At 51.6% G+C, this 208,078-nt stretch overlaps 1 protein-coding gene across 1 annotated transcript; it reads left to right on the forward strand.

The window, feature by feature from the left end:
- Positions 1–6,306: 6,306 nt before the first annotated feature.
- On the forward strand, positions 6,307–167,861 carry PTPRS (protein tyrosine phosphatase receptor type S). The gene is made up of 38 exons (XM_061190682.1): positions 6,307–6,351; positions 40,753–40,926; positions 47,273–47,428; positions 103,145–103,343; positions 109,686–109,831; positions 110,412–110,553; positions 116,887–117,075; positions 119,029–119,037; positions 120,781–120,798; positions 123,269–123,379; positions 134,267–134,536; positions 136,006–136,587; positions 137,648–137,781; positions 138,041–138,185; positions 143,556–143,861; positions 145,228–145,421; positions 147,695–147,812; positions 149,442–150,050; positions 150,502–150,599; positions 151,215–151,468; positions 152,392–152,485; positions 152,591–152,806; positions 153,291–153,448; positions 153,968–153,979; positions 154,158–154,270; positions 155,748–155,795; positions 157,008–157,105; positions 157,184–157,307; positions 157,892–158,067; positions 158,147–158,266; positions 161,387–161,541; positions 161,640–161,925; positions 162,148–162,326; positions 163,067–163,193; positions 163,279–163,404; positions 165,372–165,526; positions 165,718–165,853; positions 166,580–167,861. Exons 3-38 carry the CDS (start codon positions 47,348–47,350, stop codon positions 166,646–166,648), a joined length of 5,997 nt encoding a protein of 1,998 aa, XP_061046665.1. The 5' UTR covers positions 6,307–6,351; positions 40,753–40,926; positions 47,273–47,347; the 3' UTR covers positions 166,649–167,861.
- The last annotated feature ends 40,217 nt before the right edge of the window (positions 167,862–208,078 follow it).

A 208,078-nucleotide genomic window follows, 5' to 3' on the forward strand; every position in this document is an offset into this window, starting at 1 on the left:
AGAGCTTTCCCTGATGAAACGGGACACAGGAAGGATAAATTTTGATAGAGGGAAGGGTGGGGCTTCCGAAAACGAATCTAGTCCTGTGTGATCCTGTCTGTATCGAAGATTCTCACTTGACCTGAATCCTCTCGGATAATCGAGTGTTCACCCATCTTTGGAGACAAGCACAACTGCTGTCCCCGTTTTACAGATGAGTACACTGAGGCCCAGAGAGGGTGCCATACTTGGCTCCAGGTCATGTGGCAGCCAGTGAGTGGCAAAGCTGGGATTCGAACCCGGGTCTGGCTGACCGCAGATGCTCCTCCACCCCCATGGCCTCCACTGGAAGCAAATGTCAGAACAGAAGCTGAGCCTCTCCTCACCCCTCCTTCTGGCTGAAACTGGGTTCGCAGACAATGAACAAACGCTGGCTGTCAGCAGCTCCTCTGGCCTCTGATAAATCGAGAGAATTAAAATCCATTTAGAGGGAAATCTCTAAATAGGTCTGTGTTGTGTTTTGTGTGTGTTTTTTTCCTGTCTTTTTTTCCCCCCCTGCTGTCTCCGGCTGGGTAATGTATTCCAGGAACAGAACTGAATCTGACTTAATTGAATTTAAAAGCAGGTATTACATCTGCACCTTGTAAGTGAAGGTGGGTGGAGGAATCGCTGAGGAGACGGAGGGTTTTTACCCAGGGTTGCCTCGCTCTTTGCACCGAAGAGGTGGTGTTAATTCCCATCTGGGACTCCTTGCCGGCCGGGGTGGGGACGGGGGCAGGGGTAGGGTGGGGGGGGTGGGGAGGGGGTGTCTCCCCGGGCTGGGCCATAAAGGGTGGGATTTGGAGGGGGAGAGGCCAAGGGGACTTGCAGGTGAGGTGGGAGTGCCTGGGCCTCCGGAGAATGGGTACAGTAAGCCCAGTTGCTTGTAAAGGCCATCCTTGGAGGTGGGGTCCACAGGAAGCTGATATGTCACCTCCCCATAGCATCCTGTTAGCCCCGCCTCCAAAACACGCCCCCCCCCCCACTTCTCACCTCTGCTGCCTCCACTCTGGCCTGGACCCCCATCATTGCTTGCCCAGACTCATTGCTTCATCCTACATCTCCCACAGCAGCCCAAATGATTTTTTTCTTCTTCTTTTTATATTGTTAACTTTTTAAAAAAATTGTGGTAAAATAAACAACATAAAATTGACCATTTTCACCAGTTTTAAGCATCCAATTCAGTGGCATTAAATACATTCACCAGGAGAATTCCCTGGCAGTCCAGTGGTTAAGACTCTGAGTGTCCAATGCCAGGGGCGGTTCGATCCCTGGTCAGGGAACTAAGATCCTGCAAGCCGCACAGCACAGCCAAAAAAAAAAAAAAAACAGTAAATACATTCACCATGTTGTGTAATCATCACAGACATTTTAAAATTATTCCCCCCAATTTTTTTGTCACCCCAAACAGAAACTCTGTACCCATTAAGCAATAACTCTCCATCCTCCTTCCTCAGCCCCTGGTAACCTCTAATCTACTTTCTGTCTCTATGAATTTGCCTGTTCTAAGTACCCCCTAGAAGTGGAATCAGACACTATTTGTCCTTTTGTGGAAAAAGGCTTATTTAACTGAGCATCATGTTTTCAAGGTTCATCTATGTTGAGCCATGTATCAGGACTTCATTCTTTTTTTTAGGCTGAGTAATAGTCTATTGTATCGATGGACCACAATTTTGTTTATGCATCCATCTGCCAATGGACACTTGGGTTGCTTCCACCTTTTGACTGCTGTAAATCATCTTTTGGTCACTGTGAACATGGGTGTGTAAGTATCTCTCTGCGTCCCTGGTTTCAAGTCTTTTGGGGATATACCTAAGAGCAGGATGGCTGAATCATATGATAACTCTATGCCAAAATGATTTTTAACAAATGTCACTCACTCCCCTGTTCTAAATACTTCCATGGCTCCCTATTGTCCACAGGAAAGTTGAAACACCTTCCCATGGTCATCCAGATGCTGCCAACTTCTCACTCCTCTTCTCTCACTACTTTCGCACCCTCTAGCCACACCAGATTACCGTCACTTGCCCCTGGACCTTTGCACATGCCACTCCCTGTCCCTGGAGTGCTCTTCCCCATTTCTTGTTTTGGTTTGACAACTAACTCCTCCTCAGCCTTCAGTTCTCAGCTTTTTCTGACTCTGGGAAGCCCTTCCTGATCTCAGGCTGGATCAGGCACCCCCTCTGTGCACCCAGAGCTGCCTGAGCATCCCCTATCATGGCCCTGATCATGGGCTACGGGTGACCTGACTGTCTTCGACACAGGAAAGGTGGAGCTGGGTCTGTCTTGGTCACTGCTGTGTCCTCAGCACCCAGCCCGGGGTTGCAGCGCACAGTAGGTGCTCGGTAAATGCTTGCTGATGGCTGCCATGATTCTCTCTCATCTCCTGTAGACCCCACACCCTTGAGAGACAAGGCAAAGCCACTTCCAGATTCTTCCATCTAATGGAAGATTTCAAACAGTATCTTAGACTGTTGATTAGAAATAGATCCAATCAATGTGCTTTTTTTTTCATTCTGTGGTGTGTCTGTGATAGACGGGCAGGCGGGTGGGAGTGCTATTAAGCCGAGAGAATTTTCTATATGTTCCAGGACCTGGGCAGACTTTCTTCAAAAAGCTGTCTGGCCTGATCTCAAAATGAGAAAGTCATTAAACACACACACATGCACACACATTGCAGAAGAGAATCTTGTTCTCGAAAAAACCCCACATACACACTTAATACACAACTGCAAGTGTCTCAGTCTGTGCGTGGAGACAGTGAGGTCCACAGCTGACAAGGAGCAAGAGGCGATGGGTTTTGTTGTTTTTTGTTTTTCCCCCCCCCCCAAAGCACGTCAAAGTTCTGGAAGTGTTGGCAACTGGGTTAGAGGATTGAGAGATTTCCATTGCACTGTTTCACGCTGGGCTCCCTGGAAGCAACCTCTGAAATGAGGGTTTGGGGGCTAATAGTTTATGTGAGAGGTGATCCCAGGAAGCCCCTGGAGGGGCTTGGGTACATAAGGGAGGGGAGGGAATGGAAGGGGCCAAGGCTCAGGAGCAGGTGACTGTCTAGGGCGACCGGGACTCAGTTCCCCTGGGAACCCACTGGGGACCCCTCCCTGGGAGACAGCATGAGCTATCCAAGGGACAAGGAGCTGGGATTATTTATGCATCCGCTTCTGTCCATCACTGGCCAAGGGCTGCTTCTGGAAGCATCAACTCTCTGGCACATCCCACCTGCCTCTCACCCAGGTTGAGAAAGCTTCAGCTAGGGAGAGGCAGGTGACTGCTGAAGGATGCTGTTGGCTAGTACCATTAAAATGTGGGTGCTGGGGGCATGAGCGTGGGGCACCCACAGCATCTGTTTTGCACAGTGGCATTCACATCTCTATTTCCTCCATCTATTCGGTCATTCCAAGAAGTTTATTAAGCCCCTGCTGGATGCCAGGTGCTGTGTAAGGGGCTGGGGACAGTGGTTGACAAGACAGACTCAGTCCTTGTCCTCCTGGAACTTAAGGACAGATAATCAGGCAGTTATCACACCATCGGGTGGTCAAACCTGTGATGGGGGAAGCTCAGGCATCTGTGGCAGTGCAGGGGAGACTCCTCTCTCAGCACTGGGTAGGGGGTCAAGGGAAGCTTTCTGGAGGGTTGACATCTAAAGATGAGTAGGTGTTAGATGAATGAGGAGGAGTAGGGGTGGGGCAGGGAAGAATGAAGTAGCTAGACTAAGAGGTATTTTGAAAAATCATTTAGAGTTTTTCTGGAGGGCACTGGGGAGCCATTGAGAGCTATAGAGGAAGAGAGGGGGAAGGATCAGACTTACACTTATGATCGATCTTTCTGGCTGCTGTGTGGATGCTGAGAGGCCATCAAGGAGGCTGTTGCAGGAGCTGGGGTTTGGCTGAAAAAGGTAAGTGGGGATAGTGAGAGGGGATGGGTTGGAGACAATAGTAGTAAAATCAGTTAAGACTTGGTGAGTGTGGAATTGGGGGCAGGGATCGGAAAATGAGGTGTTGAGTCTTGTTTCCAGCTTACCAGAAAAATACTGGGGCCACTGCTGAGATGGGGCACAGGAAGAGGAGCTGGTAAAAGGGGGTAAAGCAATGCATTGGTGGTTGGGTAGGTTGTACCTGGTAGACATCCAGAAGGGGGCACCAGAGGAACTGGCTAGAGCACTGGGGCCAAATCTAGTTGGAGATGGAGGTCTGGGAATCATCAAGGTGGTTAAACCTGGGGAAACAGTTTCCGAATTTGGACCATCCAGGAAAAAGTCCAGAGCATTAAAATTTTTTTTTTAAGTTATTTTTTCTCTCCCAGAAGCAAATGTTAGAAGCTCAGTTCTCTGGTTTGGTTCACTGGGCTCAGCAGCCTGAGCACTCCCAATGTGGTGGTCCCTGGAAACCCATCAAATCTCTCCATCTGCATCCTTTGACCATGTGACTATGGCTGACCCAATCAGGAGACTAGTAGGAAAAGGATTCAGTGATTGGCTGCAATCACCTAAGCTCCACCCAGAGCTGGGGTGGGGCCAATTAAACCACAGGATTGGAAAGTGGGAATGGTGTGGATTGGTCAAGGTAACACTCCTTGCTGTAAGAAACTGGCAAATCTCAGTGACTTGACACAACATGAATTTGTTTGTTGCTCATATAAAGTGCAAACAGGTGTTCCTGATTAGCAGGCAGCTTTTCTCCACCAGATGACTCAGGGACCAGCCTTGTCTGTCTTGTGGCTTCTCCATCATCAAGGTGGAAAGAGCATGGCTAGGACTGGAAGTGAGGGGCACATCACTTCCACCCACATTCCATTGGCTAAATTCAATCACATGGATACCCCAACTGCAAGGGGTGCTGGGAAATGCAGTCTTGCTGTGTGCCCAGAAGAAAGAGGACATGGGTTGGCAAAGGCTCTTAACAGTCTCTAATATGTGGTAGAGCACCCCCCACCCCTTCCAGGCAGCAGCAAAGCCAGGGTACTGCTGCCTCCTGAAGGTGGGGGGGGGAAGAATGCAGGTTGGGAAAAGCCACAAATGTCCACCCACCAGAATGACCCTAACCACTAAAAACAATGGAGAGAAATTCTGCACTCTACTTCATGGTGTTGCTCAAGAGATGGAAAATATCCTAGTTAGTTGAGAAGCTCCAAGAGGGTGGGGACCAGATGTGTCTTGGTTGGGATTGTGTCTCCATATCCTGGAACAGTGCCTGGCATACAGTAGGTGCTGGATATATATTTACCTAATGGGTGAATGGATGGCTGGGTGGGATAAGGGGGTGAATGAATGGGTGGATAGATGATGGATGGATGGGTGGAAGGATGAGTGGGTGAGTAGATGAGTGGTGGGTGGTGGATGGATGGATGAATGTGTGGGTGGATGGATAGTTGGATGGATGGATGGGTGGTGGATTGATGGGTGGATGGATGGATGGATGGGTGAGTGGATATGGGGTGGGTGGATAGTGGATGGATAGATGGATGAATGGATGGGTGGGTAGTGGTTGGATGGGTGGCTCTATATATGAGTGAAACCATCCATTCTCTATCTTTGGGCTACGTTGATATGACCATGGACGCTGAGAGTAGGAATCCCAAAATGGATCCCTGGCCATAATTCTAAAGTTCCAGAGTATTGGGACAGTCTTCCTGCCTTTCGGGTAGATGGACACAAGCCTAGTGGCTACGAGATGGTTTTAGGTGACACATAAAACGACGATAAATACCAGTGAATCTCATAATGAGAGAGCTCTTCTTTTCACTTCTTTTTGAAACAGAAAGTCTTAATTGGGTGCTAATCAGGCTTTAACACCTCTCTCACACCTGGGAGTCTCCCTCTTGGACAAAGGGAGAGAGCAGGGTAAGGGGGCCCAGCTCAGAGCCTCAGAGACAGCTGTCTCTAGTCAGAAGTTAATAATATGATTTGTCTTTCATTGAGTTAGTTTCTACTTACAGTTAGTGATTCTGGCTTTTCATTTACGGTCATGATAAGCAATTTCCTTTTAAAGAGATTTCAGATTTTAAGAAGTGAGTCCATTTGAAGGAAAATACTCAGGATATAATAGCAGAGGTTAGGAAGGTGGTGTAAAATGTACTGTGAGGTTTGGGAATCTGGGGCTCAGGCAGCCTCACAGTTGCTGTGTGACCCAGAACAAGTCACTTCAGCTCTCTGATGCTCAGTTTTCTCATCTGAAAATGCTTTAAATAGTTTTGGTGATTAGGTGAGAAGGCACAGCTGTGTGACCCTGGGAATCGTTCCCTCCCCTGCCTCGCTGGTATTTTCTCTTCCTGACTCAGAAAACAAGCTGGAAATGGAAAGAGCCACTGGGGATGGAAATTTTCTTCTGAAGTGAGGTAAGCTACACATGGATTTGTTATGGGCAGCAAACATCTCTTGGGAGATTTGGGGGTGTCTTTTGTTGCGAGGCAGCCTCTGTTTTTAACCTCTTCTCAGGAAAGATGCTGGGGTCTGTTACCTATGCAGTTCTCCCTGGGAGTAGTAAGCTTGAGCTTACTTGTGGAATGAAAGTCATTGTTACTCTGAACAAAGTTTTTCAAGCGCTTGGAGGCGTGTCTGGGGGAACAGACTTTGACAGGATTTGTAGAAAGCTCTGTGGGTCTTCCCAGGACAAGACGTGGTCCACCCTGTGATAACCCGTGTGTGTCAAGCCCCGTAACACTGGGGCTGAGCGCCCCGACCTTTCTCCAGAGTCTGGGCTGCGTCCTCTCCTCTCATCCCCCACCCTCCCAGCCCAGGACTGGTGTGTTTTCCCTCGATGACATTTGGAATCTTTTAATAGTTGTCACATTAGCATACATTTGCATACCTTATGCTAATCAGGGTATTTATTTTTGAAAAAGCACTTTGACTTCTGGGGCCCTTTCTCAGAGGGGATCTCACGCCAAGTTCTTCCTCGACACTCTCCGCTTCCCTTGGGGTGAGGGTAGGGGCCATGCGTCGGTCAAGGTCTCGGGCTGGGGACGACCAGCTCCCAGACGCAGCCCAGGGGAGGGAGGCTTGCGGCCGGCCCGGACCTCTGCTGCGTGCCTGGACCGCGCTGGGACCAGCAGCCCCAGAGGTAGAGTCTATTCTGGTGCCCATTTTGCAGACGAGGCGATGGAGGCAGGATGAACACCTTTTGGGGCGGGCAGGGATCCTCACTCAAGGACACGGCTCCAGAAAGAGCCCCTTTCTCTTCCATCACATCTTCTCATCTTACAGGAAAAATTCAACTCCTAACCCCTCTGGCTGCCTCTCTTTGTCTTTGCCTCTTTTGACTTGAGAGAGTTGTCTATACTCGCTGGTTCCACTTCTGTCTCTCTCCCTAACCTTCTCCAATCAGCTTCTCGCAACTTCCCTGTTCTCCACCACCGACATCGCTCTCCTCAAGGTCAATGACAGCCTGCTTAATCCTCTTCACCCCCCCGCGTGCCCCCTAGGCAGAGTCTGACCCTGCTGGACCCTCCTTCTCCTGGGAACGTCTCAGGGACACCCCCACCCCAACTCGTCTGGCTTCCCTTCCACCTCTCCCGGCCCCTCCTCAGTCTCCCCTCCCCCCACACACTCCCTCCCCAGGGGTCCTCGTCCACTCTCAGGCCTGGAACCCTGACTATGCCCTGATGGTCCCCACAGGCCTCCCCAGAGCTCCATACTCGGGGTCCAGCTGCCCCTCGAAGTCTCTACGTGGGAGGTCTTACTCAACTCGACCACCCTGTACCCCACCATCTCCCAAACCTGTTCCTCCCATGACCCCCATCTTGGAAGAAGGCAGCTACATCCTTGGAGCTGCTTAGCCAGGATTTTGGAGTCACCCTCTCACCCCACATCCCCAGCAAACCTTGGTTTTCCACCTTTAAGAATTACATTAAGTTCTCTCCTTTTCCCCTGATTCCACCCTGCATGCCCTCCGCTGATCTTCTTGCCCTCACCTCTCACCACCCCCTATGCCTGTTGCAGGAAGAGGGACCCCTTCCAGGGCCCGAGAGTGGGCTCTTGTCTAACAATTGGAAATGAATTGTCCGAGGAGACACCCGTACTGATAAAGCAAAAGACTTTATTGGGAAGGGGCGCCTGGGTGGAGAGCAGCAGGGTAAGGGAACCCGGGAGAACTGCTCTGCCACGTGGCTCCCAGTCTCAGGTTTTATGGTAATGAGGTTAGTTCCCGTGTTGTCTCTGGCCAATCATCTTGCTTGGCCCATATTTGGTCTGACTCATGGTCCTTCCTGGTGGCGCGTGCATCTCTCAGCCAAGATGGATTCCAGCGAGAAGGATTCTGGGTGGTTGGTAGGGTATATTATGGGCTGGCGTCTCCTCCATCCTTTTGGCCCCTCCCGAATTCTCCCAGTTTTCAGAGGCGGCACCATGTTCCTTATCGGGACCTCTTGTTGTGAGACAACTCATGCAAGTTGGCCATGCCTGGCCAAGACGGGCAGTTTCTGTCAGTGGTTCCCTAACATGTTTACTAGCTCCAGCCTCGCTGTTCCTCCAACACTCCAGGCATTGGCCAGCCTCAGGGCCTTTGCACGGATTGTCCCCTCTGCCTGGAATGATCTTCCTGGAAGTCTCTTTCGTTTCTTGTTGTATCCTCAGCATCTAAAACAGTGCCCACCACACAGAAAGGGCTCCGTAAACATTTGGTGCATGAGTGAATATTTCTGCATAGAAAATCATTCTGGAAGGACATACCTCTCAACATTGGCGGTGAGATGACAGATTGTCTCAGTGTTTCCCAGGAGACTTACTTATGTTCTAATTTCACCTCAAAGAACGTAACTCCATTGGGCACTAAAAAAACCTCAGCGCAGTGACCCACAAGCTGTGTGACCCTGGGCAAATGGCATCCTTCTCTGGACCTCCGTTTTCTCATCTGGAAAATGGGATGATCCTAGTACTACTCCCAGAAGGTCCCTTGAGAGCCAAGCCTCCAAGTCTCAAAGAAAGAGTTAAACCCAGTCTGGGGTGGTGACATTTGCAATGCATGAAGTTTAAACATTTTCAATAAAGAAAAACAAATCCAGGCCGTCGCGCTTTCTGATTTATGGTAATTGCAAACCAGCAGCAGTTAATATAATTGTCCAGCGGAGGGGGCAGTGGGGGACTCCACGTGGGGTCTAATCAGCCCCGGGTGGGATGCAGCCCCAGTCAGGTTAAGCAAACCCATTACTTTAATCACCTGGGGAGGTGGCTAGACCATTAGTGAGAGGGGAGAATAAATATTACCCCAAGAAGCTCCAGAATTGGAGGTTTTATCACTGAGAATTGTCCCCGTGCTATTTACTTTCAATTTAGATTTTCGGGAAAGTGGCTCTTGGCACATTTTATGTATGAAGGCGAATGACTGGAATTGAAAAGTGACCTGATTTTGCCATCCCAGCAGAAAGGAGCCACGGTCTTCCAGAGTCCTGCTCCATCCCACTGAGTCACTCTTAAAATCTGAGCTCTGGGACTCAGTTGCAGGCACATTCTGGAGGCACTGGAGCGTGACTCCTCAGTTCTGGGAAGCGTGGAGTCACATATCCTGGGATGTGGCCTCATTTAATTACCACTGCCTTATAGATCCTCTGGTTTGGTCAGTTTGTTTACTGATGGGGGAGACTGAGGCTCAGAGTGGGGCTGTCATGAGCTAATTGACTCTATTTGCCTAAGTTCTCTTCCCATCTATACCTCCTTTGACTCAAGAACCCTCATTGGCTTCCTAAGGTCCCCAGGCTATACAAAACCCTCTCAGGCTATACATCACACTCAGAACAGAATTCAAAATGGGTTGTAGATCTACATGTAAAACATAAAACTGTAAAACGTTGACACAAAAACATAGGAGAAAATCCTCAAGACCTGGTTTTAGAGGAGTTTGTAAACAGGAAACCAAAGGATGATCCATAAAAGAAAATACGGGTAAATTGGACTTCAAAAATTAATAACATTTGCTCTGTGAAAGACACTGTGGAAAAGACAAGCCACGGACTGGGAGAAGATGCTTGCAAATATCAGACAAAGGATGTGTATCTAAAATGTATAAAGGGCTTCCCTGGTGGCGTAGTGGTTAAGAATCCGCCTGCCAATGCAGGGGACACGGGTTCGAGCCTTGGTCCAGGAAGATCCCACGTGCCGTGGAGCAACTAAGCCCATGTGCCACAACTACTGAGCCTGCGTGCCACAACTATGGAAGCCCACGTGCCTAGAGCCCATGCTCCGCAACAAGAGAAACCACTGCAATGAGAAGCCCGCTCACACCACAAGGAAGAGTAGCCCCTGCTCGCCGCAACTAGAGAAAGCCCACGTGCAACAACAAAGACGCAATGCAGCCAAAAATAAATAAATTCATTTAATTTAAATAAATAAATAAAAATAAAATGCATAAAGGACTCTTTATACATTTTAGATACTGACAACCCAACAGTAAGAAAATAACCAAGTTAAAAAAATGGACAGAGACAGAAACAAACATTTCACTGAAGAGGGTGTACAGATGGCAAATAAGAACATGAAAAGATGTTCAACATCATTAGCCTCTAGGGAAATGCAAATTAAAAACACAGTTGGCATATCACTACACACCTGTCAAAATGGGTAAAATAAAAAATAGTGATAACTCCAAATGCTGATGAAGATGCAGAGAAACTGAATCACCCATACATTGTTCATAGGAGTGTAAAATGGTACAGTCACTCTGGAAAAGAGTCTTGGCAGAGTTTTGTTTTGTTTGTTGGGTTTTGCTTAGTTTTATAAAACTAAACATATACTTACCGTATGACCCAACAATTACACGCTTGGGCATTTATCCCAGAAATGAAAATTTATGTTCATATAAAAACCTGTAGAGGTATCACACGCCCTGATTTCAAACAATATTACAAAGCTATAGTAATCAAAACAGTATGCTATTGGCATAAAAACAGATACATAGCACAATAGAACAGAATAGAAAGCCTAGAAATAAACCCACACATATATGGTTAATTAATTTACAACAAAGGAGACAAGAATATACAATGGGGAAAGGAAGTCTCTTTAATAAATGGTGTTGGGAAAACTGGACAGCCACAGGTAAAAGAATGAAAATAGACCAATATTTTGTACAATACACAAAGATTAACTCAAAATGGATTAAAGACTTGAACATAAGACCTGAAACCATAAAACTCCTAGAAGAAAACAGGTGGTAAGCTCCTTAACATCGGTCATGGTGAAGACTTTTCGGATTTGACACCAAAAGCAAAGACAACAAAAGCAAAAATCAACCAGTGGGACGACGTCAAACTGAAAAGTTTCTGCACAGCAAAGGAAATCATCAACAAAATGAAAAGGCAACCTACTGAATGGGAGAAAATATTTGCAAATCATATACAGTCATCCCTCAGTATCCATGAGGGATCGGTTCAGCCACTCTGGAAAACCACTTGACAGTTTCTTGTAAAGTTGGACAAACATTTACCATGTGACCCAGAGATCACATTCCAAGTGAAACAAATTACCCAGGTGAAATGAAAACTTATGTTCATACAAAAACCTGTGTGTGAATGTTTATAGCAGCTTTACTCAAAATCACCTAAAAGTAGATACAACCAAAATGCCCTTCAGAGGATGAACAGATAAACAAACCGTGGTCCATCCGTACAATGGAATACTACTCAGTAACAAAAGGGAACAAATTATTGATATATGCAACAACTTGGATGATTCCCAAAGGCATTATGCTGAGTGGAAGAAGCCAGACACAGAAGACTACATACTGTTTTATTCCATTTATATGACTGTGGTAGATAAATAATGGTCCCCCAAATAGGCCCAGGTCCTAATCTCTGGAACCTATGAAAGTTGCCTACTATGGTGCGAACTCACACACACGCACGTGTGCACGCACACACACAAGGTCTTTGCAGGTGTGATTAAATTAAGGGTTTTGTGATGAGGAGATTTCCTGAATCATCCAGCTGGGCACTAAATGCAATCACATATGTCTTTATAAGAGAGAAGCAGAGAGAGATTTGACTACATACGGAAGAAGAGAAGGAACTGTGACCACCAAGGCAGAGATTGGAGTGATGTGGCCACAAAACATGGAATGCTAGCAGCCACCAGAAGCTGGAAGAGCTAAGGAACATGTATGAGTTTGCTCAGCTGCTGTAACAAAATACCACAGACCTGGGGACTCAAACAACAGAAATGTATCTTCTCACAGTCCTGGAGGCTGGAAGTCCAAGATCAAAGTGTCAGCAGCGTTGAGCCCTCTCTCCTTGGCTTGCAGATAGCCACCTTCTCCCTGTGTCCTGACATGGTCTTTACTCAGTGTGTCTCTGTGCCCTAATTTCCTCATATAGGGACACCAGTCATGCTGGACTAGAGCCCACCTATGTGACCTCATTTGGCCTTAATTACCTATTTAAAGTCCCTGTCTCTAAATACAGTCACTTTCTGGGTAGAATCAAAAAGACAGACAAAAGCAAGTGTTGGTGAAGAGGTAGAGAAGTTGTAATTCTCATGCATTGCTGGTGGGATTGTAACCTTTTATCTTTTTTTTTTTTAACAATTTTTTTTTAATTAATTAATTTATTTTTAGCTGTGTTGGGTCTTCGTTTCTATGCGAGGGCTTTCTCTAGTTGCGGCGAGCGGGGGCCACTCTTCATCGCGGTGCACGGGCCTCTCACTATTGTGGCCTCTCTTGTTGCAGAGCACAGGCTCCAGATACGCAGGCTCAGTAGTTGTGGCTCACGGGCCTAGCTGCTCCGCGGCATGTGGGGTCTTCCCAGACCAGGGCTCGAACCCGTGTCCCCTGCATTGGCAGGCAGACTCTCAACCACTGCGCCACCAGGGAAGCCCGTATCTTGTGACTCTGCCCTCTCCCAGGACTTCAGTGGCCACCTCTTCCAGTTTATAGATGGGAATGAGAGCGTAGGCAAGAAATTCCTGCTTTTTAAAAAATTTTATTGACGTATGGTTGATTTACAGTGTTGTGTTAATTTCTGCTGTACAGCAAAGTGATCCAGTTATACATTAGATATATATACTTTTTCATATTCTTTTCCATTGTGGTTTATCACAGGATATTAAATATAGTTCCCTGTGCTATACAATAGGACCTTGTTGTTTATCCATACTATATATAATAGTTTGCATCTGTTAATCCCAAACTCCCAATCCTTCCCTCCCCCATCCCCCTTCCCCCTTGGGAAGTCTGTTCTCTATGTCTGTGAGTCTGTTTCTGTTTTGTAGATAGGTTCATTTGTGGCGTATTTTAGATTCCACATACAAGTGATGTCATATGGTATTTGTTTTTCTCTTTCTGACTTACCTTGCTTCGTGTGATAATCTCTAGGTCCATCCATGTTGCTGCAAATGGCATTAAGATATGCCTGCTTCTTAAAGACCCTGTTGTAGGCTGAATAATGGCCCTTCAAAGGCATGTCCTAATCTCCAGAACCTGTGAACATATTACCCTACATGGCAAAGGGATTTTGTAGACGTGATTAAATTAAGGATCTTGCGAAGAGGAGATGATCCTGGATTAACTGGGTGGGTCTAATGTAATCCCAAGGGTCCTTCTAAGAAAGAAACTGGAGGGTCAGAGAGCAAAGTCAGAAGAAGAGGTCAGAGTGAGGTGGGACCATGAGCGCAGAAATAGAAGCAGCCCCTGAAGCTGGAAAACGCAAGGAAACATATTGTTCCCAAGAGCCTTCAGAAAGAACACAGCCCTTCAGATGCTTTTTACACTTCTAACCTCCAGAATTCTGAGATAATAACTTTGTGTTGGTTTAAGTTACTAAGTTTGTGGTAATTTGCTACAGCAGCAATAGAAAACCAAGACAGACTGCCACTCAGGAATAATGCTTATCACTTCCACTCATGTCTCATTGGCCAGCTCACATGACCACACCCACTGCAAGTGTGTTTGGGAAATGAGGTCCACTGCCAGGTTGCCTTTTCCAGTGGTGGTGGGGGGGAATGGAGGTTCGCACTATGGGAAGTGGGGGCATGGATTTTTGGTGGATGCCAGACCCTCTCTATCATGCTGTCCATTACCTGAAGATGTCATGGTAAAAACTCTTCCGAAATCCCTTACCTGCTGGGGGCTCATTGTCCCGGATTTCTGTGGCTTAATGTCCAGGCTATTAACTGCACTGGAAATTCCATTGTCTGTGACTTTGTGGGGCTGTCCCAAGCGGCCAGTTGTACTAGGGGTTTATTGTTTAATAATGTCTGATAATGTTACCGAACCAAACTTGGGTCCGCTTGCCTGCACACAGTAAAGCCAATCTACTGACACTTTGTTGTGGTGAAGGAAGGGCAGAGTTTATTGAGGGCACCAAGAAGGAGTCCAGGTAGCTAGTGCTTAAAGGGACTGAGCTCCCTGAAAGCTTTCAGGGAAAGGTTTTTAAGGGTTGTGGAGTGCGTAATCAGTTCATGGACATTCTTCTGATTGGTTGGTGGTGAGGTAATCAGGAATCAACATCATTAACCTTCTGTTTCCAACCGGTCTGGGGTCTACGTGCTTGTGGGCAGCATGCAGTTAGCTTCTTCTTCCACCTGGTAGGTGTTTCATCATCTGCAAAACAGCTCAAAGGACACGGCTCAGAATATTATCTATAGCCCTTGAGCAGGAACTAAAGGTCCTTGACTTTGTTTAATGGCTAAACTATTATTATTTTGTCTTGTTTAACTGTTTTCCTTTCTTTCTGCATTTTCTTACTTCTCTGATTAAGTTTACGCTTTGGAACTTGGGGAAGGCCTAGGAGTCTAAAGTTTCTCTACAGACAAGAGGCAGGTGGAGAACATGGAGGTGGGGGGAGGGGGCAGTCTCTTCCGGGAAGACCCCATAGGGTCCTGCTTGGTTATAATAACTTTATGGCTCATCATCCAAGGCTCTAACCCTATAGAAAAGGGCTCAGATGCTTATCATTCCATAACTGAATCATTCACAGTCCTGGAAAAAATGGACAGTCACTCAAACAGGGTCTTTAAAGAACATTTAATACAGGATTATTTACAGAGCTGTAGGCAGGGTGATGGGAAACCCTCAGGGCATACTGTGGGACGTGGTGGCTGCAACTGTGGGGAGCTGTTATCACGTCTAAGTCTGAGTGGGCGAAGGGAGAATGTGGTTCCTGGAATCCGGTGGGAGATAGGATTGCAAGGGGCTCAGGTGCTCAGCGGTAGTACAGCAGAACAGGAGCTGGAAGAATAAATACCCCAACCTCTTTCTCTGATCACCCACCGCTGCTTCTCATTGGTTGAACCCGACAGGATCTGGCCAGTGAGAGATCATGGATTCTGTCTATGCAGATGAACCTCTCCAGGGGCATGGGCAAGGATGAGAAAGAATTGAGTGGCTCTGGAGAAGAGGATGGGCAAATTGAGAATTTCCACCGCAAACCCAGGGCTCCAGCCTTCCTGGGGCCTGTCATCTGAGTTCCCCATAGAGTCTGGCCAGTTCACTGCTGTTCACTGATGCCAAGTGTGGGTTTCTTCATCTCTTGCTTTGGGGTAGGCTGGTACTCACTGCAAGATGCTGAGATTTGGGAGGAACCAAATCAGAGTGGGTCATAATGAAGTCCTCTGGAGGGAGAAAGTGGCCAGGTGACTCTGGCTAAGATTGAGCTAAAATGTTTTCTTCCAGGATGGAGCCCAAGGTATTACCCTGATTTTCAAGACCCTCTCCAGCCCAGCTCCCAGCCTTTTTCTCCGGCATCTTCTCTCCCAACCTGGTTCTCCCAGCCCTGCCCACCTCTCCACCTGCACATCCTTACATTCAGCTGATTCAGTCTCAACACTCTTGGCACCAAGTCTTTGCCCACGCGGAGCTCCCTGCCAAGCACACCCTCCCACTGCACACCCCCTCTCCAAATCCTACCACTGTGAGCTCTGGGAGGTGACATGTGAGCTGAGGCTTGAAAATGAGGAGGAGCTCATCACAGGAAGAGCCTGGGACAGAGTGTGTAAGGAGGAGGGCACTGAAAGTGCAAAGGTCCTGAGGTGGGGATGTGCTTGTGGATTGGAGGAACAGCAGAGAGGCTGGTGTGGCTGGAGCAGAGTGGGGGGCTGAGGAGGAGGTGAGAGCAGGAAGGTCACAGAGGGGCTAGATTTGGGGGGCTCTTTTAGACCATGGTGGGGAGTTTGAGCTTAAATGCACCGAAAAACCTTTGGAGAGTGTCATCGTCTGCTCAGGCTACTATAACAAAATACTATAGACTTGGAGATTTAAGCAGCAGATATGTATTTCTCACAGTTCTAGAGACTCTGAAGTCCAAGACTAAGGTGCCAGGAGAGGGCACCTTAGTCCTCGTGAGGGCTCTCTTCCTGGATTGCAGACAGCTGCCTTCTCACTGTGTCCTTGTGTGGAGAAGAGAGAGCTCTAGTTTCTCCTTCTTCTTATGAGGGCACTAATTCTGTCATAAGGACCCCACCCTTGGGACCTCTTGTAACCATAGTTACCTCCCAAAGGCTCCACCTCCAAATGCCATCCCACTGGGGGTCAGAGCTTCAACATATGATTTGGGGATGCGGGGGAGGACAAAAACATTCAGTCCTAACAGAGAGTTTGAATAAGTGAGTAAATGTTTGGGGCAATGAAAGAAAAAAGCAGATGAAGCTGATCTATAGCTGCAGTCTTGGTACAACTGAGCCTGCTGACCACTAGTGACACCCCATCTGCCTCAGTATTCCCTGAGATTGTCTCCTTCCCCTAGCCAGCCCTAGCCTGGCTCCCCCACTCTGTGCCCCCATGGGGACAAGTCACCTCGGTTGATTCAAAGATATTGCGGTGGCAGTGCCCGTCTCTGGCTCTGTCTTAATGACACCCAAAGAGCTCCACAAAGCCAAACGGCTCATCACAATTATTATAAAATATTAAAATGACTCACAAAATAAATTATTCACGCACCTCATGTTCTGCTTCCAGGTGTTCAGGGACTAATGAGATTTTTTTAGGTGGGGAGCAGGGAGTGGCCCTTGGGAGGCACTGAAAGATTGTCTACCAATGACATCACTGTAGAGATGGAGGCGGAGGCAGGACTGGGGCAAGACAGGATGACCGTTTATGTCCCAGTGCTCTGCAGCATATAAAGGCTGGTATGCAGGCAGGGAGAGAGGGGCGAGTCTTCACTTTGTTTCTGCCTCCCCACAGGTGGCTGGAGAAAGTTGGGTCCATTGCAGGCAGCATGAAGGGCTTGGAGTTTTCAGAGTGGTGGAGGGGGAGAGATAGAAACAAAAAGAGACAGAGATAGGCAGACGAGATAGAGCTAGAGGAACACAGAGACACGTAGAGACACAGAAAGAGACATAGAGACAGACACACAGGGAGACAGAGACACAGACAGGGACAGAGAGAGACACAGACAGAGAGACTGAGGGACTAGATTAGAAGTTACTGGCATCAAGTCATGATCCCCCGAATTGTCACTTAGGTAGATAGAACCGAGACGGGGGCCAGGTGGGGCTTTGGGAGGTCAGGGTCCCCAGTCGGAGAGGCTCCTCCCACCAGAGGTCACAAAGATAGTAGCCGGGGTGGGAGTTCTGTGAAAAAACCATGTGGGTTCATGAAACCCCAGATTCTACAGCCCAGACTGTGTACGGTGTAGACTCCCTTTCAAGGAGTTGCAGTAGGCAGGGCATGGGAGATACCTACACCTGCACCGTTCAGCACCGCGGACAGCAGGCAGGGCACGGGAGATGCCTACACCTGCACCGTTCAGCACCGCGCACAGCGAGGCGCCCCTGTGACCCGGAGAGGCCACCTGGTGGGGGGGGTCTGTGATCCCACTGAGCTTTCCCACTCACCTGTTCCCAGGGTCAGCAGTCATCTCTGTGAGGGAGGATGATTGTCCCCTTTTGTTGGCAGGCAAACTGAGTCTCAGGGCTGTGAAGGCACATATGCAAGGTCCCAGACCAGCCCCACGTGGGCTCTACTCCATCATTTACTGTGTGCCTGACCCTGCGCTGGGGACACAGCAGTGACTAAGGAAGACAAAAATTCCTGCCCTGTAAGCAGACAGCTGATAAAGCAGCAACAATTTTTTCTTTTTTTCTGAAATACTTTCTGATGAGGATTCTATGGAAAATAAAATGGGCTAACGTGCTAGAGAAAGACTAAGAGGTGGCTTTAGTTGGGGCAAGGGGGATCAGGGAAGCTCTTTCTGAGGAGTTGACATTTGAGCTGGGACCTGAAGCAAGTAGGGGGGCAGACTGGGGGGAGGGTGCTCCAGGCAGGGGGCACAGCCAGTACAAAGGCCCCAGGGTCAGAGAAAGCTTGGTAAATTCAAGAAACAGAAAGAAAACAAACAGAAGTCAAGGGAATTTTCAAACAAGTGGGTCCTGCAACCATGTAATTTTTGGGGTGGGGAGTCTAAAGCAATGCTCACACAGAAAGTCTAGGGGTCAGTTGGTCATTGTTGAGAGCAAGGGATTGGACAAGTCTCTATGGAGTCCTGGGTTCAAATTCTTTTGCTATTTCCTACTGTGTGACCTAGGTAAGGGTTTGTCTGTATTGGTTAGCTGTTGCTGTGTAACAAATTACCCCAAAACTTTGTGGCTTAAATGACACTTACTATCTCAATTTCTTGGATCTGGGCATGGCTGAACAGGGTCCTGTGCTTCAGGCTGTAACAAGGTATCAGTCAGGGATGAAGTCTCAGCTGAATGTCTGACTGGGGCAGGATCTGCTTCCAATCTCCTGTGGTCGTCAGCATTATTCAGTTCCTTACATGTTGTTAGAAGGAGGGCCTCAGTTCCTCACTGGCTGTTGGCTGGAGGCCACTCTCAGGTCCTTGCCACTTGAGCTTCCCTACCATGGCAGGTTGCTTCATCAAAACAGAGTCAGTAGAGAGAGTCCAGCAAGATGGATGTCACAGTCTTTTTATAACCCAACCGTGGAAGTGACATCTATCATTTTGGCTGTATTCTATTCATTAGAAACAAGGGGAGAGGATTACACATGGACAGAAGGACCAAGAGACAAAGATCCTTGGGTACATCTTTGTGAGCCGCCTACCACAGTGCCCTCTAGGAGCCTCAGTTTCCTCATCTGTAAAAAGGACAGTGAGTTCCTACTTTGGGAGGGGGGGGTCCATGGGGAGGATGCTGTGCAATGAATCATAGAAAGGTTCTGGGCATAGTAGGTCAACTTTAAACCTATCGACTCCTGGAGACACACGTATGAGATTCAAACCCCTGAACTGGAAATTCCCTGTAGTCTATCCCTCCAGTCTGAGGTGAGGTTAACCAGGGCAGACCTCAAGCTTTGCAGAACAGTCCCTGACTTTCCAAATGCAGTCATTTGTTAACTCATTGGCTCACCCAGAGTATTCATTTCCAGTGGCTGCTGTAACAAAATACCACAAACTGGGGCTTCCCTGGTGGCGCAGTGGTTGAGAGTCTGCCTGCCAATGCAGGGGACACGGGTTCGAGCCCTGGTCTGGGAAGATCCCACATGCCGCGGAGCAACTAGGCCCGTGAGCCACAACTACTGAGCCTGCGCATCTGGAGCCTGTGCTCCGCAACGAGAGAGGCCGCGATAGTGAGAGGCCTGCGCACCGCGATGAAGAGTGGCCCCCACTTGCCGCAACTAGAGAAAGCCCTCGCACAGAAACGAAGACCCAACACAGCCAAAAATAAAATATAAAAATAAATTTAAAAAAATAAAAATAAAAGTACTACAGTTAATACTATGTTTAAAAAAAAAAATACCACAAACTGGAGGCTTAAACAGCCAACAGGTATTGTCACATTTCTGGAGGCTGGAAGTCTGAGATTAAGGTGTTGGCTGGGTTGGTCCCTTGTGAGGGAAGGATCTGTTCCATGCCTCTCTCCTTGGCTTGTTGAGGTTCATCTACATGTTCACAAAGCTTTCTCCCTATGTGCATGTCTGTGTCTAAATTTCCCTCTTTTATAAGGACACCAATCATATTGAATTAGGGACCCACTCTCCACCAGTATGACCTCACCTTAACTGAACTAATTACATCTGCAACCATCCTATTTCCAAATAAGATTACATTGGGAGTTCTTGGGGGTTATGACTTCAACATATGAACTTGGGGAGAATCAAATCCAACCCATAACACCTGTCAATGGAAGACTCTTCTCTCTCTGTCTCTGTCTCTCTGTCTGTCCATCTGTCTCTCTGTTTCACAGTCTCTCTGTCTCTGCTTCTAAGTGTTTGTGTGTCCTTTTCTTTCTCCCTCTCTCTCCAAGCTCATTCCTGCCCCAGGACGCTTACATGTGCTATACCCTCTGCTTGGAAAGCCCCTGGCTTTTGCGGGTATAGCTTCTTCTCAGCTCAGATGGCACATCCTCAGGTACCTCTACCTCACCTACAATCCTCCTCTATCATCTCCTTGCTGTTTTTCAAACATACAAAGCATGTTCCTGCCTCAGGGCCTTTGCCCTGGCTATTTCTTCTGCTTGGAACACCCTATGTTCACATGGCTTCTTCCTTCGTCTTCTTCAGGTCTCAGCTCAAGCATCACCATCACTGTATTAGCTAGAGTCTCCCTCCTCCACTCACTCCCAGAACCCCACCTCCCTGCTCTGTTTTTCTCCCATTGCACATTTATCAGCTGGATAGATTATAACCCATTGGTTTAACTGTTTCTTGTCTGTCTCCACCCACGACTGTCATGTATTGACCGTTTTGGTCCCTGCTGTGTCCCCAGCTCCTAGGAGAGGGCCTGGCTCACAGCATATGATCAATGTTTGTGGAATCAGTGAATTGTATGGCTAATCCGAAGATTTTATAACAACTACCCATACTTCTGTCATTGTGGAAGCTTGGAGTTTGCTGCTGAATTTCAGGCACAGAATCTTAGAATTGTCACCAAATCTTAGAATCAAAAAGAAAGGACTCTTGGAATCCACCTGCTCCAGTTCCCTCCATGTCATCCCAAGCATGGTTCTCTAGGTTGCCTTGGCTACCTCCTGTGATGGGGACCTCATTACCACCTAAGGCAGCCCATTCAGGTTTTGGATAGTTCCACTGGCATGAAAATCCTTCCTTAAGAACTGAGCCCACATTTTTCACCTTGAGATTCCCTTTGGTTTCAGAACTTCCCCTCCCCAGCTTCCTGCAAAACCAGTCAACTCCCTCTGCGACCCTGGGAGTTGGTGGGGAGGGAAGGAAGGGTTTGAGGGCAAGAATCCTGTTTTCTGAGGCTCAGTCCCCTATTCTTCAGCCTTCCCTGAACATTTCTGATAAAGAAGATAGCTGAGGTGTGAGCTGATAACTAAGGTGTGAGCTGGTAATGAAAAGGTTAACCGATAAGGGAAGTGCTGGATGATAAGAAAAATCCTGGGAGAAATCTAGACGGTTAGGTAAGAACTAAAGCGCTTTAGCCAACAATCCCCCACCTCCCTTTCTCCCTCCTTTCCTTCTCAAGCATTTATTGAGCACCTACTATGTGCCAGGCCCAGTGCTGGGAGTGGGGGGTTACAAAAAAGGATCAGGTGCAATCTCTCCTTTGGGGCATTCAATCCCACACACCTGAGATCTAAGCTCTCTCGGAAGCCCCAGAGCCAGCAAAGTCTTTAAGACACCAAGGCACGAAGCTATGATGGTGGAATGGCGAGCAGTGGGCAGATTTCTTCCCCCAGCTCCTGCCTGCTGGTGGGTGAAGTGAACCTCTGAGTCTGTCCCTGCTGTTGGCACTTCTGGGCCGGCTCCTCTCTCTCCCGTGTGGGTGGCGAGTGACTTCATCTGGCCCAGTGGCTGTCACTCAGCCCCAGTCAGACGGGAGACAACACAGTTGCCATGGAGACGAATATGCTTCCCCCTTGGGGGGGGCGGTGGTGAGCCAAGGGAGCCAGAAACCGTGTGTGGATGTGTGAATTCAGCACAAAGTGACCCAGGCCTGGTGACTCAAGTTGTGGGGGAGGGGTGGAGGTTTAGCTCCTTCACTGCCGCTCCCCCCTCCTCTGTATTCACAGTCTGGGTCTTTGGGGAACCAGGGTTTCAGCATCAGAGTTCAGAGCGTTAGTTCAGAGTGTCTCAAGCCTGGCTCTCCCTCCAGGCAAACTAACCTCTCCATGCCTCAGCTTCCTCATCCAGAAAATGGGCATGAGAAGATATATTCATTTAAACATTCATTGAATGAACACTTATTGAAGCCTGCTGTGTGCCAGGCACTGTTCTAGCAGCTCCCACGGGGCTCCTGGATCAGACAACAAAGCATGAACTGAATTAAAGAAAAATCAGAAAGCAGTGTTCAGAGAAGAAAAGCGAAGGGAGGGATGCGATAGGGAGTGAAGGAGGGAGGACGGGGAGCATTTAACTGGGGATCAGGGAGGAGTTCTGAAAAAAGGTGACATTTGAGCTGAGACTTCAGGAGTGAGGAGAAATCAGACATAGGAATGTCTGGGAGAAAAGCATTCCAGGTTGAGGGCACAGCCTGTGCAAATGTCCTGGGGCAGGACTGTGCCTGGTGTTATTGGAGGAACAGTGAAGAAACCCACGTGGCTGGAGCAGAGTGAGCGAGGGGGAGAGAGGGAGGAGGGGAGGGCAGGGAGGGGGCAGGTCCACAGATTTGGGAGCTGTGGTGGGGAGGACTTGGGCTTTTACCCTGAGGGAGGTGGGAGCCCTGGACGGGTATGGGCAGAGGAGAGGGAGAGGCACCTGACTCAGGTGCTCACAGGGGTCCTCTAGGGGCTTCAGGGAAGATGGATTGTGGGGAGCGAAGGAGAGAACCAGGGGACCAAGGTAGAGGTAACTGCCCTGGTCCAGAGAAGCATTGATGGGGGCCCATGAGGCGGACAGTGCCTCTGCTGGCTTTGCTGTATCTTTTATTATGGTTGTGCTGGAACATTTACATATTGAAATACATAGAATTTTATTATAAAGAATATTCTTTCTATTTCTCCTTTATATTATAACTAGCAAGTTATGTTCTTTTGAAATTACATGTGTAGGTCGGTTATGTTGCCTATGAATTTTACTCTAGGATGTACTGAGACTGGGGTGGCCCCTGGTGTGGATCCATGTGATAAGGCCTGGCATATAGTAAGGACTCAGTAATCAGGGCCTTGGAGTCCCAGGACAGAGGTGGGAGGAAGGCAGGGTCCTCTCCAGGCTCCTGGGTATTCCAGACATGTCGAAGCCCAATGTCTCAAGGACTCAATCATGCGCTCCCCATAGGTCTCTTTTTGTGGATGGAGAAACAGACTACCAGAGAGGGCAAGCCATTTTCCTAATGTCACACAGCGTATCATGGTGAACCTAAGATTTAAGCCCTGGCTGTTTGGGCCAGTTCAGATGCCATGGGTGACAAATACTGGCTCTGCTTTGGGGGGACCCCTGCTCCCCACTCCCAGCCTGACCCCACCCTGGCATACTTCTTGCTCTAGAGTGACCCTGAGCTGGTTAGTGGGAATGTCACATCCCTCAGCCACAGTGATTGGTTCAGAGGTGGCCATGTGACCTGAGCCAAGCCAGTCAGAATTATCCAGTATCTTTGCTGGAATCAATAGGCAGGAGGGTTTTCATTTCTGCTTGCCTGGCTGACTGGGAAGAGAAATAAGTCTGGAGCTTGGGGTCTCTTTTGACTCTATGAATGGGGGGCCTGACTGTGAATGAAGCTCACCTAGAGGAAAGCCAAGCTGAAACACTGAAAGAGACCTCCAATAACATCAGCTCAACTCCTGGATCCAGCTATGCCTGAAGCTGGACCCTGGAATTTTCAGTTGCTGGAATCTGTTTATATGTTTTTCTTCCCAGACCTGTTAAATTTCCATTTCTCACAACCGAAACAGAGCCACGGCAGCAGGTTTCATCTCTCAAACTTCATGCCCTATCACAGTGCCAGCCTTTCTTCATGTGTTGGGCAGACATTATAAAAGGGCACAAGGAAAATTTAGGGGATGATATATTTATTATCTTGATTGTGGTGATGGTTTCATGGACATATACATATGTCATAACCCATCAAAGTACACACTTTTGCCTATTTACATGTCAATTGTGCCTTGATAAAGGCGTATTTTTTTTAAAAAATTATTTATTTATTTATTTATTTTTGGCTGTGTTGGGTCTTCGTTGCTGTGCGAGGGCTTTCTCTAGTTGCGGAGAGTGGGGGCCACTCTTCATCGCAGTGCGCGGGCCTCTCACTGTCGTGGCCTCTCTTGTTGCGGAGCACAGGCTCCAGACGCGCAGGCTCAGTAGTTGTGGCTCACGGGCCCAGTTGCTCCGTGGCATGTGGGATCTTCCCAGACCAGGGCTCAAACCCGTGTCCCCTGCATTGGCAGGCAGATTCTCAACCACTGCGCCACCAGGGAAGCCCAAAGGTGTATGTTTTAAAAATAGCCTCAATAGCAACATCTCAGCTCCTGGATCCAGCCATACTTGGAAGAGGAGAACTTTGGGCTTTTCAGATACATAAGCCAGTACATGTCCTCTTGGGGAAAGAATAACAATTATATTAATTTTATTTTATTGTCAGTTTTGTTAGCCCTTCTCTCTCTCTCTTTCTCTCACGTCACAACCTAGATATAAGAGAAGGCCAAGAGGAGGCAGTTGGATGATGTGATGCCTCAAAAAATGTGTCCAGAAAACTGCTGTGGCTAAAGAGTTTATGTGCAGGCTCATCTGGGAAACTGTTCAACAGGTATCTCTTTTGCAGGACTTGTCAGAGCCTTTAAAATACAAATGGGACAACTCTGAGGCTTTCTGTACACAATCTTCCAGAGATCCCCAGCAGGATTGGGTCCCAGATGCTCACAACAGACACTGCTCATTGATGTCCCTGTATTGGCTCCTTCCCTTGCCTGTCTCCATCTCCCCTCCCTTTCTGCTGCTGCCTGGAATCACCACCCATGTAACACTTCCTCCATCCAGACAACCCCATACAGTACTCTTTCAGAACCCAAAGCCCTAAGTCCCCTCCCACTTGGACATCATTGTTCATTTGCTTTTTTTCCCTCCTGCATTGGAAAACATCTGGAAAGACCAGAAGACGCTGTTCCTTCTGGCCTGGGGAAAAAAATCTCTCACAACTGCACCCTCTCCTCCCGAATCCTTCCTCAGAGCCTTTGTCGATGCTGTGCCCCCCCCCGCCTAGAACACCCTTCCTTTCCACCTAACCAAATCCTCACTCTGAAGGTCAGGATTCCCCTCAATATTGCGGCCCAGAGTGATTCTGGATGATTACATAAATAGCATTAATTCACATGGGGAGAAATGAGTCCCCTTCCAATCTTTCATTACTTCTGATGATGCAAAGGAGAGAGTGCCGGGAACTCAGGGGTTTTTAACCCTTTTCTCTCACTCATCGTCTTGTAAGCAAGGTGAGATCAGGCTGCAGCCCCCAGCCTTGAGCGAGCAGTGACTCCTCGCTAGATGGAATAACTGTGTTTTGTTTCCATCATGTGTGTTTTGTCACCCACTTCTATTTGGGCAGGTGCAACCAGCTTTCCATTTGCAGGAGGGAAGCAGAGACTCTGTTTTTAAATACACTTACTTGTGAAGACATGAGTCAGTGGAAGGCAGATATTAAATAAATTGTGGAACAGGTGGGGTGCTGACGTGCCAACAACCATTACCAATGATGCTTGGGAAATGCTCACCTCTTTCAGGAAGCCCTCCTGGATTGCCCCTGGCCAAGCCTGCAGGGTCTCAGCTTTGCCTCCGAAGGCCCCACCACTTCCTATGAGGGCCCCTCACGTTGGCACAGGCACGATGCAATTTTCATCTCCGAAGGGCAACATAGAGTGGATGACAGGTGTCTCTGGGCCTCAGTCTCCCTGCCTGTGCCAGGAGGAGGGCCCTGGGGGCGGCGGCAGCACTGGGATCCGGGGGACAGGCGCCTCCATGCCAGCTGGGCTTGCCTCCCGCAGCTGCTGGCGTTGCCATGGTTACCGAGCAAGCATTTCTCTCCCCCAACCCCACCCGCCAGCCCCTCACCCTCGGACCAGGCCCTTCCAGGGACCGAGGCTCCTGGGTGTCATGGAAACGGTTTCCAGGCACCTGCAGCGGGGTTTCTCATTGGCTGGCTGCGCCTGCAGGCAAAGGTCTCCCCCAGGGTCACTGCTAGGGGCTGGAACTGGGTTTCTTCAAGGTCCCCAGGCACGTGAAGGTGCTGTCGCCTGTGAGATCTTGATTTATAACTCACTCCGCCTGGGGCTGCTCAGAGTGTCAGGAGCCACCTGGGTGGGGCTGGGACCTTTAGCCCCTCTCTGCTAAACTGCCCAAAGTCCCCAACAAAAACCTCTGTTCTAAGTCAATGCACTGGGCTCGCTCTGCAAATGTGGCTCTGAGAGGAGCCACCAGGCAGCCCCTCCCCCTTCTTCTAGAATCTTCTTTCAGCACTGGTGGCTGCTCTGCACAGAGCAGGGGCCAGGGACCAGGACTCTGTACTCAGGAGCAGGGGAGATCACGGCTGGGACTGGGCCCTGAGGGATTTTTAAAATAAAATAATAATAATAACAGCAGCTAACACACTTGTTAGGGCAACACCTGCGTGCCCAGCCCTATTTTGGAAATAAACAGCATAGGAACTCATTTAATTCTTAAGAGGTAGGTACCATTACCCCCATTTTAGAGATGGCGAAACTGAGGCTCAGAGAGAACAAATACTTTTCCCAAGGTCACACAGAATGAACTCAAAGGGCAACCTGGGATTTGAACTTGGGCCACGTGGCTCCAGGGTCAACCATTTTCACCGCTAGGCTCTTTGATGCCTCTGACAATATGATTGAATATTCCGAGGTGACATCTGCCATTGGCAATGGGGGCAGGGGTCTGAGACTAAGAGAGAGATGCCAGGAGGGGGCTGGGGCCTTGGGTAGCCAGAGGGGGAGATGGGCACTGCCGAAGAGAGGTTTGAGGGGGGCTTCAGACCCTTCTAAAATTTCCATCAGGGACTGTGGAGCCACCCCAAAGAAACTGAAAACCCAAGTTTAAGAAGTGAGTACACTGTGCAAACCCAGGCTCAGGATGGTCCCCTCAAACCCCCAGCTACCCTATCCCTTCCAAACAGACACTGCAGCCGAGCCCCCAATCCCTGGAAATTCTGGAAGGAAACCCAGGGCAAGAGGGGTCTGAGGAGGGAAAGTGACAGTGCAGCAAATGTTTTATGATAACCCCTGTGTATCCAGCCCTGGGCTGTGAGGTCCCCAAGGGACCCCAGGATGGCAGGGATGCAGAGCTGGACACAGACTCACCCAGCCCCTTGGGGTCAAAGAGAAGGGACCCAGGGGCTGGGAGACTGGAACAAACTGGGACTAAGAGCGTGAACAGGAATTTGCCAAGCAAAGAGAGGAGAGTTCTAGGCAGAGAGAAGGTGACCCATGGAGTGGGTGGAGCATGGAGGAGATTGCTATAGGCTGAATGTTGTGTCCTCTCCAAATTCATACATTGAAACCTATTCCCTGATGTGATGGTACTAGGAGGTGGGGCCTTTGGGAGGTGCTTAGGTCATGAGGGTGGAGTCCTTATGAATGAAATTAGTGCCCTTATAAAAGAGACCCCCAGAGAGCTCCCTTACCCTTTCTGCCATGTGAGAACACAGTGAGAAGATGGTTGTCTACGAACCAGTAATCATTTGGTGTCTGAACTTGGCAGCACCAAATATGCCAACATCTTGGTCTTGGACTTACAGCCTCCAGAACCGTGAGAAGTGTCTTGTTTATAAGCCACCCAGTCTATGGCATTCTGTTATAGCAGCCCGACCAGACTAAGATTGACTATGAAATCAGGAGGGCTTCTTGGAGGAGGTGATATTTGAGCAGAGACTTGGAGGATTAGGAGGAGCCAGCCATGGGGAGATCTGGGGAGAAGACTGTTCCAGGCAGAGGGGACAGCATGAGCAAAGACTTTTTTTTTTTTTAATGGTGAATTTTATTGTATGTAACTTATATATCCATAAACCTGACTTTTTTTTTTTTTAATTGAAACACCTGATCCTTGGGTCATTTGCATTCTTAATTTATTTATTTATTTTATTTTTGGCTGTGTTGGGTCTTCATTTCTGTGCGAGGGCTTTCTCTAGTTGCGGCAAGCGGGGGCCACTCTTCATCACGGTGCGCGGGCCTCTCACTGTCGCGGCCTCTCTTGTTGTGGAGCACAGGCTCCAGACGCGTAGGCTCAGTAGTTGTGGCTCACGGGCCCAGTTGCTCCGCGGCATGTGGGATCTTCCCAGACCAGGGCTCGAACCCGTGTCCCCTGCATTGGCAGGCAGATTCTCAACCACTGCGCCACCAGGGAAGCCCCGAGCAAAGACTTTTAGGCTGGACCATGCCTGGTGTGTTCCAAGACCAGCAGGGAGGCTGGTGTGGCTGGAACAGAGTGAGAGGAGGCGAGGGTAGGGAGGTAGCTGGGACCAAACCCCAGAGGTGCCATTGCACTAGTCCAGGCGAGCGATGACGGTGGCCTGGCCCAGGCAGTGGCAGCAGGAGTGGGATGGAGCGAAGTGCTTGGATTCAAGGCATCATTTGGAGATAAAGCCCCAGGCCTCACTGATGGAAGGAAATGGGGAGGGAGGGGCTGAAAGAATTAGGGATGACAGTCAGCTTTGGGACCCTTTCCTCCCTGGCACAGAGAAATCATCAGGCAAGTTTTGGTTGCAGACAGATGGTAGGACCAGGAGGCGACTCAGGGCCACCCAGCCTCCCAGAGATGTCACCGTGCCTCGCGGCGTCCCAGCTCCCACCAGCTGCCGGTAACATGCGGCCCAGATGTTCCATCCTGGGGACAACTGTGCCAGGCCTTCCCCGGCATCAAGCAGGTTTCGTCTGCGGCAGTGACAACTTCTTGGATGCCTCTGATGGGGAGGCAGTAGGGCGGGGTGGGGCTAAGTGGAGGACACTTCTTGGCCAGGAAGCTGTTGCCAGCTGTCACAGGGAGGGGGCACATGGGCAGCAGAACCCAGAGTGGCTGGCATGGTGCTGGATTTGGGGTCTTGAACCATCAGATAGGAACCCCTCCCTGGAAGAAGGAAAGGTTGGGGTCCCACACCAGACACTTGGGGCTCACAGTTTCCAATTGCAAATTCTACTTCCAAGGCTTTGTCCCAGCATTCCCTGGCCCGGGAGTGGCCTAGTCCCTCCCCCTTTCATTCAATCCCTCAACAAGTATTTACTGAGCACCTACTGTGTACCAAGCACTGTTCCAGGCACGAGGAAGATATCAGTGACCGAAATAGACCAACAAAAGAAAACAAACCAGGCTTCCTTGGTGGCGCAGTGGTTGAGAATCCGCCTGCCAATGCAGGGGACACGGGTTCGAGCCCTGGTCCAGAAGGATCCCACATACCGTGGAGCAACTAAGCTCGTGCGCCACAGGTACTGAGCCTGTGTGCCTAGAGCCTGTGCTCTGCGATGAGAGAGGCCACCGCAATGAGAGGCCCATGCACCACAACGAAGAGTGGCCCCACTTGCTGCAACTAGAGAAAAGCCCGCGTGCAGCGACTAAGACCCAATGCAGCCAAAAACAAATTAATTAATTAATTAATTAATTTAAAAAAAAAGAAAACCAACCAACCAACCCCCGACCTCATGGAGCTCAGTCTAGTGTGAGAGGCAGGCAATGAACTAACGAATGGGCAAATAAAATATTTTCAAAGAATGTTAAGTGCTGGGAAGGATACAGAACATGTTGTGATGTGAAAGGAAAGACAGGGAAACTTCTTTAGCTGTGGGTAGTCAGGGTGGGCCTCTGGGAAGAGGTGGCATTAAGCTGAAACAGGAAGAAGAGCCAGCTATGGGAAGAATGAGGGGAGGTCCTTCCAGACAGAGGAAACAGCAAGTGCAAAGGCCCTGGGGCAAGATAGTTCCTGGCAGGTAGGCAGAAGAGTGAGGAGACCCTTGTGGTGGGTACTGAGTGAGCGGGGGGAGGGGAGGGGAGGAGGGGAGGGCTGGGAGGTGAGCAGCGGCTGTGGTGTGGCAGTGGTGGTGATGGTGGGCAATCCTACAGGGGCGTGGATTTAGCCAGGTGTGGGGAGTGCTCTCTGTATATAGAGACCCGGGGAAGAAGAGCAGGTGTGTGCAGGATCTTTCCCAACAGACCTCAGAGAGGGTGAGGCATTTGCCTGCAGACACAGCAACTAAGGCACCAACCTGGCCTTTCCCCACAACCTTGATATACTGGGGCCCTAGAACCCAATAGGAAATTTTCTCCAAGTCAAAAAAAAAAAAAATTAAAAATTTCAAGAAGCTCTGCACGGCCAGCTCCGTCATATCTGTTCAGGGAGCCAGCAGAGGAAGAAGAGGGGGAGAAAGAAAGAAAAACAAAAAAGCTCAATATTTCTATTGTCCTTATCCAAATAAATTGAGATGTATTTGTGAAAGTGTCAAGGAAACCTCCAAGAGCGAAACTATAAAATCACACAGCTGCTCGGAGGGCCTGTGACAGACAGCTCAGATTAATGTAGCTGTATTTTTATGGTCTGTTAACAGTTGATATGGGTTTAAAATATATTATCTTCCATTGTATTGTCTGTCATTTAAAAAACTGCTCATGTCTCCTGTGTTTGCTTTTAAAAGGTTCTTATAGAACATTCCACCACTGAGCTCCCAAATCTTTTTTTTCTTTTCCTGTAGATATATCATCACAGGTCTTCTTCTCCCCCCCCCGAGCTAGGTTTTCCCTGGTACTTTCATGGGTAATTTACCACAGAACCTATTGGAACCCCCTGAGTTTCTTAATTCAGGAAGCAGCTGCCAGAGGCTGGATTCTTGTCTAGTTGGTGATTTCTGAGGTGTGTAGATGGAGCTGCTCCAGATGGGATACGTTTCCATGTCTATCAAAAGGGGCCTGACCTCAGAGGGCTCAGAGTCTGTTTATGGAGAGTGTAGTATCCAGCTAATGCTGTGATCATGCCGAATAACAAACATCCCCTGCCTCTGCCCGCTGCCCTGCGCTCTCAGTGACTTATAACAACAGACACTTGTTTCTTGCTTCCAAGTCTCTGCTCTCTCTCTTGGTGAACTCATCCACTCCTGCAGCTTTGGTGATTCCTACCAAGTCTGATCCCAAGCCCTGAACAGCTTTCTGTGCTCCAGACAAGAATAGCCAGCTTGTCCCTCTTCTGGTTCAACATTACAAACCTTCCTGCTCTCTTCTTGGGAATGGCCCCATCAACCCATCTCACATCCCCTTTGATCAAAGACCTGGGCATCCACTGCCCCTCCTCCCACGTCCTCACCCATCACCTATCAGTTTCGACATCCTGTCCGTTCTATCCTCTAAATCTCTCTCTTATCCATCTACCCCTTTCCCTCCCCACAGCCTCTGACCCACTCAATGTCACCTTAACTTTATCTCTGGACAACAGAAATCACCTCCTTCCTGGTCTCATGGCCTCCATTTTCTCCCCCTCCAATTTACTCTCCCTAAGGTGACTAGAGTAATTATTTTTTAAAAATTTAACCTGATCAAATCTCTCTTCTGCTCAAATCCTCCTGTGGATCCCCAGAGGATAAAATCTAAGCCCCTCGACCTGCTCTTCAATGTCTTCATGTAGGACCCCCCCATTAAGTCTTTCTCATTCTCCCTAAATTCTCTCCTGTCATAATTCTACACTCTAGCCTGTTTCATTAATTCTTAACCTCCCCACCCAAATCCCCAGCTCTTTCCAACATTCAAACCTTTGCACATGCTGTTCCCTCTGCTTGGAATTCCCTTCCACATCACAAACTCCTATGCATCCTGCATGATCCAGCCTCCATTGCCTTTCCTCCAGCAGAGGGCACCTTCAATCTGTGCCTCACTCTACAACCAGGATTTGTGGCTCCCATGAGCATAAAGCAGATTCTGCATTTGCTTGTTGTCTTCCCAACTAGACAATGACCTCCCTGTAGGCAGGGGCTGCATTTTCCTCTTCTGGGCACTGCCAGCCCTCACCCCAGGAATGAGCATGGCTCTAACTACACAGAGCAAAGGAGACGGCCTAGTACAAGGCATTAATTACAGAGTCAGGATGATTAGAAGCAAGGCCGGTAGACTGCAGAAGTTCAGGCAACCACAGAACCATAAATAACGAGGTACTAATTGTGCAGGAAAGACAATTAGGGAGGGAGTTTTTGAGTCACTGGTTCCACGGTCTGGACAATTAGACATCGGGCCAAGTATAAAGGATGTGCTTAATCGCTTGGTTCGGACGATTAACAGGGCACCCGGGAAATAATAAAGCAAAATGCCACCATGCAGCCAGGCACAGAGCCAGGTGGTGCAGCCTTGAGGACTGGAGTCTGGCTGCCCAGGCTCGAATCTTCCTGTGGGACCTTGAGCAAGAGACTTCCCCTTACTAAGCCTCATTCTTCTCATCTGTAAAATGGGGATGTCCATGGTGCCCGCCCCAGAAGGTTGACCAAGGCCATGTGGGTGATGTCACACAAAAGCATCATTATTACAAACAGCAGCAAGGCATCCTGCTAGGAGATGCTCTTTGCCAAGTCCTAGATGGTGCATGATACTAACCACCCAGCCCAGACAATGCGAGAATGGGGCAGTGCACGTGATGAAGAGAAAAATCAAACGATAGATACAGAAGCTGGGAGATCTAACAGGGTGCGATTTACTCACTGCAAAGAACACAGAGGTGGCCAGGTGGATACTGCCAGCCTGTCCCAGCCCTTATAACCCACCCCATATGGATCTGCCTTGAATTATGTTCCCTGGGGACCATGGAGCTGGGAACAATGGAGCAGACAGACCTGGGTTTGAGTCCTAGTAATGCCACTTTGGGAAAGTGCTTTCCCCTGGCTGAGCCTCAGTTTCCTCATCTGTAAAATGGGTGCAGTGATCATCCCCATCTCTCCAGATTCAACAAGATGTCACACACAAAACACTTAGCCACCTGCCTGGCATGAGGCAGGAATGTGATACATGGTGACTGTTTTATAATCATTGTTAACATCAGTGTATCATTTTTTTGTTACTGTCATCCACCCTGAAATGTTTCTCACGATTCCCGCATGACTGTATCTGGGCTCCAAGGCAGGGATATGGTAGGATTCAAAGGCATGTACAGAGGGGCTTGATAAAATAGGAGTCATTCTGCTCAGAGCAAGACTTCTCTGGGTGGAGATTTCTCTGGGTGGCCAGGTTGCCAGTGTCCTGATGAAGAGCGATGGTTGGGTCAGCCTGAGGCTGTCAGGGTTAGATGAGAAGAAGCCGGTTGTGGAAAGATCCGGGAGAAGGCACTCCAGGCAGAGGGTACAGCCAGTGCAAAGGTCCTGAGGCAGGATCATTCCTGGTATGTTCAAAGAACAGTGAGGATATATAACCCAAATAATTGAAAGCAGGGTCTCAAACAGATACTTTTACACCTGTGTTCATAACAGCATGATTCACAGTATTCAAAATGTGGAAACAACCCGGGTGTCCACTGACAGATGATGAATAAACAAATTGTGGTCCATCCATACAATGAAATATTTTTCAGCCTTAAAAAAGGAAGGACATTCTGGCACATGCTACATCATGGATGAACCTTGAGGACATTATGCTCCGTAAAATAAGCCAGACACAAAAGGACAAATACTGTCTGATTCCACGTATGTGAGGTCCCTAGTGGACTCAAATCCATAGAGACAGAAAGTACATGGTGGGGGCCAGGGGCTGGGGGAGGGGGATGGGAAGTCAGTTTTTAATGGGGACAGAGTTTCAGTTTGGGAAGATGAGAAAGTTCTGGAGATGGGGGGTGGGGACGGTTGCCCAAGAATGTGAATGTACTTAATGCCACTGAGCTGTGCACTTAAAAATGGTTAAAACGTTTTTATGTTACCTGTATTTTACCACAATAAAATAGATAAATGAGTTTTTAATAATAACAACAACTATAATAATAATAAACAGTGAGGAGGCTGGGTGGTTGGAGAGGAGAGAACAAGGTAGAAAATAAGAGGTGAGGGCAGAGAGGGAACATTTGTTAAACGCCGACTCCCCATGCCCCTCCCCCAGCCCCTGGTCCCCACCATCTTTTCTGTCTGTATGGATTTGACTCCTCTAGGGACCTCCTATGAGTGGAATCAAACAGTATTTGTCCTTTTTTGTGTCTGGTTTATTTCACCAAGCATCATGTCCTCAAGGTTCATCCATGTTGTAGCAGGTGTCAGAATCTTCTTCCTTTTCAAAGGTTGAATAACATTCCATTGTATGGATGGACCACAATTTGTTTATCCATCATCTGTCGACAGACACTTGGTTTGTTTCCACCTTTTGGCTACTGTGAATGATGCTGCTATGAACACAGGTGTGCAAGTAACTCTTGGAGTCCCTGCTTTCAAATCTTTTGTGTATCTACCCACAGGTGCAATTGCTAAATGAAATGGTAATTCTATGTTTAATTTTTGAGGGACCACCATACTGTTTTGTTACTTCTTTTTATTTTGGTTTCTGGTGTCTTCTGATGTATAGAAGTTTCCAATTATAATATAATCTTCTTTATCACTCTGAGTCGAGGGAGGCTGGGAAGGGCAGTGAGGGCACTTGTGTAGGCTGATGAACGGCTAAGGCCCTAATCAGGTGCACTCCTCCCTGGCTCTGGAGAAGACCCAGGAATGGAGCATGGCTTCAGCAAATGGACCCCCAGGAGGAACTGATACTAGAAGAAGTGGAGGTTTCTGAATCAGAAATTAAGATGAATTATGGAAAATAAAGCAACCATATTTTGTGTCCACCTGAGTTGGGGCTAACTTCAGAACCTGTGATTTTTATTTGTCATCTGTCTCCTTCGCTGAATCAAGAGCACTGTGAGGACAGAACTGTGTCCATCTCCTTCACCAATGTGTCCACACATCCAGCCCAGGGCTGGGCATCCACTAGGTCAGGAGTCAAACTTTTTCTCTGAAGTGTCAGATTGTAAATATTTTTACCTTGCAGGCTAGATGAACTCTGTTGCAACTACCCAATTCTGCCACTGTAGCAGCAAAGCAGCCATAGACACATATAAATGAATGGACATGACTGTGTTTTAACAAAACTTTATTTACAAAAATAAGCAGGGGGCCAGATTTGGCCCTGGGGCTGCAGTTGGCTGACTCCTGCCATAGGTGCTCCAGGAATAGTTGTTCGATACTGGGAAGGACTCCTGAAAGGAAAGGGCTGCCTCTGGCCCTAAGTGGTTCTCCAGGTGAGCAGAGAAGGGTATTTCAGGCAGAGAAAACTGCGTTCAAAGGTCTGGAGGTGGGAACGTGAGTGGGTGCTAAGGGTGATTCAGGGGTGGGGGGACTAAGTTACACATTGTGGTTGTCATGGGCATCGTGGTCTGGAGGATAGGGGGTTGGATTGACTCCAGAGAGCCGTGGGAGCCATAGAAGGTTGTAGAGCAACAGAAGAGTTGCCTATTACATCCTGAAGACCCGCTGGGGCTCACTGTGAACTTCTTCGTCCATCCAGGGCAGAAATATCTGAGGTCACTTTTGCTGTAATGCAGTTTAGAAGGAACTTGAAGCATCCTCTCCCCCAAACAGGTGCCCTTATGAGAAACCCTGGGTCCTTCACCCACCCTGTAAGAGCCAGAATTTTATTGAATGCTTGCTATATACCAGGGCTTTTTCTTTTTTTTTTTTTTTCAGGTAAAAAAAAAATTATGTTTCTGGGGGAATTCTCCAGCGGTCCAGTGGTTAGAACTCGGCGCCTTCACAGCCAGGGCCTGGGCTTGATCCCTGGTTGGGGAACTAAGAACCCACAAGCTGCACGGTGTGGCCAAAAAAAAAAAAAAGAAATTCTGTTTCTCTTTTCCCTTTTGCCATTAGGAAGCTCAGATCCAAGTGCAAGGTCCAACTATAACTATGGGACAATACCTTATTACAGAGCCCCAAACAAAACCAGGACACTTATTGTCACAACCACCCCTCACAGACTCTAATGAGACAGGACCAGTCATCAACCCCGTCTGAGGAACCCCCATTCCACCTATGTACAGTGTGTGTGTATTTCACACGGTTTTCCCATCAGAGTAAGATGATCAACCATCCTGGTTTGCAATGAGGGACTTTCAGTGTTAAAAACTTTTTTGCTGAGCACTTGTTAAAAAATCAATAAAAATAATACCAGTCAACAAACTCCTAATCTTTGCCCCTGGAAGAGGAGGCAGAGCACAGCTGAACCAGCAGAGAGGTGACACTGGGGTCCCCAGGTCTGGTCCTGCATCTGGCTTGCTGTGTGGCCTGGGGACCATGCTGCGTGTCTCTGGGCCCCAAAGGGCGCTGCTGGCTGGGAAGCTCTGGCAGCTGCAGCTGATCATGGGGGTTCTCTAAAGCAGGTGGTAATGGGGAGAAATGTGCCACCACCCTGAGGATAAACCACTCACGGTGGTGGTAGGTGAAGCTGGAATGTTTATAACTTCTTTCCCATCCTCTGCGTCCGCCTGGGTCCAGTCCCATCATCACCCACCAGGACCAGTACTGTCCCCCGGCTCCTGCCCACGTCCCCTATGGTTTGTCCTCCCAGCAACAGCCAGAGGGTGCCCGTGAGCACCTGAGTCAGGTCCTACCCCTCCTCTGCCCACAGCCCTCCAGGGCTCCCACCTCCCTTGGGTAAAAGCCCAAGTCCCCCTGAGACCCACAAGACCCTGCACAACCAGACCCATCTCCTCCTTGCCCTCCCCTCCTCCCTCTCTCCCCCTCGTTCACTCTGCTCCAGACACATGGACCTCCTCACTGTTCCTCCAACACGCCAGGCATGGTCCTGCCCCAGGCCCTTTGCACAGGCTATACACTCTGTTTGGGACACCATTCTTCCACATGTCCCCATGGTTTTCTCCTTCTCATCATTCAGGTCTCAGCTCAAATGTCACCTCCTCAGAGGGGCCCTCCCTGGTCATCCCAGCTAAAGTTGCATCCCCTCACTCCATCACTTTTTTTCCACATCACCCTGTTCCAATTCTGCCTATCACTTATCAGTATTTGAAACGACCATTTGTTGTTTGTTTGCTAGCATATTCTCTGTCTCTCTCCAGCTTCCAGCAGCTCCAGGAAGGTGGGAAATATTGTCCCTTCTGCTCTCTGCTGGACCTCCAGTGTCTAGAATAGTGCCAGGCACACAGCGATGATCAATGTTTGTTGAACGAATAAATGATCCAACAGGGGCAGACAGGGTAAGAACACAGAGGTGGGCATCAAAGAACTCGTGTTTAATTCCTAGCTCTGCTATGCACTGGCTGTGTGACCTTGGGTCAGTTGCTTAACCTCTCTGTGCCTCCATTTTCTGGGAGCATCTAATGAAATAATTCACACAATGTGGCTTGCATGGTGCCTGACAGCTACTTAGCCCTCCCTAAATGAGTCACTCTTACCAGGTCAGGCAGTATCCCACTCGTAGGACCAAATAACCTTCATCTCAGAGACCTCGCCAGGTTAGGACATGTGGAGCAGTCTCTCTTTTTTTAATGGCTGCATGCGTTTCTATAAGATGCATGTTCCATGTTTTATCTACCATGTCCCCACCTGCTGGACACGTCACCAACTCCTCAGGGCACATGGTTGAACATGAGTCTTTGCACACACGTGCAGATGCTTCTCTGGGTTAATTGCTGAAGGCTGGAGTTGCTGCTCTGTTTTTATTTATTTATTTATTTATGGCTGCATTGGGTCTTCATTGCTGCACGCGGGCTTTCTCTAGTTGGGGGGTTACTCTTCGTTGCGGTGCGTGGGCTTCTCATTGCGGTGGCTTCTCTTGTGGAGCATGGGCTCTAGGTGCGCGGGCTTCGGTAGTTGTGGCTCGTGGGCCCTAGAGCACAGGCTCAGTAGTTGTGGCGCACGGGCTTAGTTGCTCCGCGGCATGTGGGATCTTCCCAGACTAGGGATCAAACCCGTGACCCCGGCGTTGGCAGGTGGATTCTTAACCACTGCCGCCACTAGGGAAGCCCCTGCTCTGGGTTTTACTTGATGTCGTCAGGCTGCACAGCTGCTGTATATGAGTCCCGTTCCCCTCACCCCTATCAATACTTCATTTCATCCAATTTTTTTCCAGTTCTCTCCCAATCTGAAAAGTGCAAAGCAGAATCTCATTCTGGTTTGATTTTCCTGAGGCAGGACTGTGCCTGGCGTGTTGGAGAAACAGCCAGGAGGCCCGTGTGGCTGCAGCAGAGTGAGCGAAGGGGAGAAACGGAGGAAGGGAAGGCAGGGAGGGGATGGGTGCAATGGTTAGGCACGTAGCCTTGAGAGCTAGACCATCCTGGGTTCAAGTCCTGGATCTGCTCCTCAATAGCTGGGTGATCTTGGGACCAAAGACCCCAGAAAGGGGTACAGCGTCCTCATGCTTCCATTTCATCATTTGCCAAGTGGAACTGATGATACCGTATCTGCTTCATAGAATAGACGAGGGTCTGAGCAGGGGAGGGAAGAGATTTAATCTGTGACTTCTTTCAAAAACTCTCTTGGGCTGCCAGGGGCAGAGATGGAGGCCAGGAGGTCAGAGGAGACTGGGGTGGTCTCTAGACAAGAGGTGACAGCCTCTTGTGAGAGTCTGTAATGCCCTCCACAGCTGGGCTTGTCAAATCCTCATCCTAAACCCCTGTGGTCATGTAGATCTCATTATTTCCCTTCTACAGGTGAGAAAACAAAGATCATTTCTTATTAGCGCCACAGCTGATAATGATGGAGTCAGGATCATGCCCCCCACACCACCCCCAACTTTACCCAGGTTTTCCTTTCTCACTCTTTCTTCTTTCTTTAAGAACAAGGATGTACTGATGTTGTTTATCCCTGCTCCGACCACAGAAGTAACACCGTTTACTGCAGAAAATTTAGAAAATCTCAACATACTAAAAAGAAAAAATGAAACTTGGCTGTTATCTTGCCCCAGTGTGCAAACTTCTAAGGGTGCTTCCTTTTAGTCTTTTTTCTGTGCAATTATACACATTGTAATTTATTTAATGGCAGCATAGTGTTTTTCAAATTCATCCTCTATTGCTAAGCACTTAGGTTGTATCTGATGTGTTGCTGTTATAGACCAGGAAATAACACCCTTGTAGCTACTTGTATGTTCCCATCCACAATTATCTTCTTGGGGAAATGTCCTGGAATGACTAATCAGAGGTCAGATATATATTATAAGGTCTTTCTTTCTTTTTATGCTTCTTTCTTCCCTCCCTCCCTCCCTCCCTCTTTCTCTCTCTCTCCCTCTCTCCCTTCCTTCCTCCCTTCCTTCCTCCCTTCCTTCCTTCCTTCCTTCCTTCTCTTTTACTAATTTAAAACAACTTTATTGGAAATATCGATATAAGCCTTTTATATATCAAGTAAATTTTTACACACAAATACCCAAACGAAAAACTGAAAGAAATGGACACATCCTTTTAGCAAAGTGGCATGATGGAGGTTCTTGATGCAAAATATTGTCTGATTAAGTCCTTCCTGTGAGTGACTCACTGAATGAGATTACCCTATTTCTTTTTTTTGTCCTTAGAAATATATTGTTTCACTTGTTGATTCTGGATTCTCAGATATATTCAGGATTTCCTCCCATGAAGCGCCTAGTCTGAGATTTTTATCTGTACTGTCAATGTCACATCATCATTAGCTCCAGGGCTGCTCTCTCTTTGCTTTTCTTCTTTCAATTCTTATTAAGGTGAAATTCGCATCATGATCATGAGGTTTGGGATGTATCCTTTTGATGCAGATTACCCAGTTCTCAGACATCCAGTTCCCCCAAGATACCCACTGTGACTATTTTGATGGTTTTCCTTTCAGTCATTTTTCTATGCACATGGGTACATGATCTTGAAACACCTGCTTTGCTTCTGCCCTCATTACAAATTCAATTTTGTTAATTGCTAAAGTGAGGGCAAGGGGTTTCCTCCGTGGTGTGTGCGTCTCTGCAGCTTTTCTGATGCCTAGGACAGCCTGGCACACAGTAGGGGCTTGGTAAGTGCCTATTGGATTAATTCACGAACAATACATCAAGACTTGTTTTATTTTTCAACCCAGCATGCTGACATCGTGACACCTTCTTTGTGAGCCTGTGACTATGGGTGTGAAATAATCAGTTCAGGTGAGGAAACTGAGGCTTGGTCTAGGGAAGTGACTGGCCCAAGCAGAGAATCTGAGGGCTGGAGAGGGGAACAGAGGGAGAGGCTCCAGGTAAGAGTCCCGTGACACCCCACACACACACCCCGGCCAGGAGGAAGGTTCTTTGGCTCAATGTCAACTCCGCAGAAAGGCGAGAGGAGATGATGATAAATCTTTCTGCATAGAAAATTAATAAGGAGGAAATTTATTTCAGTGGCATGTGGATGTACCTCTCCCTCCTCTCTCCCTCCCCCGGGCCACACACAGGATGGAGTTGGGAGGGATTTGAGAACGGGGGACAGAATGGGGAGCCCAGATACAACAACATATGGGATGTTCTCCCTAGAAGGGCAGCAAGAGAACAGAGTCTCATACCAGTGTGTAGGGAGGGGAAACCAAGGCCCAGAGTAGAGGGCACAGACCCACCTCATCCCTCCCTGTGTCACCCCCTAGGGTCCTCCATGTAGGGTCCACTCATTTGGGTGAAACCCGTGATCCCAGCTCAGCCCCCGTCTCCAGGCAGACTTCCTGACCCCGGTTTAGCGTACAATCAGCATCAATTGGAGTTTCCTATGATCACGTGTGTGCATGCATGCTCGCACACACGCACACACACCAGATTACAAGGGAAGAAGGTCACTCAACTAGGGATAGTTGGTGCTCATGTGGGCTTGAGACCAGAGCCTGTAATTTTTTAACTGCAGGCATCTCTCTCTCTCTTCTCTCTCCTTCCTTCCTTCCCTCAGAACCATTTAAACGATTACAAAGATGCTATTTTTATCTCAGGGAAAATTTAATTATAGACATTGACCTTTACATTTTCTTCCCAGGCTCACGTGCTGCTGGCCCAGAGTGTGAGAGGCTTCCATGAGCATTCTCAGAAGAGAAACGTCCTCTAAGTCAGAAACTCGAGATGTGCAAGGGAGAGCAGAGGCCAAGGGTGGAGGTCCAAGTTCATGGTACGGGAGGCACGTCGCAGCCCTCAGGGAGACCTCGGAGGGAAGGTATTCCCTTTTTTGTTGCCACATTTTGGAGCTGAGGTCAGGAAAGTCTGGTCTGCACTGGTTATGGGCGTGGTCTTTTCATGGGTTACCCACCTGTCTCTAATTGTATTTCCTTTTTTCCCTGGACAAATCTTCCGAGGTCTGGCAATAGTAGGAGCTCATTCAATGGTTTGGGACTTCCCTTAAACATTTAATTATTCAACAGATATTAAATGCGTGTCAGATGCTGTCCTAGGTTTCCTAGGTTGGGAGGAAATGGTGAACAGAACGGAATGAAAGTCTCAGTTAACAAGAGCTGACATTGTACAGTAAAAAATAAACAAGTACATATGTACAGTGGGTCAGATGGTGGTGAGAGCTAAGGGAAAAAAATCAAGGAGCAAAAGAGGATGAAGATGTGTCGGGAGGTAAATCTGAAACAGGGTGGTCAGGGGAGGCCTCAGTGAGAAGGTGGCATTTGAGCAGGCACAGAGGGCACAGCCCGTGCAAAGGCCCTGGGGCAGGACTGTGCCTGGAATGTTGGAAGAACAGCGAGGAGGCCCCTGTGTCTGGAGCAGAGTGAGCGAGGGGGAGAGAGGGAGGAGGGGAGGGCAGGGAGGGGACTGGGCACGTCACACAGGACCTTGTGGGCAGAGGGGAGGACTTGGGCTTTTACCCCATGGGAGGTGGGAGCCCTGGAGGGTTGTGGGTAGAGAAGGGGGTGGGGCCTGACTCAAGTGCTCACAGGTGCCCTCTGGTGACTGCTATGGGCAGGACAGACTGGGAGGGGGCAAGGGTGGAGGCAACTGCCCTGGTCCAAGCTGGCAGTGATGGAGCTGGACCAGAGGATATAGAAGATGGAGGAGAAGTGGGCACTTTCTGGATAGATTGTGGAGGCAGAGCCAATGGAGTTTTCTAAAGGACTGGTTGTGAGGTGTGGGGAAAAGGGGAAAGTGGAGGATGATACTAGTGTCTGAATTGAGCACCTGGAAGGTTGGAGCTGCCATCAGCTGAGATGGAAGGATGAGGGAGGAACAGGTTGGTGGGGTAGGGGTGAGAATCAAGATTTGGCTTAGATGTGTTATTGGGTGCCCACATGGAGATGTCGGGGGCAAGTTAGATATTAGGAGTTCAGGGGAGAGATTCCTTCTGAAAACATAAATCTGGTGGTCAATGATGGAAGAAGATATTTGAATCCATGGGGATGGATTTGTCCAGGAAGAAAAGGAAGAGAGAAGATGCCTGAGGGCTGTCCTGTGTCTAGAACCTGATCAGAGAAGGAGAGAAGTTGGCAGAGGGACTGAGAAGGTCCAACAGAGGGGACAGAGGGAAACCAGGTGGATGCACGTTCCCAGGGGCTAAGTGAGGACATTGTTTCCAGGAGGATGAGGGACGAGCCAAGTGAGATGCTCCTGGGAGTGAGAGGAGGTTGGGGACTGAGAGGTGATTGGTTGGTGTGCACACTGGGAGGTCACCTCAACAAGGGCAATATCAGGACAGTGGTAGGAAGGGTTCACCACTGAGATTTATTTTATTTTATTTTTTTATTTTATTTATTTTTGGCTGCGTTGGGTCTTTGTTGCTGCGTGCGGGCTTTCTCTAGTTGGGGGGCTACTCTTTGATGTGGCGCGCGGGCTTCTCATTGCGGTGGCTTCTCTTGTTGTGGAGCACGGGCTCCAGGCGGGCTTCAGTAATTGTGGCTCGTGGGCCCTAGAGCACAGGCTCAGTAGTTGTGGCGCACAGGCTTAGTTGCTCCGCGGCATGTGGGACCTTCCCGGACCAGGGCTCGAACCCGTGTCTCCTGCATTGGCAGGTGGATTCTTAACCACTGTGCCACCAGGGAAGTCCCCACCACTGATATTTTAAGGAAGGACTTTGCCTCGCTGAGCCTCAGATACCCCAACTCTGGAGTGAAAGTATCAGTGGGACCCCCCCCCCCACCAAAGTCAGTCTGAGGATTTGGTGAGGTCATGTGCTCAGCACACAGTCTGCTCGGTAAGGCAGAGATGGTATCACTAGATTATTGTCATTACAGTTAGGAGTGCTATCTGTCCACCTACCATCCATCCACTCATCTATCCATCCACCCATCCACACACCCACCCATCCAGCCACCCACCCACCCATCCATCCATCCATCCATCCATCCATCCATCCATCCATCCATCCATCCATCCACTCACCCATCCACTCACCCATCCACTCACCCATCCATCCACTTATCCATGCATCCATGCATCCATGCATCCATCCATCCACTCACCTATCCATCCAACCTCTACTCATCCATGTATCCAATCACACATCTGTCCATCCATCCATCCATCCATCCATCCATCCATCCATCCATCCCTCCATCCCTCCATCCCTCCATCCCTCCATCCATCCACTCACCCATCCATCCACTTATCCATCCATCCATGCATCCATCCATCCGTCCATCCATCTATCCATCTATCCATCTATCCATCCATCCATCCATCCATCCATCCATCCACCCACCCACCCACCCATTCATCCACCAGTTTTTACCCATCCATTCTTCCACCCATCCTTTCAGTGTCTACACATGCTGGACCCTATGCTGCATTCAGTCTCCAGGCCTGTCTTGCTACCTCCCCTAGCCCCTAGGCCTTGCCCACCATCATCAACCTGAATTTGTTGAATGGACCAGAGCCAGCCAGGCTGTACCTCCCTGCTGTCTAGCTGTGGGCTTTGCTCAGGATCGGGAAGAGCTCCCTCCAACCAAGCCCTTCTCTGAAGGACCAGTTCTGGGGTCTAAGTCTCAGGAGCCACAATATTTATATCAGCTGAAAATTCTTTTGGGGGGCTTTTCTGGCTCTTGAACAAGGTTAGAGAAGCCACCCTCCCCTTGCACCCCAAACTCTGCTCACTGATACCCTCCTTGATCAGAAGACCTCTTAGCACCAGCATCGAACATTTCTTTATTTGGATCACTTTGACTTATTTCTGTTTCTCTCACCATCCCCTGAGAAATGGACAGCATTGGATAGTTGGGGAAGCGGAGACTACCACAGAAGTGTCTTGTCCCAGCTCTGCCCTGCTTTGCTGCATGACCTTAAGACACATTCCCTCTCTAATTATTTCAGTGTTTAATATACAAATGTGTGAACTGGCTAATTTTTTTAAAGTAACGTTTAAATTATCAACCATTGAAACAAATGATTATATTTATTGGAAAAAAAAAAAGACACATTCCCTCTCTGAGCCTCAGTTTCCTTATCTGTACAATGGGGTCACATTCCCCCAACCTCAAGACTAAATGAGTTGTGCATCCAAAGCACTTAGCACATAGTAGATGCTTAATAAGTACCAGCTCTTATTATTATTTGTATTACAGCCCCCGACACATAACCACTACTGACATTGAGATGTGTGTTCTTGAGACATTTTTCTGTGCATAGAAACGGTCTGGAGATCGTAAGTGGGATCATATTTAAAACCACTAACTGCAGATGAAATAATAACAACAATCATTAGATCTCCTAGCCCACAGCTGGGCACTTTATATCCTGTTAAATTCCCCCCAACAGCCCGAGAAAGAAGATTTCTTGTTTTCCTCATCCTCATTCACAGAAGAGGAACAGGCCACGCGGTGAGAAGAAAGGCTGGATGCGGGCCCACATCAGCCTGAGTCCAGAGGCTGAGTGATGGGCCAGGCCAGCCACCGGGGGAGGCATGGAGTCCCTCCTGGGGCACCCTGGGCCAGGCTCTACCCCAGCCCCGTGTCTTCCCCCAAAAGTCATGGCAACCAGCTCCTTCGAGATGCTAATTAAGGCAAATAGGAGATGATTCCCACCCTCGACCCTCCCCTGAGAACTAAATGCCAGGAGGGCCCTCCCTCCCCTGACCCCCTGTGCAGGCAAGGTGTTGTGGAATGCCTGTGGCCAGAGGGACTCCGTTTCCCCAGGTTGCATCACTTGCTATGAGGCTGAGTCCCTGGGGGCTGAGGATGGGAGTGGGGAGAAGGGGTGAGCTCACTGGCTCAGAGATTGCAGATGCCAACCATGGGCTGGGCGCCAGGCACTAAGCACTCTCCATACACCATCCATTCAATGTTTTAAAATTTTTGGTCTTAGATATTTCTTTGTTTGGATAGATAAAGATGAAACGGTGTATACAAGTCAAGAGCAATGCTTAAATGGCACCTGCCTCATGCCAAGCCCCATTTTCAGCACCTGATTGGTGTTAATTCATTATATCCTCATCCAAACAGCTCTCTGAGGTGGGCATCATCATTCCTGTTTTGTAGATGAGGCCACTGAGGCACAGAGAGGCTAAGTGACTGGCCCAAGGTCACACAGCTGGTCAAAGGCAGAGCTGGGCTTTTAACCATCGTGCTTTTCTGCCTTTCAAGGTACAAAAGAGTTCACAGGGGGAAAAAGGAATCCCCCCAGGGATAGGTCATCCAGTGCCCATCCCAGAGTCAGCCAGTTTTATAGGTCCCTGTGTTCCTTCCAGGGTTGACATGTGCACACATAAGCACCTGTGTGTATATTTTTCTTCCCTTCACGGTTTTTTTTTTACACATGTGTGTGTACTCAAATGCTATCCTGCACTTCCCTTGCTATCACTTAACAATACGCCTTTGAGATCATTTCTTATGGGTACATGGATTCTCACTTTTTATACATTTGCCAACTACTCCACTGAGAGAATAAACCAAGCTGTTTTTTCTTTTATTGTGGTGAAATATATGTGGCATAAAATTTACCATTTTAAACACTTAAAAATGTACAATTCATTTTTGTAAGTACATTCACAAGGTTGTACAACCATCCCCATTATTTACTTCCAGAACTTTCCCATCCCCCCAAAAAGTGACCCCCTCCCCATTCTCAATCACTCCCCCTCCCCTCCCCCAGCCCCTGGCAACCACAAATCCACTCTCTGTCTCTGTGGATTTGCCTGTTCTGGACGTTTCGTATAAATGGAATCATACAATGTGTGGTCTTTTTTGTCTGGCTTCTTTCAACGAGCATAAGGTTTTCAAGGTTCATCCATACTGTATAATATGTCAGTGCTTCGATTCTTCTGAAATTAAAAATTATTGTGGTAAAATATGTATAACAAAATTTACCATTTTAACCATTTTTAAGTGTGCAATTCAGTGACATTAAGTACATTCACATTATTGGGCAACCATCCCCACCTCCACCTCCAGAACTTTCTCATCTTCCCAAACTGAAACTCTGTCCCCATCAAACACCGACTCCTCCTCCCCTCCCCCACCCCCTGGCCCCCACCATCTACTTCCTGTCTCTATTGATTTGACTCTTCTAGGGACCTGCTATGAGCGGAATCAGACAGCATTTATCTTTTTGTGTCTGGCTTATTTTATTTATAGTATTTTTGTGGTTCATCCATATCGTAGCATGTGTCAGAATTTCCTTCTTTTTTTTAACATGAATAATATTCCACTATATGGATGGACCACATTTTGTTTATCCATCACCTGTCGATGGACAATTGGGTTGTTTCTGCCTTTTGGCTACTGTGAATCATGCTGCTATGAATACATGTGTGCAAGTTTTTGTCGGAACACCTGTTTGCAATTCTTTGGAATATGAGACTGTTGTAACTGGTTCGTGTGGATGGACATATAGGTTGCTTTCCATGTTCTTTCTGCTTTTGGAGATAGTGCTGCAATCAAACATCCTTGCCAGCTCTCTGCCTTTGGCAAGTCATGTTTTCTCTTGGTATATTGGTCTCCCCACCTATACTATGGGGCTGATAATACAGACATCCTACCTTGTAGGACTGTGAGCGAATTAGTTGTGGAAACTGTAATAAAGGCCTTGGAACAGGGCCCAGTACATAGTAAGTGCTCAATTAACATTACTCCTCTTGGGACATTTGTATGTGCCTCACCCTCCTGCCCCCCTCCAATGTGACAGATTTTGAAACTCACAGCCAAGAGACAGCTGGCAGGAGGAAACACGTGGCAGGGGATGCAGGTTGGTATTTTACAGGGGTGACGCTGGCCCAGGCGGCCACAAGGGTCCTGACAGAGAGAGAACAGCCACACACACTCCCACATGGACCCTCTGACGAGTGGCCTGGGCACATCCCCAGACAGAGGTGTAGCGGCCGAGACTCACTGGATGTTATAAGCCCATCTGCCTCCCTCACAGGCAGGAGCAGGGACGTATATGGGGGACACAAATGCCACAGTGACATCTGGACCCAGCACCCCTTCACTTAAGCCCAGCTCATTGGCCCCAGAGAGATAGAGCTCTGAGAGGCCACCAGAGAGGGGCTAAGCAGGATAAACTTGGGCTCTGAGAGGGAATGAATCTGTTCATTGTTTGTTCATCCATCCATTCATTTACTGGCGCTGTTCTAGGTGCTGAGACACAGCAGGGAACAAGATGGCCAATTGTGGGCCCACTGCCTGGTGGCTCATACCCCTATTTGACAGATGAACAAACTGAGGCTCAGAGGAAGGCAGAGGCTTGCCCAAGGTGACACAGCTCTAGCAGGAGACATGGACGTTGAACAGGTAAGTCATCCCTGACAAATACAGGGATTTTTTACCAAATGGGGATTGGAGCTAAGAAGAAAATGAATGGGGCAGAGGATAATTGGGCATGTGTTCAGATAGGGTGATCAGGGAAGGCTTCTCAGCAGAGGTGACGGTTAAGTTAGGTTTGGCCAAGAGTTTGGGAAACAGTGTGTCAGGCATTGGGTACAGCATGTGCAAAGGCCCTGGGGCAGGACTGTGCCTGGAATGTTGGAGGAACAGGAAGGAGGCCCATGTTCTGGAGCAGAGTGAGCGAGGGGGAGAGAGGGAGGAGGGGAGGGCAGGGAGGGGACGGGGCAGGTGGTGCAGGGCCTTGTGGGCTGTGGGGAGGAATGTGGACTTTATTGAGAGGGTACTGGACCTATGGAAGGATTTGGTGCAGGAGTGACAGGATCTTCTGATTCAGGTTTTAAAGAGACGCCCCTGGCTACCGTGTGTGAGACAGGCTGACAAGCACAATTCATTCGTTTGTTCGTTCATTCATTCCTTCTTTTTTTTCTTTTTCCTAAATATTTATTTATTTATTTGGCTGTGCCGGGCCTTAGTTGCAGCATGCGGGATCTTTAGTTGAGGCATGTAGGATCTAGTTCCCTGACTAGGGATCGAACCCCGGGCCCCCTGCACTGGGAGCGCAGAGTCTTAACCACTGGACCACCAGGGAAGTCCCATTCCTTCATTTATTCTTGAGTCACTCATTGAACAAGCCCCACCTGCAGTCATGATCTGTAGATGAGAGAACAGGATCCAAGATGGGTGAGGTCACTGATCCAAAGTCATATGGTGCATGGGTGGCACAGCTGGGTTTCGAACCCTAGCCAGGCAGGCAGACCTGTGTTCTGGTACCTGAGTCACGGGGACCCTCACGGAGGCGACTCCCTGGAGGGGTGAAAATTCCATCGAGATGATGCATACTAGGAGATGGGTGCCTGCTGCAGCTGGGGCTCAACAGGCGATCGGAGCTTTGATGGTGGACACACAGGGAGGGGCATCTAACCCAGACTGGGGTCAGGGGACGTCATCAAGAGGGGCTTCCTTGAAGAGGTGACATTGAAGCTGAGACTTGATGATTGAAGAGTTGGCCAGGTGAAGGGGAGGGAAAAGCATTTTGGGTAGAGGAACAGCATGTGCAAAGGCCTGGAGGTGGGAGCAAGGTTGGCCTGTGAGAAGCATGAAGCAAGTTCAGAGGCTCAGAGTTTAGCCTGGAACGGGGGCCAGATGGGGGAGGGGAATGAAGAGGAAGAGGATGGCTCAGGGGGTGTGGGGGCCTCCTAGGCAGTGGAAAGAGTCTGGGATTTAGCCCGGGGGCAAAAGCAGCCACAGAAGGATCAAGCAGAGGAAGGAGAGGATAGAGTTTGTGTTTTTAAATGTCCCTCTGGGGACTTCCCTGGTGGTCCAGTGGTTAAGACTCCGGGCTTCCAATGCAGGGGGCATGGGTTCTATCCCTTGTCGGGGAACTAAGATCCCACATACCGCATGGCGCAGGAAAAAAAATGTCCCTCTGGTTGCTGAGTGGAGGATGGAGTGTTGAGGAATGCATTTGTGGTGTCCCCCACTCCTCACAGTACCCCCAAATCCCTCCGTCCATGCCAAGTAACAGGGTAGGCAAAGTGGCCCCAGCCACCTGCAAACATAAATGCTGATGGTGGGAGAGCAGGCCAAGAGCTGGGAGGCAGCCAGGCATTGGGACAGTCCCCACTCCAGTTGGCAAGGAGAACCCTCCCTGGTGGGCCCAGGTTGGGGGGCAGCCAGTGGAGGCCAGGTGTGGGAAACCTCCCCCTCCACAAGAGTCCCAGGCCATCTGTCCCTGTGCCCACTTTGTTTCATGCACACCGTCACCAGGTGGGGGCATGTCTGTGGGTGATGGATGCCAAGGCTCTGGCAGCTCTGGGAACAGAACCCAGGTGCAAGACGCAGCTTAGGGTATCTGCCAAGGTCTGGGGGACAGAGTCGGAACCAACCCTGGAATTGGGTCTGGAAATAAAATGGATTCAGCTTCAGAACCTGGGCCACAGCAAGGGGGGCCTGGAGAGGCCAATATCCACTACAGCCAAGTCCTACTGCATGGCAGGATGTCCCACATACCCCTTCATACAATCCACAGACTAAGTCCATAGGGTGAGATATCTGTTCCTTCTTCACAGAGGAGGGAATGAAGCTCAGTGTAAGAAAGCAACTTGCCCAAAGTCACACAGGGAGGGAGCAGTCAGGCCAAAACTTGAACCCTGTCTGTCTGGGTCCAGGATCCATCTTACTGTCCTTCCCAGGAGGGTGTAGAGAATTTTCTGTGAGCAAAAGCAGCCTCTTAACCCTGGACAGCAAACATGTAACATACAAACAACCATAGTCTGTTCAGTTGCCTATGACAGACATCACTAACCAATAACAGAACTCTATCACAAGGAGACAGGACCCAGGCATCACTAATAGATTGCAGCACTCCTTTCCCTGCAGAACTGGGACTCAGGCTCAGAATGCTTCTGAACACAGACCCCAAGCAGCAACTTCCCATCAATGAACAGATGTGCAGTCGGGGTTGTGGGTTAAACACAGGCTGGCTCTTTTCAGGAAATGTTGCTCCTTCATCTTCTAGATTGACATTCTTAAGCCACAAATTTAATCCCTTTCCTGTTAAAAATCCCTTCAGTTTCTTTTCATTGCCCCAAGGACGAAATTCAAACTCTTTGCCCTGCCTTTGCCCTTGCTGTTTCCTCTGCTCTGCGTGCCATCTCTTAGCTTTTCAGAGAGGTCCCCCACCCCCCGCCCCCTTGACTAAAGTTTCTTCCACACGTACCCCTCCATCATATTACCGTGCTTTTATCTCTTTGTAGCAATTGTCATGATCTGCAATTACCATCTTTATTCTTCAGTTTGCTTGTCCCTCCCCCAAGGCAGTGGTATGTTCTACGTGCTTTGGGGCCCTCACTCCAAACTCCCAGAGGAAAGAATCTGATTGGCTCAGCCTGCTTCCCTGGTCCAATCTCTTAAGACAGGAGGGTGGGGTAACACTGTGAATGAGACAGGGGGCGCTGTGCTAGTGGGACTGAGGGGCAGGGGCAATTGTCAGGAAAAGTCCAGGGGCTGGGCATACTCCCTGCAGATAGGGTATTATAAAAGCAACAACAAAAACAATACAAAGAGCTAATAATAATAGCAAATAATCATAGCTAATATTAAAACTTTAATATTAAATTATTGCCTGTATTTGGCAGATAGGGAAACTGAGGCACAGAGAGGGTGTGCAGTGTGCCCAAGGTTACATAGTGGGTACTTGAGTGTTCACTAGAAACCTCCCTCCCCAGGAGGATAAACATCTGTGGAAGACCTGACCGAGACACGACTCCACCTGTAATAGGCAACAGGGCATGAGAATCCCTTCTCCTGGAGGCTGAGCCCCTCCCCTTCCTATCTCCTGGGAGGGCCCCAAGGACAGTTCCTTCCCCACAGCATCTCACATCCTCTGTGACCTTCATCCAATCTTGGCATGGCTCCGCGAACACGTAGGGCTTCAACTCCGGAGCAATTATAGTCTCTTTGTGGCCGCCCTGCCCCAGCCATTCTGCAGGGCCTGGCACCCACAGCTGTGGGTAAAGTTTGCGTGTCGAGGACAGGAAGTGTCTATCTTTATATTCCAGCATTAACGAGCCTCGATTTTATTGAAATGGCATTTTCCTTCTCCTCCTAATATACGAGAATGTATTTTTTTTAGCTCTTCTGCCATCACTTGATTCTCAAGTCTGAATTGTCTGAAGGCTTAAAACACTTCTGACTACATCAACATATTTTAACATTTTCTGCTCCTGAATGAGAAAAACTGAAAAAGGGGGGAAAAAGTGAAAACATTTTGATTGTATTAAGAGGAGTATGGAGTGCAAAAACAGGGAGGTGATGCTACCACTTTCTCTGTTTGCATCCTCACTAGGAGGAATGTATTCAATTCAAAAAACTGGTAAACTGGAGCATAGGGAAGAAACAGGCAGAATGGGGGTATAACACAAGTCCTTCATTTTTTTCACTCACAAGCATTTATCAAGCACTCAGTATGTGTCAGGTGCTGTCCAAGCTGCTGTGGCTACAAGTATGAAAAAGCAGATTAAAAAGTCCTGCCATCGTGACAGAATGTGTGGGAAGACAGATGTTAAGTGGTTAATTACGTAATTAACTATCACAATTAATGATTTAAATGCAAACTGTTTGAGAAGGGAGGGAGCCGGATGGAGGACTCCTCAGCTGCCGTATAAAGGATGAAAAGCAAAGCAGGAGGGAAGAGCATTCCTGGCAGAGGGAACAGCATGTGCAAAGGCCGTGAGTCAGGAAGAAGAGTGAGGGCAGAGCAGAGAGAGTTTGGCTGGGTGCTGGTGAGGGGGTTACTCTGGAATGCTCTTAAGAAGACAGATTTGGGGACTTCCCTGGTGGCACAGTGGTTAAGAATCCACCTGCCAATGCAGGGGACACGGGTTCAAGCCCTGGTCCGGGAAGATTCCACATGCCACAGAGCAAGTAAGCCCGTGCGTCACAACTACAGAGCCTGTGCTCTAGAGCCCATGAGCCACAACTACTGAGCCCACGTGCCACAACTACTGAAGCCCATGCGCCTAGAACCTGTGCTCCGCAACAAGAGAAGCCACCGCAGTGAGAAGCCCGCACACCACAACGAAGAGTAGACCCCGCTCACCACAACTAGAGAAAGCCCACGCGCAGCAATGGAGACCCAACGCAGCCAAAAATAAATAAGTAAGTAAGTAAATTTATAAAAAAAAAAAAAAAGAAGGGTAAGATTTGGAGCATGCGAGTAGTAATCAGTGGACCAATCACTGAAAGGAAAAACATTCGTTTGACAAATGTTTATTGAGCATCTGCTGTGTGCCAGACCCTGAGCTGGGCAAGGGGGCCACAGGGGTGACCAAGACAGGGGATATTGCCTTCTTTTTTACAAATGAGGAAACAGAGGTTCCAAGGGATAACATGACTTGTCCAAGGCTGCAGAACTGCCAAGTGGCAGGTGTGTCTGACTCCAAACCCTGGAATTCATCGATTCTCCAATTCTGCTCCTTAGACTGAAAGCTGAGGGCTGCCTGGAGGCGGAGGAGAGGAAGTGGGGGAGGGAAGGGCAGAGGAGAAGGAGGAGGGCGAAGAGAGACACATTTCCTGAGCAGCCTCCAGAGAGCAGGACCAGGGCCAAAGGAGGGAGGTTAAAGAGAGAGGTCGGAGACCGGACGGATTAAAGGAAAAACTAACTCTTGGCATCGTCCAAAACCAAGGCAGCTCTCTCATACAGGGAGTGGGGGTCCCATCGCTGGAAGCATTCAAGACTGGCCTGTGTCAGGGAGGGGTTTCTGCTCTGGGAAATCCACTGACCTTCCAGGCCCCTCAAGAGCCAGCAGTGCAAGGGCAGAGGGGACCACTAACCCGAGACCACTGGGCAGCATTGGCTCAGTTTGACTCACTGAAGCCTGGGCTGTCCTCAGCCTCTCTATGCCTCACCTGTAAAGTGGGAGCAGTGTCAGCACAGACCTCCCAGGGCTGTGAAGGGTCACCAGAAAGCGCTGGGAACAGAGTCTGGAACAGAGAGTGTGCTCAGGAAATGTCATTTCTGGTGATGCCTCCAGCCCCGGTCACTGGTTGGCTGTGGTTGTCACTGGGCCTCGGCAGGGTGTGGCACACACTGGGAGTGGCTGGGAGTGGGCAATGGGCCTCTAGGTTTGATGTCATTGGTGTCTCCGGCTCAGCATTCTGGGGACTCCTGCTCAAGTGCTCAGGGTAGAGTGGGCACCTGGTTACTGAGGCTTGGGGGCACAGGCTGGCCTGCCTGGGGGGCGGGGGCTCCCACACCTCAACCTCGTTACACAACACCTGTGGCACAGCTGCAGGAGCCAGAGGACTCAGGCGGCGGGCTGTGGGCACCACCCCTTATCGGGGTTAAGAATATAAATGTGTCCCCACTCAGTCCCTTCAGGTTGCCCAGGCCCCAGAAAGACTGCAAGGGAATTGTGGTCAAGGGTCACTCTGTCTCCCAAGTCTGTCCCCCATCTGGCCACTTCTCCCCCTAAGCTGCCTGCACCCTGGTCTGACACCCATCATCAGCCACCTAAACCAGCATAGGCACCTTCCCCTGGCCTCCCAGCTACCTCCCGCCCTCGCCCTCCACAGTCTGTTCTCCCTGCAACAGCCAGAGGGCACCTGTGAGCACCTGGGTCAGGTCCTGCCTCTTCTCTGCTCACAGCCCCCCCCCCCCCCCCCCCCCCGGGCTCCCATCTCCCTGGAGGTAAAAGCTCAAGTCCTCCAGGTGGCCCACAAGGCCCTGCATGACCTGCACCATCCCCTCCCTGCCCTCTCCTCCTCCCTCTCCCCACCCCCTCACTCTGCTCCAGACACACAGGCTCCTTGCTGTTCCTCCAACATGCCAGGCACAGTCCTACCCCAGGGCCTTTGCACTGACTGTTCCCTTTACCTGGGATGTTCTTCATCCAATGCCTTCAGACCTTTGTTCATCACAGCATGACCTTCCCTTACCACCCAATTTTAAATTGCACCCCCAACCCTTCCCCGCTCCTACTTCCTCTTCCTCTTCCTCCCTAGCACTTCCCACCTTGCATTTACTTATCTGGTTTTATGTCCATCTCTTCCGCTAAAAAGTCAGCCAGGGATTGTTGCCTATTTTGTTCCTTGCTGTGTTCCCACTCCCTGGCATACAGTAGGTGCCCAATAGGTATCTGTCAGATGCATGAATGAATTAAGAAATGAGCTGAGTCAAACCTGGTGTCCTATACCCAGCCCTGTTTGTCCCAAGCTATGTGAATGCCAGGACATCCCTTCTCTCTCTGAGCCTCAATTTGCTCTGCTGTGAAATGGGCAGAAATCATCAGTCTTACTCCACGGGGATGATTCCAGCTGCTTGGCGACAAGGGAAGCTCTCAGCCCACAGCCCAGCACATAGTAGGTGCTCATCAGATGGACTCTGTTATCCTGTGTCAGCGACCCTCCCCTTTCCCTCAGCAGGAGGCCTGCTCCCAGCTCAGAAACATCCCAATATTTTAGTTTCTTTCAGTTCAGAAAAGTCCCCACAATACTGGGGGACAAGGGCAGTGACCATAGCCTGGGGGACCCATGTGCAGTGTCTGAAATGCTGCAGCTGCCTTGAGTCTCACGGGCACAGGAAAAGCACCCCCCTCCAGGGCCCCAGAGTGCCAGGCACCAGGAGAGGCGCTCCATGGGTAACTGGGACGCCAGGCGAGTGGATTTATTTAGCACTTCCTGTTTTATCCTGCACCACATCTCTGCTGCCAGGACGATCCCACTTGTGGTCGGGTGGGAGCCAGAGAGGGTGGCAGGGAGAGGGCTAAGCTCCAGCCCTGCTGGGACATCCATGTCTGCTGTGTGTCCCGCCCACTGTGTGTTCTGGCTAAGCCACGTCCCCTCTCCGAGGCCTGGTTTCCTTTAGAGGTGTGAAAAATGAACACTCTGACATCTATTAAATGCCTACTACTCATGTGATTAAATTCACACAGTGGTTAACCCAGGCTGGGTTGAATTGTTGCGACGCTTAAATTTTTGGAAGAACAAACCATACGCCCAAACTGCAGATAGGTAAACTGAGGACAGCTCCTTGGGGGGGACCCCCCTCTGGATGCCTGCACCTCTCTGATTGGTTCATTATAGGGAAAAGAAATGTTACTCTGACTAAGCCCCCCCCAGTAGTTAGGGTGATCTGTGCCTCACTCCTGCCCACATCCCCTGCTCAGACCCTTCTAGCTCTGCCCAGAAGAAACCCTATCCCTTTCATCCACTTCTCCTGATGCTCCAGGACTACCCTCCCGCCCCCACCCCAAGCCCCTGCATCATGCTGCAGTCTGTTCCCAAAATGCATCTGGGCATGGTATGCAAATGAAGTGAGTTAACCCTTTTCACACACAGGGATGGTCCCACACACTGCACAGGTATTCAGCAAGCCCCAGGGTGTGCTTGGCTCTGTAAGAGGGATTGATGAGCCCCCAGCCCATCCTGGGCTCCCAGCCCAGCTTTCAGAGTGATTTGGGGGCTGGAAGAGTCAGAAGGGCCTCCTGCAGGTGGCGGGCAGGAGTTGGCAAAACTGTGGGGTGGCAGAAAGGGGCAGAGAGGGCAAGCCAGGAAGTGGGAAGAGCCTGGGAAACATCTGGAGGGAGGACCGCCGGGGAAGGAAAGAGTATAGCTTCTGCAGTCAGGCTGATCTTTGTTCCACACTTGTCCCTGAGCTGGTGATGTCATCTCCTGGAGCCTCAGTTTCCTCATCTGTAAAATGGATCTCATGGAGGCCCATACTGCTCGGGCATCACCAAGTTTCATCAAGATAATTCAATCTGCCCTGGACTTTAGTCTTCCTCAAACATGGAAGAGGTGCTTGACCATTGGTTACTTCATATTTTCTTTACATCCACTTGTTTGCTTCTAGGTAACCAAACTTCTTTTTAAAAAAGGAACATTAGGCCACACTTCTCTAGAGCTGGATACAAATGAAATGAATACACAAAGGCAAGTAAAAGTAACCAATCCAATGAATAAGTAAGGCCAAAGTTTACAAAGAAAAAGGATGAAGGCCCAGCCTTGAAATTATTCAAGGGCAATGATCCAATCTGAGCTGTGACCACCATTCTCGGGCACAGACTCCCAGCAAGACCAACTCTCTCCTTCCTGGAAAAAGTGTTGAGAGAATGTGAGCAGGCAGGCATTCATGACTCAGCTAGCATCACCCAAGACTTTCTCCTGGAAAAGAAAATAGAGAAATGAATAGCTTTGGCCAGCGTGATTCTGTGGTGTTTCATGCTCTGTGTATGTAGAACTTAAAATCACCTTAGGTCCACCCAGATGTTCAGGTGCTATGCTTGGGGACCCAAGATGATGGTGGTAGAGGACCCTGGCTTGGTGAGGCTGAAGCAGGGGGTCTGGATGGTGAGACTAGGTGTGTCCCTTGGGCCCTGGATATAAGACTCAGCCCCCACCTGGTGGAAAATCCAGGCCGCTGTCCCTTAAAATGGGTGAGTCCAGAGACCGCATCTGCACCAGGTAGGAGGTAACAGAGGCCAGTTTTGAAGATTGTCATTGAGTTCCCAGGAAGATAGTGCAATAAGGTCCCTTGATCTCTCCATGTTCCAGGCAGGCCCTAGAGCTGACCTGAGGCATGGCATCTCCAGCCTCCCTGAAAGCCTGGATCTTCTTGCCATCAGCAAAGGGTGCTCCTGATGTATTGGCCAGGGTCTGGTGTCTCTAGTAGTATGTCTTGGGGATGCTAAGTCCCTTAATTACCCAGCAGCAGCTGAAGTCCTAGATGGATTTCAGCTGAGTCACCTTCTGGGCGAGGTTGTTCTGGATTGAATCATGTCCTCCCCCAAACAAGTTCTGTTGGAGTCCTAACCATCAGGACTTCAAAAAGGGACTTTATTTGGAAATAGGGTGTTTACAGAGGTGATCAAGTTAAAATGTGGTCATCAACGTGGGTCCTAATCCAAAATGACTGGTGTCCTTAAAAAAAGGGGAAATTTGGACACAGAGACAGACATGCACTGAGGGAAGATGATCTGAAGAGATACGGGGGAAGATGGCCGTCTATAAGCCAAGGAGAGAGGCCTGAAACAGAGGCTTCCCCTCACAGCCCTGCCAACACCTTGATTTGGGACTTCCAACTTCCAGAATTGTGAGACAATAGAATTCCATCATTTAAACCATCTAGTTTGTGGTGCTTTGTTACAGCAGCCCTAGGAAACTAATACAGGTTCAAAATGCCAGGGGAGCAGAGAGGTCCAGACATAGAGGCTTGGGCTCCAACCCACATATGCTCCCTATTCTTCATGCTCCAAAAATTTAGGGCTGCCTCACTTTCTTCTCTGACTAACCATCTGTAAGAGCTTAAATGGAGAATGGCTGGGTTTGGAGAGTTAGGGAAAGCAGCTTGCGTGGATGGGTGAGAGTCAAAATGTTTAGCATAGTGTTGTCTGTAGGCACTCCAAATAGGAAGCAACACACATGCCCAGCCCAGTCATGGGGAGCAGACAGAACATACACACCACACCTCAGCCTCCCAATATGCTCCTTGAGAAGCATTTATCTTGAAATGATTATAGATTCACAGGGAGTTGCAAAGATAGTACAGATTGGTCCATGTACCCTTCACCCAGCTTCCCCCCAGTGGTCACATCTTCCATAATCATAGAACATTGTCAAAATCAGGAAACTGACATTCTACTGACATCTTCCAGACTTTTCAGGTTTATATGCACTTGTGTGTGTGTGTGTGTGTGATGTGTGTGTAGTCCTTACCATTTTATCACATGTTCAGATTTGTGTAACCACAACCACAATGAAGATTCAGAACTATTCTGTCACCACAAAGAGAAAGATGCCATTTTAAGAGAAATGTTTGAATGACCCATCCGTCCCATCTTTTGTTTATTTTGGATGGTGGTGGTGAACTGGGTTTATAGATATGCAAATGTATGCATTTGCTCATATTAAAATAAGGAAGGATAAGCTGAAAACTTAGGTGAAAGGTGGAACATGATAATCAAAGCTCTCCACTTGCATTTATCATGAACAAATTATCCTGGAGATACTTCCTCATGGGTCCATGCTACCAATCCTTTTTCATAGCTGTATACTAGTCCCCAGTGGGGTTGCACCTGGTAATTCAAGCTTGTTCCCTTCTCTTGGATTCAAGTATTTCTTTACACTTGCCAAAATAATTTCCTGTGACGTGGCTCATTTGACCCTCACAGAAAGCCTGAGTGGGCTAGGTCTAATTATACCTGATTTCAGGACAAAGAAACTGAGAATAACAGAGACACACATGGTTTGCTCAGAGTCATGTAACACGGAGGTGGCATAGCCAAGTGTTTTTGTTTGTTTGTGTGTTTTAATGTCTTTTTAAAAATTGAAGTATAGGTAATTTACAGTGTGTTGGTTTCGAGTGTACAGCAAAGTGATTCAGCTATACGTGTATGTATATATTCTTTCCCAGATTCTTTTCCATTATAGGTTATTAAACATTATTGAGTATAGTTCCCAGTGTTACACAGTAGGTCCTTGTTGCTTACCTATTTTATATATAGTAGTGTGTATATGTTAATCTCAAACTCCTAATTTATCTCTTCCCCCCACCCCCGCTATCCACTTTGGTAACCATAAGTTTGCTCTCTATCTGTGAGTTTGTTTCTGTTTTGTAAGTAAGTTCATTTGTGTCATATTTTAGATTCCACTTATAAGTGATATCGTATGGTTTTTGTCTTTCTCTGTCTGACATACTTCACTTAATTTGATAATCTCTAGGTCCATCCAATTTGCTGCAAATGACATTATTTCATTCTTTTTTGTGGCTGAGTAATATTCCATTGTATATATGTACCGCATCTTCTTTATCCATTCCTCTGTCGATGGATATTTAGGTTGCTTCCATATCTTGGCTATTGTAAATAGTGCTGCAATGAACATTGGGGTGCATGTATCTTTTTGAATTATGGTTTTCTCCAGATATATGCCCAGGAGTGGGATTGCTAGATCATATGGTAGCTCTATTTTTATTATAGTTTTTTTTAAGGAACTTCCATGCTGTTCTCCATAATGGTTGTACCAATTTACATTCACACCAACAGTGTAAGAGGGTTCCCTTTTCTCTACACCCTCTCCAGCATTTATTGTTTATAGATTTTTTGATGATGGCCATTCTGACCAGTGTGAGATGATACCTCATTGTAGTTTTGATTTGCATTTTTCTAATAATTAGTGATGTTGAGCATCTTTGCATGTGACTTTTGGCCATCTGTGTGTCTTCTTTGGAGAAATGTCTATTTAGATCTTCCACCCATTATTTGATTGGCTTGTTTGTTTTTTTGATATTGAGCTGCATGAGCTATTTGTATGTTTTGGAGATTAATCTCTTGTCAGTTGCTTCGTTTGCAAATATTTTCTCCCATTCTGTATGTTGTCTTTTTGTTTTGTTTATGGTTTCCTTTGCTGTGCAAAAGCTTTTAAGTTTAACCAAGAGTTTCTTAAATGACAACTTTATTGAGATATAATTCACACTCCATACAATTCATCCACTTGAGTTATATAATTCAATAGTTTTTAGTATATTCACAAACCACCATCATCACCAATCATTTACAATCTAATTTTAAAATATTTTTATCATCCCCAAAGAATCCATTGTCCAGTCTAAAATCATGAAGATTTATGCCTATGTTTTTACCCAAGAGTTTTATAATTTTAGCTCTTACATTTAGGTCTAGGATCCATTTTGAGTTAATTTTTACATATGGTGTGAGGTAGGGGTCCAAATTCATTCTTTTGCATGTGGATACAATTTTCCCAGTGCCATGTGTTGAAAAGACCATTCTTTTTCCCACTGAGTGGACAACCTTGTGAAAATCAATGGACCATAGATGAGAGGGTTTATTCTGGACTCTCAGTTCTATTTCATTGACCATCTATCCTTATGCCAGGACTCCACTGTCTTGATGACTGTAGCTTTGCAATAATTTTGAAATTGGGAAGTGTGAGCCCCTCAACTTTGTTCTTTTTCAAGATTGTTTTGGCTATTCTGGGTCCCTTTAATTCCCATATGAATTTTAGAATCAGCTTGTCAATTTCTGCAGAGAAGCCAACTGGCATATTTATAAGGGTTGGGTTGAACCTGTAGATCAATTTGGGGATATATTGCTATCTTAACAATATTAAGTCTTCCAATCCATGAACATGGGATGTCTTTCCATTTATTTAGGTCTTCTTTAATTTCTTTCATCAACGTCCTGTTGTTTTCATAATATAAAATTTTGCATTTCTCAGTAAAGGTATCACTAAGTATTTTATTCTTTTTGATCAGTTGCAAATGGAGTTGGTTTCTTAATTTCATTTTGCTTGTTTATTGCCAATGCTTAGGAAATACAATGGATTTTTGTGTATTGATCTTGTGTCCTGCAGCCTTGCTGAACTTGTTTACTAGTTTTAATAGTTTTTTTTTAGTGGATTCCTTAGGATTTTCTATCTACCAAATGATGTCATGCAAATAGAGATAGTTTTACTTCTTCATTTCTAGTCTGGATGCCTTTTATTTCATTTTCTTGCCTAATTGCCTGGCTATAACCTCGAGTACAATGTTAAATAGGATTGGTGAGAGCTGACATCCTTGTCTTGCTCTTGATCTTAGGGGGACATCATCCAGTCTTTCACCATTAAGTGTGATGTTAGCTGTAGATGTTCTTTATCAGGTCAAGGAAATACCCTCTGTGCCTAGTTTGCTGCGTATTTTATCATGAAGGGATGTTGAATTCTGTTAAGTGCTACCACCAGGATTTGAAACCATGTCTTTCTGACTCCAGAGCCCTAATGCTTACCTGATAAACTAAATCAGGGGCCCCACAAAGGGGCCCCACATTGAACCCAGTAAAGAGCAGCCAGTCAGCAAATGGGGTGTTTCCATCTGCCCCTTTTCTCTTTGGCATTTGAAGTGAACTTAGGAAGAGACAGAGAAGGAAATGTTTAACTTGAAGGAATGTACAAAGACAGTGGACTCTCTGGCATAGGGCAGAGTTGTAGGGGAGATGTGTTGGAAATGGCTTGCAAGAATTTAAGGCTGGGTTCCGTGAACTTGGCATGAGGAGTCCTGTGTACATACCGTGATGGGCAGTTGATGGTTTCTCTGGAGTTGTCTCAATAAAAACACAATGAAGCTAATTACCAGGTTCTGGGAGATACTGGGGTGGAGGTTGGGCTGTCAGGGAAGGAGGAGGAGGGTGGAAGGGTGAAGAAAGCCCACCACTCCCCTGCAAAAGGTGGAGATGTTCATTAACTGAACGTTTCACCCAGCAAGCAATGAGTCACATCCACAGCTTGCCACTCCCTGTGGTTGGCAGACACAAAAGAGACCCAGAACCTACCATGCCCCACCTCCCAATTCTAGTATTTTCCACCTTGTAGAACTTTGAGGCTTAAGCCGTGCCCCCAGGGAGAACATTCTCTCCTCTTTCCTCTACAAGCTTCGGCTTGCAGGAGGTCTTGGTTTGGTGTTACGGGATCTTTAATGCCCTTCTGACACTTGTCAACCCTCCGGGGCTGGCCAGAGGCTGCAACAATATCAGACTAGAATGTTCTGTTCTCCTTGTATTGATTTTTATGATCACCTGGCTAGTCATCCTGGTTTTTCCATTGACAGTGGTCACACTTATCAACGCTTCTAGACTCTAGATGGTGTGACTCATTTCACCCTCCGAACAACCTTAGGAGATACAGACTATTACTATCCTACATTGGCAGATGGGCAAACAGGCACAGATGAAGTGGGGAGACAGACAGAAAACAAGCAAACTGCCCCAGATAGTAATCAGTCCCAAATTGTAATAAATAATCTGGTACTGAGATGAAGATAAACTTTGGCAGGATGGTCAGGGAGGGTCTTTCAGAGATTTGAAGGATGAGGAGGATCCAGTCTTGGGAAGAGCAGGAGGAACAGCATCCTAGGCAGAGGGAACAGCCAGTGCAAAGGCCCTGAGGCTGGACTGTGCCTGATGTTTGCAAGGAACAGTGAGGAGGCTGGCATGGGTGGAATAGAGTGAGGGGTGCAGATGGAGGAGGTGAGGGCAGGGAGGTGATGGGGGCAGGCAGTGGGTGACCTTGTGGGCTGCAAGGAGGACTTGGGTTTTTACCCCAAGTGAGATACTGTCTATTTCTTCCACTGGACTCAACTCCTGGAGGGCAGGAATTTTTTAGCCTTTTTGTTTATTTCTGTGCCCCAGCCCTAAAAACAGCCTGGCACACAGATTGATGGCCTGAATGGGTTGGTTTCCTGCACCATATTTTACAAATGTTTTCCTTTACCGCTCACAAGAACTCTCAGAGGTAGATGTGGTTGTACCCTTTTTGCAGATGGTAACAGTGAGCCTCTGAGTGACTTGTTCAAAGTCCCTCTCCTAATAGGTGGCAGGGCTGAGTGTGGCTCATGCCATGTCCAGCCCCTCCAGAGCCAGCAGTCTCATTTCACTCTACCTCCATCGAGTATGCAAGGCTTGAGCACCTACTGTACCTCAAATCAGCTAAGCGTTTGTGCACAGACCATCCCATTTGATTCTTCAAGATGAGGCTGTTTCCCAATTGCTTGGATGAGAAAACCAAGGTTAGATTGTCAATGGCTAGGTCAGGGTCACACTGCTAGGAAGGAGGACAAAATAGATTCTGCAAACCTGCACTGGCCGCTGGGAAACTCCAAGCTTAATTTAGGTTCCTTGTTGAATTATTCATTCTCTCCTCTCTTTTCTCCTATTTATGACTTCCGCCTTCTCATTTTGTTCCCTGAGTTAATGCCTTTTGTTTATATCTGCATCTTTGGCCAGGAATGAATGAATCAATGGTTTTGGAGGAAAAAACCCCAAATTCTAAACATGAGTCCTTTTGTGGGGATGAGGCCCTCTCCAAACACATACCTTGGAGAAATAAAATGCTTCCAACAGGTTCAGAATACAGTAATTTGATGTGCAATCTTGTTTGGTGTCTTTGAGCCCTCCCACCCTCCATGGTAATCTTTCCGTTTTTCTTTTTTTTTTCTCTTCTCATTATCCCATTTTCAAACACCAACTACAGGCCAGTTAGGCACAGTATCACACTTCATCCTTACACTCTCTTGTGAGCAGCGGCCACCTTGCCCCATTTCACAGATGGGAACCTGAGACCCAGAGAAGCAAACCTATTTTGCAGGTGGGAAAGCTGAGGCAGGGCCCCTCACGGCAAGTCAGTGTTTGAGCTGGGGTTCCTACTGTGGTTTGTTCTGCCTCAAGGGCAGCAGCTGATAGTAATTAGAAGAGATGTTTGTAAAGTGGTTACTCTGCAGGAAATGTTACCTCACTCATTCCCTCATTCATGCAGCCAAGACACAGGGATCTCCAGGCCCCATGGAGATCCACACCCTAGCATGACCAGAATTAAATCAGGACAATGGCACAGAGAATGGAGTGTGGGGTGGCTGATGGTCATGGTCAAGGAAGGCTCCTCCCAGGAGCTGCAGGTTAAGCAGAGATGGGAAAAAAGAGAAGGGAAGATCGTGGGGGAAGACTGTTCCAGGTGAAGAAACAGCAGGGGCAAGGGCCCTGAGTCAGCAGTGAACAGATTGAAAGAACTGTAAGAAGCTGGCTTGGCTTAGGTATGGACACCTGGAGGCAGAGTGATGGGTGTGAATGCAGAGAAGTGGGCCCCCTAGAGGGGGCTGGATTTTACACGGAGGGCACTGGGAAGCCATGGCACTGGGGAGCCACGGCAGAGTTTAGAGCAGCACATGGCAAACACCATGGCCTTTGGGCCAAGCGCCCTGGGGCTAGCGGGCGGACCCGCGGACAGACGGGTCCCCCGGGCTGACGCCGCCACCCACGTGTCGCGCGAAGCTCCACGCCCCACGTGCTCCCACAGCCCTTTAAACGCCCCCGGCCACGTGACCCCGCCGAGCCGCCTCATTGGCCGAGGGGCGTGGCGACTGCGCGGCTGCGCAGTGACGCGCCGGGCCGGGCCGGCCCCGGCCCCGCCCCCAGCCGGCGGCGGCGGCGGCGCTAGCGGAAGGGATGACGTCACCGGCTGGGGGGGTGGTGCGCGAGCCGGCGCGAGGGGAGCGCGAGCCGCAGTGAGTGTCCTCGCGCCGCCCGCCCGGCAGCCCGGCCGGCGCGCGCACGCCGCGAGCCGCTGGCGCTCGGGCTCTGCTCGAATCCCATGCAACAGCCAGGATGTGAAGCGGGGCAGAGCCGGGGGAGCCCAGCCCAGCCAGCCTCCAGGTAAAGGGGGGAAAAAAAAATCAATGAATTCGATTTTAAAAAATGCAGGCGCAACAGTGGGGGTCTCGGAGGCAGCGGAGTGGGCAAAGCGCCGGCTTTGTGCCGGGGAAGCCTGCACGGCCATTGTGCTTGGAGGATGCTCCGCTGCAGCCGGCTGCACGCCCAGCCGCCGAGCCCGGCAAGCTGCGTCCGAACAATGCCCCTGAGGGCCTGGGCCGGGGCAGACAGGGGCAGCGGGGAGGGCTCGGCGGGCGGGGCTGGGGGCTTCGCCGCGGCGGGGGAGGGGGCTGGGCTGGACTCGCCCGGAGCGCGGCGTTGGAAGCTGCCCAGCGCCGCCGGCTGCACCACCCCGGGCTGCGGGCGGGGCAAAGGCGCGGACGGAGGACCCGCGTGTGTGGGGAGGGGGTGCTGGCCCCAGCGGCGTCCGGCCAGGCTCCCCGGCCGGGTCCCGGAGGCAGGGGACGCTGTGCTGGGGGTGGGGGCCGCGCGGGCGCCCCGGAGTGGAGACCAGCCCGGGACAGTCGGCTCCAGGTGGGAGCGAGGGGGGCACCGACTGGCCGGTGCGCCCAGGGCGGCTGCTGTGCCCGCCGCCTTCGCTCTCCAATCCCCCTCCCCTAGAGAACCCCCCTACTCAATGCTGTCTCCCCCTAGCGCCCTCCCGGCCTCATCTATCCTTTGGTGGGGGGGGTCTCCGCTACCTTAGCCTTGCCCCACCCTACTGTGGCCCCAGCGCCCCCTCCCAGCTCCTCCAGGTGGGGCAAGGCAGCCCCCAGCCCCAGGGACTCTGGCGGACGGGCGGGCGGGCGCGCGCGCCCGTCCCCCGACCTCCCTTCGGAGCTGGGGGCCCCGTGGGGATCCCGGGAGAGGGGAAGCCGCCCCTGGAGCTGCCAGCCTCGCGGGTTCTGCACGCCCTGGGAGCCCCCTCGGGGGCTGGAGGGGGAGGGGCGGTGACGTCATCTCGGGGGTGGAGCCGTCTGAACCAGGTTGAAGGGGGTGCGGGGGGGGCGCCGTGCCCGGAGGGAAGCCCCCCGAGTTAGAACGCCCATACTCTGAGCGCAAGGGTTTTGGCCGGGTTGCGGCCAAGTTCACTGCTCCTTACGGAAATCACTCCCAAATTTAGAATTCCACCCTCCCCCCCTCAGCACACACACAAATCCTGGACACTTACCCCCGCGAAACTCCCCCTAAATCAGAGAACTCTCCTTCGGCTGCTTTCTCTCCAAAATTCTCAAATCAGAGAATCCACCCCAAAGTGGAATCTTTTTTTCAGCCACACCCCCCAAATCTGGAGCCTCCTCTTTAGTGATTCTTCCCCGATTTCAAATCCTCCTCTAGTAGCCCCGTAAATAAACAGCTTTTGAGTGTCCTTTCCTCTGCAACCCTTCCTCAAATTTAGCCACCCCCTAGGGTCCTCATCCCCCAAATTAACAAACCTCCCTAGCGCCTTCATCTGGGGGGTGCCTCCCCTCCCCCTCTTGGGCTCAGCTGGGATTCCCCTGTCCCCCCATCTCCATCTGGGGGAGTCCTCATTCTGAGCGTGGGGCCCTTCTGCCTCTGGCCAAACCCCTGAAAAACCAGCCTGGCCCCCAGCTCGCGAAGAGGTAGGTGGGCATCTGAGGTGTCCAGGCTGGGTATTAGGACTCTGAGAAGCGGGGACAAAAGCCGGAGGGTCCCCGAGGGTCCCGAGGACAGGGACCCACCTGCTCTGGGCTCCCATTGGTCTCCCCGCGCCCCCCCCCCAGGACTTTGGCTGCCGGGGTTCTAGTCTTCCCTTGATGTTCCCCATTGTTGCTGTTCCTGGGGTGCAGGGGGCAAGGGTTCCTTTTGTTTGGGGTGCCCTGCTTCCCCCTCTGAGCCACCTTGCACCAGTGAGAAGAGAGAGCCAGCCCGCGCCTCTACTCCTGTGATACCAGCCGCCGCTGCTGGAGCTTTTATTAATGGCTGAGGGACTCTGTCGATTCTACCATTTGCATAGCTCCCCTCCCCCTCCCAGGGTCCCCTTCCTTTGTGCCCCCTCCCCCTGCCAATCTCGCCTACCTTCTGTCCCTCAGCTCTCTTCTTCCTCTGCCAGCTGATACTTTGGCTGCGGAAGGCAGGCAGCTGGGGCTGGGGGGCGGCTGCTTCCCACCCCGCAATCCTAGAGCCCACCAACTTGGGCCTGGGTCTCTGGCTGGCTCCCCTTCCCCGCCCCCGACAATGCCCTCCGAGAGGCATCTCTTGATGCCTGCTGTTGTGTCTCCATTCTTCCCCCTCCAGAAAGCTTCGTCTTGCCCTGTGCCCGGGCCTGGGGGGCACCTTCACCATGACGGTGCACTTCTGCCTGGGGCCCCGGCCCCCCCAGCCCCCTGGGGGCAGCCACCCGCCATACTTGATTGCCCTGAGAGTTGGTATAATTGGGCACAGGCAAACAAAACGTCGCGGGAGACCCGGCCTGCCTGGTGAGCTCATGCGCTTTTCTATTCCTGCCACCCAACCAATGACATCGGCCCCCGGGGGGGACGGGGGCTGGTGCTGTCATGTCGGTGGCCATCCTGCGAGGAGAGGCCACGCCTGGCCCACTCCTCACCCTCTGCGGGGACAGGGGGATGGGTCATTCTGGTGTGGCCGGGGTGTGGCGTTGGAGGGCGCTGCTGGGGTGTGGGCTGGGCTCCTTGGGGGAACCCTCCTCCCCCAGAGGCCCTGGCGGTGTGGTGGGCACAGAAAGAGGAGCACTGCCAGCCAGGCGCCTGCCTGCTGCCCGCACAGAATCATCGCCCACTGACCGTGCTTCTGTTTCTAGCCCCTTGGAGCATTCCAAGCACCTTTCTTTTTCCCCTGCTTCCCAGGGGATCCCGGGCATCTTCACATATCCGTGGGCCCCATTCAGAGACATGGGGCATTTTTTTCCCAACACTGGGGCTGTGGTTCTGGGCCGAGGTGTCAGGAGCAGGTGGAAGGGGAGAAGCTCCCTGGATGTCAGGGATTTAGTGGTGGCATCTGGGGGGACAATTCTGGAGCCATCACTGTGCACTCATTTTCTTCTTTGGGCTGCTCAGAGCGTGGGGCTTTGCCTGGTATTCCCTAGATCCGGGACAGGTTGGGGAGACAGATCCACTTCCCCTCAGCAAACGGCTTTCCAGGGATGACTCGATTTCCCCTTCTGCCTTCTGGGTTGGCACTGAACAGCCTGTCACAGGTGTTGGAGCACAGCGCACCTCCAGCTGCCGCTCCAAGGAGCCAGGCGCTAGGAGACCTGTGGCTTCGCTGATTACTCCACCAAACAATGGTCAGCGAGGTGGCCGGGAAGGGACAGGCAGGAACGGGCAGGGACCACGTGGCTCTGAGGCGCCGCGCCCGGGAGCCCCGGGTTCACCTGCTTCGCGTGACTTTAGTGTAGCCATTGTGCATAGGGGGAGGGGGGGCATTGAGAGAGTTCGGGATGGGGAGGAAAACCCTAAAAATAAAGACGGATATTTATAAACCTGGCGGGTTTGGGGGATAATTGACAAAGCTTAATGTTTGCAGCTGAAAGCTATCCCCGCCCCGCCCCCCCCCCCCAAATGGAGCTGCATTAGGTTCCATTTGTAGAGTCATCTGGAGCCTGAGAAAGGTTCTTGGGAAGTGCAGTGGGCTTGGCCAGCACGTTGCGGGCTGTGGCTCCCTTTCTGGGGGTAGAGGGAGGGCTTGTGCTTCTGGAAAGAGGCAGGGGGCCTAGGCAGGGGCGCTGAGATGCCACCCTGCTTTCCTCTGCACCTAGGACAGCCTCCTGGCACACCCTCCGTGGGTGGGTGGCCCGTTTCCCAGAATTTGCAAGGAGGAGGTGCCCCTCTCTGCCCTTGCCCTGTCCTTCCCCGCTACAAAAGATGCCCGGCGGGGGTGTGTGGAGAGATCCCAGCTGCCCGCCAGGCAGAGGGGCTCAGCCTCCAGTGGGGACAGGGGGCAAGATCCAGGTGCCAAGCTGACAAAACCCCGTGTGGGTCCGTGGACAAAAATCACACCACTGCGCTGGGGAGAATGAGGGCTTTTCAGATGGTTTCAAAAATTTTGTCTGACTTCAGCCTGGAACCAGAAAGCTCCTGGCTTATAGCCGGAGAAGATGGGGTGTTGGAAGGGGGTGAAATTCAAGCGCATGTCAGCCTGTCACCAGGAGGACGGACAGCCCGGACATAGGCAGATCTTAGCTTGAGATGCACAGGAAGCGGTGACACCTGGGTCTGCTGACCCAGCGGTCCAACTTGTCACCCCCTCTGGCCTTCTAGAAGCTCACGGGTTTCGAGTGTGGTTTTCGGGGTTTTCCCCCCTTCTCTCTTTTTTCTTTAAGGAAAGAAAAGGCACACACAAACACACACACACACAAAGGGAAAAAAAAAAGAACCCCGACGTACCATTTCTGTCTTGTCTCTGATATTTCAGAAGCGTTGTCGGGGGGCAGGGTGTTGTGTGTGGGGAGCATGAAAAAAATCAATTGGCTTACACTTCTGCAAAGGCAAAAATTAACGAGCGGGTGGGAGTGACTCACGGACAGGCCCCGACTTTCGTGTTGCTTTATTTTTGTCTCTCTTCTCTCTCCCCTCCTCTGAGGAGCTGCCTATCCCCCTGCCCCTCCCCCGGGTCTGGCCAGGCTGGACCTGGGGGTTGGTGCTATTCTGGGCTGGCGGTGGAATCCCTCTCCTGTTCTCGGAATCGAGGCGCCCTCCCAGTCCTCCGGAGGCCAAAAGGATTCCATACCTGAAAACGCACCGAGGTTTCTCTCCCCCGAGATCCCCATATTCATTCCCATGGATTGGGTTTCTGGGTCACAGTGACCCCGCTCCCATAAATACCCTTTTGTTGAAGGGGCAGATTTTCTCCAGAACTCCCTGGATGGTCCCTGCGGCTTTTGAGTTTTTTCGGTTTGTTTTTTGAACTCTTTGCTGTTACATTAGTCCTCTGTAGGAAGGCCAGGCGTTTCCTCCTAGGGAAACTGAAAATCCCGATTTTTTTGTTTCCTGGTTCTTCCTCTCTCCCTCTCTGTGTGGCATCGCCCCTGCCCTTTAACCTCTCTGTGTGGGAGCCTCCTCACTTGCAAAATGAGGTTATGCCTCTGGCTTGGGGGTGGACGGGGCTGATTTCCAGCACCACCCTGCTGTGCATACTTGGGCTGGTTGGTTGACCTCTCTGTGCTCCTTCATCGCTAAGATCAGAGCAATCACAGCCTGCTTCATGGCAAGCCTGGTCAGGAGATGCTGTAGGTAAAGCGCCTCCCTCAGCTCTTGGACGTGTCATCGGTTGCTGGCTGCATCTGTCTTATGACGCCCGGCCCCCAAATGGTGTCGCAGCCTCAGTGCCAGAGGCCTGGGACCCTCGGATGGAGGCGGGCCAGGTGGAGAGGGGCCGGGAAGATGCTCTATTGTCGTGCTGTCGTGTGGGTAATTGAGTGTTCGTGGAAATTCAAGGGTTCTGGGGAAGGGAGGTCGATGCGTCTGTGTGTGTATAATTTAATGCCACTTATAATTAACCCCGTGATCAGCAAATGAGGCGATGTTAGGGGATAATAATAGCTGCTCTGACTTATTTGGAGTTGGTGCCCGTGCCAGGTCCTACGCTGAGTAAGCACCTTAGGAGCATGCTTGGAACCCCATTTTGCAGACAGGGAAACTGAGGCACGGAGAGAGGTCTTCACTGGTCTGAGGTCGCACAGCCCACAAGTGACAGAACTGGAAATCTTACCCAGGACTAGTGGCTGCCAGAACCTGAAGTCTTAACCCCTGGGAAGGAGCCGGGGCTCTGCCCCATTGTCAAAGAAGTAGCTTTGATGACGGTTCACCTGCTGGGTGAGAGTCACTGTGGAGACTCCGGGGCTCCCAGCTGCCTTCCTCAGAGGGTAAGAGTATGGACGCTGGTCCGAGGTTGCTTGGTTTCAAATCCCGGCTCTGCCACTCGCTGGCTGTGTGACCTGGGGCAAGTTGCTCAACCTCTCTGTGCTTCCATGGTCACATCTGTAAAATGGAGAGTAATGCTATCCACCTCATAGCTTTGTTGGGAGGATTAAATGAGTTAATGTGTGTAAAGTGATGTGTTGATCCATAGCCAGACCTGCCCGGTGGGGGCTCCCCAGCAGCACCCCCCCAACCCTCAGCCCCTCACGGGGTCTAGCATGGGAGTAATGTTAGGATGACTCAGCCACTGCAAACTGGGGCGTTCCCCGTCACTGGCTGCCTAACCAAGGCCGTCCCACTTCTGCGGCAGGACCGGGCCAGGGCCTGGCAGGATCTGAGCCATGGGAAGCCGGGCAAGGCAGGCGGAGAGGGCAGGTGGCTCCCCCACTCCTGAGACCTCAGGCAGTGGCCCCCCGACTTCCAGAGCTATGGTGGATCTGGGTGAGTGCCTGGGGGGAGGTCCGGGACAATTCAGGGCCGTGTGGGCTCAGCTTTGACTCGGGCCCTGCTGAGAGGTGCTCAGGAAAGCAGTCAGTTTATAAGCTTGGTGTGTGAGCCTTCATTCATTCATTTACCAATTCATTCATTCAATCAATCAGTATTTGTTGAATACCGGCAGCTGGAGAACTCAAGAGCCAGACTCTGCGTTCAAATCCAGCTCTGCTGCGCACCAGCTGTGGGGCTTCAGACTCTTTGTGTAGACCGGCCTTGGACTAGTTATGTAGCTGCCGTGCGCCTCAGTTTCCTCATCTGTAAAATGGGTGCTTTGGCGTTGCTTTACTCATGAACAATACATGCCAGGTAGACAGAAAGCTCTTTGTACATTCTTTTCCTTTCTTTCTTTTTGTAAATAAAAGCAAATGAAAGTCGAATTCTGGGGATACAGCAGTAAACAAGGCAGGCTCAGTCCTCCATCCCCTGGACCCTGCAGTCTATTGGGAGAGACTGAATACATAAATAAGCAAGAAAAATATCGGCTGCAGTAGGGCTCTGCAGAGACTGGAAATCCCATGGCCCCCGGCAGGTCACCAGGCCACTATTTTGTCTGGGGGTGGGGATCAGGGGGACCTTTCTGAGTTGAATAGGTATTGGGAACAGCAGGTGCAAAGCTGGGAGGTGGAGCATCTTCAGCTGTGTGGCAGGAGGTGAGGGAAGCAGAAGCAAGAGGTGGGTGACCACATGGGGTCCCGACACTGAGGAGTTCACATTGCAATTTCCACACGTGCAGCTAGAGTTTGCTGAAAGCCCCCAGAGCTTGGGTGCAAAGATCATTGCTAGTGGAGACCTGGGAGTTGGGGAAACACCTCTTGGAACAACTGTCATGCCCAGGCCCAGAGAGGGAGAGGAACTTGCCCAAAGCCACACAGCCACGCCTGCCTGCCGGCCTGCCTGCCCGCCCGGCTGGGCCTCGCACTAGAAGGGTGGGCTGGATGTCTTCACACCAGTCCAGAGAGGGTAACATGGCAGAACAAACGTTTGGATACCAAGGGGGAAAGGGAGGCATGGGATGAATTGGGAGATTGGGATTGACATATATACACTATTGATACTGTGTATAAAATAGATAACTAATGAGAACCTACTGTATAGCAGAGGGAACTCTACTCAGTGCTCTGCGGTGACCTAAATGGGAAGGAAATCCAGAAAAGAGGGGATATATGTATAAGTATAGCTGATTCACTTTGCTGTACAGTAGAAACTAACACAACATTGTAAAGCAGCTATACTCCACTAAAAATTAAAAAAAAAAAAAAAGACATGGCAGAAATGTCATTCTCAAACCCCAGTGCCCATCAGGGCTGGGCAGGTCATGCCAAGGGGTGGTGGGCACCAGATGGGCAGCCCTGAATGGCTCCACAGCCAGATCTGCTTGGTTTTCCAAGATAAACCAGAAATCTAGATTTTTTTTTTTTTTTACATGAAATTGCCCTATTTTTCCATTCTTTGATCGTTCTCCTTACAACACCTCCGTTTGCCAGTTGCGTGGACTCGACACCTCACTTGCCGTCCCCAAGCCTCAGTTTCCCAGGCTGTAAAATGGATCGAAGAATCACAGCCACCTTGAGGGGTTATGTGGAGGCAGCGGCGCGATTATTCACGGGGAGGGCTGAGAACAGGGCCTGGGCCAGCAGCTGCGCTCGATAAACGTTGGCTCTGATTATATTAATATTGGTCATAATGGTAAACTTAAATTAAATGCTACACAGAAGGAAGCCGGCTCGTCCCAAGGGGCAGGGCCGTGAATTATCTTCTGGCTGCAGGACCTGTTCCTCGCCTCTTGTCTTTTCCGGAAATACCTGTTTGCTCTCCGGCCTGGGGCACCGGGTCATCTGCGTTATCAGTAGAGTTCATTACAGTGGTTCTCAACCAGGGGCGATTTCGCTCCCCCAGGGGACACAGGGCGATGTCTGGGGACATCTGTGGTCATCACGACTGGGGGCTCTCCTGGCATCGAGCAGGTGGGGTCAGGGATGCTGCTCAACATCCCGCAGCGCCCAGGATGGCCCCCCACAGAGAATGATCAGGTTCTAAATGTCAGTAATGCTGAGCCTTAGAAAACCTGATTTGTGCTCCAGACCCCAGTGGTGAGAGAAATCAGGCGGCCGGGCCATTGGCTTGTCCATGAACGTCCACCTCCCGTGCCTTGCACCGTCTTGCTGGACTCAAACGCCGAGATTGCTAACGGGTTCCCGCTGCCCACCTGTCCCGGCCCCACGGCCCAGTTGATTATCACAAGCGGGTAATTGCCTCTGAGGTATGGATTCTAGAAGCACGAACGGCTGGGGTTTCTGGTGACAGTGCTGGATCTGGGAGATGGAGGGGCTGCTGCGGGCAGGTCTTTCCCCTTTTTCCCCACCTGGCCTTTGGAGGCCGGAGCACTAAGTTCGAGTCCTGGTACAGGCCCTCCCTGGTTGTGTGAGGTGACCCCTTATTCCCTCCCCCCAGCCTCGCTTTTCTCATCCATGAAATGGGGATGCATCTTGCCTGCTGTGTCATTGGGAGTTAAATGCTGTCACGTTGATATGGGACCTGGCACCCAGGGTACACAAGCAGGGACTAAATGACTGTGCTCTCCCATCCCCCATCTTCATGAACCGCTGGGGGAGATGTGGATGGAGCTCCACACCCACGATTTCCCAAACAACTGCAACGGAGGAGAAATAACCCAAACAGGCATGAAGTCCCCGTCATGGAGCCTACACTGCGTGCCTGGCCCTGGGCTCTGGCTTCACTCAAATCTTCTCCTTTCATCCTTAGAACAGCCCTGAGAGGTGGCAGCTGTCGCCCCACCTGGCAGATGGGGAAACTGAGGCACGGAGTGAGGATGAGAAACTGGCACGCTGGAGCCTTTTCCTGGGGCTGCCTATGTGCCCACAGGCGAACTGAGGTGGCATTTCTGTGCTTGTGGAGGTTCAGGGGGTCTTTACTTGGTTGAATGATCTGCTCTTGCTTTCTTGAAATTGTTAATAATTTTTGCACAAGGAGGCTCTGCGGTTTAATTTTGCCCAGCTGGAGCACATAGCAATTATGGAGCCAGAAGGTTGGTTGCAGAAGGAGGGACATGTTGTCGGCTGGTCTGGATCTGAGATGTGTTTTTGCCTCTTACGAGCTGTGTGACTTCAGGGAAGTTGCTTTGCCTCTCTGGTTGGCACACCCAAACCCTGCTTGCCAGCCAGTCCCCTGCCGGTTTCTCCACCCACTCCCTCACTCATTCTGTACCAACCACCTTGACCTTCCTTCTTCTCCCACCTCCAGGCCTTTGTCCTTGCTGTTTCCTCCACCAGGAGCTCCATTTCTGGCCAGGCCAACCCTATCCAGCCAGTGTTCCCCGGCATTCTTTTTATTTTACTTCCTCAGTTGCTATTTTATAGTCTGTCTGCCCCCCTTTTCAGGATGGGAGCTCCACCTGGCTCCCTCTCCCCAGACCAGCCACCCTGGTTTTTGAGAGCCACTGCCCTCCTGTACTAGAACCAGCATGTCTAATTGTCCAGATTAGGCGGGTCATAGTGGCTGGGAAAGCCCCACATCAGGCAGCTGAAACGCCCTGGCTCAGTTCCCACTGCCCTGGGCAGGGAGGCTAGGAGACCAAGTCCCCAGTGGAGGTGCTGTGTGACTTCGGCCACTCACTTGCCCTCATGAGTCTCTGCATGTCTGAGCTGTTTGGCGCAGAAGCCATGATGATTGGCTGTTGAGAGCCAGGGGCCCTGAGGACAGGTGTCATGGGGTCAGGGAACCCTGAAACAGTCCATGAGGTTTCTTGTCTCCTGGGGAGGAGGTGAGAAGCCCAAAGGAGCAGGGGACCCCCAAAGGGCATAGTAGCTGGGCCAGGGGATTTTTAAGACTCAAGTAGCCCTGATGTTCATTTGACACCGTGTGCACCCGGCCAGATAGGTAGAAAAGTCACTGAGGAGCCCCCAGGAATGGGCCAGGCTTTCTTTGAGGGATTGAATTGGACATCTGAATAAGCCACGTTTGAGTCTTGGCCTCACGCACAACATGACCCTGGTCCAGTGGATTCTCCTGCCTGGGCCTCAGTCTCCTTGTCTTAAAATGGGAGCAAGACTGTCTCTTGAATGATTAGAAAGATTCGTACCGAGTGTGCTTGGAAAGCGCTGGCATGGCAAAGATGTAACTGGCTAAACATCATACAATACAGCATGAGATGAATGCCTTCTGCGGGCAAATTGGGGGACCTGCATACAGAGCTTTGGGGGACAAAGGGTTTGGGGGTCCTGGGAGTAGCAGGGCCCAAGTCTGGCTTCTCCCAGGGGTGTCGAGTCTCCCGCTGCAGTGCTGAGAGCAGGCTGGCAGGAGGCCTGCCCCAGGACCACCTGAGCCGTGGTGGGGAAACCGAGTCACGCCTGTGTGGCCAGAGCCCTCGACAGGTGCAGGGGGTCAGTTCTGACCTTCTAGTTCTGTGCCTCGGCCACCCTGTGGGCATCGAGGCCTCTGGACTCCCCATCCAGTGCTCTCCCCGACATCACCCAAATTTCAGTCACTCACTTTGACGTGTGCCTTTTGCCTCATCTACCTGGTCCTCCTAGTGACTTGGTAGTTTTCTTGAAACCCATTATCTTTGAAAACTTAAAGGAGAAAAATTTGTCTTACTCTCATGAATGGGCAACCTGGTATGTCCTTGACATAAGAAGGCAGAACCTTTGAAATAAATGTGATGAGAGCCAAAAAAAAAAAGAAAAAAGTGACATTAAATCATCCTGCTGCCGCCACAGGCTTGGAGCAGAGGCCAAGGGCTACTGAGGCGTTAAAGCCCAGTTAGCACCCACCGGAGACTTCCAACCTTGAGAAGGCTGGAAAAAGCTGGGGACGGGGGTGGCGCCCTTGCTGGTCGAGTCCATGTGGCTGAACATGGCTAGAACTGTTTGGGGGTCTCCACCTTCGGACTGGGGTGCTAGGACTTTCTCGTGTGTGTCTTGAGTATTCCTTCTCAACAGCCTGGGGAGAAGGTTATTTCTCCCTGAATTCAATTAATGAGCCTATTAAAAACTATTTATTTTCCCTGACAGTTGTTTACTGAGGAGAAGGAGATGAATTGGCTGGGCATCCTCACCAGGCAGGCGCAAGGCGGGACGGGAGATGCCTGGTGCCTTGGGCCCAGGTGCTTAGCGAGCACAGACCATAGGTGGGGTCCTGCCTTCCGAGGGGCCCCTGGAAATACGGAGCCTGAACTTGGGCTGGAGCCTGAACTTGGGCTGCGGCCAGTTTCTGACCTTGGGGTATTTGGGAAGGCGGAGCCTGGGATGAATGAAAAGCATCCTGGTGTGGAGGCAGGGGGCTGGCCCTGATAACATCTGTCTTCTCTATGCAGGCCAAAGTCTCTCAGATACACTGGTTTGAAAGTAAGACCTAACCCCATCAGGCTACATGTTTTTGGTGGGGTCTCCCAATATCCCGTCTTTCTCCTCCACAGCAATTGAACCCTTTGACTTATCTGGGCACGTAGCCACCTGGAGGAAAAAAAAAACAACATTTCCCATTGTACCTTGCAGCTGTCTGTGCTATATGATTCAGTTCTAACCAGTGGGATAAATGAACAGAATTTCCTGGAAATGCCTTCAAAGGGAGGTAGCACATGCTTCCTTCTCCCTACCCCCAGCTGGAATACGGAGGTGATGGTAGGCACCCAGGCAGCCATTTTGGACCATGAGGCAGGTATCAGGGATAAGAATGGGGGATCAAAGAGATGGAAGGAACCTGGAGCCTGATGATTATGGGGTGGGCAAAATAGCCCTGAAAGGCCGACCTGGGAGCTTCTTTTATGTGAAGATGCCTCTCTTGTGAGTTTTTTGGCATCCACAGCCCAACTTGATCCTAATAGCGGCAGTAGGTGAGCCTCAGGACACAGTGCTTTTCTTCCTTCTCTCCTCGGGTCTCTGCTCATTTTTAAGTGAGGCTTCCCCTGACCTCCCTATGAAGATTTACAAAGTTATTACTTGTGAAATGATCTGTAAGAGTGTTATTTGCAAATCCACCTCTCTACCTGGCCACCATCTTCCCCTCTCCTGCTCTGCTTTTACTGGAATTGCTGTCGCCATCTCCATGTCTTATGCCTTTTACTTGTCATCCGCCTCCTTTTCGGCCATCTCCTCTGCTGTGTCCACAGCAGCGCCCGTGCACAGTAGGGCCCCGTGCACGTTTTGCACCCACAGATCTCCGTTCACAGGGCAAGAAATGAGGCTCTGAGACGCCTGAGGTCCTCCAGCTGGTTGGTGGCAGCGCCTGCATTGGCACCAACCAAGCAGGTGGCTCCCGAGTTCTCCCTTTTCACTCCCCTCTCCCCCTCCCCCTGCAGTCGGCCAGTTCGGGCCACCCAGCGGCTGCTCCTGATCCTTCCTCTCGCCCCCGTGTTCTCACCTCGGCCTCCAGAAATAGCCCCTTTAAAATAGCCGTGTCCCTGCATTCTGGGGCTTCTGCCTGCCCACGGACGTGATGCCGTGCTGACGGTCCAGCCTCTTTATTGCTGTGGGATTTTTAAAAATACAGTTGGTGTTAGGTGTTCCCCCCCCATTTTTATGCCTGAAGAAGCCCAGCCACCCACAGGCTGTTTCCATCCTGACACTTGTCATTTGGGGTTTCACACTGTGTGTCCCCCATGGATCCTGATCCTCCATCGCGGCCAAGGGCTGTCTGGTTTGCAGAGCCGAGAGCTTCCACTGCAGGCTCACGCCAGCCCACAGTTCCAAGTCTGGTCAGGAAGCCCTGGGTCCGAGTCCCAGGGCTGCCTCTTGCTGGCTGTGTGGCCTCAGGCACGTGGAGCAACTTCTCTGAGCCTCAGTTCACCAGTCTGTGAAATGGGGACATCTCGGGACTCAGGCACATGGCTGAAGTTCTCTGAGCCTCAGTACACCCACCTGGAAATAAGACCCCTGATGGTTTTTCACTCGGGCCAGAACACAGTGGGTGTTCTTGAGATGTGAGCCTACCTCGTTATAGCACTCGGGCCACCTCTGAAACGGCCTCCATTACCCATCCCAGGGAAGGATGGAGTGAATTTGGTGCCAGGTCTGGGCACTGCCGCTTCTGGGAACCTTCAGGAAATCACTTCCTCCCTCGGGGACTCAGTTTTTCTCATCTTTAGAATGGGACATGTTACCAGATTGTTGGAAGGTGGCTGAGGGATAAGGTACACTCGCTGCTTCCCCCTCCCCCACCAGGCCAAGGACACAGCAAATGGTCCGTAGGTGTTGCAGATGTTTTCCTGCCGTGTTTTATACTTGTATTCATTGAGACCATGTAGACTAGTGGTTAAGAACCAGACTCTAGGACCAGATGGCCTGGGTTCGAGTCCCAGCTCTATTCCTCGTCTGCTGTGATTTTACCTCCCCGCCTCAGTGTCCCCATCTGTAAAACAGGGAAAATGATGACCCCACCCTCCCAGGGTCCTTGGGAGGATCCGATGTGTTAGCAAGGGTGAAGCCTTACTGCTGGGCTCAGAGTGAGGGTGACACGGCGCCCCTAAATAATACGTCTATTCCCTAAATAGTTATCAGGCACCTTCCAGAGTGGCACCTCTTCCTGGCAGCGGGATCAGGGAGATGGATGCTTCTCGAGTCGATCTGTTTGTTTGGCTTGGAGGTCCTGGCTCAACCTCTGGGGCCTCCCTTCCAACGGGGCAGGGATTAAACTGCCCGGAGGAACATATGCCCATCCCAGGCCCCAGGCACCACGGAGGCCGCCCCTGCTTCCTGCGTTTTCTCAGCAGGTGTTGGCTGGAGGCTCAGGAAAGGGGGCAGAGGGCAGAGTCCAGGGATAGCTCAGAAATGGGGACAGGAAGGGCCCCCTGGAGGAGGCGTGGATTTGCTTCCTCCGCCAGCCAGCCCTGGAGGCCCGGCGGCTGGTTCAGCTGTGGCCGCCGCCTCCCCACATCTGTGCCTTGTCATCCGGCCACCTACTGTGTGCTGGGTCTCTGCTGGGGCCCGGTGGGGAAGAAGTGTATGCCTTTGTGGGGCTCACGTTCTGATCAGGAAGAGGTAATAAGCCAAATATGTGTCATGTCAGGTGGTGATAAGAGAACACAGTGAAAGAGAAAAAAGGATACGTGAGTGGAGGGATGAGGGCTGTCGTTTATGTTATTTTATTTAATTTTTTAATTTTTAAAATTGATCTTTATTTTTTTAATTGATGTTTATTTTAAGTTTCTTTTTCTTTTTCTTTACTTTTTTTGCTGCACCGTGAAGCATGTGGGATCTTAGTTGCCTGACCAGAGATCGAACCCGCGCCCCCTGCAGTGGGAGTGTGGATTATTAACCACTGGATCGCCAGGGAAGTCCCAGGGCGTCGTCATTTTATTTTTATTTTTTTACTTTTTATTTTTATTTATGTGGTCCATTTTTTAAAGTCTTTATTGAATTTGTTACAATACTGCTTCTGTTTTATGTTTTGGGGGGTTTTTTTGGCCATGAGGCATGTGGGATCTTAGCTCCCCGACCAGGAATCGAACCCATACCCCCTGCATTGGAAGGCAAAGTCTTAACCACTGGACCACTAGGGAAGTCCCAGGGCCGTCATTTTAAATGGGGTTGTAGGGACGGCTTTTTATTGAGGAGTTGACAATTTGAGTAAAACCCTGATGGAGGTGAGGGAGGAAGCCAAGTGGCTATGTCGGGGGAGAATGTTCTGGGCAGAGGGCACAGCCTGTGCAAAGGCAGCACCGTGTGTGGCGTGTTGGAGGAACATCGAGGAGGCCCGTGTGTCTGGAGCAGAGTGAGTGAGGGGGAGAGAGGGAGGAGGGGAGGGCAGGGAGGGGACAGGGGTGGGGGCAGGTCATGTAAGCCCACAGGCAGGGAGGACTTGGGCTTTTACCCAGAGGAGGGAAGTGGGTACCTGACTCAGACACTCACAGGAGCCCTTTGGCTGCTGCAGGGAGGCTAGACGGTGGGAGTGGGGGGCACAGGGTAGAGGAGACTGTACTGGTCCAGGCAGGATGGTGGGGTAGAACAGGTGGAGACAGAAGATGGGGGAGAAGTGGGGAGATTTGGGATAGAGTTTGAAGGCAGACTTTTCATAGGTTTAATCTTCATGGTAGCTCTGTGAGGCAGGGACTCTTATACCCATTTGGCAGGTGGAGAAACTGAGGCCCAGAGAGGTTGAGTCATTTGCCCAGTGTCACACAGCTAGATGTTGCACAGCGGCTGGGTGGCCTGGCTGGGGTGCAGCTTGCTCTCTAAGCACTTCACATCTGTCACTTCCTCCTAATTTATGTATAGATTGACCCTCTTTATTTATTTGTTTATTTATTTAAAATTTTATTGGAGTATAGTTGATTTACAATGTTGTGTTAGTTTCAGGTACAGCAAAGTGATTCCGTTGTACATATATTTATTCTTTTTCAGATTCTTTTCTCATATAGGGTATTACAGAATATTGAGTAGAGTTCCCTGTACTATACAGTTGGTCCTTTTTGGTTATCTATCTTATATATAGTAGTATGTGTATGTTCATCCCAAGGTCATGATTTATCCCTCCCCCCACGTTTCCCCTTTGGTAACCATAAGTTTGTTCTGGTTTTTTTTTTTTAACATCTTTATTGGAGTATAATTGCTTTACAGTGGTGTGTTAGTTTCTGCTTTATAACAAAGTGAATCAGTTATACATATACATATGTCCCCATATCTCTTCCCTCTTACGTCTCCCTCCCTCCCACCCTCCCTATCCCACCCCTCTAGGTGGTCACAAAGCACGGAGCTGATCTCCCTGTGCTATGCGGCTGCTTCCCACTAGCTATCTATTTTACATTTGGTAGTGTATATATGTCAATGCCACTCCATAAGTTTGTTTTCAATACCTGTAAGTCTGTTTCTGTTTTATAAATAAGTTCATTTGTATCTTTTTTTTTTTCTATGCCGTGTATTTAAAGGCTCCTGTGAGGTTGAGTTCTCTTAGTCAAGATGTTGGCTGGGGTCCCCGCCCTGCCCCATTTTAGAAAAATACGTTGTAAGTGCTGTTGGCAGGTAGACCGGGACAAAGCCAGGGATCCTGGATTTGAATCTGCCCTTACCTCTTACTTTGCTGTGTGACTTTATGGTTTTTGCCCAACCTCTCTGAACTCTCACTTACTGTGAAATCAGACTCAGCTATTTGCTCGTCATCTCAGTAATATTTTTTGAGCTCCTGCTGTGCGCCAGGTAGTTTTAGGCAGATTGGTTATTCCTGTCTTGACCATTGCGGCCCCCAAAATATTAGTTGACAAAACCACAGTGCTTGGGCCACTCGAGGGTGGGTGGGAGCCTTCCATGCATTATCAGTACCTTCCGTGGATCCCTTAGTGCAGATGTCAGAGGCTTGGAGGGAAATCTTGGGGCAGCCACCCATGGGAAATGCTAGGTGCCTGGGGCCTGACCGCACAGGGACCGGTGCCACGTGCAAAACCCCAAATCAGCAGCACTGGGGTGAAAAGCAATTCAGAAGAGGTGGGCTTGGAACACAGAGGTGATTTAGAAAAACTTGAACCATATATTTTACTTACACTTTGCATTTATGTTCAGGAGAGAAAGGTGATCAAAGTGTATGTCCAAAGAAGTCTAAAAAACTCTTTCAGTTGCTGTCAAATGATAATTCTGTGTGATAAGGAAGTCATGTCCAGTTTAATTGGCAGCATTTTTTCTTTCTTATTGACACGTAAAATAATTATGCAGCTTAAACTCAATGAAATACAGAAATCGTCAGCTCTGGAACTGGGATGAGGAAGAGGGAGAGAGAATGCAAGGCTCTGAGAGTGAACAATGGGAGGGGAGGTCAAAGAAGGCTTCCTGGAGGGGGTGGCAGCTGATCTGAGATGTGGTGGTTGAGTAGGAGTTACTTGGGCAGAGAGAGGAGGGAATGGTGTTCCAGGCAGAGGGAACAGCATGGGCAAGGATTTCCCATGCAAAGTCACTGTGATCCTTCAAGGTGAAGTGGTTAAATCTTGTGTCTTTCATGGGGCCCAGCTCATAGTAGGTGCTCACTGAATGGATCATGGCAGATGTTAGACCAATGGGTCCATAACAGGCAGCCGGTCAATGGGCACGAGATAGGTGCAAAGTAAGCAGGCGCTGCCCTCAGTCCCAGATCTGGATGATGCCGTGTGGGTGTTGCTTGCCAGCATCTGCGTTCTGAAAGACCTGAGACCCAGAGGTTTGAGTCTGTTTGAAGTCCCTCTGCAGGTTGACTGTTGAGCAGGGATAACCTTGAAGGTTATCCTCAGCTTCCTGCCATGCTACTAATGAGGCTCTATCCTCAGTTGCACAGTGGGCATGCAGCTTGAAAGGAGGAGAAACCCAAATCAACTGACTTTAGTTTTTTTAAAAAAGCAGATGGATTGATTGGTTCTTGTAACTGAGAAGACTGATGTTAGAATAGACCAGCTTCAGGCATGGCTTGATCCAGGGGCTCAGACAAGGATCCTTTAATTCCTTGTTAAAGAGAAAGAAAAGCAGACCCAGATTGCTTAAACTGCTTGCCCGAGGCCACTCAGCTAGGAGGTTAAGCCACAGTTCAGACTCGGGTTGCTCTGAATCTAAAGCCTGAGACTTGTCCCAAGCCAGGGAGTGATGACTCCATTTTACAGATGGGGAAACTGAGGTTCATAGAAGGGAAATGACTAACTTCAGGTCATTGAGTAAGCAAGGAGCAGAGCCTGGGACCAAACTCACATCAAACTCGTGGTCTTGGACCTCATACCATATGGTTCTCTGTAAACACAGGTTGAATGGTGAGTTGGTCCAACTGAGGCAGAGCAGAGGAAAGGTTTGCCAGGGACCACATTGACCTTGGGCCAGGCTCTCCCCTCCCCCCGCCAAAAGGGCCCACGCACACTCCCTCCTGCCACCCACCCTGGATGGTTATGACTTTCCCCTTGCTCTTGATGAGCACATCACGGGTGACAGGTGAGGAGGTCCCCGCTGGCCCTGGCTTCATGCCAGCTGTGGGTTCCGGCCAGCCCTGCCCATCTCTGTCACAGGAGGAAATGAGATTGGCAGCCAGTTGTTCTCTTCCGAGCCAGCCACCTCGCTCCCCGATGCCCGGTTTCCAACGTTTGCATTGATTGCTCAAGCCCTCCTCCCTTCTCCCCAGCAAACATCCCACCGACTGCTCAGTAACTCTCACCATTTCCACCTGAGCAGTCCTTCCTCTGCTCCCTTTGCCCTTGGGCATCTCCATGGCATTGGGAACCTACTGTCTACCAGGTGTTGAGCTCGACTGCTAGCAAGCTTTGTTCACCTCATCCTAGGTCAGGCTCTGGGCCCAGGTGACCTGCGCTCATATCCCCTCTTTGCCACCTCCAAGCTGTGTGACTTTGGGTAAGTGGCCTGACCTCTCTGAGGCTCAATTTTGTCTTCTGTAAAATGGAGAGAATTAGGTGAGATATGTGTCTAGCAAATAATACATGTTCTTAAAATATTAGCAAGTATTGTTATTATTGCTATTATTATTTCAGCATTAGTACCTCTAGGTCTGTTGGTCTCCTCTCTCCTTTCCCACACATCCTACACCCAACTCTTCCGTGCCGTGCTTTTTCACAAACAGACTCAGTATGTACAGAGCCTTCATCTCCTTTTTCTGGGCTGTGTACTATGCCACTGGCTTGTCCAGCCCCTTCCTGACCGTCATGCCCACCCATCTCTCTCTTTCACTTTCCTGTGAGATGAGTTGCAGTGCTTTTCACACACAGGCTTCAAGCAAGAGTAAGAGGTTCTGTGTGGAATGCACATTTTAGAATTCGCTGGATCTCACCTGGTCACCCTACAGAATGTCTGTAATCTCCATTCCAGCCACCAGCAAGTGAGCACAGGCTTCCGCTTAACAGTTTAGTGGGATAGGAATGTTTTTATTCTTTGGCGGCTCCCACCAGACCAGTTGCAGAAACCTCCCATGGTTTCAGATCTAAAATTTTTTTTAGACCCCAAGAAAAGCTTCTAAGTGTTGAGAAAACAATCACAGTGCCTCCTCTGGGCCCAGGATCCTGCTGGGGGGCATCTAGAGATTCATCAGTGGATATTTATTGAGCACCTACTGTATGCTGGGCCCTGATCCAGGTGCTGGGAATAAAGTGGTGAGGAAGACAAGAAAAAGTCCTGTCCTTGTGAAGCATAGCAGGGAGAAGAACAATACACAAATAAATAGGTTAAATATTTAAGGAGCTATAGCATGCCTTTAAGAAAAATGAAGCCAGGGAAAGGGATAGGTGATAAGGAGGGACTATTTTAGCTATGGAATCAAGGCAGGGCTCTCTGAGGAGGTGACATTTCAGTAAAGACCAGCAAGAGGTGAGAGAGTGAATTATGTGGCCATCTGGGGGAAGGGTGTTCCTGGGGTGGGGGGGCGGGGGGGAGAGCCATGCAAAGGCCCAGGGATAGGACCGTGCCTGGTGTGTGGAGGCCTGTGTGGCTGGAGCAGAGTGAGCGAGGGGGAGAGAGGGAGGAGGGGAGGGCAGGGAGGGGAGGAGGGCAGGTCGTGCAGGACCTTGTGGGCTGAGGGGAGGACTTGGGTTTTTGCTCTCAGAGAGGTGGGAGCCCTGGAGGGCTGTGGGCAGAGGAGGGACGGGGCCTGACTCAGGTGCTCACAGGCGCCCTTCTGCCACTGCAGGAGCTGGGGACCAGGGTGGGGGCGACTGCTCTTGTCCAGGTGAGCGATGATGGGGCTGGACCAGATGGAGGCAGAGAAGGGGGAGAAGTGGGTGGATTCTGGAGAGATTTTTTTTTTGGCAGAGCCAGCGGATTGGCCAAGCAGTGGGTGCAGGGTGGGGTTGAGAGGCATCAAGGATAACTCCTAGATCTCTGGGTTGAGCATCTGCAAGGATGGGAGGGACAGGCATGGGGACCCCTGTGTTACAGGACACCCGCCAAGGTTTCCAGAAGGCAAAGGGAGTGGTTCCCTCTGCAGGTGTTGGAGGGGACCTCCTGGATCTGGTGGCTCCTAAGTTAGCCCGTGGGTATGATCTGGGGCCGGTGTCCCATGCTACAAGCAAGCCAGTGGCCCCTGACCAAGGCACATCCTTTTCTCAGCCTCAGTTTCCCCATCTGTATAATGGGGATGGTAACGGAAGGGAATGAAATGAGTTAATATGTACAGAGTACTTAGAACACAGCCAGCTACACGTTTGGGTTTAGATGGGGCTAGACCTTTGCCAGCTCCAAGCTCCACTGGGGCTCTTGGGGCAGAAATTCTGAGATTCACTGAACTTCCAGTTCAAGATACAGAGGAGGCCTGGTTCACAGACCAGGAGGCTGAAGCCCAGAGAGGTTAAGGCACTTGCCCCAGGCCATACAGCATGTGGCACAGCACCCATGGGCCCACACATCCTCCCCACCTTGCTCCTCTCCCTTCTCCTCTGTGTGTTTTCCACCCCCGGGGCTGCCGGCTTTAGTTCTTGGTGGTTTCCAGGCTCCCCTTGGCTCCAGCTTGACACTCACCTCCCACTTCCACGCGCTCTAGGTCCAGGGCCTGGTGCCAGGCGGGCCCAAGGGCGGGAGGTGGGGGTCTTGATGAGTACCCTCTGCTTTATACCCAGGGTTCCCTCTGCCCCTGCGCCTTCCCCGATGCTCCCACAAATGATGGAAGTGGGACAGAAGGGCGTGAACGAAATTATATACACACGAACATTTAAAAATTAGTTTAGGATCTGGGCCAAGAACCACTTGCGCTTGGCCGGGCATTGTGGGTAATTCATCCCCGATTACCATAAAAGCCAGAGCCTAGCTGACAGGCAGCCGTGGGGCTTTTGTTTAAGATTCTGATGAATATATAATCTCTCTCCCGCCTGGAGCCCGAGGTTCCCCCCACCCTTCCCACACCCCCTCTGCTGAGAATGGTCCCTAGGAAGGATGTCCCCAGGCTCCTGCCCAAGGGGCTGGCAACTCTGGCCTGCTCAGGAGCCAGGCCGGCCCCAGGTCCATTGGTAAGCCTGCCTCAGAGAAGCTCGGCTTGGCATTCGATGCCCACTGCTGCCCCCAAGGATCCCAGACCTTGTAATGCAGCCCCAACCCTGGGCCCAGTTCCCTCAGGCCCTCATTCATCCACTTGACGCACATTTATTGGGCACCAACTGTTTGCCTGGTCCCACACGGGTGCTGGGATGCTGCAGCGACTGAGATGGATGGGGTCCCTGGCTTTTCAGAGTCTGGGGACTGATGGATGAGTAGACAAGCATTTATCCCATATTTAAAGATTCCCCATCTCTTGCCCAGAAGATGCAAATTAAAACAACAAGATCCATTTCTTGCCCGTTCGCTTGGCAAAAATGTCTGAAGCTTGATGACATCCAGAGTGGAAATGGGAGGGGGACCCCTGGGCGTCATCAGCGGGAGAATAAATCAGCATTGCCACTTTGCAACATCTTTTATTTTTAATTTTTTTTTTAACTGAGGATGTACAGAAGAATACACAGGGGAGAGCCTCTCTACCACCATTCCCCTCGTATCCTCAGTCCCCTTCCCCGCTCCTTCCTCAGAAGCAGCACCAGCGTCCTGCTAGGACAGGGTTTGGTAGACTTTAGGGCCAGATAGTAAATCTTTTCAGCCCTGCTGTGAGGCCGGTGGTCTCTGTCAATACTATTCAATGCCACCATTGTAGCATGAAAGCAGCCAGAGACAATATGTGAATGAATGGCCGTGGCCGTGTGCCAATAAAGCTTTATTGACACAAACAGCCGGTGGGCCAGATTTGGTCCATGGGTTGTAGCTTGCTGGCCCCTGCTCTATATCAGCACTGTCCAGCAGAACTTTTGTGCAATGTTAGAAATACTCTCTGCTGATGCTTTCTAATAAAGTAGCCTCTGGCCACATGTGCTGTTGAGCATTGGAAATGTGGCTAGTGCAAATGAGGACTCAACTTTTTTTTTTTTTTTTTAAATTATTATTTATTTATTTTTGGCTGTGTTGGGTCTTCGTTTCTGTGCGAGGGCTTTCTCCAGTTGCGGCAAGCGGGGGCCACTCTTCATCGCGGTGCGCGGGCCTCTCGCTATCGCGGCCTCTCATTGTTGCGGAGCACAGGCTCCAGACGCGCAGGCTCAGTAGTTGTGGCTCACAGGCCCAGTTGCTCCGCGGCATGTGGGATCTTCCCAGACCAGGGCTCGAACCCGTGTCCTCTGCATTGGCAGGCAGATTCTCAACCACTGCGCCACCAGGGAAGCCGAGGACTCAACTTTTAAATTTCATTCCATTTTATTGCATTTAAATGTAAATAGCCACGTGTGGCTTGTGGCCACCATTTTGGACAGCGCAGTTATCTAGACATCTTCGGTGAACATTAAGTACGCAGGTAGATTTGTATTCCTTTGTTTAACCAAATGGTAGCATCTGTTCTGTACCTTGGGGTTCCCCCCCTTAAAAATGTAGTATCTTAAAAGTAATTTCGTAATTATACATCTGGCTCTTTCCTTTTCACAACTGCAATACTAGTCTCATAATATTAAAAGATACTAATCTTTTTGTGGCATTATTTGGTCCCTTGCACCGTTATATGTTTAACCAATCCCCTATAGTTGAGCACTTAGGTTGCTTCAAGTCTTTTGCCGTGAGGACTTTCTACAGATGTCATTTCACGGGGATGTGTCTTTCAGATAAGTTCCGAGAGGTGATGTTAGCAGGCCCAAAGGGAAGGTGCAGACACCCCAGCTGCCCATCTCTCTGCATTGAGATGTGGGAGGCGTGGACGCAAAGATTCACAGGCATTGGTCGAGACTAAGTGTCCATCAACAGGGGATTGTAATCGCTGGGCACAGCCTTGTAATGGAAGATTATACACAGCAGGTGGAAAGAGTCTAGGGATGTGTATGCACACTGTAGATACAGTGTCTTGTGAAAGAACACAAGTTGGGAAATGATACAGACAAGCTGATACAATTTCACGGAAGAAAAAGAAAAACATTCTGTTTTCTGGTGTTACCTTTGGTCTGTAACTGCTTGGGAAAGATATGCAAAGATTGACACAAACCAGCAACAGGTTGCTTCTAGGGGCAGATAAGAGGGACTCTCCATTCCACAAAGGTTTGCATCTGCTGTGTGCCAGCTGCTTCCTGCCTTCAACAGGAGGAATTTGAAAGAACAAATCTCCTACCCTCTTGCAGCTAGCACTCCAGCTGGGGAGCTTGAGAATAAACAAAGCACAGGGGGGGAAAAAAAAAAAATCAAATGTCAGAGAGTGGTATGTTGCTCTAGGGGGAAAACAAATTTAGAGAAGGGGACTGGGGAGGGCCCAGAGTGGGAGGCAAAATTTTAAAGAGGGCATTCCAGAAGACCTCACTGCAGAAGTGACACTTGAACAGAGGTGGTGAAGGAGGGAGCCATGTGGGTTTCAGGGGGAAGAGTGTTCCCAGCAGAGGAACAGAGAATGCAAAGGCCTGGAGGTGACATCTCCCGGGACAATTGCTGAGCCCAAACCACTGTCCTCACCCAAACCTGTACCTCCTCCATCACGGCTCCCAAATGAGCACGGCTTGCTGGGGGCCGCTGCTGGGGAATAATTAATAATTGATCATAATAACTGATACATCTGGGAACCAGTGGTCCATCCTTGTGCTTCCACGAGGCAGCCAGCCCCCACCCATGTGTGGGCTGCAAAATCACAGATGGGCCAGGTTCGAGATGCCACAAACTCCAGGACTGGCTGACCTCCAGTCAGGCAGGAGGAGGGGAAGCCAAGGCCTGCATGAGTGGCGTGGGGAGAGAAGTTGAGAACCCAGCCTGGGTTCAAGTCCTAGTTCTGTTCTAGTGGTGAGAATATGGACCCAACCTCTGGGCCTCAGTTTTCCCAACTGAAAAATGGGGAGAATAATAACACCAATCTTTGAGGTGATTCAGTGAGCGGCTTCATGGAGGCCTGGCCCGTGGGAAGAGCCAGGAATAGGAGCTAGTGTGCTCGTTGAGCACCTACTGTGTGCCCAGCTTGGTTTGGAGCACTTTGCCCCATACTAGGTCTTTTTTTTAAAATAAATTTATTTATTTTATTTTATTTATTTTTGCTGCATTGGGTCTTCGTTGCTGTGTGCAGACTTTCTCTAGTTGTGGCAAACAGGAGCTACTCTTCGTTGTGGTGTACGGGCTTCTCAGTGCCGTGGCTTCTCTTATTGTGCAGCACGGGTTCTAGGTGCGCAGGCTTCAGTAGTTGTGGCATGCGGGCTCAGTAGTTGTAGCTCACGGGCTCTAGAGCGCAGGCTCAGTAGTTGTGGCACACAGGCTTCGTTGCTCTGCAGCATGTGGGATCTTCCTGGACCAGGGATCGAACCCGTGTCCCCTGCATTGGCAGGAGGATTCTTAACCACTGCGCCACCAGGGAAGTCCCTCCCATACTAGGTCTTAATGAGCGTTCTGAGGTCTTGGGAGAGGAGGGGTTGGGTACAGGTCCCAACCCCTGTCCAAAGATGTCACCTTCCCCCTGGTCACCCAGGACTTGAGAGCTTGGGGAGCTGCCCAGAGAGGTTGTGCCTGCAACTGAGCTCACACAACAAGTCTGGGCCAAGCAGGGAACCTAGCTCTGCTGTCCCATCCCCCTCAGCAGCCCCCGGTCCCTCAGGCTTCTCACCTATGGGATGGGACTTGGCCCAAGGTTCCTATTCCCACTTCTTCCTTTCAGTCCAGTGCCACTTAGATTTCCTCCCCCAGTTCCCCTTTTCTTTCACATCTTAGATATCACCACCTACCAGAAGCCTGCCCCACCCTCATGCCAGATGCATTCCCCATCTCACATCTGGTTTTGAACTGCCAGAGACCCCATCTGCCTCCCCTACAGCCTATGAACTTCCTGACGCCAGGCCAAAGCTGCCTGGGTCATCCTGTGTCGCTAGTGCTCAGCCTGGAGCCTGGTATACAGCAGGTGCTCTATAAATGCAGGTGTGTGTGTGAAAGAATTGTTACTGAAGTGTGATAATCGTTCATGCCTCAATGTGTGCATTCCTCAAATGACATCCCCCCACCTTACCCCTCTAATCCCATCTCCCTCTCTTTCCCTAGAACTTAGTGTGTTCATTCCCACCGAAGGACCTTTGCATGTGCTGTGTCCTCTGCTCAGAATTCCCTCCCCACCCCTATCTTTGCATGGCTACGCCATCTGTCGCTCTCCCTCCCTGGGAGGTTGTCTGTCCTGGTTCCTGCTGCGTCCCCAAAACTCAGGATAGGGCCAGGCACAGGATAGATGCTGAGGTTTCAGCAGTGACCAAGACTGGATCCCACCCTCACAAGGGAAGTCAGTCAGGAGCTGCATGAAACCCTGTCTTGGGGACCTCTCTGGCCAGTGCCTCAGTTTCCCTGATCTTCAAAGGCCTTGAACCCACAAAAAGCAGCCCCAGGCACTGAAAACCCAATCACCCTCTGCACAGGTGGGGACACAGAGGCCCTGAGAGGGGCACGGACTTGCTCAGGGCCACATAGCCCCCTGGGCACAGAGCTGGGAAGAGAACCTAGGCCTCCTGCCTTCTCTGGGCCATGAATTCTAAAGTGGGGGACGTGCCCCCAGGATGAGGCTGTTTTGGGGTGACCTGTGGAGGAGGCGTCCGACAGCACAGAGCTACACAGACCAGCAGCAACTCCGCTTTTGGTCCATAACAAGTCAAGGGGAAAGTCTCAGTCCAGTGCAGGGTGATTTTTAAAACCAACACCTGCCAGTCTCTCTATAACCAAATCCCATTGGGCTGCTGGCCTTAGCAACAGTATCCAGGGAAAATGGAAGAATTCGGTACATAGTTTCACTGTAATAATTTTTCTGGTGACTTTCAAGGCTCCGCAGTTAGAGCCTTGCATTATAGAGTTAGTTTCTAAAGTAAATTAGTTTAAGAGAACTGCGTGAGCCAGTTGAATGAAAGATTTAATGAGGGTTATTGGGATGTGGCAGAAGTAGGGAACAAGGCGGGGAGGATTTGGGGGGAATGCCACACATGTCCTCACTGGGGACCTGGCGAGCGCAGAGGCATTTACAGAGAGAATGCGGCCAGATCCATTAAAGCGGCCACAGCTGGTCCAAGGTGGGAGATGGGGGGCTTGGCGGGGGCCCAGCCTGGAGGGACCGTGCCTGGCAAGGGCACTACCCCTCCGCCCCCTGCCTCTGGCTGAGTCAGCACGTTGGCGCCTGGCTGCAGGGCGGAGTCTGGCTGTGCTTGGAGCAGCTTTTTACAAATTTCTGCCCTTGGGGCCAGAGCAGCAGCCCCCAGAGGGTGCCTGGGACGGACGACCCAGGTTCAATTCCCAGCTTTGTGGACTTGTGGCTGCAGATGGTACCTGCCAACCTCTGCCCTGTCCTGCAAATCAGCCCCTCCAGACTTCACAAGGCCTCTTAGCCATTAGTTTGTTCTTTCATTTATTTATTTATAATATTTATTTATTTATTTGGCTTTGCTGGGTCTTAGTTACGGCACGCAGGATCTTTAGTTGCGGCATGCAGGATCTAGTTCCCTGACCAGGGATCGAACCCAGGCCCCCTGCTTTGGGAGCGTGGAGTCTTAATCACTGGACCACCAGGGAAGTCCCTCTTTCATTCATTTAGAAAGCATTTATTGAGTACCTACTGTACACCAGGCCCTAGGACCAGCAATGGCCGAAACCGACCCGGCTCTGCCCTCCGGGCTCCCACCTCCTCCATCAGAGCTGTCCACAGAACTTTCTGCGCTGATAGAAATATGCAATGTCTGTGCCAATACTGTGGCCACGAGCCACACCAGAAACATAGCATGTGTGACCGAGAAACTGGATTTTGAATTTTGTTTAACTTTATTTCATTTTAATTTAGTCACATGCGGCTAGTGGTTCCTTATTGGACATCACAGATCTAGACAGTAAACAAGAAATAGATAATTTCAGATGAAAATAAGTGCTAAAAAGGAAAAAAAGCTAGAGAAAGGATGTGTGATAAAGGCTGATGGAGGTGGTACCTGAGCCGGGGTGATCAGCTTCTCTGAGGAGGCAATGTTTGAGGGAGACCTGAATGGCGAGAAGGAAACAGCCATGAAAATGTGGGGGAAGGATGTTCCAGGCAGAGGGGAACCAGCATGTGCAAAGGCCCTGGGGCAGGACCATGCCTGGGGAGTTGGAGGAACAACGAGGAGGCCTGTGTGTCTGGAGCAGAGTGAGCGAGGGGGAGAGAGGGAGGAGGGGAGGGCAGGGAGGGGACTGGGTAGGTCATGCAGGGCCTTGTGGGCAGTGGGGAGGACATGGGCTTTTACCTGGAAGGAGGTGGGGGCCCTGCAGGGCTGTGGGCAGAGGAGGGATGGGAGCTGACTCAGGTGCTCACAGGCACCCTTTTGCTGCTGTGGGGAGGACAGATTGTGGGGAGTAAAGGCCGGAGCTGGGGGACCAGGGCAGAGGTGACTGTACTGATCCAGGTGGGCACTAATGGGGGCTGGACAGGATGGGAAGGGCATCTGGAGAGAGATGAAGAAACTCAGGAAAAATTTAGGAGGGAAACTTGAGAGTATTTCCAGACTGGCAGCATGAAGGAAGAAGAGAAGTCAGGGTCAGCCCCCAGCTTCTAGGCTGAGCCTCTGTAAGGATGGAGCTGCCATCAGCTGAGCAGGGAAGGACAGAGGGAAGAGCAGGTTTGCTGGATCCAGCTGCACCTGAAAGCATCCTGGATTTGTCCAGAAGGAGAGGATGGTAGCTGGGCCTGGGGGAACCAGAAGGTGAAAAGGGCACATGAAGAGCTGGTGCGTGCCTGTGGCGGGCTATGTGCCTGCTGCGGTGTGGCTGGCAGGCAGACACGGCGCCAGGGCCAAGATGTGAGTATGGGCGAGGCAGGCACTGGGCTGGTTCGCACACGCTTGCTGCTCCGGGGCATGAATGCTGAGCTGGGTAGGGAGGGGCCCCGTTGGGCAACCTGGGGCCCGGGAGCCCTAGAGCCCGAGAAAGGAGGAAGCTGCCCAACCAGTTTCTCTCTTGCTCCCAAAACCAAGGGTGTGGAGTTTGGTGGTTGCCCCTAAATGAAATTTTCAGGAATTTTGGCCCCAAATGTGAAGTCAGGGAAGGGACTGGGAGTGGAGCGTCCTGCCCAGGGTGTCCAGGGTGCAGTTTTACCTGGGGCTGCCACATCAGGGCAGGTTTCAAAGGCTTGTGACCATCCCAGTGGAATGACCCTTTGCTTGTAAACGATGGGTCACAGCTTCATCTGAGGACATGTCTCTCTGCTGTTTATACTACAGATCAAGTGAGGTCCCAGTAAACTCTGTGGGCTGAACCCTGGCAAATGGTTTCATACTGGTGATCTCTGTGCACCCATTTAAACACATCAGAGAAAGACTGGAGGGAGGCAGTCAGCCTTGGGCTTTGTACTTGCTGTTCCTCCTGCTTGAAACTCTGTTTCCCTAGGAGTTTGTCTGTCTGATTCGCTCAATTCATCCAGGTGTTCTGAGAGGTCCCCCCAGACCCCTCCACGCTTCTAGAGCCTTACAGGTCATTTTATTTTCATTTTCATACCTCTCAGTACTTCCAGCCTTATGTTATTGACAATGTTTGTTTCTCTGTGGATGTCTGTCTCTCCTGCTTATCTTGATCCCTGGGAGAATGGGGGGCGGGGGGTGCCGCAGGGGCGCGTGTGCGGTACTTGTCATCCCGCTGCTGTGTCCTCAGTGGGCCGGCACACAGTAGGTGCTCAGTAAGTGTTTCTGGAAAGAATGAATGAAAATGACCACATGCTAACAGATTCTCTCCAGGAGAGGGGTGGATTGTGGGCCATTTTTATTTTCTTCTTTATGCTGATTTTCCCCAATTTTCTGCTGCACACGCCTATTTTATAATTAGAAGAAAAGTTATTTTGAAAAAAATTATCCCCCCAAATGTCCCAGCTGCAGGAGCTGACGTGATCTAGCCCCATGCTCCATCCCAAGGACAGCTGCCTCCTGGGTGTATACAGAGGACGTAGCAACTGAACGTTTGTGGGCTCCCGGGGTCAGCCCTCGGGGGCACTGGGTGGGCAAAGCAGTCAGGAAGGGCTTCCCGGAGGTGGCAGCCCTAACCTTCAAGGGGCTCAGGCCAGAGTTGTTGAGGTGCTCATCTTGAGTCCCCTCTTTAACTTGCACCCTACAACCAGTCCTTTAGAAAATTTCCTTGCCTCTGCCTTCATAATCTATCCAGAATGTACATGCTTCCCGCACGCCCCCCTTCTCTGCCTCCACCTGATCAGTCCCCTCATTGCTTGCCTGAACCTGTGCAGTCACCTCTGCCCTGGTACCCCGGCTCCCCCCACCCCCAGTCTGTCCTCCTCTGCCCACAGCCCTCCAGGGCTCCCACCTCCCTCGGGGTAGACTAAGGCCCTGCAAGACCTGCACCTGTCCCTTCCCTGCCCTCCCCTCCTCCACTCTGCTCCAGCCACACGGGCCTCTTTGCTGTCCTCCGCCATGCCAGGCACAGTCCTGCCCCAAGGCCTTTGCACGTGCTGTGCCCACTGTCTGGATCACTCCTCCCAAACATCCATACTTCCTTCAGGTCTTACTCGTGTCACCTCCCCACTGCCTGACCCTCCGTTTTAACACTGCATCCCACCCCATGCGTCCTCTCTTCCCCCGCTTTGTTCATCTTCATAGCGATTCTGCACGAGCCCCTTGCCTGGGCATCAGCCTGCAAAGCACCTACTATGCTTCTGGGGGCATTTTCTGAGGGCCCACTGTGTGTCCTGCCATGCTGGGGGAGGTTCTGCCACTCAGTTTCACCCCCACGTTGACCCAGAGCACCTCCTGTGTGCTTCCCACATGGTGCTGTGGCGCCAGGGGTCCCACCTCCATGAAGCACCAACTGTGGGCCTCCCAGGGTTAGGGCTGTGTGGGGGAGGGGAGATGTTGGAGCATCTCGTGTTTAGCAGCACCTACTGTGCGCTCCATGTAGAAGGGGCAGGTGGAGAGTCTGCACGCAGACATTCACAGAGCACTTACTCTGTGCTCCGTGCTTTGAGGACCCCAGTGCACGCCTCCCCAGTGCTAGGGGAGGTGGGATTATATGCTCTATTTTGCAAAGCGAGGGACTGAGGCGCAGGACTGGAAAGGGCAGATCACCCAGGGGAGGGTGCATTTGGTGCTGGGGAGAGATGGGGGGTGGACCTGCCAAGACAGCCATAGCAGGGCGTGGATGGGCCACCTTGGGAAGTGAGTTGTCCCTGTCCCTATCTGGGGTGCCTCGGGGCTCAAGCAGCTGCCTGGGTGCTGCCCATCAAAGCCCATGTTCTTTGTCCCACTTCTAGAGGCTGGGGCCTGTCTGTCTCCAGCACTGCCGTTTCCTCCTGGGCTTTAAATTTATAGTGATTTGTCATTTTCTGGCTCCAGGCCTCTGTAGCATTGTGGGTAAGGACGCTTAGCCTCTGGACCCAAACATTGGTTCGAATCGCTGCTCTTCCTGACGTTGGTAATTTCTCTCTATTCCTCCCTAACCCCTTTGGTTAATGGGGCTGATTGATGGTGGGATGATGTGAGCCGTCACAGGGCTTGGAATATACTAAGATCTCAGTACACGTAGGCTATGGGAGTCGTCCAGAGCACTAATGGTGGAACTGATCCCAATTCGCCAGGGATGGGATCAGTTGGGGGAACGCCTCCCACCCCGCCCCGGCGGCTGCCCTTGGGTCTCCGTCAGGGTCCCTACCCCTCCCTGACGCTTCCCCCCCAGCTCCCAGGACCCGCTGGGGCTCGGCGTTCCCGGCCTCTCCCTTGGAGTTTTCAAACCCGCACCGGGCAGCAGCGCCAGCCAGGATTGGCTGCCTGGGTGGGGACGCCCCTTCTGCCACCCCCCCCCCCCCCCCCCCCCCCCCGGCTCGGGATCGGGTGTCTGTGGCCTGGCACGGTGGCCCCATCTGTTTCCAATCTGGCCCTGCGGTCTCCGCTCCCCCCCCCTCCAGGGTTGTGGCTAAGGTTGAGGCCTCTGCCACGGTGTCCCCGTTCATCCCCCCCAGACCCCAACTGGACTCCCAGCAGGAGAGAAGCCTCTTTGTGCCTTTGCCCCTCCCCCACCCTGTGGGTTTCTGTGTTTGTAGGGGGCGCGGCCTCTGCCATCCAACCCAGACTGGGAGGGGATCTTCTGCCCCTTCTTCGACCTCCTGTATTTGGGTGTGTTTGGGGAGCCCTCTGCCGCCCTGTCCAGCATCCAGCCCTTTCATCCGTTGCCATGGCCACGATCAGCGCCTGGAAGGGAAGGGGGAGCAGGGTAGGGGATCCCTCTGGCATCAGGCTTCCAAAGGGAGGGTCCTGAGCTGTGCCACTGGGGGCACCCTCTCATGTTTGTGCACGTTGCGGGGGACACAGTGACCTCCTTGGAGGCCTCCCCGACACAGGACCCCCATCCACGTAGGATTTCAGTGCCCGCTGATCTGGGTCCCGACTGGTCCCCCGCCCTACTTCCGGCCGGGCCCCGCCCGAGGCTCGCTCTGGGGCCCCCTCCCCGGGCCCACCCCCTGGCCGCCCCGCCCCTGGCCCCGCCCCGCCCCCAGGCCGAGCTCGCTGCGCCTCGGCGTCTCCGAGTTCTCGCTGCGCTCCGGGCGGACCCTGGGTAGGGCTGCAGCGGGCCCGGCCGAGGCAGCGCGGGGCCCGGGCCCCGATTTCTGAGCCGTAGGGTGAGTGCGTCGCTACCCCCTTCCACCTCGAGGCCCAGTCTGCACTGGCCTTTGTCCGTCTCCTAGCCCCCCACCCCGGGTTCCCCCCATACCCCCACCCCGCGCGGCCTGGCCCAGCTGCCCTCCAGGGATAGCTCGAGCCAGCCGCTGCCTGGCGCGCCGCCCCCACCCCGTTCAGGCCGGCCGCTCTCGTACTTTGGAAAACTCCAGACCGTTATGCTCTGTGGGGTCCCCTCCCCCGCCTGGCCCCCAGCCCGACCTCTTCCCCCACCTCCTGGGGGCGGAGCCAGGCTGGGGCAGCCTTCGCTGCCAGCCGTGAGGGGGGGCGGTACTCTGATAGCGGGTGGGTGCTTTGGCATCCTTCCTTCCGCTGGGGACCCGCTCCGCGGAGGAGGTGGCAGGACTGCTGGGCTGGGGGTGGGGGGTTAGTGGCTGGGATCCCTGCTCTTAGCCACTCCCCAAAACTCACAGAAAGTTTTCCTCTTTCAGTTTGTCCCTGTGCCCCTCAGGCTTATGGACTCCAGATCGATGCTGTGCCTAGTCGGGGCTTTAATAAGCTGAGGGGTTGGGCAGGCATATCAGCTCCCACCGTCCCACTTTCCATACCTGTCTCCAAGCTCCATGCCTCTGAACCCCCCATTATTGCCTGGAGAATCCTGCTTCCCAGGATTCCTACTTAGAGTCCTGGGCGACCTTAGAGGGGCTTCCTGTGACTCCTGGGCTGACCCTCCTTGAGTCTCACCTCCATCCCTTAAGGCTTGAGCAGACATCCCCCCCCCAACCAAGAGCAGATGTAAACTGCACCTGGAGGCCATGTCTACGTTGGCCTCTGCTGCCTGTGGCGGCTCCTTCTGGCCTCAGTTTCCCTCTCTGAAATGGACATGACTACAGGAATGGTATGGGTAAAGCGTCAAGTGGGGCCAGGCATGTAGTAGGTGTCTAATAAATGCACGTTCCTAGGGTGGGGAGAAGACTCCCATCCTGGAGGATGATGGGTCTATGACAGGAGCAGAGCTGGGATGGGAGACACCGGCGCTGAGGGAGCCCAGAGGGGACCCTGGTCCCTCCTGTGGCATCCAAGAGGGCTTCCTAGAGGAGGTGCCAGCTCAGCCGAGACCTGAGGATGAGCGTGAAGGCTGAGGTCTGATGGAGAACGAGGAAGGGTGCGCTGGGTGGAAGGAACAGCGTGCACAGATATCCTTGTGTGAGCCAAAAGGCAGTGAGTAGGGACACCCATAGGGCAAACAGGGCAGTCGGGGTGCAACATGATGGAGTCGGCAGTTCTGGAGGCTGAGGTTAAGAATCTAGATTTCAATGGATTTTGATGGAAGCCATGGAAGATTTTAGAGCAGAGGAGGGGCAGAGTCGAACACAGCTACTTCCAGCCCCAGGGTTGGGGGGGGTCAAGACTGGGCAGAGGAGGGATCCCAGTGCTGGGGGAAGAGTGCAGTCTCAGCCTGGGGTGGGTAGGTCTGCGGCTACGGCTTGAAGGATGAGTTGACAGGTGGGCCCCCTGGAAGGAGGACCTGTATTGAGAAAGGACCAGAGGTGGACCGGTGCATTCTGAGAACTGTGGTGACCTGTGGGAAAAAGCAGCAGGGCAAGCCCGGGACGCTGAGCAGAGGCGCTGGGGAGCCCTGGCAGGTGTGGGCAGCAGGGCAGGGGTGCACCCAGATCTTGGTGTTTCAGGCTCCTCCATGAAGCCGGCGTGGGGGACATGCTGGCAGGGGCCATCCTGGCAGGCTGGGCACCCAGGGAGCGTGGACTCTGGGCTTGATTGAGAGCTGGTCTCTGGCCTCAAATCTTAACCCAGCCCAGCCCCTCCACGCTGCGTGACCCTCCATGTGCAGCTAGCCCTCTCTGAGCCTCAATTTCCTCTGCTGTCAAACAGAAGGAAGCACGGGGAGCATTTAAGAGGGCTAGGCACGTGGAGGGGGGCACCCAGCTGGCGTTACCCATTACTCCCTCTGGGGCTGGGCCTCGCTCCCCAGCTGCCCTGCCCATCCGCTCCTGGCGGTGGGGACCCTTGGGGACAGCACTCAGTACAAATCGATAGTCAACTAAAGGCAGATCCCTCAGCCCTGGTCTTAGCCCATTCCAGGAAGGTGGCAGGGCCAGTCCCACCCGGCTGCATCCTGAGCCCGTTGCCCAGTGGGGGGACACTGAGGCCCCAGGAGGGAGAGGGGCTTGACCAGAGCCCCTTGGAGCCCACCAGGGGCTACAGAGCTAGAGCTTGGACCCTGTCTCACACTTTGGGGACACAGCAACCCAGGGAGGCTGGAGGCCCGGGTCCTGCCCTCCAGGGGCTCTGAGGCCCTGGGAAAGGGGTTCCAGGCAGCAGGAAAGTCCCCTGGCCCTGAAGGGAGGCTTTGGGGCTGGAGAGGTGTGGGGCGTGGGTGTGAGGGCGGAGACGTTGTGTGTCCCTAGGGGACTTTTCCTTCAGCCCTGCTGCCAGTGTCACCCACCTCTCCTTCCCCTGGCCCCGGGAAGTCCCTGAGAGTCGGGGTTGTGCACGTGAGCCACTAGACCCCCAGGACAGACCAGACCCTCAGGCGGGGCAGGGAGAGGCAGCCCAGAGTCCTCAGGCCCTGGGACACCCGGCCCCATACGAGTGACACGGAGCCTATTTGCTGCCCAGCCCTGGGTCACAATCACCCTTTTATGCTCCCTGCTTGGCGTGGGCACACAGAGCTGGCTCCAGGATCGCGTGACCTGCACCCGGCACCTGACTGGAATGGGTGCCCACTCACCCCCTGTGAGCGAGGCCTGGGAGCCCCCAGAGGCCATCCAGCAGGCCGCACCGGGCCCAGAGAGGGTCGTCCACTTTCCTGAGGTCACACAGTGGCCAGGGAAGGACACAGTCCTGTGTAAACGTGGGCTCTGGAACCAAGGCCCCACCCAGCCGGTGGTCCTTGACAGTCCCCGCTCCTTTGTGAACCTCAGTTTCTTCATCTGTGCAAGATGGGCGCCCACCTCTGCCCGGCTGCTGGGAACAGATGGTGGGCAGCTCTGCGCCTGGCACAGAGGTGGGCAGGGACCCTTCCGGGGCCCTGCGTTCCAGATCCAGAGGCCGCTCCCTTCCCTCCTCCCCATCCCCTGCCCAGCCTCATTTCCCACCCAAGTTATTTCCTGTGACTCCCATGGGTGGCTGTTCCCTTCTTAACGGCCACGTTCATCCTCCAAGAACTTGGGGGTTGCCGCATCGTGCAGCTCTGAAGCACCTACCTCAGTTTCCCTTTCTCAGCAGTGGGGAGGCTGATGGCTCAGGCTGCTTTACTGCAAGACCCGTCAGAGAGGAGGCTTGGCGTGGTGCCAACCCGGCCACATCCCCTCCTGCTCAGAGCTGCCTAGGGTTCCTTGCTCTGTGGGTTCAGTGTGTGGCCACCGCTCTGCCCTAATCTCTCCCCATCTCCCTGCTAGGACCGCTCCGTATAGCTTCTTGTCCTTCCTCATGCTGTTCCTTCTGTGGAGGCACCCACCCCCATTCCCATTCATCCTTTAATTCTCAGTCAATTCATAATATTAACATTAAATCTGGAGGCAGAGAGGTCCAGGCAGAGGGTACCAACCCGTGCAAAGGCCCTGGGGCAGGACCGTGCCTGGCATGTGGGAGGAACAGCCAGAAGACCCATTGGCTGGAACAGAGTGAGCGAGGGGGAGAGAGGGAGGAGGGGAGGGCAGGGAGGGGACAGAGCAGGTTGTGCAGGACCTTGTGGGCATCAGGGAGGGCTTGGACTTTTACCACCAAAGGAGGAGGGACGGGACCTGACTCGGGTGCTAATAGGTGCCCTCTGGCATTGAGAGGAAGACAGACAGGGTGGGGGGTGGCATGGCAGGAGATGACTCCATTGGTCCAGGTGAGCAATGAGGGGGCTGGACTGGGTAGAGGCAGAAGAAGGGGTAAGAAGTAGACAGTCTCAGCCTAGATTTTGGAGACAGAGCTGAGAGAATTTGCTTATATTCTCCCCCAACCCCTTGCAGGGGAGCCTACCCCTGGGTCTTGCAGGAAGCCGGAAGAGGTGGGAGGGTCTGGGGCTTTGCCATGGCAAGTTCCTCCAGGGAGAATGGGGGCCTAAGAGACCCAGGAACTTTTTTTTTTTTTTTTGGCTGTACCTCACGGCATGTGGGATCTTACTTAGTTCCCTGACCAGGGATCGAGCCCACGCCCCCTGCATTGGAAGCGCAGAGTCTTAACCACTGGACCGATAGGGAAGTCCCAACCCTGGAACTTTTAACCTTCTGTGTTCTGTCTGATCCTTTCCACCCTGAATTTGTCCCACGCCTCCCACCCCCATTCCTGCTCCAGGCCTTGAAAGCCCCCAGTGCCGTGTACTCCCCCGGCCCAGCAGGCTGGAATGACCTCTTTGGGGGAGTTGGGAGCTGATGGCTGGGCCCCGCCTGTGCCTGGATCAGCCCCATCCTGCCCAGTAATTGGGAAGGCGGGGCTGCAGGAGCCAGGGGGTAATTAGGGGCCTCCCTTTTTAGAAGGCAGCTGCCCCTGGCTCCAATGGGGCATAGGGGGCGGGGGAGGCATCGTGGCCAGGGCCCTTCATGCAGGTGACCCCTGCCCATGCCAGCTGGCATCGGAGGTGAGGAGACTAGAGCAGGGAGGTCACCTCCCCCCCGCCCCGGGGTGGTGGGTTTGAGCCCCTCCGTGTTAAAATTCTACCTCGGTTTCCCCAGATGCTCTGTGCGGGCCTGGGCAGCCGATCCAAGTGGTCTGGGCCAGAGCCGAGCCCCCTCCCCAGATGTGGCCAAGCTGATGTGCATCTGTGGTCGGGGCCAGCTGCTGTGGTCACCCTGGCCCCAGCTGGCCATGGGCCATTTCCCCAGCTGGGACCTTCACCGTCCTCATCAGCCACTTTTGCTCTTAAAGGGCCCGTGGTTGGGTCCCAGTGTGTATCTGTGGTCTGACTGTGCGCCTGCCTGTCTATGCACGTGCATGTGGATGCGGGGGATCTGACGTTATGTGTCAGTGTGCATATTGTCTGGCTGGATGCAAGTTTGCTCTGCTGACTGCCCATCTCTGTAGCCCCACTGCGTGCCCGCATCCGAGTCTGTGAGCTGTGTGTTTTTACCTGCCATGCCCTGTGGAGCTCCGATGTGCCTCTGTGTTCATGCTTGCCTGTAGCCCAACCATGTATGTGTATTGCCTGCCTGACCGTGACTCTGTGTGTATATCTCATCTGGCTGTGTGTCTGTGGTCTTGGCATGTACCTGTGTGTCTCTGACCTGACTGCTTGTGGTCTGACTGTGTATATATATTGTCTGCCCCATTGTGACCCTTTGTCTGTATCTTGTCTGATTCTGTGTGTCTGGGGTCTGATTTTGTGCCTGTCCATGTTTGTGGTCTGTGTGTCAGTTTTATTGGCCTGACTACACATGTGGACCCATCTCTGTTGCCTGACTGTACAAGTACATCTGTGACTATGTCTGGTCTCCCTCTCTGTCTGTGGTCTGACCGTGTGTCTGGGTCTGTCTGTGGCCTATGTGCAAGCATCATCCTTTTCTGTCTGGTCTGACTGTCCGTGGTCTGACTGTGTGCCCGCTGAGCGCCCCTATCCCCACCCTCCTCCTTCTCCACTCTCCACCCCGGGCCATGACCCGGCCACCAACAGCCCAGCCTTCCCCTGGGGCCACTCTGGGGCTGGGTGTGGTGACCACAGCTGGATATTTCGGGAGCCAGAATCACAGGGGCTGCCCCGTGATTATGTGGCACCCGTCCCCGTGGCCATGGTGCGGACCCGCCTGGGGCATGGCCTGGGGTGGGTGTTTAAGGTTGACCCGGCCACGAGGGCCTCATCCTTGGGCCTCTTCCTGCCCCCGCTTCCACCCTGGCCCTGGCCAAAGTGGAGAGTGGAGAGGGGGCCGTCCTAGGGTTTGGCCCCTGAGAAGGACCCCTCTGCTCTAGAGGAGTTTGGATTCTCACCGGAGAAACAGACGCTGGGTGATGAACATTCTCACTTGATTTGCAGACTGGGGTAAATGCTGTGAAGGATGATCTCCGTCATTTCTGAAGCCGTGGGATGCGGAATTGGGGGTGGGGGCTGACCTGCCAGGGGCAGGGAGGGCTTCCAGAGGAAGTGACAGTGGAGCTGAGACCTGTCACGCGGTAGTGGGGGGACAGCATTTCCAGCAGAGAGCACAGCAGGGTGGGACTGAGCTGGGACTGTGTGGCTGCACCTCCCATGAGAGAGGGGACGAGACCAGTAGGAGCAGCTTCCTGTGGGGCTGACGGGAGCCATGGGAGGTGTTAGAGCAGGGCAGGGGCGGGCAGGTGTGTTTGGGGGGAAGGTCCGTCTGGTGGCCGAATGGGCAGATTTGTAGGGACATTCAGCAGTGTTAGCTGGAGCCTCTTCCTTCGGGTGGGCGGCCCAGCCTGCGAGGGGGGAGAAATTAGATGTTCAGAGCGCTTTCTAGCGGGGGTGCTCAGTGCTGGTTTGGGGCTCAGCCTGGGGTCGGGGGCTCAGCCAGGGGTAGGGGCTGTCTCAGTCTGTTCTGGCTGCTATAACAGAATGCCATAGACTGGGTGGCTTCTAAACAACACACATCTCTCACGGTTCTGGAGGCCAGAAGTCCAAGATCAAGGCGCTGGCAGAATTGGTGTCTGGTGAGAACCTGCTTCCTGATTCACAGACGACCATCTTCTTGCTATGTCCTCACATGGTGGCGGGGAGCGAGGGAGTTCTCTGGGTCTCTTTATAAGGGCACTAATCCCATTCACAAGGGCTCCACCACATGACCTAATCACCTCCCAAAGGCCCCTAAGACCATCACACTGAGGGTTAGGTTTCAACATAATAATTTTGGGGGGACACAACATTCAGTTCATCGTGGGGGCTCAGCGCTTTCTTTCTGCCGCATCGTCGCCCCCTGACCCTCCCCCATTGTCCTGTAACCCTCACCCTCGCATCCCGTGACTCTCGTCTGCCCCTCTGTGATCCTCCTGCTGCCTCCCCCTTGAAGGCCCCCTGGATTCCCCTGCTCTCCTCTCACGGCCCCTCTTTTTATCTCTGCAGACGCTGCCCCGACTGACGCTTGGCTTGAGGCCTCTCTGTGAGGGACCGTGGCGGGGGGGCATCCCCCCTCCAGGGCCGGAGGTTGGAGGTTGCAGGTCACGGCCGAGCATGGCGCCTGCCTGGGGCCATGGTGTGGCATCTGTGGTTGGTCCCATGGGCCTCCTCGTGGTCCTGCTGGTCGGAGGCTGTGCCACAGAAGGTAAGTGTGGGCGTCTTGAGTTTGCATATGCACGTGTGAACACGTGTCCCCACCCCACCCCCGGGGGGGGGTGGGGAAGGCGCTGGTTTTGCCGTGCAGAGCCTCTGTGCTCTGTGAACGAGGCCGAGTAGAATGCTTGCTGTGCACTGGGTCCTGAGAGGTGCAGAGCTGAATAACAAGAATGGTATGAAAAAGCAGTCATAGTGACAGTGATGACAGTGTCTGTTTGCCCAGCGTTGAATCTGCACCAAGCCCAGTGCTAAATGCAGGCTTTACCTGCTTCATCTCCCTCCACCTCACAGAACCCAGCATACTAGTTTCATTACCATCCCCATTTTTCCATGAGAGAAACCAAAGCTCAGAGGGGACTGGGGCTTACTTGAAGTCACTCCTGAGGTAGCCACAGAGTTTTCCTTCCCTTGCCACAGGTAGAAACACCAGCACCCAGTTGGTAGACACACAAGCAATCAAACCTTCCCAGGCGGAGCCAGGGGAGGCTTCTTGGGAGAGAGGGCATTGGAGCTGGGGTTTTGTGGGTGTATAGGAGTTTGCCAATAGAAAGGGCATTACTGGTGAAGGTGTTAGCACACAGAAAGGCCTGGAGGTGAAGAAAGAGGTTGGTGTAGTTTGGGGATGGGCAAGGCTGTGCTTCTGGCAGTAACGTGGAGAGGATGAGCGTCAGTCCTAGTCCTAATGCCACGGTCTATCCCACCACGAGGGGCCTAGAGGAGGTGTCATTAGGCTGATGGGGACAAAAAGGCTCAGGTCAGCAGGGAAAGAAACTGGGATCTGCTGTTAGGCTGGGTTTGAATCCTGACTTCGCTGCTAACCTGCTGTGTGACCTTGGGCTAGTGATTCAGCCTCGCTCAGCGGCCGTTTCTACCTTGACAGAATGAAACTCAGCATCATCCATCTCCCAGCATTCCTGGGACAAGGACACACGATAAGCCCCTGCATGCTGCTTGCACACAGTAGGCCCACAATCCCGAGTTACCACGAGCATGATAATTATTGCCCCTGGGTGAGAACACCAGAGACATACACACCTGCCTCATCCATCCGTGCTTTTTCTCGTTTTTATATTATTCTGTAGTAAATGCCTAACACATTCAGATCAGCCACCACCACCTGATGAGATGGAGGCTATTCTCCCCATCCCCATTGTACAGATGGGGAAACTGAGGCACAGTGAGGTTATGTTTTACAGCCAGGAATCGGCCAGTCTGCCTGGCGCCAGAGCCCGGGTTGCTACCCATCAGCCCACACTGCCAGGCGTGCCTGGGCTGTGATCCATCTGGTCACCTCCCAGAGCCTGTATCTTCTCTGCTCTATTCCTTGCAGTGGGAATAGTGGGCCGAGGGCTGAGCATTTGTAGTTTTTCATTCATTCACTTAACACAGGGTTTCCCCTGCCCTCGGCACTGCTGACGTCGGGGCCAGAGCATTCTCGGGCACTGGGGGGCCGTCCTGGGCACTGTGGGGTGCGGAGTAGCATCCCTGGCCTCATCCCCTGAATGGCACCCCCACGTGACAACCACTGATTTAACTTACACTAGTGGAATAAATCATATATTTACGACTTTGACATCTTGCTCCAGTGATAATTAACCAGCCTTGGGCAGGATGCTGAGATCATTCCCATTGACAGGTGAGGAAACTGAGGCTGCAAAGTGGCCATTGTGAGGAGGGGGTAGAGATCACAGAGTTTGGAAGCTATCCTGTCCTGAGTTCGAATCCTCGCTCTATCGTGTGACCATGGGTGGGGCTGTGCTCTCATTCACTCAGTGGGTTTTTCATAAGCAGCTACTGTGCGCCAGGCACTGGTTTAGACCTGGGAGACAAAACAGGTATCCCACCCCCTTTTGGAGCTGATAATCGTGAGGGAGAGACACTGAGTGTGCTGGATGGTGGACGTGCCCGGGAGCAAGATAAACAGGAAGGGAGATGAGAGCATGAGTGGAGGTTTAGGGGCTGCATTTTAAATGGGTGGGAGGGCATCAGGGAAGGTCACACCAAGGAGATGACATCTGAGCAGAGACCTAAAGGAGCTGAGGAGTGCACCCCATGCATGTCTAGGAGGAAGGTGTCCTGGGCAGAAGGCATAGCCTTTGCAAAGGCCCTGGGGCAGCACCGTGCCTGGTGTGTTGGAGGAACAGTGAGGAGGCCGTGTGTCTGGAGCAGAGTGAGCGAGGGGGAGAGAGGGAGGAGGGGAGGGCCGGGAGGGGATGAGGCAGGTTGTGCAGGGCCTTGTGGGCAGCAGAGAGACGTGGCTTGTACCCCAGGGAGGTGGGAGCCCTGGAGGGCTGTGGGCGGAGGAGGGGCAGGTCCTGACTGAGGTGCTCACAGGTGCCCTCTGGCTGCTGCGGGAGGACAGACTTGGGGCGGGGGAGGACAGGATGGGGGGATGCCAGGGCAGAGGAGACTGCAGTGGTCCAGGTGAGCCATGAGGGAGTATGACCCAGGCCATCAGCACTGGGCATGTAGCCGGGGCTAGCTCCGTGGATGCTCCCTCAGTGAGCCCTGGAATTCTTTTTTTTTTTGGCTACACTGCGTGTAGCATGTGGGATCTTAGTTCCCTGACCAGGGATCGAACCCGTGCCCCCTGCAATGGAAGTGCAGAGTCCTAACCACTGGACCGCCAGGGAATTCCCCTGGAATTGTTACTACTGTATCCCTTTAGGTATTGGTAGTGGCCTAGACTCAAACCCAGGTCTCCGTCTCCAAAGCTGGGGCATCTTGACCCGAGGAGGTGGTCTGTTTAGCAGGAACCCTGTCATCTGGGGGCCAGCAGAGGGGCTGTGGGAACCGTGATTGGCACTGCCAGCTTCAAGGAGTAGCCCAGGTCCTCAGGAAACCATTTGGGTGGGGGCTGTCAGGTGGTAGAGAGCCCGGGCAGACAGCTGAAGTGTCCACCATCCAGCATCAAGAGGAGTGATTTCTGCCCTAGAAACAGCTTCTGGTCCTGTGGGGCCTTCCCAGGGTGCTGTGCGGCCAGCCCAGGCTGGGTTGGAGGGGACTGGTGGGTGGGTCTCCAGCTCTGGCACCAGATTTTTCTCTGCAAAATCTGAAATGGAAAAACAGAAATCAGGCCAAGACCTTCCCAGCCTCTGCGCTGTTGGCATCGCCACTCTGAACCTCGGTCTCCTCATCTAAGAAACAGGAACACCCAGGGTGCTCTCCATCACTGAAGACCCACCACCCTGTATATCAAGTGTACTATTTGCAGGGCTTTGGGAGCCAAATAGGACCAGGTTGGAATCTTAGCTCTTGCCCATCACAAGCTGGGTGACTGGGGGCCAGTCACTCACCCTTTCTGAGCCTCAGAATAGAGCTGAGTGTGAGAACAAGCCCAGCACAAAAGGAGTGCTTGCTTGCCACAGGCTGCGGCCATACCCCAGTGTGTCTTTCTTATGTCTGGGGCCCCTTTGCCAAGAAGAGGAAGGGAGGGTTTGTCCAAATGAGAGAATCTAAGCGTCTGCAAGAAATATTCGAATGGGGGATGCAGCGGGCGGAGAAAGCTCTTCCGGGCTGGCTGGGATCCCAGAGCTGCCTGGAGGTAAGCTGAGAGGCGTATGCCCTGCAGCGAGGGGGCGCCAGGGAGCGAGTGGGCAGCTTCATTGGGCCCAGTATTAGGCAAGCATCAAGGTTCAAAGCCCCAGTTTTTCAAGGGTCACCGGGCACAGAGAAGTGGTGTGGTGGGGTCCCAAGGAGTGGGGTCTGTTTCATGCCCACCCTGCCAGGTGGCACATAACCAAGTATTTCAACCCAGTGTGATCGGGGCCATGATGGAAGGGGGCGCCCATGGAAGGATGCGGACAGAGGGGGTCCTGACCCGGCCAGTGGTAATCCAAGAAGGCTCCCTGGGGGAAGTGCCGGCTGAGCTGAGGTTGAAGCCGCCAGATGAAGAGAGGAGGAGGGACAGCACGGGCTCCCATCGTGTCTCGTTTCCCGGATTGGAGGGTGCTTGGGGTGTCTTCCCGGCTCCGAGTCATAAAAAGGCAGCTGGATGCTTCTTACTCCCTGCAGCCCGCTTCTGCCCTTCCTTCCAGTGGCTCCCCAGGGAGGATTTTTCCCAGAAGCGAGATTCCTGACCTGACCACAGAGTCTTCCCCCCATGACCTTGGCTGGGGACCCATATGGCCCCAGTCACCATTCCTGTAGGAGGGGCAACCCAGGCAGGCAGACCCAGAGAGGCAGGCCCAGCCCAGGGCTCAGCGTGGAGCAAAAACATCGAAATCAGGCTCAGGGCCTGGAGGTGAGAGGAACGGAAGACATGGGCTTGAGGACAGATAGACCCAGGATCAAACCCTGGTGCTGTCATTTCTGAGCTGTGTGACCTCATGCAAGCTCATTAACCTCCCTGTACCTGTACAATCCTATCTGTACAGTGGAATTAACAATCACTTCCCCAGTAAGATACACAGGATTTGAGTGAGCCCACTGATGCCTGCATGCAGTGTGGGTCTACTGATTTTCCCGAGAGGTGGCCAATGTAGACTTATATGGTCATATCAATGGGAGCACAGCCTAGAATGAAGGAGGTGAGGCCAGTCAAGCCACTGAGACGGGGACTCTATTTTGTTCAAAGCCCAGCCTGAGTCACAGATGGGAGAAATTGGGCTCTGTGGCACCCAGACTTGGAACCTGAGGCCTCCTTGAACTTCTCGGCACTTCTGAGCAGCCAGAACTTTCTAGGTGAACCTGAGTGGCTCAGTGCTCAGAGCCTGGCGTTGCTCAAGCTTGAGTTGTTCATCCTCTCTCTGCCTCTCCTCAGACCCCAAACTTTTACTTACTTAATATATTTCTTTAATTGGCTCACCTTTCTATTCAAACCTTACAAAAATGATAATTTCAATTTATCTTCCAATAGTTCTAAATGTAAAAAAGGTACCAGGGTATGAAGCCTTCTTTCCCCTGTGTCCAGCCACCTGCTTTCTCCTCCCAGAGGCAGCTGTTGTTTCTGTGCACACATACACACACACACACACACACACTTTCCCCATTTTCATTTTTCTCATCACACAAACAGGAGCATTTACTATACTTTTTACCCCTCACTTTTTGTCCATTTCATAGCGTATCTTGCTGTTCCTGTCCTAGTAGTTCATTACAAAAGCATCCTTGTCCCTTTTTACAGCTGCATAGTATTCCACTTAGTGGGTGGCCCAGTGTTCATTTAATCATCCCCTTTTGTTGTTTTGTTGGATATGTAGCTTGTTTCCCTCGGGACCTTGTAAGTATGTTGCAGCCCTTGGGTCTGTTGGTAAAACTCTCAGTAGTAACTGAATTCATTTTATGGGATACATTGTAGCATTACTGTGGATGGAAATCCAGTATCCCTTTGGGCGATTCAGAGGTTACTGTGAAAAGTCAATAAAAAAAAGAGGACAATGTTAATGAACTCTCAGGTACTGTAGCCTGTTCGAGGTGCAGAGTTGAGGCTGTGTAGGCATCAAAGACATAGTAGCTCCCACTTGAGACTTTCCTGGGGAGACTTAGCACATCAGATCATCATGAGGGGCAAAGAATGGGGGCACAGGACCAGCCCGGTTCAAATCCCCGCTCAGCCACTGGCTGGCTGTGTCGAAGCAAGTGCCTTGCCTGGTCTGTGCCTTGGTTTTCTCGAGTGTGAAATGAGGATCATGGTGGCTCTGTCCCCCGGCACTGTCAGAAGGGTGTGATGTTGCTGAGTGTACACCATCCGCATACAGTAGGCGCTCAATAAGCACTTGCTCTAGTGGTTGGCAGCATCCGATCACCCATTTTGAGCTCTGGCCTCCAGCTCTGACTCCTTGTGTTTGGACACCTCCCACAGATGAAGAGGCTGGAACCCTGGGTTCGGTCTCTGGTCTGGCCCTGACCTCAGGTCCCTTGGTCACCCCTCTCCTTCCCTGTTTGATGCCTCAGTCTCCCCACATGTCCCATCAGGGGATTAGACCAAGTTCTCTCCTCCCAAGTCTTTTTAAGATCAAGGACCCTCCATAGTTTGGCTGGTCACTACCGAGGGCCTTCAGGGGCTGAATTTAGGGACCCCAAAGTCTCAGGGGTATCCCCTCTCACCTTCCCCTGTGGCACTGGGTCTGAGCAGGTGTGCCCACGTGAGGTGTGTCCTCGTGTGAGTATGTGTGGCTGTTGTATCCAGGGGGTGGAGGTGCTGGACAGGGCCCAGGGTACCCACAGGGGGCAGTGGTATCATTTCTTCTTCTCTCCAGCCCTCCTTTCGGGCCCACATGGTACCTCTGTGGCCGGACAGAGGATGGAGGGCATGTTTACCTGGCCCCATAGGGTCCTCGTCACATGCCCGGGCCCACCAGAGCCCCTCTGCTTCCTGCTCTCTCCCCAGAACCCCCCAGGTTCATCAAAGAACCCAAGGACCAGATTGGCGTGTCAGGGGGCGTGGCCTCCTTTGTGTGTCAGGCCACGGGTGATCCCAAGCCACGCGTGACCTGGAACAAGAAGGGCAAGAAGGTCAATTCGCAGCGCTTTGAGGTGAGTCAGGGAGGGGGGTGAGGGGAGGGGAGACAGCTGAGGGCCAGCCCCACCCCTGGACGGGGCCACGGCAGCTCAGCCACAGAAGCCGTCCCAGAAACGTTCCCCACATGGAGCACGGGCAGTCAGGGCAGGCGCCCTCTCCAGACAGGTCCCTCCTCTTCTCCCACCCACTCTCCGCCACGTGCACCCCCACCGTGTGCCCCATGAAGGCCCTTCAGGCTCACTTGTTCTGCCACCTTTGTGCTGTGTGGCCTCAAGCAACTCCCTGCCCTCTCTGAATCTTATCTCACCACTGCACACAGAAGGGAATTCACAACTCTGTGCACAAGTACATGGTCAGACACGCACATTTCCACATCCAGCACGCCTTTGCATGCCTGTCGTATGCCTGTCACCAGACTTCCGTGCGAGTGTCACACACCCACTTATGCACAATACCCTTTACTTGTACAGACCGTTTTCTGCCTCCAGCATCTTTACATGGATGTATACACACGTGTGTACAGCCCCCAGCTCCTCTCCTGTTCACGCCTGGGACCCCAGCCTCACCCTGACCTTTGTCCCCTACCCATGGCAGACGATTGAGTTTGATGGGAGTGCAGGGGCCGTGCTGAGGATCCAGCCACTCCGGACACCCCGGGATGAGAACGTGTACGAGTGTGTGGCCCAGAACTCAGTCGGGGAGATCACCGTCCATGCCAAGCTCACTGTCCTCCGAGGTATTGGGCTCCCCAGGGTGGGTCGGGGAGGACCTGGGGCCTGGACTTTGGGGACAAATACCAAAGGGATTCATGAAAGTCTTGCTTTGGATTTTCTCTTTGGGGGGACCTTGATCTCCTTTTTTTAGCCTGTAATACAACTGGGGCCCAGAGCCTTCTGGTAGGAATTTACTGAGTCTTTGCTGAAAAGAAGAGTGTTAAGGGACTAGAATCATCTCCATCTGTCATCTTAATCATGCTCTTCTGATTACAAGAGGCAGATCCAACTCAAACTGAGAATTCATTGGTTCATGTAATTAAAATATCTGTGGAGTAGACTAGCTTCAGGTTCAGCTGGATCCAGGAGCTCATATGATGTTCTCAGAGTTCACTTTCTGCTTCTGGGTTTGTTTTCTCCCCTATCAACTGTATCCTTAGTGAGATTCCCCCCATTAGCCCGAGGCTCCGGGACCCCTGGACTAAATGACCCAGGACTGCTGCTGTTCGTTGGCCCAGCTTGGGTCAGATGACCATCCCTGGGCTGGTCAATGTGGCTGGAGGAACAAATACTCTGATCGGCAGAGTCTTCCCTGGAGTCAAGTAGACGGGGTCAGTAAGGGGTGGTTCCCCTAAAGAAACAAAGGAGGAATAGAGGCTGGCTAGGCAGAAACAGCTAAATATCACCTCCTCATAGATTCACACAGATCCTTCCTGTGGGCTTCTTGCTGGCCTCATTCAGGTGGGCTAGGGACCAGGAAATGGCTTCCTTATTGTAAAACAGCATCATTCAAACAGTCTCACCACAAACCCGCCTGCCCCCGACCCCAGCTGCTCCCTGCTGCCTTCTCCCTTGCAAGGTGGTTTTTTTTTTTTATAAATTTATTTATTTATTTATTTATTTTTGCCTGTGTTGGGTCTTCGTCTCTGCGCGAGGGCCTTCTCCAGTTGCGGAGAGCGGGGGCCACTCTTCATCGCGGTGCGCGGGCCTCTCACTGTCGCAACCTCTCCCTTTGCTGAGCACAGGCTCCAGACGCACAGGCTCAGTAGTTGTGGCTCACGGGCCCAGTTGCTCCGCGGCATGTGGGATCTTCCCAGACCAGGGCTCGAACCCGTGTCCCCTGCATTGGCAGGCAGATTCCCAACCACTGCGCCACCAGGGAAGCCCTGCAAGGTGGTTTTAACCCAGGGGCCTGCAACTTGAGTTCGCATCCTGGCACTGCCCCTCCGTAGCTTTGTGACCTTGGGCAAGTTAATGAACCTCTCTGAGCTGCAGTGTCCTCACCTCCAAAGTGGGATAATAATGATGTTCACCACAAGGGATTGTTTCAGAACCAGATACAAGTGGGGGACCAGCATGGTGCCACGAGGGGAACAAGCATTTGGTTGATTCTACCAATCTGATATTATTATTACTGTCATTGTTGTTATTCTGGTTGTGACAAGACAGCTGCCAGCAGCCATACTGCAGCTGTCAGGTGGGTGGTTGGGTAGGTGGATTCTGCCTGTCGCCTACAGGGGCACCCTGACCCTGTCTGATCTCTAAGTAGAAGCCACTTGGAACTTCCCTGGTGGTCCATTGGTTAAGACTTTGCGCTTCCACTGCAGGGGATGCGGGATCCCTGGTCAGGGAACTAAGATCCCATATGCTGCGCGGCACGGCCAAAAGGAAAAAAAAAAAAGTACAAGCCACTGCCAGCCATTGGGGGCAGGTGGCCCCCACATGTGGCTCCCAGGTTGGGAGTCATCCGGTGTCCTCCCAGGCAGTGGAGCCACGGTCAGCTTGGAGCCCTGTGGGGAGCTGTCACATTGGCCGCAGGGGCACGTGGTCCCAGACCCTGGTGTGCGACCGCCCTCAGAAGGCTCTGCCGTTACCGCCTAGAAATTCCTAGTAATTTTTTAACAAGAGGCCTCATAGTTTCATTGTGTGTGTGTCCTGGAGCCCATCCTGCTGGCGGATTGAGGGAGGAGGAGGGAAGGGGAGGAGTCCACCCGCCCCAGCCCGCCCCGCCTCTTCCCAGCAGATATTTTTGCCCTGACCTTTCTCAGGAATAGCCCGCCTCCCGCCCCGCCCCCCCCTACTGTGCCAGCCTCCATTGTAAGCGCTCAGAGAGTTAAAAGGACACGCTGTGAATCTATTAACCGCTCAGTCTCTGGCAGTCTGGGAAAGGCACATCTCCGTTCCCCGCCCCCCCCCCAACAAGACCCTTGGCATCTCTCTGTTCTCGGGCCGCCTAGAAAGACGTGGCGCTTGGGCTGGGCGCCCAGCCCAGAGCGTTTGACCCAGAACGCCTGTGCCCCCTGCCTCCCCCGCCTCAGGCCCCCCCCCCCCGCCGAGCCCCAGGGACACCCTCCCCCCCCGCCCCCACCCGCGGCTGAGCGGGAAGGTCTGGGCTGCCGGGCCCAACACCCCCAGCTTCCCTTCCTCCGCTGCCATCTGATTGTGGACCCTGCTCACGCCTCCCGCGCTGTTGTTTTAATTAAACTCCGAGGAATCAGGCACAATGTGGTACTCGATGAACATTTTTGTTTAATTAGGAGCTCTCGGTAACGTCAGGCGGCCGCGGCCTCCCCCACCCTGGCTGGCTGCCGCCCACAGGCACTCACGGGGGCCCCTCGCGGGGCTGCACGCACCCAGGAAGTGCTCACGTGTGGACACGCGTGGGGTGCGGGTGCATACGTGGGTGAGCACGCATGCACACTCGTGCACCCGTGCACACACACAGAGGAAACGGGTGCACAGAGGGACGCCAGCAGACCCAGCCCCCAGCACGCCTGGGCCAGGTTTGAGCACCAGGAATTGAGGCCCAGTTGTCTTGGCCCGAACCTCCGGTGACGTCATCAGTAACCAATCAGAACCATGCATGAGGTGGTCCAGGCCTCCGGGCCGGGCCGGGAAGAACAAACTGGGTGTGGAAGCAGCTCAGACAGGATCCAGCCACCCCATCCGACCCCACAGGTCCAGGCCCGGCTTGGGGGTTCTGCAGATGCCGGCCACACCCAGCTTCCTCCAGGCTTAGCCCGGCCTGGGTTCAAATCCCAGCCTTGCTGTGTCCTGGCTGTATGACCCGGGCGGGTACGCATGTGTTTGAGCCTCAGTTTCCCCCTCTGTGAAATAGATCCCATCTCAGAGGTGGGCACAGAAAGCTACCTTACAGCACCTGGTACATAGTGCTCAGGACTTGGGACTGGGGCCGTTTTCCTCTACGAAGCGACCCCTGCCTGGGCCGGAACCACAGCTATCTTGTTTAACTAGGGACACGGGGTGATGGTGCCCCGGCCAGGCTCTCCCTTACCCCGTCTTGGCCTCCTGCCCCTTCCATGTACCTGGGTCTCTGTTCCCTCCCCACATGGTGGCCTCTGGCCCACCTCTTCCCCAGCCCCCTGTCCATCCCCCAACACACCCACCATGCCCGGTGCCCCTCCTGGGCATTTGTAAGCAAATACACATTTATTATTTCCTTTTTACACAAATAGCAGCTTTATCTTTACCAGGAGGCAGCAGGCTTCTTCTGTAAAACACCGGCGTAAATATTTTTGACTCTGCAGGCTAGACAGTGTCTCTTGCAACCTCTCAGTTCAGGAAAGTGGTGTAGATGATGAGGAAACCAATGGGCGTGGCCGTGCACCAATAAAACTTTATCAACAAAAACAAGCGGGGCCCCAGGTTTGACCCAGGGGCTGTAGTTTTTTGTTTTTGTTTTCTTTTAATTAATTAATTGATTTGGCTGTGCCGGGTCTTAGTTGCAGCACGCGGGATCTTTCATTGCGGTGCACGGGCTTCTCTCTTGTTGTGGCGTGCAGGCTCCAGAGCATACAGGCTCAGTTGCAGCACGCAGGCTTAGTTGCCCCGCAGCATGTGGGATCTTAGTTCCCCGACCAGGGATCGAACCTGCATTCCCTGCATTGGAAGGCAGATTCTTAACCACTGCGCCACCAGGGAAGTCCCAGGGGCTGTAGTTTTTGATCCTTGGTCTACACATCTTTCACACTGAACTCTGTCCACTTAGGAATGCATCTTGGAGTTTGTTATGAATCCGTCTGTAAGGCGATTCCTTCTGCTTGTTTTGGGGACCCATCCATAGATGGCCCAGGTCTCTGTTGACAGGTGTTTAGATTGTCGCCAGCATTTTCCCATTACTGTTGGTGCCTCAGGAATACCTCTGCCTTCCTCCTTGAGTGCACAGGCCTGGGGAGCCAGCCGCTGAGCTGAGGGCTCGGGGGTCTCAGGTGGATGGTACCAACTCGCCCCTCCTGGTCCCGCTGTACCAACGAGCATTCCTGCCAGCTGTGGACTAGTGGGCCTGTTTCTCCTCGGTCTCATCAGCCCTGCGTGCGGTCACTTTTTTGTCACTTGTCCATCAGGGGTGGGGCAGGGACTGTGTTAGTTTGCTAGGGCTGCTCTGACAAAGTACCACAGTCTGGGCGGCTTACATCACATGTTTTTTTCACAGTCTGGAGGCTGGAGATCCTAGATCAAGGTGTCGGCAGGGTTGGTTCCTTCTGAGGCCTCTCTCCTTGCCTCAGAGACAGCCGTCTTCTCCTGGGTCTTTACATGGTCTCCACTCTGTGTGTGCCTGGTTCTTAATCTCCTCTTCTTATGAGGACACCAGTCGCATTGGATGAGGGTCGCCCTAATACCGCATTTGACTTAATGACCTTTGTAAAGACTCTGTCTCCAAATACAGTCTAATTCTGAGGTCCCAAGGGTTAGGGCCTCAACCTATGTATTGGAGGAGGGGGAAGGTACACATTTCAGCCCATAACAAGGGGGCTAGTGGCTGTTTTAATTTTAGCTGAGGAAGCCTGCCCTACCCCAGGGGACCCTTTGTCCACTGCAGATGACAGGCCAGACCAGAGCTGGGGGTTTTAGGGGTGAGAGCAAAAGGATCCAGGAGTCCAGGTGCTGGAGGGGGAGGGCAAAGGTACAAGAGGGGGTGGGACCTGGTGGGAGGCTGTTGAGCTGCATACCCCACCCTGGCATCAACTCCAGCTGAGTCAGGCCATGGAGCCCATGGTGTGATGTGCAGATTACGTGAACGAACGAAGGCCACCCGCCCCATCGCCTCAGGCCAGAACCACATTCTTCTTCTTTTTTTAAAAAAAATTTTTATTGGGGTGTAATTGACTTACAGTGTTGTATTAGTGTCAGGTGTACAGCAAAGTGAATCTGTTATACAAATACATATATCCACTCTTTTTTTTTTAAGTTTTTTTTTTTAATTTATCTTTGGCTGTTGGGTCTTTGTTGCTCTGTGCGGGCTTTCTCTGGTTGCGGTGAGCGGGGGCTACTGTTCGTTGAGGTGCACGGATTTCTCATTGAGGTGGCTTCTCTTGCTGCGGAGCATGGGCTCTAGGCACACGGGCTTCAGTAGTTGTGGCACGCGGACTCAGTAGTTGTGGCTCGTGGGCTCTAGAGCACGGGCTCAGTAGTAGGCACACCTGCTGTGTGCCAGGACCTGCATGGGGCGGTAGGGACATGGCGGAGACGCGGATACATCATGATCCATGGAGTTTGACGCTTAGATGTTCTGGAGTCCAGGAGAATTTTTTATTATTATTATTATTTTGGCCATGCTGTGCGGCATGCAGGATCTTAGTTCCCCAACCAGGGATCAAACCCGTGCTCTCTGCACTGGAAGCACGGAGTCCTAACCACTGGACCGCCAGGAAATTCCCCAGGAGGATTTATAACTTGGGGCCACGAGCTAGCCTGAGGTGACGTGGATGCCCAGGGGTGATGCAGGAGGGGGCGTGATGACTTTGGGGACCAAGGTGGCTGGTGTGGCTGGATGGAGAGAGCGAAAAGTGTGAGGCTGGCGTGCGACGGGGCAGCCGAGGCCGGCGGGGGCCAGCGTCGGGCAAGGAGGCTGGGTTCCTCCAGAGGGTGGTGGGGGCCACGGGCAGCATGGGGGGCGGTGTGGCGCTATTTACATTCCAAAAATCTCCTTCTGGCTGCTGTAAAGTAACCCAAGGGTTTTGTAGCCTCTGCGCTGCTGACATCAGGGCCGGATCATCCTCTGCAGGGCCGTCCTAGGCGCTGGGAGGGGTGGAGCAGTATCCCTGGGCCCACCCGCTCAATGCCAGGAGTGACAACCATAGATGTCCCCAGACATGGCCCAGTGTCCCCTGGGGGCAGGATCCCCCCGGGTCAGAGGTACTGGTCTAGGCTGATGTTCTCCCAACAGCTCCCCGACATGAGAGTGGTCTTTCTCACAGACAGAGAAAGAAACAGGCTACAGGAGGTCACCCAGCCAGGCAGGGGCTGGACCCAGGGCCCGTCCCTGAGCCCCACCCTGGTGGGATGGCCTTGTGACAACTGGGCCTCTGCTTTGTTTTTCCCGCCTCCACCCTCAGAGGACCAGCTGCCCCCTGGTTTCCCCAACATCGACATGGGCCCCCAGCTGAAGGTGGTAGAGCGGACTCGGACAGCTACTATGCTCTGTGCTGCAAGTGGCAACCCTGACCCCGAGATCACCTGGTTCAAGGACTTCTTGCCCGTGGACCCCAGTGCCAGCAATGGGCGCATCAAGCAGCTGCGATCAGGTGAGCACAGGTGACCAGGAGGATGCGGGAGCCACAGAGGGTAGAAGGGGGAGGGCAGCATCTCAGGGCCCAAGCCCTGGGGACTGACGGAGGACAGAAAGGCAGAGCTGATGTGCAGCCACGGAGGGCATTGGTATTGGGGGAGAAAGTGTCTTCAGAGCTGAACCAGTGGGGATGTAATAGGATATAGACAGGCAGGGGTAATGGGGAGCTATGGTGGATGGTAGGGGGAGAGTTCTTCAGTGCCTGCATGGAGATATAATGGACCCAGATATATACAATGATGGGGAGCTGCAGGGGCAGAGGGTCTCCAGTACCCACGCAGTGGGGTCCTAATGAGGCACAGATAGTTGCGGGTGATGGAAGCCCACAGAGGAGGGTGGGTGTCTACAGTGCCCCAACAGTGGGGACATAGTGGGGGAACAGACAGGCAGAGGTGATGGGGAGCCATGGAAGGTGGCAGAGGGAGGGTATCTTCTGTGCTAAAGCAGTAGACTTGTCCAGTGTGGATATAATGGGGTCCAGACAGGTAGGAGTAGAGGGGAGCATAAGGCAAAGGCAAGAGAGTATTTCCAGTACTGAAGCAGTGGGTGTCTCCAGAGGAGATAGTGGGCATAGACAGGTAAGGTACTGGGGAGCCATAGAGGGCTGCAGGGAGAGAGTGTCTCCAAGACTGAAGCAGTAAGGACGTGATGGGGCGCGGACAGGCAGTCCAGCCTGTTTGTCCAGGCCCCGGCCGGGATAGGGGAGCCTTGGACAGAGCACAAGGCCTTGGCCACCTTGGGGCCAGGCACTTCCACAATCGTGTCTTAGCACAGCACCTCTGTGCCCCTGTCTGTGGGTCCATCTCTCTGGGGGGCTGTGTGTGCATTGTGTCGGCTGTCTTAACTGCCTCACGAACGTCCGCGTGTGTATGTCCGGGCTCCCTGTGTGTCCTGACCTGCTCCCCGTGTGTGGGCACACACAGGCTGTGCCATCGGCACAGGGTTGCCTCCCCACCCCACATAGCAAAGCTTGTCCACGTGTGTCTCGGTCACACGTGTATCCACGTGACAGTCCCTCCCGTGTGCACGTCTCAGACTGGTCCTTGTGTGCGCGGACACGTGTGTGGTCGGGATGTGCCCGCGGGCACTCACGCATGTTTCAGTCACATGGACACGTGTTGCTGCACCCTCTCTTTTCTCTCTCCCCTTCCTCTGAGGGCCCCCCGCCCTGGAGCCACCCCTGCCTGAAGGCCACCCCATCGTTCTCAGAGCCCCTCCCCGCCACTCACTGCCCAGTCCCGTCCTCTGAGGAGTCCTGTCTGCCCATCCTCTGCTTTCGCCTTCCCTCAACAAAGACCCAAACCCTGAAAAGGGGCAGATGTTAAGCCCAGAATTTCTTCCCGGGAGAGACCTGGACCTCGCACTGGGGAGAGATGTAGCCTTCCCCGTCCCGACCTGTCTGAGGATATTTGCAGCTTGGGGGGGTTCAGCTGGAGGAGTGATGGCAACCTTCGGGATCCAGTTGCTTCTCTGCTGGTTTCCACCATTGTCGCCCCAATATAATGAAATGATTAAGACTGTGGACCTTGGTGCCCCATCCCCTGGGTCTCAGCATCCTCATACACCGTGCCTGTTCCCTAGCGTTTCTGTGAGGGGCCCCGACAGGCTGCCTGGCATGTAGCAAGTGCTCAGTGAACATCAGCTGCTTTAAAAATCATAATCAAGGGACTTCCCTGGTGGTCTGGTGGTTAAGACTCCGAGCTTCCACTGCAGGAGGCGCGGGTTCAATCCCTGGTCGGGGAACTAAGATCCCACGAGCCGCACAGCACGGCCAAAGGAAAAAAAAAATTGTAATCAATCTGATCATTATTCTGACCTCCCCTCCCGCACCCACGAGGATACAGGCTTCTGCATACCACCCGTTAATGTTCCTGTTCTCTTTTCTTGTCCCTCCGTTGTAAACGTTCAGAAACTTTTGGTAAGTTTAATTTCTTCACCACGTCAACAACTAACGCCCCCCCCCCCACCGTGTCCCCCCTTCCCGTCCCCTCCCCTCAGACTAACGGCCACCGTGACAGTAACTGTGACCCACTCCACGTGGCATGTTTACTAACGTCTCCCCGCACCGCCCCCTTGCCCCTGACCACCCAGCCCTCCCCATCCGGGCACCCGGGGGCTGCAGAGAGAGGAGCCCAAAAGGAAAAGAGGAAAAAAGACAAGACCACGAGGGGCTAGTGGAGCTTCGCACATACGGCACCCCCTGCCCCATTCTGGGCCTTGACACTGCTGGAAAATGTGAAATTACAGAAGTTTGCGGGCTGGATCTAGGGAGAGGGAGGACTGTTCCAGCTGGGCTAGTACTGGGTGTATCTCGTCCTCTTTTCCCAGCCCAGCCTAAATCCCCTGAATCCAACTTGCTGGGCTAATTCTTACTAAGGTAAGAATGACTGATATTGGCCCGTGATAGTAACTTCTCATCTTCCTCGGAGTAGAAAGCAAAACCACCTTTAATACCCAAGAGGTGTATCTTTTCCTCTCAACATAGTGGCCATGGGCTGTTTGGCCATCTTGGGAAGTTCTGTCCTTCGGCCTCTGGCTTCTGTCACTTGGACTATGGTGATAGTCCAAGTGTAGTAAAACAGCCTGAGCCAGAGCTGACCTAGATTCCCACTGACCCAGATTTTCGCTCACCATGGTGCAGCCTTAGGCAAATTCCCTTCCTTCCTCCTCTCTCCCCTCCCTCCGTGTGAAGAAGGGGAGTGGCCCCATTAGGTTGGGGATTTTGTAAGAGATAATATAGGGCCCCCCTAAAGTTCTAGAGGGGCCCCAGCCTGGGAGGCCGGAGAGCTGGGTTCAAGGCTCACCCCTGCCTCTGACTCATGGCGTGACAGTTCCTTGGCCCCTTGTGGGCCTCAGTTTGTTCATCTGCAAAATGGGCCTGGGCCAGGCAGAAAGAGCTGTGTTTTCTCACCCTCGGCGGCTTCTCTGCCTTGGCCTTGGGGTGCCCAGGTCCTCAGCAGAGAGAGAGGGGGCCCAGATCTCCCCTGGGAAGATGAGCAGAGGGTGGGAAACTCTAGCCCGGCACCACCATTTCTGGTCTCCTGAGGTGTCCCAGCCCCCAGCACCCATATAGACACGTAGATCGTTCTCTTCCTCTTTTCCTTTTGGACGTTAAGGAGGCTGCAGGGCCCTCCCTCTGCCCTCCATCCCCTCACTGCCCTCCCCTGTCCCTCCTACTTGGCCTGTCTGTAACACCTTCCCTTTGCTTTATTAATGCCCAGCCCTGGGGCACTAACCCCTCTCCCCCTTCTCTAACAAGACTCCCGAGACCCCCATCATTCCGTGACCCTCCCGAGAAGGAATAGGAGGGGAGGTCATGGACCTCCCTCCCTTGGCCCAGAAGAAAGGCAGCCCACAGGGCCAGGCGAGGCCATGGACCTCCCTGGGGCATGGCCACGCCCCTCAGGCCAGTCCAGAGGGGCTTCTAGACTCAGCCCCTCCTTTCCCAGGAGAGTCTTGCCTCCTACGGGAAGCCCTCCTGATTCTTCCTCAGCAAGGCCTGCAGGGTTTGTAGGCCCAGGGCTGCCTTAGCGCCCCCTCCCAGCCCCGGGGGCAGAGTGTTCAGGCCTGGCTCGTGGCCCAGCCCCGCCTCCCTGGGGCCCCCTGGCCCCCCCAGGACTGCCTTCTGACATTCACCTGACTCTCTCTGCTTCCCTTACAGAAAGCACTCCGATCCGAGGTAAGAGGCTCTTTCCTCACCCACCCACCCACTCACACTCTCTCTTGCCGCCCGCCCAGCCCCCCAGGCTCCACGGGGGTCTGCCCCAGGCCCCCCTCCACATGTGTTCTCCTCGCCACCCCGCCCAGTGTCTGTGCAGTTTCTGTGTCTATGTCACTATCTGTGGCTGGGGGCTGAGTGTGGCCGTGGTGCCCCCTTGGGTCACCTGGCCGCAGTCAGGGGGTTGTGCCCTCCGGAAGGGGCAGCGTCTCCCATGCCCACCCAGAGCACTGGGAGTCAGGCTTCTGACCACTGCTCTGTATGCAGCCCTCATCCGTCTCTAGCCTTGGTTTTCCCATCTGTACAATGGATGTGCAGAGGGGGCCTTCCAGCTCCGGAGCTTTGATTTGGGTGGGGGGGCAGGGGGAGTGGAGGGTCCAGCTTGAGGGAGCAGAGAGATAGGCAGTCTCAAAGGCAGCCCCATGGTGCTGCCCTTAGAGACTAAGACTAGAACAGGCCTGGGTGGGAGCCCTAGGGAAGAGTCCATGTCTAGTCCTGACTTTGCCACAAAATGCTGTGTGACCTTGAGCAGGCTCCCTGCCCTCTCTGGGCCTCCATAGTAATACCTGCCTGCCTGCTTCCCTGGAGCCTTGAGGTTGGTAGGAAGTGTTATGAAGGGGCAGAAGCCTAATCCACGGCCCTCAGAGAGAACTTCCCGATCTGTGGGTTCCCCTCACTTCCGTGGGACACCCACAAACAAGGCTGGGAGGAGGGGTCTGCTTGGGACCTTGGACTGGATTTTTGGACTCCTGGTGCCAGGGACTCTGATCAAAACCTGTGATTGGGGAAAACAACAACAACAGCAAACAAAAACAACAACAGCAAACAAAAACAACAACAGCAAACAAAAATAATGTGTGATTGAAACACATTTGGAGGTGTTCCCGCACCTTCATTTACCAGTCAGCCAGTCACAGGGTCCAGGACTGTGTGTCTAACGTACTTATAGATATTTACGCAGTTTTATTTACTTACGAAAATGAGGACTTTGGTCCAGGCCTTTGATTTCAAACATAACTGTGGAAACCTCTGCCTCATTTTTAATTTGTTCACGGGCACTCAAGTATTTGATCAAGGCCCATGATTTCAAACGTACTTAGAGATGTATTTTGCTTGTGAAAGTGAAGATTTGTCCCAGGCCTGTGGTTTCAGATATCTTTGGGGAAATCTTGGCCACGTTTTCATTTAGTCATGAGCACCGTAGTGTGTGATCAAGGCCCTGTGCTTTTAAATATTCTTAAGAAGGTTCATTCATTTTCACATGTTCATGGGAAGAGAAGTCTTTCATCTGGGCCTGTGATTTCAAACATATTGTGGGGAAATCTGCCCTATTTTCATTTACTTGTGGGCACCAAGACCTTTGATTTGGGCCTGTGATTTTAAATAAGCTTGAGAAAATTGACCTCTTTTTAAAATTCTTATTCACTCATGACCAACAAATTCTTTGATCCAGGTTTATAATTTCAAGTGCGCTGGGGGCATTTCAGCCTCAACTTTATTTGCACAGGTTAGAGGTTTTCCTTCACACCTGATTTCAAACACTTTTGAAAATTCTCCCCATTAACCTATGAGCACCGTGGACTTGGGTTTCCGTCTGTGGTTGCAGACACACTTGAGAAAATTCGTTTACTTGTGAGCATCCGGAATCCTGAATCCAGGCCCGTGGTTTTAAAACAGATCTGTGAATTCAGACTGACTTACTTAGATGACTTTAAATCTCTGGGGAAATTCACTCTTCAATCAGTTTCAGGTACAGAAAGCGTGGATCCAGGCCTTTGCTTTCAAACATACTTGATGTATATCACTCTCAGCCTCCTTTACCTTTGCTCTTGTGGAGTGGTAACCCATTCCTGAAATTTAAACACCCCTGAAGATATACAACCCTGTCTCCGTTTCTGGACACCGTGGGCCTTGAGGCCTGTGATTCCAAACATACTTGAGGAACCCAGACCCATGGTCATTTACACATAGGCACTGGTTGAAACCAGCAGGCGATCACCAGCTCCCTGAATTGGCATATCATTTGTGGTGGGCCCCTTAAGTGTCAGGGTCTTTGGAACGGCTGCTATGGGTTGGGACTGCCAACCTGCTCTCCACCCCACCCTGCCTGGAGAACATCACTTGGTGCTTTCCTGAAAACACATTCTCCCCAGTTTTGTCACTCAACTTGGCAGTCGTTTACGAGGTCCCAGCTGAGGGTAGAGGATTTGTGGGGCAGGCGGTGTGTTCAGGCCAGGATGGGCCAGGATCGGGGTGGGGAAAGGCAGGCAGGGAGGCCCTGACCCAGTGGGGGCTTCTAGGCTGACTCAGCTTTTTCATCTGCCTCTCCGACCCAGACCGACTAAGAGACAGGACTCTGGGACAGCCCTCCCACCAACCTCCACCTCGAGGTTTCCCCTAATGGGCCAGGCCTTGTCCCCTTTACCCACAGGAGCCCTGCAGATTGAGAGCAGCGAGGAGACCGACCAGGGCAAATACGAGTGTGTGGCGACCAACAGCGCTGGCGTGCGCTACTCCTCACCCGCCAATCTCTACGTGCGAGGTAGGGAACGCTGCGTCCAGGTCGAAGGCAGGGACCCGCCCCACCCGTCCCTCTCCCTCCTCGGGCTCACAGCCTCCGGGCTCCCCTGTCCCCTGCAGACCCCAGCAGGCAGGCCCAGCCCCGCTTGTGGCCGCGGGACCTTGAGCGAGGCTGTGTCCCTCTCTGGACCTCAGTTTCCTCGCCTGTAAAATGGGGGCAGCTTCAACCCCCACCCCCACCCCCGTGCCTTGTGATGGCCGCCCTGTGGGCTGCAGGACTTGGGGTGGGGGGCGGCAGGAGGGAATGGGGCAGGGCCGGAGGGGTCAGTCGTGGGCCTACAGGGCCGGGGGAGCCTGCAGGCCTCTGCCCCACCCCGCCCGCCCGCCCATCCGAGTCAGCTTCTGTGGTGTGTCGTGCAGTGCCTCCCCTTCGCTGTGTGCTCGCTTCGCTTCTCCAGACTCGTGGCCTCGTAGCTCCCTGCTTCACCGCCCCCCTAATCTAAGAGTTGGGGAGGGGTCTTCAAGGCTGCCCCTGCCAGACCCACACCCTCAGCTGTCCCAGAGCCTGGTGCTCTCCTAGTCACCCTCAGAGAAGGGCTCCTTTAGGCAGACGCCCTGGGGCTTGGGCTGAGGCTTGTCAGTTTCCCACTTAGTCACGCCTGGAAGCACAGGTGTCCTTGCCCCGACGCCCCCACCCACCCAAGGAGGGCCTGGGAAGCGGCTACACAAACTTTCTTCTGGGCCCCTTGGTGTCCCCTCAAAGGTGCCAGGTTGGGGGGGGCTGCCCCTGCTCCTGGATGTCTCTGTGGACCCCGTCTCATCCCCGGGTCGGTTCTCTTCCGTCCTTTCAGAAATTTTAATTTGTCTCCTCCTCCATCTCCTGCATCCCCTTGGCTGTTTCTGATCCGATTCGTGGTAGAAACAGCTCCCGCCTGCCAGGAAACAGGGTCCCGTTCCTCCCCCCGGGCTGCCCCAATTGGCTCTGTATACTTGACCCCATGCCAGCCTTCTTGGGGCCTCCGTTTCCCCCGTTCGATGCACCAAGTCCCTGCCGTTCTCCACCTGGGAGGCCGTGCGGCTCCTCCCTCACCCGGAGACCCTCAGCCCCTTGGTCCCCAATAAGCACAGTCCCAACCAGCCCTGAAGCAGCGCCTTGGCTGCACTTGGGTTCTGCATCTCGTCTCTGAGGAGGAAGGAGGCTGCCTGGCGGGAGGGGACGGGGACGCCGGGGCGGGGGCGGGAAGCGGGCACACATCCGATCCGATGCCACGGCACCTCTGGTGAGTTATAGCGCGTCCACGACTCCAGCTGACTGGTCTTCGTCTAACCTGCTTATTTCTCTGCAAACACCTGGGATGGGGGTTTGTAAGTCTGGCAGAGTTCAAGGAGGACAGTGTGGGCAGCAGGCATGGGGCAGGGCGGGGGTGGGGCCTCTAGCCCAGGGTGCGACAAGGGAGGGGGGCCTTCTGTGTCCTCAGCACCCCCCGCCCCGTCCCAGAGGTGGGGTCCTTTCTTTTGAGGGGGTCCAGCTTCCCATTCTTTGCCTGGGTCTCAGACGCTCCAAAATTGAATTTAAAAAAAAATCGTGGAAGGCAAATGTAGATCTTGTATGTCAAGGAAAGAGCGGAGGAAAGACTAAAAGGTCGTTGCTGTTCTTTTTATTTTTTAATTTTAATTTTTTTTTTTGGTTTAAAGAAAACAAAAAAAATCAACGAACTATTGCAGCTTTTAGCCTTGGGAAGTCCTCTTTTTACTCTCTGTATCTCCCCTATTTTTTCTCTTCTCCCCATGTCATTGTGTTCTGCATCAAACCCCCTTTACATCCCTCAGAGCTTCGAGAAGGTTGGTGTGTTTTTTTCTTTTTTACTTTCTTTACCCACATTTTTACATTCCGAAAGTGACACACACACACAAGAAACGCACACAGACAGGCACACGGACACACGCAGACATGCACACAGAAAATAATAGAAAAACGAACTAAAAAAAAAAATGACGAATACGAATACTGAGCTCAACGTGAACAAAACAAAACAAAAAACCACCAAGTGAGAGCAAAAACCCAGAAAGACACGAAAATCTCAGCTGCGCCCAGCCCGGCCTAGGGCCGGCCGCACACATGCGATGCTTGCATTGTGGTCGCCTCTATGCATCCTTTGGTAATGTTGTTGCTAAGTTTTTTGCACTCCTCGTCGTCATGGTAACTTGGGCCTGATGCATGCTGGGAGAATGTAAAAATCTTCTCTGCATGCCACTCTTGTCGGTTCGGTTTGGTGAATTCCCAATGCCTTCTGTTGGAGTGTTTCTCGTCTTCCGTTCCGTTTTTCTCCTTTGGTTTTCTTCGTTTTTTTCTTTCTTCCTTCCTTTTATTTAATTATTAATGTTTTGATTTTGTTTCGTTTGGGGGGGAAAAACCGATTGGTTTGTTTTTTTTTTTTCCCCCTCCCATCCCCTTCACCCGACCCCCTCCTCCCCAAAAGCGTTTCGTCTTTGGTTCTGTCCTGTGTTTCCGTGCTCTTTGGTTTGGGTTTCTTGGGCTGAGCTGTTGTGTGGTTGTTCTCCAAAAGCATTATGATTTAAAAGCCAGTGTTCCTGTCCCAACTACCATCCAGGAGGGCGGAAGGGGTCCCACAGCTGGGATGCTGGGGCAGAAAGTGACCGCCCGGGCTCAAGAGCACAAGGGAGGTGACATAGACAGATGGTGGGAGGTCAGAGCCTGGGTGGGGTGTGTGAGGAGAGCAGCCCAATTTGCCAGCTCTGTTTTACCCAGCGCTGATGCCTCAGCCCCACAGGGCAGCCATGTTGGAAGGGAGCTTAAGCAGGCACGTTTCCATCCTTCTGCCTCAGCATGAGACCACCTCCCACCCTCCCAAACAACCCCAAAACAGGCATTTGAAGCACAGCTGAATGGGTAGCCGGCATTTTGAGTTCTTGTTCATTGGAGCAACATGTCCAAATATGAGAAATGGCCACCTTTCAGTGGCCCGTCCTCCCAAAATGATGCATGCTTGGCACTGCATAGGCAGCACTCAACATGGTAGCTGGTGTGATGACTTTTTGCATCCTGGCTGGGTACCAATATGGATCCACCCATCAGAAAATGTAGCATGACAGACTTTGGAAGAACTACTTGGCCAGTTATTCTGCCCTTTAGTGCTATGCCTCTGCCTCCCAGATGATGTTGGCTGCTTCCCCCACCACCTCACAGTCTCTGGGCCCAGGCACAGGCGTCTTTTGTCCAGCAACACAGCACGGTCACTTTCTGAGTACCTGAGCATCAGAACTGTGGAATTCTGGAGAAAACCCTGGGGAACTTTGGGCACAGCCCCTCCCCCCTCCCCTTCCCCAGCTCTCCCTCTGCCTTTCTCTCTCTTTCAGCTCTCTTTCTCTCTGTGTGTTTCTCTCACTCTTGAAACCTTTGGAGATGTTCGCTCCCATCTTCTGTTCCCTCCCTGAGGAAAGGCAAGCCCTTGAGAACCCCATTCCAACCCCAAATAAAAAACAACCCCCAATAAAATATCCCTTTAGATTTATAGCCACTAGCCCCCAGCTTACTACCCAACACTGATGATAGTGGAGGGCTGAGATCAGCCTGTTTGGGGTCACCTTTTTCTCTCTCTTGTCCCTCACCTGCCTTCTCTAAACTCCCAATTATTAAGTTCAGGGGCAAGTTGGCAAGAGGACTTCAGATGCAATAACAAGGGATTTATTTTTCCTGTCTCCTTTTGAATCCAGAGTGAGAGCTGCCAGGCAGAACCTCTCCAAAAGATGGAAGACAGAGGTCTCCCGGCCCCTTCACTAAAGCTGGGTCCCAGTGAATTGAAACTGAGAGGTGGCTGAGGGTCTCTGAAGACCACTTGGACTTTTGGGGCAGTATAGACTGGTGGTGAGAGCACAGACTTGCGGCTTGGGGAGACCTAGATTCAAGTCCTGCCTCTGCCCCTCCCTGGCTGTGTGACCTTGGGCTAGTCACTTGGTTGCTTGGAGTCCCTATTTCTTCATCTGAATAATAGGAAGCATTGATTTACCTAGCTCACAGGGTAGTTGGGAGGATTCCATCGAGCAAATGAATGCTCATCTCGGGCCCTGTGTAGTGCATGGCACATGAGAAATTGCAAGCGAAGTTGTGGTAAAACAGGGAAATTGAGTTCAGATAAATGGTCTGGGCAAGTCACTTCCCTTTGGGGACCTCAGTTTCCCCATCATATATTTCAAACATCCACTGTTTGAATAAGATGGCTTATGGGAAACTGCTTTGAAAAGAATTGGAGGGCAGATGTTAATTCATTTGCTCAGATCTCATTTTTTGCTAATGCATTTCTGAGCCCATCTCATGGTCTCATTTTCTCCTGGCTCCAACCCCATTCCCATGAGATCAGTGGCCTCCCCAGAGCCACATCTCTCATCTTACTCCCTGTCACTCCCCCAGGAAGTTCTGTGGCCAGAGTATCAGAAGGGGGCAAAAAAAAAGGAACAGTTTGGATGTTAGGCTACCCTTGCAGATAAGTACCAGCCCAGCAGAAGAGAAGAGCCGCCTAGCGTGTTCTGGCCTGAAAGCTACAAGCATTTACAGTGTTACCAGAGCAACCAGTCCTGGGAGTTATTTGCACCGAATCCCCACCCTCAACCTAACTCTTCCTTCAATTCACAATCTCCAGCTTCTGCTGACCCTGGGTGATCCAGGGGGTGGAATATTCAGATTTACCCGTCTCCTGAAGTATATCTCTGATATTCAAAGGACCAAGGTCAAAACCAAGCCCATTTTTTTAATGCAGCTGGGAGCTCTGCTCCCAGAGCTCTCCTAAGGAAGATGCAGCTCAGACTTTGACAGGGTGGGAAGATGATCAGGTTATATTCTCCCTGGCTGTTAATATTCTTTAAAATCTTTAAAATTGTCCGCCTTTAAGGTGTGAATTAGTGGCTGACGATGGTGTCTTTGCCACTTGGTCTAGCATCATAGCATTTTTGAACCATGGTGCAGGACCCGGTTAAATGGTGTGCCACCCACCCGATGACATAGGAACATGCGGGGAGAACTTGGAGCGAGCTAGAGACATGGGAAAGAACTTTCCACCTTCAAGGGACTTATAGGATATTCTCAGGATCTTGGAAGAAGCCAGATGGGGATAATTTAACGCCAGTTCTCAATGCTGAGCTAAGAGATCAAGACTCAATATACAATGCCAGAGGGAGATCCAGATTGCCCCAATTTCCAAGTGTTCTTCAGAACCCTTTATCTGAAACCCATCCCCAGGCCTCTTCAGATCAGTTCATAGCTTGGAATTCTGTGGGGCAAATTGTTTTTAAAATTAAAACTCTGGCACCCAAGCCGTATAATTGGTGGATATGACCTCTAGGTGTTCCCCTTACCTCCTGGCACCCCCAAACAAGCGTAGATACAGATATTGGGCCTGGAACCCGCCCCCCGCCACCTCCTGTATCTCCAGAAAGACTACCACTGGGGTATGTTGGCGACCTCCCCGGATCCTGCTGATTACACCTGGCCATGCCACCCCACCCTCCACCCCCAAAGCCCCTGACTTGACCCTGGTGGTAGGCAGTGGTAGGTCAAGACCCAGCCCTTCTCCTCATCCCACCCTCATCCCAAGGGGAGAGGGGGCTCCAGGGGTGGGAAGGCAGGCTTTCCTCCGTTTGGGCATGGCGGGTCGGGGAGGGGGTGGGGGCCGGGGCCGTTCTGCAGGAACACTGAGCTCTAGACACCTCGCCTGCTGCCTGCCTCACACCCTTTGCATTGCTGTTTCCTCTGTTTTGGGGGGGTGAGGGGAACATTAGATTACACCTTGTCGTTCGGAAAGCCCCGTGTCTCTGGCGGCCGCGGCGAGGGGACAAGGGGAATCAGTTGATTGGCAAGATATCCCATTTTCTGCTAGAACCGGGAAAAAAAAAAAATCGGGAGAGAGAGGGTACCAAAAAAACAAAAAAAAACCAACAGTAAAAAGTATCTATGGCGCAGCAAAATGTCCAGCTCAAAATGACAAGAGCTTGTCAAGGCCGCTGGTCTGCCCGTGGGCCAGGGGTCCAGCCAAGTCCCTCCAGGCCTTGCACGCTATCCCGATGGCGGAGGGAGCTGGTGGTGGCAGTGGGGAGGCAGGGTGGCGGAGAAGGGGGAGGGGAAGGAAGATGCACAGGGCAGGCCGCGGGGCGGTACCCACCCTCCCTGGGCCACAGGCTGGGGTTCAATGGAGGGGCTTTGGAATTAGGCCTTGGACCCCTTCCCGTCCCCTGACAGGTGTAATCTAAGCTAGAGTAAACCCTGTGGAGGCTGCAGAACTGGCATCTCTCCCCTCCCCTCCCTATCCACATCCTCATTTTGGAGTCCGGAGGAGCACCCAGCAGCCTCTCCCACCCCAAAATGCCCAGCAGAGCCCCCCCACCCTTCAGAGCTGCGGCTTGCTGAATCGTTGAGATGTCTGACACTGTTGAGTTCCCTACCTAGTGCTCCAACCAGATCACCTCACTTTTGAGTTTTCCCCCTCACCCTTCCCCAACCCCTCCTCCCCTGGAGCACCCCTCCCCGCCCCCCACTTTCTTGGTTTTTGAGTTTCTGCCTCTTCCTGCCTGGGGGAGGGGTCGTCTCCCAGTTGCTTTGAAGGTTTTTGAGTTGTTTTTCCATGTGAATCGGGGTTTGAAGCGACCCGCCCCCCCAACCCACCACCCCCCCCACCGCCCACCCTCCTGATCCCCTCACCCACGCGGGTCCCCCCCAACTGGGACCCCCCCGGCTACTCGGTGACGAGAAGAGCTGGAAACGAGAGCCAGCTGGAGCGTGCTGAGGACCAAGGCTGGTGTGGTCCCCTTATAACCTGCCTGGACCCTCCATTCAGGTCGGTAATTGGGGGCGGGGGTCCTGCGGGGCCACTCCGTCCCATGGGTTCCGTGCCCACCTTACTTTTCTAACCTGCACCTCAAGCTTGCAGCCAGGGGTGGAAAGATGATGTGGGTGGGAGTCAGCACCAAACTGGGCAGAACACAGCGTCAGCCGCCCGCCCTCGCCAACTGGAAGGCTGCCCAGAGGCCTTATGAGACCCCCTCAGGGGATTTTTAAGCCACCTAGTGCTCATGGGCACAATCCTCCCCTAACTCGTGGCAAACCAGCCCTCTTCCTGCCACACACCCTTAGAAACGAATGGGGTAGGTGAGAAAGCAAGTGGGCAAAGTGTCTTAGGTGTCAGCCTTTATAGCATATTGGCAGATCCATTTAATTGATGGCTGCCGGCCATGTTGGGGATTGTGAGCACGAAAATTACAGTTGTTGATAAATGCCCTCCCACACTTAACTGACTTACAATTAACAACCCTGTACAGCAAGTCTGTTGCGTGTTCAAGATGTACGCCTTGTGTCTACTTCTGAAAAGTGTTAGAGGTACCTTCCAAATTATGACACTCCTAAGGGAAGATATTTTAAGATAAGATCCAATGTGAACAGGGTCTTTGGGACGTGATGTTGAGCCTTACACAGGGATAAATTGGGATTATATTAACCTTTCAATCCTAAAGCTAGCCCTTATTCCCTCTGATGTTCCAATAATCCCTTTCAGTATGAACCTTTTACTGATGGCTTCTGGACATTTATTTTGATGGCTGCTGGATATTTTTCAACTGATGATTATTCAGTTGATAGGTGTATATGGGTGATGAGTACTTTTGCCCTCTTCGGTATCCCCAGAGGGTAAGGACACAAGTTTGAAAGAGCCAAGAAGGGACACGTGGATATAATTCTTGCTAATTACCATGGTAAGAGAAGGCTCACTTTATCTCAGAGGTAGGGATCAGGCATACCTGGCTTTGAGCTCTGGCCCTACCACTTCCTTTCTTTGTGTCTTCCAACTAGCCCTAGCTCCTCTCTGGGCCTCCACTGCTTCATCCACAAAATGGGCATGAGGTCACTGGCCTCTCAAAGTGGGAGGGATTCAATAGAAATTCTTCCCATTACTTTTTTTTTTTTTTTTTTTAAACTCTAATTCATCCCCAAACTCCCTCAGTGATGAGCATCTCATTGATCTTTCCAGCATCCTGGAAGGCCAGAAGGAAACTTCACTGGCCCATGCCCAGTCTGAGCAACTTGTGTGTGCTGGGCACTGCCCCGGTCAGCTTAATGGCCTTCTCAACACATCACCGATGGCCTCCATTTCACAAAGGAGGAAACTGAGGCTCCCGGAGGATGAGGGCCCTTCCCAGGGCTCATCCAGCCTCATCAGCCCCCCACCTCTGCCGAAGCAGGTTTTCCATGGGACTCTGAGGTCTTGAGGAGTTTACCTTGCTGTGTGATTCAAGTGACTTGGCCTCTGTTTGTTCAGCTCTAAACGAAGAGAAGGGAGAGTCACTGAGAAGTGGGGCTCCTGTGGCTGGGTTGGTTTGCTCCGAAGGTTCTTTTTCGATGAGGATCTCACCACTGTGGCCGCCTCGAGCCTCTGCCAGGACCCTTGGGTGCTGGGTGGGGAGGCCAGATGCTGTGTTCTGCCAGGGTTGGGGGGCACCTCCCTGGGGAAGCCACAGCCGTCCTCCTTTCAGACCCCGATTTTCAGCCCCACACCCATTCCATGGTTTTTTTTGTTTTGTTTTTTTTCTTGCTTTCAGGTGTTTTGTTTTGGAGGGGTTTTTTGTTTGGTTGGTTTTTTTGGATTATTTCCCCCCACCACCCCACTTTGTTTTTTCATTTGTTTCCCCTGGTTTTGTTTTGGATGTCGATGCCGTTTTCTGTCCTTGATTAATTAGCTCCCTCACACTCATCCCCCATTGTGTTCCGTTTCCATGACAACGCAGCGTTTGGGCATCCCACTCGTGCCTCGCTGTGGATGCCGGCGGCTGGCCTGGACCGCGTCCGCTGGCTGGCCAGACCCCATTCTCCCCCGACACCTCCACCCAGCCCTGCCAGAAAGCCGCTCCCCCATCTCAGAGCCCAACCCTGCCCCTCACCCCAAGTCTGTCTGCATGGCCCCTCTGTCTCCCCTCCCTGCCCACCCCAACTCCTCCCCCCTGCTGAACACCCTCCACTTCCTCCATCCTGTCTCCAGCGTGACTCCTGGACTTTTCGCGGGGCTTCCTTTTCCGAAGGGCTGCCAGCTTTCTTGGCCCTCCCTCCGCCCACACGGAGCCCTCCCCTTCTCTCCAGCGGGGATTCAGAGAACAGGGATTGAGATTTCCAGCTTGGAACCCGTGGAGAGAGAGAGAGGGAGAGAGCGAGTGAGCCCCCTCCTCCGTAGAACAGGGCAGACACCCCTACAGCGACCCCCTTAGGGGTGCGGCTGCAACCGCAGTTCCCTGTGAAAATTAGAGGCAGGTCGGGTTGCCGAAAGTCACTTGGTGGCCCTCTTTAGCCTCGCTGAGCCTCCAATCCGTCATCTCTACAGTTTGAGACAAAACTCCTTGAACTGCCCAAAGCTGGGGGCACGTCCACGTGGCTCCTTGAAGCCAGGGACAAGCTCCTTCTGGCTAGAAGGGTTTACCAGCTAACCCAAGTCCTTTCCACTGCAGGGAAACATCTCCGACGGGGCAGCCATGCCTCTTGGCAGTTCAGGTGCCCATTAGCACCCGCCCCTTCCCCCCGAACCCCGAAACCCATGCAGCTTCCGAAAATGGAGCCCCCGAAATGCATCCTGCTGCCTTCATGGTCTGCAAGATTGGGACAGAAGGCTGCATCCGCTTCCCCGCTAAGAAATGCACAGAACATGTCCCTATTTTCTCAACGTTCAAGTTCATTCCCTCGTTTATTATTATTATTATTAATATCCTATTTATTCTGCCAGGGCTGTGATGTGACAATGTGACATGTCACATTGGGTCACATCTGCTAGAATTAATATGCAGCATTGAAGTGGGCCCCCTCCCCCCTCCTTTCTCTTTCTCTGTCCCTCCCTCTCTGTGTTCCTGTTTTCTCTCTTTCTCTGGACCCATCTATCTCTTCTGTCTGATCCCCCCCCCCCCCGTGAGTATGCACTAAAGGCCCCTGAGATCCAGGCGTCTTCACATTAACCTTCTCTCTTTTCCTCCTTCTGCCTCTTTCCCTCGTCTCTGTCTCTCTCTCTCTCTGTCTCTCGGTCTCTGTCTCTCTCTCTCTTTCTCTCAACCAACCTATTTTGCATGCTGTTTGTAATTCTGAGAGCTGCATCTATCAATGGAAACTTGTCAGATCCGACAGAAGCTTTTAGAAGGGTTTCTATACCCAAAAACCACAAAAATTTCATTAGAGTTTCTCATCTTTTCCTTGAGGGCCCCCCGGGGAAGTGGGCGGGGCCCCCGGGTCACCAGAGGGAGTGAGGATGGGGGGCTGACATCCTGGTCCCCTCTGCCTCTTGGTCCCAACTCTTCCCATGACCTCCCACGCCCCCCCCCCACCCCATCCAACCTTCCCAGAGCCCCCCCGACCCCTGCAGCCCGAATCTTCCGAAGCTCCCCAGTTGGGAGAGCGGGCGGAGGGGCTGCTCCCCTAAGCCACGTCTGTCAGCAAAGATGAGAAACGGCTGATAAATTTTTGTGTTCCTAACTGTGCTGTGGACCAGCCACTCTGGTCTCTGAAACCCTGTTGCTATGGAATAATGCTTCATGTCTCTTTTATTATATATCGATATATCTCTCTCTATATTGTTTGTGAAGTACCTTCCTTTGAAGTTTTGGTTTCTTTGTGTTGGAATTTGGTTTTTTAATTTGTTTTTTTTTGTTATTTTCTTTCATTTGGAAGAAAAAATTTCAACTGGGGGGAAGGAAACAGCCCTGTTTATATTTAAATTGTTTTCCACTTTTTTTTTTTCCTTTTTTTCTTTCTTTCCTTCTTTCTTTCTTCCTGCTTTTCTTTCTTTTCTCCCCTGCATTCCGTCTCCCCATCCCCCCAACCCCCTGCATCTCCCTCCCCTCCCCCACCCCTACATCTCCCACCCACCCCATCCCCCAGTCCGCCGCGTGGCTCCACGGTTCTCCATCTTGCCCACGAGCCACGAGATCATGCCAGGTGGCAACGTGAACATCACCTGCGTGGCCGTGGGCTCGCCCATGCCATACGTCAAGTGGATGCAGGGGGCCGAGGACCTGACGCCTGAGGATGACATGCCCGTGGGCCGGAACGTGCTGGAACTCACAGACGTCAAGGACTCTGCCAACTACACGTGCGTGGCCATGTCCAGCCTGGGTGTCATCGAGGCCGTGGCCCAGATCACAGTGAAATGTAAGCAGGGGCCATGGGGCATGGGGGAGGCAGGTCGGACCTCATGTGTAGGTGGAAAACCTCTGAGTTACTCTTCAGGATTCAGTCCTTCCTGGCTGTGAAGAGGACAGTCAACAAACACTTACTGGTGACAAATTATTCTGGGCCTGGCCCCATGGAACGAGACTCAGTCTTGCTCTATTGGGCTCACAGTCCAAAGTGGGAGATGACATGTAGCCCGGCAGCTATGATGCAGACTGATTAGAGCAATGATGGGGACTATGTAGCACCATGCAGACCCGCAGAATAAAGGTTCCAACTCCCAGGAAAGCTAGGTCAGGGAAAGACTAAAAGTTGAAAAGGGAAACAGGCTGTGCAAAACTCAGAGAGATAGAGCATTGGGGGGTGGGGAGGGATTACAGATTCTTCTGATGTCTCAAGTTTGTGGCGAGATTCAGAGGAGGGTGCCCCCAGATAATTTTTCTAGCTTTGTAACAGGGGCCAGCAGACTACAGCCCATGGGCTGAATCCGGCCCTCCACTTGTTTTTATATATAAAGCTTTATTGACACCTGCCCATTTGTTCACACCTGGCTTGTGGCAGCTTTGGGGCTACAGTGACAGAGCTGAGTAATTCTCAGCAAAGGCCATGTGGTCTGCAAAGCTGAAAAGATTTACTGTGTGGCCCTCTGCAGGTAAAGGTTGCCGAGCCCTGCCCTAGGGCCATAGAAAGTGTCAGCATCAGCTGGTGTGTTGGTCATTTTGCTAAGGGATTGAACTTCTTCTGGTGCATGCTTCCTGGGGCCTGTGTGATATGAGATCTTGGGACAAATGGGAAAGAAAGTCACAATTTTATCCAGGTGCTGGGGACACACTGTAAACCAACCTCGGTCCCTGCTGGTGGGGGGACAACATACAAACCTGGTCATGACGTACCATCAGGCAGTGATAAGAACTGGGCAAGGGCACCTTTAGCCAGGGTGATGAGGGTGGCCTTAAGCCATCTGAGCATTCCAGGGGCAGAGAACAGCAAGTGTGAAGTGTGAACAGACAGAAGGGCCCTGTGGCTGAGCAGAGTGAAGCAGAGTGAAGCACAGAGAAGAGCTGTAGCCCAGGGGCCGCCACTGTTAGCTTCAGAAGTGAATATTTTTCTTAAACAGCCAATTTTTTTTAAGTAAAAATTTTCAACTTTATGGGCCATCTAGTCTCTGCTGTAGCCACTCAATTCTACCATCATAGCGCAAAAGCAGCCAGCAGCGATACATAAGCATGGCTGTGGGCTGATAAAACTTTATTTACAAAAATAGGTGCCAGCCCTTGGTCTGTAGTTTGCCAACACCTGCTATAGATGGTGGGCTAGGGGTCGTTAGGCCCATGGTTGCCACCAAGGCAATGAAGGCTCAGAGAGGGCAGTTGTGTGACTAAAAGTCACACAGCCTTTGGGGTCTGCAGCCAGCGTGTCCGATGTGTGACCTTGCCTCCCACCCACAGCTCTCCCCAAAGCCCCCGGGACCCCTGTGGTGACAGAGAACACAGCCACCAGCATCACCATCACGTGGGACTCCGGCAACCCAGACCCCGTGTCCTACTACGTCATCGAATATAAGTCCAAGAGCCAGGACGGGCCATACCAGATCAAAGAGGACATCACCACGACGCGTTACAGCATCGGCGGCCTGAGCCCCAACTCGGAGTATGAGATCTGGGTGTCAGCCGTCAACTCCATCGGCCAGGGTCCGCCCAGCGAGTCGGTGGTCACCCGCACTGGCGAGCAGGCCCCTGCCAGCGCGCCCCGAAACGTGCAGGCCCGGATGCTCAGCGCCACCACCATGATCATTCAGTGGGAGGAACCCGTGGAACCCAACGGCCTGATCCGGGGCTACCGGGTCTACTACACCATGGAGCCCGAGCACCCCGTGGGCAACTGGCAGAAGCACAATGTGGACGACAGCCTGCTGACCACCGTGGGCAGCCTGCTGGAGGACGAGACGTACACCGTGCGCGTGCTGGCCTTCACCTCCGTAGGCGATGGGCCCCTCTCGGACCCCATCCAGGTCAAGACACAGCAGGGAGGTGAGGTGCCCGCGGGAAGCACAGCTTCGTGGGGCGGCGGGGCAGCAGGTTTCGGGGCTGTCCCACCAGAGGGAAGGAGGCGGCCATGCGGTGATGTGTCTCCCAGCATGCAGCCGGCCGATCTTACCTGGAAGCCACCACGTGGTTTATTTGGCCTGCGTGGTGCTTTCAAGTATTTTCACACCAGCGTCGCAAAGCGGGAGGTTGTCCTAGAAAACCCAGATTTCTGGCTACCCTTGGAAAATCCGATTGGGCAAGCCCGTTAGGGCTACAGTCGGTCATCCGATGGCATCCAGAGAGATGCCGCCGCCGGCTGCATCTGAGAAAAGGGGTGTGGTTTCCGTTCGCCTCCCTCTTCTCTGTTAACTGCCCCGGCTCCCATCCATCTCTGAGTTTGAGAACCCCTGTTCGCTGCTCTCACTGGAGGGATCCATGCCGCCCGTTTTGAAATAATAGAAAGTGTGTTAACCCAAAGTCTGTGAGCTGGTCTCTCACCTGCTGGGGTGAAGGACGTGGGGTAGGGGTGTGGAGCATTTAGGTGCGTGGGGCCCCAGCTCTCTGCAAGTTTCTGGGCTTTTTCTTACGGACTCAGGCTATGGAACCTCAAATCCAGGAAGAGTCAGGCAGCTGCCCAAGCAAAGGGACAGGAGGTTTGGAAGTCTGCTGCCATAAATCAGATACAGGGTGGAGATCCACATTCCAAATTATGGTCCCCACCAGTTTTCTGTTTAACTGGGGGAATGGGGAGGATGCTGGGGTGCGTTGAGAAGGGGATTTTTAAAAATGTTTTCCCACTGGCAGCAGAGAGGATGGGGGGATTGGGGTGGGCAGCTGACAACGAGGGGCGGTAGGGGGTCCCTGGGAAAATAAGAGAAATAAGAACAGTGGAGAACACTCCAGAAGCACCCAGAGCCTAACAAGCCCTTCCTTTTAGGGTGGTGCTGAGCTTCACGGGCCCCTTTTTGGGAGAATGGGAACCTGGCGGGTTGGATACCCTATGCGGGCCCATCCCTCCCAGGCCTCCCCCCAATGCCAGTCCTCTTCGCCCCCTCCCCCGCAGTGCCTGGCCAGCCCATGAACTTCCGGGCCGAAGCCAAGTCGGAGACGAGCATCGGGCTCTCGTGGAGCCCCCCGCGGCAGGAGAGCATCATCAAATATGAGCTCCTCTTCCGGGAAGGCGACCACGGCAGAGAGGTGCGTATGGGGGGGTGGGGGGGGAGGCGGGCTGGCGCTCGCCCCCGGCTCCCGCTCTGGGCGACTCTCTTGTCTCCCCGAGCCTGTGCCGGAATGTCTCTCTTCCCCCCTTCTCTTTGCCCCTGTCCGTTGCTAATTTTTCCACCTCTCACTCTTTTCTCCTTCTCCATTTCCATCACTCTGTGAGGTCTGTGTCTGTATCTCTCTGGTTTCTCTCTGTCTCTCTCCATCTCCGTCTCTCTCCCCACCCCGCCCCCAGGTCGGGAGGACCTTCGACCCGGCCACGGCCTTCGTGGTGGACGACCTCAAGCCCAACACCGAATATGCCTTCCGCCTGGCGGCGCGCTCCCCGCAAGGCCTGGGCGCCTTCACCTCGGTGGTGCGGCAGCGCACGCTGCAGTCCAGTAGGTGTCTCGCGGCCCCCGCCCTGACCTGCGGGGGTGGGGACCTGGCCGGCGCCTGCGCACTGACCCGGGCGGGGCCTGCGCAAGGGTGGGGGGCGCCTCCGCCCGTCCCGCTTCGCTCCTCCGCCTCGGGCGCGCTTGCATCCACGCTGCGCCTCGGTTCCCCCACCAGTGCAGTGAGGGGCTCACCCGTGGGCCCCGCAGGCTCCAGTTTCTCCATCTCCCTGGGGTACAGCCGTGGCCGGTTTCGCTGATGGCACCTGCTCTCTCTTCTGCCTCTCCCGGATTTGGGGTTAGTGGAATGGCCACGTTGCGCCCATCTCACAGGTGTTTGGAGGGGTCTGTGACGCCGTCACAGCTCACGCCCCATCCTTCCGAGAGAGCAGAGGATGCAGAGACGATCCTACCTCCCCAGATGGCCCTTCTTGCCCCCAAGACTGGGTCCCCATTGCCAGGGGCTCGGGGGCGTGGGGGAGTCAGAGCTGATGCCAGGTTCTGGGGGGAGCGCAGGACCCTCAAAACATAGGGCCCTCGAATTCCTGGAGTTCTTCGCTGTGCCCGCCTGGCCTCCCTGTCACAGAAAGTCACCTTTTGGCCAGAACACTGCAGCTGGCTCTGGGCCACACCGTGGCCCCCGCCGCGCCCTCCCTGCCTGCTCTGAGCTCAGGGCCTAGGCAGGCCCCTCCGACCGCCGCCTCCCTGCCTCCCCCTCCTCCCTCTGCTCAGTCTGGCCCAAGTGGCCCCCGCCGTGACCCCCCCCTTTCTTCTTCTCCCCTTCCCCCTGCTCAGTCAGTCACGGGGTAGCCACCCCAGGCCTTGTTCCGGAAGCTGCCTCAGTGTTCAACCCTTCAAGCCCCCGCCTCCCCCGCCCCCGGGCGTGCGCACACAGGGGGTCACGGGTCAGTCCTGAGTGACAGCAACTTGGGCCGGGGTGTCTGAGCCGCTGGGATCAGGGGACTTGGAGACACAGCACCCCACCGTCACCCCCGGCCCCCTCCCCTCCTCCCCGCCCCACCGGGGCCGAGCCGAGCGCTCCGCAACTCACAGGAATGTTTGTGCGTGAGGCGATCAGTGAGGGTGTCCTGTGGCTTGGGTGGCCACGTGAGAGACCGGCACAGGTGCCGCGAAGGTGAGTACGCGCTGGTCTCTAGCGGGTTCACAAAAACGGCCCACCCTGCGTGCCTCCTAGACTGTGCCCCGTGTGCCCCAGCAGCTCTGGGCTGTGCAGACAGTCCAGAGCCCAAATTCAGTCCCCTAAACTCTCCACCCCGCTGCCGCCGAGAGGCACACCTTCCCGGGAACGTGGAATCCGGAACCACGCCCCGCCCCCCACCCCACACCCCCGCCCCGCGCATCCGTGTGCGCATCCACGCTGCCCCACACCCTCCGGACAAGTCACGCAGGTTGGGCCGGATTGTGAAGGAGGCGGCCTCCAAGGTCGTTGAGAAAGCGTCTTTGGCCCAGCCACGCGAACCTCCGAACCTCCGGGGCGGCCCAGGACAGGGAGTGGGGGAGAAGGGACTCCCCACTTCGCACCCGAAGATGGGTGGGGCCCGAGAGATCTGGCAGCCGAGACACAGGGCCAGGCGTATCCCCCCCGGGGAGTGCGGGCTTCTTAGGCTGAACTCAAGGGTAGGTGGAGGCCAGACCACTCAGCCGTGGGTCTCCCCAGACACCGTCCTACCTTCCTGCCTCGTCGGCGCCAGCCCGGAACTGCAGCGTGCCCACACTGTGGCTGGAGCAGGGCTGCGTGCCCGCTCGCGGCCAGAGACCCACCCAGAGCTCGGTCTGGCCTTGTAGCTCAGCACTCCGCCATTCCCTCTCTCGTAAGAAAGTCTTTTAAGTTAGCAGTTGAAGAGTGGAAGGTAGGTAACCAGACTGGGAGTTTTCTGGAAGGCGTCTTTCTTTCTTTTATTATGGTTTTTCTCATCATCATCACCATCATCGTTGTTTCTTCTTTTATTATGGTTTTGGTTTTATTTTTCCTTCCCCTTTCTTAGCGAATCCATTCCTTCTGGCACATTCCTCGGTTGGTTTTTCCACTCCTGCTTGATTCCCCCCGGGCACTTTTGGTTGGGGTGGCTGGTCAAGAAATGGGGGAGGGGACCCCCAAGTGTCTATTTCCGGAGGAGGGAACCCCAGTGTTTCAATTTAAGTGAGGCCAGAGAGTCATTCTGGTTGCAGTAAGCCATTGGAGTGGCCTCTGGGGTCTCTGGTAGCCTGATGTCTTTGAGGATGGGGACCTCTGATTCATCTCTGGGTCCCAGACCCTAGCATGGGGTGTGCACGTAGTAAGTGGTCTGTAAACACATGCAGTGAGTAAGTGCGGCTAGCATGATGGTGAAGGTTCTCTATGCCTTGACCTCAAGCAAGGCCAGTGACCTCTCTGAGCCTCCGTCCAGACGAGGCAGGCTCTAGGGTCATGGGCATTTGAGGGGGTGTGGCTCCAGCCATCCTCAGCTGGCCTGAGCTGATAAAGGCACAGGCTGAGGTCTGAATTCCCAGCCTCAACCAAGACAGCCCATGGACAGCAGCTGAGCCTGGCTTCAAGGCCTGGCTCGCGCCGCGTGCCCTGGGGCAAGCCACTTGCCTTTTCTGGGCCTCAGTTTCCTCACCTGTAACATGGGAGGTGAGCACCCAGAACGGGTGGGACCTGGCACCCAGTAGGTATACAACCAATGATAAAAGAATGCCAGGCAAACCAGGTGGGCTTTGAAACCCATTTCCCCACCTGGAACATGGGGTGGCGGTGGAGGGGTGCTAGTTCCAGCCACGTAAGGGGGTCATGAGAATTAAATGAGGCACAATCAGTGGGCCGTATTTTGAGTCTGCAGAGGGCCTAGGCTGCTGGGCGTGCAGAAGATGCATAGAACATGAGGATTATCATCAGTAATGCTCTTAACACAGGGCCTGGCCCATAGCAGGTGCTCGGCACATGGAGACTATTACTGATATTCCATAAAGCCCTTAACGCGCACAGTTCGTGCTTAATATATGGGGAGTATCACTGTTATTTAACAAAGTCCTTAGCATGCTGCCTGGTACACAGTAGGTGCTCCATAAATGGCAGCTGCCATTTTCAGTCTAAATATGGATCGGCAGGGTGCTGGGCACAGAGTTGGCAGTCCATGAATGGAAGCTATTAGTAGCTTGTAACAAGCTCAACCTGGTGCCAGGTACACAGTAGGTCCCCGAAACATGGGGGCTACAATGATTGCTCTGCAAAACCCTTGGCACAGTGCCTGGCATCCAGTAAGCGCTCAATAAGTGGCACTTTAAAGAGGTTGGCCTGGTGCTAAGCACATAGTAGGTGCTCAGGTGGGAGCCACTCTCAGTCTGGAAGGGCCTAACATGGTTTCGTTTTTGCTCCAAACATGAAACTTTTGTCTGCAAGGTTCTTGGAACTGTGTAAATAGTAGGTACTCAATAAGTAAGAACTATTATTATTTTTATATAAGGTCATTAGCACAGTGCTTGACACATAGTAGACGCTTCAAACGTAGGGACTATTACTGTTATCCAGTAATAATAGGGCCTGACACACAGTAGGCCCTGTTAAGAAATGAGAACTACTAATGTTCTACATAGTCCTTAGTATAGTACTTAGCATGTTGTAGGTACCTAATATGTGGGAACAGTTTTTCTGTTTCAATAAAGACCTTAGCACAGTGCCTGGCATGCAGTAGGCGCCGCGTAAATGGCAACGGCTACTTTTATCTTCAGAGGGCTGTTGCAGTGACCAGCCCATAGTAGGTGTTCAATAAATGAGATGTGCTATTGATCTGCAGTGGGCTTAGGTTGGCATCAGGTGAACAGTAGGGGCTCAAAACAGAAGAACTATGAGCTACTAAAACTTTGGCACACAGTAGGTGCTAACTGTGGGCTGTGTTATCTATAAAGCCCTGACCCAGTGCCATCACAGTAGGTGCCCAATACACAGGGGCTTTTTATTATTACTCTGTATAGCCCTTGGCATGCTAACTGGCACACAGTAGGTGCTCAAGACTCAGACATTGTTTTCTTTGCAAGTGAGGCCAAGAAGTAACCACAGGGTTGCCCTCTGGGGTCCCTGGCAATACAGGTGTTCAGTAAATAGATGCTCTTACTGTTAACCTGTGAAGCTTTTAGAGACACGCCTATCACATAGTAGGTGCCCAATAAATGGGGCTTTTACTGCTATTCCCCTGATACATAGTAGGTATTCAGTAAATTAGTGTTTACAGTTATTCCATCCCTGGTGCTGTGCCTGGCACATAGTAGGTGCCCAGTAAATGGAGCTTTTGCTATTCTTCTGGCACAATGCTTGGCACACAGTAGGTGTGCAATAAATATTTCACTGTTATTCTGGGAAGCCCTTGGCATGGTGCTTGGCACATAGTAGGGTTCAATAAGTAGATTTTTCACCTGCCATTCTGTGCAGCCCTTGGCACCGTGCCTGGCACATAGTAGTTACTGAATTAATGGGGCTTTTATTGCTTTTGCATTTGGCCTAGTGGCTGGCACATAGTAGGTGCCCAGTAAATGGAGCTTTTGCTATTCCTCTGGCACAGTGCCTAGCACACAGTAGATGTTCTATAAATAAGTACATTTACTGTCATTCTGCTCCTGTGCTGTGCCTGGTGCACAGTAGGTGTTCACTAAATAAGTACACTTACTGTTATTCTGTGAAGCCCTTGGCACGGTGCCTGGCATATAGTAGGTGCCCAATAAATGAGGCTTTTATTGCTATTCTTCTGGCACAGTGCCTAGCACACAGTAGGTGTTCAATAGATAAGTACATTTATTGTCATTGTATTCCTGGTGCTATACCTGGCACACAGTAGGTGTTCAATAAATAAGTACATTTACTGTTGTTTTGGCACCGTGCCTGGCACATAATAGGTGCCCAGTGAATGGGGCTTTTACTGCTGTTTCACTTGGCATGGTGCCTGGTACATAGGAGGTGCCCAGTATAAGGGACTTTTATTGCTATTTCATTTATCACCATGCCTGGCACATAGTAGGTGCCAGTAAGTGGGGCTTTTACTGCTGTGCCACTTGGCACGGTGCACAGCACACGTGCATATGCTCCTTGGGGACTGTGGCTACCCTCTCCCTAAGACCTACTGTGTGCCAAGTGCAGCCCCATGTGGTGAGTGCAGCGTTCTTGGCCAGCCCTCTCTGCCCCCATCCCCACCCGCCCACCCACCCGCCCATCTCACCTTTGGTTGACACCCGCTTCTTTCGGGTTCGACTTCTCTTTGGTTTGGTTCTGTTTTGTTTGTTATCATCTTCTTTTTTATTTTCTCTTTCCCATCTTTTGTTTCCCCACCCCCTCCCCACCCATCCCGCCTCCCTTCCCCACCCCCACGTTCTCCCCCCCTCCAATAGAACCGTCAGCCCCCCCTCAAGACGTTAAATGTGTCAGCACGCGCTCCACGGCCATTTTGGTAAGTTGGCGCCCGCCGCCGCCGGACACGCACAACGGGGCCCTGGTGAGCTATAGCGTCCGCTACCGACCGCTGGGCTCAGAGGACCCGCAACCCAAGGAGGTGAACGGCATCCCCCCGACCACCACCCAGATCCTGCTGGAGGCCTTGGACAAGTGGACGGAGTACCGCATCACGGCCATCGCTCACACAGAGGTGGGACCAGGGCCCGAGAGCTCGCCCGTGGTCATCCGCACCGACGAGGACGGTAAGCACTGGCCCCGGCCTGGGACCCCCGGGACCCCCAGGCCCCAGCCCGGCCCCTGCCTTGGAGCGTTCTGTCCCTGGAAAACTGGGCTGGCTGGTGGTCAGAAGGTATTGGGTTGGCCAAAAAGTCCTTTCGGGTTTTTCAGTAAGATCTTATGGAAAAAACCGAATGAACTTTTTAGCCAACCATAGAAGCCACAATCAGGAGAGGGAGACAAGTGGCCATCAGCCTCCCCAAGCCAACCCGGGCTCCTTGATCTTGGAATTCTCTGTTCTGGACCTTCCAGGCTACATTTTCTCTCTGAGCCTTGGGCCTGGAACGTTAAGCGGGGAGCCCTGTATTTTGGTCCGGTGGTGGAAGCCATGGAAACGGAGTGTAGGAAACAGCAAGCAGCACTTGCAACAAAAATTATGGTCCCTGACCCCAGAAACTTGGTTTTTTAGACTCTAGGGATAACCTGAGATTTGGAGCTACTTGGGTCTGAGCCATCCTACCTAGAAAGTAGGTAGATTGCGTGCTGATGATGGTTAACCGCCAGCTCTCTGGGGCATAGAGACTGATTTGTAGCACTGGCCGATTTCTGTGGTGTAAATATTCCCACCGTAGCTGAGCTAGAATGTTCTAAGATGCTAGTCACACAGTAGAAGCTGAGGGCATGGGGGAAAATGAAGCAGGCAGCTTCCCCAATAAAATTGCAGGAAACCTGGACCAGCTGTTTTCTGAGCCATTGGCCTGGAAGTTTCGGTTGGCAGCCCCAACATTTTGTCCTAACCATGGGGAAGAAATGAAGCAGTTCTTCACGTCAGGCCTTGGGGTGGGGGCGGGGTGGGTGGCAAGGGCTCTGAGCTTGGGGGCTGGCTGCAAAAGCGGAGTGCGGAGTGGGCAGGCTGCACCCTGGAGTGTGTAGGAGCGTGCAGCTGGACTGCCCGGGTTCCCATCCCGGCTTTGCCTCTTGATAACCCTGTGGTCCTGGGATCAACTCTCTGTGCCTCGGTTTCCCCATCTGTAAAGGGAGCATAAGAACCCCTATCTAGAAGGGATGCTCTGAGGTTGGAAGCAGTGTGGGTAGACCTCTTAGAGTGGGGCATGCACGGCCCGCTCATGTCTTGTGGCCCTGGGCAGGTGACCTAGGCTCTGGGGGACCTCAGTTGCCCATCTGTAAATGGGGTGCACCATCAGGGCCCCCTCCCCGGGCTGTGGGAAGCGTGAAGGAGGTATTCCCTCCGGGCCAGCGGTGAGCGCTCAGAGCGCCGGGTTAACCGGCAGTCACTCGGCACCTTGGCATCGGTCAGTGGCGCTGCCCGGGGCAGGGCTGGGCACCCCAGTAACGGCCCCGCCCGCCCCTCCCCTCCCCCCCACCCGCCAGTGCCCAGCGCGCCGCCGCGGAAGGTGGAGGCGGAGGCGCTCAACGCCACGGCTATTCGCGTGCTGTGGCGCTCACCTGCGCCCGGCCGGCAGCACGGCCAGATCCGCGGCTACCAGGTCCACTACGTGCGCATGGAGGGCGCTGAGGCCCGAGGGCCGCCGCGCATCAAGGACGTCATGCTGGCCGATGCCCAGGTGGGCGGGGCTCCGGGGCGGCGCCTGGGGTGGGGCGGGGCCCGGGCCCCCTGCGCTCCCGCCCTCTCGCTGCTTCTCTGTGTTTCTCTCTCTCTGGCCACTCCGCTCACCTCCTCCTCTCTCCCCTGCCGCCTCCTCCCGCGCTCAGTGGGAGACGGACGACACGGCCGAATATGTAAGTAGTGCCCCCCTGCCACCCCGAGCCACTGCCAGTGCTCTTCCCGCGGGCGGGCCGTGCAGTGCTGTGACCCCATCCCCCGCACGCCCCTTGTAAAAGGGTCTCCTCCCCTGGGCCCCCGATGCACACTTAGTTACCTCTTGGAGCTAGCTGGCAGCCTGGGTTTTGCATCAGGCATATGGGCTTCTGCTGGTGACCGCGGAGGTATCCATTCTTAGTTGAATGGCCCCTGGACTCTGCTGGCCTCCTGCCTCCCAACTTCCCTTCTCCAGCCTAGCTCCCGGCCTGGGTCTTCTCCACCACACCTTTGCTCCAGCTGTTCCACAGCGTTAGCCAACCCCCTCCAGCCCACAGCCTCCCCTGTTGCACCCAGGCCCGGCAGATCCAAACTGAGTTACTTTCCAGCCTAGCCTGACCCTTTTGTCACCTGACTCAGCCCTACGTGACCTCAAAGTTTCTCTCTTAGGCCAAAGTGTCCCCTTCATTCTGGCCCTGGCGTGATGAGAGGGGTCATTGGGCCCCAGGTGGGAAAGGAGGCCTGCAGGAGGCCCTGAACCAGAGTCAGGATTGCTGTGTGACTCTGGGCAAGTCGCTGCATCTCTCTGGGCTGTCTTTATTCCCCTAAGATAGGGGCCACAGGCTCTTCTGACAGCCCCAAGCCTGATGTTAAATTGACATGGCCCCACCCACTCCAGTAGCTCTGCTTCTCCCCCGCCCCACCCCAGTCTGGGGGGAGGTTCCCACATGGCTCCAGCTCAGACCCTCCAACCCACCAAGACCCCAGGAAGGACTGAATGTGAGGCTCAGGGGCAGGAGACCCTCTGTTCGTGCATCCTGTCCCCCCTCCTCATGCTTCTGACCTGGGGCCACCCCGGAGCTCCCAGGCATGCCAGACATGTTTGTGGGTGTGCATGTATGGCAAACATGGACACGCGTGTGACTGTGTGAGGGTCAGGGTGCTCTGTCATTCACTGAATGAGCAGTGATTTACTGAGCGCCTGCCGATCCTGTGCTAGGTGCCGTGGATGCGGCAGTGACCAAGACACGCCTGAGCCCGTTTTCCTGGGGGTCATGGTTCAGGGGAGAGGGATGTTACTTGGAACAAGGCACAAATACATGTCTAGTTACAGCTCTGGTGGGGACGGGGCATAGATAGTGGTGTAAACGCTTGAGTTCGCCAGCTGTCGGGTGGGCGCAGTCCTGACTGGTAGCATTTGCCCTTTTCCATGGTGTAAATACTCTCACCGTGTCGATTTCAAGCTACCTACCAGATTTGTGGTAGCTCGTCATTGTATAGTAATTGTATCGCACAGATATGAGACAGAATAGAATAACCTCGAGGACATATATAATAGTAAACGTGATAAAATAATGACGGAGGGATGGGTTTTGAGTACTTATTACCTTTGTTTTTACTATTTATTTGATCGTACGTTTATATAATCTCATTTATAATAACGGCTGTTTAATAAGTGGCTTGCAAATTTTCTGAAAATTCGACTGTTGGCTTTCAAGAGTTGGTATAAGGAATCTCCAGCACACCAATGGATGTAATGGAGACAGGGTTCAGGTGGGGGGGACACAGTCAGTGCAAAGGCCCTGGGGCAGGACCATGTCTGGTTGGAGGAAGGATAGCAAGGCAGTCCCGTGTGGCTGGAGCAGAGTGAGGGAGGGAGGAGGTGAGGGCAGGGGCAGGTCGTGCAGGGCCTTGTGGGCGGCAGAGGACTCGGGGTGGTGCGAAGGACTTGGGCTTTTGCCCCCAGGGAGACCAGAGCCCTGGAGACCTGACTCAGCTGCTCACAGGCACCCTCTGGGGGCCACTGCAGGGAGGACAGAACGGGGGTGGGGCAAGAGTGGTAGCTGGGGACCAGAGGGGCGGGGACTGCACTGGGCCAGGCGGTCCATGACAGATGTCAGGCCACCTGTGCCCATCTCAGCATGGACGTGCTACGTGTCGGGGTCTGTGCATGAGCTCGGGTGCACGTCTCTGCCCGCAGATTGGGCCCCGTGTCTGCCTTGCTTGTCCCTAGCATGGGGAGGAGGGTGGGCAGCCCTGGTTGTGTCACTGATTCCCCACTCCTGCCCCTGCCCACAGGAGATGATCATCACAAACCTGCAGCCTGAGACCGCCTATTCCATCACGGTAGCCGCCTACACCATGAAAGGAGATGGCGCTCGCAGTAAACCCAAGGTGGTAGTGACCAAGGGAGCAGGTGCGAGACCCTCTATGGCCCCTTTGCCCTTAGAGCATCCCTGCAGAGTTCTTGAGCCCCTGTTGGTGGGGAGGATGCACCAAGCGGGAGGAACAGGGAGAGCAAAGGTGTGGGGCTGCTCCAGAGGATATTAAGACCCAGTGTGGTCCAGCCCCGCTCAGCTCTAGCCAGATGGAAACCTTTAACAGCCAACTCTTAACTCCTCACCCTCTGCCTCCTGCTCCCCCTGCCTGGATACCCTTCTCCGGGCTGGCCGTCTCCTCTGCATCCTTTGGGTCTTTGGTTAGTCAGCACATCCTCAGGAAGCCTTCCCCACTCACCCCCATGCCACAGTCTTGGTCAGGCCACCTCTCTGCACCTCTCCTGCCCGCAGCACCCCGTGCCTCCCCTATCCCAGCTCTGATCACCCCAGGCGGGTTGTCATTTCAGGGTGGTGTGCCCGTCTCCCCTGCTGCACCCTGAAGCCTCCTCTCCTGGCAGCCCTGCCTCAGTTTCCCCCTCGGGCCCCTTCCATCAGTCCCAAGAGGCTGGTTTTTCACCAGCCAAACATAGCTGAGTGAGGAGAGAGAGACAGCCATGAAAATGTAAGGGGGGAGGGTATTCTAGGTAGAGAGCAGAGCCCAGGCAAAGGCTCAGAGGAGGGAACAGGCTTGGTGTGTTTGAGGAACAAAGGCCCCCGTGGCCTCCACCCCACTTCCTGCACCCTCCATGCCTCACTGCTGACCACAGAGCCTGATGTTCAAGGCCTCCCAGCTGGACACAGCACCCCTCCACACTGCTGCCAGCCCATGCCCCTACCGTTCCGTTCGTCTGCCTAGTCTCTGTGTCCTCCAGCGCCCATGTCACCTCTTCCAGGAAGCTTCCTGTGATCTGCCGTCCTCTCTCAGGGACGTTACATTAGAGCCATGCTTGCTAAGCGGAACCTGCTGCATACACTGTGACTGTTCACACCACCATCCATTAAAGGTCCTGATAAGTCCTGCAGTGGAGAGGCCTGGTTTCATGTGTAGAGCTTCAGCACTGCAGGGCTTCTCAGGGCCTTGACACCTTGATCACTACCCAGACTGTGAGAACCGTGGGGGCAGGGACAGGGTTTTGGACATTCCTGCGTTCCATGGATATTAATCAGGTGCGGGCAGAAGGCAAGGGGTGAATAAATGAGGCCAGAGCTGAGTGACTTACTAACAGAAGAAGGAGAAACATAGATGCGGGCCTGCTGTGACATCTGTTAATGTTTTTCTTTATCGGGTCCTCTGAGTCCCCTGCTTCCTCGCTGTTCCTTGCACTCACCCAGCACAGTCTCACCTCAGGGCCTTTGCACTGGCTGTTCCCTCTGCCTGAATCACTTTTCCCCCCCAGACCTCCCCGCGGCTCCCTCCCTCACGTCCTTCAAGTCTTTGCTTCTGAGCGAGGCCTTCCCAAGACCGCTTTTAAAAATTGCAACCCCTTGGGAATTCTCTGGTGGTCCAGTGGTTAGGACTCCACGCTTTCACTGCGGAGGGCCCGGATCAATCCCTGGTCAGGGAACTAAGATCCCACAAGCTGCACGGTGTGGCCAAAAAAAAAAAAAAAATGGCAATCTCACCCTGTGCTCTCAGGCTGACCCCGGCCCTGTATCCCCCCCAACAGTGCTGGGCCGCCCCACCCTGTCGGTGCAGCAGACCACCGAGGGCAGCCTGCTGGCACGCTGGGAGCCCCCGGCCGGCACCGCCGAGGACCAGGTGCTGGGCTATCGCCTGCAGTTCGGCCGCGAGGACTCGTCGCCCCTGGCCACACTGGAGTTCCCGCCCACCGAGGACCACTACACTGCGTCGGGCGTGCACAAGGGCGCCACGTACGTGTTCCGGCTGGCGGCCCGGAGCCGAGGCGGCCTGGGCGAGGAGGTGGCCGAGGTCCTGAGCATCCCCGAGGATACGCCTCACGGCTACCCACAGATCCTCGAGGCGGCCGGCAACGCCTCCACCGGCACAGTCCTGCTCCGCTGGCTGCCGCCAGTGCCCGCCGAGCGCAACGGGGCCATTGTCAAGTATACGGTGGCCGTGCGGGAGGCCGGCGCCCTGGGCCCTGCCCGAGAGACCGAGCTGCCCGCAGCAGCCGAGCCGGGCGCCGAGAACGTGCTCACGCTGCAGGGCCTCAAGCCCGACACGGCCTATGACCTCCAAGTGCGGGCCCACACGCGCCGCGGCCCCGGCCCTTACAGCCCCCCCGTCCGCTACCGGACGTTCCTGCGGGACCAAGGTAGGCGCGCGGTGATCCCCGCACCAGAGCCGGACCGGGCCTCGCGCCCACCCCCACCCCAGCCCCCTCCCTCTCCCCCGCCCAGGTAAGTGGTCACTTTTCTGCTTCCTCGTGGACGCTCAAGGCGAGTCCGGACCCCGAGGCTCCGGCGTTGGCAAAGGTGGGACACGCCTAGGTGGCACGGCCGCCCCCCTCCACCGCCCCCAGCCCACCCCGTCCCCCCCAACCCCCCTCCACCTCCGCCTTCTCTCTGCAGCTGCGCCGTCTCCCGTGGCAGGGACTTGGAACAGGCAGGGCCGGGCCAGGGCCAGGCAGTAAGGCCACGGGCACAGCGGACGACAGGGAGCGCCTGGGCCGCCCCACACACAACCCCGTCCCCCAGCTCCCCCCGCCCCCCAGCACTCACGGGACCTCTCCTTTGCTCTTTCCCGCCTGCCGCTGCCTGGCACAGTCTCGCCCAAGAACTTCAAGGTGAAGATGATCATGAAGACGGCGGTCTTGCTCAGCTGGGAGTTCCCCGACAACTACCACTCACCCACGCCCTACAAGGTGCAGCCTCCCGACGAGTCGGGGCGGTGGGGCTCGGCCGGGGTTGGGGCCTGGTCTGGAGTTGGGGCTGAGTCCAGGGTTGGGGGTCAGCTGGACTCGCTGCCGGGTAGGCTTGAGGCTCAGTCTGGGGTTGGGGCTTAGTTTGGTGTCAAGACTTACTAGTCTGGGATCAAGGCTCAGTCAGAGTTGGGGCCTAGCCTGGGATCAGTCCCAGGGGTTGAAGTTCATTCTGGGTTTGGGGCTCAGTAGAGGATTAGGGCTCAGTCAGAGCTGGGGCTTAGCCTGGGATCGGGGCTCAGCTAGGATTCAGGCTCAGTGTCTCAGTCTAGGCTCAAGCCTCAGTCTGGAATTAGGGCTGTTTAAGGATTGGGACTTAGAGCCGGGACTTGGCTGCGATTATAGCTCAGCCTGGGTTCGGGGCTCAATCTGGGGTTGGGGCTGAGTTTGGGGTCAAGACTTAGTCTGGGATCAAGGCTCTGTTAGAATTGGGGCTCAGCTGGAATTGAGGCTCAGTCTGGGGTCACAGTTGGCAGGGTCAGGGCTAAGTCTGGGATCCAGGCTCGGTCAGGACCAGGGGCTCAACCCAGAGCCCCGCTGAGCTGGCCCGGCCCACAGATCCAGTACAATGGGCTCACGCTGGACGTGGACGGCCGCACCACCAAGAAGCTCATCACGCACCTCAAGCCCAACACCTTTTACAACTTCGTGCTGACCAACCGCGGCAGCAGCCTGGGTGGCCTCCAGCAGACGGTCACTGCCTGGACTGCCTTCAACCTGCTCAGCTCTAAGCCCAGCGTGACCCCCAAGCCCGACTCCGATGGCTACATCGTGGTGTATCTGCCCGACGGCCAGAGCCCTGTGCCCGTCCAGTAAGCTCAACTCGCCCCCCTCAGGGATTTTGCACCCCTCCACCAGCCAGCTCTGTGACTGGGGCCAGCCGCTTGACCTCTCTGTGCCTCAGTTTCCTCACCTGTCTGTAAAACAGAGATCGCATCAGCCCCACCCCGTGTGGTTCCCCTGAAGGTCCAGTGTTAATCGTAGATGTTGTCACTAAATGTGGCCTCGTGTCTGCTCCTTGAGCATTCCCTGACGCCCCCATATGCCTGACCTTCTTTTTTTTTTTTTTTTTTTTTTTTTTAATTTTTTATTTTTTTAATGCCTGACCTTCTACTGGTTCTAGGTTCCTAGACTGGTGGGGAGGCAGAGCTGGACACAGACACCCTCACAGTGAGAGGCACCAGGGCTGAGAGTCTCCAGTAAGGAGAGGATGACTCTGGGAAGCAGGGAAAAATCGAGGATTACAAGACTGGGCATGGAAGCTGGGGTTTTGAAGGATGTATAGGAGTTTGAGAAATATACAGTTGACCCTTGAAGAGCATAGGTTTGAATTACATGGGTCCACTTATATGTGTATTTCTTTCAACAAGTACAGACTACAGTATTACACGATCCACGGCTGGTTGAATCCACAGATAGAGAACCGTGGATACAGAGGACCAGCTGTACTTATATATGGATTTTTGACTGCTCAGGGGGTCGGCCCCCTTAACCCCCATGTTGTTGAAGGGTCAACTGTAATTGCACAGGGTAGGCTTTCTAGGCAAAAGGTACAGTATCATCAAAAGCCTGGAGGCTTGAATCAGGAACTATATAGTCCTATGTGACTGGGGCCGTACGCCCGTTGTATGAGCAGAAGGGAAGATTCAGAGAGGGGCGGCTCCCCAGCTCAGCCCCAGATAGCATCCCTTGGTCATGCTAGTAGACAACCTCCCATGACTCTGTCTCCTGATAGGAACTACTTCATTGTGATGGTGCCACTGCGCAAATCTCGTGGTGGCCAGTTCCTGACCCCGCTGGGCAGCCCAGAGGAAATGGACTTGGAGGAGGTAAGAGCCTGGGGCCCAACCAGTGGGGCCCAGACATGTCCCAGCTTTCGTGAGCCCAGTTGCTCCCAGCCAGGTTCTGAGCAGCCCACATCTCTGTTCCCACAGCTGATCCAGGATATCGCACGGCTACAGAGGCGCAGCCTGCGGCACTCACGCCAGCTGGAAGTGCCCCGGCCCTACATAGCGGCTCGATTCTCAGTGCTGCCACCCACCTTCCATCCCGGTGACCAGAAGCAGTACGGTGGCTTTGACAACAGGGGCTTGGAGCCTGGCCACCGATATGTTCTCTTTGTGCTTGCTGTGCTGCAGAAGAGCGAACCCGTAAGTCCCAAATGGTGTCTGCCCATATCCAGCCACACCCACTGAGTGAGGCAGGCCAGTCCCTAGGGCCCTGACCTCAGAACCAGACACAGATCTTCCTAACTTTGGTCAGAGTTGGGCAGAGGGAACGGTTTGAGGTTGAGGGTATGCCATAGGGAAGGTTTTTTAGAGGAAAGGATTTTGGAACTAGGGCTTTGACGGATGTGTAAGAGTTCGGTAAAGAAAGGGCATCCCACAGTTTGCATGTGCAAAGGTCTGGGGTGCAAGAGGAGTAAAAGGGATTTCAGAGTGGCTGAAACAGAGGAAGGAGGAGAGTGAAGATTGGCAAGGGCCAGGCCATGCAGGCCACCAGGGTCAGGGTTCTTGGGAGCTATAGGAGGGTTTAGAGTAGGGGATGGACATGGATTTGTGTTTGAGAAAGACCCATGTGGCCACCGTGAGGAGGACGGGCACTGATGGAGGTCCCCCCACCCCATTCCTGCAGACATTTGCAGCAAGCCCCTTCTCAGACCCCTTCCAGCTGGATAACCCAGACCCACAGCCCATTGTGGACGGCGAGGAGGGGCTCATCTGGGTGATCGGGCCCGTGCTGGCTGTGGTTTTCATCATCTGCATCGTTATTGCCATCTTGCTCTACAAGAAGTGAGCCCCCTGCCCCCCCACCACTTGACAGGAGGGAAGTCTTCCTAAAAAAGAGAGGGGTCTGGAAAGATCCAGGGGGGAACAGTCATCTCAGAGGACCATCGCAGAAGCCCTGTATGGTCCAGACAGGGAAACCAGGGCTCAGAGAAATTAAGCCACCTGATCAAAGTCACACAGCCTGGGAAATGGCAGGGCTAGGGTTCCAACCCAGCCAGTGATTTGACTCCTGTTAAGTCTGGCGCTCCACTGGGCAAGATTTGGGGTGGGGGCTGCCTCTGTCCAGTTTAAACAAGGTCACGTGGGACATGTCCCAGCTTAGAAAGAGAGGGCTGAGATGTTATTCCTTGTGGCGGGGGACCCACGCAGGAAGGATTAGCCCCATTTTCTGGAGGAGACCGAGACTCAGAGAGGGAAAGAAAGCCACCCACAGTCACAGAACAGGCCCTTGATGGCCAGCACACCCTCACCTGTCTTCTTTCCCCCCACCAACTCCTCACCTATGTCTGTTTTCGGGAGCAGTAAGCCTGACAGGTAAGAACTGGTCCTGCCCTTTGGAGGCCAAGGAGGGGAACTGGGGTGGCGTCGTGCCTGTTGGGTGAGCGGGCGCCTGGCTGCTCCAGCCGTTGCACACGTGTCTGTGCGTGGTCGTGGGAACCCCAGTTGCGCGCAGCCGGGTCACATGTTCGCGTGTCTGCTTGCTCCTACAAAGTAAACGCAAGGACTCAGAGCCCCGCACCAAATGCCTACTGAACAACGCCGACCTCGCCCCCCACCACCCCAAGGACCCCGTGGAAATGAGACGCATTAACTTCCAGACGCCAGGTATGTGCTGATCCCAGGTGCCAGGGACGACAGTGATGGGGGGGAGGGGAGAGGTAGCGTAGGGAGAGAGGAAACTGCCACCTCGGTGGATCCCGAGGACTGCCCCCACTGAACTGTGCTTGGTACGATTCAGTTCCTAATTTCCAAATTCCTCTGTGGCTCTGGGCTTGGAACTGTCGTGGGTTAATTCTGCTTACAAGCAAGGGAGGCTTTTGAAGAGTTGCATTTAACTGGTGGCTGCTGTCTTCTCTGGGAGCTTAAAGGACATGTTCAGACAAAGACAAAAGCAAAACTTTTCTGAATCCTCATTTCTTCTGGCAGAAAGAACTCTGCTTCTGTTCACACCTCTAGTCTTAAGGCCACTCAGTGGTGGGTGTTAGGGTTTTTCCCACATTCCCCAGGGATGTGCCCCTAGCAAGGCGCAAGAATTCCGCCTCCACCACAGTCTGTCTCTCTCCCCTCCATGGCCGCAGATGCTCATGTTCTCCCTGTCTCTTTATAGTTCCCTGTAGGTTAATAGGATTCAGCCGAGTCGCCTGCCATGCTTGGTGGGAGAACTGAATCAGGACCTTGCCCTTGATCATCTTCATGTGCAGTGATCCTCTCATTCCCTCACCTCCTCCCTCTTAACGGGCTCGTGCCAGCTGCTGTTCTCCTTATGAGCTCACAGCGTGGTAACGTCTGTCTCTCTGCTTGCACCCAGCTCTTCACTTCTTGTCTCTGAACTCGTTCATATTAACTCTTTCCAACCAAATGGAGATTTTTAAACATTTATATTGAACTGATGGCTGCAGTCTTCCTGAAGGGCTCATGCATATAGCCTTACATACTATTCCTAACATATTTATTTCTCTCTCTTTTCTGCTGCTGGACTGTCTCATGTTAGTTCCATGTTTATCCAAACGAGGATTTTGATCATTTATTTTAACTGATGGCTGCAGTCCTTCATAAGAGATCATGAAAGGTCTCATGGCACCCCTAACGTACTCCCTTCTCTTTTCTGTCTCTGGACTAGCTTATATCAATTCTGTTTCCATCCAAATGAGGATTTTAAATGTGTATGTTTAAGTGATTGGTGCTGTCCTCCTTAAAGGTCATGGCATGGGCCCGTATGTCCTTCCCCTGCCCCCAAGTTTCTCCCTCACCATCCTGCCTCTCCTCCAAAATCCCCTCTGCTGACCCCAACAGGGGACCCAAGGCCAGGTTGGTCTGGGGGGACATGTTGATAGAAGAGCCTAAAGCTTTGGGATCTTTCCGAAGTCACAGCTGAAAATCAGGACCGGCCGGTGTCCAGCCGGAGGGACGCACAGCAGCTGCTGTCGGTTCTCTGGTTGGGGCCCAGGCGGCCGTGTGTCCCTCACTTGTTGCTCTGCCCTTTGCGTCTGTCCTCCGGCTGCTGTGCGTGCACCCAGCGAGGGGCGGGGGGAGGTGGCCTCCCCGCGTGTTTTCATTTATTTATTGTTTGCTGTTTCTGCAGATTCAGGCCTCAGCAGCCCCCTCAGGGAGCCGGGGTTTCACTTTGAAAGTTAGTTCCTGTGTCTCTCTGTTCTTAGCTTCCTTTCGCGCCTGTTTGTTTTCATCCTTGGTTTCTCCATCCCGCCTCCTCTCTCTCTGCCCACCTGTCCTGCGCTGGCTTCTCGAGGGGGGGGCGGGGGTGTGGTCTGCCGGGCCCTGAGGTCGCGGGTTGTGACTGCGTGTGTGTGTGTGTGTGTGTGTGTGAGTGTGAGAGAGAGAGAGCGAGCGAGCTTGGGAGCAGGTGTCTAGGTGAGACCTGTATGTACATGTAAGTATCGCCCATGTGATAGGGGACCCACCAAATGGACACCAGCCTCAGACCCCTTAGCTGTGGGCTCTGGGGCAGCACCCGGGGTGGCGGGGGACACGCAGGGGCTCAGAACAACAGCTCTTCACCAGCTGGCTCAGCACATCTTTATCGGTTTAACACCAGTGCTTCGGTGCTGGTGCAGAGCAGTCAGTCTCCCTATAGCTGCAGAGCGAATGTGTGAGCGCATGCATGGCCACCAGGCCCCAGGAGAGGAGAGGACAGGGGTCTGGCAGGCTCAGATATGGGGAGGAAAGAGCCAGGCCCACCCCACGACCTCCAGCTACCCCCCCCCCACCCCGGGGGCTCCAAAGATAAGGGACGTCACCATCCCATGTACCAGATGAGAAAATGAGCCCTCAGAGGTCAGGGGTTCGTGGCAGCTGCCCCACCATCCAACACACACATACCCCGTGTCTCCCCTCCCCGGTCCCTCAGCTCCACCTGGCAGAGGACTTTTTGGTCCCTCTGATCCCCAAGGGGCCGAAAGGGGTGTCGGCCTCCCGCCCCTGCCCCAGGGACGGTATTTCCGAAAGCCCGGCCAGCTGCATCCGCTTCTTCATCTCTGTGTCACTTGCCTGCTTCTTGCCACGAGGCACCAGGAGCTTGAAGTCCTGGAGCGGTTGACCCTTCCCCAGCCCCTGCATCCCCAGCTGGTTGCGGGGGGCACTGGGGAGGGTGGGAGCTGGGGCTCAGCCCAGAGCCGCCGCCTCGTGCTCCCCCTCCAGCCCCGCAGGCCTGGGGTCCCTGCCCCCACGGGGGCTGCCCTGAACCTTCCCCTCCCCCGCCACTCCCTCTAACTGCAGCTCGTCCATCGCAGACTCACACTGTAGAGCACCCCCCCCGCCCTCCCCCCCGGCCCCCAGGCTGGCCCCCGAGTGATCGGCCACGCCGGCGGGTCTTCTCTTCCCGCAGGCATGCTCAGCCACCCGCCCATCCCCATCGCGGACATGGCGGAGCACACAGAACGCCTCAAGGCCAACGATAGCCTCAAGCTCTCCCAGGAGTACGAGGTGAGCTGGCCCCCACCTCCCACTCTCCCGGGCCCACAGACACCCACCCTGACACCCCCCGCCTCCCCTTCCCCGCAGTCCATCGATCCGGGCCAGCAGTTCACGTGGGAGCACTCCAACCTGGAAGTGAACAAGCCCAAAAACCGCTATGCCAACGTCATCGCCTATGACCACTCTCGTGTCATCCTCCAGCCCATCGAAGGTAGCACGCGGGGCCCCAGGCTCCATCATGCCCGGCCTCATTCCACAGAGAGCGCATAGACCCCATGCCTCCTCTTGGCCACGGGGCCAGGCCAGAGTGGACTAGCTAGGGGACAGGTGGGGAAACTGAGGCCTGGTCCAACGCTAGCCAGAAGCCACTGGGAAGTTTTAGATATGTATTTAACTGATGGCCGCTGTCCATTACATATTTCCATCTGTTCCTCTACATCAGTGACGCTCATCAGGGCAGTTCCACCACTCGGGACATTTGGCGATGTCTGGGGACATTTTTGTTGTCACAGCTTAGAGGAAGGAGGTGTTAGTGGTATCTAGGGGATGGAGGCCAGGGATGCTGCTCAATAACTTGCAATGCACAGGACAGCCCCCAGCATAGAATGATCTGGCCCCAAATGGCTATAGTGTTGAGGTGGAGAAACCATGAAGTACATGCCGCACGATTTCCTTGTGGACAGATTGGGGCAGTCCAGGAGGGCTTCCAGGAAGTGGGAAGTGGTGGACCAGGTGGAACCAGCCTAGAAGGACAAAGTGCCCCCACTGATCTCTGGCTTCTCACCCCGGCCACAGGCATCGTGGGCAGCGATTATATCAACGCCAACTACGTGGATGGCTATCGGCGGCAGAATGCGTACATTGCCACCCAGGGACCGCTGCCCGAGACCTTCGGTGACTTCTGGCGTATGGTGTGGGAGCAGCGGTCCGCTACCATCGTTATGATGACACGGCTAGAGGAGAAATCACGGGTGAGGCCTGGACCCTGTGGCCCCCAAGCCCTCAGTCGGCCCTGGCCCACACTCACCTCTGTTCTCTTACCTGGTGCAGATCAAATGTGATCAGTACTGGCCCAACAGGGGCACGGAGACCTACGGCTTCATCCAGGTCACCCTGCTGGACACCATCGAGCTGGCCACGTTCTGCGTGCGGACGTTCTCCCTGCACAAGGTGGGGCCTAGGCCGGGACTGGGGGCTCTGGGGAGGGGGTGATGGGGGTGGAGGAGGAAGATGAGCTTCTGCCCTGGGAGCTCCCCATGGGACAGAGAAGAAACCATGTTGACCCAGGCTGACCACATTCTCAGGTGGCCCACTTCATGGATGGGGACACTGAGACTCAGAGTGGAACAGCTCTTGTCTCTAGCCACAGCAGGAGGACAAACCAGCAGAATCCTACCTAGCAGTGACCCTGCTGTCCCCTTGCCATCAGTCACCCTGTCCCCCACACCAGGTCTTCCTTGCTCTCTGGCCTCACCCAGCCTGGGTTTATGGCAGGGTCCTGGCAGGGTCTTGGCCATGCACTCAAGGGGCTTCCAGTCTTGGATGGAAGACACAGTGGGCAGTCGAGACTGGGGCAGAGGGAGTCTTTAGATATGTATTTAACTGATGGCTGCTGTGCATAACATGGTTCCGTGTGTCCTTGTACATCAGTGGTTTTCAGTTGGGGCATTTTGCCATTCAGGGGACATTTGGCAATGTCTGGGGGCACTTTTTAAAAATTTTTTTATTGAAGTGTAGCTCATTTACAGTGTTGTATTAATTTCTGCTGTACAGCAAAGTGATTCAGTTATATATAAATATACATTCTTTTTCATATTCTTTTTCGTTATGGTTTATCACAGGACATTGAATATAGTTCCCTGTGCTATACAGTAGGACCTTGTTGTTTATTCATTCTGTGTATAATAACTTACATCTGCTGACCCCAACCTCCCACTCCTTCCCTCCCCCAACCCCCTCCCCCTTGGCAACCACAAGTCTGTTCTGTATGTCCGTGAGTGTGTTTCTGTTTCGTAGATAGGTTCATTTGTGTCATTAGATTCTGCATATAAGTGATATTATATGGTATTTGTCTTTCTATTTCTGACTTCACTTAGTATGATAATCTCTAATTGCATCCATGTTGCTGCAAGTGGCCTTATTTTGTTCTTTTTTATGGCTGAGTCGTATTCCATTGTGTATATGTACTACATATTCTTTATCCATTCATCTGTCAGTGGACATTTAGGTTGTTTCCATGTCTTGGCTATTGTGAATAGTGGTGCTATGAACATAGAAGTGCATGTATCTTTTTGAATTGGGGTTTTGTCTGGATATATGCCGAGGAGTGGGATTGCAGGATCATATGGTAGCTCTGTTTTTAGTTTTCTGAGGAAGCTCCATATTGTTTTCCACAGTAGCTGCACCAATTTACATTCCCACCAACAGTGTTAGGAGGGTTCCCTTTTCTCCACACCCTCTCTAGCATTTGGTATTTGTGGAGTTTTTTAATGATGGTCATTCTGACCAGTGTGAGGTGGTACCTCATTGTAGTTTTGATTTGCATTTCTCTAATAATTAGTGATGTTGAGCATCTTTTCACGTGCCTATTGGCCATTTGTATGTCTTCTTTGGAGAAATGTCTATTTAGGTCTTCTGCCCATTTTTCCATTGGGTTGTTTGTTTTTCTTGTCATTGAGTTGTATGAGCTGTCTGTATATTTTGGAAATTAAGGCCTTGTCGGTCACATCGTTTGCAGATATTTTTTGTACGTTGTCTTTTGGTTTATGGTTTTCTTTGCTGTGCAAAAGCTTGTAAGTTTAATTAGGGTTCCATTTGTTTATTTTTGTTTTTATTTCTAGTGCCTTGGGAGACAGGGGACACTTTTTAGTGTCATGCTGGGGAGCGGAGGTGCTCCTGGCACCACAGTGTTCCCCTGGCCGCCAGCCAGGTCCTCTCAACGTTAAGCATACATCTGGCCCAGGTGCCAGAAAACAGTCAACGGACACGAGGGAGTACGGATTTTCAGTTGATTCACACCTTAAGCACACACTGTGTGTCATACCCTTACCTGGGCATCAGGACACCCAAAGTGTCCTGCTCTCGTGGGGCGTACAGTCTAGTGGACAAGACACAGACAATAAATATGTAAAATGACAAGAAATCTTACACATAAAACAGGGAAGAATAGAATGGGTAGTGGAGGACCTGGAGTTGGTGAGGAAGGGAGGAGATCTGGGGTAACAGCATTCCAGGCAGAGGGCACAGCCTGGGCAAAGGCCCTGGGGCCGGACTGTGCCTGGGGTGTTTTAGGAACAGCCAGGAGTCCTGTGTGGCTGGAGCGGAGTGAGCGAGGGGGAGAGAGGGAGGAGGGGAGGGCAGGGAGGGGACGGGGCAGGTCGTGCAGGACTCTGTGGGCTGCAGGGGAGACTTGGGCTTTTACCCCCAGGGAGGGCTGTGGGCAGAGGAAGCAGAGGAGGTGCGGGACCTGACTTGGGTGCTCACCAGTGCCCTCTGTCTGCTGCGGGGGGAATAGACTGTGGTGGGGATGCCCGGGGACCAGGGTGACTGCTCTGGTCTGGATGGATGATGATGGGGCTGGACCAGGGTGGTCACCATGGAGGGGGCGAGTGAGAAGTGGGTGGGCTTGGGGTAGACTTTTTTTTTTTTTTTTTTTTTAATTTATTTATTTATTTTTAGCTGTGTTGGGTCTTCGTTTCTGTGCAAGGGCTTTCTCTAGTTGTGGCAAGCAGGGGCCACTCTGCATCGCGGTGCGTGGGCCTCTCACTATCGCGGCCTCTCTTGTTGCGGAGCACAGGCTCCAGACGCGCAGGCTCAGTAGTTGTGGCTCACGGGCCCAGTTGCTCCGTGGCATGTGGGATCTTCCCAGACCAGGGCTCGAACCCGTGTCCCCTGCATTAGCAGGCAGATTCTCAACCACTGCGCCACCAGGGAAGCCCTTGGGGTAGACTTTGAAGGCAGAGCTGACGGTGCTGAGTGATGTCTTGGATGTGGGAAGGCAGGGGAGGGGAGTCAAGGGCGACTCCTAAATTCCGGCCGGAGTGCGTGGAAGGATGGCGCCGCCATCAGCTGAGATGGGAGCGGGTTTGGGGAGAAAGTGGGGGGCACAGTGCTGGCCGCATTGAGCATAAGATGCCAGTGAAACTCCAAGGCAGAGACACCCCCAAGCCCCGGGGCAGCTGCGCACCTGAGTCAGACACTCGGAGAAGTGGTGGTCTGGAGGCGTGAACGTGGCCCCCAGCACGTGGGTGGTGGGCTGCAGTGACCAGCGGTGTCCCTTTGGCCCCCCAGAACGGCTCCAGCGAGAAACGGGAGGTCCGGCAGTTCCAGTTCACGGCGTGGCCAGACCACGGGGTGCCCGAGTACCCGACGCCATTCCTGGCTTTCCTGCGGAGAGTCAAGACCTGCAACCCGCCAGACGCGGGCCCCATCGTGGTCCACTGCAGGTACCCCTGTCCCAGTGCCCCGCTCCCCGCGGCGCCCCGCCACACCTACCCCACCCCCTTGCCCGGGGGGCCCCTGATGACCCTGCCTGTCTCCGCAGCGCTGGCGTGGGCCGCACGGGCTGCTTCATTGTCATCGACGCCATGCTTGAGCGGATCAAGCCGGAGAAGACGGTGGACGTGTACGGCCACGTGACGCTCATGCGGTCCCAGCGCAACTACATGGTACAGACCGAGGACCAGTACAGCTTCATCCACGAGGCCCTGCTGGAGGCCGTGGGCTGCGGCAACACGGAGGTGCCTGCCCGCAGCCTCTACGCCTACATCCAGAAGCTGACCCAGGTGGAGCCCGGCGAGCACGTCACCGGCATGGAACTCGAGTTCAAGGTGGCCTGGGGGGTAGAGGTTGCTGTGGGCCGGCTGGGGGAGGGGGCTGAGCGGGAGACCAGAGTTAAGGGGACCAGAGGGTGGGGGGTTGGTGTTCCCCTGCCTGCCAGGCCCCTGTTAGCGCCCTGGCTGAAAACACACAGCCCACCCCATCCCTGGGGAAAGCAGGTTCCCAGCCGGAGGCTGTCCTGATGGTGACCTCCTGTCCCCTCGTCCCCACAGCGGCTGGCCAACTCCAAAGCCCACACATCCCGCTTCATCAGTGCCAATCTGCCTTGTAACAAGTTCAAGAACCGCCTGGTCAACATCATGCCCTACGAGAGCACACGGGTCTGTCTGCAGCCCATCCGGGGTGTGGAGGGCTCCGACTACATTAACGCCAGCTTCATTGATGGCTACAGGTACCTGCCCCTGGCCACTGCAGGGGCCCTGGCCTTTGCCGGGCAATGCTGAGGCTCCAGAAAGGTCCCAGCCCTGCCCTCGGGGGGCCTCCAGTCTTGCATGGGAGAGAGCTAGACAGACCTTGCCAGTCTCAGTCACAGCTGAGGTGGAGGGAATCTTTAGACATGTATTTAACTGATGGCTGCTGTCCATAACATGGTTCTATCTGTCCTTCTCTATCAGAGGTTCTCAATCTGGGCAATTCTGCCACCCAGGGGATATTTGACAGCATATAGGGACGTTTGGATGGTCATAACGGGAGTGAGGGAGGAGGATTACTACTGGCATCTAGTGGGCAGAGGCCAGGGCTGCTGTTCAGCACCCCACAGTGCACAGAACATGGCCCCGTCACAAAGAATCATCCAGTCCCGAACGTCAGTAGTGCCGAGGTTGAGAAACCCTGGCCAAGGGAGGCTGTTCCAGGGAGGGGGTACTGCCTATGCATAGCCCTAGGGAGAGCTTGGCCTGTGCAAACAACGGACATTAGTTTAATGGTACTTGAGTGCGGGCAGAGGAGCAAGGCAGGACAGGTCAGCAGACAGTCCTACAGCCTCCTGGAGAAGCGGGAATCTATTCTCAGGCTGATGGTTTCTCCATGTGGAAAATGGGATTATTTGGAGGGTTGAACCAGACAGGGAGGGAGATGATGCCTGGGCCGGGGTTTCCCCGTGGGCCTGGACTCACACACCCCGCCCCGCAGGCAGCAGAAGGCCTACATCGCCACACAGGGGCCGCTGGCGGAAACCACGGAGGACTTCTGGCGCATGCTCTGGGAGAACAACTCAACCATCGTGGTGATGCTGACCAAGCTGCGGGAGATGGGCCGGGTGAGCTGGGGGCCACGGGGGGCGGGGCAGGGGCCGGGCCAGGGGCGGAGGGCAGGGCTGACCACGGTGGCCACCTCCCCAACAGGAGAAATGTCACCAGTACTGGCCGGCCGAGCGCTCCGCCCGCTACCAGTACTTCGTGGTGGATCCGATGGCGGAATACAACATGCCTCAGTACATCCTGCGGGAGTTCAAGGTCACAGACGCCCGGGTGAGTTTGGGGACGGAGTGCTGGGAAGGACCAGAACCCGGGCCAGACCCTACAGTTTGCTCACCGTTCCGCTAGTGGTCTGGAGAGGGCTTCCCTAGTTGGGAGTAGAGGCAAAGGCCCAGGGGAAGGAAAAGACCCCAGGGTTGGGTGGAAGAGGAGTGAGTCGGCCAGTTGGACAATCACTCCCACCACCAAGTGGGTGGAAGAGAGGGCCTTGACCCCATGGCATCCCCGTTGGAGCGTGTGTCACACCACTCACTAGGGAACATGGCCCAAGGCAATCATGTTAAAGGGAGTGAGTGGGGCGTTTCCCTGGAAGCAACAACCCATGGAGGGTAGTAGCGTTAGAGGACTGAAAGCGGGCTGGGGGAGAGGTAATGGATTGATGGTGCCGGGTGGTGGTCGAAGGAGCTGTAGATGGAAAAGAGCGGAGAATCCAAGCGGGTGGCATGATGGGGCATGGGAATGTCATTCGGGATGTTGCCAGTGGATGGCAAAGCCTGATGGGTAAAGAGCATCATTAGCCATCGTGCGTGGGTAGTGCAAGATGGCGCCGTTGGATTGGTGGAATGGGGGGGATTGGAGAATCAGTGGAGGATGTTGCTGTTGGGTGGTCGTGGAGGAGGGTGGTAAACAAGGATGGTGTTGGATGGGAGGAAGGTGGGGCTGGAGATTGGAACGTGTGGATAACAGGATGGAGAATGCCAACAGAACATGGTACTGCGGGTTAGTGAAGGGTGATGTGTTATCAGCAATGGGTGGAGGAAGATGAGATTGGACAGGGCAGATGTTTGGCCAGTGGCGGATGGAGACGCTCAATAGGAAATGACTTTGGAGAGAGTAAAGAATGACGAACATTCAGCAATCAGTGGTAGTAGATAGTGCTGTTGATGGCCTAAGGTAGAGGAAGGTGGGATTGGAGGAAGGAAGTGTTAGGTGGTGGAGGATGGAGACCATCAGGGTAAGACGGCATCACTGGATGGCACCATTTTGATGTAGAGACCGTGACTGGGAAAAGATAGATGATGAGTAAAGGAGGGTGGTGAACGTCAGCGGAAGATGGTCCTTAGAGGGGGAAGAGTGCTGAATTACTAGGGACGGATTATGGAAGATGATGGTACCATTGGGTCGTGATGAATGGAAGGTGGCAGAGAGCCGTGATGTTGGATGGCCCTGCTGGGTCGTGGGAAGATGGGATTGGCGAGAAGGATGGTTGAGTGGTGGGGATGGAGTACGTCAGTGGGAGGCGGCATCATGGGATGCTCAAGGGCTATGAGTTACCCGCAGTGGATGGTGAAAGTTACGAGGTAACGCCGTTGGGTAGCACGGGTAGAAGGTGAGCTTCCAGTGGTGGCTGGTGGAAGATGGCGCCCTTGGGTGGTGAAGGCTATTAGATGATGGCGCTGGTGGGTGGTCGAAGACAGTGGGCAGTCAGTCAGTGGTGGGGGATGGAGGATGGCACCACTGGAAGGTGACGTTATGGGGCAGTGCTCTTGTACTCTGAGATGGTACAGAGTGGAGGATGCCAGGGAGCTGGAGAATGGGACCAAGAAGGGAGATGTTGGGTGCACTCTGGGACGGCACAGGATGGAAGATGGCAGACAGCAGGGGTGGATGGGATTGGAGCTGTGCAGAGAGGAGCAGTTGGGGGGTGGGGGGGGTGAACGATGGCCATATAAGGTGGTGTCACTGGATGGTGAAGTTAGAGGATGGTGAAGAGGATGAGCGTGGCATCCTTTGGTGCTGAAGACGAGACTGGAGCATCTCAGTGAAAGATGGTGCCATTAGACAGTGCAGGACAAGGAGTCGTCAGGGTGGATGGCGGAAAACGGGGCGGAGGATGGGGAAGGACAGAGGGTGGTGTTGGCTGGTGGTGGAGGATGGGACTTTGGCGAGGGTGGGAAAACAACCATGACCGCCACTGACCTTGACAACAAGACTGGGCTCTCTCTCTCTCTCTGTTCCAGGATGGACAGTCCCGGACTGTCCGGCAGTTCCAGTTCACGGACTGGCCAGAACAGGGCGTGCCCAAGTCGGGGGAGGGCTTCATCGACTTCATCGGCCAAGTGCACAAGACCAAGGAACAGTTCGGCCAGGACGGCCCCATCTCTGTCCACTGCAGGTGGGCTGCTCCCCGAGCCCCGGCCCGTGGCCCAGCTAGGGAAACCGAGGCCTCATGAGGACGGCCTCAGGCACTCCCGTTTGGGCTCTTTCCATCCCTGGGAGGCCTCAGAGCAGGAGGGACGGGAATCAGGCAGTTAGGTCAGGCTCCCCCAAGCACCCGCCCCTGAACTCCCGCACTCTCCCGAACAGCGCCGGCGTGGGCAGGACGGGTGTCTTCATCACGCTCAGCATCGTGCTGGAGCGGATGCGGTACGAAGGCGTGGTGGACATCTTCCAGACCGTGAAGATGCTGCGGACCCAGAGGCCAGCCATGGTGCAGATGGAGGTGAGGGCGGGACGGGAGGCAGCGGCCGGGCCCCATGCGGGTGCTGGCCCGGGCCTCTGTTTCCTCCCCTGTGAGATGAGCACAGCCACCCTCCACTCTCTGGGTGCTTGTGGGTGGAAGGTCCTCAGCCCCTCCTGCTTTGGGCTGACCCAAGAGTAAGCTGAAGGCCAGAGCTGAGAAGCGTCCCTTGGAGTGGGCAGGGATGCGTCCATCCCGGCCCCAGAGTCACAGCGAGGTCAGGCTCAGCCAGGACCCCGGCACGGGTCACGAATCCTGAAGTGAGGCTCAGAGCGGGGAGGGACTTCCTGCCATCGAGTTCACATGGGACATTTTAACAATGTCCTCCAGGGACTTCCGTGGCGGTCCAGTGGTTAAGACTGCGCTCCCAATGCAGGGAATATGGGTTGGATCCCTGGTCGGGGAACTAAGATCCCACATGCCGTGTGGCGCTGCCAAAAAAGAAAGAAAATTAAAAGCAAAAGAAAAACCAGTGTCCTCCAAACTCTCCCGTCTCTGGGGAGACAGAGCTGGAGTGGCAGCCTGCCAGCCCCCCAGGGGGTGTCGCAGGGGATGGCCAAGCGGCCGTGTCCTAAGAGATGCGGAGGCGGATGAGGAGGGTAGAGCCCAGCAAAGGCACAGGCTGCTCTGGGGGTCCCGGGGAGCCCTGGGAGGCTTCAGAGCAGGAGAGGCGCTGACAGAGGCCCACCCCTCCCCTCCCCCACGCAGGACGAGTACCAGTTCTGCTACCAGGCGGCTCTGGAGTACCTCGGGAGCTTTGACCACTATGCAACCTAGAGCCTTGTCGGCCCGGCCCGACTCCACCGGCCCCGACGCCTCCCGTGCCGGGCGGGCCCCGAGGCCTGGACCCCGGCGGCCGGGGCAGGAGGCGGCGGCCGCGTTTCCGCAGGGTCTCCGGGAGCGACGCGGCCCCTCGAGCCCCAAACCCCCGCGTGGCCCCAGCCACCCCCCTGGACCGGCCGCCGCCTTCGCTACTCGGCACATTCCTCATTTCCTTCCAGAACGAGATTCCAAAACGAGAGATTCCGGGGTGGGGGGAGGGGGGAGGCGGTGAGCAAACGGGGGGTTCTTCGCCAGAACTGGAGGAGGGCGGGGGCTGTGAACTTGGCCCTCGTCCTCCCCTGGGGAGCCTTCCTGCCCCACAGCCTGGAGGGCGCCGGGGATGGGGACCCGATGCAGCTCTCTTTCGAACGCAGTGTAACTATCCAGTGACATTTCCTATTTTTTTTTAAATAGTGTATTTTCTTTTCCTTTTTTTTTTTTTTTTAAAGAAGAAACAAACGGAAAAAAAAGACTTGACAGTCAACGAATTTAAAAAGAAAAACTTGGCTTATTCCTATTCTGTTCACAGACAGTCTATTTTTTCACTGTAGCAGCCGTTCTTGTGTGCCAGCTGTGTTGGCAGGCGTGCACGGGCTTAGGCTGCCCCTGTGGCTTGCTTTTTTTTTTTTTCCTACCATCTGAAGGTGTGCCTCACTCAAGAATAGGACCTTTTGCTCCTGATTTTTTTTTTTTGCTTCTTTTATAATGAAATTCTCAGACATATCCAGGAGGGTGAGGGTGGGGGTGGGGAGCAGGGGATCGGGCCCACCAGCATCAGGTCCCCAGCCCACGGGCTGGGCGCTGCCACAGAGGAGATGGCAGCGACCCCCTCCCCGCAGCCTGAGCCCCCATCCCCCTGTCTGTCTCCCACCCCGAGGAGAAGGACTGAACAAAACGGGAGGTTCTCACTTCTTCGGGGAGAGAGAGGCCATGTGCTGCCCCAGATCAGGGACCCTTTCCGCCCCCTGGGACCATGGGGCAAGTTTTGGGGCAGAAGGATGGGATTTCCGCCCCACCCCCACCCCTGAGCAAGTAAGTTTTTCTCTTTGTACAAGAGCAGATCTGCCGTTGCTTTCAACACTGTTTATTCAAACGGAAGCAGCTGGGTGGTTTTCCCACCTCTGTGTATGTAGATAAATCGACTTTGTATTAAAGGAAGATCGTCTGACCCCGGCCAGTGGTGGAGTCTTTGTCAAGCCCCCACCTCGTCTACCCCATCTCCCTGGGGCAGCCGGGGGCCTGGAGAGCTTGAACGTAAACCCCAAGCCCTGGCCCTGCAGGGGCTGCCTCATTGATTGATTGATAATAGTTACTCTTGTTGATAACTGTGACCACAACTGAGCATCTACCACGGGCCAACCCTCTGAGGTGGGAGTCAACCCAATTTATAGATGAGGAAACAGAGAGGGCAGGCACCAATGCAAAGTCACACAGTGGTTTGAAGTGGACCTGGGATTCATACCCCAGCCAGTCTCATCCACAGCCCACAGAAGGGTCAGTGATAAAGCTGAGTTCATGGAGGGAAGAACTGGGTTGGGAGCACTATTATTCCCCACGCTTTAGGCCACCCAGTGAGTGGACCCTACACTGAGCCAGAGTCAGACCCTGGAGGATGGAGGGTGAGCCATTCTGGGTCTACACCCATGCTTGGGTCCCTTCCCCATCTGGCTTAAGACCCTGAGATGGATGAAAGATTCCCCCTGTTCTCACAGAGATGCTCCAAGGATGAGAAGAGGGTCCTAGGGAAGGAGCCCAGCCTAGGAAAGAGTGGGGTCATCCCTTTTAGAAGCAATCAGATCCGGTAGTCAGTAAGTAAATAAATCAAAAAAGTGATCACCACCATTAATAAGCTCAGTCAAATAGATTTACCAAACCCTATATCCCCACCCCTAAAATTCTCAAACACATATTGAACGTTTATAAAAATCAGCATTAATAAAAACCAGCAGTGGAGATCTTCATAAATTGCAAGAAACAAATATTAGATAAGATAACCTGATCTTGGCCCCAGGATTAGATTCTGTAATACTTAGACTCCCCTGAAAAGGCCTACAATGAGAAATTTTAAAAGCATGTTTCTAAACGAGGCATGAGTTAAAGAAGGAATCAACATAGAAATTACGAATTTTTGAAACTGAACAATTCAGATAGTAATTATGTAATGAAACCTGTGGGATGCAGCCAAAGGGATACCCAGAGGAAAACAGCCTTGAACATGTTGATAAGAAAACAAATTCTGAGAACAAGTCAACTTTTAAAATATATGAACCAAACTTTCAGCTCAAGTAACTGTAATTGGGCATGAGTGAGGTTCTTTGGCATTAACAAAATAAAAACCTTTCTTTAAAAACAGCATAATAGGGCTTCCCTGGTGGCGCAGTGGTTGAGAATCTGCCTGCCAATGCAGGGGACACGAGTTCGAGCTCTGGTCTGGGAAGATCCCACACGCCATGGAGCGACTAGGCCTGTGAGCCACAACTACTGAGCCTGCGCGTCTGGAGCCTGTGCTCCTAACAAGAGAGCCCGCGATAGTGAGAGGCCCATGCACGGCGATGAGGAGTGGCCCCCGCTTGCCACAACTAGAGAAAGCCCTTGCACAGAAACGAAGACCCAACACAACCAAAAATAAATAAATTAAAAAAAAAAAAAAAAGCATAATAGGGGGCTTCCCTGGTGGCACAGTGGTTGAGAATCTGCCTGCCAATGCAGGGGACATGGGTTCGAGCCCTGGTCTGGGATGATCCCACATGCCATGGAGCAACTAGGCCCGTGAGCCACAATTACTGAGCTTGCGCGTCTGGAGCCTGTGCTCTGCAACAAGAGAGGCCGCGATAATGAGAGGCCCGCGCACCGCGATGAAGAGTGGCCCCACTTGCCGCAACTAGAGAAAGCCCTCGCACAGAAACGAAGACCCAACACAGCCATAAATAAATAAACAAACAAACAAACAACATAATAAGTCTCAGGCAAGTACAGTCAAGAAAAGAGAGCATCCAAATCCAGGAAAATGGGGGAAAACATTAACTACAGATTGAGGCTTTTTTAAAATTGTGAGATGAGTATCAGGGGAGACAAGCAGGAAAGACAGTAGAGAGGGAGGGATATAGTGGGAGCGATAGCAGAGCTGACGTGGGAAAAAAGTCCCTCACTCTCCCCCTGTGGGATGGTGGGAAGAACAGGCAGTAAAGACAGAAAGGTGAAGAAATAGCATGTAAAGGACTGCATTTAGTAGCCTCTGAGTTCTGAATTCAAGAAGTAGTGGAGGGGTCCTCTTCTTAGTAATAGACTGAGGGACCAAAGGGATAGAAAAGTCAGAGTCTAACCCAAGCCTGGTCCTACCTAAATTATCCAAGACTTTATCAACAGGCTTCTCTGCCCATAGGACTTCTACTCAGTCCTCAAAGCCCAGTACTAAAAGCTCCTCTAAGAAGGCATCTCTTATTTCCCTTCTCTGTTTCACTCAAGCCCACTGAGGCTAAGGTGTCTGAATAGGATCTACCTTGCCCTCCTTGAGTGTGTGACCCTTAGCTCTGAGGTTCCTCCCTTGAGATGCTCATGGCTATAGTTGGGGGTAGGTGGTGGCAGACAGGGATTTATCTGACGAATTCCTGGAAGAGGAAGGCCCTGAGGAATTGCCTCAACCCACTAACAAGAACACCAAGACTCTTAAGCATCTCCAGTCGCCTTGACCCTCCGTAGGATTCTATAACATCCATCCCCCATTTATTGAGCACTTACTGTATGCTTGGCTTGTACAATCTCAATCCTTCTGACAATGCACCAATGGACAGGTGGGAAAACTGAGGCTCCAATGGGCCAGGTTTCTTACCCAAGATCACACAGATGGTAAGTAGTGGAACCTGGACGTGGGCCCAGATCTGGCCAGTTCCCATGGTGAGAGTGAGAAAGTTCAAGACATCTAGGAGCTCCTCCGGACCACAGCATCAGCACCAAGCTGAGAGGGACAGGGTCCTAGAACAGAGCCCCACCTCCCATCACCAAGGACCTATGAGGGGCAAAGCACTCTAGTGCTCTGGAAAGTGCAAATACCCTAAATACACACTTTGTCCCTAACTAATAACATCACTTTGAAATGTTTAAAACTAAAATACCCATGAGGAGAAATGAACAGAACTACAGTGATGCTGGATGCTGAAGCTAACTCGGAAATGGAAAGACCAAACTGACAAAATAATAAGGATCTTGAGGAGATGAATAATGCAATAGCAAACTTGAGCAAATAGATATGTACAGGACTATGTGCCCAACAAATAAAGAATGTATGTTCTGTCCAAACACTAAGAGCCCATTGCCAAAAAAAGGACCATGAATTAGACCATAAAAAAAAAAAACGTTCAGGCTTCACTCACTAGCCACAATGCAATAAAATTATAAATCAGTGATGACATGTAGCTCCTCAAATTTACATAGGTGGAAGTGTTAAAACAAATGAGTTAAAGATAAGCCATATAAGGCTTCCCTGGTGGCACAGTGGTTAAGAGTCTGCCTGCCAATGCAGGGGACACTGGTTTGAGCCCTGGTCTGGGAAGATCCCACATGCCATGGAGCAACTAAGCCCGTGCGCCACAACTACTGAGCCTGTGCTCTAGAGCCCGTGAGCCACAACTACTGAAGCCCACATGCCTAGAGCCCGTGCTCTGCAACAAGAGAAGCCACCGTCAATTAAGACCCAATGCAGCCAAAAAATAAATAAATTAAAAAAAAAAAAAGATAAGCCATACATAAATTACAAAGCATTTAGAACTGAATGATAAGACAACTGCAAATTAAAACCTTTGGGATGTAACCAAAAATGTACTCAGAGGTAAATTCAAAGTTGTAAGTGCATTTATGGAGGGAGGGAGATCACTGCATATAAATGAAATATGTAGCCAAAGAAAGTACTCAGGGAAAATACGTAGCCTTATATGAATTTATGAGGAAAATAACTGAAAATAAACTAGTTAAGCTTTCAACTCAAGCATCCACAAAAGGACAAATAAACCCAAGGAAAGTCAAGGGAAAACATTATTAAGAAAATCTGAAATTAATGAAACGGGAAACTACAGTAACAATAACAAAATAATATAAAAAGCTGGATCTTTGGAAACACCCATAAAAGAGGAAAAACCCTTTGGCAAGAAGACAGCACAAATAAATGTTAAGGATGACAGAGGAACCAACAATTCTTACAAGGGAGATATTTTAAAGGATGAGCATATACTGCATATATACAACTTTATACCACTAACTATAAAATGATAAAATAGGAAAAAATCTAAGAAAACCAAGTCATTAAAAAGTGAATAACCTTCAAAAACATGGAAATGATGGTCAAAGATCTAGCTGCGGTACCAGGCACCTTCCCAGATGGTTTTTCAGGTGAGTTTTGCCACATCTTCAAGAAAAAGATGATTTGAATCTTTTATAAGCTATGTCAGCTTACAGAGGGAAAAAAAGAGATAGTACTCAAACTGTACAGGACAAGCCAAGAAAAAAAAATCTATCCCACTTATGTGCCTAGATTCAAAAAGGCTAAGAAAATACTAGCAATGCAAATCTAGCATCTCTTCAAAAGAATAGGATGTTATGACTCAATAGGGAAGGATTTATGGAATGCAAGGATGGTTTAACATTAGAAAGCCCACTCAAATTAAAGTTAGAATAAATTGCTACCTTGGAGAGCAAATTGACAGTATCTAGTAAGCTGAAAATGTACATAATCTTTTGACTCAATAATTCCAGTCCTACACATCATACAGAGACTTGTCTTGGGCAGACGTGGCCAAGGAGACATGTAGAGGTTTGTCCATAGTGGAATTATTTGTTTTTTTTAAAAAAAAGGACACTGTATAATACATTTTTATTATAAACAAAAAAGAAATTTAAAATCTGGAAATAATATTTTTATTTTATAAAGGATTGGAATCAACTTGAATATCCACCAGCAGGAAGGGGGTGTGGAGAAAAGGGGAATGCTCCTGCACTGCTGGTGGGAATGTAAACTGGTGCAGCCACTATGGAAAAACAGTATGGAGGTTCTTCAAAAAACTAAAAATAGGGCTTCCCTGGTGGCGCAGTGGATAAGAATCTGCCTGCCAATGCAGGGGACACGGGTTCAAGCCCTGGTCCGGGAAGATCCCACGTGCCGTGGATCAACTAAGCCCGTGCGCCACAACTACTGAACCTGCGCTCTAGAGCCCACAAGCCTCAACTACTGAAGCCCGCGAGCCACAACTACTGAAGCCTGCGCGCCTAGAGCCCGTGCTCCACAACAAGAGAAGCCACCGCAATGAGAAGCCCGTGCACCTCAACGAAGAGTAGCCCCACTCGCCACAACTAGAGAAAGCCCGCATGCAGCAACGAAGACCCAACACAGCCAAAAATAAATAAAATTTTAAAATTTTAAAAATTAAATAAAAATAAAATCCCCATTTAAAAAAAAAACAAAAACTAAAAATAGAGTTGCCATATGATCCAGCAATCCCACTCCTGGGTATATACCCAGACAAAACTATAATTTGAAAAGATCATTCACCCCTATGTTCATAGCTGTACTACTTACCGTAGCCAAGACATGGAAACAACCTAAATGTCCATCAACAGATGAATGGATAAAAAAGATGTGATATACACACACATAGACACACACACACACACACACACTAGAATATTAGCCATAAAAAAGAATGAAATAATGCCATTTGCAGTAACATGGATGGACCTAGAGATTATCATTCTAGGTGAAGTAAATCAGAAAGAGAAAGACAGATACTGTATGATACCACTTATATGTGGAATCTAAAATATAACACAGGGACTTCCCTGATGGTGCAGTAGTAAAGAATCTGCCTGCCAATGCAGGGGACACAGGTTTGAGCCCTGGTCCAGGAAGATCCCACATGCCACAGAGCAACTAAGCCTGTGCACCACAACTACTGAGCCCACATGCCACAACTACTGAAGCCTGAGTGCCTAGAGCCTGTGCTCTGCAACAAGAGAAGCCACCACAATGAGAAGCTCACACACCACAACAAAGAGTAGCCCCTGCTCGCCACAACTAGAGAAAGCCCGCGTGCAGCAACGAAGACCCGACACAGCCAAAAATAAATAAATAAAATAAATAAATTTAAAAAATAAAATATAACAGAAATGAACATGTCTATGAAACAGAAACAAACTCACAGATGTAGAGAACAGGCCTGTGGTTGCCAAGGGGGAGGGGGGCGGGGAGGGAAGCATTAGGAGTTTGGGATTAGCAGATGCAAGCTATTATATATAGGATGGATAAACAGCAAGGTCCTACTGTATAGCACAGGGAACTATATTCAATATCCTGTGATAAACCATAATGGAAAAGAATATGAAAAAGAATATATATATATAATATATATATATAACTAAATCACTTTGCTATACAGCAGAAACTAACACAACATTGCAAATCAACTATACTCCAATAAAATTTTTTAAAAATATCCACTAGCAGGAGAATGTATAAAGAACTCTGTTTGGTCATACAATGAAATACTATACAGCAATGAACACGAAGCAATTGGAACTCTGCACCACAATATAAACAAATCTCAAATACACTAAGCAAAACCAAGCAGGCCACAGGAAGAAAAGTTAGTGTAACTCCATTATAGAACATCTTAAAACACATAAAGCAAGTATATATTAGAGATAAATGCATAAGCGGCAAATATATAAAAACTCATCTGTATGGCAATACTACTCAAAGAAATCTACAGAGTCAATGCAATACCTATCAAAATCCCAATGATGATTTTTTTGCAGAAATGGCAAAGCTAATCCTCAGATTTATATGGAAGTGCAGAGAAATCTGAAGAGTCAAAACAATCTTGAAAAGGGACAATAAAGTTGGAAGACTCACACTTCCCGATTTCAAAATTTACTACAAAGCTACAGTAATCAAAACACTGTGATAAAGCATAAGGATAGATATACAGATCAATGGAATAGAAATGACAATCCAGAAATCAACCCATACATCTGTGACCAATTGATTTTTGACAAGGGTGCCAAGACCATTCCATGAAAAAGGAAAAGTCTCTTCAGCTAATGGTGCTGGGACAACACCACATATCCACATGCAAAAGAAGGAAATTTTACCCCTACCTCACACAATATATGAAAATTAACTCAAAATGGATCAAAGACCTAAATGTAAAAGAGTTAAAACTATAATACTCTTAGAAAAACTCATCTGTAAACAAATTCAGGGTAATTGTTCCCTCTGGGCAGGAGTAAGTGGAATGCATTCAGCAAAGGGTACACATGTAAATCCAACTCAATGTATATGTTTTAATTTTTAACTTGGTGTTAAGGATATGGTGTGCATTATATCATTATATCACTTTTGTATATCTGAAATAAAATAATAAATCAATCCATAGAAAAAAGAAATATCACCCCAAAGCATTTGATTTAAAAAAAATAAACAACCGTTCCTTAATTTGATAAAGTAATTGACAATGCTGAGACTTTAGAACAAAAGTGGGCAAATAGTTCAGGTTTTGCAGGCCAGAAGGTCTCTGTTGCAACTACTCAGCTGGGCTGCTACAGCACACATGCAGCCATAGACAAAACAAATGGGTGTGGCTGTGTTTCAATAAAACTTTATTTATAAAAACAGGTAGTGAACTGGATTTGGCCCACAGGCCATAGTGAGCCAGTCTCTGATCTAGAAACATATCCAGTGAACTTGGAAATGATTCAAGGAATTCCATTATCATAACAATCATTTCATATAATACTAGGGACCCCAGCCAGTGCAACAAGACAAGAACAAGAAATGAGTTACAAGTATGAAAGGAAAAAGACAAAGCTTTCATTACTGCAAGAAATATGACCGCCTACCAGATAACTTGAACGAATCATCTTAAACTGTACTATAAGTAAGAAGAAAATCCAACAAAATACCAATTAACAAAGCCACCATAAAAAGTCATTGGCCTGAGACTTCCCTGGTGGCGCAGTGGTTAAGAATCCACCTGCCAATACAGGGGACACGGGTTTGAGCCCTGGTCCAGGAAGATCCCACATGCCACAGAGCAACAAAGCCTGTGCGCCACAACTACTGAGCCTGCACTCTTGAGCCCGTGAGCCACAACTACCTAGCCGCATGCCACAACTACTGAAGCCCGCGCGCCTAGGGCCTGTGCACCACAACAAAAGCCACTGCAATGAGAAGCCCGTGCACCACAATGAAGAGTAGCCCCCGCTCACCGCAACTAGAGAAAGCCCGTGCACAGCAACAAAGACCCAATGCAGCCAAAAAAAAAAAAAATTAATGGGTGAAAAGGATTAAAAATAGGGTATTTGCATAGTCTCAAAGTATCTCCACACATGTTATTTTTTTAATTACAAAGGGGAAAACAGTAACTTTCCCATAGAGAAATCTGGCCAACAGGACCTTAACCAAGTGATCAAGGTCAAGGCCCCCAGTGATGAGACATATCAACATCATTTGCCTCCTGATATACCGACTGGGAAGGACACAACATCACTTTTGTGATATTCTTGCCCCCAAATGCATAACCTCAATCTAATCATGAGAAAACAGACAAACTCAGCTTGAGGGACTTTCTACAAAATAACTGACCAGTACCCTTTCACGTACCCAAGAACATAAAAGACAAAGAATGAGAATCTTATCTATCACTTAGGGAATGTGATGACTAAATGCAGCATGGGTCCTGGATTGATTACAGACCAGAAAAAGGACTTGAGAGTCAAAACTGCTTACATTTGGGGGCTTCCCTGGTGGCGCAGTGGTTAAGAATCCGCCTGCCAATGCAGGGGACATGGGTTTGAGCCCTGGTCTGGGAAGATCCCACATGCCATGGAGCAACTAAGCCCGTGCGCCACAACTACTGAGCCTGCGCTCTAGAGCCTGTGAGCCACAACTACTGAGCCCACGTGCCACAACCACTGAAGCCCGCGTGCCTAGAGCCCATGCTCCACAACAAGAGAAGCCACCGCAATGAGAAGCCCGCGCACCGCAACGAAGAGTAGCCCCCGCTTGCCGCAACTAGAGAAAGCCCGCGGGCAGCAACGAAGACCCAATGCAGCCAAAAATAAATAAATAAATACATTTATTTTTTAAAAAACTGCTTACATTTGAATAAGGTCTGTAAGTTAGTTGCTAGTATTGTATCAATGTTAATTTCCTGGTTTCAATAAATGTACTGTGGTTATGTAAGATGCTAACATTAGGAGAAGCTGGGTGAAGGTTACACAGGAATTTTTGCAACTTCTCTGTGGGTCTAAATTTCAAAATAAAAAGTTATAATAATTTTTTTAAAGTCATCAGCCAGTTGTACTATCAGCAATAACCAATTAGAAATTGTAAATAAAAAAAGACACTACATAATAACGGTGATTACCAGGGGCTGGGAGGCGGGGAGAATGGGGAATTAGTGTTTAATAGGGTCAGAATTTCAGATTTACAAGATGAAAAGAGTTATGGGGATGTGCATATATTTCATGCCACTGAGCTGTACACTTTTTTTGAGATGCACACTTTAAAATTATTACAATGGTAAATTTTATGTTATTTTAACACAATAAGAAAAGAAAGATTGTAAATTAGGTCATATAAGGCTATCAGCTTCCACCTGGTTCCCTTGAGACATTCACTTCTTGGAAGCATCTTCTTAGGATGCTCTCTTGGATCCCCGCCATACTGTGAGGAAGCCCAAGCCACACAGAGAGGCCACATATAGCTGCCCTGGTCTGCAGTCCTAGCCTCCTAGCTCAGGTCCCAGAGATCACGTAATGGAAACAAGTCATCCCCACCACTCTTGGTCCAAATGACTGACCCATGAGCATAACAAAATGACTGATGCATGCTTACAACAGGAGGTTGGGGGTGGAGGTTGTACAGCAATATAAACTAGAACAGAGGGCAAAGACCAGACTAGGATGAAAGATGAGTGAAAGAGAACTTTAGTTCTTATAATAATATTTCTGTTTTTATGATGGAAAATGCATTTATACAGTAATTGTGATTAAAATGAATTTAAAAAAATAAAGCCCTTCCACCCACTATCAGGTATTAGAGACTTAGCTCATCGTGGGCAGACAGCAGCAGCCCGCAAGCATGAGAGCACAGCTAAATCTTGCTAACTATGCCATCTCCCCTGGGGGCCCTGTCACAATCATAGAAAAACAGCTCCTGTTTATTGAGTGGTAACTGTGGTGTTTTTATACCACAGTGAGAAAGTAGTATTATCACCCCCTTTTTGAAGATGAGAAAACTGAGGCACAGAGAGGTTAAGTAACTTGCCCAAGGTTACACAGCCTGAAAAATGGCAGGGCCAGGAATTGAACAAACATTGCACTGGGAACTGGATATTTAAGAATGCATAAGATATAACCCCTGCCTTCATAGGTTTGTTGCCAAGTTGGGGAGACAGACCCATAAACAGGACATTTCTGTTCTTTTCTGCCAGGTGGAATACATGGGGTCAATGGGTACATAGATGGGAGGGTGGTCGGGAAAGGCTTCCCAGAGGTCAAGGCGAGAAGGATTTTAATTTCTTCACTGTGGAGAGGAAAGGTTCCTGGAAGAAGGCACAACTCATGCAAGGACCAGTCAGAGAGCATGTCATTTGACAACAGCATGGCAGATGCAACACACTTTGATTGATGTGAGGGGCCCAGACAGGCTGACAATGGGCCCTCCCCTCCAAAGGACAGTTTTAATGTTCATACACCCCGGCCGGGGTCTGGGGGAGCTGGACACAGACTCCTAGAGGAGAAAGAGGACTGGTGGCTGTGCCCTTGACTGACAGCTGTTATCCCAGCAATTCCGCTCAGGCCCAACTTGCAGGCCCCTCCACCAGATGAATCTTTGGGAGATAATAGAGCCATCTTGAGCCAGCTCCAGGGGGTGTCAACCTTCCCCCACTATTCCATAGACTACAAACAGCCGTTTCTGGAATGAGGGAAGTACTGCCAGGATGATTTGCCCCCACCCACTTGGAGACTGCCCCTGCTCAAGCCTTTGTCCAGCCAGCTGAATCTTTCTTCTGGTTCTACACTGAGTTAAACCAGCTGGTTATGGGCTGAATTGTGTCCTTCCAAAGTCATATGTTGAAGTCCTAACCCCCAGGACCTCAGAATGTGGCTCTTTGGAGATACTGTCTTTAAAGAGGTGATTAGGTTAAAAATGAGGTTATTAGGGTGGGCCCTACTCTAGTATGACTGATGTCCTTATAAGAAGAGGAGATTAGGACAGGGGTCCCCAACCCCCAGGCCATGGACCAGGACCAATCCACGGCCTGTTAGGAACCGGGCCACACAGCAGAAGGTGCACGGCGGGCGAGCAAGCAAAGCTTCATCTGCCGCTCCCCATTGCTCCCCATTGCTCGCATTACCGTCTGAACCATCCCCCACACCTCCACACCCCACCCCACCACCCACCCCGTCCATGGAAAAATTGTCTTCCACGAACCTGGTCCCTGGTGCCAAAAAGGTTGGGGACCGCTGGATTAGGATACAGACCAACACAGAGGGATGACCATGTGAGGACACAGGGAGAAGACAGCCATCTGCAAGCCAAGGAGAGACGCATCAGAGGGAACCAACCCTGCCAACACCTTGATCTTGGACTTCCAGCGTCCAGACTGTGAGACAATAAATGTCTATTATTTAAGCTGCCCCATCAGTGGGGCTTTGCTACAGCAGCACAAGCAAACCAGTGTACCTGGTTTCCCAAGTTTGGGAACAAAAGCACAGAAGGTAAGTAGGATCTGTGGGAAGGGGGATGATTTTAGATGACCCAGGGAATGGCACTAAATAACTTTGAATTGAAAATAAGGACGTTCTGTTTTAATTCTCTCTTACTTCTACTGTTCAGGTCCAGGCAAAAAGACACAGTTGAGTGTTACTTATCACAACCACCCCACCTCTTGCTAACCTCCTCCTGTCTTTTTAAAAAATTGAGGTATAATTTACACACCATCAAAGTCCAAATATTAAGTGTACAGCTGGATGAATGTTTACATCTACTTACCCACCCAGATCAAGATAATTAGAATGTTTCCAGCTTGCTATATAGTCTGTATGTGCCCCCTCCCTTTGTATATTGAACCCCACCCCAATGTGATGGTATGTGGAGGTGAAGCCTTTAGGAGGTGATTATGTCATGAGGGTGGAGCCCTCGTGTATGGGATTAGTGCCCTTATAAAGGAGACCCCAGAGAGTTCCCTCACTCCTTCTACCATATGAGGACACAGTGAGAGGATGGCCATCTATGAACCAGGAGGTAGGTTCTCACCAGGCACCAGCTCTGCCAGTGCCTTGATCTTGGACTTCCAGTGTTTTCTTTGGGCCATGACCAGGGAATCCCATCTCCCTTGCCAGCCCCATATCCAGTCCCTCACCGCATCCTTCATCCCATGACTCTCCATCCCCACTCCTCCCTGGTAACTGCTCCTGCTTCCTGTTCCCAGCCTCCACCTCCTCCTGTACTTTATCCATGCAAAAGTCAGAATGATCTTTTAAAAACTGATCATAGGGCTTCCCTGGTGGCGCAGTAGTTAAGAATCCGCCTGCCAATGCAGAGGACACGGGTTCGAGCCCTCGTCCGGGAAGATCCCACATGCCGCGGAGCAACTAAGCCCATGTACCACAACTACTGAGCCTGTGCTCTAGAGCCCGTGAGCCACAACTACTGAGCCTGCGTGCCACAACTACTGAAGCCTGCGTGCCTAGAGCCCGTGCTCCACAACAAGAGAAGCCACCACAATGAGAAGCCCGCTCACTGCAACGAAGAGTAGCCCCCGCTTGCCGCAACTAGAGAAAGCCTGCGTGCGGCAACGAAGACCCAATGCAGCCAAAAATAAATTAAATAAATTAAAAAAAAAAAACTGATCATATTTCTCTGTTGCTAGAATGTCAGCTTTAGGAGGGTAAGGATTTTGCTCTGATTTGACCACTGCTGATGTCAAGCGGCTGGTACACTAGTAGGAGCCTTGATCTTGGACTCCCACCCTCTAGAACTTTGAGGAATAAATGTCTGTTGTTTATGAGCCACCCAGCCTCTGGTATTCTGTGAGACAGCACCATCCCCAAGAAGGTTCCCTCACACCCCCTCCCAGGCAATGCTCCCACCCCAGGAAGAATGGCTGTTCTGATTTATATCACCATAAATTAGTCTTGCCTGTTCTTGAGATTCATAGAAATGAAATCATGTAGCACATTCTCCTTGGGGTCTGGCTTCTTTCTTTAGCATGCAGTTGTGTGTTGCTCTTGTTATGTGATTCCCTCTTTCTTCTATTCATCATTGTAGTATCATCCAGAATAGTTTCACCATCCTAAAAATCCCATGCACTCCACCTATTCACCCCTCCTCATCTAACCCCCAGTAACCACTGATCTTCTTACTGTCTCCACAGTTTTGCCTTTTCTAGAATGTCCTATAGTTGGAATCACAGTGTATGTAGCCTTGAGGAACCTCCATATTGTTTTCTATGGTGGCTGCAACCAACTGACATTCCCACCAACAGTGCACAAGGGTTCCCCTTTCTCCTCATCCTGGCCAACACTTGTTATCTCTTGGCTTTTTGATAATAGCTATTCTGATAGGTGTGAGGTGATATCTCGTGGTTTTAATTTGCATTTCCCTGCTGACTAGTCATGTTGAGTGCCTTTTCATGCACCTGTTGGCCATGAGAAATATCTGTTCAGGTCCTTTGCCCATTTTTAAAGTGGGTTATTTGGGTGTTTTTGCTATTGAGCTAAGTTCCTCATATATTTTGGATATTAACCCATCAGATATATTGTTGACAAATATTTTCTCCAATCCCATAGGTGGTTGCTTCACTCCGTTGATTAGTTCCTTCACTGGGTAAAAGCTTTTTAGTCTGATATAATCCCACTTGTCTGTTTTTGCTTTTGGGGTCATATGGAAAAAAATCATCACCTAGAACAATGTCAAGAAGATTTTCCCCCGGTGTTTTCTTCTAGTCTCTTACAATTTCAGGTCTTGTATTTAAGTTTTTAATCCATTTTGAGTTGATTTTTATATGTGCTGTGAGATAAGTGTCCCATTTCATTCTTCTGAATTTGGACATCCAGCTTCCCAAAACCATTTATTGAAAAGATTGTCCTCTCCCCATTCTGTGTTATTAGCCCCCCTGTCAATGATTAGTTAGCCATTGGTGTGTGGACTTATTTCTGGCCTCTCCATTCTTTTTTTTTTTTTGCATTGTGCAGCATGTGGGGCCTTAGTTCCCGACCAGGGATCAAACCAGTGCCCCATGCAATGGAAGCACGGAGTCTTAACCACTGGACCACCAGGGAAGTCCCTGGGCTCTCCATTCTGTTCCATTGGTCTTTATGTCTGTTTTTATACCAGTACCATACTGTTTTGATCATGAAGTGTGATGTCTCTACCTTTGTTCTTCTGGTTCAAGATTGCTTCGTTATTCAGGGTCTTTTGTGATTCCATATAAATTTTAGGATTGTTTTTCCTATTTCTGAGAAAAATGCCACTGGAATTTTGATAGAGATTGCATTGAATCTATAGGTCATTTTAGGTAATATGGACATTTTAACAATATTAGTTCTTTTTTTTTCTTAGTTTTTTAAAAATATATATATATATTTTAAATTTATTTATTTATTTATTTTTGGCTGCGTTGGCTCTTCGTTGCTGTGCGCAGGCTTTCTCTAGCTGCGGCGAGTGGGGGCCACTCTTCATTGTGTTGGCAGGCAGATTCTTAACCACTGCACCACCAGAGAAGTCCCAGGACTATTTTAAACAGAGATGGCAAAAGTGGGCACCCTTGTCTTGTTCCTGATCTTAGAGGAAAAGCTTTCAGCTTGTCACCGTTGAGTCTGAGGTGAGCTTACTGTTGAGTTTTAAGAGTTCTTTGTATATTCTGGATAACAGTCCTTGATCAGCTGTGTCTTTTGCAAATATATTCTCCCATATATGTATTTTCCTGATGATCTGTCTCGTAAACAGGTGACACAATTTGTGGCTCTTTAAGTCAGCTTATGAATCAGAAGAAGGGAGTTGGTGGGTCGGGAAAGAGCAGCCCAGACCCCTAAACTTTGGAGGACCATTCTGCCGGATGAAGTTGAATGCGAGGACCAGACTGGAAACAAAAATCGTTCTTTTGAAAAACATTTCAAAAGCCATTTTCTTCACCTGCTCGGCCTGTAACCACTGAATTCATTAAAATCCAGAAGAAAGAGGGGAAAGGAAGCTGGTGAATTCTAATTTTCTCTTTGCATTTCAATCAGGGCAAACAATGGGCGTCTGCAGCCAGAGGGTTTCAGGCGAGGCTGTCCCCACCCCCGCAGTGCCCCAAACAGAGAGCAGAGCTGGACCCTACAAAGGAAGGAATGAGGCCGCTCCATCTCAGAGTTTTGTTTGCAAGGAGCAGCCTGGCCTCCTCTCTCTCTAGCCCTTGTAGAAAGGGGCTCCGGCTGAATGAGCCTCTTGAATAGCAAACCTTGCTGTCTTGGGGCCCTGCTGATGGTTCCCAGTTCTGGGAGGACTGGGTTGGCTTAACTCCCTTCCTCCCTTCCACCCTCGGAGCCCTCACAATGGACACCAGGCAGGAGAGCACCAGAGAGCTTGGGGGCACTTGCAAGTTTCATCCTCTCTCGGAGCCCAGTGGCTTTATCAACTAGATCTGAGCTCTCTCTGCAGTGACTTCCTACCTCCAATGTCCCTCCAGGCTTATAACCCATGAGAACCACAGTGAGCGAACCCACACTACGTACACTAGGACGGCTAACTGTAAAAAAAAAAAAAAATAGGGGCTTCCCTGGTGGCGCAGTGGTTGAGAATCTGCCTGCCAATGCAGGGGACACAGGTTCGAGCCCTGGTCTGGGAAGATCCCACATGCCGCGGAGCAACTGGGCCCGTGAGCCACAACTACTGAGCCTGCGCGTCTGGAGCCTGTGACCCGCATCAAGAGAGGCCGCGATAGTGAGAGGCCCGCGCACCGCGATGAAGAGTGGCCCCCACTTGCCGCAACTAGAGAAAACCCTCGCACAGAAACGAAGACCCAACACAGCCAAAAATTAATTAATAAATTAATTAATTTTTTAAAAAGTACAATAACAAGCATCGACGAGGATGGGAGAAACTGGAGCCTTCATACACTATTGGTGGGATATGAAAAGGTGCAGCCACTTAGGAGAACAGTTTGGAAGTTCCTCCAAAGGTTAAACATAGAATTATCATAGAATCTAGCAATTCTCCTAGGTATCTACCCAAGAGAATTGAAAACATATGTTTGCACAAAAACGTATATGGAAATGTTTATAGCAGCATGATTCACAATAGCCAAAAGGTGGAAATAACCATAATGTCCATCAATGCCAAATGGATGAACAAAATGTGGGATAACCATACAATGCAGCATTATTCAGACATGAAAAGGAGTGAAGCACTGACACTCATTACAACACGGATAAACCTCGAAAACGTGATGCTCAATGAGAGAAGCCAGACACATCAGGCCACATAGTGTGTGATTCCATTGATGTGAAACGTCCAGCACAGATAAATCCACAGAGACAGGAAGTGGATTCGTGGTTATCAGGGGCTGGGGAGAGGGAATGGGGACAGAGAATGTTCTGAAATCAGATACTGGTGATAGTTGCACAACTCTGTGACTATACTGAAAACCACTGAATTGTATAAAGCAGTGAGTTTTAGGCTATGTAATTAACTCAATTAAAATATATATATTTATTTTATTTATTTATTTGGCTGCACCTGGTCTCAGTTGCGGCATGTGGGATCTAGTTCCCTGACCAGGGATCGAACCCAGGCCCCCTGCATTGGGAGCACGGAGCCTTAGCCACTGGACCATCAGAGAAGTCCCAGTAATTAACTCAATTTAAAAAACCTTTTTTTTTTTTTAAAGACAAATACCATATGCTATGACTTACATGTGGAATCTAAAATACGACACAAATGAACATATCTGTGAAACAGAAACAGATGCACAGACATAGAGAACAGACTTGTGGTTGCCAAGGGGGAGGAAGGGTGAGGGAGGGATGGATTGGGAGTTTGGTATTAGGAGATGCAAACTATTATATATAGGATAGATAAAGAAAAAGGTCCTACTGTGTAGCGCAGGAAACTATATTCAATCTCCTGTGATAAACCATAATGGAAAAGAATATGAAAAAAGAATGTATATATATGTATAACTGAGTCCATTTAACGTACAGCAGAAATTAACACAACATTGTAAGTCAACTATACTCCAATGAAACTACAAAAAAAGGGAATTCTCTGGTGGTCCAGTGGTTAGGACTCAGCACTTTCAGCACGATCACTGCCGAGGCCCTGGGTTCGATCCCTGGTCAGGGAGCTAGGATCCCACAAGCTGCACGTGATGCAGCCAAAAAAGAAAAAAAAAAAAAATCACTGTTTTTAACCTTCAGGGCCTCCTGAGGCAAACTCCTAACTCTCGGCCTCCCTGCAGCCCCTCTTCCTGCCCCATCTCGGGGCCTTTGCCCGAGCTGTTCCCTCCGTCTGGCGCACTCCTCTCTGGCCTGTCCGGCCCCGTACCCCACACACATCCTTCAGCTCCCAGCTCAAACTTCTTCCAGAAGTCTTCATCGACCCTCCCAGACCAGGTTGATCCCCCTTAAACCATCCTCCTAACTCGCTGTTCCTTCCCAGTGGTGATCACAATTGTGATTTTATATTTCGGTGTATGGTTATTTATTGAACGTTGGTCTCCCCCTACTAGATCGTGAGGTGTCTAAAGGCAGGGATCTGGTCTCTCTTGGTCACTGCCGGGTCCTCAGCACCCAGCAGAGGCCTGGCACATAGTAGTTGCACAATAAGTATCTGCTGAATAGGCAAATGAATTGTTACTGAACCGACTTTGGGTCCACTCGCCTGTGCACAGCAAAGCCAGTCTACTGGGTTTTGGTTGAAACTGGCAGGACTCTGCAGGGCCCTCCCTGCTGGGTACAAAATCCCGTCTGTGTCCCCTGCTTCTTGTTTGGGAAAGCTCTAGTCTCCTAGGCTTTCCCCGAATTCCAAAGAGCTGGCACAGCAGTTATTAATTAGGGAACTGAGGGGATGCAGAAACAAAGGAAAAACAGTCAAGCAAGAAAAGTAATAATAGCTTAAACAATACTTCAGTGATAAAACAGAGTCTTAGTTCCTCCTCAAGGGATGTACATAACAACCTGACACAATATCTTTGAGTTGTTTTGCAGAAACTAGGACCCCCACCCAGGTGGAGGATGGTGACTACATGCTGACCACAAGCACTAGATCCCAGACTGGTTGGAACCAGAAGGCTGATGACTGAGATTCCTGAAACATCACCCTGTTACCTCACCACCAACCAATCAGAAGAAGGTCCACAAGCTGATCATACACACCACAACCCACACCCCTAATGTTGCCTTTAAAAGCCCTTCCCCGAAAGCCACCGGGGAGTTCAGGTCTTTTGAGCATGAACTGCCCATTCTCCTCGCTTGGCACCTACAATAAACACTGTACTCTCCTTGCCTCACCATGTTACCAAACTGACCTTGGGTCCGTTTGCCCGCCACACAGCAATGCCAATCTACTGACACCGGGTTGTGGCCCACAGCCAGCAAGGAACTGAGGCCCTCAGTCCCACAGCCCATGAGGACTGAATCCTGCCAAGAGCCATGGAGGAAGCTTGGAAGCAGCTCCTTGCCAGTTGAGCCTTTAGATGAGGTGGCAGCCCCTGACCAACACCTTGTTATAAACTGTAAGACCCTCAAGCAGGGCACCTACTTGAGCTGCACCCAGAGTCCTGCCCACAGAGATTGTGAGATATGAAATATTGTTTTTCAAGCTGTTAAGTTCTGGGATTACTCGTTATGCAGCAATAGCTGACTGATACACTGACCACAGTGTCAGATGCACAGAAGGGGGCTCAATGGTTTTGATTTTTCCTGTCATTGTGGCAGTGATGAGCCCACTCCTGAGGAACGGATGTTCTGACTGGGGACCCCAGACCACAGCCCCCCTCCACCACAACCCTCCCTTCAAAGAGCCTGCAGCAAGTCCCACAGCAGAGTCGTCATTTGGGGCCTAAGCAGTCTTGTTTAATTGGACCTGGCTTCCATTTCAGGGAGCCTCTCGCTGCATGTGGCTTCAGGGTGCCATTATGCCCTCTTTCAGTGAAGGATCTGGTCCTCCCCTGACCCCGTACAAAGGTGTGTGAGGGGCAGTCCTGGGTTGAGGCTAGGTCACCCTCTCCTGGGGCTTTGAAACTGGAACAGGTGACAGGAGGGGAGGGAGACATCATGAGGCCATGCAGCAAACCTGACTGCCCCTTATTTCCATTCTGTAAGTCCCCCTCCATGTCCTACCACTCAATCCCAACCCCTCCAAGAGAGCCAGAAGTGGTTTCTGTCACTTGCCACCAAACAATCCTGTGAGATACAAGCCCATCCTAATCACAAGACTCAGTGAACAGGAGACAGAAGCCAAGTGGACCCTAAATATTCCTGCACCGTGGGGCTGCAAGTGGCTCTGAGGGAGGCAGGGGGCCCTAAATGACCCCAATCTGCAGAGAAGAAAGGGCATCCCCTGCGGCAGCACCAGCCAATCCCAAGTCCAAGAGGCTGGCTCAGGGCAGAATTGGACACAGTCTCCTGCTATTACACTGCATTTTCTCATCTTGAACCCTCCTCCTTCAGCCTCCTACATTTATTTTTTTCTAAATTGACGTTACTATTGCACCAGGATAAAAACAACGCCCGATTGCGGCCCAGGTTTTTTTTTAATAATCTAAATAATGTTTTGGACTTTTTTTTTTTAAGTGGGAAGAAAAAAACTAATTACATCTTTGAGGGAGGAAAATCATAAATCACGGAGTTACAGTGACAACATGGGGGACTCAGGCCAGGCCCACAAGACGGCAACAACTTCTTATCTCATTACAGTTTAATTAAGAATTATTTTGAGCATATTCTGTTTCATTATCATCGGGCCCAGCTTACTATTAATCTTTTTTTACCCGGCGTACAGGAGGGTCTGGTCTAAGATGCGCGCTAATGAATTTACAATTCTCTCTTTGGGGAACTTTAATAAAATTAGCCCGTGAAGATGAACACAGATATGGTAAACTTCTGGAGGGAACATTTGCTTTCAATTACAGGAGTTCTGGAGTAAAGGGCCAAGGGGGTCCCCAGGGGGACTGTGGAGGCAGCAGGAAGGATGCCAGTGGGCCCTGCCGTGTGATCCGGGCCACACTTCACTCCCCTGGCAGAGGAAGGTCTGCCCTCATGAGTTTCCCTGTAGATTGAGCATATGCTGTATACCAGGCCCCAGGCTGGGTGCCCCAGATACAGTGAGGCACCTTTGGGGGAGCAGGCAGATGAGACAAACGCTATATCATGTACAAATAATTGTATAAATATGGCTATGAGAATTTCTCCAAAGGCGAGCACGGGAAGGATGCAGGAAGCTGGAACGGGGGGTTCAAACTGGATGGGGGCATCAGGAGAGGCTTCTGGAGGAGGTGGCGTTTAAGCTGAGACCCAAAGGATGAACTGGAGTTGGCCAGGAGAACGGGGGGTGGAAGGCGCTCCAGGGAGCAGCCCAGGGAAAGGCTTGCAAGGTGGAAGGGGCTTGGTGCCTTTGAAGAATTTGGGGGTGAAGAGTGTGGCGTGGAACAAGGTCCAAGTGGTGAAGGCAAGGGATGCTGGACCTTGAAACTGACACTGAGGAGTCTTTCCTAAGAAGAATAGGGGGCCTTGGAAGATGTCCACACCCTCGTGCTCGTCTCAACATGCCAAAGGCTGCTGAATGCAAATCCCGGACTCCGCTGTGGGATTTTTCTCTGGCTGCCAGAGCAAGCTCAGCACCTGTGCAGGGTGAGCCTGGGTGTAGGGAGTTTACTGGCCCCCACCTGAAGCTCGCCTCTCATTCACCCCTCACTCACAAGGACAGTAGGATTTGGTAGATCAATTCCCCAGCTCCCTTGTCCTTTCGGTAGGACAACTCAGGTTGTGCTCTGTACTGTCTCCAGGGACCCCAGTGGGACTGAGCTCCAGTTACCCATAGCTGTCATCTACTTATGCATGCATCCTGTATTGGTTCCAGTCCCTCCCATCTAAGTTCTCCACCCCTCCCAGGGCTTCCTGGGATCACCTCCTACTTGCTCAGTACTTTATGTAGGAATATTACTCAGCCATAAAAAAGAATGAAATAATGCCATTTGCAGCAACTTGGATGGACCTAGAGATTATCATACTAAGTGAAATAAGTCAGACAAAGACAAATATCATATGATAGCACTTATATGTGGAATCTAAAAAAATGACACAAATGAACTTATTTACAAAACAGAAACAGACTCATAGACATAGAAAACAAACTTACATTACCAAAGGGGAAACGGGGGAGGGATAAATTAGGAGTTTGGGATTAACAGATACACACTACTATATATAAAAGAGATAAACTACAAGGACCTAGGGACTCCCCTGGCGGTCCAGTGGTTAGGACTCCATGCTTCCACTGTAGGGGGCATGGGTTTGATCCCTGGCTGGTGAACTAAGGTCCCGCATGCCATGTGGCATGGTGCCCCCCCAAAAAAATATTCATTCAGGGACAGTATGAGAAAGGAATATTAAAACAACGACAAGGACCTACTGCGTAGCACAGGGAACTATATTCAGTAACCTGTAGTAACCTATAATGGAAAATCTGAATATATATATCTGAATATGTATATATGAATATATATATGAATCACTGTGCTGTACACAAGAAAATAACACAAGACTGTAAATCAACTATACTTCAATTAAAACAAATTAAAGCCATAATGAGATACCACTTCATCCTCACTAGAAAAGCACTATTTTTTTTTTTTGGCTGCATTGGGTCCTCATTGCTGCGTGCTGGCTTTCTTCTAGTTGTGGCGAGCGGGGGCTACTCTTCGTTGCGGTGCACGGGTTTCTCGCTGCGGTGGCTTCTCTTGTTGCAGAGCACAGGCTCTAGGCATGCAGGCTTCAGTAGTTGTGGCACGCGGGCTTCAGTAGTTGTGGCACGCAGGCCCTAGGGCACAGGTTCAGTAGTTGTGGCACACGGGCTTAGCCGCTCTGCGGCATGTGGGATCTTCCCGGACCAGGGCTTGAACCCGTGTCCCCTGCATTGGCAGGCTGATTCTTAACCACTGCGCCACCAGGGAAGTCCCAAAAAGCACTATTTACTAGAACTTTCTGCAGTGATGGACATGGTCTCTATCTGTGCTGTTCAATACAGTAGCTTCTAGCTACACATGGCCATTGAACACATGAAATGTGACCAGCATGACTGAAGAGCTGGATTTTCAATTCTATTTCATTTGAATTAATTTGAATTTAAATAGTCACATGTGAGCACAGGGAATGGAGTCAATAGTTTATAGTAACTTTGTATGGAATATACTCTATAAAGATATCAAATTACTATGTGGTACACCTGAAACCAATATAGTATTTTAGGTCAACCATACTTCAATTAAAAATAAATAAATAGGGGCTTCCCTGGTGGCACAGTGGTTAAGAATCTGCCTGCTAATGCAGGGGACACGGGCTCGAGCCCTGGTCCGGGAAGATCCCACATGTCGCGGAGCAACAAAGCCCGTGCACCACAACTACTGAGCCTGCGCTCTAGAGCCGGCAAGCCACAACTACTGCGCCCATGTGCCACAACTACTGAGGCCTCAAGCCACAACTACTGAGCCTGCGTGCCACAACTACTGAAGCCCATGTTCCACAACAAGAGAAGCCACCGCAATGAGAAGCCCGCACACTGCAACGAAGAGTAGCCCCCACTGGCCGCAACTAGAGAAAGCCCGCGTGCAGAAACAAAGACCCAATGCAGCCAAAAAATAAATAAATAAAAAGACATACATTGAAGATATGCACTCTTTACTGTATGGAAAGCCTCAGTTAATTTTTTTTGTTTTTGGAAAAAGAGAATGATCTGATGCCAAAAAAGCACATGAAAAGATGTTCAGCATCATTAGCCATTAGGGAAACGTAAACTAAAACCACAATGAGATACCATCACACGTATTAGAAGAGCTAAAACAGAAAATGGTGACGATACCAGATGCTGGGGAGGCTGCAGGAAAACTGAATCTCTCACTTGTTACTGGTGGGGATGTAAAATGGTAGAGCAACTTTGGACCTTGGATTGGCAATTTCTTTAAAAACCAAACATGTAGCTGCCATACAACTTGACAAATGCATTCCTGGGCATTTATCCCAGAGCAATGAAAACATATGTTCATACAAAAAAGTGTACACAAATATTCATAACAGCTCCACTCATAAGAGCAAAATACTGGAAACCAAATGTCCTTCAGTGATTGAATGGGTGAACAAATGTTGGCAAACCAATACCTGGAATATTACTCAGCCATAAAAAGGGAAAACTGATAGATACACACAGCAACCTGCACAGACCTCTGGGCAGTCATGCAGAGCAAAGACAGTCGATCATGGAAGGTTATGTGCTGTCTGATTTCATTTATACAATATTCTCAAAATGACAAAACCAAAGAGATGGAAAGCAGATTAGTGTTTCCTGGGGGCAGGGGAGCACAGGTGGGGTTAATATAAAGAACTAGCATGAGAATATGACCCAGCAATCCCACTCCTGGGCATAGACCCAGACAAAACTATAATTCGAAAAGATACATGCACCCCTATGTTCAGCGCAGGACTATTCACGATAGCCAAGACATGGAAGCAACCTAAATGTCCATCAACAGAGGAATGGATAAAGAAGATGTGGTACATATATACAATGGAATACTACTCAGCCATAAAAAAGAATGAAACAATGCCATTTGCAGCAACATGGATGGACCTAGAGATTATCATACGAAGTGAAGTAAGTCAGAAGGAGAAAGACAAATACCATATGAGAACACTTACATGTGGAATCTAAAATATGACACAAATGAACTTATCTATGAAACAGAAATAGACTCACAGACATAGAGAACAGCCAAGGGGGAGAGGGGATGGGGAAGGGAAGGATTGGGAGTTTGGTGTTAGCAGATGCAAACTATTATATATAGGATGGATAAACAACAAGGTCCTAGGGACTTTCCTGGTGGTGCAGTGGTTACAAATCCGCCTGCCAGTGCAGGGTACACGGGTTCGAGCCCTGGTCCGGGAAGATCCCACATGCCGCGGAGCAACTAAGTCTGTGAGCTACAACTATTGAGCCTGCGCTGTAGAGCTCGCGAGCTACAACTACTGAAGCCCACGCGCCTAGAGCCCGTGCTCCGCAACAAGAGAAGCCACCGCAATGAGAAGCTCGCGCACTGCAACGAAGAGTAGCCCCTGCTCGCCACAACTAGAGAAAGTCCACGTGCAGCAACAGAAAACCAACGCAGCCAAAAAAAAAAACAAGGTCCTACTGTATAGCACAGTGAATTATATTCAATATCCTGTGATAAACCATAATGGAAAAGAATATGAAAAAGAATATATATATGTATAAATGAGTCACTTTGCTGTACAGCAGAAATTAACACAATATTGTCAATCACTATACTTCTATAAAATTAAAAAAAAAAAAAAAGAAACAGCATGAGAGGATTGCTTTGTGGAGATGGAGAAGTAGAAGTCCTGGATCTTGACAGTGTTGATGGGTACACAAATCCATCTATGGAATAAAACTGCATCTGCATACACACACACACACACACACACACACACACACACACAGGTCAAAAAAACAATGAAATCTGAATATCATCATCTAATTAACAGTACTATCCCAGTGTCAATTTCCTGGCTTTGATATTGCCCTAGAGCCATAAAAAATGTCAGCTCTGGGGGAAGCTGGGTGAAGGGTACACGGGACTCTATGTACTATTTTTGCAACTTCCTGTCCATCTATAATTATTATTAAAAAAAAAAGTTAAAAAACCAAAAGATTAGGGGCTTCTCTGGTGGTGCAGTGGTTAAGAATCCACCTGCCAATGCAGGGGACACGGGTTCGAGCCCTGGCCCGGGAAGATCCCACATGCTGCGGAGCAAATCAGCCCGTGCGCCACAACTACTGAGCCTGCGCTCTAGAGCTCACGAGCCACAACTACCGAGCCCACATGCCACAACTACTGAAGCCAGCGCACCTAGAGCCCGTGCTCCGCAACAAGAGAAGCCACCGCAATGAGAAGCCCGCGCACCGCAAAGAAGAGGAGCCCCCGCTTGCCGCAACCAGAGAAAGCCCGTGCGCAGCAACAAAGACCCAACGCAGTCAAAAATAAAAATAAAAAATAAATAAATTAAAAAAAAAAAAGAGTAGGTACTCTAAAAAAAAAACAACACCAAAAGATTAGATCTGATTAGCAACGGGTTAAGAGACAGAGGCTCTTGGCAAGACTAATAGAACCTCGTGTGTGTGTGTGTGTGTGTGTGTTTGTGTGTTTGTGTGTGTGTGTGCAAAAGGCCCCTGTGATTATTAGCACTATAAAATCAAAGAGGCAGAGAGAGGTGTGTGTCATTCAGGGTGCAATATGTTGGGAGAAAAATATGCCAAAATTGTCCCCAACAGTTGATGGTTTCTTTTACTTTACTTAAAGATTCGCACATAGCTGCAAGACTAAAACTGTACGGACCATAGAATAAAATAAAACAAATTGCATATTTTGTTTTTTAAGATAAATTCCTCAGTGAATGCCTGCAATTATGTGCTTCAAATTCTGGCACCTGATTTGTGTGGATGTTCTGTCTGGTGGTTGGTAGCATCTTGGAACCTATATTGCTTAGGAAGGCTCAGAGCTCCAGGGGCTGGGAGCTTTCCAACTTGTCCTAGCCGGCTTGAGCTGCCATAACAAAATACCATCGACTGGGCGGCTTAATTCCTCACAATTTTGGAGGCTGGAAGTCCGAGATCAGGGTGCCAGCATGGTTGGGTTCTGGCAAGAGCCCTCTCCCTGGCTTGCAGATGGCCTCTTTCTTGCTGTGTCCTCACATGGCCCAGAGAGAGAGAGAGCTCTGGTCCCTTCAGCCCCTTAGAAGGACACTAATCCCATCATGGGGGCATCAGCCTCATGACCTCATCCAAACCAAATTACCTCTAAAAGGCTCCACCTCCAAATACCATTACACTGGGGATTAGGGTTTCAAAATAGGGATTCGGGTGTTGGGGATGGACAAATTCAGTCCATGGCAGAATTTGCCCTGAAATAGAATCACAAGCCCACATTCCCCCCCTCTTCCAAGGGCTGTCCCTGGGGCCCAGGAAACCATCTCCCAAAACAAAAACAAAAACAAAACAAAACAAAAAACCCTGGGATGTGGGGCTTCCAGGAGATCAAAGCTGAATGGAGATCAAAGCTGCTCTGAGTACAGAGAAACTGTATCTCATGTTCTGCTGGTGAGAATGTATAATGGTACAGCCCCTGTGGGACACAGCTTGGCAGTTTCTTAAAACACAAAACACTTACCATATGATCCAGCAATTGTACTCCTGGGCATTTATCCCAGAGAAATAAAAACTTATGTCCTTGCAAAAACCTGGACATGAGTGTTTGTTGCTGCTTTATTCATAATAGACAAAAACTGGGAACAACCCCGATGTCCTGCAACAGGGATTCACCTGTTAAGCAAACCATGGTCCGTCCACACCAGGGAATACTACTCAGTAAAGAAAAGGCACAGACGCTTAGATGAACCTCAAGGGCATTACTCTGAGTAAAAAAAGCAATCTCAAAGCACAACGGTACTGTACTCTTGCCTTTATACAACATTCTTGAAATAACCAAAATTATAGCGATGGAGGAGAGATCTTTGTGGATATGGAACAGATCTGTATCCAGATGGTGGTTACAACAGTCAACACACGTGTGTGATACAATTGCACAGAATGAGACACAATGTACCCATGTCAGTTTCCTGATTTGGATATTATACTAACAGGTGGGTTATGTAAGATACATATAATCATATACATAATTGTATACCGTTTCTCTCTGTACAATCTTGGCAACTTCCTTTGGATCTAGAATCATTCCAAAATAAAAAGTTAAAAAAAAAAAAAAGAATAGGCTGAGGTCTGTGGTCTTATATATGACAAATCTTCCCAGCAGCAAAGACTCACCCGAGATCACATGACTCCCTGGGAGACCCCAAGCACTAAGAGTGAGGCAGCTCGGGGACCTCTGCAGAAGCCACTGCCCCATCTGCCCACAAGGGGCGCACGGAACTTCAAGCGTTAGGAACCGACGCCTCCTGCATTGCCCATGACCCTGGCAGAAGTTGTATTGAAACAATCAGCCTTACCAACCACAGGGTGAGCAGATTGTTCTTACCATGCTCCAGGTCCCCGGCGAGCGGCCACGAGGCACACACGTGCAGTGTGATGGGGGCAGAGTGATGGGCACCTCCAACGATTCACGCCTGCTGGGCCCAGACACACGGAGACCGTGGACCACTTGCCCGAAAGCCTCTTCTGGCAAGTCCTGCCTCCAGGCCTTTTCTTGGGCTGGTCCTTCTGCCTGATAGCCCTTCTCCTGTCCTGCCAAGCCTTTTCTGGCTTGCATCCTGGTCTACAGATGCATCTTCCTCTAAGGATTTCAGACTACCCTCGCACAGTCAATCAACACACCCACAGATTGAGATCTAAGCGGTGAACACAGCTGTCCTTGGCAACCGGGGCTCACAGAGAGAAGGGTACATAACACAGCAAAATCAGGGGGCAGGGCAGGCTTCCTGGAGGAGGTGACCTCCAATTGAGAGCCAAAGGAGAAACAGGAGAGAGACAGGTAAAGATGAGGGGCCCAGCATCCCAGGCAGAGGGAACAGCAAGTGCAAAGGTCCGGAGGAGGTGAGTTTGGGGGCCTGCAAGTCTTGCCTGGAGTATAAAAGCAGAGAAACAGGGAGGTGATGCCACCCAGATGGTGACATAGTTCATTCCCGACTTTGCTCCCTGTCACAAGAACAGCAACTAACAACTATTCATGGACAAGGAACCACTGAGAACATCCTAGAACACGCAGTTAATGCTGAGCATCTCCTGCGCCACAGAGACCAAGACAGGCTGCGTCAGAGGGTAAGAGCAGCAGCGGCATACAGCCCGCACTGCCCCTCCCCCCAGCCGGCACGGTACCAACCGAGCGGGCTCCTCCAGTGGGCTCAGAGAGCCCAGGGTGGACACCCAGCTCCCCCAGCGTTGTGGGTTGCTTCTTGGGAACCCCCGCTTTGGTCTCGCCCCACGGAGAGTGCAGGGGCATCTTCAGGGCTTGACCACGGGGAAGAGGACCAAGATGGAGAAGGGGGGAGGGGCTTGCAACAATCAGCCCTGGGATCTTGGCAGACAGAGTTCCTACCTGCGGCGTCCAAGTAGTTATCTCAGCCGGCAGCTTTGCTCATCTGCAGAACCAGGATGGTGACAGTCTGACCAGGGAACTTGGCGGGATGCAGGTCTGCCTGATGTGGACCCTCAAAGGAGGAGCCCTGCGGGCCCTGGAGCCTCGTCTGACTCCCTCCTGCTCAAGCAGGGATACTCATTCATAGCCCCGCCCACCCCTGCGTGGTGCTGGGTGGGGGGGGGCCCTGTGGACCAGAAGGCCTGACTGGTAACAGCTGGGGGGCTGCGAAGCCCAGCAAGGCTGGAGGGGAGGGTCTGGTAGGCAGAGCTGATAGTCTGCAGAGCAAAGCCAGTGGCCCCGTACATACATTCAAGGGAACCGCCATAACACTATAGGTGGATATCTCAACAAAAACTTTTCAAGCCAGGAGAGAATGGGATGACAGATTCAAAATATTGAAAGGAAAAAAAAATGTCAACCAAGAATTCTGTATCCGGCAAAGCTGTCCTTCAGAAATGAAGAAGAGATAAAGACCCCCCAAAATGGACAACAGCTGAGGGAGTTATCACCAGGACACCTGCCTTACAAGAAATGTTAAAGGGAGTTCTTTAAGTGGCAACAAAAGGATACTAATGAACATCATTAAAACATAAGAAGGTAGCATAAAACTCACTGGTAATGGTAAAAATATGGTCAAAGATTCTGTGATATGGTAAGGCTGTGTGTAATTCACATAAAACTTGAGTTTAAAAATTAAAAAGCAAAAGTAAAAAAATAATCACAAGTATAATAATCTTTTATTGGATACACAATATAAAAAATATGTAAACTGTAACTTGAAAGGTGAAGGGGAAAGTAAAAGTGTAAAGCTTAGGAATGCTATCTAGGTTCAGTTATTTTCAGTTTAAAAGTAGCTGTTACAATTTGAAGACACTTTATGTAAGCCTTGTGGTAACGAAAGGGGAAAAATCTGTAGTAGTTACACACATGAACCGGATAAAGAAATCAAAGCATATTGATACCAAGGCCTCAAAACACACAAAAAGACAGCTGGATAAGAAGCAAGATCTAAAAAAGAGCTAGAAAACGATGAACAAAATGGCAATAGTAAGTCCTTACCTGTCAATAACGATTTTAAACGGAAATGGATTAAAAGCAGAGAGGTGGGGGGCAGGGGAAGGCCAATAGGGACAAGATGCTGAAGGCCCTTTTAAGCTATGTTCATAATATCAATAGTTTGGACTTTATCCTGGGGGCAATGGGGAGCCAAGGAAGGTTATTGAGTAATGGCGGGGCACTACCAGCTTTGTGATTTCGATGGATCTCTGTCAATCTTGGGTTGTGGTGCAGGCTCTTGACCAGGGGTTCAAGATACAGCAGCATCTCTGGCTGCTTCAAGCTCTGATCGCCTCACCCCACCTGACACGGTGGTATCTTTGTACCTTTGACACCACTCTCCCCAGAGAACTCCTGTCCTCCAAAGCCTGCTTCCATCAGCAGCTCCCCAACCAGCCTTCTGGGGTCCCCACTGCAGCCTGCTCTGGCCTCCCCGAGCTCTGACCCCAAAGGACGAGGGGTGTCTGGTTCTAGCTTGATCTTCCCCAATCTGGGGCCTCCACAGAAGCCTGCCTGAGGCCCCAATTTCAACCAGCACAGGAAGGACGTAGGGGGACATGGTTATATAACTGTTGCATAAAGAAATGACTGACCAGAAGTTTGCCTATTATTGTGTGAGCCAAGGAGGAGAACATTAGCTTTGTGACCTTGGGCACAGCTCTTGACCTCTCTGAGCCTCAGAGCATGAAGGAGGCCCGCCCGTCGGGGGTCAGCAAACATTTTTTGTAAAGAGCCAGAGAATAAATATGTTAGGCTTGATGGGCCAGAGGGTCTCTGTCACAACTTCTCAGCAATGTCCCTGTCATTCGAAGACAGCCACAGATAATACACAAACGAATGGGCATGGCCGTGTTTCAGTAAAACTTTATTTACGGCACAAAAATGGGAATTTCATACAATTGTCATGTGTGGTGATGTATTAGTCATCTCTTGGTTTTTAAAAATTCATTTAAGAATGTAAAAACAGGACTTGCCTGGCAGTTCAGTGGTTAAGACTCCGCACTTCCAATGCAAGGGGCGCGGTTTCGTTCCCTGGTCGGGGAACTAAGATCCCACATGCCAAGTGGCACGGCCAAAAAAAGAAAAAAAAAGAATGTAAAAACACCCTTAGTCCCCAGGCCATACAAAAACAGGCACGGGGCTGGATCTGGCTGGTGGGCCAGGGATTGCCAACCCCTGTTCTACTTGTTTGGGTGGTGGTAACCCAGGTGTCTCTCTCTATATGCAAAACCATCAAGTTGTACTCTTAAGGTTGTAGCATCATTTTATAGTTAAGTGATAACTCAATTTGTAAAAGCAAAAGGGAAAAATAAATGCAGGTGATTCTATGGGGATTTTCTAGAAAAACAAACAAGGAACAAGGCCAAATTTCATTAGAACTGAGATTTCATCTTCGTGAAAACAGTCTCAAGACAGTGAATGCATCTCCCTGGGGACATGTGGACATCTGTCCACACACAGAGAACAGTGTGTAGGAGGGGCCCCCTGCCAAAATGTGATAGGGTCTGACCTCTGAGAGGAGGGTCCTGGCTGAGGAAACAGGCAGGAGGTGGAGAAAGATTTAGCTTTATGCCTAGTGTTCAGTGGCATATTTGCATTTGATATGTGCAATTAAAAATGAATACGGACCCAAGACAATTGAAAACATACATTCATTCACAAACTTGCCCACAAAAAGGGGTGAAGCACTGACACTCGCTACAACGTGGATGGACCCTGAGAACACGATGCTCAGTGAGAGAAGCCAGACACAGAAGGACACACAGTGTGTGATTCCATTGATGGGAAACGTCCAGAACAGGCAAATCCACAGAAACGATGAGTGGATTCATGGTTGTCAGGGGCTGGGGGAGGGGGAAAATGGATGATGCTAATGGGGACAGGGTTTCTTTCTGGGGTGATAAAATGTTCTGGAATTAGAGGCGATGGCTGCACAACCTTGTAAATACAATAAAAGCCACTGAACTGTACACTTTAAAAGGCTGAACTTGCTGACATGTGACATATCCCCATATAAACTCTAAAAGGAAAATGGTGAAATCAGAATAAGGCTTGTGCCTGAGTTAACTGTATGATGACAGTTTGGTTTGGATAAGGTAGAACAGCTGTGTAAAATAGGATTATAGGGGAGCTGGGGTGAAGGGGACATAGGACTTCTCTGTACTATTTTTGGTAACTTCTTTTGTCTTAAGCTATTTCAAAATAAAAGGTAATAATAATTATTATTATTATGGAAATAGATCTGAGATTTGGCCAGGTCTGTCTGTTCCCTGGAACAGCCTCTGGGCAGCTGAGGGTGAACCAGAATCAGGAGGACAAATGGCCCCCAGACCCCCCCCTCACCTCGCCAACCCCACCCCCTGCCAGGAACAGAGGACCCAGGACCTTAAAATGGAAACACTCAGATACGCAGCAAACACCTTTTAATTCAACAGCCCAAACGGCATGAGGAGATTATTAGTTTTCTGTAAGATTTGATTCAATTAATTAGTTCCCAAATATCAGCCTATCCAGGCAAGCAAAGGCAAACAGAGATAAATCCCAGCCCGGCCTTGCTTCATCTTTTAAAGGCAATTAACTCTTCATTATTAGCTTTTAATTAGGGAGTAATAAAGGCCTCATTAATACGCTTTATTACACTTGTCACCAGGCAGCTGTTCTGAACAGATTCTGTTATCAGATGGTCGTGACCCTGGTGTCAATACGTTTAATCCAGCGGAGGCAGGGGTTCGAGGGCTGCCCTCCACCCCTTTCCCGGGGGGATGCGGGGCTGGTCCATCAGCCCCGCCTAGTTCTATCATCGTGGCCCTTCAGGGGATTCACAGGGTCTCCTGACTCCCGCTCTGGGCTGATCCTAACATTTCCCTACTCAGAATCTTTCCAGAGATACCAGTCCTCTTCCAGCAAAATGCACAAAAGCCAAGCTCCTCCCTGGGGCAAGCCCCCTCTGTCTCCTCCTGCTCCCCCATCACTCACCCTGTTCCAGCCACACTGGTGGCTGTGAATGTCCCTGGTCCGCCCATGCATTGTCCCTCCTCTGCTCTGCAATTACATACGAGGTTAATCATTGCAACTTTCTTTGAAAGAGCTCCATGCTGGAAACCCCAGCTAGAGAAGGTTCAGTAAGAAGCAGTGAAAGCTGAGAATAATAGTCTCATGAAATACCCACAAGCAGCTGTGGGTATGAATGAATTCACGTGGCTTCACTTGCAATCACATATGTCCATTGACTGGTGAGCATACAAAACAAACTGTGGTCCAGCCCTGCGTGGAATACTATACAGCTACGAAAAAGAAACTCCCTGCTGAAACACACAACGAGGGTGAATCTCAAGTGCGCTGTGCTGAAGAAAAGAAGCCAGACACACATGGCTACACTCTGCAGGATTCCATTTACAGAAAGTTCTAGAACAGGTCACACTAATCTAGAGGAGTAGAAAACAGATCAACAGTTGCCTTGGAGCTTGGAGGGTGATGAGGCAATATTGTGGAGGGAGGGAGATGTTCTATATCATGTTTTGGGTGGTGGTTATTCATGAGGATGCATTTGCCAAACTTATAGAACTGTGAGAGTGAAGATATGTTTATGGTATGTAAATGATGGCTTAATAAAAAATTTTTTAAAAAATTGTATCAGTGGTTTGGAAGTGGTTCATTGAGGTGTAAAAGCTGTGCTAAAATCGTAAGGTAAATACCTAGAAATATGCTGCAAGCATGAGTGGTAGTTACAGGTCAGCCCAAATAGGAAACAGAGAATCTGTATGTGCCAGGACTCATCAAGTCGTGAGCGTGAGGAATTCTCACAAGCACTGGAAAGAGTGTGAATGGAAAGTACAGCAATCGATTGGCGTTTATCAGCTCTGTGGTCACTTGAGCCCTGTTCCTGGCGTCAACGGTTAGGAAATGCTCTTGAAAGATGATGTGGAACCCCTAGCAATCTGAGCCGCAAAAAAATATAACAGAACCGGACGAAATACTTTTCAAACAAAACTCAGTGACCTTTGGGCTCAACCAAACGTTTTTATCCCACTCTCAAACTTGAGCAAAATAAGGCAATTATTGTTGTGAACTGGTTGTTAAACACAGCCATTATGAAAAATAAAATTATATAAACTTCCAATGAAATAAATTATATTAAAAACAAAGCAATAAATATTCAAAACTCATCACTTGCTACTTATTTTACTGTGTTTTGCTATCATCTATGTTCTTCAGGTTTTTAATATTTATTGTATCTGGTGGAAACACTATATAATGGTGGGCTACTGTGCTTCTTTTTATGATTCTGCAATCAGTGACATCAGGTTGCTAGCTTGAATTCAGCCATGGTGAGAGTATTTACACCCTGTAAATAAGCAAATACTACCAATCCAAAGAATGAATGAATGAATGAAGGATGTCAAGGACATCTCTCAGCCTCTCTCTTGTAAAATGGCTGCTGTGGCTCTGGCCATCATGCCCACATTCCATATAGGAGGAAGAGGTAAGAGGAATGGGAAAAAAGGGCATGTCCTTGACTGTCCCTTTCACGAGGAAATAAAAAACTTCTCCAGAATTCCCTGCCTATGTCTCATTGCCCAGAACCATGTCATATGACCATATATAGCTGCAAGGGAGGCTGGGAAGGCAAGTACTTTGATTTCCCAGCCTTGAATGTAAAGGAGGAGGACAAGGGAGAAGCAGTTGGGGATGTCTGCTGGGTTTTTCCACCAACAGCATCTGCCTTGTTTAATCACTAAAAACTTTTTCTCTAAGGAAGGATCTTTACAATTAAGCATTTCTTTGTGAGCCACAGGGTAGCTAGGCGAAAGCGAGGTGGGGTGGGTACTCAAGGGCCACCCGCTTGGGGGACAACCAGGAGGAGCCATGGCTGCATAAATACGTGGTCGCTCATAAACTACAAATTCCACACAGCTTTATATAGCAAAAACAGCCAGTAGCAGTGACTTGCCTTCTCATGGGGACACAGCAATGAAAATGATCATGAAACCAGCCCCATCACCCTCTTCAAGCTGCGCAACAGCGACAAGACTTCGTCCACTGAAGGATGCTGGCATTCCTGGGAAAAAGTGCTCACATGCATTTCTGAAACATGCATATTGAGATATTTCTCTGCAACACTGATCATGCTGCCCACGTCTGCAGCTGTTATATCAGACGGCTGCTCACCAGGCGTGTGGCCGGGAGGTGTTCAGCCACTCGGGAAGCCCGGGGCAATCCCTTTGGGGCTGCCATTCCTAACTCTGAGAACAAATTGGGGTTTCTTAAGAAAACGGAGCTCCGTCACCAGAGGTCTGAGCCTTCAGTGATGATTTTCTTTTCCTGCTGGAGGACAAGATGGATGATTCATCATGGGGGTATATTTTAAAACCATATCCAAACACTTCAGCAGACACAAATGTGGGATTCTTTGCAGCGTTAACGCAACCAAACTTGGGGTGTCGAGTGTGTGGTCCTTCCCCAAATGGCAAGGACCAGTTTTCCAGCCTGCAGTGATGGGCAGGGGTCTTTAGCAAGACATGCCTGCATTTTCCCAGTCCTAGTTTGAGCTGATGTCCAGCCACCAGCCGTTTGCTGACAGTATCACTACTCAGTAATTATGCGCTTGGTTTTTCTAATTTCACAGAATCAAATAAGAGAAGGGTAAACCTGGGTGTGGCCCCTGACCCACAGCTCAGCCAGTGATGCGGGGCTGGATGGATACAGCACGGTGAAAGATTGAACATCGAATCAGCCCTCTCGCTGGCAGGAAATGGTCATCGGGGAATTTTAAAATACTGTGTTTCAAGACAGTTCTGACAAAAGGCTTTTAATCATCTGAAAGGATGCTCAACCTGACTCATTATGAAAGGAATAAATGTTAAGGCCATGATCAGATATAGCTTTTCACCGATCCGATAGATGGGGATCACAGGCTAGGTGAGAGCTTTCATCCTGGAAGGTACGGGGAGAAGGCATCCTCCTCCAACGCACGTCGGGGTGCACAAGGTATTTGGGGGGGGTCACCTGGCTGCAGGAATTAAAAGTAAAATGACAGAAGCTTCCATCCATCAGTCCTCCCCTCCCCACCCCCGTTTTTAGATATTTATTCTAGAGAAACATGCACACGTGAGTAATAACAAAACTGCTTTGCTATAGCATAGCTCATAATTGGGAAAAATTGGAAATAACCTCCGAGTCCATCAATAGGGTATTGATTAAACAAATTAACAGTCCATCTGCACTACGGAATATTACTTTTTACCAAAGAACAGGGCAATTCTTTGTGTAAAAATGTGGATCCTTCTCCAACCAGGCATTCATGCCCCTGCTCTACCCTAACTGCCCCTTTTCAGGGTCAGCAGGGACCCCACGTTGTTAAACCCAAAGAATGGTCATTCTGATTCCACCTGGTCCAGCCCCCATCATTGCCTATCTGGACCAGCTCACTTGCCTCCACCCTGGTTCCAGGCTCCTGCCCTGGCCACCTACAGTCTGTCCTCCCCACCGCAGCCACCAGAGGGAGCCTGTGGGCACCTGAAAAAGGTCCTGCCCCTCCTTTACCCCAGCCCTCCAGGACTCCCACCTCCCTGGGGGTAAAAGCCCGAGTCCTCCCCATGGCCCACAAGGCCCTGCAGGACCTGCCCTGTCCCCTCCCTGCCCTCCCCTCCTCCCTCTCTCCTCCTCGCTCACTCTGCTCCAGACACACGGGCCTCCTCACTGTCCCTCCGATGAATCAGGTATGGTCCTGCCCCAGGGCCTTTGCACAGGCTATGCCCTGCACCAGGAGCTCTCTTCCCCTAGATGTACACCTGACTCACTCCCTCACTTCCTTCAGGTCTTTGCTCAAATGTCACCTTCGCAGTGAGACTCTGAACATTCTATGTAAAATAGTAACCCGACTCTCCACCCTCATCTCTCTTACTTTCTTTTCTTCATGTAGCATTTATAGTCTTCTAACCTGTTCCATAGTTTGGTTATTCACACTATCTGCCTCTCCTGAGAGGCAGTGAGCTCCCCTGGACAGGAATTTTTTTGCCTATCTTCTTCCCCAGTGTAGCCCAAGCACCCAGAACAGAGCCAGGACAACAAAGGCCCTCCGCCAGCATTTGCTGAGTGACTGAACGTAAACAGTTTGAACGTAAACTTTCACCCCTACATTAATTAATCAGAATTTATCTGTAAGGAAGAGCCATCCCTTCTCCTCCAGGCCATTTATGTATTAATTCAGTTATTTATAGCAGTTTGGATATTTCTTTTATTCTATTAGGTTATAATCCAATACTATCATTTATTTTATTGTTCAAATTCTTCTAGTGTTGGTTACTGGGAGTGGCTTTGGTTTGGGTTCTGTGTCCCATATATATATTTATAAAATTTTTTTAGTATTTCCTTCCTTTCTGGCAACTCAAGATGCACCAGACTTGTGTTTTCCCTGCCCCAGGCATAAAGTTAATGGCTTCTCCAAGGAGCTCTGGTTCCTTTTTTTAGAGAACGGTACTTAGAAACCAAAGTCCAGGTGCCAGGTGTGCTCGTTGCTTTCGGGGCATCAGAGTATCCAAGCATACACACACATCTATATTTACTTCTGTGTCTAACTGTACTATCTGACTCTATCTATCTATCTACCTATCTATCTAATCTTTCTCTCTATATTGAGGACCATGAATTAATACTGGGACTTCTGATTCCAGCCCAGCACAAGGTTCGTTCTAGCTTCCCATCCTCTTGACTTACTTGTAATTGCTTTCTCTGACTGAGAGGAACCTGGCTCTCATCACCTACAATTTATTTACTCATTTGTTCAACCCCGGGATTCACATAAATGAGCTACAGCATAGCTTACCTGGGAGAACCAGAGTTTCTACTGGAGTACAGCATTGGTGTATAGGTATCTTTGTTTCTAGCCTAACAGTATCCAGTCAAAACACTGTTTTCCAAGTTACTTTGATCAGCTCCTTTCTCTCTCCCTCCCCCTTCCTTTATAGCACAGTTGGGTTCATGTGTTACTGTCTGTTTTCCATTTTGGGGTTCCCACCACATTCTGGTTGACATTAGTTAGTTATGGTTTGGGGTATGTGAAACAGGACTGTGATGAAAGAGTCAGAGCTATTTCAAAAGGTTACTCAGAGCGACTCACCCCCTCTTCACTCCAGCTACTATGTTCCCCTTCCCCCCTAATTCTTTTATACCCTCTCCCACCAGCCCTTGTAGGTCACCAACCATGTTCTTCAGGACCCGTCTGCCTGTCAGGCCCCAGGCCGAGCATGGGGGGTGCTGATGGGACCGAGACTGTGTTCTTATGCTCACGGGGCTCACGATCAAGCAGGGGGACGGTCATGGGACCAGAGAGCTACAGCAGGGGTCCCTGGGGCTGTGGTGGGGGAGGAGACTGGAGTGGCTTGCCTGGGGCCTCCCCCCAACAAAATACTCTCACACCCTACTTCCCGGAACCTGTGACCATGAGCTTATTTGGAAAAAGTGTCTTTGCAGATGTAACTAAGTCCAGGGTTCTGAGATGATGAGGCGGTCCTGGATTATCCGGGTGGCCCTAAATCCAGTGACTGGTGTGCTTGTACGAGAAAGGCTGAGGGACATCGGAGACAGAGAAAAGACACAGACACACAGAGAGATGGCCGTGTGAAGACAGAGGGTGGAGGGATGCGGCCACGGCCGAGGGACACCTGGGGCAACCAGAAGCTGGAAGAGGCAGGAAGGATTCTCCCCTGGAGCATCCGGAGAGAGCGTGGCCCTGTGACAGCTTGGTCTCGGACTTCCGACCTCCAGGACAGGGAAGGAATAAATGTCTGCTGTTTTAAGCCACCAGTTAATGGTCCTTTGAAACCAATCTGGGGGCAACAGAGCAGTAAGTGTTCTGGGGTCAGTGGAGGCCACCTGGAAGAGGAGGGAGGGAGGCTGTCTTGCCTGGGAGGCCCCTCCCCATCCCCCAGAAGCTGCTGGGAGGGGAGCCAGCTGTCCCCGTCACCTCAGGGAGACGCCAGGCACCCAAACACTCAGTTCTCCCGGCCTCGCCTCTGCCGGCCGCTGTGTCACCCCTCAGGCTGCCCATCCGTGGCAGCAAATAATTCTTATTTTCTCCATTAAGGGAGCAAAAGCACTAAGTAAATCTAACCCATAGATAACGCTCCCTGGCGCGGGTGCCGGAGCTCCGAGGTGAGTCCCCCAGCCCAGCCGAGAGCTGCAGGGCTCTCTGAGCCTGGCTTCCAGGCCTTGGGGTCTTTGGGAGCTTTTCTCCCTGGTGGTGATCTCGGGGCTGTGACTCTGTCCCCGAGCAGCCTTGCTGGGGCGGGGGGGGCAGCCAGGATGGGTGGCCAGGAGAGTAGGGGGGGGACAGCTGGTGACGGGGAGATGGAGAAGCAGGCACACAGATTTCAGCACTGTCATAAAAGCCGTGAATCGTGATGGCGGGGGTTAGAGCCAGGACTCGCAGACTGCAGAGGCCAAGGGAGGCCTAAATTCGCTGTCCTTCTCTGCACTGGGGTGATTTGAGGGGGTGGGGGCAGCCTGAGGGGTTGAACACAGTGGGTGTTTGGTTCTCCTGCCAGCAATCAGCAGGATGAGCAGAGATGCTCCAGGCGTGGAGGGCACAGCCCCCAGTGGACGGATGACGATTGCATGGAAGGGCCCAGGCCAAAGTCCCTCTCTTTCCACCAAGCTCTTTGTGGGGTGGGTGGGGGGAGGTGCGCTAGGTACAGTGGGCCTAATCAGGAGCCTTTGAGGGACAAGGTGGATCTGGGCACTGAGGGATGCCCCGTGGCAGAATGATTCTGTCGTAGGAACAGAGCGGGTATATGGAGGCTGTCACCTCTCACTGGCTCTAAGTCTGAAATGAGCACAATTTTTTTCTGTAAAGGGCCAAATACTCTATGTCTAGCTTTTGGGCTGCCAGGTGGTCTCTGCTGCTACTGTTCAGCCCTCCCTTGTAGAACAAAAGCCGCCATAGATGGTACTCAATGAATGGGCGTGCCTGTGCCAATAAAACTTTATTTATAAAAACAAGTGGAGGGCCGGATTTGGACTGAGGGCTGTAGGTTGCAGGGGCCTTGCCCTAAGAGGCTGTGGTATTCAACACCATGCACCCCTGGCCCAAATCTGATCGACCTCGAGGGGTCGGGTCTAAACGTCACCTCTTTAGGATCCTGACATCCCATCTGACAGGTCTCTGAGACCACGACTTACCCTCTGTCTCTGCCCTCCTTCTTGTCCTTTAGGACACATGTCAAAGCTGTATATATGGTCCCTTACATTTCCATCATTTGCCTGCTTTCCTGAACTCTAAATTCCAGAGAAGCAGCAACCGTGTGCCCCTCTTCCTCAGCCACCTTCCAGGTCCTGGCACAGGGCAGTTGATATTTGCCACCTGATAAATTACTCAAACTCCAGTGCTGGGCACAGAGCCCAGCACCTAGGGTGCCACAGACCCCACCGCTCCATGTGGCCGCACGGTTGGGGATCCAGCCTGGTGTCTTGGCCCTGGCCTCAGTCCACGATGGCCTGTCCCAAACTGCCTCCCCATTTTATGACGTTTCAGAGAGCGCTGGGAACAGCGGGCCATCTATAGCCTTGTGGAGATCAGCTGGGTCAGCCACTTGCACTGCTGTTGCCTGTGGCCCCCTCCTTGGGGCTGAGGACCGACCATGTCCGCCAGGCCCCAGGCAGGCTCAGAAGATGCTGACTCACCTGGTCAATGTCACAGAGAATCCCCCGTAGCGATGGGGAAACTGAGTCCCGGTGGCTCTGTTGAGGGCACTGGAAGCAGCATCTCTATGAAAGGGGGTCTGGGAAGTGGGGTGATGGTGGCAGTGACTGGATGGAGATTTCAGGACACAGCACCCTGAAGGACACCCGTTCTGCAGAAGAAAAACCGAGGCCCAGGGGGGCGCCCTGTCCACGGCCCCATGCTCCCGACTTCCCCACGTCACTGTCCTGCACA

This window comes from Eubalaena glacialis, chromosome 4 (assembly GCF_028564815.1).
Source record: "Eubalaena glacialis isolate mEubGla1 chromosome 4, mEubGla1.1.hap2.+ XY, whole genome shotgun sequence".
In the NCBI taxonomy this organism is placed as follows: Eukaryota; Metazoa; Chordata; class Mammalia; order Artiodactyla; family Balaenidae; genus Eubalaena; species Eubalaena glacialis.

What these genes read in the sequence shown, in the direction of transcription:
- PTPRS (XM_061190682.1), top strand. Translation starts at nt 47,348, where the DNA reads ATGAACAAACTGAGGCTCAGAGGAAGGCAGAGGCTTGCCCAAGGTGAC. An exon ending in CAAGCTCACTGTCCTCCGAG is followed by an intron (nt 110,554 to 116,886) that starts GTATTGGGCTCC and finishes CTCCACCCTCAG; the next exon opens with AGGACCAGCTGCCCCCTGGT. An exon ending in AGCTGCGGGAGATGGGCCGG is followed by an intron (nt 163,194 to 163,278) that starts GTGAGCTGGGGG and finishes CCTCCCCAACAG; the next exon opens with GAGAAATGTCACCAGTACTG.